Below are 288,336 nucleotides of genomic sequence, written 5' to 3'. Positions count from 1 at the left end.
ATATGAGATATTGAGCTCCATAATGTTGTTATTGTCTCAGTACTGAAATGGATCGGGTGGAAGTGAGCATGGGCTGACAGCACCAATTAAGGTTCACTGATCTGTAAACAGACCTGGGTCAAATCTTATTTGCAAATACTTTCCATGCTTTGTTTATTCTTCTTGAGATCCATGTGGTTGGAGTACACCCAGACACTTTGATACCAATATAGTACTTTATTCTCATTTTTGGGAAAGTCCTTTGCAGTCCTGGCACCTTAGATGAAAATGTACTATTAGACATCTCCTGGACTCTCTGAGGATCACACATTCAGGCAGCCAGAGATTCATGCCTAACCCAAGGAAGCAGTCCTGTGGGATGGAGCTATGGTGAAACAACAGGTATCAGAGGTGAATGCTAAGTTTCACTTGTTTCAAAACAATGACAGGTACATGTTCTTTTTTTTCAAATGCAAAGTTACAAAAGGCGAACTGGTGAGCCTTCACACATTACCAAAGGATCTGAAAATCCAAGAGCCAAAGCTCCAGAGAAAACTCAGATTTGCAGTTTCCATTTTGTATGGCTGAATTAGTCCGATGTATCCACTTGCTGTTGTGTAGCACACAGTAGCTACCAGAACAGACGACAAGCAGAGGTTTGTGTGTTGGATGAGTCGAAAGTGAGCAGGTTTGAATGAGCTACGAACCTGTGATGGAAGTGTGGGTGGAGATAGAAACATGGACCATTTAGATCTAATAAATGAAGGCAAAGGTGTAGAGATTTTAATGAATGCAAGGAGATGTACCTTAATTACAAATGAATACTGACTGAAAAAGCCATCGCATTACTTAACTAATTACTCAACAACAAGATTACTTGTTACATTGTTTGGCAATGCCTGTAGGTCTGTCTGACCTTTTACCACTTTGGTCCAGACTGAAATATCAACCTTGACTGGATTTGTTTTGTACACACATTTCTGGTCCTACCACCACCATAAAGTTCCGATTTCAAGTGAAATTTCTCAACAGCTATCAGAGTGCATCTCATCCAAATGCAAAAAGTATCATTTAGCATCTGGATGAGATGCACGGGGCTTTAATGTACCTCCAATGCAAATTCATCTACAATAATATCAGGACGGCAACTGCAACATGCTAAACTGAGACTGTCATCGTGATAAAAATTAAACCTCCATAAGGTTAGCATGTTAGCATATTCTTTGTGAGGAGGTTGTTAGCATTCTCATCTTAGCATTTAGCATAAAGCTCTGCTGAGTACAGCCTGTGACTAAAATAGCTTTTCAACACACCTCCATCAAAGGCCTCCAAATCCAATGAAGAAAGTCAAAGTTCACGTTTTATTTTAACACATTTTTAAAAAGTGTAGTTTCACTGTAATGTAATTATTGAATTTCGAAGTGTAATTCTCTGCACTATTCTTTACTGAAAAAGAAATTATGTTATGGCACAATGTTACTCAATAGCGCATAACTGTCCCACTTATCCGTGACTGATAGTTACCTCATGAAACACCAGGAACATTTAGTCCATCTAGATTAAATTTGAATAGTAAAAGAATGTTAATTATTTGCTAATAACATTTAATCAGTGCCTGTCAAAATCTTTTTGGGTGACTACAAGATAAAACGTCAGGCCACTTAAATGTGTATGTGAGTGAGTGAGTGAGTGTGTGTGCGCATGCTGGTGCTGGCGCAGGTATACACACGCACACACACATTTGCAAAACCTGGCAGATGGAAAGACAGACAGATGATTTCTAATCAGCAGACAGATGGATTGACCAACCATCAAAAGACAGGCAGATGTTTGGCTAGTTATTCAGTGAGAGGAAAATACACTTGTGGGTCATGGAAGACCCAAAACATAAAACATAATCACATCCTGTAATATCCTGCAGGGCTCCACTACATGATGTTTATCACTCTGGAGCTGTAAGGTGTAGTAGGTAGGTAGGTGTAGGTAGTACTCCATTGGATCATCTCACCTGGTTTCCCTTGGTCATGAAATTTTGTCTAAACTTTGCAAAATAGTTTATATGTGTGTGTGTGTGTGTGTATCAGACACAACTTGAAAAACTCAAAACATGCAATGGAAAGTCAACATTACTCTCACAAGGTTTTCAAAGTGACTTTGATTAGCTCAGTATGTGAGGTAATAAAAGCTTTAACACCAAAAAGCTTCTTTTTTGGATTCCTTCCTTCTTAGGCCAAAACTTAAACCTTAAAATCATATCTATAATTCAGAGAGTATATTGCCTGAGTAGACATAGTGTATTCATTCTGCAGCACATGGGTCTTGATATCACAACCTTTCATACAAATGGTACATTGTGACCATGAGCTATCCAAAGTAATTCTTTGAGTGGACCAAAATTCTAAGATAGCTTCACATATGGTTGTAACAAATACATGAGGCTTTTTCAGCAGAAAAACGCCAATAATAAGCTAAAACTTTTTAAATTACAAGTTTCATTGAAATCATATGTCTCTTGTCCAGTGTCTCTAAGTTCTGATCCTGTGCACATTCTGCCCTGCATGTTTTAGATGTTTCGTCATCATGAAAAATTCACACATATGAAGTTGGACCAAAGTTAAGCTCGATGATCAGTCTGAATGAGTTGAAAATACACTTGAGTCTGAGATCCTGTGCGACAGTGAATTTCAGTCTGTGCTCCCAGTTCAAAAAAAATATTTTTGTGATATGTCATGATATTCATGGCCATTACTGCCCAGAGAAGGTAAGCACCCTCCAATGTCAACAGCCTTACATCCACACAACCACAACCCACTCTTTCCACCTCTCACTGTCCTCTCCTGCCTGTCAGCTTATCGGGTCCCTGGCAGACACTCTGATCAGGGTTGCTAAGTGCTGCCCATATGTTTGTTTGCTCCTTATCCCACCTCGTGGCATGGCATGCGGCACACTGTGCCTCAAGTCCCTCAGTGAACCCTGCATGGAGGAGAGAGATAAAACAAAAAAAAAACTGCCACAAAGACTGCAGTCAGAGGGGAGTCAGTCATCACTGGAGGAATCTGAGTGCCCTTCCCTTAGGAGAGGAGACTGTCACGTACTTGAATGTCACACAAAATAGTTGCATTTAGATATGTCACTGATATTACTGTTGCAGGTGTGCCATGTAATTGCCTGAAAGCTCTCACTGACCTACTGGCTGCCAAACCCACTATAGTTTCAGTTGTAGTTGTATTTACCTGCAGGTTGCCATACAGTTAAAAGCTGGTGTAAGTAGCTACCAGGTAATAGTGAGGTACGCTAGCTGGATAGAGAGAAACTTGTTCAAAGGAATCATCCCACCACATCTGGTGCTGTCTTGCTGATATGATTTCTCGAAAGTGCTCTAAATCAGGTGTTCTCAGACTGCACTGTGTTTAAAAAAAACATTCAAATCAAATAATGAAAGGTATGTAAAAATTATCCAAAAATTATTTAAGTTTTTAAATGTTTTACACAAAGTTCACATACTTTCAGTGTTTGCATGTACATTTGTGCCCATCCTGTATGAGTGTCTGTGTGTGTGTGTGTTTTTGTTACTGCCACTAGTATAAAACTGTATCTTATACCTAAAGATGTGTATAATCATGTGGACACACTTGGTATGGAGGATGGTGTTATTTCTGGCAGAGCACTAAAACTGTGTTTGCATGAGCCGATTGCTATCATCTCCTTGATTCATACTTTGCCGTCTTTGGCTCATTCATCAACTGCTCGGCTACAGCTGACCAGTAACATCCAATTATACTCACACAGCTCTACACAACTGTTTATAACTTTTATGCTACTTATATTTTTATGGCCTCCCCAAACCTCTCTTTACATTCTAGTCAACTCCAAGATTAATGTTCATGTGTGTGTTTATTAAAGGGGAGAGCAGAATGTTTGTTGTTGCACAGAGTCTCAAAGACCATAAACTATTCTGCCAAATTCAGCTGTATGACCTAAAATGGCCAACTGCGAGTGTCTCTGAATGAACTGGATCCAGAGTGTAATGTAACGTGCAGGTTTTCTTTATCGAGACAAACTAAGAGAAAATGAGCACAGAGCCAGAGCCTTAATAAGCCAATGAACATTTGTGTGTCAGTTAGAGAAAAATATTTTCAAAGTTTTAAATATGTTTGTTTATGTGATTTTTTTTTTTGTTTTTAGTCATGAATATAATATCTATTTCAAAGTACTCCCCTGATTCTAAGATATTTACTTCTTCCAAGGCAAAGTCATGTCCAGAACTTTACATCATGGTGAAGGTCAGAGGCAAAAGCAGGACAAAAAGATATACAGTAAGGAGACAAACAGTAAGAAAAAGGGTAGATAGGCATAGCCAAACAGAGAGAGGGAAACAGAAAGACGAAGAGATGAGAGACAGCACAGCGGCCGGTGGAGGGAGAGGAGGAGGAGGCAGTGAGTAAATAGTCAGCGGCTCTAATAGGAATATCAAGCCAGTGAAAGGTAAACAGGCTTCTCCGGGCAGATACAAAGGGAATGTGGCGGCTTTGAGAGCGGTGGAGTGCCGGCACGCCACTGTGGCACCGTGATAACGGCCCCAGGCCTGCCTGCATCCCAGAGATAAGGCCGAGCACTGGCATGTGTCGCCCCTGATCCCAATTTCACAGTCAATATTCATCCAGCCCGACAAACAAGCAACATTTAAGATAAAAAATAAATATAGAGTCCTTCTGCTATTACCTCCTGTTTATTAATCTGCACACTGCACCCACTGCCTTTTAAACAGTGGTAAACACCCAGCCGCCCCCACCCCCCCTTTCAGGCACTCCACTACTCCTCCTCCCAATTCCCTCTTCCTCATCTTCCCCCTGTCGTCCCGCACATCTGGAGATTTGCATGGCTTTGCAGTTGCCTCAGGCATGTGTGTGTGAGTGTGTGTGAGCAGAGCACACCTGCGTATGCATGTGTACATAATATTGTTCTCAGATATCTTTCAGATATGAGTGTTCCCAGACGAGCATGTATGACCACTTTCTTTGATTGTTGCAGTAGGTGTGTTTTCAGCATCTGTGCGAGAAGTGTTTTTGCACTTGCATGTTAACATATGGAGTCAGGCCCCAGCTGTAAACTCAAATGCCTCTTCGTCTCCCTCTTAACATTCTCCTTCTCTCACCTGGCACCCACACTGCAAGGAAAAATCATTCCAGCAAGTCACTGATGCTGATATTCTGTTAGAAAATCATCCTTCTCTTAAATAAGGTCAAGGGTTCTACAGCAAAAGAAAAGTAAAATTGTTTTCCACATAGTTTTGCCCATTAATAATCAATAACTTTCACTATAAAGCAATATTTCACCAATAAATAATAGCTGGAAAAATATGCCCATAAAGGATTTAAAGAAATTCCTGAAACCAATTTAATTCAAACCAATTCTTCTAAAGAAATTTTCACTAAAAAATAAAGTAATTTTGGATCAAATGTCTTGCAAAGGCTGATATTATTTTGAAATTCAGGCTTTAAACTGCAGCCCAGGGGCCAGCTGGGCTCTGATTACCATCTGCAACAATCAGAGAGAGGAGTAAACCAAGAGCTAAGCAGAACTACTTCGCCTACAGCTTGTCTTGTTTCTTTTGCTGGAGTAAGCAGAGGGAGCACTCTCTTCAGTTAGTTCATTCATTAGTTTCTTGACCCAGAGCAGTGAGCAAAGTTAACAGAGCTGTTAGATATAGCCTTACATAATAAGCCAGGATTGACACAGGTATATATTGGTGACATTACCGCAGCCGGCACAGGTCCATTGTAGTTTCCACAGTTAAGGACAGGGACATTACATTCAGCCTGTCCCATTATTTGCTGGCAGCTGGACTATAATCATCCTTATCAGCGCTCTTTATTTCTCCCTGACCACCAATCCTCAGCTGCCCTATCATCCTCGCCATTACACCTGACCTGCTTCATCACAGCTCACTCTCTCATCCCCTCCCTGCTTTGTGGCCTTCTCCTGCCCTTCCTTTCTCTCCCTGGTACAGACCTGTCCATGCCTGGCCAGCTGGCCATATCCCTTTAAATCTGGCCTGGGCTGAGCCGCTGTCTCCAGGAGATTACTGCACACTCTCCTAGGCTCCACAGATGGGAGAGACAGGCTGCCAGCTGGCACAGGGACACCCACTATCCTCACTGGAGACTGGCCAACAGGCCTGGCTCTCTGCTCTACACTCTGCCCATTCACACTCCTGATAGTCTTCTGACTTCCTGCTCGTACATTTCTATGTCTCTTTATCACTCTCTCTCCCTCTCTCGCTCTTTACTGCAGTGATGAAGGAAGTAATCAGGCCATTTGCTAACCATGCCTAAAAGTACTAATACCACCATATTAATTCAAATAAGTAAAAGCAAACAAGTAAAATTCCTGCATTCAGATTTTATTTTAAGGATATGAGATGCAGTGATTATTGACTTTTACTGCCCCTGCCTCTTTTTACCCTGATGAAGTATGCTGCTTATATACATCGGCCAGTTCCAGCTCAAACCACTTTGGCTGTCGAGCTATCACCTTTAGAGGTACAAAGTGGTATTACAAGACTGGACGGGCCCGGGCTAGCTGGTTAGCATGCTAGTTTCAGTATATATCTCTGCAACACAATACAGAGGGATGTTTGACATAATGTCAACACTGTCGACATTGAGCTGATCATCTTATTTCATGTTTTGACCATATCTTACAAATTGCACAGTTAAATGCTTTAATTACAACAGTACTGCATGCTCCAAACCTCATCCAATCAGATACGGTCTCACTGTTCTGTCTGTCGAGGATGATGTGCAAAGACTCCCTTTGTATAACTTTTGTCTCTGAAATGCAGAAGTTTAAGCATAATGACCATAAAATGGAAAAGCACAGTAGGAAAATCAAAACTGTACTCTTTCACCATACTTTCTTCTGATCCATTGCTTTGCTATCTCTGTCTTTCACATAATCTCAAATCCTTTTCCCACTCTTTTCTGTCTTGCACACACACACACACACACACGCAGTCGTTATCTCTTTGGACCCTACTTTTAAAGAGCGTGGCAGGGACAGGTGTGGACTGAGGGTTATTGAAAGGTGTCACATGTGAAGATGTGATAAGGGCACCAGGTAGAGATAACCAAGCCACCTTCATCACTATGTAACAACATGCGTCTTCTTCAGTTTAAACAGAACTCACACACACACACACACACGCATTGACATGTATATAATGTACCAGAGTAGGACAAGTTCATTATCCCTGTGTGTGGTGCCATGATAAGGCCTAGATCTGCTGAAATAGCTATGCTATTGAGCTAAGACCTTCCACTGCTTAGCAGGGAAAAAAACCCTGTGGTAGAATATATATCATTATTCTCTCTGCCCTGTTATCTGTCACCTTCCATTACAGGAGAATAAGGCGCTTTCATCCCAGAGGTAAACAGCTATCAGGAAATATGTTTTTTTGATGTAGTGAGGACACACTGTTGTATCATGTGCCATAATGATGCTGTTGTCCCTGCTTCCATGCACTTTCTGCTGTATTTCCTGAACAGGCTTCGCTGTCCCTCTGCCACTGGTGACACTTTCCACATGTAAACCAGCTGTGAGGAATGTGTCAAGTGCACCAAAGCTGGACTCAGCGCCATCAACAGACACCTCACAGCTGCAGATAGCAGTGTGATATGAAAATTACTCGTCTGTCTCCCCTATTTAACCTGGTTAAAATTTTGATTTAGTTCATCTGTCTCTCACATACACACACAAACAGAAAAACCCAGCTTGGTCTCACAAGGAGCCACGTTATGCATACTTACATGTTCAGTGTTAAGTGTAAATGGCATAGTTCTATACAGCAGAGTGGCCTTAGCCGGCTGAGAGAAAACGTGCAGAAACTTTTCTCCCCAGCCTTCTGCCGGACCACCTGCTGAGCACTGAGATGATTACAGTGCGAGATTGCTGTGCCAGATTACCGTGACCCCAAGGACCTCTCCAGATGGACACACACACTCATACACCACACACACACACACAAACACCTGGCATCTCATTTTAGGACACTGTCTTGCAACCATAGCTGCTTGTGTTGATTACACACACACACTGGATACAGTACATACAAATACTCAATCATCTGTCATGGCCACTTGCCATGTGCATGAGGGCAATGTGTCTGCTGTAGGAAGCGGAACTAAAGGTAATATTGCTGGCAGAACCACGTGTTAAAGGAAGGGATGAAGGAAAGATATTTGTGAAAGTGAAAGGTGTCTGGTAGAAATACAGACTCTATAATTACCACTACATGCACTGTATAGCCAAAAGTATGAGTATGGGGCTGTTTTTCAGGGGTTGGGGTCCAGGGGTCCAGTGAAGTTAAATCTTAATGTTTCAGCATACCAAGACATTTTGGACAATGCTATGCTTCCAACTTTGTGGCAACAGTTTGGGGAAGGCCCTTTTATATTCCGGCATGACTGTGCTCCAGTGCACAAAGCAAAGTCCATAAAGACATGGCTGGATGAGTTTGATGTGAAAGAACTTTACTGGCCTACACAGATCCCTGACTTCAACACCAAAGAACACCTTTGGGATAAATTGAATCAGAGACTGTGAACCAGGCCTTTTTCTCCAATATCAGTGCCAGATCTCACTATTGCTCTACTGCACGGCTGGTCAAGAATTCCCACAGAAACACTCCATAATCTTGTGGAAAGTCTTCCCAGAAGAGTGGAAGCTGTTACGGCTGCATGCCATTTAAGTCCCTGTTGGTGTAATGGTGAGCTGCCCCAATACTTTTATCTATTTAGTGTACTTAATCATGTAAGTGTGTGGTTATTTTGCTACAATTCCAGTTTATTTATTAAAAGGGGAATGCAATTCAGCCGGTCAACATTAAATAAAGGCCATCTGTGTGGTGTTACAACAGCAAGTTTCTTTTTCTTCTCCAAACAAGTTTGGCTAACCTGTTGGAGAAGTTTAAAAAAAAAACCCTGTCTGATCATCTGACTGATGGTCTTCCTTTCCATGACCCCTTTTCATTATTTGATAATGTCGAATTGGCCATTTTCTCCAGCAGACATTTTAACTTCACAGAAAAAAAAAGTTGTAAGAGAGAGATGTGAGAGATGACGTTTTCCTACTACATGTAGAACAAGCCAGTTAGCACAGGTGAAACACTGCACACAGGTGTATCAGATGTCAAAAACAAAACAAAACAAATGATCCATGAAAACAAGGTCTTTTTGTAATGTTACCACAAGGACCAAAAATGTTAGTTGTCAGAAGTCTCCTGCTATTTCGAGGTGTTTAGTTATTTATAATGATACACTTGTACAGTCATTTAAATGTAGCGACATTCGTCCCAGTCGCCTCCACTCCACCACTGACACAAAACGTTTGTTTGTGTCAGTGGTAGACAAAGTCTGTGAGCAAAAACCTGCAGCAGATTCACATCAAAAGGGTCAATGTCTATGTTGAAATGAACAGAGGGAGAGCAGGACAGAAGCAGAGGAGGAGGTCTGCGTTAACTGAGATGACAGTGCATCACTTTGCATTATATGTGATGGACTGTCATCGCACCTCACATCCAGCTGCACATCTCTCTTTACCAGACTGTGGACGTCACATGATATCAATGAAATGGAGAAGTCAACTCAGGGCTCTGTTCCCATTCCTGCACTCCATATATGCTATCCCCTCCCCCCACCCTACACACCACCTATAACCCCACCCGTCTCTCCTCGCCTGCCATGTTTGCAGGAGTGAGGGCTTTGGAGGGTGGCACTCTGATGGCGTGAAGCCAGATGGCAGCCACAAGGCAGGCGACATGGCGCAGAGCAATGAAGGGTGCACACACACACACACACACACACACACACACACACCCATACTCAGTCACTCACTCACACTTTCTCCCCTTAATGAACAGCCATGAATTATTCATCACACACACTTGCACACATACACTCCTCTCGCAGGGCACATACACAACTCCTGTCAGCAACAGAAGGCTATGCGACTTCTCTCTATTTTATTATCATTTCTCTAGGCATTTTCCTCAGTTGTAAAGGAATACCAGGTGGTGCTCGACCCCTCAAACTATCAACTCCTCCTCCTTCCTCCCTCCTTCCCATTTCCTCCTCTGTGCACCCTGTCCCTCGCTCTCCCTCTCCGTCTGAGTCCCTGTCATCCTCTCCTCTCTCAGCCCTGTTTTTTTTTTTTTTTAGTTTCTCTCATTGCCTCTTCTCTCTCTCTCTCTCTCTCCTCCTCTGGCTTCCCCTCTTTTCATTTCATCATGATTAGGGTGCATCACAGGTCTATACAGATAAGGACAGAATGAGAAAAGCAAACCAGAGGGAGGAAAACTTGGAGGGCAGTCCTCCAAGAGGTGTGAAGATGATTCACATGGGGAAATACCTGCAAGGATTTAACCTGCATCTGATACACAGATGCATGCAGCAGAATAACTATCACTCTAGGCACCATGGTCAATCTGTCGGTTTCTCAGGCAGTTAATACCAATGCCTGCTCCGTTACAAACTCCATTCCTGCAAGGTTTATTGTGCAAGTGTATTCGGTAAATGCATGAATGCAAACAGAAACTGTCTTGAACCAGGCAATCCCTGAAACTGAATATCTTGTTTAACCTAAGTATAGATTTAAAAATTCAGAATATGATATTCAGTAATGCAGAAATAATGAGTTATAAAGTTCTTCAGTCCTTCAGAATTATTCAAAAGCATACTAGTGAATTTGTATGTAGTCTTCACTGAGATGAACTGAGATGTTTTATTCCTAAAGTATTTCTTAGTCAATGCACTAAACATTTTCTAAAGTAAAGTTTTGTATTGCACTTCCTTGAACCAGGTAAACCAGCAGTTTGAATATATATATTTAATTTTGTTCAACTTATGTCACCTTAAAAGTGGCAACTCAATTATCTTCTGCTGACAAAACTACAAGTCTTAAGTCTTCTGCTGTGTCAACATGCAATTGGGAAACGCAGACCTTTCATCTGCTAAATAACAGCCACGATCAATTTCAAAACTGAAGTCTTGTTTTGTGTTGCCTGCAATACACCAAGTATTGCTGCAGCTGTTGTTCAGAATATACTAAGATAGCGATTTTTTTTTTGTTGTTCAGTTTGTCCTTTTCTCAGCATAGGGTTTGGTGACAGATATGATGGATGGATAGATGAAAACTTGCCCTTGCTGTCAGAGGGGTTCAAGGTACAAAAGAGAGATGTGAAGGGGAAGGGTTTGGTGGAACAGAGGGAGGAGCAGAGCTCTCTTGGGAGAGAGAGAGAGAGAGAGGGGGATGAGGAAGTGTGATAAGGTGTTTGTGGATGAGAGGAGAGACGGAGGGAAAAGTAAAAGGGGGTGGGGGGGGGGGGGATCGTGAGGAGCTATAGAGGAGAGGAGAGGGACAGAGTGTGCTGCTGTGGTAAAGGTCATCAGCCTCCCCTGTGAGGTTGAGTGGTATTTGAACCTCACTTTTGTGGTTACAATGTCTATTCGCTGTCACTTGTGTGTGTGTGTGTGTGTGTGTGGATCTCATCTGCGAGAGTATGTGTCTTTGTCTAGCAGGGGGCAGTGGGCACAGACCAGAGTTGAGTTTAATTGTCTGTAACAAAGAGCTGATTCCTTTAGGATCCATTGCTGTGCTGAGCATCATTTGGGAGGCTACAATAGAACATACACACACACACACACAAACACACACACACACACACACAGGGTTGAGGACAAAAGGAAAACGGGGACATGGGGACAGGTAGGTGCCCTCACTTCTTCTTGAGGTGATGATGCCTAAATTTGAAACTAGCAACTACTTATTCATCCATCCAGAATTTGCTGCTGTAAATTCAGCACTTTATCACTTGGTGTATAAAATGTCACAAATTTGTAAATAACTGCTAAACTCATTTGAAACTTTTTGTTGACGTATCAATTCATTGGCTAGCAGAAAACTAATCGGTAACTATGTTGATAATTTATTATTGTTTAAGAAATTTTTAGGACAAATATTCCTTCGACAGCCTTCTACAGCTGTTGTTCCGTCATCTCAGCTGTAAAGATGTTGTGCTTTTTTCTTTTGGGATCTTAAATAGTAAATTGAATTTCTTTGGGTTTCTTTCTGAAGAGGACTAACTGGACTTGAAAAAAGAAGTGATGGTTTTTCTTAAAAGTAAAGTAATTTGCTGCCTTTGCATTGTTGACAGTAAAAACATAATCTCAATGACAAACTAAAAGCTTAATTTTTACCCTCATTTTCTTCTACATCTTGTTGTTGCTGACTATGGGCAAGCGGCGGGGTACACCCTGGACTGGTCGCCAGTCAATCACAGGGTCTGACACACAAAGGCAACCACACATGCACACACTCACACTTAGGGGCAATGTAGAGTAGCCAATTAACCTAACGAGCATGTTTTTGGGTTGTGGGAGGAAGCTGGAGTACCCGGAGAAAACCCACGCAGGCACAGGGAGAACATGTGAACTCTGCACAGAAGGGTCCAGATCAGGATTAACCTGAAACTGGGACCCTCTTGCTGTGAGGCTAACAGCGCTAACCGCTGCACCACTGTGCTGCCCTGCTTGTTTTCATTAAACTTTAAATATTTTTAATAATATTTTAAAAGAGAAAGTGGAGTCCACAGAGAGAACACAGAAAGCTCATCAGTTCAAATAGTCTCTTGTGACTTTTTGCATGCAAACTCATCTGGCATGCAGTGACAGATACAGGCAAATGCTTTTTGCCAGCAAAAGGAGGGCAGTGCAGGTGATGTGTGATGTAATGAACAATAGCTAAAGTGTCAGTGAGTATTAAGAATGACTCTGGATGTGGGTTAATGTTTAATACAGTACTTGTGTTGCATTTAAAACACGAGACCAACTATCACAGTTTGCAGGGCAATTCCTGGTGGAACGTTTCACAGACATGAAAGGTCTGTGGCTGTTAATTTGTATTTTTATTTTAGCTGCCGACATTGTGATGGAGACCTTTATGTGATCCGAAAACACAGCAATCTGATTAGAGAGGGGGAGAAGGCCATTGTTCTCAGTGCTTTATTTCTGTGAAAGTAAGTGTGACTAATTTTGAGAGACATGAAGAGGGTGGCTCGTGTGCGTGCATGCATGTGTGCATATGCTTTTCTGAGATGGAGAGACTGATAGAGTGAGGAAAGCAGCGGGAAGCTTGGAGAAGATGTTTAAGGCCAGTGTGATTGGGGGAAGTGAGACAAAGAGCCAGGGCTTTGCTCGGTGAGGAGGTGAGGAGTCCCTCTGAGCACAGATTGCCACCAGAGCCTCATTTTCTGACGCCACTAATCCATAGATCTGATTGGTTACCGCTGAGTCTTCAAGAGGAGGAGGAGGAGGTATCTCTTAAGAAGTGGATGACCTGCTCGTTTCATCAAATGACTTAACATTGATATTTCCCCGCCTCCTCCTGCATAAGGGGTTGAGACAGAGAGATGTTTTAGTTTGAGATGCTGGACTCAACTTGTTAATCTTCTCTCTTTTGACTATTTTACAATCAGTGATAACAGTGGGACTGAGAAATATCAGATCCGATATCACTATCCCAACAGCATGAGTCATAATTATGATTGACAGTCGTAAATGATGCAAGTGAATTAAAGCTAACAGTAATTTCTTCAAGGTAATAATTTACACTTGCATAGTTATTTAACAACATGCCTGAACTGAACAATCAGTTTTACTCTCTGAAATCTAAACTCCAAACTGTAAACTCTACAGTAAAAGAGCTGGATGATGCACGGTGAGTCAGCCTTGATGCCAGTTCATCACAGTGACCCTGAACTCCAGGACTCTTCATTTGTTACAAAAAGGGATGTCTTTAAAATTGTTGAAAAAAAAGATACATTTCATGTGAAAAACTTTTAATACACTTATTAATCAATTGGTTTTGTTGTTTTATATGTTATCTTTCAAATTGTGAAATCTGTTTAGGTCCATAAAGATCTTGTTTGAGAGCTGCAAGGGGTTTGGACCTGCCTCCCTCTGTGTCTGTCCTAAATGGCTGTGTAATTGCAGGGCTGCTGGTCATGGGCCCCCGCTGTGTGGAGATGAGAGCTTGACTGCTTCAATGCTGACCCTCTGATCCCACCTTTCATTCTGTCTTTTTCATTCTCTCTCCTTTTTTTGTCTCCCTCCCTCTTATTTATGTCCATTTTTCACTCCCCCATTCCTCCTGCCTCTCCCTCACACACAAACACAGTCAAACAATGCATACTGACTGCACAGATACATTTCTATCTGTGGTAAATAGTCTCATGTCCAGCCCAGCAGGGAGGTGGACACACACAGGGCTGGGATAGGTTTGTTAATGCATAAGAGTGGGGCAGCCTAGCAGGTGCGATCTTTAAAGACTTAACAGGGACATGGAGAGAAGCAGACACAAACTGAATCCATTGTCACTGCATGGGGCTCCATCAGCAAATGCAGGGCCTCAGGTATTGTGAATGGTCCAACAGCCCTCATTGTAGAAATCAGGAAAGCAGAAAGAAATGGGTTTTGAAATCAATCAGCCAATTTACTTGTCACATATAACCATATATAACATACCTAACAATACATCATCATAAAGGTACAATGAAATCAAACCCAGCCAGTTTCTCCTATTTGTGCAGAACAGTTTGAATAGAACAGGAATGGTATAAGACACCCTGCAACAGACAAACAAGGCTGTTATCCAGGTGTTTGAGACCCTTAATGATCTCCCTGTGCTTTAGGCAGGGCAGAGCACTGTGTCTTGCATTTTCAGCCAAATGAGCCACTATTTGCACAGCCTTGTGATCCTGTTCAGTGCTGTTTCCATACTAGGATTGCCCATCAGGACCCTCTTGATGGTCAAGGAGTAGAAATTCCTCAGTATTTGAGGAGATACAGAGAATTTCCCAAAGCATATGAGATGATGCAGCCGCTGCCTTCTTGCCTTTCTCAGTCAGTACGCAGCAGTCAAGTCAGGTCACACTGTCAGGAGCACTGCAGGGGGCTCCGCTCTGGGGTGCTCCAGTGTTAAGAATGAGGGTGGAAAAGTCTGAACTTTATCACGAGCCTCAAGGGAATCTCACAGAGTAATGCCTCTCTTGTCCAGGTAAGGCAGGAGTAGGATGTGTGCTTTGGCATCTTCCATTGATCGTTGATGGGATGATAGGCAGAGTGTAGTGAGTCCATCCATTCAAAAGAGGTCATCATTACTGAAGTGGGTGCTGTTCGGTAGGCTTTCAGAAAGGCTAGTCTTATTTTCTTGGGCACAGGAATAATGGTGGACTTCTTGAAGCATGTAGGACTGATCCAGGGACAAGCTGAATATTATCATACTTTGTGTTCTGCTCTATAGCTGTTTTTGAATGACTCTAAACCTACGTATTCATAGTTATAGTTATCATTGTTGGTTTGGACAGCACTTCAGACTATGACATGCTATCATGACTGTAACTGTAGCATTTAAAATTTAGTTGTACACTCACAAAAAGGCAAATATGTGTCTGTGGTTGACAGACAGATGGATGAACAGATGGATCGAGGGACAGTTCTGTGGTTTTCTGAGACTGAAGCAGGGGATACTTAATGATCAATTTCTTCTTCCCTCCCTAACACTAAATCCTTGCAAGCTTATAACAGAAATATTGCCATAATGTTATGTTTTTCTCTCCAAAGTTCAGAGGGATTTAAAAGAAACAGCTATTAAAATTCATGTGTGCAGCTTGGTTTCACAGCAGCTGTTGACATAATTGCTGAGAGAAAAAAGTGTGAAATTAATTTCAAATTTAATGTAAATTATAGTGATTGGCAGAGCTGCGCTAATCGCCATTCATGTACAAAGAAAATATGCATGCCTCGAGCTTGTGCGAGTGCACAGGGAGCAGCTCAGATAAACAGACCATCAGAAAACGGACAGATACAGACGTGCACAAGGATGAATGTAAAACGCATGAGCAAACATGCAAGTCCTTGAGCAACAGAAAAAAATGAAGCTGTAGCAAACAGCAAGTCACTGATAATAACCCACTCTAACAATAAAATAGCATAAAATAAGATTACGTTCATTATGACATTTTCACGTTATATTAACTTGCAGTGCATGCTACATGCATTTTTTTGTCTTTTCATGTGGCCTCAATTTTGACACACATCTTCCTCATTGTCCTTTTTTTAGGAATTAGGGCAAGTTCCTAAATAATATATTTTAAGTGCCATTTTCAAAAGCAGCACAATGTTGGAGTGTGAGATGTTTCTTTACCGTGAGATTCATTGGTTCTACCACAACTGATAAACTGTAAACTGTAGTTGTAACAGCTTTCTTTACACTCCTTATTCTTCTCAAACTGTGTAACATGCTGTTTAAATCTCTGTTTTCATCATCTGTAATTAGTGAATAAACATATAATAAACCGTTTATTGTTTACAGTAATATAGATATAGGGACATTTTAAGTGTTTGTTAATGTACAGCACTTTTAGCATTTATAACTTCTTACTTTGAATGCATATTTTGTATTATTATTATACAGCTGTGTTCTTTTTCTATACATTAGAATCAGAATCAGAAAACTTCATTGCCAGGTAGGTTCCACTTACGAGGAATTTGTTTTGGCATCTGGTGCAGCAGACAAACACAGGAAAAGAGAATAAAATAACGATAAACAATAAACTGCAAAAAGTCTGTATACATAGTATACATATACATCTGTATTCATTTATTATAGCATCATCATGCTGTGATGGATTATGCTTCAAATGTGATAATGCTATAAATACATGAATAAAGACTAAAAAGAACTTTACATCCTATCTAAATGCTTGGATACTGCTTAGTGAAAGTAAGATGTTACCTTAAATTGTCTTTGCAACACTAAGTATCTTCAAGTTATTTTAGATTGTTACTAGCGGTTTATTTTGTTTTATTTATTTATTTCATATCTATCTTTGGTTATTACTGACCGCACATCACATTTCTTTTTGAAAGACAGTAGAGTTTGTTCATTTCATGTGTTGACTAACTGCTTTATTCACTATCTGAAAGGAACAATGGAGGTACTTATTTCAGAGCAAAACTGACACAGCAGTGAATTACTTAAAGGCTCTATGTATACTTTCATACTCTGTAAGTTAATGACTTCTTGTTTCAGCCTGTTTGTGTGTGTTTGATTAACTAACAATACAACTTTAAAGTCATATTCAGTTTTATTCAGTGTCAATAAAAACGTCTAATGAACAAATGTCTTCAAAACATCTGTAGACACATTTTCACGCTAACATCTGCTACTGCAGTGAAACACCCACCAACCCACAGATTCTGCCTTCTTGAGCGGGTCCAACTGGCTGCACACATCAAACAAAATTATCCTGTTTCGATTATAATATTAAAAAGCATTTCTCACAAGTGTTATGACAACTGTTGATCAGTTTCCATGGGGACAACATTCAGTTAGATTAATCAAGGGAGAAAAAAATTCTGTCTATGGATCAAATTCAAAGGGTCATTTTTAGTTTAGCTTTGATTATGTTTCATATTTTTCTGATTTACTATGTTCATATCTATATCCTGTATCCCATATCTTCTTCTTCTTAAAAAAAAATAGTTATTTCAATCACACAATTCCTGCGTCAAATCAATTTAATTTAAACAGCAACTTATTCAACAATGAATAAATTTGGCATAAAAAGTTTTACAGTATGTAACATTTTAAATACTACAACAAATGTGTAGGATTTGCTATTTAAAGCCAGTATGCAGGGACATGTGGACAATGCACGCATGGGCCAGTTATCAGCACCATCATCCTGCATCAAATGTACATGTTGTGTTGTCATGTTTATTTATAAACTGCAACTCGGCACCTTTATGTGTGATATCTGAAACTCTTAAAGGTTAATTATATAACTATATATGAGTATTAATATACCAGAAAACAACTGTTTACTATGTAAAAATTATAAAATGGAGCAATAGCATCATGAACGACTTCTGTGTGTGTGTGTGTGTGTGTGTGTGTGTTGTAATGTTGAGCTTCTCTGTCATTTGTTTTGGTAGTCTGGAGAGCCACAAGCACTCATTTATTGTCAAGACTTGGTCATGTTAGACCTTCAAACAAACTCTGACGTGTTGTCTTTGAGTAGAAGGTGTCGCAACAATCACATTATTTTCAATTTGTATCATTAAAGGGGAACTCCACCGGTTTTACTCATAAACATCTTGTTTAGTTTACTCAGGGAGTTCCACTGCCTAAGTAAAAAAAAAAAACCCAAGCTGATAAACTTCTGTATTTAGAAAGAAGTGAGTTTACTGATCCTCATCTCTGCTTGAGGCTAGTGGCTCGTAGATACATTAGCTGCTGCTAGCATGACGCATTTCTCTGATCAAACTGCTGGCAGCAGACAGAAATGGTTGTGACAAAGAAGAAGAATGCATTGAATCATTATCATTTTTTTTTTTTTTTTACATGCCATTGTGAGCATTGACAGTGTTACAGGAATGCAATGCTAAATCGATGAAGTTCTCGTTTAATTCTCCTTCAGTCTGATTTCGGATTTATGGTTATGTTCAGCGTTGGAATAAACATACGCTCAACAATAGGCTCAACAAAACATTAGTATAACATGATTAAAATGTGCAGTGACATCCGTTGTTGCATTTAGAAACTCAGCGTGAACATACAATGCTTATGTTCAAAATAAAGCACATTCATACACAGACAAATGCAGATATACACAGATATATTCCTCTGCTTTCCTTGAGGCTTGTCACTCAGAACGTCACCTTGGCATCTGGAGTATGCCCACCTCCACCCAAATTAAAACAACGAGGGCAAAAATATATTTTCCAATTCAGCAGATGTGAGTCATTTCATCTTGTGATTCAAATGAGTTTGGTGTTTTGTGTGAACAGATGTCCGTACCCCGCCTCCTTTATCAGCATTAGCTGATTGGGTTTTAGCATGCAGCTTGCCGTGCCTCTGCCTCACAGGTACTAACACACTAATCTGCCTCTGCACAGCTGTGCAACGGCGATGGAGGAGGGAGGAGAGGAAAAAAGCACCAGAGCAAGGGGAGAATGTAAAAATTCTTAAGGACTGGCAGGTATAAAGAAAGAGATGGAGAGGGGAGATGAAGGGAAGGTGGGTGAGAAGGGAGAGCCAGAGGGGGGCCAGGAGAGAGGATGTTGGTGAGACAAAGAGAAAGACAAACAGATGGTGGCTGAGGAAGGAGGACAGAAAGAGACAGAGAGACAAAGGAGAGGTAGAGTGAGAAAGTGAAAATAGAAAATGAGTAAAACAATAAAAAACTTATGGGCGTCCAAAACCTTTCATCCGGGAATGCTCAGGGCACAACGTTTGTGTGTGTGTGTGTGTGTGTGTGTGTGTGTGTGAGATTGTGTCTGTGGTGAGGGCAGAGGCTCTCAGATAATCCCTCAGTGGCTTCTTGGCCTGTAGTAGTTCATACAGAGAGCACCTGCAGCACAGCAAGGATCACACTGTGGTGACACACTTTCTGCTCTAATAGCGTGTGCTGTTGCAGGTGTGTGTGTCCGTATCTGTGTGGAACCCCCCCAGCCATGTTAAACTCCATTCTGCTCTCCTTCTCCTCTGAAGTGAGATGTTAGATATCTGTGAGTATGCATCTGATTGGTGAATCTCTCTGCATGTGTTTGCGTGTGTGTGAGTCTGCGCGCATGTCAGTGTGTGGGTGTGCGTGCGACAATGTGGCACAGACCTCTGGTGCGTTTGTTTACCCATCCGTCCCGCCACAACAACGGGGCTCTTTCTGTCTGCACACCTGTTCAGCAGCCCTGACATCAGCAGCACTCAGAGCACAAAGACCACCTCTGCACCCAAGAGGGGAGCAGCAGGAGGGGAGAATGAATTAGGGCTTTGGGAGGAGCAGACTGGAGGGATGGAAAGTGCATACGATGTGAGGAGAGGGAAGGTAAGACTGAGAGAGAGATAGCGGAGGGATGTTGAAAGGCTGGTCATGTAGAGACAGAGGGACGCAGGGCAAGGAAAGTTTTTAAGAACAAGGTTAGGGTGCAGTGGGAAACAAAAAGAGCGTGGGTGGTGGTGAAAAGGGGAAAAAACGCGTGAAGGATGGGTGGTGACGGCAAGCTAAGGTGGTTGGGTGCTGTGTCCCTTGCGTCATTCTCCTCCACCCCGGGAGTTGATCGGGTGCACTCAGCTTGTGAGCTCATTAAAAAGCACCCATTATCCCGACATTTGCACGCATCGCATGCAAAACTAATTTACTTGTAAGAAATTAAAAGTTCATTTTAATTGAGCTCGCGCTGCAGTATGCAAATTAGGAGTACATAATGTACATTGATGCGGAGCAGACAACACACTGAAAATGGACTTAACCCTTTCATAACAATAAGAGGAAATCCTTAAATCAAAACTGGAAACAATGAAAACTCCAGACCAGACGCTCACATTACAAGGTATGATGGAGCTAATGTGTGTATTTGTCAGTCAGGACGCATCAAAGCAGCAGTAAAACTGGCTGCAGTGACCCATTAATACATCTGGATGAGATCTCCAAGGTTTTGATGGATCGTGCTAACATATTGTAACTATCCATTATCAATAATGTCACCAAAAACATCAAAACTACATGCTGTTTATTTGTGCTTATCTGATGTCTGAGCTTTCGTTTTCTCTTTCTTCTCTTAAAAGCCGATCTGTACCATGTACTTGCATGTATGAGTGTTTATTATGCACACGTGGGTTTGCGTGTGGATATGTAAGCGTCCAGAGTTTGACAGGAGTGTGTGCAGCTCAATAAGTCAGCGGAGCAGCGGAGGATCCATACGTATATTCCCCAGGTAGAGGTCAGAGGTGAGAGATAAAGATTGAGGTCAAACAGTAAATAAGATGGAACTGAGCTTTCATCTTCTGGGTTTGTGTGTGTGTGTGTGTGTTTGTGTTTGTCTCCCAAGAGTGTGTCCGCTCAACCTGAACCCTGAGCTCTGACCATCTTGACCCTGCCCCTCAATAACAAATAACATGTCAATAAAATGACACAGTCACCTGGAGCGTTCCATTAGAGGAGGGGAGATTGGTGGATGGGTCACCGTGGGGGTTTACGTGTCTGTGTGTAAGCATCTGTGAGCGCTCATACAGGAGAGTCCAATAGATCACTGAGAATAAAGCAAATTTAATTCAAAAGCCAAGTTGGTCAGTTTGTGAAAATGATTCTTTTTATTTTAGTTTGAGTGGTCTATCTGTACCTGGGGGTATTTTTCAGATTTCAAAACTGAGCTTTTTCAAAAATGTTCTCTGAAGAAAATCTGAAAGTGTGAACAGGGAAAACTGAGGTTTGACATGAGCCGATTTTTGTCATTAATGGGACACCTATAGCTCTGTTTCTTTCTGCGCTCACTTATATATTAACTTTCAAATGTTTGCTGTGATACCCAGCCAACCCTCCCACACGGATGAAGCAGGGATAGAAAATGGATGGATCAATGGATATTTGCTATTATGTACAGTTTTGCAGTTTGCCAACAGCAACAGGACAAAGAGGAGATTTAGCCATTTTCCTTTTATTTGTCTATCAGTGAGGTCAAAATCAGCCTGATATTTTTAGATTTACCCAGCTTTGGACATAGTCATAAGTGCACCAAGTGTACCTCATGAGCGCAAGGCTGCAGAGAGGTGAGCAATGGAAGTTGGTGGTTGGAAAAACATTGGGATGAGATTTTGGTTGACCAGGGACATTTTGGGGTGAAGTGCGGCAAAGAGGAGAGACAGTTAATGACTGGATGAAGCAGGAATGGTGTGAGCTGGTGTGAGGTGATAATTGGATAGTGGGTGGTGCAGAAGGATTTGATGAACGATACATATTGGGGAACAGGATAAAGAAGGATTGCAGGATGCTGTGTCTTCCAGTGTTTTTGTCCATTTTTTTTTATAGCACAGTAGTTGACTGGAGTCTTTGTATAACTCACAACAGAACTTTAAGATTTTGTGCTCCACTGCAATTTTTTTTCCTGGTGGTGTCTGCTAGTGGTAAAATAGGTAAATGTTGTCTAACTATTAATGACATAAGTGTTTTACATCACAGATGATGATTGCCTCCACATAACACCGAAAATTGCAGTGGAAATTGTATAATTCAAAGTCTGTCGAGGCAGCACTGACTCAGCAAAGTGTTTCGTGCGTGCTGCTGTGTTCACCCAGTGATGACAGGTGAGTCTGGCACTCACAGGGCATGGCTGGTTGGCACAGAGGGTCGGCATGGAAGGCGGGCACGTTGTTAGCTGGCGTGTGCAGGCCCTTAATGAGCAAAGTGTTGATTTGGCGCTGATCCTAATAGGATCAAAGCTGTCATTTGGCTCCCCCGATGGCTGACAGGAGGCCAGGCCTGGCACACCACCAAGAAGAAAGAGAGACAACATTACTTTCACAGGCTATGTACGTACACATAGTCAAGTGCAGCCCCTTTCTTTTGAATGTGTTTTTTTCTGTTTCTCTCTCTCTCTTTGGCACTCCCTTCTGCGTCTCTGTCCCACAAAACGTTCAGTACATAAAAGCCAATGGAGCCCCAGTTCATTATGGGAATGTAAGTCAGGAATATGATAAATGCCCGATGCATGTTCATTTATGTTTCAATGTCCATGGGAAAAGCCACAAGTCTGTTATTTCAGCAAACTAAAATCACCCACTGTGAGGGCAAGAGGAGCAATTTTTATTGAATGTAGATGATATTGTAATGCACTAAGGACCGTCTCAGCTGGCTTCAGCTCATTGAGAAGAATGATTTATTGTGCAGGAGTAAGTGGGGTTTATTTTGGCTTGGGAGCCTTGCACGCCCTAAGGGCTGGTGATGGATTCACTCTCACATATACAAGCATTGTCATTTAGAGATATGCACACACACAAAGAACAATAACTAACGGCAGTTGTAGTCACATTAAAATACTGTTGATTGGTATACAGAGCAAATTAAACTGTAAAAATCCAAGCTTAGATATGATGCGGAGAGCAAGGGCAAGAGAAAGGAGGCAAAGACAAAGAAAAAATATCCTGATTGAAAAGAAATACAGTCCCCCCTCTGCTTCCAAATTAAAATGCAAATGTTTTTTTCTGGGTTTTTTTTTTATCATTATTTGCCTCATCCTCCTCATACCACATGCCACATCCACCCTTTCGCCCTCCACCCCCACCACCCACCCTCCTCGTCTCCTCCATCCTTTTGTCTCAAAATTAGTGAAGCAGAGTGCTCGGGCGGCTAATTATGTATTCAAATGAAAGAGGCTCGTTAATGTTGCACTGGGGAGAGGCAAGATGATTGGGAGAGGGTGATGGAATTGAAATGAGTGCTGGGGTGTCATTCGCTCACTCGCTCGTTCGGGTGGTGGCGGTGGAAGAGGCGGTGGTGCATCTGGAACCAGCCGAGCACATCCCAGCAGATGTCACCTCCCGGGGGGTGATTGGAAAGCAGGGTGGGAGAGAGAGAGAGAGAGAGAGAAAGAGAGAGAGAGAGAGAGAGAGAGAGGTGGGGGTGGGGGGAAGTAGGGGTAAGGTAGGAAGGCAATGGTTGAAGGGGCAAGAGGGGCTTTGTAGAGGGAGGTGTGAGGAGGGGGTAAGGAGAAGGGGGGTTATGGTCAGACAGGAGATGCACACTTTACAATGACAGGATGGGTGGGGTGTAGGGAGGGGAAGCGAGGCAGGGAGGGGGGAAGGGGTGATGTGGAGGAGGGGTGGGGGTACATGGCTTTGTTTCTGCAGAGGACACACAAAGAAGAGAAATGGGATGGTTAATTTAGCTCAGCAGTGAAAGAGAGAAAAAAACAGAAATAAACTAATGATGATGTTTTGTTGTTCTTGTTGTGCTCTATATGGTTGCTCTCTGCTATGTGACCTGCTGCAGCTCCTGTCGGCGAGGAATCACGTGAAGAAGACAACAATGATGCTAATTCTGTCTAATAGAGCTCTGAATGTACTCAAACAGTTTGGATTGTTAACCAAGCATATGTCTATGCATATATAGCATAGAGTATATCAACGAGTGAAAAGGTGTAAATACTGAACTTTGCATGATCTCACAGTAGCGAATTGGGTGCAGCACAGGACATGCTATGTGTGTGTCTGCTGTTAAAGTTGTGTGGCACTGAAGTGAGCGAGCAGTGAGGTACATTGAGTCATGCTGCAGAGCAAATAGTCCATGCTGAATGATGCACAGTGGCAGAGAGAGATGAGGTGAGGTGTTCATACTGCTCCAACCAGCCATCTGCTCTCTGTGTCCTTCATTTGACATACTTCTCACCCACATTGGCCCATACAGGCGCATACACATGCACAAAGACAAACTCGACCTGTACATACCACACACACACACACAGTTTCCTCCAGTCTTATCCTGTATTCATGAGGGCTGTCCTGCCAGCTCGGTACCCTGAGGCCCTTGGCCCTGTGGCCTGCAGCTATCATTAGAGAGAGCCTGTATTCTCATTATTGATCCCCTGCCTGATAATGCTATGCATGCTTTGTCCCTAGGGGGCACCACTGGGACCAGTGGCCCCCACCAGCCCTGCATGGCTGCTGTAAGGGTGTTTCATCAACGACACATCACTACACACACACATACACACCAGGATTTTCAACCAGCCAGCATAGAGGCATGTGATACACATACCTAAACAACACATAGATGTGACTGTGACCTGATGGATGTTCTGCAGGCATAGTGTCACACTGTGGAGAGACAAAGTAATGAAAGAGGATTAAAGGTTGCTTATGGGTTCTATCACTCTTTTATTTTATGCATGCATGCATCTATCTATCTATCTATCTATCTATCTATCTATCTATCTATCTATCTATCTATCTATCTATCTATCTATCTATCTATCTATCTATGTTTATGTCTGTCTGTGTCTCACTCTATTTCTGTTTCTTTCTTTCTCTTTCCCTCCATCCCCTCCCTAATTTTTTTCTGTGAATCTCTGACGGAGATGCATGGTGTTTCTAATTTGGCATGCAGACATTAATTCCAGCACAGCTGCTGCCTCCTCCTCCCTCCATCCTCTCCCCACCTCCCTCCGCCACCCCCACCCCACCCCCTCAACCCCACGTCTCCACCTCCCTCCCTCCCTCTCTCTCCCTGAAGGCTTCTCTCTAATGTGCAGCTTCAGAGAGGCGCGGCAAATTAACACCATTTGTTCTGCAGAGCATGCCTTCTTCTCAACACTACAAGCATATCTTATGAGGTTTGTCTAAATGTGAGAGGGAGCAAGAAAGAGAAATCCACAGAAATGTTGCAACGCTGTTGTTGTGTCGTGTGCCCCCCATTCAAATCCACAGTAGATACAAGCCCAAAACACATCTCAGGGTGTTTTTTTAAGTTTTTACACAAGAGATTGCAAACCTTGTTACTTTCTTATCTCTGCGAAGCTGTGCCTTCAGCAGCAGACGGTCTTTTGCCTCTACTCACCAGAACTGACAGAGATCAAAATGTGTAAATTGTCTCTGTTACAACAACCAACATCTGTGCAACTGCTGAGATCTGTGTCGCCTTAGACAAAATGCTGCACTGGTGCGATTTATCTATTCAGTCGACAGTCTCTCCAAACAAATGTTTTGCTCAAACTTGAATCCCCATTAGAAACAAATATCGGTTTTGTCAGAATAATAGCAGTTGAAACGGTGGACCATATGTGTGAGAGGAGTGAAGGGAGAAAACCATAGAGCAGAGGAGGTGCAGAAGAAGAGGTGGGGGTGGTGGAGGGAGAGGAAGGTGAGGAGGCAGGAGCATCTGTATACTCCCAGACAGGTTGTTTTGGTATTCTAAGTCCAGGCTGACAGGAATATTCAATCTGGCAGACCAGGCTTTGCATACTGCACACAAAGAAACACAACCACATGCAGGGATACACACATGCACAAACACATATACACAGCCCTCCAGACTGCCACCTGCCCCCACTGCATAGACCCAGCAGGGCTCTCTCTCTGTGGGCACAGATCCTTTTGAACCATGAGCTAATTCCCTCTCGCACTTCTTGTCCTCCATCCATTGTGCCTCCCTCCCTCCACCCCTTCTTCTTCTTCCTCTTTTATTTACTTTTATTTCCTCACTGCACCCTTCACTCCCTCTCTCTCCATCTCGTACCCCACATCTCCTCTCTCCCTCCCTCCCTCCTTCCTCCACCTCCTTGCCTCCAAGATAACAGCATTATTAACTGGCCTAGTTGACCTACACTGCTGATAAACTCATCCCACTGAGGATCCCTGCTTTTCTTACCCTGATGCTATGTCGGGGATTACAATCTTCTGGACCACAGGAGACCATAAACATCAAGTGATCGAAATAAAGTCTACCAGGGAAGAGATAGAAGATACAGATACACACACTTGAATAGGTGGAGAGAAAATGAAGGAAAGAAGTGAGGGGCAGACAAGGACATTCAGTGGAACATTCACAGCCAAACATTAAAAATGAAATGTTTGGAGTAGCTAATAATTGAAGAATTGTATTTTCTGCTAATTAGCTGAAGATGTAAAAGCAATTTGATTAGCTAGAGTGGGAATAGCGTCGGATGTGGGACAGAGAGTAGTCAGCTGTGCCTCAGCTGGGAGAGAGCTGAATAACCTCTTTACCACAGGTGCATGCTGGGAGACTGTCGGGGGAATCAGTATCTGACACTAAACAAGAAGAGTTTCTTTTTATGGCGCAAACCTTCTCCTGTTGCCTGTTTCACAATTTTCATTGGACATAACGGTCAAAATGAAAGTCTAAGGAAAAAACGGGTGTGTTGTTCAGGCAGTAAGAAAACTTCTGAAGGAGAGCCAGATGAGTGAGAATGAGAGAAAAGAGGCAAAGTGATGCGTAGAGTGATACACTGGGGAATGGAAAGATGGTAGGCAGAGCATGTACTTGAAGGCGGAGGAGAAGCAGTAGAAGAAGAAGGAGAGGCAGTAGAAGAAGAGGGGAATAGAGAGTATGAAAGGAGGGATTAAGTGTTGCTGCACTTGGAAAGCTGCCGCCACATCTGCTCGTCCATGATGTCTGCACGGCAGCCGTCAGCTGTCATTTTGGACCGCAGTCAAGTGGAGCAGAGGTACCGCCTGGCTCGCTGCCTCTCGGCCTTCCATTGTACCCAGAAAACTGGTTTGTCTTTCCACTTCTCTGAAAATTAGCTCCTTCTCCCTCTCTCATCCCTCCTGCCGTATTTTTGTTCTTGACCCTGACAGTCTAAAATACTGATTCTTTTCTTTTTGTTTTTCTGATTACGAAACACAATACACCGATTACAAGGTCCTTCTGCCAGGATTTGGAGTGCCACTATTTGGCCGGTGAGGCAAATCATAAATGTTACTGGGGAGTCTCTGATAGGTAATGGCTTCTAAACCTCAATCCAAACAACAAGCCGATCCATCATTGAAAACATGCCACTAACAGCCCAACAGGATGCATTACTGTAGAGCATTTAGCCCAATTATCACCACCAAACAAAGAATTTAAGTGTCCCAATGCATTAGGCAGGGTTGTAAATAATGGCATTGTATTTAAGCGCTACCATTAGGCTTTCACAGACAAACATCAGTTATTCAACACTCCATTCATGCCCCACCCATCTGCCTAATAAAACTGAGGGGGAAAGAGGGAAACAATGCAAGAAAATGAGAAAGAAATCAAGAGCAGGGTGAAAGAAAGTGGTAGGAAAGAGGAAGAAGGTGATCAAATCCATCAAAATACCCACAGATATGGAGTTTGGTATGTTTGCATATCAAACTGAAAAGCTATACAGGACAAAAAACAAGCTGTGATGAGTGCAACTCTGAGAGAAATAGGAAGGTGAGACGATGCTCTTGTATGTTGAACTGTTGTGCAGCAGACAGCCAGGCAGCAGGGTGATGAAATAAATAAATAAGTGGTCTCTGGTCTGTGAGGCGCGCTGCTGTGCTGTGCTGCGGTGCCTGGTTGCCCATGAATATTCCATGAGGCAGGGAGTGGGGAAGTGTGCTGCCTGGAACATCTGGTCTGGTCCACAGGGACCCTCGTGGCGAGAAAGCTGCAACTTCAGGAGGAAAAGAGGGAAGGAGGAGAAAAATGCCAATAAAATGAAGAGAAAAAAAAGCAGCAGCAATCAGCAAGTCTGCGTATCATATGGTTGATTTGTTTTACTAATTTGATTTTAAGACCAGTAGCCCCAGCCAGTACAAAACAAACTGAATGAATTCAGTTGGCACAATAAATTCTGCACATCATTAGGGTCATTGTTTTTCAGCTTTAGTTGTGTGTGTGGTCAAATATGTACTTCACATATTTATTTCTGCAGTTTGTATATGAGGCACTTGCTTGCATACAGATAAATTAGCATTCAAATTGCTAAGGCGCAGTGTGTCCAATCTGAAGGAGCTGTTGTGTTTTGCGCTGCTATCATTCAGAAACCACTCCGCACGAGTGTGTCACATGTGTGATGATGTCAGCACTCACTGAACTGTCCACCTCCTTATTATGTATGTAGTGTTTATGGGAGAGAGTTGGGGGTTGAACTTGCAAAGCCGTGAGCCAGGAAGGCTCAACATGTAGAAACCTTTTAGGATGGAAATGTGTAGATGGTGAGCGAGGGAGGCAAGCGAGGTGGGGAGGGGATGTCATCAGCATAGGTGCACAATGACTGTGGCCTTGTTCCTGCAAATGAATTGTTGAGGTGGTCAAATGAATTTGGCTACATCACATATATGAGAGACTCTCCTCACCAGAAAGACCAAGTCGCTAACAACTATTGGTCTAATCTGCGCATGACAGCTGTTGTATGGGAAGAGTAGGGGAAGACTGTAATTATGGGAAAAAACAAAAACAAATCATAGTTAATAAACTAGAATACTTAGTTAAAGGTAGAAGAACATTGTGTGTATAGTAATATTAAGCAGGAACCCAGGTCTGTGATGAGATCAAACCTGTAGTGTCTTTCATCAAGGTCAAATGTGTTTCAGTCCAACCTACAAGTCCTTACTTTTCTGCCTCGCTACATAAAGGGATGCACTATTGGCACTGAAGATTGGTACTGGACATAAACTGTAAAGTGTGGAATCAGACAATATAGAGATATCGTAATTACCAGGATGCTGCAAATTTTGACTGTCACACAGGAACAATTGGTTTGGTTGGTTTATACAATAACAGACTGGGAAATACACTGCATCCCCATACATCCATTTAAAGTTTCAGGAAAGGCAGGGTGGGATGAATGTTGCTTAAATGTTGCTTAAATGATGCTTAAAACTTTGATGCTTTGATTACAACAGATATGAAATTTCTAAAAGTCAGTGTTGCTTTCCCGTTACCATGAGAAGGGTCTTCTTCTGACCCTAACCAAGGACACATCTTTAGATTCTACTTTCACTGAAATAACAGTATTGGTTGTTTGTTTTCTTTCAAATGCAGTTTTCAAGTACATTTTCAGAACTGATATTTGACTCTGGACATTAAAGTGTGTATCCTTTCCTCTGCCAGTAAATCCAAACTGGGTTTCTCTTAACAATGACTGCAATCTTTGTCTGTTTGCATAAAAAGAATGTTTTCTAAATCTTTTATTTTCTTAATCTTAAAGAGGCCTTTACCACAGAAGTGGAAGATCAGAATACTCAGAAAAATATGAGATTTCTTTTAGGGAAATCAATCAACAAGAATACGTAGACTCATGTAGACACAAGCACACAGCCACATATGCTGCTGTTATGCGGGAAAAAGTTCCTGAAGTAATTCCAGTCATTTTTGATTAAAAGAGAACTGAGTGAATGGTAACTTTCTGAGTGAAAGAGAATGCTCAGAATGGTATAATGAACCTTCCTCAGATGAAACACCTCAAGGTTGTCTGCTTTAGAAAGCATCTGACGTTAAGAACAAACATACCAACCCTTTTTGCAATGTAGTAGTTGCACAGTTGCCATACTTATAAAACCCTGCACAGAATGTCTGTTTGTTGAAAGCAACCGTCTAAGAATCAGACTCAATGTGATTCCACCTGTGACTTTCAATAAAAGTAAAAAATTTGTTTTCAGGTCTAGTAAATCCAGTTTATTTATGTGCGTGTTTTCATCTTTTCTCATTTAAAATTTACAATTACACATTACGGTGCCCATACAACAGAAGACCAACACGTCACTTAGAGTAAATATATGGTGTTGCATCTACATCATATTTATGTTTTCACTCTCTTTTTGAGAACCAACTGACAGTAAACAGATCATGGAATTTCATGTTTTTAAAAATCACTGAATGCAATAATGGCAAAACACTCCATTTGAGTGAGTGAAATTTTTACAAAATCAAATTACGGATATATTCCTTGTGATACATGGTGACAATTAGATCATTTTTAATCTTTTTCATCATAAAATATCATTTCTAGCTCCTAAGAGGTTTTGAGAGGTCAGATCAACATGATGTTACTTGAGTGTGTGTCCACAATTTTTATCCTTTTCATCCAGAAGGGCATAGAAGCAGCTGGAGCCCTGAGCTGGGAGGACTGGTAGATGAGGGTCAGGGTACCTTGTCCTTGATACTGGATCATGGAGATCTCCTCATTAGGCAGAGCCAACCCTGTGATGATTGGTCTTCACCAGTGAGCACCTGAGCACAACTCACCAGCCAGGCTTGCTCCTAACAACACTGCTGCTGCCTGCCATGCTCTCTCACTAGGCTTTATCATCATGACAGTTAGACAGCACTCGTATGTTTGTTGCAGGTAGGCTATATTTCTCTGAAACCAAATAAATTTATAGAGACAAAGTATAAAACTAATCTTTATAGGTAACTTCAGCCAAATGAAAAAAATTGCACCACACCTAACAAAATTAGTTGTGCTTTAAACGGATTCTATATCACCTAAAAAAATCTAAGACTAAAACCAAAAACTAAGAGCACATTTTACAAATATCTCTCTTTTTGTTGATCTGCTCATTCATGCACAACACTGATCCTTAGAGTGTTAGCATTGTTGTGATGTAGTGAGCATGAGTTAACCCGCATGGCACCAACATGCCTTTTATATGACTTCCAGTTTGTATTACATGTTTCTCATCTCACAGTCACTACAAACTGCAGCTTGGACTATTCATGTAAATCTCTCAGGATGCTACGAAAATATAAAAGTCTGTCTGGATGTGACTTCCTAATGTTATTCTGAATCGACAATGCAATTTAACATAGAAATGAATTGGCTGAGGTCAGAAATAACTGTGTTGTCCACGGTTAGGCTGTTTTACAAACAAATTCTGTGATATTTTATGAGTTCGCACGTAGTAATAATGTGACTAAGGTCTCAGTTGTGGATGGACGTCAGGTGTGAAGGTGTCCATCATTACAGCTTGAGCCAGTTGAAGATAAAGAAATAATGAGGTGACCATATGCAGATAGTTGTAATACCAAATGGCTTCTGTCAAAATGCAGTATTGCTTTATTTCATGAGTTACCTGAGAAGTTGTGAAATAACATATTTAAAAACATATAAAAACTGACTCAAATGATCTACTTTGAAAATGTTTTTAAAATAATTGTCTTTCTATTTCAGTACCATTTAAAACACCTAATTATAAGGAGAACAAATCAGAAATACTGTCTTACTCTTATCTTTAACCTTTATTGACTCACTCACTTTCGCCTTTTGCATCCCTTCCTTGACACATTATTATTAGCATCTTTTGATGAGTCACTGTGACTTTGAGCCTGGTAACGCTCGCTATTGGTTGAGTGCAGTGCTGGGGGTGTCAAATTTAAGACTTCTTTATTTATCCCAACTTTACAGTCAGAACCTAACTAAATCTCTACAGGAATTTAAAATAAAAAAAAAATGTGGAATTTATGTTATGTTTGTTGTAGAGATCGAGGAAGATTTTGGCACATTATAGTTTTCATTATTCCTGGAGAGTGCTCTGACTGATGGGAGTACAGAAATCCTCTGGACCAATATGCGCTGATGGATTGTCTGTTTGACCATAATATCTGTGGTGAGAGACCACATGAGCACACCTCATCCATCACACACAGGCAAACACACACACAAATTCACCTTACCATCACTCCAACCCTCTTATTTCCTTTTCCACCTGAGACCTTTATATTCAGAAAAAAAACAACACATACATCTGTCCTTTACCCCTCCTCCACAACAGAGATGACCTCTTCATCTTCACCTCTACTGCTTTTACACCCACACACAGCAGGACAGGCAGAATAGCTTTGGCCCCCACCCCCCAGGATTTGCCCGTGCTTCATAAAATGTATAAACAGTGTATGGCACTCCAGTGCGGTTGGCAGCTTGCAACCTTGAGCTGTTCACATCTAGATGAACTAATTATTCCAAGCCGTGATAGTGAGAAGAACTGTGAATTTGAACAGAAAGGCCACAAAGCCAAATTTAACTGAATAAGATAATTTGTAAGAAATTCTCCGCTGCTTTTATTTTGGATGTTAATGTTGGCTGTTAAAGTTTATAGAAGCTAAACTCATACTTACAGTCAAGTTCACGTGTATGCAATAAGCAGTATTTTTCTAAAGATTAAATTGGACATGTCCTCTCCACCCCAGGTTCTCTGGAATTCTGTCGGGACTGGTGCTGATTTTGGCGTTGCTGTATTTAGCTACTGACCAAATGCATTACTGTCTTGGCAGTATACTATAATTCTGCTGGAATAGCGTTAGCTTACAAGTTAGTGTTTATAGTGTCAAGTGCTCTATTGTTCCAGCACAAGTTATGTGGAAGAGCGGCTAAATGGGCTTATATTTGGTGCAAAGCCATGCTGACGTTGTTGGTCTGCTCACACTCCCTCACTGAAATTTTGTCCGATTTATGGAAACAAGGCCCATTACTGTTTAATTTACAAACGAATTCCGCTGTCACTCAACTGTGGCTATCCTAAACTTGGACCAGGCTTTCCCGGCTTTATTCTATCACTGATTCCTCCATCTGTATCTGCTGCTAGCTGGCCAGCACTGGCTTGTTTTAATCAAAGTGACTACCTGGTGCTCCAAGAGACATTCTCTGTGCCACTTTCATCCATGTCCTCCTTTTTTTTCTTTTTTAAATCGAATTGTATCTGGGTCAGATACAGTGCCCTGTGAAGACTGTCAGCTGCTTTAGAGGGCAAACAGAGGCTAAGTCTGCTAACCTTAAGGAGGACATCCTTATACTCTCAGATCAGCTGAAAAGGAAGGATAATCTTTGACCAACTTCAATGACACTGCCTCTGCCCAGGCTAAAAAGATATTGACACTGCATTTGCCCATGTCTGACAATGAGATTCAGTAACCTGTCCCCTACCCCCCTCCTGTTCAATTTCCAATCACCTGAACCAAGGTAGTTATCAGCTGCAGTAGTTGTCACCAGGCAGACTGACCACTGCATTTCAATGCCCTGGCTGCTTGTGTTGTCCCCATTTGGTCCACCATTAGCTACAATGGAAAAGTCACCTTGACTGGCTCCTCTTCCACTTTATGTCCTAGGATTTAAACAGTCTCACCTCCCCAGGGCAAATTGCTCAGAGGACTGAGTGGCATCCACAGTGTCAGCTTCCAAAACCTCTGCTAATGTTTGGAAGTTCCATGTTAAGGAACGTCAGAGTCAAAAGTGTCCAAGCACACTGCTTTCCTGAAATGTTCCAACAATTATATGGGTTCAAATGACATCAGTCAAGGACAATCAGAAATCTTCTGTTCAATCTTTCAACCACTAATATCTGAGAAATATATCCTTTTATTTGCTGCCCTGGATGAGGCTGAGGCCTGTTTACTGTCACTGCACACCTAGCTGAACAGAGAAAGTACTGCTGGGGGACAGTCTGGGCAATTTCAACACAGTCTGGACAATTTCAACCTGTTGTACAGTCTCGTCAGACTTCATCCAGGCCTGCAGCTGGCAATGCTGCTGTCTACAAGCACTGACTATGCAATGATTAACCTGAAAAATGCCGGTCAGACTGTCTGTCCATCTGTCTGATATTTAGGCATCAGAAATTGTCTCCAATGCATCGAAGCACTATAATTCCATCCTCACATCCCCTTGCCTGCAGATTTATTATGCTAAATGATGTCTGTGAAACAAATGGTTTATCTTTATGGTCAAGATTTCATTCTGTTTTAAAATCTCAATTGTTTCTTTATTACTCAGTCATGGCTTACACCTGATCAGCTTTCCGCTTTTGTTGAAGGCACTTCTTCTGGCCATTCTCATTTTCATTAATGTGCACAAAGTGGTGGGGTTGCTGTAGTTCATAAAAACACCCTGAAATGCTCCATTATCACTATAGGCTCCTTTTCATCCTTTAAATCTTTGGTTTTTATGAGTGATGGCATCCCACCAGTATCCTGCTTGCTAGTATACAGACCCCCTAAGGTCAACATTGATTTCATCAATTCCCACATTGAATGTTCTAATTCTCAGAGATTTCAACATCCACATTTGCTGTTCCTCTGAAATCATGAAACATTATTTTATAAATTAATTCAAATCTTTTTGATTTCCAGTAATCTGTGAGTAGCCCAACCCAAGACCATACCCTGGATGAAGATATGTCTCTCCCTGGGTTTCTCTATCCCCAACCATGTGACTGATTCACCTGTCAGATTACAGAGTTTTTGATCTCAATTTGCCATATCTTCCTCCTGTTCTCCCTGTTCTTCTCTTCTGCATTACAAATTCTTCTACTGTCACTAAGTTCGCAGAAGCCTATAGGGAGATGCCCATTATTACCAGCATCGAGACATCATCAACTCACATGAGCACAGAGGAACTTGTCTGTCAATTTAACAACATTGTTTTGGCCAACCTTGACACTGTCGCTATGGTCAAAACTAAAAGAACACAAGCTTTTTGCTTTGCAGTGGTTTCATTATGATACTAGAGGAATAAGCAGAAGCAGGATAAATTACAGATCTTATTTCAAATCCTGAAGGACCTCTTGGTTAACTACCAAAAGGCTGTCAAAAATGCCAAGGTTCAATACTTCTCCAGTATAATTCACATAAACTGTCATAATCCCAGGGTACTTCCTCTACTACCTTCTCTTTGTTAGAAAAGCATCTGCCTCTAAATGTAAGGAATTTTTAAGCATTTTTAGAGACAAAGTTTTGACATCAGAGCTAGAATTAATCCATCTGTAAAGAGCCTATTCATCTCCTTAGTGAACACCTCATTTCTAACTTCCCTTCACCTTCTCACGTAATCAGAAAATCTCTTGGATGAAAACCTCCACCTGTTCTCTTAACATTATTCCAACTAAACTCCTCAAAAATTAATTGGCAACCTTTCTCTTCTTTATTATTCCTTAATACACCTATGCAAAATGAAGAATATATCTATCTTACCATCATTTAAAAAGTAACTAAATGAATGTGTGACAAGTTAGTGTAGCAACAGGTTAAATCTTGCAGCAGATGTCCAGAAGTTTATGTAGCACTCAAATGCTTCTGATGTGTATATTTATTTTCTTTGGAGTCACAAACAGCTCACAAGAAAATGACTGATTATAAGCTTTATTAAACTGAAAATCTGCTGCTTGTTATGAATAACAACTGATAGAGACAGGAAGAAAATGAGGCACAATTTGAAATCGTGCTGAAATCACTTATCACCTACCTACCTGGAAACAGACCAAGATCCAAGTCAAGCAGTCTTTTGGTTTGGTTATTTGTTCAGTACAAAATGGGGAAGTGTTGAAAAGCAATCTTCCTTACTAAGTTATTAACTTACCTTTACTGTTTTACTGGATTCATATCAGCAGTCGTTAAGTCAAATCTCCAGAACATGGAGGCATTAAGGAGAACTCTAAATAAATTGCAACCCTGATGTTTTTCATCTCTACAGAAATGGTTCCCCCTTTCTCTTTCTGCCCAAGAAAAAAATGCACTAAAAAAGGCATTTGTGACTGGTGTAGCCAGACTTCAGTATATTGCTTAAATGGTCTTGATCCCTCTTACGTTATAGAGCTCCTCTTCCCATGCTGTGAGAGACCTGCATTGGTCTGACCAAAGTACTCTGTTAGCCCCAAGATCCAGGGAGACAGGACATTCTCTGTTGTCTGCCTCAAAACTCTGCAATTCTCTCCCTCGCACCATCTGGTTTTACCCGACTGCTGGGCTTTTCAAGAATCATTTTAAAACAAACATTGACTCTTTAGTCTTCAGCTGTGCCTTAAGTCTTGACCAGCCAGGTCTGCCTGGCCATGTGCCTTTAGTATTGCTATTACTACAGTTGTTGTTGCTGTTGTTGTTAATGTATTTATTAACTAAAAAAAATTATATCATATATTAAACCAAAATATAATGTTAATTAAGTTACAAATGTCCATTTTTACTTCTGTCCTTGTTTTTATTGTTGTTATTTGTTGGTTGTTACTGTGAACTGTGGCACATGCAGCCAGATGTGTTTGATGTTTCATGTGTCAGGATGAGAATGCATTAACTCTGCCTAATTCATATGCAAAAGATTGTCACATGACGGGTTCAACGCATGGTAGACTCATAGTTAAATTTCTTCTGACAGTCGAGGGATATATAAAAATGGCAGAAAAGGGAAATAAATTATGATTTGGACTGAAACATCTTTCACAGAGAAAACAAAAATCTGGTCTCCCATGTGACCTCATCAGCGCAAGATGGCAGCACTCATATTTTGACTTCATTCTTGTACAGCAGAGACGCCATAAAACCACACAGGTTACTCAGGCTGCAACTTTAGTGTGCAACAAAAACAGTGAAAAAGTACAAAAGCATTTATCGTTATTTTCTGAGATATCACATTTTCCCAACTTTGCACATTCCCTTCTGTGCAGTGCATTGTGCGATGCATTCATTAATAAGAAAAACAGTCATGTATTTTTCTTTTTTTTAATAGGCAACATTGGAGGTTGAATGAGCTTTGCCTTCTAAAATGGTAGCCTAGCATTAACAAATCTTTCCCTCAACTCACACAAAGAAAAAAAAATCCACATTGATTATGCCTTTCCTGTCTGCCTATTTTCCAGATAACTGTAATGAATGTTGAATTTTCTTTCCTCTGAATTTGTGCGTACAGTTTGAGCATGTACACATCAGCGTGCAGTACTGTGTAGGAGTGATACCAGAAGATTTAGAGTGTACAAAACTTATATGACTTATCACATTCATAACATGTATTATGGTGTCTACAATGCAGTGCTCTCCTTCATGTCTCCCCATGCTCCCTCTATCAAATCAGCAATTTAGATAAGATGATGGTCTGTTTTCACAGCAGACGCAAGAAGTAAATTAAAAGCAGTGGCTGACAGAGAACCATATGGTACCACTCTCTGCAAGAGAAAAAACACAGCAAAGATTAATTGATAATGGCTGGCACTTCCACCACCTCCAACAGGGATATTAGTGTGTGTATGCATGTGTGTGTGAAGGCACCCGTGTATATGTATGTGTGCATGCAGGCAGATTTCAAACAGCATGCTTATATTGAAAGGCCCAGGAGGGGGACGTGTCAGACAAAATGGTTTGTATTGTCTGTAGCATCAACATGCCTACATTTTTAAACTTGCCATCTTGTAAGAGATGCTGAAGACTTAAACAAGCAACACATTACTCATGCATGAGAGGTTTCAGGGCACTGATGGATTCTATTGCTGATTCTGGGTTTCTTCGACGATCACTGTTTGTCCTTGTTTCTGTGGAGTCTACAGTCCATTGATTGTACAGTGTGGTGCTTCCTTTCACAGTTGCTGCTGCAGGAGGGAAAATATGACATTAACACAACTACCAAGCATGATTAAACAGATTCAGCTGGCAGGATTGTATAACCAATTCCCCACCCTCTAAATATTGTTATAGGGAAATCAGGATCTCAATTGTATCTGCATGTCCCTTTGTATAGTCCAATGGTCAGTAACCCCTCCAGCTCAGAATTGGTTGGAATTAAATCCTGATGTCAGCCGGCTGAAGCACCCCGCAGGGATGGAGAGGGCTGGAGGGGGGAAGTGAGGGCAGAGAGTTTCTCTTTGATTGGATGGACTGATGCAAATAAAAAAGAGAAAGAAAAGGAGTAAGAGAGAGAGAAAGAAAGAGAGAGAGAGAGAGAGAGAGAGACCACTCAGGGGAAATCAGCTCTCTCTACTCATAAACAGATTCATCATCAGCTCTGACAAACCACACACCGCATAACGATGAGCTTAAGTGCACGGAGCAAGAGGAAGGAAGTGTGTGTGAGAGAGAAAGACAAGGGACGGATAGCAGGGGTGTACATACAGTATGTATATACTGTACTGAGCACTGGTAAATATCATGCATTCATCCTTAATTTGATAGTATGATTAAAGCCTGGGTATTGCAAAAAAAAAAAAAAAAAAAAAATCTGCTGTGCTGTCATGCAAAACTTTGCATGTCAAGTGTTCAGTACTGTATGGTGGAAACAGAAATTCTTATTAGTAATCTACTCTTCCATGTCTCATGATGTGAGGTGTAAGTTGTGTATAGGGTGACTAAGGTCAGACAGGCAACACTGTTTGAATAAAGCCATCGCATCAGACATATATTTCTCAATCTTGTCCAACAATTAATTCCAGTGAAAAAGATTTTAGATGGTTCTACTTGTGGAATAGAGGTCATGTAGGGGCAGGTAATGCATGATATACATGATAAGTGATGGTGGTAAGTGATGGCAGCCTGGGTGTGGTGCAGCAGAGGGGAGGACATGGATCCATGAGACGGAGGAGCAGAGGGGGGTGCCAGGAGCTGGACTGACAGCCCATAATTACGGCTCATTTTCAGTCATTAAGCCATGGAGTGTGAGCAGCTCTCACACTAAGGGAAGGACCCTGATTAATAATGAAGCCCCCCCCCCCCACTCTAATACACACACATACACACAGCCAAGACATGCATGCACAGACACACTGTGTACGATGAGTATGCACATGTATAGGCAACAAACACACTCGTACACATGTGCTCATCTAATTCTAATGACTGGCGTGAAAATCTATCGCTCACAGCCTCTCAGTTATATAACAATTAATATGTATGGACAAAGATACATTTTGTCTCAATGTGGAAGTTGGTTCAAAATATTCCAACATAAAACACTGAATTCAAGCTGAGCACACAGCAGTGAGTCCCCTTCTTTCTGCCCTCTCCCCCATTTGCCTTCTCTTCTTTTCCCCTACCTCCTGTCTCCTCCTCCTCCTCCTCCTCCACTCTGTTCTGGCTGGCTGTCAGAGGACCCACCGTCTCCTTTGAACTCCTACATCGGCACCCTGCAACGATCAAACTTCTGCTGCTCCCCGCCATGAAATATTTACGACACAGAAGGGACATATTCAGTCAGTGTCGGCTGAGAGGGTGGTACAAAGGTGCAACATGAAAGACAGAGAGAATATGAAAGGAGGAGAGGAACATTTTGAAGCTGAACCCTGGTCTCTTCTACTATGAGACTGCAAAGAAACATGACTGCTCTGTTAGCATTTTATTGAATGATGTAATATGTTGGCGGAAGATAAATAATGCAGCTTATTCCCAAAGCAGAGGAGGAGGAGGAAGAGGAGGACGAAGTCAAACAGTTGAAACATGAAAGAGTTCTCATTGTTATCCAAACCAGGCCCACAGTATTTCACTTTGCCACCTTGCATGTTTTCCATTCAAATACACATTGCAAATAATCACTCCAACCACAGACAGACCGCTGATGGTGCTCTAACTTTCTTTTGCTGCTGAATTCAAGCATCAAATACGGGTGTAAATATTAGAAAAGATGTTTAATCTTGAGACTTCAACCCAGGATCTGTCAAAATTAGAAATAAGAATATTATAGATATATATCTTATAGAATATTATCTTATAGAAATAAGAATACGTTATCCACTATTCTCAAATGAACCTTTTCAAAAACTGAACAAAAGCAAAATGTTCAGTTCACCTCTGCTATCTCATCAGTGTTATTTGTAGGCATCTCTCTACCACCCCACACATACAGTAGACACACACACACACACACACCCCAACACCAGCAGCACCAGCAGAGAAAGGGCCAGGACAGAGCTGGCTGGTCCCAGCTGGTCCCTGCCAACACATTCCACTGCACCCTAATGACAGCGGCCCCCCAGCCTCTGTGACCCTGGCCCTAACACCCCTTCATGGGCCCCTAGGGATACCACAGGGCCAGGAGGGGTGAGGAGAAGGCAGCATAGGGGAGGAGAAGAGGGGAGGAGTGACACAGATGAGGGAGGACACTCCAGGTGGTGGGACAGCTCTGAGGGAATTGGAAGTCATGAATATATTAACTGACAGGAGGGGGAGTAATGAATTCAAATTAAATTATATGTGCTGAGCACCACACGAACACGAATGAACACGCCGGGGATATTTCAAGGGGGCCGACATAATTACACCTTTCAGGAAATTTGATAAAAAGGAAATATGTGTAAGACAATCAGAGATGCAAAACACAGCTGCCAAGCTTGTGCTACACTCTTAGAAAGTTAGATACTATGACAAAGAGAAGTTTTACGGGGTATTGTCTTGTTTGTGTTTCTTTTTCTCCTTCTTCCCCCACCTTGAAAGTCTTGTCTCTCTGGACACTTTGTCCAGATAATGAAAAAAGTGGAAAAAAGTACGCCTTTTTAATGTTTCGTGGTATATGGTATAAGTCCCAGCAGTTAGATGTTGATTATTGTCACCGTAAACAACAATGTACTAATCTTTGTTGAGAAACTCATGACCTATTGGGCTGTAGTTTCAGGCTGTTTTCTGATCTGCATGGACTGTGGTTGTAGGCCCCACTCTTGGCCAAATCCAATAGTCAATGGTCCCATTCCAGGCCAAGGATTTGGTCCTTATGGCGGTGGTAACAGGACTGTCGCCCACAAGCCAGGAGGTTAGAGGGACTCCAGCTGTCTCCCAGGGCTGGAACTGAGTGAGGCAACCCCACCCCCTCCCCAATCTCTGCTCCTTCCTCCTATCCCATCACCCACTTTGTGTCTCTGTTTTTACTATGCCAGGGGCAACTGTCAGCCCCAAATCCCCTCTGTTGTGGTGTGGGGCCAGGTGACCAGAGGGCAAACAGTGCTGGAGGATGATTGGCCTGCAACAACAACCAGGACAAGCAGCCCCTGAAATTGTCCCTGACTGCAGAGAAGACAGGGACAGATTGGTGGGGGCACAAGAGGACAGGACAGAGGGTGAAAGGCTAGAAGGGAGAGGTCAAGACGAGAAGTGTTGCTTTAAAGGAGTAGAGGGAGAGAATTGGGTAGCAGTCTTCTGCACTGCCTGAGGCAAAACAGAGATAAAGAGTGGAGAGGAGAGCTCCCCTGCCTATTGTTCAGCTGATCCTATAAACAATATCCCAATCCCTGTGATCTGCTGAGTATTAGACTGTCCATACGGGCATCCCTGCTTAACAGCAAGACAAACCAGCCAAAGTACACAGATTTATAAAAACCCCTTATTATTTCCTCCCAACTGGGCCATTGATATTCACTTCTGCACCTTTTGTTTTCCCCCACCATCTATTACGTTCCCTTCAAGTCCCGACACCACTTCATTCATTTTAAACACTTTCTCTACTTTGATTTATTTATTCTATCTGTAGAAAGCAGAATCTGAGCTAGTCGTCTAATTCGATAGAGTTCCAGATGAATCATGCTTAAATCTAGAGTGGAATAAATGCAGCATTTATAGTTTTCTAAACTCAAGATGTGTTAAATGCAAAAATGCGAGAGCAATCTCAGAGAAATGACAGGCAGTGTCTTTCTTGTATGTTAGGGCACAGTGTTAATTATGGATTCTCAAGACCAATTAAAACCACCATCACACTGGGCTTTGTTTCGAGGTTTCTATTATTTGGTGAGACTGGAAGATTGGGGAAGATATGGTGCAAGGCAGACGGTGATAAACACAGACAGAGATGATGCAGGGATAACTGGTTATCTCAGCTTTCACATGCCTTTAGCTTTGTCCTTCCCTTACCCTCCTTCCAGCTCACTCTATCTCTGCCTTTCTATCGCTTTTAGATCTCTTACAAGTAATCTATTTTTCCTCAAGCCCATGCCCTCATGTCCTCTTTCAATATAACATTCTTATTTTGGTATGTTGTATCTAATACCCATATCTCACCATCTCCTCACACCTCCTTTCAATGCAGTGTATGTATAGTGTAGCTTTCTTTCCCCCCCGCCCCCCTTGTCGTTCTCCTCGCCATCTTCATTTTCTTGTTATCCTGATGAGCACATTCAGTGTCCTGCCTCTCACCTGGAAGAATTACAAATATCTGCTAAGGCAGAAAGGCAGATGCTCCATGAAGACAATAAATAATGACAATGAAAAATAAAAATAAACTAAACTAAAAATTAAGACAAATTTTATGCAATTTATAAAATCTTTGCATATATATATATATATATATATATACACACACACAGTAATTTTATGGCTCTGTGCACGTGTGTGTGTTTGGTGTTTGTGGTGTGTGTGCACTATGTTGCAGATTAGGAGGTGCGAGACAGCAGATGGGTATGTCTAAAAAAGCCCCAAGCTCCCAACACCAATGAATGGTTGCAGGATGGGATTGATGTTGAGGTGGCAAATTACTTCATTAGTGCAGATGAAAAGTGATTATTAGATATCAAACTCACACGACAGTAGTGTCTGTTCCTGACAAGTAAAACAATCATGACCAAAAAAGCTAAATTTCTCAAAATCTTCTGCTCTGAATTCTGCACAGTGTTTCTTAAAACTGTTTTTAGCAGAATGTTTATGTTTGCTTTAACAAAACAACTGTTCATCCAACCTCCTCTTTCCCTCATAAATAAGTATACGACCATATCCTGCTGTGTCAGTCCCATGTCTGTGTATGTGTGCATTGTGTGACAGATGAACATGGACGAGTGTATGAGCAGAGTGGCTGATGACAATGACAGGACTTGATGAGCAGATATAGCTCGCTGCTGATGCCCTGACCATATGGATGGGTATTGTTGTGCCTCCCCCTCACCACCACAGATGGTGCCCGCAGCAACGCAACACGACAAAACCTAAGCCATTGTTTTACCAGCAGCAATCATAATAAGAGGAAGGAGGGAGAAAGACAAGAAAAATAATTATTTCGGCAGCCAGGAAAAAAATCTGTCCTTCTTCGGAGCTGGTGTCCAGAAGGGCAGATTCCTGAGAGAAAGCACCCAGTGTGGTTGTTGGTAATTGACTGATATGGTAATGAGTGCCTAATTATACCCGGTACACGGGCGCAGAGGGCCGCCTACACAGTGACTGCCCCATGACCCGCTTTCTGACAAACTGTCACTTCATCTTGCCACATCACTCAAGGGCTTATCAAATATGACCCCAAAATAGACAAGCGATAATATACACACAGGCAGAGTTGGACATATGCACACACACACACATTCAAACACACACAAATATGCAGGCGTGGTACACAGACAGACATATGCTTGCACACCCTAACACTTAAGTGCGTGTGTGTGTGTGTGTGAACATTATGACACACCATAACCAATCAGTGAGTACAGTAATAAATCTTGTAGAAAAACTTAGGAGTGCTGTCATAAAAGTCCCTGTCACTGTTTTTCTTCAATCTCAATGTCCGAGAGAGATCTAATGCATGATAACCAAAAATATATAAAACCGATTCTGTCCTTATTTTCAGTCGTGTAACATCAGGCTTATTTCCCTGATTGGGATCTTAAGCCATTTAATTGCTTTGAAACATCATAGTCCTATTACTCCACACGTGATGGGGAGGAGTGATTTACTGTGTGGATAAAAAGGGCAGAATAAAAACACACTAGATGAGAATGTTGTGTTTTTCTTATAATAAATCTAATTTGTACGCCACGTCTAATTTGTACGCAAGTCTATCAAAAACCTCTTTGCGTGTGCTTAATGGTCGACTCTTTAGCATTTTATAAAACATTGACTGTTTTGTAAAAATAGAGCCACGGCAATTGTGTGGAACATTCATCCAGATTGCTGGCCATTGTTCACAAGGTATTCATGCAGCCTTTATTTTTGACAGTGATGTGAATGGTATTCAAACTTACTCGGCAGGGAAGCCAAATTAGAAGCCCTCTTGACCAAAAAGAATTTTAACTCAAACAAGTTCCCAGCAGTGTGGCAAATTTACAGTAGCAGGCTTGATGAGTTAAAATTTCACAGATTTCTGTGAGGAAGTTTCCCAAAAGTGAAGATTACAAACATAACACAGTGACACATTTATTGAGCGTACAGGAAACTGAGAATGTGAATGTTACATTAGTCACTGTGTATGGTATTTATTTGAAGAAATAAAGAGACTCAGAGAGGTATCATCAGGTTGTAACAGAGTTGGAAAACTTATTTGGGTGAAGAGATACAATAAGTGAAAGCAGACATAAGAAAGTACAAACAGTATTTATGAGATAATGCAAATACAATTTTAGTACAGGATATAACAAAGAGAAGAACATTTGTATCTGAGGACAAAACAAATGATCATATGATCTGTACACACAGGCTTCCTCAATGAAATTATTTGGCACCTTGGAAAATGAGCTCATTTGCTTTCTTTCACAGCGATAGATGATTTGATCTAACACTTTCAAGAGCGATAAAAGGGTGAACAGTTGACCATATGAATATCCCGCTGCAAAACCACAATGTATTACTTGTATACCTCAGCTGAGATCAGCAACTCGTAATGCGAGATGTAAATTGGTGAGCTTTAGAGACATTACATTCACACATTTTCAGATTTTAGATAAAGATCTGATGGCAAATTCTTCATATTTTAAGACAGATATGAGGGTGTTACCAATTTTCTCATTTGACTTGTGAATGAAGTGAAACAAATAAGTATATTTCCCAAAATGTTGAACAATACTTTTAAGGTTTTCAACTGTAATTCAGAACAAAATAGGAATGATGATAATTTTAGGCAGCACGGTGGTGCAGTGGCTAGCACTGTCGCCTCACAGCAGGTTCGGATCCCGGTCTGGGACCGTCTATGTGGAGTTTACATGTTCTCCCTGTGCCTGCGTGGGTTTTCTCCGGGTACTCCGGCTTCCTCCCACAATCTCAAAAACATGCACATTAGGTTAATTGGCTGCTCTACATTGCCCCTAGGTGTGTGCGTGTGTGTGTCAGCCCTGCGATTGACTGATCCAGGATGTACCCCGCCTCTCCCCCCGTTGTCAGCTGGGATAGGTTTCAGCTCCCCCGCAACCCTAACGGATAAGCGGTATAGAAAATGGATGGATGGTAATTTTAATATGAAGCTACTCTTCTTTCTTTGCAATCACAACTCTTACAAAACTAATCTTTAAAAAAAAGGTTCAGCAATAAATTGAATTCTGCTCAGACAAAAATGATAAAATTATGCTCAATGTATTTAAGTACTAAGAATCAGATTTACTTCATAATGTTTCTGGCTAATTCAAAGTTTTTGAAAGAGTTCAGAACTTCACACGACATTCACGTTGGCGAGGCCTGTGTTTTCTTTCGCATACACAGACATTGAGAGAAAATTAGTGTTCGAACTATCCACAGATTACAAACACACAGAAGGGGTGTGGGGTGTTTGCTGCTACATTAATGTTCAGAATCTCATAGATTTAAACTTTCAAACAAAACAACAACCAGCTCAAAACAGGTGCTCTTTATTTAAGGGCGGGAAGCTGAGTTAGTACATAAATTAAATGTTTTCAGGGGTGATTTTACCACTTACATCAACAATGTGCGAGCACAAAGGTTTGATGTTGACAGATGGAGTTCACAAAGTCAATGCAGTCATCTACACTCATACCCTACTTTGCACCTGAGCACCAGCAGAGTGCTAACACGGTTGAATATGCACAAATCCTTTTTTTAGCACTTCTCTTTCACCCATTCAGACAGGCTGTTGCAGAATCACAGCAGATCTTTTAGTCTGTGTGATGTCTCTTTTTTTTAATATCCGCAACCTGTCAGTATTCTTCGTCTTCAGTCTGGGCTGTGAAGGTTTTCGTGATGGACAACAACTGAAAAAAGTGGATGGAAACCAACTGTACTTGGAAAATTAATGCACTTCAACCTAACAGCTCAAGCCTCCCTCCTCAGTTTTAAATGAGGGGAGAGAAACAGTGATATTTCTTTTAGAAATGAAGAAAACGTTTAATATTCCGTGATATTTTTTACGTGTGAACATATTAACATATTGTGCTCCATCTTTCCTTAGCACTTCCGGAGCATGTTGCTGGATCCACAATCTCCTACCCCGCCCTCCTGAGGCCTGCACTGCTAGATCCTGAGCCCTCTATGGCTCTGCCTACTGCACTGATAGTCCTGCTGGATCCAGAACCCTCTCCATGGCCCTGCCTGGATCCTGCTGCTCCTGCTCTGCACTGTTCTCTCTATCCTCCCTGTCTCTCTATCTCCCTTTTCTCTCTGTCTCCTCCTCTCTCCCTGTCTTGAGATAACTGTGTTATGAATTGGCACCTTAAATAAAATTGAATTGAATTGAATTGAATTAAAAATGTTTGAGCAGCAACAACTTCCTTTAAGGTAAGGATAAAGAGTACTGTAGGTTGCTTAAGTATAAATGTGAGGTGTTTCTCTTGGGTGTTTCCATACTCTTTATTTTGCATGTACTTTTTACTCCATTTTTTGACTTGATTTTTTCCAGCTTTATTTACTTATTACTTTGCTGACTAAGATTTAATACGCAAAACATACAATGACCATGACTTACAAGTTCGTCAAATGTTTTGTCCATAAAATTACCCAACGCTTTATAAAATGTTCAAATCAGCCCCAACTTGACCAAATGCAACATTAAAATATTGAATACGTGTAAATGCACCAGCAATAATGATACATATAATACTGATAATACTGATGTACTTGTCCATGAGTAATATTTAGTATTATTAGTAATTTCACAGTCTGATATTATGTTATATTTAAGCTGAAGGCTTAAATTCAATACGGGTGTTCCAGTAAACAATGACAGTATGACAGTGAGTCAGCATGCGCAATACTTCTGTAAATTTAATAATTTACAAAGTGCTTTTCCTACTGCGACGTATTGAAATGTCTTCAATAAACAAAGGCACTGCAGCAAAGAGGGATAAAGACATAAATAGACAGAACAAATCAAACAGAAAAATGAACACTAGACGTGTGCAAGACTTCCTGTCATGAGGTGTGATCATGTATCATTGGTCAGCATGCTGGGTCAGACCCTCACAGTATCAGTCTGGAGAGATGGCCCACCCTCCAGATGGCCCTAATCCAACAGGTGTTCCCATAGTGGGGGTGGGGCTGAGAGGTCTGACATCTGCCATCCACAGCTAACCCCTCACACATATATTGCACACAGTAGCACAGAGCAGTTTGCAGCAACACCGTTCCTTCCCTGTTCTACATATCTGCTGCGGTGAGATCTCTGAGCCCCGGGGCTCAGTCTCCTACTGTCTGTCTGTTTCCTCTATCAGATTTCACACTCATCTCACACACTGCAGCTCAGTGTGTGCTCATTTCCATGGATCACGCTTCAAACAATGACAACTCATTAGCATGTATTGTGTGTCCTTGGACTGTCGTGAACTGGCAAAGGCTGAATATGGATTCTGTGCATGGGCCTTTTGTTTTGTTTCATTTTCCATTTACTCATTATGTTGAGTTTCTTGTAGCTGTTTCTGCTCCAACACCTATACTGTAGCTATACCAGTGCAGTATTGTTACTTTATTTTGTTGATGTTTATTATATTGTTCCTACAAGAGTGATGCCACACAGGAGATTCTGTTAACTGGCACAAACCCTGTAGTATAAGAAGTACAGTTTTAGGGTCTGGATGGAAAATTCTACTTTTGGACAAAATAAAGCATCACAGAGAGATTGCATTCTCTTCAAGCAGGTCAGAGCAGTATATAACAAAACATACAGTTTATTGGTTCTCAAAACACGCGGTTTGCATTTTGTTCCAACTCTCTCGCCTGTCATTAGGGGACAGATTTGGTTGTGGCTGGCTGAAAGAGAGACAACAAAGCAAAGAGCGTGTTAATTATTCCTGGCATATTGACAACAGTCTGGTAGAGTAGCTTTGTGTTTTGCAAACATGTTTCATAATTGTTCATATGCTAGTATATTATCACATGAATGACCATAATGTCTGCTTGATTAGCCACTGCACTGTAACACTAACTCAACTACATGTGAAAGTGACTATTATGGATAATAAATTTCACATTTTGTCAGATTTCCAGCATCAAGTGTTTCACCATTACACAAAAGAGCCTGAACAGTGTTTAATGTGACATTTTTAAGCATTTTGAACAACATTGTGATCAGTTTCTTCACCCAGCTTCCTTTTGTTGTAAAGATTTAGTCGACCAAATGAACCCTGAAATTCAAACATTAAAAATGTGTGAATGTCAGAGCGTATCATTCTTTCCCTAAACAGTTCATTATTAAATAAACTAGGATCAGGAATCCTACAGTTAATTTTGGAACAGAGTTTGCAGTTCAGTTAAAGAACAAAAAAGTAAAAGATCAAATTTTGTGGGCTGTACTATAATGGAGGCAATGAATAATAACTGTTTTATTACAAGAATAAACATTGATTTGATCAACTGATACTTGATAATTAATACAAACTGATTCTCTTCACAGAATCAATAATTTGCTCTCATTTGAACTTTATTATTTACCCAATGCGCTTGGAGTTTTCGACATATTGCTTTGTCAGGAAGGAAACCAGTGATTGTTAATGACACCAGGTCAGCAGTAAAGATTTTTTTGTCCATAGTCAGAAAAATTAGTTGCTTCGTCAAACAATGGTGTGACACGTAAGACGTAATGTGCAGTCAACTGACTGTGGAGCTTCAGCAGAACTTGCTGCTAAAGTTGAATTATTTATGAGATGTCATTGCCATTCTTTTCCACCGTAAATTGACAGGTGTATAGGTGAGTAGATATGGCTTGTGTGCCTGGAGACACACACATACCCAACCAGGAAGGGTGGGAGGTGCTGGGGATTGCGAATAGATGATTGGTACTAGCACTGTGTGTGCACATGGTAGAGGTCTCGTTAGCGCCGGAGTGTAAGGCTAAATTAGTCTCCTCTATCCCTCCATCACACCTGCTCTCAGAGCCTGCACCTGTCACTGAGCACATGTCCATCTATCCGTCTCTGTGTCTATTTATAAAGGGTTTAGTGTTTCATTCTTAACATTGATGCATGAGTTGCAAATTATGTCATTTTAATACGTTGTTGTTGTCTGCTTAAAGAAATAATCAAGTTGTATGTATATGGATACAATAATCAGGGTGGAAAAACCTTGAATTTAACAACTTTCTAGTATATTTAGTTGCAATACATTTTTTTCTCATTTTGAATGCAGGACTTTTACATTTGGCAAAATTTTTACTGTAAGGCTCAGCTAGTTTTAGTTTTGGAGTTCTGAATACTTGTTCCTCCAGCTACTACTGCTAAAGCTACTGGTACTACAGCTACTGATACCACTGGTTCAATTATTATGACAGCTGAGACTGAAATATGTGATCAGTATAAATCAATTAATATCAGTAAAACATTTTTGAATCTGGAAAATTTTTCATTAATATAAATACATATATACAGTTTATGTTTAGAACAACTTAAAACCAAAAATCATCTAAAATTGTCTATGTCAATTCTTTGACAACATTTTTGAGCATTCAAATATATAACTTCTTATTAATAAATGATAAAAATGGTAAAATTTCAACATTTCTAAATATCCATGCTGAAAAACAAGGAAGTTGTTCATCACATACACTTCAGACAGTCTTAAACCGACCAACATCGTGTTTTTATTAAAAGCCTGCAACAAAATTAAACTTTAAACTGTTCTCACATTCACTTTCCTTCTGCTTCTGTCCTGGCCTTGAATCGTTAAATCATTGCATCTCTTTGCTCAGGTCTTTAAGGTCTCCTCTCTCTTCTCATTAACTAAAATGTTATGCCTACACATGCCCCCTCCTGTCCTCACATTGTGCAACAAAAGAAGAACAAGGAAGAGCAAATGGACTAGAATGAAAGTGCACAATGGACCACAGAAGTAAAAGGTTAAAAGGTCACTACGGTCATGACCCCTGTGGTCAGTTAATCGCAATGTGGTCTGTGCTGCCACCACCTTAGCAGCTCATTATTGCTGGTCAGTTCACCTCTGTCTGCCCCCTCATTTAGCCACACACTGGAGATTTATAAGTGATAAGAATATGTGGACACTATGTAAGTAAATATAGAAAATATACATTTTTCTCTTGTTTTCTTTTAATTTCTGTATCACTTTCCCTTTAACGTCCTTGCTATCTTTTCAATTATGCTAACTGACACGGTGTGACCTTCCTCCCAGAGCCTGCACAATATTGCTTTTGAACGAGGGCCAATAAACAAACAATTACAAGACAGGAAGACGTATCAGGCGAAATTGCTTCATGATGTTGAAGCATTTAATTTCTGATTTCACAGTCTTTTGGAAGAGGGGACAGGGGGCCAAGCCCAGACAGCAGTCACTTTCCCAGACACACACACACACACACACACACACTGCTTCTCTCTCACTCTGTTTTTCACACACACACACACACACATACACACACAGTTATTTTCATGCCCCACTGTCTCTCAACAGCCTATAATTACGTCTCATAGTCAAATGTCATGGCTCCCACTTTCAATTTAATGTATAGATGTAATGCATTGTGGGGCGAGGAAAACATCCATCTCTATCTTGGTTTTTACATGCTGCTCATAACTGAATTGCACATTGAATAATTTAATTTGCAGCCATATATAATCACTAAATATTGTGGAGAGTGACCACAGTTTCAATACTCACCTAATGGATTGATTCAGTTATAACAGTGGGCTGGAGTAAGTAGTTTTCCTACTGGCTTTTGTAACCGCAGTGTAGCCATAAAGACCAACATTAAGCTACACACAGATCAATACACACCACTGGTAAGGGGGTCAGGGACATATCTTGAGTAAGATCATGATGAAGCCTTTTTTCCTTAGTGGAAGTTAAATGTTCGTCCTATATAGAACACCCTATAATGCTTTTTCCTCTTCAACAAAACTGTTCTGTAATTCGGGTCTGTTAAAGGAAACAAAGGAAATGCAAATTATTGTTATTATTATCATGAGAGATTAGGGGTAGATTTGGAGTAATTTTGAAAGGTGACAAGCCAAAAAAAGAAAGCAACTTGGTACTGATATGCAACTTTATATTATAGTAATAACAAAATATTGATCAATAGCTAATCAGTGGTAGGAAAAAAATGTATTCATATCCATCAAGCTACTTAAGAAAAAGCTCCAAAAAATGAACTAATGTATTAAAATGACTGATTCAATAGACTGCTTCCTTCCAAGCTGTTAAATATTAATGTCTTAATTTGTTAGCAGCAGCGTAATGGTGTAGCTGATCCAGGTGCTGCTAGATCTGACTACTGCATGTTAAATTATATTCTTTTGGATAGTTGTCATGTTTTACAAAACTATTAAAAGGCAGCACATGACTCCAGCCCGTATCTCCATCAATTTGAGTTGTGCTACAGTTAAAACGGTATCAATAATAATAAAATATAAAGAGGAAGGTATGTTTAACACAGAAGAAAACCCCCTCACCCCACACACACACACACACACATATAAACACACGTGTTTGCCTGTCCCCATTGTCCCTGTGGTATTGTTCTCAGTGGATCTGTGTCTATCATCGGCCCCCTGGTGCATCTGCCAGCCCTGGTCCATTGTCCAGCAGCGTGCCACACAAACAGGCCTCAATTAGGCAGGCTGTGCCTTTCTGTAGCAACGTGATTGTTTTGGCCTGGTCTCCATCGCAGCACCTGTCTCACACATGTTGGAGTCCTTTGATGAGCTGTAACTTAACCCCTGTTCAAATTACCCTGAGGGTAAAAATAGCATGTTCATGGTCACCATCATCTAATGATTAGTTCAGATAAGATCTTTTTACCAGTACAAATTATTACAACCAACCATGGAACACTGTGCAGGTTCATTATTCATTATTTACACAAATAAAAGATTTGTTATTAAAATTAATTTATATTTCAGTTACCTGAAGTGGTCACGTTCGTGTGATCAAAGCTGTTCACAAGTCAGTGGTCAGTCCATGTGGACCTGACTTGAACTGAGAGACAAAAGTTGATGAATCACTCAATCATCATAGTGAAAATTTTATTTGTAAGTTTGGGAATTTTATTCCATGGTTACAAGTTGTTTTTTTACAGTTATATTGCCGCTGACCTGGAAGAAAATGATTTGGCTTTCAGTACTTTCAATTATTTGCCTTTTGAAGTCTATTTTAGATTTAAAAAATGGATTGGGGAGGAAGTAGTGTGATAAGTATTCTGATCAGTAATGCATTACTCCACACAGACTGCAAAGAAGTAAGTTAGTGACCATCAGTCATAATGCCGATGTTATACAGAAATATAAATCAACGTTCAGCCTTGGAAAGGGAAGAGACACGAGGAGGCTTATCGGATCAACCACAACATAAACACCTTGCTTTATTATTGTATAGTGTAATAATATAACATTATTATACAGATATATTATTGTACAACACACATTTTGCTTATGTTAATGTACTGTTTGAAACACCTTTTTACACTTTAAATTCAAAATGATGCAAACCCAAACACAAAGAAGAAATATAGAAGGTGTATATAATTTTACTAGATTGCTTTCAAGACATTTCTGCAGGAGAGACAGACTCAACTTTAGATTTCAGTGGTGTCTGTAGTGTGAATTTCACTTTATTTAAACACTATCCACATAACATGTTTTCTATTTCCAGACTGTGGTGTGAACTATGCAACATTTAACCTGATTCTCATGTTTAACTGCTTGACACTGACAATGTTTTAAAGTTACAGTCCAACCTGCAGTGTCACTGTTGATCCTTAGCTGATATTTAGTCCGCATCATTGCTTTATTTGCATATTTGCATCATAATGAACTAATCAAACAAAATCTGCATGTGGTTGTTATTTCAAACTTAACAATAAAAACACCAGATTTTCATTTATTTTGTAGAAGCAGGTAAACTTTCTGATCTCACCTTTTCATTACTGTCGATCATACAAATTCAGTGCCAATCCGCAATGAATTTCAGAAACATAAAAACATAGAAACTACAACGTGAAAGAAGTCTGCTGCTGCATATTTAACATAATATAACACCAAAATGCTTTGGTAAAATATTAAAGGAGCAACAGTACAAAATAAAATCTTTGTTGTTTTTGATTTCTATATGTCAACATCCACTACGATGGATTTTACCGATATCTGCACGGGTGGAGCAGAAGTAAATATTATCTTGTGTACAAAAAGATACTGTTAATCTGTTCACAAACTTCATGGTTTAAGAGAACCGCAGCTAATTAACCGCACACCAAAACAGGAATACATTTTAATATTGATCCTCTTATGTCTCTGGTGCATTGTGTGTGTGTGTGTGTGTGTGTGTGTGTGTGTGTGTGTGCAGGCAAGAGTATGATTATGAATATTTTAAGAGCACATTTAACATGGCGAAGCCAGAGCAGGCTCGGTGAGGGATTTGCGCCTACTCTTCAGCTAATGACCCCAGGCGCTTCCAGCAAAGCTTCTTCATATTTTAAAGAAAGTCGATAGAGCTGCAGCCCAGTCAGCAGCATTAAGATTCATACAGACGCCACAGGGACCCTGAAAAAATTAATAACACGCGTGTCTAACAATCCTTCCTGCGATTTAGTGGAGCACCCAAGCTTTCTGCCTGAAATGCAAAGTAGTAATGAACACACAGATAAGATAAATTCTGAACATGCATCCCCTACTCCTCAAGTCAATACGCAAACACACTCTTACACCCGCTCTTTCCTCCAAACACGACCATCACCTCAGCTCACCAAAAGTATCCAAACACACTCTTTCATTGCTCTGCACTTCATACTGACCACCTCTGTCTCCCTATTTTGTCACTCTATCTTCTACTCCATTCCTTCTCTTTAATATAAGAAGAAGGGACGCTTCTAAAAGACCCAAGATGCCACGGCTGAACACATGCAGAGTCACTGATGGGTCCTCTCACTACAAGGTTGACTGTTGTCTAAAATCCATCTAAACAGCTCCTTACCTGTTTCTAGTTTGCCAGATGTGTTCACACTGCTTGTTGTACTTGCTGGAGACAGGGATGCTGGGAGCTAAGTGCTCACATACATTACAGTAAGTCTGCATGTATTCCTTCTTTCTTTTGGCACATTGGTGAAAGAGGATTGTTCTTCCTCGGTGTGTCTTTACAAGTTTAAATCAAGGTAAAATGAATAAATGAATGAAACACGCACACATTTAAAAGCTGAATTTTCATTTTACTTAAGCATTCATTTAACATCTCACCAAGTGCGTGCACTGCAAGGGCATTCTTAAATCTAGGCACTAGTGAGTTGAAAAGTTAATTACATAAAATGCACAGAAATGGACTGAGTTTTAGGATTTTTAGAGGTGTTGTGCTGCAGTGGGCTTCTCTATTAGTCACGACAGCAGTACAGTGGTAAGCTCTGCCCTCCCAGAGAGGCTAGACAACATATGGCACTGTCTCCCAGAGAACAACACACCACCCAAACAGCCTGGCAGCCTCATAGTGTGTGTGTTTGTGTCTATGTATATGTGTGTGAGATTGGGGGGGGGGGGGGGGTACGTCAATAGTATGCGGATGTTTGCAGAAGATGAAACAAGGAAGATGATGCCTGCCAAGTTTCTCTGCATGACAAAAGAAATAAATTGAGGATGTATGATATGGGAAGTGTGTGTTTTTACCTCCATAGTCACGTAAGCTAAAGAAACTTTAAACACGGCAAGCATTGGCACAACCACCTCCGAGGTGAAACATAGAGAATCTACTTTTATCCGAGCTGCATCATGAACATATTTTTAAAAAAGTGAGGGGAAGTTGGAAGAACAATCTCACTTTGCATCTGGTTGTCACATAGCGTTACAACGTTCAACTTTGGCAAGTTTGTTTGAATAAGATGCGATAACCCTTTCAATATTCAGAGGATGCATATTGTTTAGGACAGATGCAGGACAGAGTTGGTGAACTGAGTTGAACAGGAGCAGAAGTCTTCAATGTCTGTCTACCAGAATAGTTTCCATTTTCATGTATGTGATTTAAAAGGGAAAGAGGAGAATCAATAAGGCATTAGTGGAAAGCCATCAAAATATTCTGGAGCAATCTACCACTCATTACAGCCAGCAGGTCAGGAAGTTGGATATCATTTATTTAAGATGAGTTACCTTAAGACTACAGTTAAATCAACTTTATTCCGTCCATCTGACCATCTATCTCGGTTATGCAGAGAGTGTGTAAATTACAATATCAAGTTGTAGGTATTTTCAATTAATTAAGCTTTACAACATTTTGTAAAACTCTAAGGACAGAGCATCTCTGCATACAAATATATATGCTCACTAAGTAGCTTAAATCCAAGGTCCTGTGCCAAGTCAAACAATGCAAACCCACAGCACATATAGCCGCTTAAAATCCTCTGGTGAAGGCATCTCTGTCTCCAAGGCCATGATGAGAGGCTCGTGTAAGCAGCTCATCAGCAGCCTGTTTGCCCATATGTGCCTCACACCCCTGAGTCCCCAGTGGGTCCTGGCTCTGTGCAGCGATACCATCTCATCTGCCAACAGGACCACTTGGAAAAAACCCAGTCCCTCTTCTGTTTGGTCTATTCTCCCCTTACTGGCTAGTGTTATGATCTGCACAAATAGTGTAGCCAGTCTGTCCTCCAAGTCAAGTGGCCAATCAACGGCTGGCCAGTAGAAACTGAGAGAAATAGAGGTGAACACTGAATAAGAGAAGTTAAGCAGTAAATGAGATGCAGAATCATGACGACAAGAGTAAAATCAGTGGAGGTAAAATGAGGAAAAGCACATATTCTTCAACTTCAAACACACACACAGACGCAGTGCATTAGCAGGAATAGATCTTTACCAACGGACTTTGATCTGATAATCAATTTTTTAACCCAGTCATCCTTGGCTCACAAAAGGAGAAGGAGAAGCAGTAGTGGTGTGTTGGTGTGAATCCTTGTGCCCAGTATTGATATAGCATATAATGTGGGAAGACAGGAGCAGACTGACTGGAAAGCATGGTCCAGTATCATATCTGCAGTGTGCGTCTGCAGGTCCCGCGCTGCGATGGTTCGTTTATCCCCTTGCCACCACACATATGTTTGGGAAACTGAACAGTTGGACGTGGCCAAGGGCTGAAATGGGTCAGACCGACACAGATGGAGGAAAAAACTCCCACTGGGTCACTATCAGATGACTAACACCCACAGAAGAAAGTGAGAGAATATGTGTGTGTGTGTGCACCCATATGTGTGTAAGGCAGAGATATAGTCAAATTTTGACAAATTTTAACAGCTTGCCAGCTCCATTTCTCTTGAAACAAGGCTAGAAAAAACAAGTTTTGAATTAAAATTGGGTCATGGAGAGCTTGAGTAGCCAAGAGCAAACCTCAAACCCTGGAGGGAAAAAAAAATAAAAACAGTGGATATCAAGAATTCAGAACTTTCTTAGCTTCCTGCTTTTTAAACTTTTCTTCCATTACTTGGCTTCATGTATAAACAGTGGCCAAAAGTATATGATCAATAACTTAATTCACTTCATGATGTGATCACAATAAAATTTCTTTTACAGTCTCTTGCAATCAAAATTTAATTATATAGCAGCTAAAATTTGGGATAAATTAAAAACTTTGGGGTTTTGCCCTGGGAACAGGGGCTTCTCTGCAGAAAGAAATATGTACTGAAAAAGCACTATAACTCAAACACATCTCTTGATAAATGGAGAGAAGTTGGCATTAAATGTGTGTCAGTGATTAAATGGAATCATGCAGACCAGTAGATGGTATGTTCCACGAAAAAAGGTAGCGTCACTAAAATAATCAAGCATCCAACAAAGCAGCATTACATAATACTGTCAATCATCTTGGACCCTGCTCAAAGATGTAAATAATTAATCCTTTGTAAGCACAACTCACAAAGATGCCACTGCAAATTTTCTCTCAGAAAGAGAGGTAATCTTCAGACAAAACTGTCCTACTCTTTCTCAGCAATCCATTGTGTCACAGCTAAAGTGTATTCAGAAAAGCTTCGGGAAAATGTCCTTGGTTGTCAAAACCTCCATTAGAAATATGAGGCAATAATTGCTAAGTTGAAAGGTCACCTATCCATTTGTGCATTATGAGCATGGGAGTGAAATTCTTTTCAGCGTAATCCTTGACCGCCTTTTGATATGATCTTTCAATGTCACAAAGAGATGGGCTGATGCCACCTGATGAAGCGCGCTGAACCTGCAATGCCTTGCCTTTTGGAAGTGCTTCCAATTGTCTGTTGGTTCTTTCTCCCTGGGCCTTTTTGAAATCACTTGTGTTTGATGTAGATGCAACAGGAAGGAGTCATTGCAGAGCACCCCTCATCTTTCACTTCAATTGAACCGTGCCATCACTTGAGCGCAAACAAGTCGCTTTGCACAGAATAAAAGCCATGTTGTCAATCACTGCATTATTATGTGGGTGGCTTGAGCTCTGTGAGGAAGTCACATGTTTACAGTGGATGTCTTGGATGAAAGTCAAGTTTGCAGCTGCAGCCTCCGAATAATTCATCCCTCGCCTTTTTACCCGGGAGGAGCCACAGGTAGTTGATGAAGTGGCAGTGCCAAGACTCCCAACTGGCGAAGACGAAGCGCAGCTGCCAGGAGTCAGCGCGGCCAGATGCCGCTGCTGATGTACCATGTGTTCAAAGCAGGGCAACAGTGTGTTTGTGTGTGAGCTGTGGTGGGAGGGGAGAGAATGGAGCGCTTGCCAAGACATTCTCACATTGATGCCAACCTGACACATGCTTGGGTACTCCCCACAGTTTGTGTTACCATCTCAGTCTCTCTCACAGATCTGTGGGGGGTCCCCCCTTTCTCTTTTCCTCACATGCAGTCCTTTGCCAAGATGGGAGTTGGCGCCTGCTTGCGGCCGTCCAGCCCACGAGTGGTGAGATCCTTTCAGGTGGTCTTTTCTGAATGGTGTGTTGGCAGCAGGCCACTGCAACAGAATACCAGCTTCTGCTAGATACTCTGTCTAACCATGTTTTCCCCATAACCGCAACCATAACTCCTTATGGTAGTCATGTCATGTCTTCTCTTCCCTGACAAACAGTAGGTGATGCTCTTTATTATCCTTCATTCTTCATTCATCCCTTCCTGTCTCCAGTAGCTGCAAATAAGTCTCTCAGTACAACGTATGTCAAAAATATGGCCAACTTCCAGGAAGCAAATCCAAAAACGTGGGTCGTCTATGCCTTATTTTGTTTCGTCGGAGACGACATTCGGTCATTTTTAGGTTGAATCCTTACAAAAAGAGGCAATGCCATCTGCATAAAAAAGACGAAAGACTGTGAAAATGCCCTACAATAAGTATTCTCTTTAAATTACGTAGCTGCTGGGGTAGCATGGCATCCCCTTGAATGGTGTTTTCCCCACGAATGGGAACGAGTGGTCTTTGACGATACTATTCCTGAGAGTGGAGGGGAGTTCTCTGCAACAAAGGCTCCAGTTTCGTTAGGAACATGCCATCCTTGTTTGCAGTGTAGGGGGTTTGGGGAGGGAAGTGAAAACTTTTTGAACGTGTGCCATGTCTGTACCATTCTCTTATCTGAGGCCCGCGACTGCCAGCTGGCGGTTGAATGTGCCCACTTGCACTGTGATGATGAAGCCAGCCAAGCTAGCTGGCACACTGAGTGATAGGACTGGCATATGATCTAAAGCCAAACACAGCTCTGTGTGGGGTAGCTGCATATATGCACCACCCTCACTTCCCCCTTCCTTGTCTCTGGAGGGACACTGTCTCCATTGGATCTGCAGGTTCTCAAAAATAGGAGCGGATGTCACCAGCCAAGCTGAATTAAGAGCCATGGGATGACAGACAACAACACAGTTCATACTAGTAGCTCTACAGTCATAATATAGTCATGTGAAAACAGCTGTCTATTCCCCCCTTGCACCTATCAAACGAGTTGTAACATTTAAAAAACATCAAAATACAAAAATGTTGAAATCTAAGAAGGCTACATTATTTAAGCATGAAACAATTAAATCATTTTATGTAGCTCAGTGATAAATGTTAAATAGGTATAGTGTCATTGAAGTAACAAAATATAATGTTCTTGGACAATTACAAACAGTATTTTTGAAGCCTCAGTTGCCACACAGGAGCTGGATTTGTTGGTACTAAAAACCATGGAACCATTTAAGCGTCATGGGTTTTAGGCCGGACGATTTATGCTGTTGCGCAGTCCTACAAGAAGACGTGCCGGCTTTTGTTTTAGGTAAGGTGAAAATGATTTAGAGGACGTATGTAAAACGGCACAGCGTAAAACCAGATGTTACTTGAAAAATCTTCATATGTTGTATGTTGTACTTTTTCGAAAGTGTATTTAGTGTCCGTATTTTGGCTGTAGTCCGGTCCGTATCGGGGTCGTCTTCAACTGTCAGTTACCTGTATGTCAAATGGATACAGTAACGTTACAGGTAACGACAACGTTAGTGGTAAGAATAAAAAACGATCCTCAGTTCACGAGTCCCCGTTTTAATTGCGATTATCGCACGTCAACACAAGTTTCTAAAAGAGAAGTCCAGTCATGTCTTTATGGATTTTGCTTTGTGCACTTTGACACAGCCATGCTGAAATAGAAAAGGGCCTTCCCCAAACTGTTAAAGTATTAAATTATTAAAGCATTAAAATTTCCCTTCACTGGACGTAAGGGGCCGAGCCCAACCCCCGACAAACAGCCCCATACCAATACTTTTGTCTATATAGTGTATGGTAGATGAATGAAAGTGAAGGAGAAGTAAGAGTCAGAAATTGAACATTACAGACTTAAGTAAGGACGATATTTATATTTAAATGTTTTGAGAGAAGATGTTAAACCTTGTGGGCTGTGTGATAAAACTAAACTCACATCTCTTTCTTTCCCTGTCCTCGCAGATGTTATTTGACATGAGTGGATGTGAGAAAAAACAACGTTTTTACTTTGGAGGGTCTGAACAACTCAAGAATGCTGTCTGGACTTGTTCCCGCTGCCTGCCACTCTCCGAAGTGGATGTTTTCTCTCTGGAAAGTCACGCCTCACAGAATTTATTGTCCATCGAAGCCAGGGCAATGGCTACTGGGGACTATGGTTCAAAGAAGGAATCATAGATGGACTGTAGCACCATCATCAAGGAAAAAACTGAAACCAGTATTTGCCAGAGCTCCAGCATTTGGAGATAGGCTTGCTATCATAGACAGCAGTGGTAGTCACAGCTACAAGCAGCTGTATTGCAGCAGCTTAGGTCTTGCAAGTACAATCAGTGCCACTCTGAACTCTGACTTTGGAGGGCTGGAAGGCAAGCGAATCTCCTTCCTGTGTGCTAATGATGCTTCTTACACAGTGGCCCAGTGGGCAGCTTGGATGAGTGGTGGGACGGCAGTGCCACTATACCGAAAACACCCTCAATCAGAACTGGAGTACATCATCTCAGACTCCCAGACTTCATTGCTAGTGGCAGGGCATCTCTATGCTGAAACCTTGGAGCCAGTGGCACAGAGGCTGGGGCTGCCATGCCTGACCCTACCACCTACTTCAGACCTGGACACCTTAGGTGGGGCAGACTCCCAAGAAAAGGAGACAGGCATCACAGACTGGGCTGATCGACCAGCAATGATCATCTACACCAGTGGTACCACAGGGAGGCCCAAGGGAGTTCTACATACTCACAACAGCATCCAAGCCATGGTAAATGTTGTTTTAAAACCATGATTACATTGGAGTCAAAGAAAAAAATATATTCTAACTTCTAAGCTTTTAGTTTGCCAGCGGTGCATGTTTATCAGCAGCACCTCTATTATACTGACATTAGAGCTGGAGCAATAAATTGTGTGAACCAATGCTGAAGTTAACTTGTGATAGAAATATTGTATTAGTGTATATTTTGACCGACCGATAAGTAACAATAAACTGCAGTAGAAAGATGTCAAACTTTCAGGTTTCAAGTAATTTAGAAACAGTCTCCTGGTCACATTAAAAAAATAAAACCAAATGTCAAATTTGGGGGATTTGCGCAAGATTATGTATGTAATGTGTCTATGCAAAAAATATTCAAGTCAAGGTTACTTATATTGACAAAAAATACCAGTCTCTGTGTCTGATGATGGATTGAAACTCAATAAGTTTTCTTTATTTAAGTTTTTCTCCATGCTATTTCATGCAGTGTAAGCGCAGATCAAGAAGTGGCTGCCCAAAACTCCACAAAAGTAACAAATATAGACACTTAAAATGTATGTATGCATATTTTTTAGTGTTTAGACACCCCCATGCACATATTTGACTCCCTATTTATCATCATTCCTCTTTGGTTCCAGTCAAGCTTTCTGAATAATCGCTAATTTATGCCATTAAAGATCTCCTGAAGATTTTCCTGTATATTTTTAAGCAAAATTGACCTACATGTCCAATAGCGTGGAAAATTAAATCACTCTGAAAGACGGCGGAGCTTCATTTGTCTCTGGCTGGCTCAGGGTAGTGACTGAGTGAGTGATTTAGTGAGTCTGTCTGTTTTCCTGGAAGGCAACAACATCAGGTTGTCAGAATTCCTGGAAAGCTTTTCTGTTGGTTTAATGCGCATTAAGACTTGACACAAACCTGAAATGAAAAGAAATTCAGTGAACCACTTCCAAATTCCACTTCCTTCATTTCTGATGTCTTTGTCAGTATTGATTGGGTGTTTTTTTTGTGTCAGTTTGGATATTAAAATGTCTGATAGTGCCTACAAAGACAGCCATGCTTCAATTCTTCCTTCAATAGAATACAGAATACCAATTCCCTAACCTAATTATTGAGGTGCACTGTGAATGTCGTGTGTTTCGTGCATGATGTTCATGAAATATGTCAACATCATGAACGGTGCAAGAGGGGCACTGAATGTCGCCTGAGTGATCAAAAACTGCAGTAGCGCCTGCAACAAAAGACCAGTCCACGCTGACCCACATGCTCTATGTGTTAGTGCTGTGACTTCAAATACAGACTCTTAGAGTACCACATTAACATGAGGTCTGATGTGTGTTTCTGCAAAAGTGTCAACAATTTTTAGCTGTGACTAATTCAGTTATTTTCCACTCAGGAGCTTGTAGTGTGAGTGTCATGTTAACAGACAACACCAGTACAGTATAGTGCAGTTCAGTTGAAGTCTAAGGTACAAATCACCCTTTAATTGAATTCACAAAACTTGAAAAGAATAAGCTTCACAGAGGTGGTGTTCAGCAAATCGGCACAGCTGAAAGCTAAAGAGTAAAAGTGTGTTTTAAGATTGCTCTGGATGTGGTTGCAGATGAAGTTCAGTTTCTATGGCCTTCGTAATCACTTGATCTAATTTTGACAAAAAAATAAACCTAAGTGGCGAGTTTGTGGAGATTTGAATCATGAGTCTGAGGACATGCAAAGAAAAGGGTAGAGGATGTTGCATGTGGTCAGTTATATAGATAAAGCTGACTTCACTTGACCTTAAAATATTGAAATTAGAAAGTAGACATTCAAATCCTTTATTGTTGACATAACAGGATTCTTAACCTCTCTGAGAAATTTATGTACAATTCCAGATTTGTGTGCCAAACATATTATTCGAAATTGCAAAACAACAACTGGCTTCTTTAAAATATTTAATCAAATATTTAAGCCATAAAAATGCTGTTATCAAGCAGTTTTTGGTCATTTTATTGTTTGTTGGTAACCTTTCCATGCTGCAAACTGCTAAAAATGCAAAGATGTCACACAAAACTCAGATACTCAGTTTCACAGCAGCTATAATGATAGCAGAAATCTGCTAGACATGAGGGATAGACAAATTACTAATTACTAATTGAGGTGTGAATACAGCAGGTTGGAAGACAACTGAGTGACAACACTGAATGATAATGTAACAAATGTCTGCAACAGAAGAAGCTGACTGAGATCATTTGTTGAAAGAACGCTATGATGTGCTGAACCCCTCCTGTCTTTACTGCTTTGTCCCCCCAACCCTCAGGTCCAGTGTCTGGTTTCAGAGTGGGCGTGGTCCAGAGATGACGTCATCCTCCACACCTTGCCGCTCCACCACGTGCATGGCATTGTTAACAAGCTGCTGTGCCCGCTCTGGGTTGGCGCCACATGCGTCATGCTGCCTGACTTCCAGCCTCAGAAGGTCTAGACTGCAGTTCGTCTCTGTCTCTTTCTTGCTGTAACTTTTGGTGCAGTGTAACTTTAATCAACACGCCTGACCAAAAGAGGTATTTGTACTGTAAGGCTTGGGAGGTGACTGTGAGAGCCAAGCTATCATTGACAGTGAGGCTAAGAATTATTTCAGATTTAGAGATCCTGTGGACATGGTACAGCTGGGTTGAAAAAGACCTTCAACTCTTTCCACATCCATCTCTTTCACATTCCCCTCCACTATTCTCCTCTTTCCTTTCTCCTCGCTCCATCTCCTCTCCCTCTCTCCTATCAGCTTGTCCTCCTACTCCTCCCCCTCCCCCTTCTTCTCTGACTGTCAAAGTAAGTGTTTGGGGCTCAGTGATGAATTGCCCTGTGTGGCTTTGTATCTGACCAATGCCGACTCACGGCAGGGGCTTAAGCAGCGGATCAATCGATGAGCTGACATTGAAGGATGATAGTGCTTGTTTGGCTCTGAGAAGGGGGAGCATGATGGGGTACTAAGTGTGTGTGTGTGTGTGTGTTTGGAAAAAACAAGATTGTAAATGCACATGTTTTCTAATGTGTTTTGTTTGCATGTGAGGACCTCAACAGCTCTGTGCCAGTGAAGGTAGATGGAAAGGAAAGGTCTTTAAAGGACACATGTATCTGTCAACTTGGGTATTGCTACACTGTCATAGCTATCTGTATTCAGCTGTTATCCCTGACCTTGTACACCAAACCACAAAACCCCTCCTCTCAGCCTTAGAAAAAAGCCTTTATTCTCCTCCTCCTGAAGTTACAGTACATTGATGAAGTGATCGATATTCTGTCTCTTCTATCCTCTAAGATCTCTGAAGGGTAGCCTAGGCAGCAGAGGCTCCCATTGATTTTTTTTTTTTTCTGATTTCGCCTGGAGATAGTGACAAAACTGTTCAGTGCAGGAATTGTGATCTAGTAAATCGCAGATAAATCTTTTTCATGTGTGCTGTTGTGCAGTGACACAGGCAGAGACTCTACCTGGGGTTCACGCAGCACCGGTCAGATTCAGTTTCATTATTTGAAGCCCCAGGGAGTAATGTTTTGATTTAAATGAGAGACTTATTAGTCAACTGGAAGTGTAAGTGTAATATCACAGACATATTTATTAAGAAGAATATGCATCAGTTACCTTAACAATGCATCAATTCCAACAAGCATGGGCATATTAATATTTTAAAGTAGCCTGACTGATAGCGCTTCTATTTTTAAAATATCCTTACACATTTACGCCAGGCTATTTTATTCAAAACTGCTATCTCTAAAGTAATATTTCTTCCATCAGTGATTTAGGTTGAAGGAAACTTTCAGTCTTTCAGTCTTTAGGCTCTAGTGATGGTGGCGTTGGTCCAGACACAAATATCTCAGCAACTTTAATGGGTTGTCTATAGACATTCATGTCACTAGGAGGATGAAGCCCACTGGCTTTGATGATGCCCTCACCTTTCCCTTTAGCGCCACCTGAATCATTTATACTGTAAAATATCTTAACATCCACTAGATTTATAGGCACAAAATTTGGTGCATACATTCACTGTCCGCAGAGGATACACCGCATTGACTTGGATTGATCCCCTGACTTTTCCTTTAGCATCACCATGAGGTGGGTTTGGATGAAATATCTCTTATCTTATCTGCTAAAAGGATTGTCATGAAATTTGGTGTGAAGCAAATGACATTCCCATCAGCTTTGGCTATGTTGTGTTTCTTGCTAATTAGCAAATATAAGAGTCTGATATTAGATATGGACTGGACATAGCTGGACTAAAAGCCTGAGTGGGCCTCAGTGCCATCTTCTATAGACCTTTTCATACTCGGCACCAATCCTGAACACTGGTGTTAAACATCCAGTCATTCTCAGGAAGAAATGGCTGCTGTGTTGGGTACAGGGCTGAGCAGCTCATTGAGTTGTTTAGGATGCAGACCGTGGCTCTGGGCTCTCACCACATCCTGTCCCCTAGACGTAGGCCAGCTCTTTGACGGACATAAATTGCCTTCGTCTCCCTTCCAGACTGGACTTGGTGGAAGCGCTCCACTGCACTTGATAGACACCACCCAGAACGGTCAGGGCACACTCAGTTAATAATCCGTCTCTGAGTTTTTTTTTTTTCTGTGTGTGTGTATAGGTGAACTGTGAATGCCAACAATTTTTCAAATTGTAATGATATTTTGAGAAATAGACAGTCTGATCAGACTGTGGGCAAGCTTTAATCCTTGGTGTTTTTTGTGTCTGTACTGAAGTTGTGTTTGATTATTAGAGGTGGAGAAGGTCAGAGGAGAAGTTTGTAGATAATAGATTAGGTGATTCTATGATGAGGTGACTCACAGGAGAAGTGGAAGGAAGAGTTTAGAAATTGTTAGCACACTAAGAAGGATGAGGTGGTACTGCAGGTGAGAGGGATGATGGGAAAGACTGCATCTTTCTGTGTGTGAGAATGCATCTAGGTGTGTGTGTGTGAGAGAGAGAGAGAGACACTGCAGAGGCAGCGAAGCAGGAAATTACGAAATGGAGAGAGAAGGTAAGTGAATGTGAGATAGGGAGTGAAGGGGAGACGGGGGAGCGAAAGATGAAGGGAAGATGTGGGGTCAGACGAAAGTAGAGGGTGAAAAAGACGTACTTGGGGAATAGAGATAGAATGAAAGAAGAAGTGAGGATAAGTAGACTGAGAGAGGAAGGGAGACAGCAAGGGAGGAGTCTCCCCGGGAGGGAGAGGCAGGACTTAGAGAGGCTGTCGTTCACCTTCACTTAATTCAGGCTGTTGTCCCATCCTCCCATCGTCTACCGTGATGTACCCTGACTGTGTGTGTGTTTGGGATGAGGTGGAGTGGGTGGGGTTGAGATGTATAAAATGACTTTGTCCTTGAACAAGAGGGTTTATGTGATATTTAAACACTATTTTTATATGTGCATTTAGTTCACGGTGTATGTTTATGTCCATTAACATCCTGTTGTGTGTTTAAAGCATCATCCTTGATGCAGTGAAGGGCACGAGTGGCTCCCTCTGTAACAGTCAAAAAGCCAAATTTGTCAAAAGAAACTGTGCAGAAGGCCTTTTTAACTCGCCATCGTGCCAGCTTTGCCCTACAGCAGTCTTCTGTTTTCCTCCCACTGACCTTTACAAATCTCTTTTTTTTCTTGTCTTTTTTTGGGGGGCCTTGTGTTGACAGGTTTATTATGAGGCTACTGTCTGGACCTTACTCTGCCATTTACAATAAAAGAAAAATGTCACCATCACATACACAAGGAATGAAATAATTTGCATAGACCTGTCCATTAGATACAGTACCTTCCTCTTTACCTTTCATAAAGTAGAAAAGTAAAGATAATTATTATATAAAGAATTTTCTACCCTACCCCTGTGTGTCTGTCTGTCTCTGTCCCAGGTGTGGGAGATGCTGTTGAGCTCCAAGACTCCCCTGGTTAATGTCTTCATGGCCGTCCCAACTATCTACTCTAAGCTGATCCAGTACTATGATCAGCACTTCACACAGCCTCGTGTCAAGGACTTTGTCAAAGCGGTCTGCAATGAGAGAATCAGGTACTGGCTGTGGAATCAGTGACAGACAGCTTACTTATGGGTAGATCTTATTTGTTGATAAGTGTTTGTGTGTGTGTACAAACTGGTGACAGTTTGAAGCAGAAGTTGTAACATAAAAGGGAAACATAAAGTTTCCACCTTACATGGCAGAAAATGTCGTTGAATGGTTTGATGTGCATGGAAGAATTTATGGCAATGAGTTATTCGGAGTCTGAAGCGTTTCGCCTCACACCCCGCCCTCTCACTCCAGGCTGATGGTTTCGGGCTCGGCTGCTCTCCCTCTTCCCACTCTGCAGCGTTGGGAGGAGATCACAGGACACACGCTGCTGGAACGCTACGGCATGACCGAGATCGGCATGGCACTTTCCAACTCTCTCAGGGGCCCACGCTTTCCAGGTGCACGATACGCTTATATCCACACACTTACACTTTTACTCATTATGGAAAAAGTCATGTATATTGGAGAAACAAGGAGGTCAGCCACAGATGAGCTATGTTTCAGAATTGTTTATTTTACCTCCTTAACTCTAGTGGAGGGCAGCATGGTGGTGCAGTGGTTAGCACTGTCGCCTCATAGCAAGAGGGTTTCAGGTTCGAATCCCGGTCTGGGCCCTTCTATGTGGAGTTTGCATGTTCTCCCTGTGCCTGCGTGGGTTTTCTCCGGGTACTCCAGCTTCCTCCCACAATACCAAAAACATGCACATTAGGTTAATTGGCTACTCTAAATTGCCCCTAGGTGTGAGTGTGAGAGTGTGTGGTTGTTTGTCTTTGTGTGTTGGCCCTGCGATTGACTGGCGACCAGTCCAGGGTGAACCCCGCCTCTCGCCCGTAGTCAGCTGGGATAGGCTCCAGCTCCCCCGTGACCCTGACGGATAAGCGATATAGAAAATGCATGGATGGATGGAACTCTAGTGGATAACAATAATGTCAGTCAGCACAAAGTGTCAAAAACACTAACAGCACAAAGTCAGTTTAAAGTCAAGGTATTGGTCCTCTTCCAAGCAAACTGTGGTGAGGTTATGAGCCAAGTGTAGCTTCAACGGCAGGAAGTGAAGCGAGAAGAAACGTTTCATAAAGGCATCTGATGATAGGCAGGTGCTCAAGCTTGAAAACCCTTTTGTGACAAAACAATCGGAATTTGAAATTTCCTCAAGTCCTCTTAACTGGTATGTAAGGGTAAATTACAGTAAAGAATGCAGGTGTGGTACGAGTCCATCACGATCACCCCCCTCTGATAGGATGTTCTTCACACTGAAAATAGCTGTCTAAAATTTGTTTTCATAGACCTTCTGTGAAAAAATAACCTTGGTGTCTCCCATGCTGTGTAATAATCAAGCCCGCCGTGTAGTTGGCATGTCTTATCAATCAACAAATTTGCAATCAGTCATTCCTTCCACTACATCAGTGCTTGATGTCTTCATGGAGATTAATTGAAATGAAAATGACTTCAAAGAGCAGAGGATTGGGGTTTTTGTTTTCCATTTCCTATCCAAGCTGAAGTTTGTTGTGGAGCAGCTGATAATAGCACATCCTGTTAAGTGTTGCTGAGCTGATTTTTCTTTTTTTGGTGAAATCTACTAGTCGTCTTAAAACGAGGCTAAATTTGATTAAAAGCTTCTATACATCAAGATATTATGGCTCCAAGGTTGTACTGCAATGTGTAGCAGATTGTAACACGTCATGGTCATATTTCTCGGCCGAAAGTGTATAGAAGTGCAATTCTACCGACTAGATGGCACGACACTGCTGTTTATATTCAGCCTCGATTATTCTGCACATTCGCCCAAAGAAACCAAGCTGTTGGTGTGAACAGTACCACACACTCAGGTTCTTATCTTTTTCATATATCTCTCAAATATTTTTAATATTGTTCTACCTCCCTTACCAGTTTGATACACTACTTAGGCTTCACATGTTGTGTTTGTGATCATAGGCAGTTTTCTCTGGCGTGATATCAGATAAAACCCCATGATCCCAGCTACGCCTCCCTCACACACGCAGAAACAAAGGCATGGTCTGAAAATGGGGTCAGACTAGTGGTGATTGCTTTCTTCTCACCACTTCCTCTCTGCCCCCCACCTTCTCCTCCCCCTCCCGTTCCCCAGCCAACTCTTCCCCTTCACAAGTACAGCTAATTAGCTTGCACATGGTTTGAGTAATCCTCTGTCTGGCTGTTTGGTTGGGGTATTGTTTTGTTTGTTTGTCAGGTTATGTTTGGCATAAACCAAGCAGGCTGTGTTTGATTCCTCTCAGGTGATTATTAAGAACGGCTTGAAGAGGTCTATTGATGTTTCCACTGTGTTTCTGTGTGTATGCGGGCATGAGCCTGTTTGAGTCAGCTCCTCTCTTTAAGCAGGTTAAAATGAATCAATAGCAACCACAGGAAACACTTTCAGGAGAGTGGAGGAGTGAAGTCACTCTATCTCCTTCTCTTACACTGTTTTTTCTTTTACATCCCCTGCCAGCTAAATAGCCAACCACTCAGCTCTTAATGTACTTATTGACAGCAATTTTATAAATAATTTTCTACTATATTTAGGGCATCTAATTGGCCTGATTTTGCGGTGTATCCTACAGTTTTGGAGCATTCAGATTAACAGCAGTGTGGCTTTCTAGGTTGCACTGCCCTTGTTTAGATGTAAATATGTGAGATCCGCATCCGAATCTGGTGCTTTCCATCTCGTTATTATGTGAATCTGCTGCCCCTTTCAAGTTTTTGGTTCTTTTCCTTCTTTACAACCTTTTTGTCTTTTGTCTGCTGGTCTAGAGAACAGAGACATCATCATGCCTCTAAGTCTGTCTTCCTACTGATCTCATCCTGTCAAAGATTTGTCATTTGAGACACAAAGCTTTGTAGTCTTTCGTGAGAGTCTTGCAAGAATAACTGTAGAACAGTCTTATCTGGACCTTTGTCAATCCTTCTCCACTCCGCACAGACCTTTTCCTACCCAGGATGTAGCATTTATAACCCGCACGTGCTCTTTAGGATGGCACTTAATCTTGTTGAATCATCTAAACCTGAGTGCTACAAGTCTCCAAGGTTTCTAAAGGTCCTGACACGATAGGGAAAAAGATGATGATAGAGGAGGGCGTAAAGGGGGGAGAGAGATTCCCTGAATTGCACTGTAAATGGATTTTGGAGACTTTGTCATTGAGGGAGAGGAGTCTGTTTTTGTCATTTTGTAGATGGCAGTTTTTTTGCTGGACAGGGTGAAGAACTCAAGGAAAATAACTTGTTCTACTTCACCCCGACCAGAGGAAAAGAGGATGAGGGGCTGAGACACTGACCTGTTATTTGTTTGGGTTTGTCTCATTTGCTATGTTTGTCCTAAAGGATAATTCACTTCTTCTAGGCTTTGGGTAGTACTCCCATTGTTTTGGCCATCATTCTGATCACTACGTTATACTCACCATGTGCTTTTCTGAGATTTGAGAGCTTTGTGCATATGAAGTCTGATGGGGCAAATCTGTGCTGTTACATGCTGTTTATTACCAACATTTCTGGTGCACTTAATTCTACTTGCAAATAGTTTGGTTTAGTTGATCTAGCTTGTTTACAACAATTCTGATCGTCCATCATAGATAGATAGATAGATAGATAGATATCATAGATGGAGTTGTAGACGTGATATTGTTTACAGCACACGTTTGCAGACACTCTTTCCTGGGAGAAAGTCACAGTGATGCACTGTGTGCACGGCTGTTGGCATGAAAAGTGACAGAAATAGTTGTCTGGAGAGGTGAGTGAGAAAAGTTCACACCCCGGCTCCTTCCTCACCTCCACACAGCTGACTAACTGCAATGTGATGTTGACGTAAATGTCGTATTGTCTGTTTAGGAGTGTTATAGAAACAGTTGGACGCCGGAGGAGATAATCAACGCTCAGACCACGGCATCACCTTGTCCTCACCATCCACAGCACTTCATCGCGCGGTGATCGTTATAACTTGGCTACATTCAGCTCGTGTAACCTTCTGACTCGAGCCTATTTGTCATCCTGCTTGTCCACTGACAAATGTTCTAGTTACTTTCGTGGTCAGTTGGTTTTCCCTGCTGGACTGAGCGCAACTTAGTGAGTGAGGTTGTGTGATGGACACTCACCCATCAGCAGTGGAGTGGATTAGATCAATATGAAGTGAGAGAATCACTCTTTAATCAGGACCTGACCTGCTCTTTATTGGGAAATCAGTGATCTGTGAAATGGCATGATAGCCTTAAGGCAGGCACACACACATATACACACACACACACAAAAGCCACTGAGACCTTCTCCGTGCTTCCCCTGTGCACTCTTTGCTATAATTACTTAACTCACAAGGTCACACACACACACACACACAGATGGAGACTGCAGGTGATGTCGGACCATGTGGTCTTGTAACACTTTTTTTTTTCTTTACACATTTCGCATTAATCTTTTCACTTAAACATTACTGCACTTAAACTCACACTTATGAACAATCACTGCATGTGTGACAGTTTTTATTGTATTTCATAATTCGCCGACTCACTTGTGACATTTTTATGCAACTGTGCTGCAATAAAAAGCCTGTCAAGCACTCAGCAGCAGTTAGGACTGAAGGACTGAATTCTACTGTACAGTTAGTACTTTTTTTTTTTCTTGTCAGAAATGGCATAAAACAGGTGGAAAAGTGGAGACTGTTATTTAAGTGGATGGTTATGCAGGTCCATGGAGTGTTATTGGCATCGTGTTGGAGGAGGGTGTTATTGTGAATTAGAAGTTGACTAAATGCTTTGGATGCTGCAGTTCAGCATCATTTTGACCCTTTTAAGACTCTCGATATTCCTGATAGATTGCAGTGTCTTGGAGTAAGGTTGCTCAGATTGATCGGCCGCTGATCGTTATCAGTTTTCATTCTAAAGAGTTTGATCGGTGGTCACACGTGAGACAGTTTCTCTGTGCACCACTAACATGCATACTGCATGGCCCAACAATGTCCAGTTGTCCCCAACAGAATCCTGACTACAGTACAAAGACTGAGACAAGGGAGACTAAGACAGCGTTTTCCCCAAATTCTATATCAGATTTATTGTGTTTAATTCTGTTCACAGTTTACAAATAATTTTTCATCTTTTAAAAACCCATTTCTTTGAGTTGAGCAAAAGACATGCAGTTGTATTTGTGTTGTCTGAGAAGTCCAAGAGAAAAACGGCTCTCTTACTTGGAGTTTACTTGATGTTGGAGAAAACAGCTGCATCAAGCATTGCCCGAAAAATCCCCATTACTGTCCAAGTAAGCTGACTGGTGACTGAGACGAATGACTTTCAGTTCAGTGGTTTACAAGCTCAGCAAACCATTTAGTAACCAACTATGCCCTGCAAAGGGAGATTAATGCCATCTTGGAAGAGAGCGCTCCCTCCGTGGTAGAAATTCTGGACCCAAGACAGTCACTTTATTGATCATAAAGTGTTCAACTTCTTTAAAAGGCGCAAAAATCATCCAATTTTCCTTTCAACTGACCTTATTCTTTTTGGACTTGTGTTTTTTGTGTGTTTCTGTTTGATTTGTTGACAGGGGCTGTGGGGTTGCCACTACCCGGAGTGGAAGTTCGGATTGTCTTGAATAACGCAACCAACACCGCAATCGTGGAGGGCAATTGTAGAGAGACTTGGGTAATCAATGAATGAATAAGCTATTGGCAGATTTTTTTTCTGCGGACAGTGGATGACAAACAGAAGTGTAACACAGCAAAAGTTTAATTGATTTAGAATTTCAAACCGCAACAAAAAGGATACAGATAGTGACAGTATACTTTCCAGAAATAACTATAACATATGGGATATTCTCATTTTATTCACCTCATTTTGCTGTTGTTGTAATTGTTATTATAGTTGGTTTAAACTGTATTCAAATCATTTTTAACTGTCTGTCTTGTCCTCTTTCTTCCATACTGCAGGTACGTCCAGGTCTGGAGGGGAAAGAAGGGGAGCTCCTAGTTCGAGGGCCGTCTGTCTTTAAGGAGTATTGGAATAAACCTCAGGAGACACAAGAGTCTTTCACTAATGACGGCTGGTTCAAAACAGGTACCAAACCCTCTTCTCATCCTCCTCCCTTCTCTCTTATCTGGCACATCAGCGTCGTACGTCCACACATGCTTTACACGAGCATTCCCTTAGAGGGAGTGAATCCTGCCACTAATTGCGTCTTCATGAGTTGTACTGTCAGACGGATTCACAGGAGGGGAAAAGTGTCAAAAGACTTTTTCGTCTTTGCTGCAGACTGCACTTTCAGGGCTTGATTTTAAACACTTAAAAACCAGGAGTCCAGTCCAGGAAAGCATGCAGGCACACACACAATTTGAGTGTGAGTGTACTTTGTGTGTGTGTGTGTGTGTGCGTGTGCACATTTTGGGGGACTATGAGGGAGTGATAAATGGACTATGTGTGTTTTTGGTGCTGCAGGGCATTTTTCCTCCTAAGTAGTTGTGACTGCTCTGGATCTTGAGAAACCAAGTACTGCTCTCTCTCTCTCTCTCTCTCTCTCTCTCTCTCTCTCTCTCTCTCTCTCTCTATCTTTCTTTTGTGTGTGTGTGTGTGGCAGCGCACAGAGAGGCTGTCATCAGACCTTCTCTTTCCCTGCAGCATAGCAATTCTTTTTCTACCCCCCAAAAAGGTGCAGAAAGAGAATCTCTGCTTTACTGCAAAGCCACCGGGAGACAGACATTAGGTTGCCGAAAGTGGGGAGTGTGGGGAGGCTGAAGGGCATAGAGGGACATGCAGAAGCAGTTTGAGCTTTTAATTGTCATGTAGACAACAGCAGATAAGAGCCAGAAGCAAGAGTGAGGAAAGTGCTGGAAGTACTGAGCTTAGGGATGTAGTGTTGAATGGGTTAGACAGGGTGAGCTACAAGCAGTGGCATATAAGGGATGGACAAGGCAGGGATGGGGAACTGCCGACGGTTGAGGAGGAGGTAAGTGGTGAGGGTGGGTGAAAAGAAGCAGGGAAGGAGCAAGTGACGGCGAGTGAAGCAAGGCAAGGCAGTGGGAGAGCAGGGCTGAGTGTGTTTAATTGGCTTTGCAGGCTGGAAGGACAGAGATCCAGAGCACAGCACGCTGCTGTCACACTCCATTACAGCCACTGGCCACATAATGAGAGCCCGCGCAATCAGCTCCCCGCAGACCGGTCCCTCGAGCCACACACGCACACACCCTGGACTACTCTGTCGGAAGCTATCAAACACGTTCCTTGCCCACCCACCTGCCTGTGCTCCCTGATGTCAATTTAAACACACACATGCAGTTGTGCAATGGGAGGAGTTTTCCAGGATACCAGGAGTAAAAGTTCTTTTTATTTTTTGCTAGACAATGTTAAATGACACTTGAAGCACTTTCAAAGGCCATCTCTCGTGGTCGAATCATCGGTTCAACTGATGAGCCTCTGAGTTTGAAAATGTCTGCTTCTAAAAGGTTTATATAGGGGAATTCCTCCGATTTTACACATCACAGCCTGTTTACAGATCCTGGGGAGTACTGCAGCACATGTGAAGAGAAATCATATTAAGTTTATATTGGCTCCAGAGAGAGTTACGTGAAATCTGATTTAAAAAAAAAAAAAAATGCCTCAGGTGATGTCACATGAGTCAGTGTTGGTTGAGACTGGTCTCTGCTTGAGGCTACATTATAGTTGCTACTAGCATAACCTGAAAAGTTGCACTGTCTAGCTGTAGCAGGCATGAATGATGTCAATATCTGGAACTCTCAGAAAGAAAACAAAAAATCATATTTCCATTTTACCAGTTCCCAGTTGCAGTAGTGGCCAAGGCTCATGGGTATTGTCGTTTCTAGGGCCATCTACAGAATTATGACAAAGTGAAAGAAAAAACTTAAGCTCTCTGAAACACAGAGGAAGAAGTAAACTGATGACCAGAACATAAACCTGTGGTTTACCAACATATCTTCACTCGCACAGACACATATGGCTGATTTATTGATAGTCACATGCTCAGGGGGACAATAAACTTCTCCACAAGTTACTCTTACTCCACACACAAAACTCTGCCATGTCCACACTAACCCTCTCAGTGTGGATGTCTGAGGGGAGGATGGTTAGATGGAGCCTTCTTGCACTTAACCTTCTCACACTCTTACGCTTTTTACCCTCACACCTGCTCCCTGATTCACACTCCACTTTTGTCTCCGACACTCCATCTCATCCTCACATTCCATCTCTGACTTGCTAACTCTTGGCTGATCCCTTGTCGCCTTCCCACAGAGCTCTCTGTATCTCACTTTTTCTACATCCGCCAGGATTTGACCTTCAGGTCAGGGAGGAATAACGAAAGGTTTTCAGGACTTAACTGCTTCTCAGGGACCTGACTAAGATATACTTGGGCTGTCAAAATGTATATGTTAACTTCAATTGCAGATGTTTGACTTAATAAAATGACTACACAGTAATAATAATAACTTATTTATATAGGGCCTTTCAAAAACCAGGTTTTCAAGTTATTAAAAACAAAATCGACAAATTGTACACTGAATAGAATGCGGTAAACAAAATTTAAATAGACAAATGGTGAAGGTTTAGGATAAAAAATTTAAAAAAAAAATTATATATATAAATGTATAAATTATATAAAATATAATATATATTTTATTTATATATTTATTTTAGATAAAAAGAGATAAATTAAAGGGGATAGTAAAAAGACAACATCACATAAAAGCCAGTCTGTTAAAGTGTGTTTTGAGAAGTGATCTAAAAGAAGTCACTGACCTTGTAAGCCAAATTTCATCAGGAAGGTCGTAAGAGACGCATGACACCTCAGACATCCACTAACTTGAATACAGTGAAATGTTTAAGGGATTTACCATCCCTGAATTGTGTTTTAGAAGCACCTTCTACTCCCAGGCTAAACCCTCCATCATCCGGCCAGTAGTAGTGAAGGAGGCAGGATTTGTACGCTGCTTGAGAGCTATTTTTGCTGTGACATCGAGAATTAGATAAATGTTGTAAATGCAGTGTTATGGTACTGCAGGACATCGAAGCAAATATTGTTTAACATTGTTTTTACATTATTTACCTATTTGAACTTTTTTAAAGTCAGTTCTTTTTTTAATCAGTCACTGGTCCTGGCTGGATAGCCATGAATAGTGCATTTTAATTTTCTTGACCCATAACACGGAATAGTGTATTTGTGAGGTTTAATGGGGGTATTGATCAATACCACGGCTTCAGAAATTGCATGCACCGCAGTTATTTGTCACCTACTGAAATGTGTGGGTTTGACATTTCATTTTTTGGTCTGTACAAAGACAACCGCTGACATTTGTATGTATTTATGTCAACTAACTAGAAAGTTTCATCACTGCAGTTGTAAAAACGTGAACTTGTCAGCTACAGGCCTCCTGCAGCTAAGTGGGAGACCTTTTAGCTGTTCAGTTCAAGTAATCCAGTGCTGCAGTCTTTCAGACCTTTTATGCATTTATTGCTTCTTCTTCTTGACCAAAGACTTTCTGGAAGAGCTGCAGAAGGAAATGCAAATTAATATGTGTTTCTATGCACTATACAGTTATGCAGTGGTTCGATGTTGGCTACATCAAGACACACAGTTAGTGGTACCAGTCAGATGAAGAAAGCATTTCAAGAAGGTCTGATTGACATAAGTAACATAAAGAACGTCGATCAAACCTCAAACAAACAAAAACAATTTGGAAAATGTGATGAAAATATTTAAACTTTTTTTTTTTATTAGCAAAGAAAATTCAAGGAAGATTTCAGCCTCCCATTACTACACACAGGTCTGATGTATTGGTCTGCCAGTTTCCATCGTGTTTTTTTTATCTGATTTTCTTTTTATCAATACAGCTGTCCTCAGCCAAGTTTTGCAAATATGTTGACATTCATTTTTATTTTGTTTGAAATTGAAAATACATGTGGAAAATCTGGATGAAAATGTACATACGGTTTGAGAAAGCCACCTTCCTCCCTGTTATCCAATGCTAGATTAAACACTTTAAGCTACTATGTATTCATAACCTAAAAGTTGCTTTTTGTTAGATCATCCAACAAAAATACATTGAGCTGAATTCAGAAAAAAAAAACATAAAAGATTTAAAATCCACTGCAGTAAAATGGTCTTAAAAACTGATCAGTTCGCACTGTGAGGCTGACACAGACTGGAAGATGAAGTCTGAGAAGAAAATATATCTAATAGGGGAGACTGACAGGTCAATAGGAAGAGGTGGAGAGGGAGCGATTTCCAAAGAAAAGCTGAGTGTAAGAAGTGGAGAACAGGTGTGTGCGAGTTTGGATCAATAAGTTCTCAGCTGGCAAGAGGTGTCTTCTATAGCGCGAGCGGGTGCTGCGTAGCATGACTGGCAGCTCTATAGGGAAGCTGTCACCTTCCCCTGACTTTCCGCTCATCCTCACAAACATCTCTGAGCACACTGATCTCCTCTCGCCTTTTTTTAAACCCTCTTTTTGTACACCTTCTACAGTCTATCTGCTGTCCAGAGCTACAGCACGAGTTCAGTTCAAGTTGACAAGGACTGCGAGGGCTTTTGTTGTCAGATTTGGTGCGCACATGTAAATGTGGCAAGTCCAGTGGCAACGAAGCTGAAACAAAAAGCTGGAGATGAACTAAAAGTGGCGCAGAATCGATTTGAGTTTAGCTGGTGCCTATCAGCCAAGAGAGCAGAGCGGGCGTCCTGGAATGGATTATAATGTTCTGAAAGTATAAAGAAACGTATGGATGCGTAAATTAGAAAGGATTTGTGGGTAGAGAGAAAAGCTTGGACTTTAGCAATTTTACGTTTCACATTTCAAATAGGGAGGCTTGGTTGTAGTAAGCAATGTCGAGGAAGCTGTATTTGGGGGTGACTATCAACCCTACCTTATCTGGTGTTTAATTATTCATTCAATTAACTTGGAGGCACTCAGGACTCAGGGGCAGAGAAGTTAAGAACAGGGTTAAATCTTTCAATTTTCCTCAGTTTCACACTCTTAATGGTTTATTCCCATGGAACCTTCTTACGTGAGACAACTGAATCTTGTACAGGACATAATTAGCAATAAATGCGGCAAAGTTTATTGAAAGTTGACTGTTTATGTGAATCCTTTTGTTAATGTGTGTGTGTGTGTCTGTGTGACTGAAAGAGATGTAACCCCAACTGTTAAAGGTGAGTTTCAGGTCTGCAGGGTAAATTCTCTCCATGGACAGACAGACAGACAGTCAGACAGACAGACAGAAGTGTGGCTCATATCCTGCAGAGCCATCACTAGTCATTTGTGCACATCTCTTTTGCTCCCAGCTGTGCTCTCCTCTTCACTGCCTCATCCCTCTCTGTGTTCCCAATGTCATATTTCACCTCGAGTTACATTGTGTCCTCCTAACTCCAATGTCAGAGCTCCCTGTGGGATCCACCGACACCCCACGCTCCCAGCGCTTTGTTTCAAACCAGCCACTGTCAGTGGATGGTGGTCCTGATTTTATTAACACCAGTTGCAGGTAAATGTAGTTAAACACTGAATCACGTGAGCCACCGAACTCCAGGAGTTGTTGCCTAATCGTTGACACAGTTGCACCTCAGAGAGGAGACGTACTGCGATTTCAAAAGGACCAAAATCAGAATCAGAATCAGAACTTTATTGCCATTGTAAGTGAAGAGGTTTCACATTACTAGGAATTTGTCTTGGTGATTGGTGCATACATAGAACGTAACAAGTAACATATAATAGAAGAATAAAATAAAATAAGGTAACACAAAATAAAATAAGATAAGTAAAATAAATATGTTTCTGGAGGTAGTCTAAAAGTGAGGTAGTGCAGGGTGGAGCAAAGTGATCTGAGTTTTGAAATCAGGTTTACTCTGTGTTCAGGTTTTATTATCAACTGCTATTTTCCAGAGTCGCTGGTGCCCTGGTTGACTAGCAGATTTGTGTGATTCAGTGCAGAGAAGGAGCATGTAAACTGCAGTTAAGTAGTTTGCGTGATGAACGTGGCAGATCTGAGGCAGACATCAATCCTCAAGTTCAGCTTGTTATCTGCTGGTGGAGGGGCAAGCCAGCGAGGAATATAATCAGTAACATTAACATAAAGCAATTCAAGCTTCTTTAATTGCATTATTTTAAACAAATTAGATCACTCATCCAAGTGCAAAGTGCTTTCTTGTACGATATTAATTACTAAAAAAGGAGCTGTGACAAAAGTTAAGGATGATAAATAATGTCAGAGCTGAGATTTCACTGCCTGGCCGTCTGTTATTTATCCTCATTAACTCTTCCATCTAGTCATCGAGGCTTTAATGTGGAACATTAATATTCATATATGCTAAGTGTTTACAGTCAGTCTGAGAAGAGGCACGACTCACATTTAGACCTCTCTCATCTTTGTGCAGAGAAGGCTCTCCTCTCCACAATGATGGAGGGCACTCAGCTTTAACCTGCAGTGTGGGGCTTTAGGTTGTGCCACATGTGGTGAAAGACTGTGACTCCACTCGTTCTGGCAGAGGAGAAGCATGTCCTCTTCAGGATCACTTTAAACACTTCACTGATGCTAGTGCAGCAACATGGATAAACAAAACTCGAAACAAACTTTGGAGTTTTGGTTGATGGTAAGGTAATTCGAGTTTTAACATGTTTGGCTCGCTAGGCTTCCCTGTCTGCATGTGCCATGTACAGAGGACTGCGCTGTAAAATGCATGTACATCCTACACAGCTTATGCAACCTAAACAAGAACTGCACTGTAGCTGGTCAGCTTGAGTGGTGATTGTCAGCTGTGAAGACGGCGTTTGTAGAAGGTGAAAGTGAAGCGAGCGAAACGCGTATACGTCATCATGCAGCAGAAAGTATTGACTGTAAAAATACTCTGCTGCAAGTAAAAACCCTGCATTGAAAATTGAAAATTTAAATTATGTCAATAAAATCATAAAAATGTGCTTAACTATTAACTATCATGTCATTGAATTATTATTACTCATGCATTAATAAAAGCAGGATTTTACTGTTGTAATTGGTTGAGGTGGAGCTGATTTTAACAATTTTATTTAAGCTATATTTCCTGATAAATTCATCTTTTGATTATTTTCTTGATTAATTGATACAGCGGATTCAGCCGGTCAATTTTTTGTAAGTCGTCTGATCATCTCAACTGTACGACAAAAAAAATCTTGATTTGTAAAGTGAGTTGCAACTAAAGATGACATAAAATATATAGATATTTTTAATTTGTAGTAAGTACATACTTAAGTAAATATATTTAGTTACATGCTGCCACTGAATTTATGGTTTCCGGTCGCTTTGAACTTTGGACTAGAGCCTGGTTTTCAAGCAATTTTTATGACAAGTTAGTATATGGAGCCTAAAGAAGCAGAAGAATCTTGACCAGAGTAGCTATGGAAGCTGTGTGTACTTCAGGCTCAAGAACGCAGCCTTTTTTTGTCAATAAAAAAATAGTTTTAAACCTTGAAATGCTGTAAAAGAAAACAGGAGTTAGTGGGGATTTCAGACAGGAATTTCTTCCCCTCAGACATACTGTGTGCAACACATGATCAGAATAAGGAAAGGACATATTTTCATTGTTCGGCTGTCTGAACGTTAACATTTATTTGACATAAATTTAATTACTTCAGTTTCGGTTGTTTCATCATGACAATGAAGGGAATCATAGACATGTTGACATGTTTTCTAAAGAACATTTTACTTTTAAACCACCTACTTGAGTGTTTGGAATCAGATTTTTTTTTTTGTTTCTTTTTTTAAACTGTTGCAGTCTGAGTTTGAGTCAAAGCCAAAATGAGAAACTAATGAGGACATCTTTTTATTTCATTGCTCAAAGTGCACTTTACGGGAGGTTACATGCTGGACACATCTCCAGTGATGAGTGGGGAACGCACAGAAACAAGTACATGGTACTTAGATCAAGGTCAGACTCGAATCACAGTCACAAACACTCATATAACAGTCACTTCTGTCTATTTCAGAAACAGCAGAAATCTGTAATGGGGCTGTGAGGCAAACAAACAAATGGATGATTTCTGTCACCTCCGCGGAAACTGTTTTCGAGCATTTTGAGTTTCCTCTCTCCTTCCTCGACACCTCTAACTTTAATGCTTGTGGCAGACTGACTGAAGTGTTTTTGTGATGTTGGCCTTTGTCATATGTCACACTCTGCCCTTTTCCCCTCACACACTTTTGGTTTCAGCAAAAACAACATGTCTAGACTACGTGTGTGTGTGCACGTCTGTGTAATTCTGAAACATTGTATGAAATAAGGCCATCAGAAATAAGTCAAAGTTACTGTACATTGATGATATCAACTGGGAAAAGCACTGAAAATACCCCACAGCTACTTTTTTTTTTTTTTTTTTTTTTTTTTGGAAGAAAAGTAGTTGTGATGTATGCCAAATCATAGATCACATTTTCTGAGGTAACATAAGTGACAGCACATCACTGTGGAGCCACCGTGCCGCTCCCCTGCCAGCTCGGAGGGTTTGTTGAGTGGGTACTGAGCGAGCAAGGCAAAGCAAGTTTGTTTGATGGGTAAAGAGCCCACAGCCTGGTGCACCTGGTGGTGTCTTATGGTTTACTTCTGATTTGCATCATCAGAATTGTGTTAAATATACTGGCTTGTCTAAGACTAAGCAGAGCTTCGAAAGTCTTTGGCTCCTTCCTGTTACATATGCTATTATTTGGCTGTTTTATGCTGTACTTTGCTTTTACATTTTCAGAGTTACCTTTACAACCGGCTTCTCCCCGTCACTGCACACAGTTCATATGTCTCCTCTTTTTATTTCCATCTAGTAGGCTCAGTGTAATATTGTCAGTTAACCATGGCAACTGTTACACCAATATAGATGTCTTTGAGCAACCAAAAAAATGACAACAGGAATGTAAGCCAGCTCTGTTAAAATGTTAGAATTGTTACACTCCAGCAGAAATTCTTTTCAATGCAATTTTGTATTCATTTGGTCATTTGTATTAATCTAAAAAAATTTGTGGCTTGAATTAAAAAAAAAAGTTGATTACACAAAATGCACAGTGTTGTTTTTCCTATTAAGAAAATCATGATTAATGGCTTAAAATAATGTTGTTTTGATTGTCTGAAATTTCAATTACGCTCGAAGAGAATGAAGTTTTCTGCAGAGCCAACTAATGTCCTTTTCTTGTTTTCTGAAAGACATTATCAAAGTTTTTTTTGCCCTCCGTCCTCCAGTTGAAGTCTTGATCTGTTTTTATTTCTTTTTTTTTCCCCCCACACTGTGTGCCTTCACTCTCTTTAATGCTTCAGAATGAGATGAAAGCCCAGTGCAATTAGGCTTCTTATCGTTTTAATTAAGAAAGCCATTCGGCCATATCTGCCTCCGACGCCATAACGCATAATGGCAGCGAGTCTCTGATGCCTGAAGTTGTGTTTGTGTGCATATGTGTGTGTGTACATACAGTATGTATGTACTTTTGTATGTGTTCAAGTTTGTGTGTGTGTGTGTGTGCGTCCTAATAACACAGTTCCCGACAATCTCTCTCTCTCTCGCCCTTCTATTCTCTTTTATCAGTCTGTGTTCTCCAATCACTATTCCCACTTGTGCCTCTCTGCAAACATGCTGTTCTATCCCTCGTTATTTCCTTCTCCTCAAAGAGAAAAGGTCAAAGAGTCCTGTATAAGTACTTCAAACTCAATTCAAGCATGTTCTCTGAGTGCTTCTTTTTAACCCATTTGTCAAACATTACCTCATTAATGCAGTTTCTTTCCTCTACTCTATGCTTAAATATTTGTAGCTAAATGGTCAAATTTTAGCATATTTTGCATATATATGCTGTATATATATATGCGTATATATGCTGTATACACAGGATGCACTAACAGCTTCTTAGTGTGCATGTAAACTGCCCCCCCCCCCATATTTTTTGCATGTAACAAGTACTCTACATTGCTGTAACCAAATTATTACAGCATTTTATTTTATTTTCCCCCTCATCCAAAAGAGGAGGAGAATAGAGAAAACTGTAAGTGCTCTGTTAGTGGTGTTAACACCCAAGCAAGCTCTTCTGCTCTCTCCCCATCTCCCTCCACCCCCCTCGCTCTCCTCCCCTCCCCTCCCCTGTTACCCTGGCCTATCAGCACGGAGCAGTGGTCTGTGAAGAAATTCCCAATATCTAAATTTACACACTGTATCAATCTTGTTTAATAGACTGGAAAGCTTATAGCCGCCGTGGCAAGCCGGCAGAGAGGGCAGCAGTGATAAATTGTCGGTGTGCAGGCGACAGCCGCCCGTGATGTATAATGAAATATTTATGATTTATCCCAGCTAATAAACTGAAATGAAGTGCGTGATGTATGGGAACAGATGGGCCCTCTATTGATGCTGAAGCAGAGAGGCAAGAGGGGGAAAAAGAGATGGGAAGATAGGTGGAGAGGAGGAAATGTGATGAGGAATGATCCAGAGGTAGTGAGAAAAAATGGAGGGCAAGGATGGGACTAAAAATGTAAAAAAAAATAAAATAAATGAAATAAAACAGACAGTCAGACAGTGTGTTTGGGTGACACTGTAGAGCAGTAGAAGCTGAAAAAGTGGACAGAAGTGTAAGATGGATAGAGGGATGCAGGGTGAGAGAAGAGAACAAATGAGATTAAATGATGGAGTAGAGGAGAGATGGAAGATGGCAGTAAAAACAGACCATCATCAAAATAGAATCCTTCTCCTAAAATGCTTCATCATGTTGATTCCAGGTAAGACAGAGTCCGTTCTTTTCTTTTATTTATTCCATATTTCAACTTTAGATTTTTTTTTTTCTGCTGTGGTGTCAGCAAACATGATCAGCTGAACCTGGTGGCAATGTGTCTAGCAGGGCTGTAGCAATGCTGAGGTAATGAGTCCAAAGTCTCCCTGTGCCACCCCACACCTCCTAAGACATAAAGGAGTAGCTCAACATACCACACAAGTGACTGGTCGGCTTAGCTTAGCATAAACAATAAGACTCTGTATGAGACTTTTCTCATCTCACTCCCAGGGAGAGAGTGAATAAGGTCATTATAAAAAAATGTTGAACTGTTCCTTTTAATAACTACCAACCAAAAATCATTTATTTTTTCAATATTTGTTGCGATATTACTTTCTGCATATTAATTTTACCCCTTAAATTATCCTTTCTGTAATACTTCTCCACAATGCTCGATATTAAAATCTGAAGGAAAACTTTTAATAAATACCTAAATTTTCATTTCCTTCAGTTTTGGTTTTATTTAAACAATGAAGAGGACATATAACCAAAATCATATCTGTAATCAAATAAAATGTGCAGAGTTATTTTGTATTACTGAGCATTAAAACTGACATATTTTAGAATGTGCTTAAAAAAAGATTTACAGCAAGCCTTAAAACTCGCTGTGTATATTTGTGTGTAATTGTGCACATGTTTAGAAATTTGGGGTTTCAATGACCTGAGGCATTAAAACCCCAAATTTGCAAAGACAATAAAGATGATTTTTCCTCCATGTCCTCAGTGGAGCTGTAGCTGCCTGACCTCTGCTGACCTCTCAGTCTGCTGCATTTATTCAGTCTTCTAATCTTAACTACAACATCAACTTAACCTCATCACAGTCTTTTACACACACACACACACACACCACACACACACACACACACACACACACACACACACGGCACACACTCTCTCCTCGGTCCCAGCTGCACCACCTGTAATAATCCAGAAGGACACCTTCCTGTTCCTACTTTTCTCCTCCCTGCTCCTTCCCTCCTGTGTCCATTTTTCTCTCCCCCCTTCGTCTCTCTCCACTCATCCATACTGACCCATTTCCTCTACTCGTCATCCTCAGGCCCAGCTGAGCCCCTCATCCCACATACTGTACTCATCCTCCCCCACACCTGCCCCCCAGAAACCTCTGTGTGTAAGTGTGTGTGTGTGTGTCTGAAGGAAGGTGTTGGTGATCTTAAACACTCATCCATCCACTGCACTCTTTCTCCAACACATGCTTATACACATGTTGTATTCACATACCTTCTATCTAAACATAAAGGAGATAATATGAACATTACTGATAGATGCTGGGTTTTTTTCAGTTTTGTTGGTTTCTCTCCTGATATTTTTCCCATAAACCCAAAAGCGATTGTCTTGTCTCTTTCAAGAAACCGCTTGTGGTGATTATAATGAATTAGGTTGTCGTGTGGCAAGCACAGCTCAGAATATGCTGAGAGTTCAGTAATGAGGAGAAATGAATGCAAAGAAGTTGCTGACTGCACTCTATCAGTGGAAGTTAATGGTCAAACTTTGGCATGTTTGCTCTGCAAATAGTACTTTTGACCAGATTTTCATTCATTTTTAACCATGCTAGTGGCATGACTCTGGTGATGGAAATGTCGGCCATTCAGCGCACCACTTTGGTCCGAACTGTAATATCTCTACGACTATTAGATGGATGTAAATTGGAACAGTTTTCCATGTCGTCTAGAGGAGAAATGCTAATGGCTGCCTAGTTTTCCCTGACCTTTTCTGTAGCGCTGTTAGTATTAGCCCATTGCAAGTGTGAGCATGCTGACAAAAATATTTCGCTTAAAGCACCACTGTGTGTCTAAGTACAGCTTCACAGAGCCACTAGTATGGCTGTAAACTTTGTTTAAAATAAACAGCAACAAATTCACACACTCACCTGTTTTTTTACCAGCTCATAAACAAAAATAACACAGACACTTTCTCACTCCATTTGTACTGCTCTCTTCTCTTGTTGTATGTACGTTGTGTTTTAGGAGACACGGCGGTGTATAAAGATGGTGTGTACTGGATCATGGGCCGCAGCAGCGTCGACATCATCAAGAGTGGCGGCTACAAGATCAGCGCACTCGAGGTGGAGCGTCACCTGCTGGCTCATCCAGACATCATGGGTAAGAGTGCTGTGGTTTGGTCTGCAAGTAGGCCAGGAAGGCATTTGTCGTTGTTTCGGCTCTGTTCTGTAGCACATTGGCTGTTAAATGCAATTACTATCACGTCCGGGGGCATCCACATCAATATTAGGTAAACGCTGTCGTCCTTTTGACACAATGACAAGACTTTTAATGAGTTAACAGTGGGATGTTCTTGACTGTCCCTTAAAATTAATAGACTATGTAGAAATGCAATGCTAACACTGTTCATCTAATGCGCATATAAACACAATCTAAATAAAGATAAGAGTCAGCACCTAGTCACTGTTCTGTTTCAAAACCAGCATGCTGAGGTGCGGAGCCAGCACAAGAAAGAAAAAACTGTTTTTGAGTCCCACTGCACTTAACAGCAACATGTGTACTTTGTGTGATTTTACCATTGCAGATGTGGCTGTGATTGGGGCACCAGATGCCACATGGGGTCAGAAAGTCATTGCAGTGGTGCAGCTGAAGAAGGGACATATGACTCTGCCGGAGTTGAAGACCTGGGCAAGGTATGGTGGCTTTTTGCTTGATAATACAGTAGCTTCCGAAGAAAAAAGAAAAAAACCTTCACAGTCCCCATCACCACACGGCTAAACCCTCTGGCCATGAGGCGACAGCGCTAATGACAACACCACCGTGCTGCCCTTCCTCCTTCATTCATGTCTGGCAAAAAGATGTTTGGTTGTCCAGCTAAGAAAATTTAATCTGGTGCAGCTTTTTCCATAACACAATGCAATGCAGAGTTCACATTCCTAGCAAAAGGTAGAGTTTATTTACAATATGCACATTGTAATTGCGCAGTTTACTTTGAAGCTGTCAAGATGGATAAAGTGATGGTCTTTTCTTTCTCATAGTAAACTTTGCAGCAGCAGGTAAAATAACTTATAACCATTACACCATCCTGAATCAACACAAAACATTAGAGCACTATGTTCCAGTTTTTCAAAGGAGTGCTGACCATCAGTTACATCTTAATTCGCTGATTCAAGAAGAAGAAGCTCTTTGTGAGTCCTGTGATAAGCAAATGAAGGCTCCTAATGCAGACTCTGCAGCTCTCTGAGCAGTTCAGCACATACATCCTCGGTGACCGGCCCCCAAGTCCTCAGATCAATACGAAGGGATGTGAGAGAAAGAGAGGACAGAAATGGACTAATGAGGGGAGCGGGAGGAAGGAGAGGAGAAGAAAAAGAGGAAGATGCAGAGGAAGCAAACAAATCATTGTTATGTGGGGCTTTATCTTACGTCTTCGCTGTTTTTTTTTTCCTCTTCCCTTGCAAAATGTCAGAGTTTATTTTGTGTATCGCAGATAGTTGATGGTGACGTGCAGCCCTTTGCTTTGGTGTGACTGAAGGCAAAAAACTCCGCTTTATTTCCCTCCTTTTTATTCTTCCTCTACATAGAATTTTCTCTAACCCATTTGTCCATCTTTTTCTTCACTCCCCCCCTCTATTTTTTCACTTCTACACTCTTTTTCTACTGCCCATTGCTATCATTGATTCACATCTCAGAGTCCTATCAGAATGCATATTGTGTGTGTGTGTGTGTGTGTGGAGATGTGCATTCCTGTAGTTGTTGGGACAAAAATCTGTTTACATAATCACATTGTGAGGACCCGCCTTACTTATGGGGACAAAGTGCAAGTCCCCACAATATAAGTCATTAAATGTTGGGGTGAAGACTTGCTTTAAGGTTAGGCTGAGGTTAGGGTTAGGTTAAGGTAAGAGTTAAGATTAGGCAAGTCATGTTTATTGTTATAGTTAGGTGGTGGTTAAGCCTCCAGGAAATGAACGTAAGTCTTTGTAACGTCCCCGTAAGTGATGGAAACATGACTGTGTGCATGTGTGTGAGAGTTTGTGACTGAGAGAGCGAGCGTGTCGAGGCTGTGGGCTCCATATGATGTGTGAGTGTTAGAGCCTACTGCTGTGGCCCGCTGGTCCAACATGGTGGATTACTATGGCTGTCTGTGACCCAGGTTAACTCACACTCACACACACACACACACACACACACACACACACAGCGCTTGCAGCCAGGGGTGCTGCCAGCGGACAGGCAGTGCCAGAACACAGCCCGCTGCTGAGGCCAGGGTGTAGCGGAGAGAGAGAGAGAGGGAAATAAAATGAGACATAAACAAGTAGATGGATGCTCACTCTTCAGTGCCCTGGCTTCCACTGTCAGTCTGAATCTCTGTCACACCCTCTGCGCCCCACACTGCCACGAACACACACACGTGCGTGCACACACGCAGACAGACGCACTGCCCTGGAGAAATTTGTGACACAAGCAGGCCCCATTACAGCGACAGTGTATGTATGCACATATACTCACCCACACTTTACTCAGTGAGTCAGGAAGGGGGAGAGACGGAGACATCTGCTGAAAGGAGTGTTTGATGGCAGCAGTGTGAGTCATTATGCTTGCTCGCACCACACAAGAACACACACACACACACACTCAGGCGCAAACAAACAAACTAGGTTAGAAGATAATAGAAAAAGCTTCGGGCTTGAAGACTTGACGTAACAACCATGCACTCAAAACGGAAAAAATAAAACACTTTTAATTATCCCAGCCTTCTGTTTTTCCTTTTATTATTTGTTTTTTGTTTTGTTTTTTTTCATCTCACAGTGATTATATTGTTTTGTAAGAAGGGAATTGTCTGTGTCTGGAAGGCGAATTATGGATATTATGGAGGAGAGCTGCAAAGTGTATGAAGGACATTTCTTTCCTTATCTTGACTACTCTGCCACAGGGCTAGCCTTTGTTTTGCAATTGTTTTTCCAGCTTTTGTTTTCGTTTTTTGTCGTTGCATGTGTGTACGGGGTTCCATGTGTGCGCATTGATCGGTGTTGTGTGTGTGTGTCCCTGTGCATGCCCGCCTGAATTGAGTCCGTTTATCTTCCTCTCTGCGGTAAACAGTCTTCGGTGTATTAACATCAGTGTTTATTGCAGGGAGCACATGGCATCGTACACCATTCCCACAGGCCTGGTGCTGGTGGAGGAGATGCCAAGGAATCAGATGGGCAAGGTCAACAAGAAGGACCTCCTGCAACAATTCTTCCCATGACTGGACCACTTAGATGCGTATGACAACATACAGTTTCCTGGTTAATGAAATGCAGGTGTAGTTTCCATCTGGTCCTTAGATCAAACAAACATCACAGACAAGTGTAGTGAGGAAATGCTCACTAATGGATCAATGCCTTATGGAAACTGACTTTGACCTCTGAGTTAACTCCATCACAACTACAAACACTGATGCAAAGCTAATTCTGTTATATTGAATGCCGGAAAAGCTGTGAATCAGTTGTTCTGCCAGGTATGTAATTTTTGAGACAATAGGAAACAAAAATGTGCTCAAATGCAACTGAATCTGTTAATAAAAAGTCCAAAAATAGTGGTTCAGATTGAAACTAACATAACAGAAATACAGTACGAAGTTAAGAAGTTGTCAGGTACTGTTAATTGGTGTGCAACTTAATATGACCCACTTTTGTAGGGTTTGCTATTGTCACAGTGTCCCAGTTTCACATCACGTACAGTATGAATTCTCAAGTATGTTTGGCACGTGTAAAAACATGCTAAACCTGCGGCATGACAAAGGTAAGAAAGCTCAAACGTAATGTGCAATGGAAATGGAGTGAGAGAGCTTTTGGTAAACATGAAAGGAGTATAAAATCTTTGGACAAACATCTGACTTTCCCTTTGTGAAGTTCATTTGACTGTCAGCTAGTTTAGCCAGCTTTTGCTCCTCATGAATAATGGCATGTAGCAGGAACAGGATGTTTATCTGCTCCAATGAAATTACTTAAATACAGCAGTGCCTCCTAGTAGAGACAGTTTTGGGTGCTAGAATATTCTGATGTGTTATTGGTATGATTATGGTGAAAATGTTTGGCAGCAGAGTGGCATGAAAAGGATCAAGATTTATGCTTAATTATACCCACACCGAACAGGACATACGATGGAAAGACATTGTGAACTTTGTAGTGTGAGCAGTGATCAGAAAATGCTGTTATATATATATATATATATAGAAAACGATTAATTAGGTATTTAAATCAATCAGATCATTTGCATTGTACACACACTGATGCCCTCGAGATAACAGATAATGTTTATCTGAAGATTAAAAAGTTCTATAACATTTAAATTAAAAAAGCATTTTGGAGTTATTTTTGTTTGCTTCTTTGACATTAAATACAGTGACTGTTACACATATTTCCTCTGTATGTGTGTGTGTGTGTGTGTGTGTGTGTCTGTGCAGCTGTGGTTACACAGGTGTGATGAGAGCCTGAAGGCGGATTCTCTAGCAAGGCACAACACCACAGCTGGATGCCCCACACTCCATCTGACTAACCCTCTCACTCCGCTCGCTCTTCTCACCTCTCAGCCTTTCTCATCTCCATTTCTCCAATACTGCTACCTCTTCTGCCTTCATCACAAGTCAAAACAGATTGCAGTGGCACCGGGACCAACTTCACTTTGAGAATCCTTTTGAATGAGCCCTGGTGTGCTGCCAGACAAGGCAGAAAGTGTGTGAAGAGATGAAAGAAAAGGCACAGAGAAGAGAGAAAAAAAAAACAAAACTTAAAGCAGGACTGTCTGAGAAATTGGAGCCTTAACAAGAGCTGGCTAGAGAGATTTGATGGAAGAAGGGGGGATGACAAAAATGAAGATGTAGGGGGAAAAAGTTGGCCTGAGGTTGTGAACAAGTGATATGCAAAAGGATCCAGAGATGAAGAAGAAAGCGAAAGAGAGAAGGAGACACTAAAATACAGATGAGATAAACAGTCATGATGAACATCCACAGTATGGAAGATGGAAAGAAACACAAGTGCAACCCCCAGCCAATACAACCTCCAGTCCGTGCACACACACACACACACACACACTCATCCGCCCACAGTCACCAGAGACCTGATTAAGAGAGCAGAGTTATCGATCTGTGGGCTGGCAGGCCAGGATGGATGAGCAGGCAGGGCTGCAGGAGCACCAGAGGACAGCTTCAGTGCCCCCAAATCCCCCATCCGCCGCCCCACCCAACCACCCACGCCAAGAGCTGGGAGTTGGCCAGGGCCACGGCAGGAAGACTCGGGCTGATGCTGCAGCTTGCAGGAGAGGGGCAAAGAGCTGGTGTGCAGTAATAGATACACTCTACTGTAGGTGTGTGTTTTTATGGGGGGGCACTCAGCATTCAGGTTCCAGTGTCTCCCCGGCGCACATGGGGGGGATGGAGGAAGCTGGTGGATATTCCCTGGACTCAAGCTTGATGGAGCACTTGTGCCCTTGAACTACATCCACCTCCCTCTCTCTCAAACGTGCACACACACACTGAAACACTCCCTGCCTGTGTTTGCTGGAGCGTGGTGGGAAAAGGTTGTCTGCAGATGGCTGCTTATTGGGCCCCAGGGTCCTGGAGGGTGGGTTATGGGGGACACGATGAGGTTGTTTATGTGTGTGAATCACACGGAGAGTTTGGGTAGAATGGCAAAGGTTTCGGAGAGACAGGTGATGTTAAAAAGAGATGACAGGAGTGTTCATATTACTGTGTTGTTTTAGAGTTGTTTTACCTCGTCACAGTTTCATTTTTAATGTAGGCCTGCCTCCAACTTCATATTTCATTTAGCTTCTTCCTCAGATGATGGACACATTAGGTTATAACAGGAACCAGCTGGCATCACAAGCTAACACAGAACTGAACCACTATTTCATTTCAGAAAGAGATTTTTTATTACATCGAGCATGCTGATTGAATGCCAGCTCATTCAATCACTGATTTCATTTTCTCTGTCCCCTTTTTAGAATTGTATCCCGAGATACACCAGGTTGAAGACAGACAGAAACATGTGGCAGTTTGCAACTTCGTCAAATGGCATTAACATTTTGGGAAAAAGAATTATTTGCTTTCTTACCGAGAGCTCGTGAGATGATTGAACCCACTCTTGTGCGTATGCGTTAACAGTGAAGACAGAGCCAGCTTGCTTGCCAGTTCACTTGGCTCAGCATTAAGACTGGAAACAGTTAGCCTGGACTTCTGGCATCATTGTGAGGTTGCCAGGAAATGGGCAAGGACTCCAGGAAGTTGTGGCTCAGAAATGGTCAAGCTCTAAAGCGCAGAAAAACAAAAACATGTCATTTTTAGAACCAGGCTAGCTGTTTACGCCTGTTTCCAGTGGTAATACCAAGCTAAGATAAATGACTGTTTACGGTATTAATCTTCTCACTGAACTCTCAGCAAGAATGTGAACAAGTTTCCAAAATGCTGAACTATAGGTACTTAGGTGAGAAAAGTGAGGAAGTGTGAGAGAGACTTTGTTAATTTAACAGGATAATCTAATAGTTAACGATGAATTGTTCGAATGTTTTGTGGCACAGAACAAATGCACAGTCTGCCTTTGTTATAAGTTGAGCCCAGGGCACGGCGACTCAGACAGGCACTCATCCTGATATGTCATACCGAGCATTCAGAATTTGAACTTCACAACGCAAAGATGCTGTAGTAATGTGCTCCCTGAACTCTGAAAGTTTGCATTTTGACTTGGTGCATACAGTATGTTACTTTGAAACTCATCCTCTGTCACTCTGCACCCCCCACCCACCACCTCCAGGAGTCTCAGCCCGTCATTCTGCTGTGAACATGAAAGCCGTCCATCATGAAGGATTCCGGAGCAGAAAGAAGTTCCTCCCTCTTTGAACACTAAAGGTCAGCTCAGACTCTTCTTCGTGAGCCACAGAAACAACTCAATTCACAGCAGAGCACATAGTATGCGCTGCTGGTCTGTTGTACGTCACTGACACAAACAGGAAATCAGGCTACGATTATGCAGTCAGATATTCACATGTGTTCACTTTTGACAATCACAAAGGGCTTCTGGCCTGTAGCTAGTTGATCAGCGTGACAGGCTTTATGGATGTAAGTGGGCAGAGAGAGGAGTGATGGGAAGATGACAGGCAAGGCTCTTCAGCCCCAGGGACACCCTTAGTCTACAGTATACACACACACATAGACACACACACGTCAGTGAATCCAGAACCCCAGCAGGTCTGTGTGGGTGCATAACCGATGCTTGTAGTGGCAGGTTGTTGTTTACATGGAGCTCATGTTTATTCTAAAGCTGCTTACACCTCACTGGCTCAGCCTCGGGCTTTGTTCCTGTGAAACTCCTGCTGACTCGCTCTCTGTTTTCTCTTTGCCTTTTTTCTCCGTTGACCTTTTTCCCCTCCTTCTCTTTTTATCGCTCTGCTTTTTTTCCTTTCTTCTCCTGTCCCTCATTACTGTCCGTTGATCGTGTTTGTCTCACGGTGTTGTGATGACAAGTCGTTCTGCAGTGGACAGGACGCTGGTGCTCCACTTCTGTGGTGGAAAAATATGCAGTTTTATTCCGTTTACTCAAGTACAACGTTATGGTACGAGTAGTTTCTACTTCTACACCACATTTCAGATGTATTTTTTACTCTGCTACATTAATCTGGCAGCTATTGTACAGAAGAGATCATCAGTAATCATCTTTATTGTCATCAGTAATAATGATTCCAAAGGGAAATCAATATCACACTAATAGGGACTGAATGAATGTTTTTGATATTTGAGGTATGTTTTTTTGCTTAAACTTATGTACTTTTATTTGTAAGCACTTACTTGTATTTAGTATTTTTTGCATGGTGCTATACCTGCTTTGACTTAAATGAGCGCTCCTTCCACCGCTGTCATTATGTTTGCAGTTGAAGAAAGCTAAAAAAATAAATAAATAAATAAAACCAAAACAGAATCAATAGTGAATTATCATGTTCTAGCTCTCATAACTTGGCCCACTCAACAATGGGGAGAGACAAGGTCATGAGAGAATAAATAGCAGGCAGACTAGCTAATGATCTATCATTCTGGACAAGCGGCTACACTCGAGAGCGAGCTGGCTGACAAGATCATTAATAAAAGCTGCTGGGAGAGTGATCGATCGGCTTGATGGATGATCAGAGCTACAAATACTATAAAACACCTGGATGTCAAGCCTCATCTCTTTGAGGAGAGGGGAAGGGAGAGCGCCTTAAAAAAATAAAAAAATCCAGACCCCGGCAGGGAGTCGCCAGGGAGGATCAAACTCTGACTTTCAACCTCTGTACTGTGCTGGAAGATGAGTTCAGCGTTGCGGCCGCTTGTGGGATTTTGTGAATGCATCTGTGCATAGCTGAGCCGTGTCTCTGTGTTTGATGCGGTCCGTGTGTGTTGTGGTCCACGGAAGCTCAGTGTGAGCGCATCAGTGTAATTTGAGGTAGATCAGGGAGTCAGCAGGTGTCGTGCTGTACAGGCTGCTGCAGCAGTCCACTGTGGTGTAATGGGAGGTATTTATTATTGACGTGCTCCCCTCACACCATTACTGAGCTCTGCGGTGGTAATCTGTGTCGATGCTACGTATCTCCGCTTCCCCTTTCTTCTCTGCGCTTTCTCCCTGTTCTATCTGTAGCATCTGCCAATGAGTTACAGTGTCCCTTTTGTCATCCGTCCCCCGCCCCACACACACACACACACACACAGGCCTTACTCAGCAGTTCATCTCGATTCCTAATCTTTGCAGCGGGAGAGAGAGAGAATGAGTTCAGAAGTAGTGTAGTCTCCTTGCATGGCTGCTTGTATCAATATCTGTACATTGATCTGGCCTCGCCTCTCCTCCTTCATTCGCCCAGATATAGATTGGTTTTCCCAGCAGGTATCTGGGCCTGGGATCTGACTGATGGGCGGAGTGCGTGAGGGAGGGTGTATTGAACCAGGGCGTCCCACGTGCCAGTGGAGTGTGTTAGACCACTGAGCAAAAAGCACCGTGAGGAGGAGGAAAAGGGGTCGAGGTTACAGTTCACACAAGACTCCCAGCCATTGGGAAAAGGAGTGACGTTCTTATCAGTTCTCGATCAATATAAAGATAAAGTGTCGGGCTGCCACAAACATTTTCATTATCAGTTAAGCTGTTGATTACTTGTAGAGTTCATCGATTAATCATTTATTCTATAAAACCTCCAAGCTGGCTTCTTCACGTCGGACATCCAGACTTATGTAATTTGTGCAGAAAAGCAGCAAATGTTTACACTGAAGAGGCTAGAACCAGATATGTGTCAACATTTTTGACTGATAAATGGTTTTAACAGTTGGTGTTTTATCAAAAAAAAAACCCTGTTTTTCAAAAACATATTAAAAAATACTATTGCATGCATCTTTTTCACATTTCGAACCCCCAGAATTTGAAATAGTTTGTGGGATAGAAAGTATTTGATGATTTCTCAAGACCCGAGGATGTAAAGATAAGGAAAAAAATTATTAATTAGATCAAGTTACTCTGCTACTATTGTTTTTACTGCCGATACATAAAAGCCTTAACCTCATGTGTAAACTCTGTACGATAAATAAAAAGTTTCGGTTGGGTGTGTTTATGTGTAAGAGAAAAGGAGATGTTTTACGTTTGAATGCGTTTTTTTCCCCCACGTGTCTGTGTTGAACATTACCATCAGTGCCTGAACATAAATCAGAGGCCCTCAGGCCGCGGGATTGCCCAGCTCGTGGCTCCATGTGTAATTACAAAGCTGACATTTAAACAGCAGCAGCCATATTTCACTCTCGCCAACGCTGGACGCAGAGTGGTCTGCAGATGGAGTAAAAGTTTTCAACAAAAAAAAAAAAAGAAAACAGGAAAAAAAAATCAATAAGAGATAGAATGCATTCTAATGCCTTGTTAATGGACCCGCATATTAATTATTCAATGGTGGCCATTTTGTCTGCTCATTAAAGTGGCAGCTAAGAGGAGAAATGTGCAGCATTACTCTGCCCTGCTCCGCTCGGGCAGAGTTATCACCACGTTCTCCGTTTGTGCTGCTTGTCCTCTGATTTGGCTCTGTTGGTTCTGTGTTTGGCACGTGTCCGTACTATATTTGTCATTTTCTGCTCCAATAAGCGATGTTATCTCTACCACTTAAAACTGATTTTTTTAAATTATTTTTTTAAAGGTCAAATGCATCATGTAATGATGTAATGACATGTCATTAATTTGGTTAAAAGGATCATTTATTCTATTTTTCTTATTGTATTTATAACAACATTGCTGCCACCAGCAATCACTGCAACTTTTTCTTCAGATGTAAAAACATTGTTATCTTTTGCATTTCACAATTTCGCGTATTAACCCCGTCAGAAACCATGTCACAAATGTTAGTAATCATTTTGCGCACTGAAGTAGAAGCAGAAGAAGCAGGCTGAGGTAAAGTGAGAATTAAATAACACTGAAATAACATTTTCTGTGAAACTGTGCCGCATGTAGGGTTGGATACTGAACTCTGTCCTTTTAAATCAATCAGTGCCAACAGAGTATACAGAGAAAGAGAGAGTCTGAATCCCCCCTTACAAGTGTGGCTAACAGTAAGACTTTTCAAAACTCAACAAAGACAACGCTCGCTGCAGCATCTGCAGTGTGAAATGCAATACGTCCAACCTGAGGAAACACCTGTTCAAGAACAAAATCTAACGTTACTTACAAACTCAAGCCTGATAGTCTGCTATGAACACTTTACATGATCCATCGATGGCATCATCAGTTTCTTAATTAGCCAGTTTTTGTTTTTGTCTAAGTTAACTATAGCTAAAACAGATTTTATATAAACATATATATTTTTTTAGTATAGAACCAATGGTATTTGAATATCAGACGGTTTACTTGGAAATATTATAATATTGTACATTTCCTGATTTCCTTGATATAAACAAACTTTTATTTTTTTGTTTTGGTACCAAATTCCACGTACTGGTACCTAATTGTGTGTCTATATGTAAAGAAGATGAATTATCTCTGCTTTACTTGTCACTTTTGAGTGACACTTGGGTAAACTTTCAAGGAAAATTACAGTTTTAAAAGCTCATTTGATGTAGCAGTTATGTATTATGATATCGAAAGAAATTTGAATCCAGGAAGGGCGAATGGCATTGAGGATGAGTTTGAAGGCTACGATTGGCAGGGTTGGCTGGTAGTTAGAAAATATATGTGAGGTGGGAGATGTGAGACAGGGAGAAAAATTAAAATTCCTCTTTGGCCTGCTGTCAACCTGCGTCTGCTGACTGCTCAGAGGAGCTGCTGCGTGACGGGATTCCTAATGACACTGCAGCAGCCATTGCCACAAATTGCTTTGACTTGATTTATTTCTCTTTTTACACCCCCCACCACCACCATCACCACCACCACCACCTACTGCTGCGCCTCCTTTCTTCCTCCTAACATTGCCAGTAAAGCGTCTCTGTCTCTCTCTCCCTTTTTTTTTTTTTTTTTTTTTTTTTACATTGACACATATCTTGTGTGCACATGGGATACCATCTCCCCGTCTGCACCATGCCAGTGGCAGGGAACATCTGTCTCTAGGTCCCCCTGCCACACAGCGTTAGAGTCAGGATAGGCCGCGCACTCGACTGGCCAGTCTGCGAGGGCCTGTGGGCAGAACAGGGCAGGACTGGCGAGGGCGTCCAGGCGGAAACTTGTCCCCAGGTCCATCCTGCTCTGCCTGCCTCATGCCATTTGTATCTGTGTGTGTGTGTTGTTGTTGTTGTTGTTGGGATTTTGCAAGCATAGACCTCGATTTTGTGGGTCATAGGGCAGCAAGACATCGAAAACAACTGAAGGCTGCTTCTGTGTGTCCTCTTGTTCTGTGTGTCTTTTGCTGAGCGTCTCTGATGCTTTTGTCTTTCTGTTTGACTTTGTGAAATTTGTATGTGCTGTGCACAGACCCGCGTGTGTGTTTCTCATTCTTGCAGCAGCACATAACTAGCAGTGATGCATCCCTGTGCTCAGTCACTGTTTGGCCAGGTTTAATCTCCTTACATTTAGACTGTTTAAATTGTCTCAGTTCAGTTAAGTTCGTATTTACCTAACCAAAGTGAAATGCTATCAGAGGCAGCAGGCAGTAGTCTGCCAGTCATACAACAGATAGCTCCTTCATGCAGCGACAACCCAGATAAGGGTGAACAGGGGGGGAAAAGTACTGTTTACTCAAATAGCAGAGGGAATGGGACTTGAGGACAGGGAGCCTAGACTGGGATGTGCCAGCTGTTCATCTCCAAGTTTGTGTCCTAAGTCCTTCATAAGTTCTTAGTATTGACTAGCTAGCCTCTGACTAGTGATTTGCTAAAGTGTGTTGCATCTTTAAAATTTGTCTTAGCTGTATCTTGGTCGCTTCAGTTCAGTTGAGAAACACTATAAACAAGAAGACATTGCCAAAAAATGTTACATTTAATTGCCAATTCTTTGTCAGTGTAGGCATTGCTTTGTTTTATTCATATATATGGATATGGATGAATATGTGTTTCACATTTGGCAGTGTTTATGCTATTTAGAGTGAGAGGAATAAATATCTGATTATGCTAACCTAACTGACACAATTTCGCTCATCGTTTAGTCTGACATTTTGTTTTGTTCTTCATAATTTGTGTGATTATTAAACAGTATTTCAAATGTCAAGTTAGACAAGTTGACCTCGTTTCATGATATTTACCCCTCGTCAAGCCTCGACAGCGGCAACTGGCCAGCAGAGGGCAGTAGAGCGCTGCCCCACCACTGGATTGGCAGCAGAGAGCAGGTGGCTTGTAGTTGTACGTTAACATAAAATGCGCCAAAAGAGAATACTCTTTGTGGAGAACGTCACAGCAGTGCAGCTCAGCATATCTCAGAGCATAGCTACAAAAGTGAGATAGAAGCTAAATGAGTGGTATTTGCCACTTTCGCAATGTTTTTAACCACAGTAGGCGTATTATGCACCAAAAATGGTCAACACGCCTTAAAGTTGGCCTTATGTCATATGTGAGTCAAGTTTTATGGTGGTGTTATGTTGATTGAAATGTCCCGTCATCAAATAAATGCAACAAATTGTAGTGTGAAAAATAATTATTAAAAAAATAAAGAGGACAAATAAATGGTTAGGTCATACACAGTATTAGCAAGTTAACGTTAGCTTCGCCTGCTGGTTCAGTCAGTGACGTACATAACAGTCACATCTGGCAGTTAATGGATGTAAATATTTACTAACAACTAATATCAATGTAAGAATAGCTTAGCTTGTGTTGTGCAACCCATTTTAAGTTAGCAATGCGTACACCTTTACTCTTCTACTCTACACCGTTGCTTCTTTCTCTGTCTGCTTTCTTTTTCCTCAAATTCCTTTCATTTCAAATGTATACTCATTTGTCTTATTCGATTCTCCTGTTTTTTTGGCCCTCAATCACTCCATTTCGATATCTGTAACTGTCTCTCTCTTTCCATATCCATCCATCTTCTTCCATGCCCTTTTCAGGAAGTATAGGGCATTTATCATCTCTGTACCTGGAGGTTTGAGGGCCATGCATTGGCCTGATAGATGGGCCAGCCACTGATGTGCAACCACCTCAGGAGACACAAACCAGACAGCTATTTAGTAACTGAACAAGACACATTGCTTTTCTTTTATTGTTTTGAAGCTGCAAGGATGTTTGTGAGTGTGTGTGTGTGTGTGTTTGGGGAGGGGGGGTTAAAAGGAGGAGGAGGAGGAAGGAAAGAGAGAAACAACAGATGCTCCTTGGCTGTCCAGAAAAAGGCAGCAACTGTGCACAAGATGGGCCATTATCCATCTACAGTGTATCACTATGTTGTTGACAAATCAATGGCTCTGACAGTGATGATTCCGTGTTACAGCAAACATAAAGCACTCAGACAGTCTCCCTGCCTGCTATGGAGACTGCAGCAAGGGAGCACTCGGGGCAAGGGTGCTCATAGCCAGGAGGGTTTTTGTGTGTGTGTGTGTGTGTGTCAGAGTGTGACAGAGAGAGAGTTTTCATTGAGCACATTCGTGTTTTCTGTGCCTATGTGCAGGTGTGGGTAGAAAAATTGAATAGATTGAGTAGATGCACAGGAGTTGCTCATCAAAGCTTAATGCCATTGATCGTATTTTATGAATCATGCATATTACTGCGAAGGCTAAATTTTAAAATTAATTAGAAATACCTCTCAGTCTGACCCCCACATTTTTTTTCTTTTGTCCAGGAGCAGCGAGGGCAGTGCAACACTTTCATTCTTTAACACAAATCACTCTTTTCACAAACAGTCTGCAGAGACTTGAATGTGAGTCTTGACCTGCTCCTGGTTAAAGCTGCTCTGCATTAATATCCTACTGACTACACATCTCCAGATCTGTAGCTCGGCTCGATAAGGAACCACAACTGCAGCCTGTAGCTGAATGTGTTACAGGACAGTAATCCAGTCATACAGACATACTGTATGGTATATGGGATTTATGGTTAACATGCAAAGTGCATGCTGAGACAGGGAGGCGGTGCGCTCCAGTGGGCACATATAGAGATATAATCTTTGTGTGGAAACTGGGAGTCGGCAATGAGGGGGATGGGATGTAATGAGTTAGCTGAGACTTGCATTGTGAGTCCTATGAAAGGATGAGCGGTATGTGTGTGTGTGTGTGTGTGTGTTGAGGGGGGGCCCATCTGAGTTTGATTGACTGGTAGTGTCAAACCCTCTGTGGCAGGTGCCAGGGGCAGGTCACTGGGGCGAGAGCACTGTTACCCATATAGATATAAACACTTGACTGCTGTCTTTGGTATATGGACCTCTCACTGCTCAGGACACATGAGCCCAAAGAAAAGAGAAGTGACTGCGAACAAGTGCTGCCGGTTTATTGTAGATTATTCTCTCATTTTTCAAGGCCAGTTCACATTTATGGACACAGAAACTGTAAATGTGCCAGTTTTTCATCTGTTCTTCCTGTTCAGATATTAAAGAGCTCCATAGAAACTAAACGTATGACTAAACTACAAACTTGTTATAGTTACATAAAATAAAACTGCAATAAAAAGCAAGTAGAGCACAAATAATAGTGAATCATACAGTACAGCAGATCCTAAAAGGAAAATGACATATATAAATATCATATACATATTTATACAAATATCATGTAAAGAATTTGCATGATATTTGTATAAATATGTAAAACAAGCACAGCAGTTTTAATCTGCTATCGAAATATAAAACAGTATATTTAAATAGACTAAGATGACAAAAATAGCAGAAACAAACAAACACCGCAGACTACAGATTTTTAAATTCATGGTAACAATGTAAAAGTAAGGTGTTTAAAGGTGACATTTTTTTTTTGTCTCCATCATAAGAAAAAATATATGTTCTAGTCACAGAGCTAAGCGTCTGAAAAATAAATACTGTAAAATCTTTAGTAAAAACAAAAAAAAAACAGAAGGATGATTAACAAAACCTACTGCAGTTTCTTCTCAAAAGAAAAGATGTGGAACTCTTTTCCAAGTTGTGACTGTATTTCCTCCCAGGGTTTGTCCTAATGTTTTTCAAAGATTGAAAATCAGATGGTGAGCTCTGTGACTCAGATACAATGTGTCACCAATGGTAACGCATCAGAAGAGGGATAAACCGAGGCAGAGTGACATCTATAAATTAGCATGGACGCTGTTACTGGGCAAAACATGGCTCCTGCTACATTTTGTAACTTTTTTTTTGTGAGCACCTGAAACATCATATTCAGTCTGTTGTGTGAAGTCCCTGGGAGGTCAGATTTCAAGGTTCCTAACTGAGTACAAACCCTCTGAAGGACAGTCCTCAGAGGTGGCTCTGGCCAATTCAAAGAAGCAACAAATCTATTGTCAAGTGAACAGAAGCACAGAGACAAAAATCATGCCAGAAGTAAAAAAAAAACCCTGTGAGTTTAATTCTCGATTCAACGAAGTGGCGCCTCTGATGCTATCCGTGCACAGAGACCGAGAGTGGAAAGAGGGCAGGGAGAGCTGGAGGGGTTAAAAGGGAACAGCGTCTGAGGCGCACAGGCAAGAAGACAAGTGTCGACAGCGACAGGAAAAAGACGGAGGCTGCCCATGTGCCTATGTCCCCTCTACCCAACCCTCCTACACCCACTGTACCCCCACCCCCCTCCACTGCAGACAAGCATATGTGTGCTGACAACATGACATTGCCAGTGAAGAGAGGGAGGAACAGACAGAGAGGGAGAGAGAGGGAGGACCAGGAGTCTCGGTAGCCCTGACATCCCCGACTCTGACAGCTGATGGAGGCACATTAGGCTCACACATGCACACAACTGTCAACCATCTACCTCCCCACACCCATCCCCAACCACCCACCTCCTCAGTTCCACCCCCTCCTCCTCCCCCCACCACCGCCACATCCAAAAATCCATGCAGAGACCTTCCTCCACTTTCCTCCATCCTTCAACTGCACCCCCCCCCCCCCTCAATTCAGCACTCACTCCCAAACTCTCCTCCATTTCTCCTTTTTTTTGTATTCATGCATAAAAACCCTAAGACAACCACACAGAAAAACACACACTTTCACATACATTTCTCCAGAGGAAGTGAGGATTTACGGGCTCAGCACTGACGGGATGATGTTGCGTTCAGGTGGGTTGCACTAATGCAATGTTTATGCTGTTGCTTAGCCAGCTATGACCCAGCCATACAGATAGCCAAGGTCCAACCAACCGAATGCAAGATGCAAGTCAGAAACAACAATGCGGAGACCTGACCACCGAGAGCAAGTTCACGCAAGCCATCTGCCTATTACTGTACACAGCAGATATCCATTACTGTAACGTCTGTAATCCCCATGACTCAGGTGCCCTCAGCCAGCCCAGATGCCTCCTGTGGGGTTAGCTTGTAGTGTGAACACACTTAACTGATGGATTAGCTACTTACGGTATACATAGACATGACTTCAGTGTGCATCAGTGTGAGGGTTGTTTTGCACTTGTTTCTTAGCTCACCGTGAATAATAGGCTCAGTTTTTCTGGTTTGACCTTATTGTTTATGAAAGAGAAATAGAGTAGAAAGCTGTTTTTTTGTGTGTGTGTGTGTGTGTGTGTGTGTGCATTGTCTATCTGTGGGTGTGTTGCTAGTATATTTCTGTGTAAGAAACAGAAAGCTGACATTTTACTCTGTGGGCTAAGAGGTAGAGAGAGAAAGAAAGAGTGTGTTGTGTGTGTGTGTGTGTGTGTTTACTGAGGCAGACATCCACCCTGGGACAGTATGTCATCGATTGAGCTGCAGGAAGAGGCCTATTATCTCCAGCCATGGTTCAAGCGGGGGAGTCAAGTGTGTCATATGTGTTGGCTCTAATTGGCAACCCACCCTGGTGGAGGCTGACTGGGGCGAAGTCAGAGCTGCAGTAACCCAACCACCTCCCGCTCTAACACACTCGCCTCCCAACTCACTGTTGCCTTTGGAAATGTTACATCGTGCCATTTGAGGCTTTGAGTCACTGTTGTTTTTCTGCGCCAACAAAGAAATTACAGATTTGTAAATGAGATGAATGCAGATACACTTCCAGCAAACACGGTGACTGGCTGACTATAATGCAGAGATCATTGTAGTGAATTGCACTGTTTATGTATAGTAGTGCATGTTGCGAGGCTTTTAATTAGCAGGCTGTACTTAACTATCTGACTGTTGTATTGTGAGTCAGTGTTTGCTGTTTTTCTACTTAATATTGATGTATTGCTCTCCATCTTCAGGGTCATTATTTGTTCTGCTCCTCCATCAGATCTCTTTTCAGACCAGCCCTCAAGCCTCACAAGTTTTCCATCTTTCCTCTCAAACTCTATGCTTGCATGGTGTAACAGTGCCCCCTGGTGGTGAACAAAGTCACAATATTTGCCACAAAACAAAATACATGATTTTGGCTCGTCATAGTTCAATATTTATCTTTCTGTGGGTGGATAAAAAAGGCATAAAAGAGCATGCGTACACAAAAGGCAGCAGACGAACAGTCAACAAGCAATCTAACTTGAAAAATGATGCACAGGTGTGGAGAATATCAAGTGAAAAATATCTTTGTCAGGCTTCTAATGTCCTATGCTGGGACATTTTTTAGTTTTTTGTATTCATTAATTTGCTTTGTTTGTTATTTTCCACCTAAACAACAAGCATAGCATTATGATAGTGTATCTCAAATTAAATTGTTTACATATAGAGACAAAAATATTGGGACACACCTTTATTATTGAATTCAGGTGTGGTATGGGGCTGTTTTTCAGGAAATGGACATGGCCCCTTCCCTCCAGTGAAGGGAAATCTTAATGTTTCATCATACCAAGATATTTTGGACAATGCTATGCTTTCAACTTTGTAGCAACAGTTTGGAGAAGGCCCTTTTCTATTCCAGCATGACTGTGCCACAGTGCACCAAGCAAAGCTCCATAAAGACAAGTTGGTGTGGACCTGACTGGGCAAAAATTCTGAAAGAAATCTTTGGGAAAAAATTAGAGAAATCTTGTGGAAAGCCTTCCCAGAAGAGTGGAAGCTGTTATAGCTGCAAAGGGGGGACAAGCCCCTCTGCTGCACGAAGAGGTGGTAGTAATGGTGTAATGGTCAGGTGTCCCAATACTTTTGTCTTTATAGTGTATGTTAGGCTGACTGTAGATTCTAACCTTTCTTTTTCCAGCAAATTTGCAACTACTTGCAAACTGCAACTTGTTTAGACACCGATCAATGACTCACACTGCTTATGGCAGCTTCTATATTATATATGCAGAAATTATATTAGTGCTATGCAATGCACTTCAAAGGGTGTTATACATTTGGCCTAATTAGCTGCTTACTTAGTGTCTGTAATACTTTGTTAGCACTGGAATTGATTTCCTGTTGAGGAGGCAAGCAGGCAAAATAACCCTAATAATATCCCTGAGTCAAAGTAATAAATCCAGTCCAGTTGCATTAGCTTTCTTGTAGATGGGACTTTCCAATTTGTGTACTTATTGAATAAAACCAGAAGACCTGCATGAACTAATAAATTATCATCTCAAGATATGGTTGAATTTCTTGTTCGCAATAAAACGTCACAAGCTTAAGCAGCGACAATGTGAAGCAATACAATAAATATATGCAAAAATATATCTGTGAAGATGCAGATGATGTTTAACCATATTTGGGACCAATGCAGTTTCATCAAGAGAGATTCCTCAAGATTTTTCCTCAAAGGAAAATGTTATATTTTCCACATTAAGTGCTGTTAAAAATAATATATAATCAAATCAGTATGTTTTGGCTTTATATTATTTCGTACCGTTACTAAAACTGAATATTGATGACCATATTGGACTAAAAATAATGCAAAAATCAGCAGATTTTCAGATGGTTCACCACTGTGCCTGTCAGTGGTGTCAGTGATATAGTGTGAAACCCGGGTACAGGTTTCCTTTGCTTCCCTCCAGTATCCATCGTTAATAGTGTTACTGTCTGCCCGGTGAGCCATACAACCACCAGGCTGGGTTCCTTATTTCCTGATCAGTGGGGATCCTTCTGTGTGTTCAGGAGAATATTGTGTAGCTATCTGACTGCAGCTTCAAGAGCGCCACAATTCGTCTTTGCTATTATCGCCTCAGTGGGACCCTGCACGAACGAGCCTTTGAATCTCATGATCTCATTTCGGTGTGTTCTGCTCGGCCCGATATTCTTCAGTAACTCAAAGTTGACGATGTGGTGCAGTGCGCAAATGCTGCTTTTGCATGCGGTCTTCTTTCCTACATATGTTCTGGCAGATTTCTTATGTTTGTGTGTTTGTAATATCTATAAATATTCAATGATATTGTCAAGACCTTTGCCAAGGAGAAGAACATACGATTTCCTGGAACTGCTAACTGACTTTACTGATAGCTTACCTTCATTTGTCTTCATTTCTGAATTATTAGTTTGTCAAACATATCAAGAAAAACAGATGAAACAAACTGGGACAGCTTCATTAAAGCTGCGCTAAAATATTATGATAAATAATTGTTCAAATGACTCATTATGTTTGTAATGTAAAGAGTGACACAAACTGATGAACCCACAGAGGATCATCACCCTGATCCTCCATCGCCTGCAGCAGCTCTGCATGTCATTGTTCCAGTTTTATGGGATGTAACCTGACTGTGTCGGCTCATCCTAACTGCTCTCATCTCTGCATAAAGTAGTTGTGTCTGCTGGATGGCGTGAATATGCAACAGTGTGCTAACAAGTTTGCCATATGGACCTCATAAAGTGACAATATGCTGTGGTGAAGGAAGTTATTTAGATTCCTTGTAAAAGTAGAAATACCATACTCAGCATAGTTGTGCTTTTGTTGTGTGTTAGTAAAAGTACAAAAGTTGTATCAGTGAAGTGTATTTAAAGAGGCAAAGGTAAAAGTTATAAGTTATTAAGTTATATTATGTATCAGTTGGTGTCGTTGTCAAAATGTAGCCAGCTCTATGCACATTATACACTGCTTTAATAATAAGGCACAGTGTTTCAAAAGTCACACCGTGAAATGTAGTAGAGGTATGAAATAACGGATGATAAAAATACACTACACGTGTAAATGTACTTCTACGTTCCACCGCTGATGACACAGTGTGATAACAGTATGTCAGTGTTCTGTTTGCAACTTGTTCTGCTGCCCCCATGTGGCCAGGAAGTCAATTAACTAACAAACTAACTAATAAGTTTGTTTTTCGCTACAAAACAAACTGGAGAATTTATTTATTTCACTCAGTCTTGCTGCATTTGAATCCAAAAAGTTTGTATTATTGAATATAGTTTCCATTATGGGTACATTCTTATTGTTATCAATCTGCAAACTGCAGCTTGTCCTCTTCTGAGTCCATGTGAGCTGGTATTTCTGGCCAGCAGTGGGCAGAAGAGCGCCGTCTCTGACGCTGGAGAGACGGTTTTGGGATAGTCAGTAACTGCTTCAACTTTTACACTTCAGCATCACAATTGGAACTGGTCAAACTATAAAAACACACACCTGAATTCCTTTCACAGAAATCATTTGTCTAGACTGTGCAGTGAGAAAGTTATAGTCTTCTAGCACTGTGTAAAATGCCTGCATGCACTCCACAGTGAGAGTCTGTTGTTTGGGAAGTGTGTGTGTGGGGGTGAAGGAAAGGAAACATCAGGGCGGCTCCTGCCAACTGCCTCTGCCTGAAATGACAGAGGCAGGTGCTGTGAAATCACCCCTTTATACCACAACACCCCCCCCCCCCTCACACACACACACACACACATAGACACAGTGACACAGGGAAGGATGCAGACACCCACTCAGCACGCACAGTCCACTTGCCAACACACTCAGTTGCTTCACTGCTCTAGAGTTTCTGAGCTGCGGTATCAACAGTATCTCCCTCCTGTGTGACTCATAGAGTTCCATTTGTGCAGTTGGTTCCTCGTTTAAAACTGTGGCACTTAAGGTGCACGTTAGTCCTCGCGTTTGGTTTTAAACATGAGCAGCTGACCGTCCTGAAAGTGCGTCTCTGGGGTGCAAGAGAAGCCGATGTGGTCCGAAGTTTACTTTCTAAAGATCCGTATCGACCTTTGACCTGCGAGCAGACTTGCTGATAGGTTGCTGAAAGCAGGAACTCCCCGCTGTCAAACCATCCCATAACGCCAAACGTCGTTCCTGTTTGGTTGTGTGTCTCCTAAACTTCTCACTCAGTTTTTCAGTCTGAGGTAGAAAGTGTTTCAGTCTGAAACACTCATCAGTCACGGCAGTGTTTCAGTCAGATTTTTAAGCATCACAGCTATGGCGATCTGTGCTTTGACATCACCCACGGAGCACCATAGATCTTCATCTTCTGCTTTGACGCAGTGTTCAAAATAGCAGGAGATCAAAGGCTTCTGGCTGAGTGCTCTGAATGTGTGAGGGCGCGACACAGACCTCACTGGACAGGGAGGTTATGTGTGTGGCTTTATGACATCGAGGTTGATCCGGACAAGTAGGATTTTTCTTCTCAGTGTGGCAGCAATAGATGTCAAAAGACTCATGAACAAATCGAAGGGGAGTGCGGTCGAGGAATTGTTGAATTGATTTTTGTTCCGGTTTGGTTCTAAGATGGACATCATCAGCTGTTTTTGACTTTTAACAAACACTGACGATAATCCATAGCTGTAACTTACTATCATCCGCATATGGAGATGTTTACCACTGACTCTTTAAAATGTAATTTTATTGTCAAGAAAGCAATTTAATTTCAGTCGAAAATGACGAAGGTAATGCTTTGGATGTACAGAAGTTGCAAGTTGTAAAATACTTTCGTTTCAGTTTAAGTATTTGATAATTGAGTAAAATGTGTTTCAGCTTCTGCTTGTTGCCATCTTGGTTTCTGTTTCTGCTTTTCTCTGTCATATCTTTGTAAACTGAAAAAAAATGTCTTTTATTTATTTGTGTTCTCCCTTCTCTCTCTTCTCTTTGTGCTTCTGTGTGAAGCGTTATTGTCCTGAAAAGTGCTGAAGTTTACTGACTTTAAAATGGTGAGGACACTGTTTCTGTCTACACCACCAACAGCTGACCTTCCTCTCTCTTCATCTCTCTCTGTCTCTCTCTCACTCCCTCTTCATCTCCCCCTCTCTCCCTCCCCCTCCCTCCCTCTCTCTCTCTCTCTCTCTCATCAGCTTGTGAGTGACAGCACATGTGCTGGGGTCCATGGGAGGGCTGCTGCTGAAATTCTAACCCCTTACCCCACCACTGTGAGACATACCCCAGCCATGGACAGGGAAAATCTGTGAGCCACAGACGCTGAGAGAGGAAAAGAGGGAGAGACAGAGAGCCTGAAAGTACAAGAGAAAAGAGAATTAACGAGGTTTTGGGACAGGTTTTAGGGTTGTAGAGTTTGGCCTAATTGCAGAGCAGAGACACTCAGGAGCCCAACTCCAACTGGTGGAGCCTCAGATCTTTCAGTCATCGTTCTGTTCATGTTGAGTGTCTGAGTGTAGGTGCTAAGGATGGCAACACGGATGTCGGTGGTGTGTGTGCTGGCTAGTCTGCTCTGTCAGGTAAGAAATAAAAAACACTGCCTCTTCATAGTTGTTGTTGATTAAAATGAACAAAAAAGTTCTTTTGTGTTTGTTTTCTTGGTTATATCCATTGTGAGCTGTCTTTGCATGAAAAGGTTCTTCTTACCAAGTTGTCTAATGGCAGTCTGGTGAACAATATAAACTTCGGTTGATTTCATTTAACTTTTTATCATGTGCCTGAACAATACTGCAAGTGTATGAGGCATATTCCTCGTCACTTTTTCGATTAAAATATCAATAACATGTAACTGAGCCTATGGACCGGCTGCTGTAAAGAAACTCCACCTGCACTTGTATTGTGTTATATTGCTCCCCTCTCTTGCCCTTCTATACCATCTAGATTCTGCATACCGCCAGCTTCAGCTCAAGACATTTCTCTTCCCACCCCTCAGAGTGTGATACCGGTTAGAGAACGACCTTTAGCTGCCCTGCTTTTCAAATATACAGTTTATGTTTTTACCTGAGTGATGCCTTCAACCAAATATCAACCGATTTTCACCAGTAGAAGCGCTGAATTGGCTCTGCAATCAGAGGCTGTGGCTGATCTAAACATTTCATCCTAGTTAGAGAGAGGATGATGAAGTGTTTTGAAGAAGACCAGACTCCAGATGTGTACAGAGGGCTCGGGGATTCATTAGAGGCTCCTGTAGCTCTGTCGTTGTGAGATCTAAAATGGATGACAATGTAAACTGATTTATTACCAACAGCACTTCCAGCCAACATCAGTCTTTCTCTCTGTTTGGAGTAGTAATGGAGCCTGGGTTGGGAGGTTGAGTGAGTTGGCCTCAAGTGATTCTTGAGAGAAGTCCTGCTATGATGTGCTGTATAATTCATTGTAAATTTTACACGTTATGTAGCTGTGAAAATGAACAACTCAGAGCTTCTCAATCAGTGTCGTGTCTCTGAAGTTGTCAGTAGAGAAAAAAAGTTAATGCAGGGTTTCAGTGTCTTTTTAGTTGAAAGTCTCTATTGTGAATGCTGTTTTTATGTTTCCTTTTCATATTCTGTGACAAATTGATTATGGAGGAAAATCGCTGAAAATATATATTGTCTCTTTAGGACATGGGAATGATTGATCACTGACACAGCCACAGGGAAAATCAGTTTGTCACAGTGAGGCCCAAGTCCTTAATGATATACAGAAAAGATGTTTTGGTCATCTGCTCCAGACCTGCTCGATAAACATAAATAAATAATCCTGTGAATGATGTGAAAGACCTGCAAACCCCCAAAGCACAACCTTTAAGGTCCAGGGCCCTTTTCCTTAGACTGGATGTAGATATGTAGGACTATTACTGATGCAGGGTTATACTGCACCTCCAAATACCAGAGGTGTTACAATTACAAGTCCAAGACGGGTTATAACCAAAAAGTGGTTCTTTGAATTTGCGTATTGTGTTGTAATTTTGATTTGAAAGGTCAAATTATCTCAAACCACCAGCAGCCAACAGTCACTTTACTAAGAAATATCTAACTACGTTTCATTCAGGCAAGCCACTGAAAACCACTGAAACTGCTACTGAATTTCCCTCTGGATTTATAAAGTATCTATCTATCTATTTATCTAACTATCTATCTATTGAATCTGAGCTGATTACGGCCGTGAAGAAACAAACTATTAGCTTTTCACAGCCACATTTCAAGACTACAGTAGCATAAATTTCAAAAAGATACAGTTTTGGTGTATTCCTGTCATTAGTGATTCAACATCTTGCGTCCCTATTTTTCTTTCATTTTGGAAGAGAATAAACAGGCTAAACAACAGTCGCTAAAAGTTCACATGTGAGACATACGCAAACTGAAGAAGTTAACTGTTGTCTCTTGACTGTTGCTTTTCCACTGTTCTATCTGCAATATTACTGCAAAAATGATTGAAAAAGATTCCCAGTGGTTGCATGTGGCCCTGTTGGACAAAGACGCAAACATTTTGGGCAAGGCTTCTGTGGCATATAGTACATGCTTTAGAAGTAAAACATATAAACAATTGTCATTAATTCTAATAACTAAATAATCCGAATGGAATTAGTTTAACCATCAGCAGCTGTCGATCTAATCCAGAGGCTTTGATTAGTGTCACCTTATAGCTCCCAGTTGTGCTCTTTTCATTTTCACTGAGCTGGTGTTGTTTAGAACTGGGCAGTATTCAGACCTGCTGGGTGAATGTTGTGGTGAGGATGGGGCAGCAGCAACAGCTGTTCCCAGATGCATGCGTGATGCCATTTGTCCCGCCCTGTAATCCCCCTTGTGGAACGAAGAGTGGGCCGCTCCTGGACCATGAAATCGAGTACAAATCAAGAGTGTGTAGCAGCAGCCAGCTGGCGCTGAGGTCTCACTCATCGGAAACAATCAGTCAGAGGATTTAGAGTCTGAATCACAGGTCCTGCTGGGTGTGGATACCTGCGGGCTGTTTTACACTGACTAGGGTTTCAGAGGGAGCAAAGGGTAGAGAGCAAACTTCCACATCATAAAAACTAGTGGACTGGAGTCAATTTCCTTTCTGTCTTTTTTCCTTTTGCCTTGTTATTTTTTACAGACTAAGACATGGAAGACCAAGTGGTGATGATTGTTGTTTCAGTGGTCAGACACAAGAATAAGCCGGAAGAAATGTTGTGATGGCATTTGGTATCCCCACTAATCTTTCCCCAGCATTAATTTGCAAAGACTTTGTTTGTGTTCTGAGATATTCCAGTTAACAGTGTCTGATGAAGGTTCTTTACGCAAAATATTTCTATCGCTTCTGTACCAAGTAGAGGCGATGGACGATTCATCAGTTAACCTTAGAAATTATTATTTTAAATTCATCCACTTTAGTTGTCATTTGACAACGTTTTAGATGTTTTTATCATGTCCCTGTTGAGCCCTACTTTTAGTGTTACTTTAATATTAGAACCTTGCTCAGCATTCCTAAGCGCCAGACATCTGCTTCAAGGGGGACTCACACTTGCAGTGGCACCATAAATAGGGTGTCTATACCCATATGCGGCAGTCATGACTTAGCAAAGAGCAGGGGTGTGGGACCAGTACTTCTGGTGACTGAATGGTTGAATGTCTACGTCTGAGGACCAGTAACAGAAGTGACCACAGGGACACCTGTGCGACCTCTAAACCCTGTGGCCAAAGAGACTGTCAGGCGTGCCGCTGGCATCACTTCTCTGCTGGACGCTGGATGGTCTTTTCTTGAGTTATCTGAACGACTCTTCCTCACACATATCTGAAAAGGAGACACTCAGGCCAGTAGGGAGTTAGTACAGAGATAACACAGCCACAGTGGACTCTCTCAGGGGGTGTGAATTCCAATGTTAGAAGAGGGCAAATAGCATCTTTGGAACTGTATCACTTGGCCTACTGAAAATGTCATGGCAAAACTGACAAACTGACTTAATTCGTCACAGTTACTTTTGTTTCTTTTTTTTCTTTTTTTTCATTTCTCCACATTTGTGGCGTAGCGTAAACATTCTCCGCACTCCGTTCCATTACTTCGAACTTGTAGCGCTAATATAAACCAATGACAGCAGTTTGCAAATATGTGACAAGCATTTTCATTGCTGCGTTGAAATGCAATGGCTCGTGAATGCATGCCTAAAGAAGTAATGCACTGAATCATTAGCACTATTTGGAAGGGCAGCAGCTCAAATGACTTTGTGAATGAATGTCTGACATTGAATGCATTTTAGTTAAATTTTCCTTTTCATCAAATTTCATCAAATATTTAGTGCAGTCTTACATTATACTGTATATTTAGGTGTGTCATGATATACATACTGATGTATTGATATTTAAAAAATGATTGATTTGGGTGATTGAGTGGGTTAGCGCATTCACCACATGTACAGAACATTAAAATCCATTCATAAGAGTGACCCAGGTTCGAGTCCAGCCTGCAGTCCTCTGCTGCATGTCTTCCTCCTGCATGTTTCTCACCCCTTTTTTTTCCTGTCTCTCTTTCCAACTGTCCTATTCATTAAAGGCATAAATGCCCAAAATTTAAAAATTAAAAAAAAGACTGATTAAATGAATGAACATGTAATGTAAAAATATGGTGTAAATAATCCACCAAAGATGTTTGGTCTTTAAGGTTTAACACCTCAGCTGCTTACCTTTTCACCATTCATTAATTCTAATTGTTCTTTTGGTTTGATTTTGTACAGTTATTGTTACAGACTCTCTTTCTGCCTCCCTACGCTTGTATTTTGAGTGTATATTTATTTGCCAAAGAAGAAAAGACACGCAAAAAGCAGAGTTAAAAGTTTATAAATATAACGATAATATCATTATCAGATTTTGTGTAGTGAAAATCTGATATGGTGACAGCCCCAGTTTAAGTATACCTGATATGTGACCTCTGACAAATCTCATCTCTTCATACAAGTTTTACCCAGTGCATTCCTGTTAGTTTTTCGTCAGTATCATCTCCTAAAGATGGGGCACAACTAGTGACTATGATACAGTAGGTCAATTTGGCCACATATCTGGATTTAAAGCCTTTCAAGTGACCAGACTACTATCTAAAATGTGCACTCTTGCATTCTCCAAAAACTGCATCAGGGAGGTAGACTCAAACTTTCTCGAACTTGGTAAACACTCTCAGCACTCAGCAACAGATTGCTTAACAGTCCTTGCTGTGAGGGCATATCATCCCCAAACAAGCTGTCCATACTTCTGTGAGGGCCTGAGGTGAAAGGCCAAGCCGTAAAAGTTTCTGGGAAAAGCCTCTAAAACAGTTAATCTGCGTGGGGTGTCATCGCTCAGTCTGTCAGAGGAGGAACTCATTGGTCTAATTGGTAACGTGACACTTTGGTGTTACCGCATCTTGGTCTGGTAAAAACATTATAACTGTTGCAGATACTTAGTGGAGCCACTACCGAACACAGTTGTCTTTAGTTCAGACTACAGGGACAGGGCAAGACAGTGATATAGGATGTGTGAAAAAGAAGTGTGTTAACAAATGTTATTTGTTATTTGGTGCCTGTAAGATTTTCCTACTTGTGCTTCCGCTTTACCACAGTATAGCTGATGTATGATGGTAAGATGGTCACATTAGTCTATCCAACTTGAAGGAAATGCTTTATTTACCAAATATTTTTGGATTTCCTGCGTTCATCAGGGTTGTGTCAGACGTTGTGTTTCCTTATGCCGTGTGCAGTCCATTGATCAGTTGTGTGATGCATAGCTCGACATTAATACCAACTACACAAAACATTAAAAACACTACCGTCATCTTACTTACATAGTTTTCATAATGTTTATTCTAGAGCTCAAAATGTTCATGAATGCGTAAACCTAAATTTTTAGCCGTGCTAGTGTCTGTCTGCCAGTCTTCTTGTTGGCTAAAGACTGAAATATAGATATGATGGATTTAGATGAAATTTGGTAAAAAATGTCAGTAATCCCTGGAGGATAAATCCGACCGACTGCAATGATTCCCTGACTTTTCCACCAGTAGTGCCACCAGTAGGTTAACAGTTTTGGTTTTTAGTGACATGTTTTGACAGCTACTAGATGGATTGCTATGTAATTTCATGCATGTACCCATGGTGCCCAGAGGATGTTCTCCCATGACTGTTCCTGAGCCGTCTCCCAGTAGGTCAGAGTTTCGCTAATGCTGTGAAATGGTTCAACGTCTTCAAGATGGAGTGGCACCAAGTTTGGTGCAGACGCTCATGGTCCCAAGAGGGTGTATTCTATCACCTTTGTTGATCTTTGTTGTGGTTAAATTTGATGTACACATTAATGACCCCCTCAGGGTGAACTGCATGACTTTACTAATTCCAAAACCTATCTAGCACCATCACCAGGTCATCAGTTTTTAGTCCAGTACTTTGGCTTATAACCAAAGACCTAAAAAACTTATATACTTAATATACTTAAAGTTATACTTCATCACTTATATTTATTTAGTGCTAGTTAGCAAGAGTCAACATTTAGTACCCCCTTATATATTAACGTGCCTCTAGACTGTTGTTAGGCACACACCTTAGCAAATTCTGTACTTTCGGTCTTTTTTATGTCCAATATATTTTCACATAATATACTCATGACTCTCCCATCTCTTCTTATTTTTAGATAATCTTGACTAATTTCAAAGTCAGTCAGCAGTTACTGATAACACATTTACCCTTTAAATGAATTCCTATTGTTCACCTGGTGAATAAAGCCTGGTGCAATGGAGAAGAGTTGTGTGACATGTACTTAAGTTTAGTGAACTTGCATTGAGGCTCACACTGGTCTGCACAACCCTGTGTGTGCCTTCTTGAAGTTAGAAAAAGGTGGTCATGTTAGCCCAAGTGAAAAATATCAGGCAAACTTAGAAAGTGCTATACTTGGAAATGCAACTGTGATGCAGCTGTTATTGATGTTGAGGTTAAGTAGCAATGCAGAATGTGTGCTTTGCCAGTGGAGGATTTTAGAGCTTGTGTATGCAGGAGAAGGATGAAGTAGACAAGGATGAATTTGTGTCCATGACATGCAGTGCTGGAATGTGAGTGTAAACATCTCTATGAGAGTGTAGATGACGATGGCTACAAAAAGTTAAATAGGTAGGGGTCAAGAATATGGAACAGTCTAAGATTAGCCTGCCCTCTGACTCGGCCTGCAGATGCCAGCCATGGTTGCCATTCCTTCCTGCACTGTCCAGCAGCGTGCCAGAGGATCAGTATATCAGATCAGCCGCCCCACAGACAGGGCAGGGATCGCAGGCCATTCACAAATTTACCCACTGATCCATCATTTTGCTTATCCATAGCTCAGTTAAAAATCTACTGGAAAAAGGTTATTGATGAATCAGTTGTATCTTAGCAAAAACACAGAGACAAACCAGAGTTTTTTGCAGGCTAATATCATCCACGTTTATTTATGGATCTATGAACTATGTCTTTGAGCTGTTAAACATATGGGAAGTAATGCTTAATCCAGTGAATTCCCACAGACAAGACGGAAGCAACTTACAGAAACGAGCATATATGCTTATGCGTGGGTGGGTGTTTTGTTGATGCATGTATATCAGCCTGTGTGTGTGTGTGTGTGTGTGAGAAAGCATATATATGAGTGTGTCTGTGGAATTCCTGCAGCAGAGCAGATCCGTAAGGTGACCCCAAACTCCCAGTCAGGTGCAGGGCTGAGCATAAAGGGGAATTTGTGAGTGTGAGTGGGAATGCGGGTGGGAAAGCACAGGATCTATATCCATAGTCGACAGCTGTTGTGTGAGTCTTGTGTTTCTCACATGTGTGCTGTGTGTGCGTGCGTGGGTGTATTTGTGTGAACACAGTCAAGACTGCGATGTGGTGCGTGAGGGCTTGTGAAATGAGCACGGGTGTTTGCATTTCCTCGTCCTGAGATGAATTTGCACCCAGATCAAAGGAAGCTGAGAAAGACATGCATTACTGTGTGCAATCCCTGCATCCCTTCTGCCTCGGACAACCCTGTGAAATCCATGTTACAGACAGCCCAACATAGCAGGCCATTCCATCAGGCCATTGGGAATGTTACAACGCTGAGCACAGGAAGACTGCTGGCATGATTTTCAACAGCTGCAAACATCTAGTCAAGTAGAATCACAGGAATCAAAAAATGCTTTTCATATGATTTGACTTACTGACATACATTTTATGTAGTGCAGTGAGTATTAATGTCTTGTGTCAAACAGCATGCACCTGTGACTTTCTTTGGTGACTTTCATGCTTGTGTTGTTCCTGTCAGGCGTGGAGCTCAGCAGAACCTCACCACAATGAGGAAGAGCTGCATCCTCAGGTTGTTTACCCATGGAGAAATCAAGGCAAAGGAGTGGTCAGGGTGAAGAGGGACTGGATCATCCCTCCAATCAGAGTGCTGGAGAACAGCAAGCACGTTCCCGAGGATCTCGTCCAGGTAAACGTGTCAAATTACAAATTTTCACATTAAAATTTCATCAGTGTGTCACTTCTGGTTTAAATTGTGTTTGAAGTAGATCTGTACAGAAACTATAGTGGTGCACCAAATTTACCTTGAAACAGGTTTTGCTTGCTGTAATCATTCCTCTTGTTCATATTGGTCACCAAGAGCTCCTTCCACAGTCTGTCTTTAGCATAAGAGAAGTTCCTCATCCTGTTCTCTGTGGTTTTCTTGTGGTGGCGGGTAGGATGAATGTCACAGAGATTTGTTCAGGATGAAAGTCTGAGACAGAAACTGAGAGTGGGGGTCTCAAGCCAAAAACACAATGGTTGGCGTGGCAACAGTGGCTAATATGAGGCTTCATCAGTCTGAGTTTGTTAAATCAAGTGGCAGAAGTTAGTCCAAAATGCCCTCTTTTAGTCACTATCTCCCTAGACCAGTTTTGGTCATGTGAAAAGTTGTAACAAGGCTGTTACAGATGACCAATAACCGTATAAATCTTATGTGCAGGGAAAAATGTTAAGTCACTTTTGTATGGTGATGAAAACGCAACAGAGATAATATGTCAAAGAAAGTGAATGCAAGATCCATAAAATATAGACTCCTTGCTATTATTAGTTCTCATTTCCTGCCATAAGTCCAAGGCCTCTCTGAGCTTAAACACTCTTGGGTCAAGATCCCTGACTGTCAACATACTCACATCTGGTGTTATGACATTTGGTTTATGATTCTCCCCCATCTTCCACTGAGGTTATGATGCCCATGAACTTAATCTCCTCTTTCTGTCCAGATCAAATCGGACAAAATCTTCACAGGTGAGGTGATCTACAAGTTAGAGGGACCGGGAGTGGACCAGGAGCCTAAGAATCTGTTTGAGATTGATGATAAAACAGGAGTCATCAGGAGCAAGCGTCCGCTGGACAGGGAGAAATACAACTCCTTCACGGTAAGAGAACGTTTATGGTAGTGACATTTCAAATCACCCAAACACTTGGGTTTGAGATGTGTTTTAAAGCCTAATCAACAGAGGGAGGCTACTTAACAAAAGCTGCACTCAACGACGCCTTACACCACGTTCTGTCGAGGCGCAGGTTCATGTTTTTCTCATGAAGCATATGTCAGTGTCTCAGTTGCTTGTGCAAACATCCAGAGGTCAGTTTCCAAGGGCCTTTATGGGCATCTTGGGAGAGGCTTCAAAACGTTTCAGACCAGATGACTGTGATGTAACCCGCGATGTTGAACCAAACATCCTTCGCGTTTCTTTCTGCCATTTCCAACATACATTGTGTGCAGATACTACAATTGCCCGCAGTCACCCTGAGTGGCCATTTGGATGCTTACCTCAGGGATTGTCTGAGGAATAATTTGACTAAAAGTGAGAAACAACAATCTGATGAATTCAGTTTTAATTATGAAACATTTGTCTGTTGTATGTGCGTGTCTGTGTGTGTGCAGCTGAAAGCCTTTGCACTGTCCCCAAGTGGAGAGAGACTAGAAAATCCTACCACCATAGAAATAGTGGTCCTGGATCAGAACGACAACAGACCCGCCTTCACCCAGAGCCAGTTCATTGGCACTGTCTCTGAGTTCTCAGTCCCAGGTACATGCAAGTTTTACGTTCTGTATTACTAGTCCAGCTCACAGGAAATGAGCTCTGCTATTTGCGTGCTACACTGTTGTTGCACCATGAGTTTAGTGCTGCCGAAGGCAATTGTGATTGGTTTAAAAGAACACAAATAAACCAAATCCAAGATCTGGCTATGGGAGACGACTGCATTACAAAGTTTTGATTTTTGTCTCCTCTTGAACCACAATGTTCCAATCTTAAATTTCTTTCATATAGTAGCTGAAGCATACAACACTTTCCTCATACTGTTTAACAACTGTCCCTTTGCTGTTGTCAGTGCGCCATTGAATTTAAAACAGTTTAAAGCTGTGATGAAGCCACAGATAATAGTCACAAATTTCTGCAGTTCTCCTCAGTTATGCAGAATGTTTTAGAGTCTTTCTGCTCATTGTTTTGATTTTACAGCCCACAGCTGTTTTGGTTCTCTCTTTTCACTCTCATCAGTATGATTTTCAGATGCATCAGGCAGCTTTTTTACATCTGGAAAGCTCTAAAATCTCACTGCAAACTACCTGCTACACACCAAACAGTTAGCGAGTTAAAAGTTAGCGATGAGGTGGTGAACCAAAACAGAGCCAAAAGAGAGTGAATATTGGACTTACACATGTAAATAAACAAAGGGTTGCCAATGAGTTTGCCAAGTCAACTTACTTGAAGTATGTCAGTGTTGTGATCACAGCTTCATCTCATTGCCAAAAAAATCAATTATTGGACGTCTTAAGTTAAATATCCACATCCTAGATGGCATATGTCAGGGCTGCACTGTTTGATTTGCAGTTTTGTGCAAACCGGAGTAAAACACGTTATGACATCTCTCGTGTAACAGCAGATTACAACTATTTTCAAATGAATGACTGATTCGCATGTGAATCGAGTAAATTGTTCTTACCTAGAGGCACATTTCCAATGTCAGGATAGGACGTTTTGTTAAATGTTTTGGAAAGTTTGATATTTTTCCAGTGGAGTCCTGCAGCCGCAGCACATGTGTCACATACTGTTGATTCACTCTGACAGATGTTTCCAACTGACCGAAGCTTTCGATTATTTACGACAGGCACGTCGGTGATGTCAGTGTCAGCCACTGATGCAGATGACCCAATGACGGAAAATGCATATCTGAGCTACTCTATCATTGGCCAGGAGAGCTTTCCTGCCAATGCTGTTACCAAGACCATGTTTGGTATCAACAACCAGACAGGAGCCATCTACACAAGAGACGTAGGCCTGGACCGAGAGGTAAACTGCAGGTTAAAGTTAAGATGCTGATCTTTGCACATCATCATAGTGTGGTTCATTTCAGTTCAAAATGTGTTCTGTTGTGTCCCAGGTGGTGAAGAGTTTCCGATTAAAACTGCAGATCGCAGATATGGGGGGCATGGGGCTGACAAGTGATGGTGTGGCAATCATACACGTATCTGATATCAACAACCACGCCCCACGCTTCAGTCCTGCCTCGGTGAGAGGGGTGTTTTCATTTTTTTATTTGAAACACTTAGGGCAACCATTTTGTCACACCAGTTTGAATCTTTGGATCTGTGTTTTGTGTGTGGCGTATGCAGTACAGTGTGATAGCGGTGGAGAACAGGAAGGACTATGAGATCGGCCGTGTGAATGCGACAGACAGAGATGATCCTGGAACAGGAAACTGGGAGGCCATATACTTCATTTCCAACGACCCTGATGGCAACTTTGCCGTTAGTACAGATCCTGCCACCAACCAGGGCATCCTTACAGTGGTGAAGGTACTGAAACAATGTGAAGGAGGAGTTGTGGTGAATGTTGGGTGTGCATCACATATCGAACATGACGTGTTTTGTAGTTTGTCTAATGAGTTTTGAAGTGGCTGTGGAAATGGTTTATTTTATTGGTTAATTTCTTATACATTGCTTAAAAACAGTTACCGGTAAGTTGTGACACAGATATTTTAGTCAGAGTTTGGTTAGTTATGCTGCTATTGTTATACCTTTAAATTAATTTGACATTTTTGCCAGCTGACCTGATATGGAAGTAGCAGTTAATTAAACACTGCATTTTACCCAATAATTACTGCCTATGAAAGTAACTGCTTGTGAATTTCTGTGTTGCAGGACTGTTTCTAATTGTAAAACATTCATAAGAAATAGATAAACCTTGTGACATCCAAGTAAATGTTTTTTTCCCCCATACATCTTTGTGATTGTACTTAATGGTTTGAAGAACTGACAGATCTGTTCGAGAGCACAGGAATAGTTTTAATTTTTAAAATGGGTGGTATTTCCAAAGACAACATGTGCTTTGAGACTCTCAAACTCAACCCAGCAACATCCTCTAGTGGTAGACTCTTAAGCTACAATGCTTTTATTGGCTTTTCCTGTGTTTTCTGGGTAAAATCAGTTTAAATGACTGAAATTTACATATAGATTTATTAATTATTCTTTATTATTCAATTGCAGTGCAAAGTTTTTTCCTCAAACAAGCCTTTTCTGCTCTGTCTCATCATGCAGCCCTTGGATTTTGAAGCACAGAGTGAGCACATCCTGACTCTGACCGTGGAAAATATCAATCCCTTGAGCAACAAGGCGCCCAACCTCCCAGTGAGCACTGCGTCCGTGGTGGTGACTGTTGTGAATGAGAATGAAGCTCCACATTTCAGGGAGGACCCCATACAGATTGTTGTCCCTGAGTCTGTCGTTCCTGGGACTTTACTGAGAAGCAACATCGCTTTTGACCCTGATAATTCTGACCTGAGGTATTCATGCAGCAACCAAACCAGACGAGTAATTTGGTGTTTTTAACAAAAACAAAAAACCTTGAACAATTTGTGTGTCTGTTAACTTCCTCTGCTCCGTGTGGCAGGTATGAGATTAGCAGAGATCCCGAGAGATGGCTGGACATCAACAGAGACACGGGAGACATAACTGCCAAGAGAACCTTTAACATGCGATCTCCACATGTTAAAAACAATATCTACACTGCTGTTGTCAAGGTTACAGGTCAGTTTATCTACATTATCAGCCAACCAAACGAAATAAATATATATCTTACCCCAAAGAGCAAGTGTTGTGAGAAAACAAATACTTTTGGCAGACGTAAACACGATGAAAAATAAGTGGTTGTAACTTACAGTGGCATTGCTGTGTACGTATGCTCTCCTGTGTAGATGCTGGTGGTGTGTCAACCACTGCAACAGTGGCCATCACACTGAAGGAGACCAATGACTTCCCCCCTCAGCTCTTCCCTCTTAGTGGCTCAGTGTGTAAAGATGCAGGCCGGACGAGTTCTGGTCTGGTTGTGACTGCTGTGGATGAAGACCTTCCTCCACACGCTGCACCCTTCAAGTTTGAAATGCCTGATGATCTGTCAGTCAATTGGACTGTTATCCAAGTCAACGGTAAGCAAGGAGCATTGGGGGTGATGATGGGATCTGCATGAACAAACATCCTGAACTTGCACCTTTGTCCATTTTCGTTCCCTCTTCAGATACCCATGCCATGCTTCAGCCCCTTGTAGAGCTGGAGACAGGAGAGTATGCGGTCACAGTGTTTGTGTCAGACTCTGGCAGCCCAGTTCTGAGCGCTTATGCTCAGGTCAATGTCACCGTGTGTCTCTGTGACTCCTTTGGAGATTGTAAGTCTGAGGCGGTGGCTGTCCTAGGCTCCAGTGTGGGAATCAGTTTCATCGCTCTCATTATCATCATGGCCAGTATTGCACTTCTGCTGTGTAAGTCCCATCTTCAAGTAGTCATTCAGTCTTTTGAATGTTTTTCTTCTCCCAACAGGATTAAGACCCTAGTTACAGATATTGCTTATTTTGTCATGAGGACTCTTAAAGCAGATGACATTACATTTTAAAAAACATCAGTTTGAAAACAACTTGAGAAAGATGTCCTGTTTTTGAAATTCAGCACACAAATAATTAGAGATTCTAATGTTGTCGCAGGATTGATAATAAAATATATGTAGTGGGTCATCAAATCTATTAAAAACTTTGTCTTGATCATATCATGCACTAACAAGCTGCAGCTGTAACGATTAGTCATTCAAGTATGATCTGCAGATTAATAAATAATGAGCCGCAGCCCCCTAACTGGATAAACACTAATTACTTGATGGTTTCCCTCTGTTTGATTACAGTGCTGCTGCTCCTGGCTGTGGCCGTGAGCACCTGTGGGAGACGCCACCATATCAAGAAAGGTACGGGTCTGCTCGTCGGAGAGTCCGAGGACGACATCCGCGACAATGTCTTCAACTACGATGAGCAAGGAGGGGGTGAGGAGGATGAGGTAAGGCCACAAGGTCAAGAGACGAGGTCTGAATGATCCTGTGGTCAAGCTAAAATGGTTGCTATTTGTACAGGAATTATGGATGTGGAAACATTTCATGGATGGTTTGGGTTGAGAAATGCAGTGGTGCAACAGGAGAAGACAGTCTTACTGGTTTTATTTAAAAGTAACTTAATGGTATTTTAATGTGTCACCACCATCATCAAAGTACATGCAGGATCAATCTGTGGCCTCTTCCCCTCACTTTGCAGAACGCCTTTAACATCGACCTGCTGTGGAATCCTCATGACGCACCTTCGAGCCCGGGCTCGTACTACCCACGATGTGGTGCTCCTCGAGGTAAGCAGCCCCTCAGGAAGGATGCCCCGCACAACCTGCCCTCACCCACCTACCCACGGAGGCCTCCTGCAGACCCCACTGACATCGAGGACTACATCAATGATGTGAGTAAAAGACTATAATGGCCACCAGAATTCAAAATGCAAAACAGGAAGTTACCATCACTCCCAGGTTATGGACAGGCCTTCTAATAAACACCAGACAACTTGATCTGGGTCTGGGTTTTCTGAAGCTGAAACATGCCTGCGTTTCCACTAGCGATCAGTTTAGGAAGCTTTTTAGAGATTTCGGTGAATTAATCAAACCTTAGAAGTGAGAGGGACAGAAAATAGAAGTATAAGAAGAACGGGGACATTTTTATTTGTGGTCTATCAGCAGTTGGCATCACAGCTAAACTTATTTTCCAAGCAGTAAAAGCGATGGGATTTGGAGTGAAATGATGTCATTTATTAGTGATGGAAAAAAACCCCCACACATTTTCATATGTACTGAACATTATCCTACCTGATCATAATTTATTTCTGTTAGCAACTGAATATAAAAAATATATCTTTTTTAGTCCAAGAATAAATTATGTCAATTAAACCAACATTCTTGGGCATTTGTTTTACCGTTATCGACCTTGTCATTTTTCTTCCCACAGGGCCTGGAGGCTGCAGATAACGATCCTAACGTGCCTCCATACGACACAGCCCTGATCTACGACTACGAGGGAGAGGGCTCACTGGCAGGCAGCCTCAGCTCCATTGCTTCAGGCAGCTCTGATGGAGACCAAGACTACGATTACCTCAACGACTGGGGACCACGTTTTCAGAAACTGGCCAACATGTATGACCCACGTTAAGGTGGACAACACCCCGCAGGAAGAAGCCTTAGGGACACAGATCGAGCTTCAGGTGTTTTTCTGGACTTAAGAAAAAAGGTTTTAGTCCAGGATCAGATATGACATGTGCTGAGCAAGAAGTGCTGTGCAAACCCATGGGCCTTTAATCTAATGTGCCCTGGGTTTTATTGAGGATCAATTGGACATGACCGACAAAATGGCTTGACTCTAAAATCGTGTGTTGACATAATCAGACATGAGCAAAGGAGCTGTGCATGCTACAAGGCAAGCAGGATGTGTTGAAGTGATTGTCCACGTCAGGTTTTGTTTATCCTCAGGTGATAATGCATACAACAAGCCTGAAATATCAAAAGATATTGTAGCCTGTGTAATTCTTTTTTTATATAAGTGATTGTTTTATAAGACAAATTTACTTTGATATTGATTTTGTTTGTTTTTTTCTGTTTTGATCACAAATCCTCCATTCCAGCAATCCGTTCACAAAATATCAGACAAAACATACTATACCACACAGTATCCTGTAGTCTGTTTGGAGGCAAAGACTGAATGATGTTTTTTAAATATTTTAACTGAATTTAGGTTTTACTTGTGCCTACACAATAAATGCAAATCTTTTATTTACTGTGTGTATAATTCATTACTGAATAAGACTTTCTTCACAGGCTGCACTACGTTTACTCATTATTCATACATACACAAACATATTATTTATGTGTTAACACATAAAGTTTAAATAAATCTTTATTTTGATATTTAGCAACATCATCTTTTGAGTGTCCACATTTATTTGTGGTAATCAAACCAAACAGCCGCTAATACAAAGAAAACCCTAACTCGGCCTATTCCATCTGTTCACTCAATCTGTAAATGTAACAATGCGAGAAAGTGTTTCATGTCATACCTGCTGCTTAATCATCAACGAAACAGAAGTTTTGATGTTTCAGCGTGAAAGGGGTGCTTCCAAATGTAAAATCTAGTTTCCTCTTGAGTACACACGTCCACAGCAATCTACTACAGTCTGTTCTAATTCTTTACTGCAGCAAACCTGATTATCGAACCATTAATATGTTTGTGTAACTGTGAGTCATCTGAATGAATGCAAATTTATTGGTCAGCTTTTGTGTGTGTGTAGAATGACTTGAGTTATTCATATGCATGTGCTAATCTGTCAGTTTCAAATATGAAATAACACAAATTCTCAAAAGAAACACTTGAAATCCAAACCTGTGTATGATACAGTATGTCTGTATAAGATGAATCCACTGCAGGTTCATGCATGAGCACACAGTGTTTGGGAAGAGCATATCAACTGTTGTCTGCTCATACAGTGAAAATGTCGTTTAGAGTTTTTCTAGACTGCACTTTTGGTTACTTAGAGACTTCCTGATTTGTTTTTAGTGCATCTCTGGCATAATAATGCGACGAGAAAAATAATGACATTCCTCACAAAATGACCATTTTTAAAACTGCACAAGCTTTTTTAGGCCTTTTTCAGATGATCTAACACATCAGCTATCTGAAAAAAAAATCCGTCCCAGGAATCAGTCCCAGGTTTTGGAAAATTCTCCTTGTCCCTGATGATTCCCACAAAAAGCAGCAGCGATAAAAATAATTCTGAGATGTCCATTTTAAGATCACACTGGCTGCGGATCTGCATATTCCTCCCCGTGTTTGCTGGGTGGTGGCTGAGGATCGTCTTCTCCTGTGTCTTGTTTGTCCCTCTCAGCCTCCAACCAGCTCTGTGGGACGATCATCTTCTTGGGACCATGAGGAGGTGGACCCAGCAGGGCCTCAATGTCGTCGTAGTTCACCACTTCACGTTCTAACAGTGCATTGGCCAACTGGAAAGACAGATGCCGGCTGGTTGTGATTGTGCTCAATGGTGACAAAAAGCTACTGTCTAAATACACAATTTTATGACAAAAAAAAGGAACAACTGACCAGTTTCAACTTGTCCCTGTTGTCCAGAAGCAGCTTCTCTGTGTGCCTGTAAGCACGAGCTACCAGCATCTTAGCCTCCTGCAAGAACAACAAGTGCTGTCAAATCTAAACATGCAACAATGTTCGCTGTTGGTGAGATGATAAGCAGTCCTATATCAGAGCGCCTAATGATATGGAAAAAGCTTTAAAAAAAACCCCAAAAACTATACTTTTCAGGTCATAACCAAACATCATTATGTCAACATTCACAGTATGCTAAGATGTGCTAACAGAGAACTGATCCAGTCTTAGAACCCACATGGTCCATCTGCTCCTGCAAGCCCTGGCTGAAAGGACGGCGTCCAACGGCACCTTGCTCTTCTGCGTCTGGGAACGAGACGTGGCCGACGCTGTCACACATACCGTACTGCTTCACCATTGAGTAGGCCACACGGGTCACCTTACGCAAGTCATCCTGAGCTCCTGAAGACGGAGAGTGAGGGTAAGTTACAGCATAAGAGAGTATTCATATTTGGATGTTTAGCAACGTAAAATGTTGTCAGATCGTATCAGGAATAAAGCAAAAGATTGAGGAGGAACTGGCAGCAGAAAGCTAAGAGGAAATTCATTCAGAAACAGTCAGCAGGATAAGTGAAAGGCATTGATTGGAGGAAGGTGATATAATAGATGGGATATACCTGTTGTAACCTTGTTAAAGGTGATAGCCTCAGCGGTTCTTCCTCCCAGAGCCATACACATCCGCTCAAACAGCTGCTCCTTGGTGAACAGGTACTGGTCACGAGGTAGGATCTGGGCGAATCCCAGCGCTGCATTGGTCCGTGGGGCAATGGACACCTGAAAGACACACCACAAGGTCAAACTGTGAGTTCAACAATATTTAAGCTTTGCTCCTTTCTCACAATTACTGTTTTAGAACTGTTTTAAAAGCCTTTCTATGTGTCCATTCACGTCGTCCTAACATTTCCTGAACTGTCTATCAAAAGGTATATCAAATGTTTACACGTTAATCGAGAGTTAACCATTTAACACCTTGTGTGATGTCCTGAACAGTCTGGTCAGATCAGCGGAGAAAAGACATGTGGGATAATTTTTCTCAATCTTGAGATAATACACAGCTCCAGCTTTTACATCAACAGCCAAAAGAAAACTTCAAGCGCTGCATAGGACTAATGTGGTTAAAATAAGCAGACACAGATATGTAATACACAGGACATGTCTTACACTTCAGATAAAAGTCTACACTAAGTCACAGCCACACAGAAGCGTGTTACCTTCATGACTGCCTCTGTGTGCTCAAGTAACCATCCCACTAAGGCATGTCCAGACTCATGGAAGGCAACCACCCTCTGCTCCTCTTTAGACAGGATCTTACTCTTCTTTGCACTTCCTGAAAACACACACACACAGACAGATTTGTCAAACAGGCGGCCATATGTGAAATGTATTGTTTTTTCCAAACAATAATGTGCTTGTATCATCATACCTGCTATTACTCTTTCCACAGCATACTCAAAGTTAAACGTATCGATGGACTTGTGCCCCTCTCTGGCAGCATGCAGTGCAGCCTCGTTACAAATGTTAGCAATGTCTGCACCTGCAGAGACAAAGTGAGATGGTGACAGAGATTTCATGATTACCTCCTGGGGGAAAAGATCTGCCAGTAAACATCAGCCGTGTTATGTTGTGATGTGCAAAGGTGTTTCCTATTTTTGATCAACAGCTGAAGTTCATTATTGGAGGCTTCGTTAGGGCCATATATGTTCACAGGTTTACAGGAGGACAAAAGAATAAATATGTATAGATATACCACTGAAGCCTGGCGTGAGCTCAGCCAGACGCAGAGAGTAGAATTTAGCAGGTTGGGTCAGCTTCAAAATCTTCAGATGTTGCTCGAAGATCTCCTTCCTCTCCTGAGAGAGACAACAATAAGAAACGGGACAAACTAGATTTAAATGACAAACTCTGTGTAAACCTGCTACACAGTTAACATGGTTTAGTCCCACATCACAGCCATTACATTTTGCAATCAACGCTTACTTCAAAATGATGTATCAAGGCAAAAAAAAAAAAAAAAACTTGTCTAATGCAAGTTTTAAAAACAGTCGTGATTAAGTAAAACTACCTGTAGTGTGGGCAGATCTATAAAGATGTGCCTGTCCAGTCTGCCTGGTCTCATGAGAGCATTGTCCAAGATGTCTGCTCTGTTAGTGGAAGCAAGGACAATCACGTGGTCCGTCGTTCCCATTCCTGTGAAAGAGGAAGTTCAGAGGTTCAGTATGCTGTCTGAAAAGACCACCCCCCGACGACAACAAAATGATCTTACATCCTGAACGTTTCACCCACCATCCATCTCTACCAGCAACTGGTTGAGGGTCTGCTCCTCTTCAGTGTTGGAGAAACCCGACATGCTGGTGGATCGCTTCTTTCCCACGGCATCAATCTCGTCGATGTAGACGATGCAGGGTGCACGGCCTCGAGCCTCCTTGAACAGACTCCTCACCCTAGCAGCACCCAGGCCTGCACGCAAACACAGTACAGGTCACGTTAAAACTGAGCAGAAGTATCTAACGTGTCTCCAGAATTAAATCCTCTAACAAGGTGGCCATTTAAAGGCAGAGCAGTGATGCCTGAATCACATCTATTTTTTTCAAATAATCTGATATGTCGTGTATATTGTGCCACAGAATTTGGGAAATGATATTTACACGCAATTTTGAGAATCAGTCATTAGTAAAGTGCATGTGATGATTTCTCTGACAGAGATTATCAAAATATTATCAAAACCAACTGTATTTACGCTCACATCAAGTATTGGGATTATACTTGCATTATTAAACATTTTAATAATGTTAACCAGTTACAAGCCGTATTAATTGTTGGTGGTGTCTTTACTTACCTCCAATGACCTCCACAAACTCAGAACCAGCCATAGCCAGAAACGGCACCTGGGCCTCAGTGGCCACAGCCTTAGCCAGCAAGGTCTTCCCACAGCCTGGAGGCCCAAGCAGCAATGCACCTTTGGGAACCTTGGCTCCAAGCTGGAGGTATCGTTCTGGGTTCTGCAAACAGATAGCAGCAATAAGGTAAGTAATAGACTGCAGTGGGGAAATGAAAACTTTAACTCGTGGGAGACGCAAAGTTCATCATGTTAATATTGCAGCAAAGGGTGAACTAGCCCACCAATTCGACTAGATGGAGAAAAACAAACGGGAAAGAATGACGTAAGTCCAATACATATCATCACAAGTCTGGTTTCTCACCTTGAGGTAGTCAACAAATTCCTTTACTTCCGTCTTAGCCTCGTACATGCCTGCTACATCTTTGAAACTCACACCTTTACCCGACTTGCCGTCCACAATGGTGAACTTGGCCATCTTCAACTGATTCTGTTAAGTATGTTTTAAAATGCAATTAATATGCTGGTTGAATCAGTGGAACACAATGAGAACATTAAATGCTTGCATGCCAATTTGCTCATGTGGTCTCACTCACAAAAGCACTGAAGCCGCCCTCTCGGCCACCTATGCCTGTTAGTCGAGACATATACCAGAAAAAACCCACGGCAAGAGCGGCCATCCCCAGAGCATAGACCGCACTGCAAAGTGAGCAGACGGAAAAACATTGCATTTTGTCATAAAAAAATGTTTACTTTGACACACCGTTTTACTCTGTATGGAGATAACATTCTTTCAAACTGCTCACTAAGCCTTTGCAGGCACCTCATGAATGCATTTCTTTTGATCTTAAGTTTATTCTGTGAAAGATTAATATGTTCGTACTTTCCAAAGAATCCAGTGCGTTTGTAGGTCACCGGTATCCTGTCCTTGGTGTCAATATTCAGCTCTTCTTCGGCATTTCTCAGCTTCTCCTCAAATCTGTCGATGTTGGCAACCTGCATTCTGTACATAAGTGCCAGCCTCTGTAAAGCAAGAAGCACGGCAGGAATTGAGAGGTGAGCGTGGACATCCGCTATCAAAGTTCAGATGCTCAGGATGTACATACAGGCCTTCCGAAGATGACCGCTCCAGGATGAAGGTAGATTTCTACAATGTCGCTCTCGGGAACGACTTGCACACGTGACACCTCTCCCTTAGCCAGCATCTCATTGACAAAGTCATTCCAAGAGATGTTACCACCGCTGGTATTGAAGGAGTTCAACAGGAATGCGAAGAGCGCTATAATTATGAGGGTTCGGATGCGTTCCCGGTTCGCCTGGTCCCCTTGCTCACGACGTTTCTTCTCTTCTAGAAGGTGATGGGGATCATGAAAGAAGAGGATAGAAAAAAATACCAGAGATAGGAAGTAAGATCAAAGCCTGATGTGGTGTAGTTACTGAGCAGCAATGTGCCAGGCAGATAATATATTTTTCCACTTACCTTCATCTTCCTCTGGAGTGTTTCCCTTTGGTCCATTGCTTTTATTTTTTGCTTGTTTAGACTGAGTTGTACTGAAGAAGTTTGTTGCCCCTGAAATCAAAGTATTTTTTCAACATAAGTCGCTCTAACTAAAATTACATTTTAGTGAAAGCAGTGCAAGTAAATGTTGACCAAGGTTGATAAACATGGATGTTTACCTAATATATTTATTAAACCAACAGGGTTCCTCAACAGATTGCTCCTGATTAACTCTTTGCTAAATCCCACCATGCCGTGACCCAAAGGTCTGTGGAGAAGACTCTAAAAAGGGGAACATTGGGACAACATGTTTTTGTGGTGATAACATAACAGGAAAATGTGTGTGAAAATCAAGATTTCATGAACAATACCGAGCATTTGTAAACCAAGCAGAAGCAGTGAAGAATGATCTAATTTCAACTTAAAGAACTTCCACAGTGGAATAACAGTTTGATCAGTCTTAAAACAAAACAAAACATCATCCTGGTGCAGAGATAGAAATTTAGACCACTTTTAAAAAAAAAGAGTGACCAAATGAAGCTGACGATTTAAGTTTCCGTACTGTTGTTTTTTGTTTTTCTTCATAGTTTACATTAAAAGGTAAAGAGCCTCAGTTGGAGGCAGATCACACTTTACAGACTTCCTCCAGTATTTTTTCCCAAGTTTTACTTATAAGTCACAACTATCACCAACAACCAGAAATACAAGCCAAGTCATCTGTCATGTTTGGCGAATCTCTGATGTATTTTTTTGGCTTACCTGAATGAGTTTTTCCGGCTGACTTACAAGTGTCGGCTCTGATTTTGAGAGGAGCATCTTTCTGACGACATCCCAGCCGGGCAGCACATTGTTAGCACTTACGCTGGATTTCAGCTTGTTCGCTAAACAACGAGAGTTTCGCCTTGACAGCGTCAACATTAACGCTCTGCTGTATTTTCTACACAACGCAGCGCGGTGCTGCAACAACAACGCCGACATCGTGTCACTGAATGCTGTATGTTAACTGAACAACTGAAATGCCATAACTAACGGTTGTCTGTTAAGATAAAGCAGTGTGTTATGACTATTTGTTTATCCCTGCCTCCCAGTTTAGAGCTAACTTGCTATGTTATTCAACCGTGCAGCAAAGATGTCACCTCAAAATTCAACACCGACTTCCTGCGCATGAAAATACGGCAAAAACAACACGTATTTACTGTAAATTTGACTTTCTCGACATTATGTAATTATCACTGTTCTCGATACTATTTGTAATATGTGAAGGGAGACTGAATATTGTAGCTTAACTCATCTGGCAGGCGTTGAAAACGACTTCTCCTCGAACTATGAACTGCGACCTTTTTCTGTGTTCTTCAAGGAGCTCCTAGCTGCGCACATGTTTGCGCAGGGTTTATGCAATAAAACACAAACCCTGCAATTTTCAGTCTACATCTCATTCTGTGATTCTATGAACTGTATCTTATATTTAGGAGATGTTTATTGTTGTTAAATTCTGACTGCCTTTTAATGTGACAATGAAGATATCGAAATGCAGCAAAGTGAAACCGCCACATCAGCCGCACAAGGGGACGCATACTCACTGCGCCCTCGAAACCTGTCGTGTTATGTCAGTTTATACAATTGCTGTCAAGATCGTGACCCAAGGCTCGGGGATTGTCTCGTGGTGAGGGGTAGTTTTATGGCATACTGCGTGTCTGGTGTTGAGTACTCTGTTAAAAACGAGTAAAACATTACAGATTTCCCATACGAATGTGTAGTCTGACGAACTATGAAGACCCTGCAAAACAGTAAAACAATAAAAATATATATATATAAAAAAATATACAAAGACAATATAAATTTATCATATAATTATAGCAATTATCTCACTCGATTGCAATTCAATAATTGCTCTGGATAAAGAGCAGTTGAAATAAAAATAATTAATTAATAATAATTTGATTAATTATCTTGACTGTAGTTTCTGACAAAAGTGGTAAGTACTAAAAAAATTTTTTTGACAGCATACGCTTCCTCCAGCAGAGCGCGCCATTGCTTGATTAAAGTGGAGCTCTGGACTCGGTAGACCATGGTCCAGTTATGTTCAGCAAAATATGTACATATCAGCACATTTTATTGTCAGTCATGAGATCCAACTTGTAAAAAACTATCACACGCTCTAAGATAGAAAATCAAGGAACCCGTTCTTTTTTTTCCGTTTCCACATAATCCCCAAATGATGGGGAATGGGGATTATTTATTCCTGCACCAACGGACACTGAACTCTGTTGGTTGAGTCTTAAGCAGCTGGGATGGAATCATGTGGAGCGCTGCTCTCATATCTTCATATAGAAATAATCAAGGCGGCAATAATGTCACGACAAGCGACGTGTACAGGTCAGTTTGAGTGACATAATCAGTGAACCAATAAGAATAGAGACGTTTTCGTCGAGCCAATGGGAGACGTTCTTTCATCCTTTAGCGTTTCACTTTGACGGTGGATGCGTTAGGTTTGTTTACCCGCACGCTCCGCTTTCTTGCCATACTATTTCTTGTCATCCATCGCTTCTGTCCCATGTCCTATATTTGAAGTCTGACACGTCCATCAAAAAGAAAACATAATGAGAAAAACATATGGTAATTACTGAAATCCATCGTTATACTTCTGAGAGAACTGAATACAGATATTTAATACATCGTTTGCGTCAATACCCCACTTATCAACTTTGAAAAATGCTTGCAAGTATTAAATTTCCTGTCGTTGTACAGATGGACGTTTGCATTTTGAATAGGATATTAAGATTTTAAAGGCAAAAGGAACAAGTCAATAAACAAAGTTTAATGTTTCTACAAACAGAATAAACAAAGCTAGGTGTTTCTGTAAATCCGGAAAACGAGTGCACCCAATGCCTGTACTCCATTTCCTTTTCTTGGTCTCCAACTATATAATGGAGTGTGGTCTCTCACGATTGAAACTGGGAACTGCGGTCAGCCACGTTGGAGCCTTGTTTGTGTTTGTTCTGAACCGAGATTAGGATAGCGTGTGGATCCAAAATGGCGTCTATTTCATTTTGTACGGAAGCGGTATCCGCCCACAGCTCCAGCGCCAATCAGGATACTCGTTTCATTCCCGAAACGTTTCCGTTCCGAGCGTCCACACACTGAAGTCAAAGGCCGCTCGAATGGGTTGGCGGAGTGGATTAAATCGAGACAAAATAAGATATTTTGATGGTGTACGTGCACTCAAGCAAGCGTGCTGTTGTACAAATGGAGCAATGAAGGTTCGTAGTCGGTGGTGAAGATGAAATAGCTACGCTGTAAGCGAGGTTTCGTGGAATTTTATTGTTTTTTTCTTTGGACGACTGGTTGTTGAGCTGCACTGTTTTAACAAGCTAGCGCTAGCCTCGACTGTAGTGAGCTGCTTTTGAGCTGCGATGGTCGTCGTGAATTTATGCGGATGTCTCCGGACCAGTCTATACTGAACCGTCGGCAACAAATGGGATCATCCAGCATCGGCCGAACACATCGCGGCATAGACTAAACAATTAAGACTCAGACACCTTCTTGAATTTGTGGAAATTAAAACGGAGGTAAGTCGCATTTACTATTCCAGCGCGTTAACAACAACAAACAGACTGACTAAAGCAGCCCCCGCCGTTAGCTTGGGTTGATCTGTGTTGCGACAAAGGTCAACATGTAGAATCTTTATTTACGTAGGGTTTCTAAAAATGTAGACGCTTTTAATATGGAGAGGTTTCCAGATTTGTGTGACTTGCTTCATTTTTATTTGAAATATACTGATTTTTAGCACCGCTGGCACGCAGCCTTTCTGAGGTTTTGCTTAGCTGTGTTTTGAAATACCTCTAAATCGAATGCAAAAGGCATTAATTTTGCATCTTACATAAGTGTATCATAAATCATTGTAACAAATGAAATTTAGCTATGGTTGGTCATTTCCCATGTATGATTTGATTGGAAATGGCAACGTGGTGATGTTTTATAGGTAAATCTTAAATGTTTTGATTGAATAAGCTGTACACATTGATACCATACATGCACGTATGGTAACAGCTTAACAGATCTTGTGTGATTGTAAAGGCCTGTCTTGGAAACAGAAATGATTGAACTAACACTGTCTGTCTACAGTAAGTCTAATAGTAATGTTAAACTTAAATTTGTTGCATACTTCACTCTAGCACTAAGTGGTTTCAGCAATATCCCAGACAACACTTATCATTACATTTCTCAAGGTAGTGCAGTAATAATATCCAAACGCTGAACTATTTTTTTTGTTGATCTAAAGCAGTATTAGTCTCCCTGCTTTTCTGTTAAAGTGTGCACAGCATCGTAAAATCCTGTCATGAAGCACCATGCCTTGTCCACTTACTGGTCTGTTCTGCAAGGCTGACTAGAAGGAAAGCTATGAATTGGATTGTCACAACTAAAACTCATGAAGAAAATTTGTTTTGTAGGACTGTTGAAATAGCTGCTTAAATGTCCACAGCCTAACTGGATTTTCAGGAAGTTTACGTATACAGTTAGTTGACTAACAGCACAGTGTGTGTCTGGGTAACGGTTGGTATTACATAAGTTAGTTTAGTGCAGTGTTTTTTTTGTGTTAAATTGTATGTCATTCAGGGGCACAACATGGTGGGATTTGAGATGAGCTGTAGAGGAAATGGAATAAGGGGGAGAAGCTCTCCACCTTGGTGCAGTACCAATGCTGAGGAAAAGACTGCAGTGCCGCTGGTGGTGTTTTCCACCAAGATACTGAGTGTTTTAGCTTGTTGGGGCGTTCATGTTGACTACACTGCAGAGGCAGTGATGCATATCTCTGTCTCGCTCGAGCTTGTGTAGGTCTAATTTGTCTGTGCTATAGTTTAATTCTATTAAACATCAAGATTGTGAAGTGAGGGATTTATATCTGAACTAGTAGTGTTTTTCAGAATTCTGAACACATTTTATCTCTAATGCATTACCATATATCATTGATGTGTTGACATTGTGAATACAAGAAACCCCACATACAGAATGAAAGTGTCACAGAAACTCAAGTTTCTCAGTAACATGTGTAATCCTTGAGTCAGTTTGTATGATAGTTGAATTTCTTTGCACTTTGGTGTTATATGCTGAACACACATTTTTCAGTGGTCTGTTATGTAGCCACCACAATTTATTTTTTTAATCAATTCAAATTAAATATTTTGATTAATTCAGTGAACTCAACAAAAGACGACAAGAAGGAGCTATTAATGCAGTGTGTTCACAAATGTGATCTTGAGGCACTTGAGTCTTGCCACTTGACTTCAACTTTGCTACCAACAACGTGAGCCCTCTGGACTTGCGGTTTGACTGAAACTTGCAAGACAATGACTTGGTCCCATCTCTGGTTCCTTTAAATGAGGCACGATGAAATGTCATCCTGATGCAATAATTTAAAAAAAGTGTATTTATTCTAGTTATTTTAGAGTTTTGGGCCAAATCTATTGTCATAACTAAGGTTAGTTGTTATGCTTCATGACACGTGTGAACATTTGGTCCCATATATTTCCCATTAGTGATGATGAGATTTTGCCCCTGTTCCTATAAGTAGTATGAGAGGATTAAGCTATGCCCCCCTCCCAACAGGAAATGGAGTTCTGCTTGGTTCAGAAAGGTCATGAGATGTGATTGTAGCTTGGGGTTACACATGTTTTGTGCAATAGAAAAGCAGGAAATGTTTCTGTAATTCTGCCCTTCTACTGAATTGGGTCTTGTGTCTCACAACTCTTTAGACTCCATTAGGGGCTGTATTAGGCTGTATTAGTATCTATAATGCGTTATTGGCGCATTTATAGTGTCTTATGATGCATTCATAATGATTCATGACTACACTTGTAAACACACATAATGCTTTCTGATGCATTATAACACCAGTCATTAAACTTTATAAATGTAAACTGTAATGAATTTAAATTTGGGGGTCTTTTTGATCCTCTTGATATTTTATTAACCGGAGGTTGACCGATGGGGCCTACTGCATCATAATGTTTCATTGTTGGTGGTAAGTCAAGTGTAATGCATTTTCACATGTTTAAAAGAATCTATGCTGCATCTTAAGTTAATGATACTGCATACACTATTATGGCACAAAATGAGTCCTTATGACAGTTGATTGTTAAGAGGTGAGTAAAGACATAATGCATAATAAACCCCATTACTCAACCTGTAGTTTATAACCCATGGAGCATCCATAAGACATTTAAACTTGTAATTCATTATCAGCCTCACCTGTACGTTTTAGGACTGCTGATGTAGTGCATCAGAAAGCATTATGTGTGTTTATTGGTGCAGTCATTAAGCATTGTAAATGCATTCTAAGTCACCATGAATGCCCTCATAAAGCACTACTATGCAATCTTCATAAGAAGAGTTACCAAAGTAACTGCTGTAACATAGTCACTGGCCCCCTGCTGCTCCCATTTTTTTTCTACTATTCCATGGTTTCCAAGGTATTCTTGATGTTGAATGCAACACACCCAAACGAAAACAGAATGGCAAACTTGTCTTCTGGCAGTCAGCTACTTTTTGCTGTGTTCAGACTAAAAGACTGATACAAGACAAACTCAACTGATGCATGACATGCATCATTGCAAAAACACAAGAGTGAAGGCAGCAGAACAAGACTCTCTTGATTGCTGTGTTTGGGTGGCTCAGCAGTAACAGTTGTCAGCCACGTGATCAAGTCGAATGATAACCCGTGAAACTCATTAAATAACCTATTGTTAGTATTGATATTGAGGCTGTTGAACCTAAATGAAAGTGGAAATGTCATCAAAATAAGAGAAGCGTGTCTGGGATGATATACAAGAGATGGCAGAGTTTTTTCAGGAAGCAGAACACTGAACAGAACACTGCAGTATTTGCAGGTCAGCTCTCGCTCGTCAGAACATGACTCTGCATATTAACTTTTCATGATTTGCTATGTTCTTATAGACAGTCATTTTTATTTATTTTATCCTCCTGTCCGCGATAGTTGTGCCCAGAAGGCATTGTGGTTTTGGGTTGTCCGTCCCATCGCCATCCCCTTTCTTGTGAATGTAATTCTCAGGAGGGCCTTGAGGGAACTTCTTCAAATTTTGCACAAATATCCACTTGGACCAAAGGATGGTCATATACATGTACATTACAAGATTAATAAAAGAAAAAGAGAGTAGCACTGTGTAAACATCTGGTCAATTAATCGAGCACATACCTGGTGTGAAGCATCCACATTATAGAATTCGTAGCTTTTTTGCAGCAACATACATATTTTACGTATTGCGTTCCACCACTGGTGTGCTGATTTTGAGCTTCATGTGATTGATGTTGCACCATGTAACAAAGCTTTCTATCACTCCTTTTAAAGTCACTGAGCCATATCTTGTGTGTACCTGGCTAACTTTATTTGCCAGTGAAACATTAAGCTGGACCATACTGTCCATGTCATTAAATTAAGTCAAAAGCTGATAGTAGCCACTGGCAGTTGTTTCAAGTTTACTTTTGGTCCCTGGTTTGTATCACTTCCTGTTTTTGTTTTTGACAGCAAACGTTTTTGTATGAATTGATTCTTTTACCTGGGCTCCCTGCAATTTTTTAAGAGAAATTATTTATTTTCACTTGTTATTTAGAATTTTGTTCTTGAGTTTTTAAGTGAGTAAGTTTAGGTTGAGCAAAATAAAGTTCTTTAGTTGGGATATTTGTATGGTTACTAACCTTATATTTGGAGTGGCTTGATGAGACAAGTCCTTCTAGTGTTGGAACATTTGATGAGTTAGTCAGCAGAAAATGAATCTCATAAAGCCTAATTAGTCAATTAAGTAATTTATCAAGTAAAAATGCCCATCCCTAGCCCCACTCCTGTCCTTTTAACTTGATTCAGGTTGCAAGTATTTCAGGTACATGTCAGTTATCCATTGATCAACACATCGTTTTGCAAAAGTTTACATCTCAGTCTGTGCCTGTATTTACATAATGTTCCTCTTGAAAATAACTAGTCTAATTAATATTATTCTGAATAATCTGTCATAAATAAGTAGTATAATACCGTGTCTCCTTCTGTATGTAGCGTTTCTCCATCCAAGTCATGCTCGGATATCTCTCTGTGTTCTGTATGTTTGCACATAATTAATATTTTTAAAAGGCAAATGTATTTTCTTCCATTACTTGATGTAGCATTTTAAGTAGCAGCGAAAAATTCTGTTGGTCATGTTAGATTTCTTAACAGTGAGACATTGCAATGAAACCAAACTTTGTCATTTTATTTGTATGTGTTATTATAAGATGTATTATATAATAATAGGATGTGTAGGTGGATGACATAGTACGCAGTATATTATGCAATGTAAAACAACTGTTGTAAGAGGGAAAAGAAGCCTTTAGCAGAAGCTCCAGCACCCACTCGGCCTGCCTTCTGTCCATGCAGGCTCTCCCCTCCCCCCTTGTGCTAAGAGTGTGGTCCTTTTAGGTAAACAAGTATGGCTACTCCTGTTTTTGCCTGTCTTTGTTTCTGCCTTTCTTTTTGTCCCTCTGTCTCAGTTTCTCTCTCACTCCCCTCTCTTCCTCCCTGTTCGAGTTGTGTAAATCTTTTATAGCTGCTGTTCTACCAGCACAATCTCTGCGGATACTCAAATGGCATCTGAAGCCCTTTGAAATTCAGCCTAGTCCTTTGCCCCCTCCTCTATCCTCCAAGCGAAATGGAACAAAATGGCGGGCCCCAATCCTGCTGTTTGTCTCAGGGAGTGTAGAGCCTCATTTCGGGGTTTAGGAGGTCCTGATGGCTGATGCCGTCTTAAACTCGAGTTTGGTTGTGCTTACTTTCTAGCCTTCCGCTGCACTGCTCTCGATAATATTTTCTCTTCCCCAAGTCTCTTGCACATCAAAGAGAAAGCTTCTCTATTCTGGCATGCCGCTGCTTCTCCAGAAATGTGCTTTTTAGACTTGGCTTTTGATCTTTAAGATGGAAGCTTAGAAAAGGAATATTTTGTGCTTTTATTTTTAGGGAAACTTAGTGATAGGCTTGATCATAATTTCAGGTATGCAAAAAAATTCAACGCTTGTATCGCACAGGAATATGCTCTTGGGATTTGATATGTCTTGCGTTTCTGGCATAAATACATTATAACGTGTGCTGACCAGCAACTTTGATGTTTATCATATTGAATAAAGCTTTCAGATTTCCAAGATAGAATCAATGTCCTTTGCAGTAAGGTGAATAAACATATTTTTCTGAAGTTTATAAAAATAGAAGTGGTAATAGATGTAACCTTAATGTATAAGAGTGTTTGGTAGGGAGTTTAGATTTGTAGAGCTTGGTCTGAGTGTACAGTTTGATGTATCTGTGTATGCCTAGGTTACTGTTTAATTGGTCAGTTTAATCTTTAATTAAGACTCATCTATGATAAGTTTGAGTCTCATTTGTCTAACTGGCAACTGCAAAACTGACCAACACATCTTCTTAGTAGTTTTATTGGTTGTAATATTTGTTGTAAACATACTATTGAAATTCATGGTAGGTGATTTAAGGATCTTGAAGATAGATAATGATAATAAGTGAAAGTCTTGGCTAAAGAAAACGTATTTGCATTGACAGAACCTGAGTATGTAATGCTGTTAGGCAAATTTCTGTGTGCCTCAGTCTGGGCTAGCATGAATTAGGGGTGGTGCAAATCTGGAGACAACAGTTGGTGTCTTGATGGGATATGCTGCTGAGCAGGAGGCTGCATGGAATGATGTATTATCCATACGTGAGATTGGAAATGTTCTGAGGTTAGTCGGCCAGGTCTGAGAGCTGATGGCAGAGACAGTCTGTGTGGTGTGTCCCTCTGGGCTCGGCTGTTCTGGTCTGTTCAGCCTGTTGCTGACACATGGGAAAAGACAAGGCAGACTGGCTTGCCTGGACTTCCTTACCTTCCCTGTTTCTCCTGCTCAACCTTAAGGCCCTTTTTATGCGTAAAGCTGAGCTGTCCCGACCATATGATACCAAGGGTTACAATACGCTATGTTAGTTCATGAACAAGTGCACATATCACAGCAAGAAGTTGGAGTGAAAGTAAGAGAATTTTATCTTTTCTGATGCTGTTTTTCTGCTAATGCAACTCATCACTTATTGAACCTGCAGCCTCGAGCTTTTTGCAGCTGGAGTCTTCAGGGAATGGAATTGTGTAAGGCCTTTATTCTTAAATGACCATTGCAGTTGTTGCCAGAAGAATTATAGAGTGGGTTGCTCTGGTATCAACAACATAAAGAGGTTGTCTAAATCTATTTTGGGACATTTTAACCAGTTTTGTTGTGTTTGTCGCGTCAGGTTTACACAGTAAACTGGTTAGCCTAAAGCTGCAGACAGTTAGTGTAGATTTGGCAATAATTTGGTGGTGTTGTGTATTGATGGTGGATGGATTACCACCAGTATTTGAATTGTTTTACTCGAAATCAGAAGCTTTGTTTTGTCAGATTGTCATAGTGTCCCAAAGGAATGTTTTGACACCATTTACACAGTATCACTGTTCAAGAACTGAAATAATACAGTTTTATTTTTTTGCAGTCAAATTATTGTTGTGACGGATTTTTCTTCATTGCAGTGTCAGTTTGGTCTTTGGTTTGGTCTCCAACATGGCATCTTAATAGAAGAATGATTTCAGTGTCGGATTGATGGTAAATGCGATATATGGGAAAGCAGTTTTGTCTTTTCTGTTCCCCATCACGGTGAAATAGAATTTTGTTTCCTGTCCAAAACCAACCTTTGTCAACCTGAGATAAATAAAATATGCCTGGGATTTATTGCCACTTTGATGAACTGCTACGTGCTGACTATTGGTGTCCTCAGAGGCAAACAGCTGTATCATTTTCCTTTAAGCCGTCTTGTGCCCAGCCAACCTCTTCATGTTGGGTGTAAGCTATAAGCTGAGACAGGGGGTAAGGGTGTTAGGACAAAGCGTTTGGTGGGGGATGGTAGACGAGGTTTGGCCTGGCTGAATCTCAATCACCAAGGGCCTTCAGTGGGGCTGGCCTTTTGATGGGCCAGCTGCAGCCATTCATCCATCCATTTACATTGAAATGCAACAACAGGAAGGGGGGAGGGGAGAACTGTGGGGAGATGGGCCTCTGTGCTTGTGCGGGTGGGATGTGAATGAAAGGCAAAGGCATACCAAAATACCGAAGAGATGAGGTCCATCAGTCGGGGCCCATGCCCCTGCTCACCAGTACGTGCAGCCATACTTTGTTTTCCTCCCAGCATGCTGTGGGGCAGTATACTAAACACAAAGGATCTAAGCACCCTTTTTGACCAGCACATGCATTTTTACCACTCAGCTCTTTTCTGTCTTTACAACTAGGCTGATGGCTGTAAAGAGGTTGTGATTCATCCCAGTGTCCGTTTTAACAGCACTCTACTGTTACACCTATTGTTGGTGCTGCTTTTTGTACTCTGCCTTCTACATATTTTGTGGGTAATTGCCTTCAGACAGATGCTGTACTTGTTTGAGTTCTTTATCAAGGCTTATTTGTGAACTCTGTATGGGCTGCAGAGATTCAAGTTTTTGTTCCTGGCTCATTGTAATAGAGGTCATATTGTGCTGTTGGCTGGTAGAAGAAGCCCGTTCTGAAACTCATCAGAGGCTTCAGACACTAACTGTAGTTCAAATAAATGAGGCCACTGTGTCATTTTCCTGTGTTCATCCAGCTTTCTAGGATAACGTGGATGTCTTCAGAGGTGTGCATGTGACATTTATTGAGAGACATTTTGGGTGCTATGTTAAACTCATGTGCGGACTGACAGTGGTACTGCATTAAATCTTTTTGAATGCGGTCTTTTAGTTTTCCTCAAATTTTACTCAGTTGATCTTAATTTTCAGTGAGAATAGGTCCCTTATGTTCACATCAACATATAGTGGCCCGATAATATCAAATATATTGAAAATATTATACTTGTCCCCAAAGGTTAGTTCATGTTGTGTTGTGGGGCTTTTCAGTGTTTTGTGTGGTGAAGATGGAGTGCAGTGGGGTGGGGGTGGCAGAGCTGCTGCTCAGTTACTGAGACCTGGGAACCTCTGTAGGAGAGATAATCTCTCAGAGCTGGAGTTGAGGAATAAACAATCAGCTTTTAGTCTGATCTCGATCCTTTTGCCACTCAAAGGAGAGCTCAGAGTTAACTGTTTTAAACTTTTGTAATTAAAAACTGGACTTTTATTCACTCTTGTTACTCATCCTGTTTGCAGCAGCGAACCAGGGTGCAGTGTATGTGTAACCTAATTGGTCTGTCTTTGTACTTGACTGCTGCCTGGATGGGGAAGTGTTCAAGAGTACAGAAAGGAGAGGGTGAAAGAAGAGAAGGAGGGAAATAACCAGTGTTTCTGTTGAGTGCTGAGTCAGCCAGAGGTGAGATGCACATATCTGACTGCCACTGTTTACTAGCTTACAGCTAATGTGCAATAAGGTATTCTGGCTGTTTATAGGAATGAGACAAATGATCGCCCAGTCAAACTTGTGCATATAATGTGAGGTGAAAATTTGCTTTTCTTTCCATGTGAACACAAGCATAGTTTTAAATCATAGAGATAGTTTATTATTTAGTCTCGTTCCCAGTTCAGCACTAACAGTTTGGGTTGGTGATGCACAACATCAGCGGTCTCCATGAATTGTTTGCAGGTTATATTTGTCACGGACATTTAAACCTTCCTGGACACGTGGAGCGGTATGGAGACTATGCTACATGTCTGCCAAGGCTGCTGATAATTTCTGGGCTGCTGCATTGAGATCTGCAATCAAATCTGTATTTCATGCTCACATTTTCTATACAAGAGGGGCACTACCCCCAAGTACCCACCTGATACAAATATTGGCAGTGCACTTATTTTCTATATCATGTCTGAAAAGGCACGAGGTGTAAATAAAATGTCTTTATGCTTTTTTTGGTGCGGGGATCGGAATTAGCTATTATGTTTAACCAGAGCAGTCAGCAGAGAGTGGAAAATCACATCATCTTCAGTCAGCCTGCACAGGGACTTTCCCTCCTGAATATGTGGCAGCACAGAGGCGTTCTTAAAGTGACAGGCAGGTATGTGTTTGGCCCTTGCACTCAGGCTTGTATGTCTAGATTTTGCCCCCGTGTCACATTGTGAAGACACTTCAGCAAGGTATTTGTTTTGCCCAGAAAGGAAGCAGTCTAAGTGAAAAGTGGAAAATAGGAGAACAGGAAATATGGAAGACATTTAAAGTTGGCCTGGAGCTACCAATAATCTTTCCAGCATTTCACTGTGTTTGTCTGCCAAGGCTTGGAATAGGCACAGATCTGTGATTTGGGTGACTAGAGCTAACCAGACACTGATCTTTAAAGTTCTTTTGATACTAGAACCTTCCTCCCTATAAATATACTGCCTTGTTTTTGTGCCCATCTGTGTGTTTGTGAGGGTGTGTGTGTGGTTGCGTGCGTGCTTGTGTCACTCATACTCCCTGCAGTGGATCTTTTTATAGAAACAGCAGCCAGCAGTGTAATCTCTGGCGTGGATGTAGGACAGTCTTTTATTCCTCTTCATTACTTATGCAAAGCCCGTTCTCACCCACAATCACTGCATACCCTCTTTGGATGTACAGTTTTCTTAGAAAAAGGTTAGCAGTTAAAGGATCATACCAATGTTTTACCACAAGCACCACACATTTTATATACTTTATTACTGCTTCTCCTTTTCCTTAGACATAACAGTTCTTTATTTAAATGTTAATATGCTTTTTTGCCGTGCCTTCCTGTGCAATATACAATTAACTTGTAGAAAGTGGAAAATTGCTTTACATTTTAGTCTTCCACATCAGTCTGGATTCGTGCTGTGGGGTAAATTTTGACATTTAAAGCTTGAGTCTGCTGACAGATAGAACAGCATTCATGGTCTGGTATCAGAAAATCACACCTCCAAGACATGTTGTAACCATTGATGTAATAAACATACTATCAGTAATTAGAACACTTTCTGCATTAAAATGCCCTCTTTTTTTCACCTGTTTGTTATTAGAGTCCCAGCATTAATTGGTATAAAGAATGGGAAAAACACAGATCCTTGAAATACTCACATTTTCTGCTATAAGTATTTCATTTCATATTATATTTGTCATGGTTATGTTTTGGTTCATACTTCACCCCCACCACACACACACACACACACACCCCTACACCTCCTAGGGTTTGATCTGCCAAGTAGTGTCACCATTGAACATTTTAGAAAGAACTTTTCCTTTGCAGAAAGGTTTAAAATTAAAATCTATTTAAAGCTACAGCTGTTCTATTATGGATGTTTTTCCTATTTAATTATTTAGTAATACAGATCTAAATTTGGAGTGGTTGGTTGATGGGGCAGTGTGGTTTTGAGGTCCATCAACATAAAAATGGGTACGGTCAATGGTTTTTCAGATTTTATCTTTGTCTGTCAGCCCTTCATAATTTCCTACATTTTAATGTTGATATACCCAGGTGTGGTTATGGCGATATACACACTCTCCACATAGCTGCTTTTCACAGACACACATGGTCATTGTACTCCTGTGCAGCATGTCCGTTAAATTTCATCATATCACCCTCTGTGAGTCTTGGACAGATTAGATTGTCTGCTGAACTCATCCCTCTGGTGTGCACTGTTATGCTGCTCCCTCACACACTTGGCTCGACTCTCCCCTCGTCCTCCGCCTTTCCACCCACCAATACCTTTGTTCTCTCTCCTCTTCCAGTTTCTATCTGCCACCTTTCCTTCCCTTCCTTACGTCTCAAAGCCCAACTGTGTGCTTGAATATAGCATCCTTGCGTATTTGTCTCCCCCTCTCTCTGACAGTCTCCTCCCCCATCTCCATTTCTATGCAGCACTCCTGGTTCCTCAGGAAGCGCTGCTTGCAGGAAACTAAGGGCGTTGGACCTCACTGTTTGCCTTATTTCCTTCTTTGACAAAAATCATAGTAATTTATGCGCTACTGACAGCGTTGGTGTTTTCTGCTTTTAATCTGGTGCACTTTGCGTGAAGTAATTGATAATTGATGCAAATTAGATGCCAACTATTTTGATCATCAGTTAATTCTTATTTTTAAAGCATAAGTGATATTTTCTGGTTCAAGCTTCTTAAATGTAAGGATTTACTGCTTTTCTTCATTCTTTGTAATTTATTATATTGAATAACATCACAATACACAAAGAAGCAACCTGAAGATGTCACTTTGTGCTGTGGAAAATTATGAGAATTTTTATGACTCCACACTGGCGATAGCTGTGGCTAGAGCGGAAATGTTTGTGAGCTCTCCGTACATCTGTACATAAGCACGTATGCGCACCGTCCATGTCATTCTTGTGAACTCAGGCACGTCTTGAAGTAATTTCTTCAAATTTGGCACAAATGTCCACTTGGATTGAAGCATGACCTTTTTAAGAATTTGTTAGTCAAAGCTCAAAATCCTTGTGCCCTCACATAAGATAAAATGATGAAGCAATTATTTTTATATCCAAAGGGTCAAAGTTCAGCTGACATCATAATGTTCTGCTGCAGTTTAATCAGTGACAAAAATAATTGGCATTCCTAATGTTAATATACATTTTACTAGAAAGCCAGTAGTTTTTCTCTGTTGGTAGGATGCCCAGTCTTAATGTGCAACATGCATTGCTCTTTTCTTTTTCAAATTAGAATCTGTTTATCTGACTGAGTGGGATTCATTGAGATGATTCTTCTGTGTGTAAGGTAACTGTGAAGACCAGCTCATACAATTACAATAATAATTGTGATACGAGCCTCTGGTGCATTTCATATGTCAGTCAGTCATCTATCACATGAGCAGATACCCTTCAGTTGTGTGTACTTCTAACTTTGCCTGTCACCAGTACACGTTCCAACTATTTTTATTGTCTGTTTACTGTCTTCATGTGTTTCTCTAGTTTTGTTTTTCTTTTTCGTTTATTTAAAAAAAATTATATAGTTCTTAGATTCAACTAGAAAACAAATAAGTAGAAAAAAATGTATGTGTCATGTGAGGGGAGAAGTTGACAAATAAATTGCATCATGTAATATGCTCCCTTGTGTCGTAATACTTTTTGTGTGTGTGGGGGGGTTAGACAAAAAAAAATTACAGTATGTATTTGTATTAAATTGCATTGTCTATAGTCTTGTGTTTTTCTGTCCCTTGTGCACATTGCTGCAGTCATTGTCAGTTGCTTTTCATCTGTGAGATCAAAGCCCTCTGCAGCAGACCCTTGTGGGATTTTTTTTTCTTTCCCCTCCTAGGAGTGAGAGAAAAAAATATATAACACACACAACACCACAATCATACTGTGTGGGTGTGTGTATGTTCATGGTGTGCAGCCTTCATTGGCATTCAGTGCTTATAGTAGCTGAAGTATTCTCCGGTAGCCTCAGTTGTCATACAGCATATTTATTGTTGGTGACAACTCTTTAGAGGGTTGTAGTGTCTTAACATATATATGCATAAACACATACTGCCATAGCAGTTTCACCGCTCTGTATGCTTTGCAGTAGTTTCACACTGCTTTAATTCATTGCCATCCAGCTCTGGCTTTTTGTCTGCTTTCCAAGGAGGGCGAAATGAGAAATCTCAGAGAGTGTTTGTGTGTGGCTCAACTCTGTCAGTCGATCCCACCAGAATATGAGAAAGGTCTGAAATGGCTCCTCTTCAAGGTGACAGTGGCATCATGTATGATGCGCACCCACTCACACACACAACAAGCCGGGTTATTTGTGCCAAACAGTTCTGTGTTACCAAGATATTAGCTTGCCCGTGTGCCTGCATGTCAGCTAAATTGGGAAATCTGCACAGTTGATCCATACTGTGTGATTATGTTTGTTGTTATGTTTGCCACATATTGTAAAGAGACATATTGTATTTTTGAAAAACCCAGAATATGCATTAATAGATATCTGATTTTCCCATCCCTGTGTGGAAGTGGAGAGCCGATTTTGTAGCTGGATCTGTGACTTAGTGTGTGTGGAGATGATGTGTGTAAGCTGGAGATATTTATTAAATGCCTACTTTTTAACTGACTGAGAATTGTGTGGGAGAACGGATGGCCGCAGGCATTCAGAACCAACACAGTCGACTTGCTCTGTGGTGTTAACGCATGTGCGGGTGTTTATGTCGATAATGTACCATGTGCTGCTACTCCTCCATTTCCAACATTCACAGAGCCCTGTCTTTCTCTACAACCATGGCAACAGAAAATGACAAATGGCAGAACTGTGGAAATGCTCAGGTTGTGTGTGAGGCTGAATGACAGAGCAAGTTTTCTTGATAGAAAATCAAATCAGTGTTGGTGAATAGACTGGCTAGCCCTCACATACTGTATAATGCCGCTGTTCAAAACATTTAAAACAAGGAAGAATTAATAAAATTTCTGATGTGATCTACAATGCAATACATTGGCCCAAATTTGGCAAACTCAGGATGGAAAGCTCAGTATCATGATTGGGGAGAGGAATATATGTGATTGGCTTGTCCACTTGACATCGCAGGGCAGGTATCAGAATTTATGAGAGTTTGTTCTTTTTGGCCGTTATGCAAAACAAGTAGAAAATAATGGTTGCTGTGAACTAGCTAAATGAGCTGGACAATTGTTGAAAAGTTATCAGGAAATGAGTACATTTCATTAAAAAAAAGATAAACAAATTATATTGCTGCTCATTTCCATTGTACAGGACTCTCTTTCTAGGCAGTGATATTGCTGCTGCAGCAAGACTGAATTGTGTGATTGTCTGTGTGATTGTCTTCTGTAACATATTGTGGAAAAATATGGAGAGACGTGGAGAGAGTCTGTGTTTGTGTTGACCCGAAATACTTAGAAGTCATGTACAAAAAGCTTTGGAAAGGGGTGTCTTGACAAACTCATGGGTGTATAGAGCCATCATTTAGATGGGAAATAATGCTCTTCTAGTGATCTGAAGAAATGGGGATGGGTGTGTGCCAGTTAAGAGAATGTGAAGTGAACTGCTGCTTCTCTAGAACAACAACAGCCGGTGTTAATGCTGTTGAACAGGACAGTGGAAGCAAGTCCACCCATGCCAATGTACGTCTTCTTGACACTGATGTGTAGGTTTACATAGAAGATCATCTGTTTTGACATGTAGTGAACCTGACACACATGTTTAATAGCAGCATTGTTGCAGGTTCAGTGTGTGGCATGGGAATATGTGGCATTAACACCACTAGCTTAGAGCAGCTGTTTGATAGCATTGTTTTTATCATTTCAATAGGTAGATTGTGAGTGCAGACATGATTGTTTGAACATTTAGTTGATGGAAAATGTATGTGTACTCTTGAAAATGAATTCATTACGTAAGAATAAAATTTACTATCTTCTGGACTGAGGAATACTTGCTTGATCTGCATTTTTATATCATTGTTGAATGGAATACCTTCTGGTCTATGACAGCCTGGCAGACAAAATGAGTAGTTTGAAGGCATTGCCTTGGGCTCTGCTGACTTGTGATGGGGAAATGTCATTGTTTTTGACATTTTATACAATAAATGATCTAGACAGTGTAATGAAGTATTGAAAAAAAAAACAACAACTCACTAATAAATATAATTGCGTGGAACTGATAACTTATACATCAGCCTGGCACATCAGAAGGAGTTGCAGCATGCAGCAGTTGTAGCCCTTACTGCTATAAGAACACAGCAGCAAGTTTGTTTACGCACAGTGTGTAATCATATATAATACTATTCGAAAGAGCAGAGAAGAAATTGTACATTCATTCGCTGAACAGTGAGCTCAAGCATTATGGGAAATTGTTGTCCCACACCAATACAGTGTTGTATTATCACTTTTCTATGTAACGTGCACCTCGTAAAATCTAAAATCTGCATTGAAAGGGACTTCATGGTGTGTTTGAGCGCACCTCATGCTCAGAAGTTAGTATTTGAATGACCACTAGGGTTGTTTAAAACAAGTATCTCATTTCCTTTATAGAAATACATAGACTTTACCTGTCATTATGTTCTTGTTCTTTTACTACAATATTTTTAAGAATAAGGTGCTAAAATCAACACAATATCCCATTCATTTCTTTACAGGCAGGTAATAAGTCAAATCAGATTTGTATCTGCAAACAGAAAAACAATATATTTGTACAACAGGTTCCCATGTACCTCTAGTCTTACAGTAACATCTTTTATTAATTAAATACTGAAGATTTACCCAATATGCATACATTTTTGCCAGTCAAAACAATATGCATACATCCAGTAAAAATTGTTTTGGCTGGTGGATTTTACTAGTCAACCAGTTAATTTTGCACGCTGGTAATATTTGGCACACTTTTTGGACAACTGTATCACTATAGTATGATAGTGGCGTCATATTATTTGTTAAGCCCTAATAATGTTATATAAGTTATAATTTTAAGACAAATAATCTTCAAACTGGACTTTATTAGAGCTGAGCACGTGATAATTCTTAATGAATTGCGCTATTTTTCTTCCATTTCTTCCACTCCAAGTTGTTATCCATCATGTTGTATGAGCAGAACTCACATGCTTTTCTGTTTATACCTCTTTAAAAAATGGGGTGGAAACATTTTATCTTTCTTTGAACTTCTTTGATAAGTGCAATACCGTATACCTAGCCATAGAGGATTGTACTTAAATACTAAGGGACTTTATGGTTTAGCTTTTGTGTTGTTTGTGTTTTTGATGAAGCCTAGAATTCATTTTAATTGATTTCATTTTAATGAAGCAACTGTGAATGTTCCAACAGTTCCTTCTGGCTTTGCTGTCCTTGATTTTCATTCCAGCTGCCACATAGAAAATGTTCACAATGTTATGTACTGGTAATGTTTAAAGTCAATGAGAAATTGAAAAGCATTTGTCTTAGTTGCACAGCCGAGCTGAAGATACCTTCGTTTGCTCAGGCTGTATATTGAGAGCACATGCAAGCTTCAGGTTGAGGCCAACATTTGAAAAGGCATCTTTTGAATGTGAAGATTTTTTTCCCCCAGTCCAGAGAGCTTGTTACCTTGACAACAGCAGAAGATTCGTAGCAAGTGGAGCTGAGCTTGCCGCGGCATGGCAGTGCCGAATAAACACTGTCGCTAACTGTGTCACGAGTGCTGCTGTTGCCTTCTCATTGCAGCCCTTACCCCCTCACTTCTCTGTCTTCATTTAATATCAGGCTTTTATTTAGAAGGTTTGTTGTTCACCTAGTATTCACCCATCCCAGCCATATGGAAGACTGTCCTTGTGTTTTCCAGATTCTGACTCTATGCCTCTTCTTTTCACCCCTTCTCATGCTCTCCACTGCGTTTGCTTTTTTATGACCTCTCATTGCCGTCTCCTGTACTGATGCTTTATCTCGCACGAGTGTGTTTGTTCTTTAGGTAAAATGATGAGGATTGAGCTGCCAGTATGCTGCCTCTGTTGATTGCTCATGCTTGAGATATGGAGGATCAGTGTGCTGTGGTCCCTCCCTGCAGAAGCCAGGCTTTATCAATAATGTAGATGTTTTTGAAGAGAAGAGGTGTGGTGTGCATCTCTTTTTCTCTCTCCTCCCCCTGGCCCATCTCACCCCTCCCCCCAGCTGTCTCCCCACACCCTCCAGTGTCAGATTTCCCCTCCAGTGTTTGAGCATAGAAGAGCAGATGACTGAATCTAATTAGTGAAGATATTACAATAAGCCCCGATACCTGATGCTCTGACATACTGCAGGCTGGTATATTGAGCTGCTGTTGCTTCCTATTGTTTATTTGGGTTAGTGCTCAGACTTAATATAGGGGTTGGTTTGCCATCAGCGTCACTGCACTAGCCATCACTAAGCTCTATAGTGTCAGCCAACATCCCCCACCCCCCCCCCCATGTTACAGACACTTTACCCTTCATAAGACTAACATTTCTATTAATATATATTTTTAAAATGGGACATTCATCAAAATGAAACTGTACAGTCCAAACTTGTTTGTCAAATTTAAAACATTTCATTATATACATTTGGTTAATTACAAGCACCGTTTTATTTCTTTTTATCTTTAAGGCTGGTTGGGCATTTAACCTCTTGTTTTAGAAGTCATTTATCAGTTATTTTAACTAATCTCAAACACATGTGCTATGATGGATTAATTAGGAAAATACTGTTCAATTTTGCCATGTTGCCTTATGGACACATATTTTTGCAACTTTGTTTTTAGATTCTAGAAAGAATGTGGACATTGAAGGCTCCTTTTATTCAGTAATATACAAAATAGCTTGTAGGTGATCATTTGTCTTGTAAGCAACAAATGGGTATCTGAAAGTAGTCATGTGTTAAAATGATGTAAATGCAACCCAGAAAGTCAAGTTTGTATGAGTTGGAATGCCTATCAGGCACCACAACACTGCACAGGAGATAACGGTATTATTAGGAATGGTCCCAGGCAGCTATTATTTTATATTTAATCTTTTGTTGCGATGCCCATAGCTTTTCAACAAAAGTTGAACCATATTGACTTTTTATCCTGTGCAACTGTGCATTTTTCTGCATTGAAACCCACACTGCATTGACAAAGAGGCACTGCATTTTTCCACACAGAGCTGAAGTTGATCTGAACACAGTCTTAGTCTAGGGATTTAAGAAAGCACGTATTCACTTGTGTATTGCTATTTTTCTTTTTTGGTGTGTCATACTGTAGTTATTCTCAAAAGCACTATCAATTTTTATTGATAGTTTAGATGCAAAGATATGGCTGTGGTTGATTTTATGTTGTGTTTAAACCCCCAACAGCAAGATAGGAGTGTGGTAATCTGTCTTCCTGCCCGACGCAACTACATCAGCTGAGATGTTAAGCATATAGCAACAATGTGAACACAAAGAACACATGCCCATGAAACAGTATATATCACGTAGAAGATCTCGGTGTCTTAAATCTTAACCTCTGTGTTGGGATCTGTGTTGTATTGCCATTTTTTTGAAAATATGCAGATCTACCTTAGACTCCCATCGATTGATATGACCTTACTTGTTTTTATCAAGTTGCCATTGATCGAGCAGCAAATGACAAAACTTTACTCTGATGTAATATAACAGAAGTCTGTCACCAGACTGCTTTGGTAAACACACTTTATTGCATAAAGTCCAGCAGCACTACATGTCTTGCTGAGACTCTATGCCAACATTTGTAATCCTCTACTTACCGTGTCCTGTATATGAACTCCACACAATTCAGCTAGCCTGTGAATTTTGTTAGCGATGATCTACTGGGCTGCAAAGCCTGCATTGTCAGGGTGAAGTAATGTCTCTGCATGATGTGTACCAAGCCACGCTTTATGAAATCAGACAGAGGTCAGTGCTGTTGTTCCAGGTCGCCTTTCAGCTGACTCTGATCTCTTCTCTGATAAGAAAGCTAGACACAGGACTGACTGGAGAGGTGCTCTGTAACCCTGGGGGGCACGCCGGTGTGCTTGTCTTACATGGTCCAGATTTCCCATATAGAAGCAGTGATACAAGTTTGTTGAAATGGAAGCTGTTTCTGTAATCAGATGCCAATTGACAGAGAAGCAAGACAAAAGATGCCTGTGTCCTGAAGCCAGCAGCAGAGCCCCTGTCTCCTCTTTAATCCCACAGTACCCACAGGAGTATTCCCTCTTTAGCACACATGTTGGTTCAGATCCAAATTAACCATTAAAATCATCAAAGTCACACAATAATACAAACCAAACTAACTGATCCAGGCAGCAGTGAATCAGTAACCCATGCTCTGCAACGTAAAAATACTGTTTTAGTCAAGAGTCTTGTGTCTTTGAAGAGAGTCTAGATGGCTATAACGGCTTCAGTTTCCCGTCAGAAAGCGCTCTCTTATGACAAGGTAAAGGACTGAAAATATTCTAAATATAGAGCACACTTAAACTCACTTTTTTTTCCAGTTGATTAAAATACATTTTGCTGCTGCCACTGTTCACAGCAGTACTTAGCTTAGCGACCATGCCAGCGTTCCTGTCTACTTCTTCATTTACCAGTAGTCCTCCCAGCAAGCTGTTTGTGACTGAGGGGGTAGATGAACTGGTATCACAAGAACATTTCAGAATCTTCATATTTTTGGAGAGCTTGACAGTATTAGTATCTATAGTTACTGTACTACTATAGAATCCACCTTCTGCAATGGTCAGTGCTCAGTTCAGTTTTAATTTGCTAAACAAAAAAGCACTTTTTCTTTCAGAGATGACAGGATAACATTCAAGCCCTGCAGTATGATATGGTGTTTTAGTGGTGGTTTTGAATTAATATTATAATGATTGGTGACCTTGCGAAAAGCTTGTACAACTGGCTATTGATGTGTATTTCCATCCTGTCCATAGTATCTTTGTGCTTGTGTGCAGAGGAATGTGTCCTGTAGCTTGTCCTCTTGTTCCAGAGTGTTTCTCAGGTGTATTGAATTAGACAGTAGGTGATGAGGGCTTTTGCTCAAAATGGTGTCGCTTATTTCACTCTGTGATAGCTGTTGTTCATGAAGAAATATTCACTGTATGCTGTTACCTCATTGTCATTATTTTTCTTTCAGTTCTATGGTTTCCTTACTGCCCTGTTTATATTTATTATAAAAACAGGGGCAGTAACTGATTGCTTATGCCTCCTTTTATAACTAATTCAGAGAATAACCTTGGCCAAAGAAATGTTCTTGGATTTGCTTTCAGTGTCATTCTGGTTGGTGTAGCCATGGTTTTTAGAGAATACGATTCTTAGTTAAATCTGTGTCTCTTGACAGTTTCTGTAGGTGATCATCAAGGGGGATTATCTGTATGCTGTCTCCAAAACTCTGCTGGGAGGGTGGTGTTCTGCTTCCTGGATGGATTATTACAATCCATCAATCCTGTGATTCCTGCTGGGAAAGCCCCACAGGTTCCAGTCCAGTACAAACACAAATACGCATCTAGCCCTCATCCTCCTTACCACTTAGACCAACCCAGTGAGGCCTGGCCTTAATCCTGTCCTGTGTACCCACCTGCCACCCTGCCTGTACCATCAGCCTTTGTACTCTATCCCTTAAAACCCCCCACACAAGTCTTGTGATATTATCTCCTAGCAGAGATATTATGAACACTTGCAAATGATAAATAAGCACACACATGTATCTGTAAGCAGAATGTTGGGTTAAATGCAGTCCCCAGGCTCATGTATGTACTGTATTTTTAAACAGTGTCAAACCTGACAGCTAGTTGCTACTGGCTGTTGGACTTCAGCCCCCTTATGATGCCTTAAAAGTAACTTGATAAAAGAAATGTAGGTTCAAATTGGGGGGGGTCCCATAATCATTGGAATGTCACCAATTTAGCCCAACACTGGGCCTCTGTTAACCTCCCTCCCCTCCCTTGTCCTGCCTCCTAAATCCCAATAAATCCTTGTCCTCATAGTTGGGAGGGGACTGGGGGAAGGGCGACCAGCCAGGAAGGTTAGGAACATGAGCAGGACTGGGACGCTAGGCTTTAGCTGGTTAGGCTGGGTTTTCGTGTGCTTAATTTGGCAACTTGCTGTGTGCTGGGTTCTCTGATAGCCATCAAGCGCAATACACTCAGAGGTTTGCCGCTGTGGGGCAGCAGTATTCAAACTTTTTCACATCAAGGACCCCTAAATTGACACAAATTAGACGATGGACCATGGATATTGGTAAACTAATAATCAGGGCAGTTGGTGAGGTGTGGTCTCAGTCTATATGTTTCAGGTCAAGATAAGGTTCAGGTTAATGGTACTGTACATCATGGTCACAGAGGAGAACAAGGGCTAGGCACAGAGCTGGGTTATTTTGGATAAGTGCGCAGTCCACATCATGTATGACGGACAACTCAACATAGAGGTTTACAGGAAACCCACTCACACCGATCAGTACTTCAGTTTTGACTCACACCACCCACTGGAGCACAAATTAGGGGTCATCAGAACCCTTCAGTCACAGGCAAACACCATACCTACCACCAACAGAGGTAAGATGAGGGAACAGGCACACATTAGGACAGCCCTCAAAATCTGTGGTTATCCCGGATGGGCCTTTCTAAAAACCAACAGGAAGAGGCCCACAGAGAGGGAGGGCAACAGAAGGGGGAATGTCATCATGCCTTGCGTTGCAGGGGTTTCTGAAAAACTTAACCAGCACCAGATCCCTGTACACTTCAGACCCGAAAACACCCTGAGACAAAAACTGGTTCATCCCAAAGATAAGACATCCAGACACAAGCTGGACAATGTGTTGTATGCCGTTCAGTGTAGTGAAGAGTGCGCTGACATGTACATTGGGGAGACCAAACAACCACTACACAAGCGCATGGCCCAACACAGGAGGGCCAACTCCTCAGGACAGGACTCAGCTGTTCACCTCCACCTCAAGGCTAAAGGACACTCCTTTGAGGACAACAATGTCCACATTTTGGCCAGGGAAGACACATGGTTTGAGAGGGGTAAAGGAAGCCATCTTTGTTAACCTGGCAAAACCATCACTCAACAGAGGAGGTGGTCCAAGACACAACCTGTCACCCACTTACAGGGCCCTCTTAGGAATAATACCCAAAAGATTCAGTTCTCACCTGCTCCCACCAGGTTCACACATCAAAGAGACATGTGACCAATACCACTCTGTAGGGGATGTCAATGACCCATCAGAACCCCCTCACGACACCCCAACACTTCCCCAGGTGACCCTAACGGCCCACTCAATAAGAGGGACCTGAGGCACCTTTGTTCTCAATTGAGTTTTGTCACATCCACAGTAGATATATTCCAGTACACCCCACCATCAGTTAGAACTGAAGAAGCTTCTTGGATGAGAGGCGAAACGTCTTCTAGAAAAACTTCACGTCCAGTTGCCTAACAGAACTATTCAACCTTGACCATGACCTGGATGACTGAGAACCTCCATAGATATGATAAAGACGAGGTTTTGTGTCCACAGTATCGGGTTGAGGGAACATAATGGAGACCAGATTATCCATTGCATGTCAGTGTCCCTATCTCCTGTTCTTCCACAGGCCTTTTCTCAGCTGGCCAGAGAAATGTGGGAGAATCAATCCTGGGAAGAGAAACCTGATCCAATACCGACTCGTCATAAGGAATGTGAAACTGCTTGTGCTGTCCTTGTAATTAATGTTGGTTTCATTTGTGTCTTGTTTTTCAGGATCCTGTGGACTCTGCAGCAGCAGGTGTTTTTCTAGTTGGATTTTAGCCCTCTGACATTCTCTCGCAGCCATGGAATCGGTATGTTAACGTCTTTTTGGAAAATATAACCATCAGACTCTGTCCTTTTAAGGCTGCTTTCTTTGAAGCACTATTGGTAAAGCACTTGTATCTTAATTGTTGTTTTTTGGCTACTTTATGTGTCTGTGCTGACATCGTAATACCTGGTATGCTGTACAGTGTGTGTGTGTGTGCGTGTTTGTTGGTGGGTTGCATCTTTGTGAATACAGCAACTCAAGGATTGAAATGTCACATTTGCATCTTTAAATCACCCTTCACCTGTTTTTTTTTTCTCGCTTATATAGCACACATTAATTTACCATATAAGGGACACTGGCTCCTCTAAAGTCTCAGTGCTTTGTGAAATGGAGTTTATGTTGGTGTCAGCCATGTGGTGCGTGTACATATTTGAGATTTCTTATAGTAGTAATGACATCATTACAATAACGGAACTCCGGGCTGTTAAAGTCCCTCTTGTTTAACCAAACAACCATTGCAGTGTTTTGTATTTTTTTGGGGAAAAAAAAGACTTTGCTTGGTTGTGCTTACATATATATGTGCTTACATACTACAAACATCAGACTCTTTATTCTCAGTCATGCAGGGGACCTAATGTAGGAGTTGCTTGTACCAACAGGCAGGCTGAAAGCACAGCAGCATTGAACTCTATCCACTGGAATGCATGTATTAAGAAAGGGGCTTAGTACATGCCTAACCTCTGCTTTCCTGTCCTTTGTCAGAGGCTGTGTGTAGGTGTGTGTGTGTGTGTGTGTGTGTTAGAGACTGTGAAAAGTAGGTCACAGCTTCAGTAGTGTAGTGCAACTAGCATGTGTCCAACAAAAGCCCTCCATTACCCTCTCTGTCTTACTCACACATGCATTGCATATGCACAGATACATCTGTCAGTGAATGTGACCATAGTCCTGACCATGACAAACTCTTCATTATGAGCACAAGACCACATTTATTGTCCATTTTAAAGTAACAAAAATTTGAGTTTACTGCTCCACTCCTATCAAATTATTGGCATTGTGGTCAAGCCACAGTTTGATGAAGAACATGCTTGTTTAACAAACTTGCTGCCTAGTTTTTGCTTGAAGATTGCAGTCATGGATAGCATTCATTTTAGAGGTGCATCAATCATAAACATGTAACAATAAAAGCATATACTTTGACTTTAAGGAGGCATGAAATTACACTTGACTATTCTGTCGCAGGGAATTATTAGTAATACTAAATAAACCACTGACAACAACCAATCACATACAATTTAGCATAGATGTTTAGCAATACATAGATAAATAGATGCTTTTCTTAACCTAACCAACAGCTGCAGCACTGGCTCATCTCCTTCTACTGCACAAAGTCATCTCTCTCCCTCTGTCTCTGACTCTCTAACTCTCCTCCCACCCGCCTCTCTTGTGTCTATGTGCCTGTGGCTGTGCACCAGCAAGAGCTGCTACTGTTTACCTCTCTGAGCTGCCTATATCTGCTTACTGTCAGTGGAAACCAAGGAAACTGATCACAAAGCTTATTATGGTGCCAGGAGTGGAGAGTGGAGTACATTCTGTGTGCGTGCGTGCATATGGGGGCTGAACATACACGCGCGCACACACACACACACACCCTCTGCCACCCTCCACCACCCTCCTCCCTCTCTCCCTCTCCTCATGTGATGCCAGTCACATGGTTTCCAGGCAAGCAGCTAAGTAAATCAGAATCAGACTTTTATTTTTAACTGCTTTAAATCCTCCACCTGATCTCTGAGGTTAGCAGAACTGACTGAGGTGCCTGTTGATGACTTGTCCTTTTCTTCACACTGTGTTTCTGTGACTGTGACTGTGACTATGTCACTCTTTCTCAGCTTCATTAAGCTCTTGCCATATCTGTCTACCTGCTCCCTATCTGCCTTCTGTGTGGGTTTGACAATGCTCTGCTTTGGCATGAAAGCATTACTTGAGAGTCATTATAATGAACTAATGTGGTAGACCTTAGTGGTGGCTAGAAGCCCTTTCACGCATTATTCTATGATCTATTGCACAGACACTTGAATAAGATCTTAGAGCAGAAGCTGTTGCATAATAGCATTAAGTTTTTATTAGTTGACTGAATAAAGAAGGCCTGCTGCATCAGACAGGGCGTTTACACCAGCTGCTTTATTGAATTCAGTGTTTCCCACAAATTGACAGTGTAACTGTGGCAGCAGGTGAGCTGAGTGAGGAAGGGGCTTGTTTTTAATGACGTAGTGAATTGATCAAACCCAGCTTGGTACCGAATATCTGCACCAACTAGGTACACATACAACCTTAAAACAGGCCTACAATAAACAGTGTGATTCAAGAGAATCTCTCTCTCTCTTTCTCTCTCTGTCTCTCTCTCTGATTTTCTGCACATCTTGTTTCCTTGTCAGTAGACAAGAGGGGCATAGCAAGGGGATGCTGTCAGTTGGTTGCAGGAGGCATCGTTTTTTCAAATGTATAGAAAAAGTGATATAGAGGATGCTAAATTATGGTGCTAAATATACTTCCATAGTTTCATTCTTAATATACATGCGCAATCCGCCCCATTAAAGTCTTTGTGTGATGATGTGTTTGTGACAGAGCATCTGTTCTGCACTGATCATTGTACATTTGGCATTTTGGGGGGTAAAACGCTGTGTTTGTCACCCCCATTGCCCTGACACAATAGAGGAGGAGTAAGACAAATAACACAAAGACCATCCACCACATCACAATCAACACTACATGTAGCTCTGGGTTACCTGGCCAAAACATAATATCACAATCTGTTTAATCTCAACTATGATCTACAATGTATATTGTGATTGTTGTCTATCTTGAAATGCCATGTTGACTATAGCCAGACTTTAAGTTCCTTCATATGTCACACAAGGAAGGAACACATGAAACGGTTAAGTAAATTAGCATAGCCATCTAGTTGGCTACATAACTCTACTAGGCTCTTGTGATCTAAAATCATCAGATGCCTTTCCTTGCCTGTATGTACAAGTCCCATAGCCCCTAAATACATGGCTTAGCGGTGATATATCTTGACATCTATAGTTATGAACCTGGGCCTTGGGTGAACTCTGACCTTATTTATCTGTTATAAGTAATTTCATATGTATAGTGAATTTGTGTCATTATAAGATGTCAAACACAGGCTTTTTGTGTGAAAGTGTTGTCTCCTCTTTGCTGTAGCCAGCCATTAGCAGTACAGATATCATTCTGGCTGTTATCTTTCAGCAGAGGAGCTGAGAGGGGAGGTGTCTGTGTGTTCGATTTGGTACAGATGAAAGGCTAAAATTCTTGTAATCACACCTTCTCCACTGGTTTCCTCACAGCTCCCCTTCTGTCTCCTCCTCCTCCTCCAAAGCAGGGCTTGTTCCTCAGTGGGGATTAGTGTGTGCAGCAGCTCTGAACTGGGAAGTGGGCCCTGCCAGTCACATTACATAACTCGCCCCCGCTAGTGCAGCTCGGCCTGGCCCGTCTGGAGAGACGACTATAGACGCTTTGTTTTCCCAGCCTTCCCTTCTTCCTCCCCTCTGCTGCTCCTCCTCCTCCCCTTCAGGCAGGCTGCATACTGATGCCATATAGAAGGAGTCTGTTTGCAGGGAACAGGCAAGGCACTGTGGCATGGAGTGCAGCGAAATACGCTAATAGCTAGCTGAATGACAGGGAGCTCACATCTTAGGCAGAGGAATTCGAGGTCTGCCATAGGTCGTACAATTTCAGGGAGATTGGAAGCAAGGGAAATGCAGTACTATGCATTACTGCCTGGCTGCCCTGAGGTGTCACATTAGTATGCCCAGAAGGTCAAAGTCCCTTTCAGATTTTAGATTAGACTGTTGGAGCTCAGTGTCAAGGTTGGCATGTTTTTAGATTGTTTATAAGTATTCACCAATTCCATATTTTTGTGCCATTGTCCTGTGCAGTTCGACCACACACACACAAACACACACTTCCCCACCTGGCAGCCTGCCACCGTTCATAGGGTGGGAGTGGGAGGCCAGTGTGCTCTGTGTAATGGAGGATCAGACCAGTTAGCACTCTGTGTGAGTAGAAGTAACTCGTAGGCGTGAGAGTGAAAAGGATAAATAGCAATGCATGGCGGCAGTTCTGTGTACAACATCTTGCAGCATTAAATTCAGGATTTGTTTTTTATTTCTCTATTTTTCTCTTTGAGGAGTTGGAAATGTTACTGCTGAGAGATGACAACAGACTACAGTAGGGAAATCATGCAGAGGGGAAGTAACTCGGGACCAGTTGGGAGTGGAGTAGTAATAGCAGTTTTCCCATTTACTACAGCCAGTAAATAATGTGGTCAAAACATGTATTTGTTTGTTGTTCGTTTTTGGGGGTTTTCAGTTTTTAACACAGTATTTTAAGAGCATCTGCGTAATAGTGGTAGAAGCCCATTCAACAAATTGTCTATTTTTGTCCCTTGATTACCTGTCACAGCAAGCAATAATAAATGTAATACTTTAAACATTTCAACGTGTAAACCCCTTCTGCTCTCTAAATCTAAGAATAAATAACATTAAAAAAAACAAAATCTGGTATTGAGTGAAGCATGTCTGCACAGCCAGGAGCACAGAATGTTGGTTTGCTTTCATCAAGATTTTTTTTTTTCTGCTCTTACTCTGCTCTTGGGAGGTCATAGTTGCATCCCAATCACTGTTTTCCACAAGCTTAAGTACATGTTAATACATGTATGCACCAGCAGGATCTGTACCTGATGGTTAGACTGATTTAGGCTCACTACTGCTTTATAATGTTGGTGGTCTGTGAATTGCCATGTATTCCACTATCTACTTATTCCGTCGCTGGAACCCTCTATTTAAAAAAAAAAAAAAAAAAAAGCCTCTGTCATGTCACAATCTCCCTGTTCAGTCATCATTTTAATTGGTCTTAAACATCTCTTCTATGTGTATAGCAGCTCTTTCTTTTCATTCTTTTGTGTAGCATGGTTCACCGATATTATTAATTTATGTTCACCAAAGTCTTGACATAGAATAGTTTTTGGTTACTTGTAATCAACAATAATATGCAGCCTTGGTTGAAGTTGGAGTCATTAATTTAGCATTGGTACTGGTCTTTCACCTCGAGTCTCCCTGCGTGCGCTAATTTGATATATTTAAATTTGCTTGGAATCACTCCATTCATTTTGATAATAAAAAACAGTTGCACAGTTTGATGTTATCATTGTTAGTTTTGTGCTACAGTTGATGAATATGTCATATCCAGCCCTATAATATTAGTGAGTTGTAGTGGGCTACCTCTTTGCCACTTTTGATAAGAACTTCATCCAAATGCTTCCAATGTAAATGAGAGAAGGGAAACCATCAAGGACCATGTATCTAGTTTGCATATGTATATTATCTTGGCTTCATATCTGCAGTTGGAGATGAGCTTGAGTTTGCTTTCAGTACATCAGCCATGAGCCAAGTTCCCATCAGAGTAGTTGCTACACCAAAGATTCTGTTTAGATGTGACAGCTAATTTTAGAGCTTCTAGGCCCTTGTCCAAGGTGGGGGAGGATAAGATAACATTGAAGTAGCTCTCCCTCCTTGGTTTTGTTTGTCCGTCCAATAATCCTCATCCAGCCACATCCAACAGCCCTCATCCAGCCTCGTTGGCTGTTGTGCACTAATACAAATGTTGGCTATTTTTGGTAGTGTGTATAAATACAAGTCTGATTTCTGTTTTCAAGCTCTTTTTCTTGGATCTCACTGAGAATCACAAAACCAGGAGCACATACTTACACAGATCTGTCAACATTGTTTACTCAAATACATTGGTATTTGTACCACTGGTATTAAGAAAGTTAACTGGTTAACAAAGTAACTAAAAATAAGACAGAATAACCATCTGTTTGGGGCCATTGCAAAGATTTGTAAAGGATAATTTTTACTTTCAATGATATATTTAATGGGTAAGAATCTCACCATTTGTACTTTGCCTTTCTTATGCTTACTTCCACTTATAGACAGAGGCAAAAAAACAAAGGGAAACAATCTTCCTATTATACTTTTATGTGTCCACATCAGTGTGTTAAAGCTCAGCTCTTATTAGCAGCTAGTTTGAATTGTTAAACACAATGTGTCACGTTTCTTCAGCAATCTCTGCTCTAATCTTTTGAGGGTATTAGAGTACAGTGGTGGTCAATGGGCCTCTGTTTCAAGGAAGGCAGTCAAAACCATGCAACGAGCTATTAAGGATTGAAGAAGTGTGGAGAGCAGCTAAGATCCCCCATTCCACACTTTTTAACCATAATGGCAATGGTAATGGACTGATTTGTTTATGTCAGAAAGGCATCGGCTTTCAGGAAATTCAGCCCTGAATGTTATTTGTTCATTTATTTATTTATTGTCCATAAGTGATATGACTTTTGTCAGTTTGAAGGCATGTGTGCAAGCACACACGCGTACAAACATGCCTGTGAAACACGTGGTCACACACTCATTCAGCCTTCACCACTCACCAAACCTATACATAGGCCATGTAGCAAAGCTGTCCCTGTCTGGCCCCACTCTCCTGTCCCTCTCACAGCCACAGAGCAGTGACCTTGGTTTCAAGTAGCTGTACTCTGTTAGAAAGCCAACACCTCTCCCGGGATGGGCTGACCTTGTTGTCTGACATACTGTAAGTCTGCACGCCCCTCTCTGTCTCTCTTTTCGTCTATCTCTTTCACTCACAACATCAACAGCTTAAATAAGTTGCTCTGTGTTCACTTCACCATTACAAATGCACTATAATGTAGGGCCTACGCTATAGGAGCAGGTCTCTTTGTTGTTTTGTTTAAATACAAAGGCAGAATAACTGTGAGGGTTCAGCAGGTTTGGACCTCTCCCTAACCAGGTGTTCCTTCATCAGACAGCGTCTCCTATCAGTGGCAACCTACTCTTTTATGAGGGTGTACACGGCGGTGCACTCGATTGTCTCCTCCCTCTAAGCTCTTGTCTTTGAGTTCCCTGCAGCTGTCCGGCTCTGCACAGTGCATGGATGGGTCCAGGCATGTATGTTCATTTCATAGAAGGCCCATAACTAAAATAGTGTTCATATTCGGGGATTTCTTTTACCCCCCTCCATCAAGGTTATTTCTCTTATTGTAGCTTTTTTCTAATGTACAGGTAAGGTCAGCCTAGTGAGTATTGACACAGAAGTGTAGTACATGACTTTTGTTTTTCAGGCTTTCACTGTGGCATAGTTGCAGGAAGCAGCCGAGTAAACAGAGTGTGTGATGATCATTGTTTACATGCACGTCAGTGTTGATGATAATCAGTGAAAGAATCCTCCGGTTATTTAAACAGTTATTCATACAACTGGTTGTTGTTGTATATTATTTAATTTCGTCCTCATAGTGAACATAACTGAATTAAGCAATACTGAATGCTCAATATTTCAATTTTCTAAGGCTTTCTAGTACCAAACTCGATGCATCAATGGCATCTAAATGTTGTGAAAGTTATCCGTTTGTCCAGTTAATCAACCTCCCTATAGGCCTTTGTTATGCACCTCTGAAACATTGAAAAGAGGAAAAATATTGTTCTGGATGTATCAGAAATGCTCTTTTAGCCTCTGGGTTTTGAATGGGATAATGTGTTCGACAGCTAAGTGTACAGTGATACTGAGATACTGTGTGAACAGTCTGGCCCTCGTTACCAGCCAAGGGGAGTTATCAAAATATAGTGCACACAATTTCACATCTTAGTTGAATGTTTAAGATTTGCAGATGAGTTGTTGGTCTCTTCACGTAGCTGTATATCCTGCGAAGATTATGTTAACAGATGCATTTTCCCTGGGGAATGTTTGTTTGCTTGAGTGTTCAGCAAGCCAAAGTGAAACATGCTTGTAGATAACAAGACGTTACAAGGATCATAACTTTCTTGTAAGACATTATTTCCGTGCATATAAGCATGTAGATTGAATTATTTTATAAATATAATGTTGTGATCCATTTCCTCACAGAATTGTCAAGAAGTATTGCTGAGGAGGAAATACTTTTCCTCTCTAGTATGCTAGCTCATATTACATTATGAATGTTGTGAAATGCTAAAGATATTCTCAGGTATAATATTAGCCAGAGCTTTTGCCCAAGGCAACTGTATCTCGAAGAAAGCCATCTGGAAATCCTTTCCCCTTTATATATTAAAATAAGCTTTGCAAAAATGCTGAAACCTGTCAGCATTGTGGTTTTGATATGTGCTGTCCAGTTGTGTGTATGTGTTTATGCTTTGTGTCAGGCTGCAGGCTGTGTAAAAGCTGGGCTAGGGCCAGGAGCCAGCCAGGAAGACAGATGAGGAAGCAGATGGATCTGTTTGGACTTAACCCTTCCCACGCCACTTCATCCTCCTGCCCTCCTCTGCCAACCTGCACGTCTCTCTGCAGAGTAGAAGGAAGGGAGCAGAGTGGGAGCGTGTGTGGTTTGGGGGAAGGGAGGTACACATAATGCTGCTAGTATCAAGCAGAGAAAGCAGGAAGAAAGACAGAAACCAGCGATAGATAGACTTTGCTTTTGTAGTCCTTTCCTACACACTGTGTATGCTGAACTGTGCTGACATACGGCTCCTGCCTCCACGCTGGAACTCCTGATCTGCTCTCTTCCTTTGCTGACTTCTTCAGCTCTTGTCCCCCAGTGGTGCAGTCTGTTGTCTGCTCTCTCGGCCAAGCCAGCACTTAGCTTGTTCGTCCCGGAAGTGTTTTGCCTTTACTGGCATTTAGAGTCACCACGCTCTATGAAGTCCACTGGCTGTCTGCTGACTGTTTAGCGATTGCACCTCCTGCTTTCCTCTTCTGACTCTGTTGTCTGAGGTTTCACCTGAAAACACACAATTGCTGTTGGAAAAAACCTTTTGCCTCAAACAGACTCCCACCACTATATATAGTATGCTTGTATGACTTGTATGACTAGGCTTGTTGACATTAGTGTGCCGTGGTACTGATGAGCTCAGAGGTGGTTTGACTGTGACCAAAATGCTCAGCCAGTTGCGTGGCCTGTCCAGTCACTCTACAAACATGCTCAATAGAAGGTTTGCAAGTGATGTTACCTCTTACAGAATTTGCCACAGTCACTCTGTGTTAGATAAATACAGTTGAAATGGTCAAATCTAGTGTCCATTGAATGCACTGCACAAACATAAAAAAACAAGTATTATTTGAAACTATCAGAATTTTATTGGTCTGGCAATCTTTTTTTAATGTAGGACTGTAAATTTTTGGTTGTTAAAATCCAATCTCTTTCAATATACTGTGTCGATGAAGCGCTGACTGTCTAGCTATCTTAGTGGATCATTGTCTAGCCTTACTTTTTGAAGATATTTGTATGTTTTCCTTTTCCTCAGTGGTTTGGATTTTTCATTCAGTGTTAAAGGCATCTGGAATCTGTATGACACATTTGAGAGTCATAGATTTGGTAGAGGAATGCAGCGTCCTGATTTAATTGCAAATCAATGGTTGCTGAGTAAAGTTTCTGGAAGACACCCTCCCTGCTCTCCCTGCTAACCAGCAGACTGTAAATGGAAAACCCCGAGGGAAGATCAATACCGGCTCTGCCTGTTGATGGAAGGGAAGCTCACTGTGTGAATGAGTATAGAGGAGATACACAGCATGTTTTGCAGAGCAGAGGTCTATGTATGATGTCCAAAAACCTACCGCCATCTTCTTTTTTTGTGTTCTGTGGTCTGTCTGTCTTTACGACTGCTAAACTATCTCTCGGATTTTTGAGGATTGAGTTGAGTCCTTGTTCTCTTTGTTACATATTGGATGCTTTCCTCCCCTTGTCTTTAAAAGAGATATCAGCGGTGGGGCACTAAAATTGGTTATATGAAAACAATAGCTTCAGTTCCCATTTCTATTTCTTCCTACCACCTCTCCATTACCACCATTACAGCCGATACCTACACACTCCACTCAGCCTCCCGTTTGCTGTCTACCAACAGAAGTGAGAGGTGAATGTGGCATGGGGGCAGGTGGTGGGACAGACATCTGTGACCCTCTCCAGCCCTCTGTGGGCTCCACTACCTCAGCCTTATTGTTCTCGGAGATTTAGATAACTATAACAGAAGGCGAGCTGGAGAGCCACAGTCAAGTCGAGAAAGGGGCAAAGGGGAGGAGCATTGAGGGGCAGCTTTTGTTTGGAAAGAAAAGAGTGTCAGGCCTGTACTACTTGTGTTTTATAGAGTAGTGTGTGGGGGATGGGGATACAGGGTTTTTGTCGAGATGAACTCTGATCTGGAAAACATTTTCAAGATTTTTGTAAATCAGCTAGTTCACCTCTAGTTGGCACTTGCTGTGATTTTCTGTGAACTTCAAGTGGTATCCAAGGAAGGACTGAGTTCTATGGTTCCTACATAGAGATCATCAGAGTTGTCTTCAGCTCATGCTTCCCATTTTGCGCCTTTTTCCTTTCAGGGCAGAGTTGGGCCTCTTTTATGACCTTTGGCCAAATTTAATGGCACTGCATTGAAACCCTCACAAGTCTCACGCCCTTTCCATTCTCTCACCTCGTTGGCCAGTTTCTTAGTCAAGCTTCTTTACTCAGTCAAATGGTGTCTTTTGAATAGTTTTGTACTCAAGCTGACAGTTTCTTTAAATTGCCTTTAAGCCTTAAGAAGTTTGTAAAGGGGCAAATTGTTCAAACTTGCCATTGCAGCAGGGTATGCAAACAAAAACTGTGTAACGTCTGAAATCATGAGATGATTTCCAATCACAATTGCTGTCATTCACATTGTTTTAAAAAAATATCCAGTCTCATGTCAAACAATAATGGGATGATGACAACACTGGTGTCCTCACATGGTCAGAGGCCAGTAGACAACCTTTCCATAGCCTTAGTATCAGGAATCAGCAGCTTGCGCGTGATGTAGTGTTGCAGGATTTTGAGATGAAGTTCACTTGTTTTCACTGCAGTGATGCCTGCTGGGCTCCCACAGCGTCTGTGTTGTACAGTACTTGTCAGCTCTGACATCAACTCTCCTGTTTGACTTGGCCTCAGAGAAAGCAGAAATGCAAAGATTGCATTTTTGAGAAGAAACCCTCTGCGCCTTTGGTTTATGTATCTGACTGATGTATGTTGATGTACCAGAAATTCTTGAGAATCATACTAATATGGTTCACAAACTTCACACATTTTATACCTGACATGCAGTTGGTGTCAATTATAGGTTTGTGCTTTTGCTTCCTATTTTATTGATTTCTGGGTATTATAGACCGGTATCAAAATGTCTTCCTAGCTACTGAGATATATTAGGAGAAAGACTACAAAAAAAGAAACACATACAACAGAAAAAGTGGATATATAATTACATATTGAATGTTTCTATAGGTTTGGCTTTAAGCCTTGCTGGAAAAAACGTGGATTATTTTGTTTAATGTTGTTGGCCAAATTTTCCCGGCGAGGTCTTCTTTTTCCAGGACCTCCCTTGCTTCATTATTCAACATTTGCTCCAGTTGTGGAGGGTTATATTTAGAAGTGTTGTTGGGGAAAACTAACACACAATGCAAACCAAATGAAGTCAGTGACATGTTCCTCTGTTTTGAATGTATTTCTTCTCAGAAAAAAGATTTTACACTATAAAGCAGGTTCATCCCATCCTTGTCAATTTTTCTTGTTGTATGTTTTCCATCTTTGCCTACTGAAATAGGATAACTTATTATCCCTACATTGAAGTGCCAGTGTTCATTCAGTTTCAGGGTTGTGTATGTCCACATGTTTTACTTGCCGTCATTGCTGGGGCAAGGTGCTATGCTGCCATTACATCATGGATGTAGAGTGATATCTCAAGTCAGTGTAGTTTATTTCTCTCAGCTTCTGAAACATCACAAAACACAAGAAAATGTATCCTGTAGCATGTACTCTGCTCAACACATGGCTAATGAAAATGATGTCTAAGAGGTGTTTCAGAATAAAACCACAGACAATATTTGTATTGAAGGAACATATCAGCTAGTGGCAACAGTTTGGTTCTCTCATTTGTTTTTAAAGTTTTTAGATGACAATTGAGTTCTGTGATCATGCCGGGCCTACAGGGACAGCCTTTGTTAGCAGATGAATTCATTGTTGCTATTTGGTTTCTTCAGTCATTACCGTGCTAATGCGGTTATTTTTGTTTAAATCTTTATTTTATTTTATTTTTTTTATGCTTCCAAACCTGACCTGAAAACATAAAGGTAGGTTAATGAGAACATCTGTATTGCATGACAGACCTGGTCAACATTCAAATGGAGAGATCACACATTACTGTTACACAGTGCCCCGCCTTGGCTGTAAAGATATTTGTCATCATTTTATACGAGCTTCACTTTCTCATCCACACCACAGTGGCATTTTGAAATCTGTCTGTTCTAGAGATTGTTTTGAAAAGCACAAGAATGGGTGTGAAAACATCGTCTTACTGCTGATGGAAGGCCTGAATATGGAGAAAAAGATGCCTTTTAAAATTGAGCAAGCTCAGTGTGGGCATAGCCTCAACTGAGTCCCGGATATCAACTCCTCAAACTATGATGTTCCATTAGATTGCATCAGCTGGTCTCGAGCTGCTCTTTTGCTTTTTGTATCTGTTTTTTTTTTTTTTTTTTAATTCCCTGTGCCTTTCGTTGTTAATAAAACGAAGAGTTTGATTTATAAATTATATTGAGCTGTATGAAGCTTTGATTTTATGTCCAAAAGAACATCCTCATTGTCACTGATAGCCCTAACTTGGACAGATGACAACTAAGTTTTAACATGTTTGTGGCTTTCCTACATTGTTTTACCCTCATAATAAAGATAGAAGATTTCTGTTAATATATTAGAATCAGTCCTGTTCAATAATTAACGGGTGAACAAATGTTTGAAAAAAAATCAAGTACTATGCATTTAAAGGAAATTTGTTAAATCCCATTCTCTCTGTCACAGATTGCTTTTTTTCATGGCCAGAAGGGAGAGTGACTCACTCCTATCCACCCTCACATACAGAGAGTGTGTGTGCTTGTGAGAAGCGAGTGGCTTGTTTGTGTGACAGTGATGTGTTGAGATAAGACATCAGAGGTGTGGTGACTGTCTATTTTCTGTCCTGCATCTTTATCTGCAGATCCTGAACACACCACGAAGCTTGAAACTCACCCATTGAGCATTTTAGATGGAATTGAAGCTGAACGTTTTGTCGGACAGCATTAACACCATTGTTATTGGATTAATAGAGCCAGCTCATCACAAACTGAGCTAGCATCCAACTTTTCAGTTTCATTCCGCAAGTCTGGCGCTTACTCCGTTAGGCCTGAAGATGGTTGCAAGACTCATATGCACAAGACTCAGTAATTGTGATTTTCAACTGCTTTAGTGTCCAAAGTCCAAATTTTACACTCGTACAACCTGCATTATTTTTCCTGCCATGTGCTCCGGATTATAATCAGTGCTGTGCTTTTTTACTAGCTTTAATGTTTTAAAATTGGATGGCAATCAGTTTTTGGTGGACAGTCCCTTGGAAACAACAACGCATTTGGTCTTTGCACGGAAATGAAGTACATTTTTATATGCACATAAAGCAGGGAAGTGAGATCCAGTCACAAGTGGTTGTTTGAGGTTCGTGTGGAATATTCTAGTGGCAGTTGTGAACTGACGTACTTATACCTGACCACTTGTGATCGGATCACCCAAGATGCATGTTAATGCCAGGTGTAAACAGGGCTAAGCTGTATGTGGCTGTTTGGCTGTCTAGACTAAACATTTCCCCACCAGTCCTGAGCTTCTGCTGTGTGCTTCAGCGCAATGAATTTATCACTGTTCAGACTTTTCCTAGGACAAAACAGTTAATTTCAAGATGTTTCTCTGGCTGTGGAAAATTTTGATTGACGTTTTCCACTGTTTCCTGTCAGCATTATTTTCTGAGTGATTCTATTTATGGGAAATATAATCAACAGATTATTATATAACAAAATAAAATCATCAATCAGAGTCACAGCTCTAGAATTGGTGTCTAATTGTGGTTAATTTCAGTCTACTGCTTATTAATTTAGGTCTGCCTAAATGTGGAAAGAAGTTTCACGCATAATTATGTATAATTTGTATGTGTTGTGAAATGCTTTATATTGAAATGTCAAAGGTAATTTTCTCTGCCCATCTCTGTCAAATATTGAAAGCAGAATTTAGTTTTTAAGCACTACATTTGGACCAGGTCCTTTTGATGGAAAATATTGTTTGACATTGACTCCTTCTGGCACGTTTTGCAGTTCATGAGCTTGTTTCAGCTGTCCCTCTTATATTGGTGTGATATAGAGCATAGACCCTGAATAAGCTGAAATAAATAAGAGGAAGTCTAATCTCTTCTCTGACTGTCTCCCTTGAGTATACTTTTTATTTGCTCAGAGTGGAATGTTAAATTTTGGCATGTTCAAGTAGTTGCCACCCTGCCTTCATGATTTAAAAGTGGCAAAGCTGCGAGCCAGTTTTTTAAATCTGGTATGCGTGTTTGTTTTTCCTCCCTCACAAAGAGGTCATTGAGTTCAGCCAAGGTGTAGGTATCAGACATTTACACCAACTCATTGTTTGTCTTTCAGAGCAGTTAAGCTCCAGTTTCATCATTTAGCTGCTTTTTTTTCCTGCAGAAATTTCGTTCGTGACCTTATGCTCAGTTCACCTGTGGCCCAGTTGGCCACAACTTTTCAGTGCTGTGTCTCACATGACCAACTGAGGTGAGCTGCAGAGAATTGAGGTTGTCACAGAGTCACCTGTCACAGAGGCCTGAGGTGGACAGAGAGGACAACACTATACCAGCAATGCTTTCGCTCTGTAAGCGTCTCCATCTATTTTTGTATCATGTATAACCCCCCTTACAGAGCCTGCAAGACTGAACAATGTATCAGGTTTTTCTTACTGTTTTGATTGCATTTCTGTAATTCACACCTAAGTGCCACAAAATCTGAGCAACTGAGATTTATAAAGCCAGAGCCTCCTACTCCGTCTGTTGTCATGTTTTGTTTGTGTCGTAATTATTTCCATTCTTGACTGGTTCAAACTCGTCTGCTCCAAAATGTGGTATAAATTTGGAAAGGGTTTGTTCGGATTTTAGATAGGAAGCCAGTTGTGCTTGTTAACACTCATTTACAGTTTTGTAAATAAAAAGGCAGAGATTGTTACTTAAACTTCAGGTCGAAATAATGAAAATATAGGTTTTAAAGGTTTGTTTAGGCATTAGGGATGGGTATTTTTGATAATTTTAAGAAGAAAACAAAAAAGTTAGTGACTGTAAACAAAAAGTTGCAAAATCTTTATATTTGTCTGTTCATGTCTGTTCATTCTGACCATTTAATCTCAGATCAGAGCATTCTGGACAGTACGTCACAAATTTTACTCAAAATATAACAAATAACATATGATGTATTATTATTATTCATAATACTGTCCAGCAGTATATAAGGATTATATAGTTTCAGCCTAGATTTTTCTTCCAGATTAGGAAAAGCAAAAATGCATCATAGACAAACATCTTAATCAGAAATGGAGTTGGTGAGATAAAATGCGATAATAGATGTAGCGATAATAAATTGAAAATTTATTTTCCTAATTCCTCCAGCACTGACATCAGAGACTTCAGAGCTTATCAGTACTAAGCTGTCTAATAATTTAGACCCAGGGCCTGTTTAGTTCCAGGTTTTCACACCCATGTAGTCGGTACAGTGCTACTCTGAAACGCAAAGTTGTCAGGACGTACTGGTCTTCACTGCAGTTCATCGCTATGTCTGGAAAATAAGTTTGTGTCTTTACTTTTGCCAATTTAAGACTAGGATTCTTTACCCTAATCTGTTGTCTCAAGTTGTTGTACCATTGTGCACTTTATCTGTTATGGGTGTTATGCATTTTTTGGATGCTTCTTCAAGCCTGATTATACATTGTTTTATATGCAGCATAACAACTTATTTAGCATTTATATAGAACAACATACACAATATATATTATTTTATTTTATATTTTATATTGAATAAATGTAGGACATTAAACAAAATGCAGATGAAAGATAGTCCCAATCAGGCATCAGCTATTTTCAGCAGGATATTTTCCCATTTCTGACACAGGCAGGATGTTAAAAGGCAAAACATCGCAGTGGACCACATCCTTGTTTCTGGGAAAAACAAGGTGGGTAGCAACCGCCTTGTATTCGGCCCACTTTTATAGTTCGATAAGGGGAGTGCGGTGGGTATGTGTGTGGATGAGGGAGCTGGGGGCGGCGTGTCCTAATGGAGTTGGATTCGTACGTGATCAGGACTGAGATGAAACAGATCTGCTCCTCACCTGTCCTGTAGAGAGGTGTAATAGACACGCAGACAGTCTCACACATACACACAATGCATCAAGGAGTCTGCCCTGAGTGCTGGTGGGATAATCTGATGAATCTCCCTAGCAGCATGTGTGCCCACCTGTTAGTACAAGTACAGCCCCTAGTTCCCAGTTCAATCACTACCACATTACTGGCGGGGGGGGGGGGGTGTTAGATAGGATGGGGTAGGTATAGGGATTATACGGATGTGTGTACATTGCTAATTAAACTTAAATCATTTGTAGATTTGAGGTGCTGTTCTCGAACATGAGGCATGCATATGTAGCTTTGGTCAGAAGCGCTCATGTCAGTGTCAGTGTTGAAGTATGTGTGGTTGAATTATGAATATGAAACTCCAGTGTTCCTACAACCCAAAACCTTATAGGGCTTTGCTACAGCACTGTCTAGTTAGACCAGCCAAACCTTTGAACTACTCCCCACTTACGTCTGCTACTACTTCACCAGCGACTGTTTTTACTCCAAAATAGAAATGTTCAAACACCAACAAGCAGGTCTTAGACTAGGTTTGTGTAAATGAAACATTGTAATAGCTGATAAGGATGACTTATCACTGTTGAGTGTGTAATATGATTCTGTTTAGGAGAAGTCTCTGCATGGGCTAGTTCTCACAACCCAGCTCAAGAAAGGACAAAATTGGGCATACAGTACATGATGTAATGTTAAAATATTTTTGCACAAGACCAACCAACACCAAGTCAATGCAGGATTATTGGCTGCTCTGTGTTGTCTGTGATGCTTCAATCTAAATTGTGAAAACTGAGTCAGAGACTTGCTAACACCAGCTTATGTAGCTTAGCAACTAGTCAGGCCAGGTGAGCAGAGTCAGCGGCTTGTCTCCAGGATCCTGCAGACAGAAACTACTGGAGACAAAGAAAACCTGTAGAAATAGGGTCTTGAAGTTTCACATTCCTGTCTGCTTCTCCAAAACATTGTAAACCCTTCTTTTCTGCATCACACATCAGGTCGTTTTCACACTGTTTCAGTATCCCTTCAGTTTTGCAAGAGGGGATGAGTATAGGAGTGGGCAGTGATGTGGATGACAAACAAAGGATTGGGTAGAAAAATTTAGAAGCGCTACTACTGAGTAAAATGGTGAATGGGGAAGAGCAAATGAGATGAAGCCGTATGTCCTTTTCTGTCTGTGTCTGGTTACTGAAACTGTTAGCCGAGTGTCTCTAGGCAGAAGTAACCAGCACACAGTCTCTGGTCTCCTGCACTTCCCCTCTACCGCTCAGTTGCGTTCACACTCTGCAGAAATGTGAGCCTGAATAAATTGTCACACGCTCACAGATTATCTTCCCAGGATGTTATTTTGTGCAGGGAGGATGTTTGAAATGCCAGTCACAGGCACACTGCACCCTCCCCCATCCTCTCTCCCACACACACACACACACACAGTCTTTTATAATGTACCGTTGAGCAGCAGTGGAGGAGTGCAGTGTAGTATTGCAGAGCTCTGCAGGGCTTATTTTTTGTGTTTTTTGAAGTGTGTGAGCATGCCGGCACACATTGTGACAGTGTGGCGTAACGAGGCAACACGTGAGCTGTTCTCACAAGGAGACTTTATGGAGAGGCTGATTTACAGCACAGGTATCGACATCATCCTGCTTGTTCCTCCCAACCCTCCCCTCTGTCTTTCTCATTGAGTATCTTCCTCTTTATCTCCTTTCAGTCCTCACCCAGCCCTTTCTCTCCAGTTTTGTCCCTTTCCCATCATTCCCTTTTTAAAAAGCAGCCAACCACCTCAACTATCGGGGAGAGATGAGCTATCTGAGGCAGGGAGGGAGGGAGATTGAGCTCGGCAGAGGCATTGACAGAGTAGTGAGACCCAGCAGGGGTGTGAGCAGCTAAATATAGAGCGCCTCTTTGGAGCAGTGATGATGTCACAGGCCAGAGGAGAGAGGAGAGGCAAACAGGGGAAAAAGAAGAGCTGCAAGGCTCAGAGGCAGCAGTCACACTTTTACAGGTCGATAGTTAGTCATGGACTGACTCTCTCACTCTTTAACCTAAAGCCATGAAGAGCTGTGGTGTGGATGTGACTGAAGCAGCTGAAATTGTAGCACAATACGTTTTGACAATATTATACAGTTATTGCGTTTTTATATATGTATATATATATATAACTTGTGTTTAGGCTTGCCCGATATGAGGAAAATTTGCTGTTTTTGATAACACTGTTCATTATTACAATGACTATATAACTTACGTTAAATAAGCAATGTTGAAATACCCAGATTAGCACTTTTCGCCATTGTGTTCTCACAGTCACTACCAAAATGACACCAATTAGTCTGCGGGTAGCTGATGGTTGGTTTTGCCTTTGTCTGTTTGGCCAAATCTTGTGAATCCATTGCCCCATTGGATAGTTGAGATGTTTACATGCTGAATGTGACTGCATGCTCTGTGTAAATGAAATTATTTTTCTTATTTATTGCATTTTCAGGCAGTCGTTTGTGATGTGTTTACGAACATGTCCATGTTGCAGTGATGATGAAAATGCACTTTAACAGTCAGCACAGCTTTATGACATGATGGGGGGAAAAAAACACCTTGCCATCTCACTCTCACTGTAGGCATCTTAAATGTAATTATATTTTATTGCTTATGTGCTGATATTCATTGCAGAATGATATAAAGTATTCACAGTCACACACACACCCAACCCTTCACATCAAGGAGGCTCCCTTTGTTGCAGGCCACTAATATGTAATTCTCTCAGGTCTCTAGCAAGAGATTACTGTTTACAAAAACATCTTTAAGGGTTTGCTATAAGAGGAAATGTGAAGGACAGCTTGGTGTGCTGCAGCAAGCTCTACATGCCTGCACACACATATGAGCCGCTACACTAACTTCGTACAGATGATGGCTACTACTGAAAAGTGCATAACAGTGAGTAGCATATGACTGACATTTGCAGTAAAGGTGTGTATTACAGTGGAGGGAGTAGAGGATAGGGTTTGCTGGTAATCCAACACAGCCTTTTTATCAGCATTAGCTTGTGCCGGGTCAGGCCCATCGAGGCTTTTATTGCAATGCGGCAGCTGCAGCACAAAGCCAGGGCCTATTCCTATTGATCGCTAAGCCTGATGGATTCTTAAGTACAGAAGGTTGGCTTGTCTGGTTGAAGCTGCCTTACATCATCTGCATTGACTCAACCTGTTCATGCTGATAAGCTGACTGCCTTTAGAGAATCCCCATAGTAAGTCTACCAGCAGCATGAGACCAAACAAAAAGTCCTGGCTACTAAAAGGTTAATTTTGAGAGTGGTATGTTTGATAGTGGTAGGTTGAAATGATCTCAAGGTAAATGGCATCTGGTGGAGGTGAGCAACACTGCGCTGGACTATGCACTGAACCTTTTGTGTTGGTAAACATAACAGCTGTAAAAGTGTAAAGCTGGCCCTGTTTATGACCTCTGTTCAAACTGAGGAGTGTCTGCCTCACATTGCTTTTTTTCCCCTGTTGTTCTCATCATCCATACATGTTGTTATTCCTGTTTTTCACTACATTTCTTCTTTCTCCTCACCTGGCAACATGCTTTAGGACAGTAATTGTCTAACCCTAAATAATGTTTACATTCTTTGGGCAGCTTGGCCTTGAAAACTTTTGTTGTCACCTCTATGGCAAGAATGCATTTTTGAGATAAAGAGTTATGACTTGTTCAGAATGAATATATTTGTGCCCTTGACCTAAGTATAATGGATTTATCATTTTTACACTGTAATGAAATAAAAGATACTACGCGGCATAAAGTGTTTCTGTTTTTCAGTCAATCTGGATTTGGCTTCGGGGAAGCATAAACCCTGTATTATTGTGTGTGTGTGGGTGTGCATGGGCATGCACATGTCCCTCATGTGATCTGATGTAGTGTGGCTTTCTTGTGTAGGTTGCTAGGCAACATGCTGTAGATTTCTCAGTCATAATCTTTGATTTTAGCTCTGAGAGAGACAGAGATGAGCAAGTGGAGGAGGAAGCAAAAATGAGCCAGTGTTTCAGAGTGTATGGTTAAGCCCACTGAAAAAAACACATTTAGTGCCTTAAGAAGCCGCAGTCCTTTTTTTGTGCAGTGAATTAGTGGTTGCTTATTTCTGTGTTTTGTAGCTTGTCATCTTCTTAACGCAGTGCTTTTGAGGTCAATTGTATTGACATACCTCTGTGTAATTGATTCATAAATTTAAGGAAGAATAAAACATATTCATACTGTACCTTACATTTATATTAAGTTGCATTTTTGGTATGTTTTTTCCTTTAGTTGGAAGGGACATAAAATAAACATAATATATTCTCAGATGAAGCAGAATTTTGGTTAGTAATTTTTTTTTATTATTTATTCTGATCCTTGTTAATAATAACTGCAGCACAGTAACAATCTCTTCCTCTATCACATATCAAGTTGGTCCCAGTCACGCATTGTAATTGGCAGAGAAATTCCATGTATTGTCTACTCTCTCCTAATCACTGTGCTATTATTCTGCCCTGTTTACACTGGGTTTAACTTGTAGCTTGACACTCCATATACTTAAAGTTTTATGGTCAGCCCAACGCTATTCACATCCACTTTCCCATGTTTTTGATATGTTATCTGTCATAGTTCCTGTGTTACTGCTTTTCTAACAGTATTGCAATCTCTAATGTCCACAGTTGAGTTGTATTTTCACAGGCTTATCAAAAATTAGCAGAAAAGAAACTGGAGAAGCGGAGAGAGGGGTGTGGAGAGCTTTTTTTGAAAAAGGCCGAAGAGAAAGAAGAGGGATAGAAGAGGTGGAAACAGGCTTATTGAAGAAACTGAATATTTCTGAGTAAAGAGCAAGTTGGTGAGCAATAGGATAGGCGAGCTGGAGAGAATAAGGATGGAAGAAAGCATTCGAGTGACGGCACAGAGGTAGTGTGTGTAGGCTGGTGAGCTAGCTAGCACCCTTGCTGTAATGAAAAGCCTTTGTGTGCTTAATAAGAGTGCTGGCAGCGGTCCAGAAGCTCTGGCTAGTGTAGGATTAGGCTTGGACAATCAGGACTGCAGGATCAAAACAAGGGGCAGGAACACCAGGGTCATTCTGCTTGCTAGGATACCATCTGCCCTGCTTGCCTGCCTGCCGCAGTCAGGGGGAGGGGAAAGCAAGAGCAGAGAGAGAGAGAGAGAGAAAGAGAGAGGAATGGGGGAAGGGCAGACCAAAGCTCTACAGGCAACAACAATGTTGAGGCAGAGCTAGGCAGCTCTGTATGCAGGTCAGCTTTGCTCTGCTCAGTTCAGCATGCGGTGCTCTGCTTGCATATGCTCATACGGAAACCCAAAATATATGCCTGTGCACCAATATCATCTGCAAATGTTTACAGATAGTAAAGACCATCTGTCTCTGCTGGACCCCCATGAAAAACAGATGTTTCAACCCTCATCAATTATCCTGATATTAAAGTACATCAGCTTACAAAATAATATTGATAATAAATTCCCCTTTACCTCAACAGTATTGTCAAGTTCAGATTAATTCATGGTTTAAGCTTTGCTTGTTTAGCTGTGATCCCTTGAAATACCAGTGACTTCTAATCACTGTGACTATTGCCATTATGAGTTTCTCATTTTCAGTTTTTTTTTTAAACTGTTTAGCTCCATGGGTTTGCATGTACTCACTAGGGATGTTGCGATACACCGATATTGATGTGAAAAAGTTTGAGAATGGTGGATAATCTCCCCTCCATCAGCCCCTCCCCTCTACTGTTAATCACACATGCTCTGCAGAGAAACACAGAGACATTCTCTGATCATTTTTCTAGTGTGAATCCGCTGATTATGATGTGATTTCCCCTGTTTAATGTAGGCCTACTTCTACTGTTGTTTGTGTTGTTGTAAAAGCTTGTAAGTGCACGTGCTTGCATTCAGATGTCATTCAGTACCGCATTCATTTCAATGATTCTGATAGGCTTCATCATTAACAATAAGCCTCCTATTGTGAAAACATAATCACAGGAGGAAACAATAATCCAGTACATGAGTTGTGTTTTTTGGGTGACATCCTGCTGATAAAGAAAGTCAGCAGAGCAGACGCAGGGAGTGAGAAACAGAAAGAGGCAGGACAGGGCACGCCGGTGTGTGTGTGTGTGTGTGTGTGTGTGTGTGTGTGTGTGTGTGTGTGTGTGTGTGCCCACTTCACTCTGGTTAGAGACTACAGGGGGAAAGAGAACTGAAGGGAAAAACAAGGTGAGCAGATTAAAGTAGTGAGTAAACACTGAAATAAAGAATTTAGGAGAATTAAAATGAAGAAATAAGAAATAACTTACCAGATATAGGTTACGTTGTTAAGACATTCAAATTTGAGAGAAGATTGCAGTTTAGATTGTGGATTGTGATTGCAGTTAATAATAGATTTTTGCCCATCACCACATAGCACTGACAATTTCAATAATTGTACACACAAAGCTTACAGGAGATATTACCACCACACACTTCTGTTTTTCTTTTCTACTTCCTCCCATAGTCCTGAGAGATGCTCAGAAAAGCTGTTCATTTGTATGGAAAGGTAGTATAACAGGAAATTGCATGCGTTAATATGGAAAAATGTGTTTTATTTTTCCTGGGTTTGAGATGGAGGATTCTCTTGGTAAGGCTCTTATGAGATATACATCAGGATTGCATCACCATCAGGCTATCGAAAAGAGCAAGCTGCTGCCTTCATTTTGTGATGAATATACACTAAAACAGAGCTGGCTAAACTAGAGCTGCCACGATTAGTCAATGAATTGATTAAACAATTGAGAAAAAAAAAATAGTTACAATCTATTTTGAAAATCGATTTATCATTTCAGTCGTCACTTTGGGCTCTGGGTTATTGTGATGAGAATTTTTTCACATTTCTTTCACACACTATGGACTAAGCGATTAATCGCAAAAATAATCGGTGAATTAATCAGTGGTGAAAATAATCGTTAATGACTACCTTTTTTTCCAGGCGTCAGCTTTGTGCTGTCCATTAAGCCAAAATTATACTTTAGACTTCTGTGACTGTGCAGGGTCCACCGGGTTCTGCATTTTGTCATGAGAGGCTGCATGCATAGACTCTGTGTGAACATGCATTTGAGACTTTATGTCCCCTGCACTACTATAAGCTGTGAAATTTGTACTACAAGTCCACTCCAGAAAGTAGTAAACAGAACTGCTATATAACTCTGTTGCCTGCAGGTGGGATTGGGAGTGTATTCAGTCCCTTACTCTCCAGCGTTAGACGGAACATTTCCCGCAGGCCCGATGAAACACACACACGTACTCCCTTTCTCGTTGTTCTAACACACACACAGAGCCCCAAGTAGGGGTGCAAGTGGTTTAGTCCGCCTTCCGTGTTTGTGTGCAATAGATGTGTCCACCGCCATGTGCCATGGTTGGCCTGTACACAGTGCTGCTAGAGCGTTGTTCATGTGGAGGCTCCCAAGCCTCCGTTCTTGTGGTTAGCATGCTCCAAATCGTGTACTGTAGCTCTAAACACAGGTGTAGTTTATTTCAGATCTTTTTAAACCATTTGCTTGGTGTGTGATTTGGAATTTCAGTGACAGAGCTGATCTAAGTTTCTTATTGACCAGCTGGATTCAAAAGCAGACCGTATATTGAGGAGGCTGGGGGGGGGGGGGGGAGTGGGAGGGTGAAAGATGTAATGGGTATAGCGTGACAGAGGACAGGGACAGGAGACAGTTTGAGCTAAAGAGAAGACAGACAGGCTAAATGGAGGCTGAGGTTGTGGGTGGTGGCTGAGAAAGAAGAAGAGAGGGGAGGAGGTGATGTAATGTGTAACAATATCCATGCTGTGTGTAAATGTCTGTGTGCACCTTTAGTGTGTAAGTGTGTCCATGCATTAGTACTGAGGGCCAGCCTGCTGGCTCTCATCAATAATTCACCAGTCCTTTTAGTGCGTCTCCCCTACTTACGTCCCCTTCCCCCAGCTGCCTCCTCTGTCTTCCCTCTTTCTCCTAACCTCTTCTCTCCCCTTTGCCCATTTCCTAAACACACCCGAAAACACCCACACCCAGCCTACAGTTGTCACCATACTGTCCTGTTCTCCACCCTTGTACTACAAAGTCTCCAGCTAGTACAGGCCACCTCCGTGCCGCTCCTCCTACACTTGCAGACAGTTGATGGCAAAGAGCATGTACCTCGCAGCACAGACAATCAGTTAATAATTTCTGTAGTTTATATTATCAGGTTTATGGTCTTGGAGTCATAATAGGGACATATCCCTAGATAATCCCTGTTTGTGTATGAGTGTGTGTGCGTGAGCGAGAGAGAAAGAGAAAGAGCTGGTGGACAGAAATGTATTCACAGAGGTGACGTAGTTGGTTGTTTTGGTTGCAGCCATCCTCTAGTGGATGGCAGTTTACAGCTCTTTGGCAGTGCTCCCATGGCCGCATTTACTGGTGATGCAGCACAAAACAGAAAGAAAGGAAGACAGTGTTGGGGAGAGGGGTTTTGTCTCTCACTTTGTAACAGAATTGTGTTTTCTGGTAATGTTGTTCTTGTTATTTTGTCTTTTGCATTCATTCTTATGAATCGATTTGAATGTGATTTATTTAAAGTTAAGTACTGTACTGGCCCAAACAATGCACTCTAACACTTTTTACAACTGTATTATAAAATATTTCACTGATTACAGTAGCCGGCTGTCTCCACTTTGGAATTGAATATTTGTAGACATATAGAGTAATACTTTTAGGCAAAATTATTCCATAAAATTTTTACAGCTTCATATTCCAAGTATTCTGGTGTTTGTTGTTAGTGTTAGCCAGTGAGCACTGTAACAGTGAAGATCTTTTTGAAAAGATCATTTCTCTTCACATGGCACTACTTTAGTTCAAAAGCAAAGTCTTAAGTAAAGGCCCTCAACCCAGAAAACTGTTAATACCCCATACACTCTGATCTGAAAACTGTTTCGGCTGCAAATGATGTGGCACGATGTTTGAATGCTAGGCTTTTATTGCGTTGTCTCGTTACCAGAATGATAGCTTTCCTCTGTCTGTTACCGCTTTTCCTTGTTCTCCTTTTCTTTCCTTTCGTGCCTCTCACTGAAGCTACTAGTGCCCCCCCCCTTTCTCCCAAACAGGCCAACCCAGCTCAGGCCCACATGTAGTGTGAAAACTGCTCCATTGTATTGGAAAATCTGTGGGAGGGACAAAAGAGGAGGAGGAACAGGGTGCAGTGGTGGAGGTGATTAGGAAACCAGATCCACGGCTCGGCTTCAAAGGGAACTGGATCTCTCTGCAGTGCTTATTGATCAGCTAGGAATATCGCTTGGTCTTGTTGGTATTGGAGTGAATTCTAGCGGATAAATCATGGAGACACTGCACTGCCTCCGCATATATATAAATCACAGTACTTATTATTTTCTTGTAAGACAATGCCTGCGTCATGCTGGCTGAAAATTGACATTTTGCTGTATGCCTAAAAATTCTGGACTGTCTTGGTGTCAGCTTTGTGTTCATTTTGTGTTACGATTTTGTGAAATTTGTTGGCTGAGCTTTCTGTGTGTTGTGCAGTGCATATATCAAGGGAGGCAACAATAGTGACAGCCATTGTATTATTTGACTCCATCTCTCCTGTCCTCTCGTTTTTTTTCTTCCATCCTAATGTTATCTACCCCCCTCTTGTTTTCCTTTTTTTCCCTTCACTCCCTCCCAGAGAGAAGGCACATGCAGAGCCAAGTAAACACTTTGATATGCGGAAGGAATCTCTCCCACCCCCCTACCGGCTTCTTTCTCTCTCACTCTCTCCCCACAGCCTATGTAGGTCATCATGACTCACTCCTTTATGCTTCAAAAGCCGGATCCCTGCTCAGTTGCTCTATCTTGAGCCCTCTCACGTTCAGCGTTGTGTAAGAGAAGTGTGTTTGACTGTTAAAGTGTGCAGGCAAGAGAGCTACAGACCCACCATTTTATGTTTGAAATGGGTTTTCAGCTTAATTTGAACTCCAGAATGTCATGAGTGTTAATGCTTGTGTTTTGTTTGTTTCTCTGGTAGCATTACTGATTTTAGCGGGGGAAACTATACAGCTATCTATCCTGCCTGCCTCTCTTCTTCTCTGTACACTGCATTCACTCTGACCTAGATGCTGAATCCATCAGCTGCAGCAAGCAGATTTACTATTGCACCAGAAATAAAATGCTTAGGCCTATTTTCAGATTTTGGCTAAGATTTAACTTTGCCAACAGAGGCAGTTTAACATTGTCTTGTCTCAACTTTGTTTTTCTTTTATATGCAGAATTTCACCTTTTTAAAAGAAATTTATTTGGATTCTTATTTCATCTGTAGACCTTCAAGGCGTACCATTGTAGATTAATAACACACGTTCCCTGCTTTTAAGCCAAGACCCATTGCGTGACCAAGTTAACAATCCAATAGGGTCAAATCCAGGCCAGTGCACACTGAACATCTGTTGGTAGTGCTTGCTTTTATCAGTTCTCCACGCTGCTACCTGTTGACTGGTTAGTAGGCCTGAATGAAAAAAGTTATGCAGTGATAATTTTGACATTGTGATCAGTAACAATTTTAGTGGAAATGGTCACTTTAGCATTTCAATTTCACTGAAAAAAAGAAATGATAGTGTTTTGATAGTGATATTTTTTTTTATTATTATTTGCTTAAGTGTACCAAGCAAGCATGCGCTCTTTCATCTGGAGAAGATGATTTTCATAATGGTATGTTTGGACGCATTTTACCTTCATGAAAAAATGGCAGCTCCTATGATTCTGATTTTGCACTTTGCAATGTCAGTGATATGTAGAATAACTGTACAGCCCTACTGGTTATCTCACTGTTTGTGAGGGATTGTTTAGCCATGTTCTAATGGAGAGGGGGGCCCTTTCTTCTGTGCTCTTATGAGTATCTGCATATGAATGCTGCCTTCTGCTACTCAGCTCTGATACTGATGCCTCCTGAAGCAAATTCAGAACATTTAAAGTTTGTAGATAAGATGAAACTGAGTTACCTTTATGAACATCCCGTTTATGTGTTTGTGTGTGTGCACATGTTTGAGTTTAAACGGTTTTGTGAGCTGACAGGGGTCGAGCTCTGTTGGAGGCGTCTACTAATGAAAGCTAGACTTTGAGGATCAGTTCACTATCCTGACCCAGATCCCAAATGGCCTTAGCGTGTCACATGTGTGTCCCTTTGTCCTCTTCTCTCCAGGGCTGCTTTTATATTGGCAAGACCTTGGATGGGGAGAAAAGACTTCACTGGGGCTTCTTTTTTGTTTTTGATGAGTCACTCAACCGAACATGAACAGAAGCGAGCGGTGAAGGAAAAAAATACAATGGCCTGCAACTCTGTCCCCCCTTAAGTGTTTCCTGAAAACACTCAGATATTACATCACCTACACAGAGGGCTGACGGTTAAGATTGTATCTAGTATTTGTTATCTTGGTCAACCGTTATGAGTAACATTATGCCTAAACATAAAAGAACATGCTGAGAGCACATTTAAATTGCCAGGCAAGTATAATAGGGGGAGGAGCTGGGGAGGGATGTGCATCTGTGTGCAAGATGAGGAGGGGGGTTGGGTGTGACATAGTAAAATGGAAGCTTTGTGGAGGAAACCCGAGTAGGCTGGGTTTTTGGGGCTGTACATTCACACGCCTGTATCATCTATCGCTTTTCCCTAACCTCAATGCACCCCTTGTCCTCTGAAATGCCTCACCACATTGGACCCCCTTACAGCCACTCTTCTACTAGTAAGACCAGAGAGACTGCACCTTGACAAGTGAGCCCTCTTCAACAATCTCTGACCGTGAAACAGTCCAGGAAAAGACTGAGTCACTTTGTATATTTTGAGTTCTGTGTAGTCCTGTTCAGGGCAGTGAAGTGCAGCCAAACTTTGTCTTCCTGTCTCATATTCTGTCTTTATTATCAAACTCTTTTTATAGCCCAGTCAACAACTTCTGTTCCCTGTAGATATATTTTTGTATTTTCCACTGCTGTTTATATGTAATTTTAGTAGTAGTCTGTCTCTCTGGCATGGATAAATAGAAAGTGTGTCAGTGGTGTAAACTTTCCAGATTTTGCCAGAAGGCATCATCATGACATGTTCTGTAGTTTTCTCCTTCTTCTGTCTCTTGTGCTCATCTTCAAAGTAACTTTTCCTTAGCAGAGTGGGCGTTTGCACTGGGCCATCAACAGGAAATTCCAGCCCTGGAGTGTGGGGGTAGTGGATGGCTGAGAGACAAGTGAGGAAGATCAGGAGATTGTTTGGCAGCTTTTCTGGAGCACCCAGAGGTCTCTGACTGGTTTGGTCTGCTTCACGTGAAAGCCTCCTCTGGACAGTTGAATGGGAAACAAATACAATGTTTTCAGTTCTATTTATGCATCTGGTTTGCATGTTGTTGTTGTTTTTTTTTTTGCTTACTTCTCCATCATACTGACTGCATTTGTCTCCCTTCATTTTCCACAGAACATGCTTGTGTTGTTTGTTTGCTCAGCATCATCATTGTTGCTAAGCTGCTTCACCAACCACTGCTATTTGGTTTCTAAACTCTAGATGTTATGTTCACAGACATTCTCATTAATCAGGATTTTTCTTAATTTGGGAGGCAGATTTTTAACCAGTTTACTAAATCTATAGGTGTATGTATGTATATCATTAAAATATATTTGTTTTCAAAGCTGGAATGTCATACACTATGTGTTGAATTTGGATACAACAGAGATTGCCATGAAACAAAGAGCTGACCGTGTCTGACATCATTGGTTCCTAAATTCATATCAAAGGTTTGCATCAGGAAATGGGGAATTGAAAACGGAAATGGCCCAAGTAGTGAAAAGCACTGCTTGTTTTCTATTAATATGTGATTCACCCTTGTTCTACTTTGTAATATGTATGTCCTTTTTAAGTCATGTCTACTCTCACGTGAAAACAGTTTGTGTTATCTCTGCAGTAGGGCTGCACTAGGCTGTGGGTTAAAGCTCTAATTGAGTAAATTGCATACATATGTTGATAGCTGAAGTCTGAAAGTGTGTGTGCACATCTGTATGCCCGAATGCACACTGTGCTCAGATGCTAAGAAGTGATACCTTGTGAACACCGGAAGAACAATTCCCTCAGGGTTGTGCCTCCGTCAATTATTGCAGTTTCCATTTCAGACGAAAATGGAGAGCCAGTACACACAAAAACACATACACACTAAGACACACACTTGCACTAAAAGATAAACAGATGCCAATTCAAAACTGAATGTGTGGTTGTGCTGTGCTGCTTGGCTTAAGCATTATGTTGACTTGCCTAGTAATAATCTCTTGATCGAATTGCTGATTTGTGGTCAGAAGAATTTGCCCACTTGATTTCTCGTAGTCCAGGTCAAGGGAGTTTATTTTTGTACCTCACTGCCACAGCTCTGTAGCTGGTCTGGTACAGCTCTTTATTTGGACAGACTTAAAGCTAAGTGTGCAGGGGGTCATAGAATTGAGCTTTTATCTCCATTTGACTGGAGGACATGTGATGTGTGGCCACAGCAAGCACGTGTTCCTCCAAGCTATGGTGCTCTTTTGCAGAGTGTATTTTGGGATGATGCCATGGATGCTCCAGACCAACAGTGTCTTAACTTCAGTTACGACACAAACAACTTTGGATTAAATGGAGCCACAATTTTCTAGCCCAGAATGAAGACCATACATGCAGAATGCAGTTTTAGTATTGTTAACTTTTAGTTATCAAAGAATTATCTCTATTGATATGTTATATCTATGATAGTATGTAGCTGTTTAATAAATTAAAAATAAAATAACTTTTTTGCTAATCAACTAATTGCTTCAGTCACTTTACAGGAAATGCAGAAAATGCTAGATTTTTTTTGCTTCTCTTTGACATTTTTAACAGTAGCAGGGCTCTGTGAACTTGTGATTGGCACTTTTTCACAGTTTCATAGACCAAATGAATAATGACATAATCTGAAAATTAATGGTAAATTAAATGAGAATGAAAATAATTATTTGCAGACCCCAAGATCTTTTGTTTCTCCCGTTTGATTAAATGTTCAGTGTATCAGTGTGTTACCTACTCTGATGGCAGCAGGGATCTGGGAATCCCACAATTCAATTTCATTTTGATTCAGAATGGAATCTCAAGTGCTCTGCTATGTTGCTATTAAAATTTTATCTCCAGTGGTGGCGACAAGTCTCATTGCCACAGCGTTTTGTTATCCAAATTGCTGCAAAGACTTAGGTCATTTGAAACAAAACAGATTGTGGATTGAGTTATTTTCTTCATCCTACCAGAGTTCGTCAGCTGGTCTTGTTTTTTTAGGTCTGTACTTTGGTTCTCCAGAACTTTGGCTAATATCTCTGTGTGATACAAAATGCTTGTGGTTTTTAAAGATGAAATGCAAGTGTGTGTGTGTGTGTGTGTACTGGGTGCTTCACTCTGGTCTTCTGGATTAGTTCTGCTTTTTTTTTTTTTAGTAAGAATAATTTCACAAAGAACATAAAACACCTTTTGATATTTTGTAATATACTAAAATCATCAACAATAAAAGCTTCTCTACAAATAGTAAATAATTAACCTGATGCACCTAAAACTAAAGATGGACAGACGTCGACCCCAAACATCTGAGGTATATATATATCTGCTTTTTTCTTTTTTTTCCTTTTTTTTAAGGGCGCCCCAAAGGGCTGTTAGATGTCTGACCTGCCTAATACTGTCGACTCAAACAACTCATTAAATTTTGTGTTATTGATATTGTGTAATGACTGGCCTAACAATTAGCCTAACAACTTAGACTAACGGATAGCTACGCAAATAATTATTGTTCTCATGACTTTGCAGTCGTTTTGCAGCAGTGATTGAGTGATTCACTTTTATAAATGGCCGTAATTCTTATTATTTTAACGTAAATCTGTTGGCAATAGCAAAACAGGGTAATATTTTAACCACAGATCCCTGCCACCTTTCAAAGAATGAAGTGGTGTATCTGTGTCTAGACAGGTATGTGTGCTCCTACTCAGAATGATGACACTGTAGTGAACAAGAAAGAATCAAAAGCTCTTTTAATTATTTTTTGTTTTTTTGTGCGCTGGGCAGCAGAAACTTAACCTGTGTTCAAGTGAGGTATTTGTCTGCTCAGCTTGATGGAGAGATGACCTCAAGGAGAATAATATCTGAGCTTGCCCTAGACTTAAAAGTGGCATCCAGCGCATTTTTCACAGTTGTATTTGTTCTAATTAAGAACAAATGAATTTGCATGTTTATATTCTTATTATATGATATATGTTGTTTTATGATTATGCACATGTCCTCACCACAGCCTCAGTCTGGCATCACTTCCCTGCCCCCTCTTTATGCAGGCACCGCCCCAGCCCTCAGCTGGTTGTGCTCTGCAGTAGCAGGCCTTTCATCCCTCCATCCTCCCATCCCTCCATCCGGCCCTGCCCAGTGATTTATAATTCATCTGGGATTCTGCCTCCCTCTGCACCAGGGCAGCATTAACATTCTGTTTGGTCCCCAGCTACGCTGCACACACGTGCGTATGTTGTGTGCGTCTGAGGAAGGATTCCTAGGCCGAGCCAGTGAGACTCCATTTGGAATGGCTGTATGTGTTTGTTCTGTTCTGGCTCTGCCTGCGTTCCTCTGTCATTGTAGGGATCAAGTTGCATGTCTGGCTGTCTGTCTGCTGCTGGTCTCTGCTGTTGGTTCTCTTTCATCTGTTTTTATATGTGCCAAGCCAGTTGCCTGTCCCACCTTGTAGTCCCTGTGTAATAACAGTAAGCAGTGCAGCAGAATGTTTAACAGACCAGATGAAGTATTGGCTGTTCTATCTCAGAGGGGTATTTATCAGTATTTCCAGTTTTTCATAACTTGTGGCACTAGTGTTACCATTAGAAAAATGTAGTGCCAGTCCACGTGTCCTGGAAGATTTAAGTGTTCTACACAAATGGGAGAAATTCTGGTCAAATATTATAACATTTAAAAACAGTTCAATCAATTCAATCTCAGCCATGCATCTCCAACCCAAAGTGTTGGTAGTACATGACCTGGGAATGATACTCAACGATCAACTTTTTTCTTAGCCATAAAGCAAGCAGGCAGTTGAGGTAAGTGATATATTAGGTCTGTGGTAAGAAGATCTAGGGTAAATAAATTGTTCCAACTGGTTCATTGTTGAATAGCAGCAAAACAAGTAATGGTTTATAAAGACATGAGCTCCATCTCCCTCTGTTTTCCTCTTGCACAAACAAACAAAATAATATGTGTGTGTGTGTGTGTGTGTGTGTGTGTGAGGTAGAGAGAATGATGTGTGAAGAGAGAGAAAAGAACACAAAATAGATAACATTCACACAACACATTATACAGCATTATACTTTTTCATTTTACATGTACTTCTCTGCAATTCAACTTTCTTCCCAAAAAATAAGACTTAATATACTTATTTTTATTCAGGTTTGGTTCATGTATTTTTATTTATTTTTTATTTCTACATTTGTTTTTTATGAGTACTGAGACTTTTTTGGGATACAGTTTTTGAAATACAGTTCGATCTACATGCCAGATACTAGTTCAAAATTTAAAAAAAGTCTTTCTCAGTGCTCAAGTTTTTGGAGGTAGCTGTGGTGTAGCTTTTTTTTCTTTCTTCTTCCTCTTTTCTGGACCATTTCACTTTTCTCTAGCAATGAGAATGAGCTCAAGTCTGCTGGGCTTGTCCTGGACACATGGACACAGGACAGGATGGGGCAGAGGCTGAAAAGGAAAATTGCTAATGTTTACAGTTCAGCTAGCACATTGGATCAGTACATCATAACAAGCTGCCATTTTTGCCAGTTGTATTTAGCTATTAATCTCTCTAGCTGAAGGATAACACTTTTTTACGTTAAATACAAGAACATTGGACCGATGTGTATTTAAATCAGTCATGAATTTTGGTGTAGGTTCCAGTCTGGTGTTTGATGGCGGGAATTTGCCTGTGTTTATGGTTGGATCATGGATTGTGCCTACTTAGACGAGAATTTCCGGCTCATTACATCGGATTATATATACAGTTCATAAACAACAGCTTTATCCACAACACAAAAGAGTTTGCCCTTTTTTAAAAAAAAAAAAAAAAATCAATCACTATTTTGCCTGATGTCTTAATATACAGTCATTGCTTCCACCATTTATCTTTTTCCCATGGGGTGGTTTATTCGGAGGGAGTCGTGAATATGAAGCCTAAGGGATCCTTCCCATGTGGCCTTCATTGTGATCAAGAGAGTTATAGTGAAACTGGTGTGTTGTGATGAGAAACCCTTTTTTTCTTTGTTGTCATCTAGCTTTTATTGTTATGGAGGTTGAATGTTTATTGTGGGTCACTTTGGACAACTGCACCAGCCAAATTGAGGTAATACAATAAGATATATTTAACGGTCATTATTAACCCATACTTTGTTTTAATAAAATAATAGCATAAGTCAAATATTGAAACTAGTAAGAGGTAGCAAACAGTAAACAGTAAACCCAGAAGAGCTACAAAGTGGAACAACACACAGCCAAGTTTTTAAAAAAATGGCCTACTAAGAGCCTGATCATTATCCTTTAAACAGATCTGCTTCAACAATAACTACAAGAACAAAGATCACCTAGTGCAAGAGAAAGGGGGATTAGAGTTAAATCAGTGCCACTTTGGCTCTGATGTAGCTGCCTCTCTCTGTAATCACCACCATGTATGTATTGTAAGCATTTTTATTTAATTAGTTCATTATTTACTTTTGCTTTCATTTTCTTTATTATTTTTACAATATCATATCAATATAGAATATCATAAGTGTCATATTATTCATGGTTACCTCTCCATAGTCTCTAGTACTGTGCTTGACGTGCTGAGAGAGACTAGACCTGCTCTGGAGCTGTGTGTTAAAAGGAATGCAGCAGATATTTCCAATGTTAAATGAACACCACAATCTCAATATCTGCTTTATAATGATGCTGAGTTTCTTAGATACAGTACTGAAGTAATATTACAAATGTGTTGGTATGTGTTTACTGCAGTTTGTACATACACTGTGTGGAAGTTGTTAATAAACAAGAAAAAGAAAAGAAAATATCGAATTTTGTGTGCCTAGGACTTTTTTTGTCTTTTTGCTCTTGTATCGAAAAAGGCATTGAGCATTGTTTTTTTTGTATCAGTATTGTATCGCAATTTAAAATTCACATGACATGAGAGTTGGTGGTGGTAATGCACATCAAAGATGGTTTGCGGAAGAAGACGATGACAAGAAATCATGAAAGAGTAGAGTGAAACATTTTTTAAATTACTTATATGAGAATTACATTACAGCATACAATCTGCTTGAAAAGATGCTTTTTAGATGATGGTAGTTTTTTCATTGGCGTGTGTTTGTTGGACATTATAATGCTCATCTGTGGAAAGGTCATATCCACCCTCTGTGCCTCTCCTCCCTTGCCTCTCTCACTCTGTTCATTACCCATCCAGGCTTTCTCCCTCTGCTCTGCATTTATTTTTACCTCCTCCATAATCCTTAATTAATGTAGATCCAGTCACCGTGCCTCACATTCTACTACCATACACACTTACTTGTACACATACACACTCACTCATTCATGTTCTCTCGGGCAGCACACACAGATTCAATCATTTATCTTTTCTGTCAGTCTCTTGCAGAAGTATAATGAATTAGTTTGCACACACATCTTAACACGTTGCAACTTTTACAATAATAGGCAGATGGGATGGCCTCGTTGCTCATTGAGCTAAAGCACGTAGCATGCAATCATGATGTCTTGGCTTCAAATCTTGATTAGGACCCATGACACGTTATCACCCTTATTGTTGTTCAGCTGTTTTTAATGGTCCAAAGCTAAAATAAACAGCAGAGAATTTCTGTTTATTGTGACCTTTTCGTAGACTTTTAAAAGGAAAGCAGAATAAATATGGATTTAACTTATCAATAATGTTTTCGAAAAAGTTATCTTCATGTTAAAATGTCTGCAGTTACTTGATGTCAATAGTTGGTAGGTGCTATATTAATTAATGCTGTCCCAAAAAAGACAAGATGTATGAAAAGCTTCATGTCAGGCATCAGAAGTTTTTCCTCTGGACTGTATGATATCTTCATCTCATTTATACTGTAATGCACCAACTTTTAGTCACAGAGGATTAATTAACAGGGCAGCACGGTGGTGCAGTGGTTAGCTCTGTCGCCACACAGCAAGAGGGTTCCACGTTCGAATCCCAGTCTGGGCCCTTCTGTGCAGAATTTGCAAGTTCTGCCTGTGTCTGCGTGGGTTTTCTCTGGGTACTCCTGCTTCTTCCCACAGTCCCAAAAACATGCACATTAGGTTAATTGGCTACTCTACATTGGTGTGAGTGTGTGCTTGTGTGGTTGTCTGTTTTTCTGTGTCAACCCTGTGATTGACTGGCGACCAGGCCAGGGTGTACCCCGCCTCTCGCCCTTAGTCAGCTGGGATAGGCTCCAGGCCTATCCCATGGTATAGGTCTGGTATGGAAAATGGATGGATGGGGATTATTTGACCTATTGTACACTGATTAACAGAAAAAACTTCAATATCAATGTAATATTAATATCACTCACTAATGTGGTCTAAATTAAACTGAGTTGGCATCTATCCTGTTCACCAAATCACTAAGCTATAAACACTGAACACTTGGTGTGAGAGTCTGAATGGAAGAGGTTGCAAATACTGTTTGGGGAATGGGTCAGCGCTTCAGGATGTGCAGTTAACCCCTGAGACCTGTACTACAAAGCAGGATTTGATGTTAGCGAGATAACTTCAGGGTTAACCTTGGGTTTTCAGGGTTATGAAGGTGGTTCACTTCTTACAAGAGTACCTCCTTATGGTAATTTGTACTGCACACCAATGTTTAAGATTACAGATCATAGGGTGTGAAAGCAGCACCGACTGACTAGTCAGTTCTCTAGAAAATCTCATTATCATTCTTAGAAGATCCCAGAATCCACAGATCATGAGAGGTGTACTTCTGGATAGTAGGACCCCCTCCGGTCTTCATCTCATTTTTTTCCTGTTGGCTGCAAGCAATATCAAAGCCATTTTGCTGTGCTTTGGACTATTGTGACTAAAACATGAGATTAGAATACATATAAGCAACACATTAATTAATTGAATATAGTCAGATCTACTCTCATGCCCTAATCATGGAGCAATCACAAGCTTATTGATTTCCACATTCACAGTTGTCAGCTTTTTTGTTTTTTTGCCAGCTGTCGATTCTGCATTTGGCAGCAGCAGCTGTGTTGATTTTGGTTTGGATTATGTCTTTTATGTATTCATATTTGTCTAATATTATGGTTTGCTCCTGGTTTGTAAAATATGCCACTCTGCTGCCAAGTAGACTTGTCTGTGTTTGCATTTGGTCATATGCTGCACATACCGCCTCTTTCATGTGAAATCCTGCGTTGACTTACAGAGTTGAGAACCACCTTCATGTGATTGCTTAACGCAGCTGCTATTGTTAGGGTTAGTGAAGCCGGATAACTTAACGATATCCTGGTATGTTGACGATGCTTCATTGTGCAGGCCATTGATGCTGGCTGTGATGTTTTGGTTTAATGTTATTACGTTATGTTCGGTGAAGCACATTGTTTCTAGGTAGGTAGATGATTCATTCCCCAGTTAGTAGTTTATGATGTATAAGGGGTCAGAATGTATCTGTGCTAGAGATGTAGTGTTTGTTCAGGCCATTACACCCTTGGTCATTGCTTGCCATTAACCGCTAAGTTTATTTCATGTGTTGTCATTCATGCCACACAGCATACTTGCATAATGTGGTATTCTGCAATTGCTACATTTGTATTTGGTGCACTAGCCACAATATTGTTTTGTCTGAAATTGTCTGCTGGTGCCCACCTATTATTGTTTTTGACTGTATTTCATTAATTTGCAGTGTAAAAGTTTAATGTTGCCTGCATGTTGCACTCAGGGTCCAACATAAACACTTGCCTGGGCCCAGTGAAATTTATTTTTAGCAAGCTGTTTGGCCAGTAACTGGCCTGTCTGGGGCAGTGTACCTGTCCACTACTCTGCTTACGAAAAGATTGTAGAAATGATAGTGAACTGTACACACATCTGCAATGATTTGACTTCTGTGCAAACTTACCCACCTCTTGCCTCTCTGCTTGATATATTTTCAGTAATTTCATGGCAAGATGATGATGAATATTCTACTCTGTCTTGACATTGGTCCTTTTATCACAAAAAGTTGCGGTACTGTGACTGTTTTGAACTTTGGTCAGGACTAGATTAGCATCTAAGTATGGTAGAAATGTTACAAACTGATCTGAGCTGTGATTGCAAGCCACAAATTCACACAAATGTTCTGTGAACCGATGTAGAAACACTTCCTGAATGATTGCTAATGTCATTGAGGGCTGATCCACAGTAGTTGGTGCATTTCTGACCAATAAATAAACGCAACAGATGAACTTGGTTTTCTCACCTTATTGAGCAAAGCCCATGAGCTGTTTTAGGCAATCACCTCGAGCTGCACCACTACATACTCATGCCTGACTCTCCCCACTGGTCAGTCAAACACACCCTCTCAATTTGGCAGTTTATTTAAGCTGCAAAAATTCCCATCTCGCCCTCTGCCTGTCAGCGTACTGCCACCCTGCATCAGCATTGCCACCTGTTCTCTCGGCCCCACCACCGCCCCAGCATTCACCTGCAGGCTCTGACCGGGTGTTCAGAGTGTTTTCTCATCACTCCCCAGTATCTCATGTAAGCATATCTGCAGAATTCAAAGACTTGACACCAAACTCTAAGATGTTTTGCTGCTTTAACAAACATTTGAAATGTGAGTTGTGTGACTGAACTGTAATTATTTTGACAAGGTACAGACAGCATGGGATTAATTACTTTAAATACCAGAACTTTGCAAAAGTTGTATCTATACAGAAATGTTTCTGTCTAGTGATCTGAATTCGGTGAAATGCTCAGTATGAAGTGGCTAGCCATCTAGCTAGACATCTAGCCACTTCATACTTTCTGCCACTCGGATAACAGACTTGTGCCTTGTGCTAGCTTGTGACAAACAGTTTCTAAGTCCAATCCTTACAGCATTATACAAGGAGCAACAGTGATGTTGAGTTGAAAATAATAAAGTACAACTTAAAATCACCTTTTATAACATATTCTGGTAACAAGCACACCCTCAAGATCAGTACTTGTTATTTTGTGCTTGGCTTTGTGTGGTTGTGGTCTTGGGCACATTCCCTACAGGGGTAGAGGGTTCTACCCAACATACCGTTGTTCTTTCCATCAGTCCTGCTTAACATTGACTCAGTCAGGGGGGCTGAACATATGAGAAATAAGGCCAAGGTATCCAGAGACTTGGAGCAGATAATGTGGCTTCAGCTAATGTTTAAAGTGCTGTTTATTTTGTTGTATTTGTTGTAGTGGTGGCTGTGCTGCAAACTTAGATTTCTAGATTGTGTGTTCACTACAAACAGTCTTAATGTTTTAAGGAATAGTTTAACTGTGTAACATCTTGTTTCATTGCCTTGACTATTTTGCAGTGTACATGTTCATGCAAAGTATGCATCTATATTAGAAATGATGTTTGTCAGCAAGTGACGGTGCATCTGAGTCTGTGAATGAGTGAAACACCTCTGTTTGGTCAGACAGTGATCCAAAGGTCAGAAAGTGACTGAATCCTCATTGCTTGAGGTTGATATGCAAAGGCACTCTTCCATCAATAGGTTCCCTCTCTGCGTTCACGGCGCTTTCACTAGCTTCTCTGATAGGCCTGCATCTGTCTCATCCCTGAGTTGCTAGGTAACAGGCTTTCCATGTGTGTGCATGTGTGTCTGTGCGCTCACACGTTGCTGTGGCAATGTCAGGCTTTTGCCTGTGAGAGGGGAGAGAGAGATGTTGAGAATAGAGAGAAAGGCAGATGAGAGAGGAGTACTCAAAAGAGGAGAGGGGGAAGAAATGAGAATGAGTCAGAGCACTGATGAAGCTGAGGGGTTGGAGAAGAGAGAACCAAAAAGCACTAGATTGTTTCTGGCCTTTCTTGCAGCCTACCTGCTATATATACAGGCCTGCCACTATCTTAGCGAGGTCACTGGCAAAGACGGCATGATTTACCAGACTGGCAGGCAGGCAGGCTGCAAGCACTGAGCTGTTATTGGATGGAACAGAGAGGTGTAAGGGAGAGTGAACGTGCTCAGAATAGAAAATCAGACCAAGTGATTGGATTCCTCCCCACATCTCGCTCCTCTCTTGCTCCCTGGCTCTCTCTACTCCTAGAGCTTTATGGGTGATAGGACCACTCCCACTCACTCACATTTCAAATATTTTTTTGTCATTTGCAGATGCCCTTGCATGTCACCCGCTGCTCATATCGACATTTAAGCGTGAGACATTTATTAAGAAGGAAAAGAAATCAAACTCTGAGCTCTGCTACTGTCATATTTAATTCTAAAACTTGTATGCTGAAAATAAAAAAGGCTAGCACACTGAAACCCATAATTTTTCTGAAAACAAACTGTAAAAGCCAGTGTGAAAGCTTGGTTTCCACATTCAAGAAGTACAGATAATCACTACTCTTAATTCTGACACTGTGCAGGCAGTAGCTCTGCTTCTTTCTTGCTGCTTTTTAAGCACACTGTTCTGTTGCAGCATAATGCATCTTTCCTCTCAGGTCTTGTGTATGTGTGAGCACGTTTGTGTGTGCGTGCGTTCATGTGTCTGTCTCTTTCTCTGCACACGTTTATTATGAAGTGAATGGGCCCAGGTCAGGGACTGAGCAGCCAAGCTGGGCTCTGGTTGCCAGGATACAGCAGCCGAGCCCGGCTGGCTTTATTTGCACAATAAACAGGCTAGCTAGCTTTCTGCTGCTGCTGCTGCTGCTGCTGTCCTTCTATAGACCATTTTCCTACATGGCATGTCAGTAGAATGTACGATATGCACATGCACACACTAGGGATAGAGATGATATTGTACATGTTTAATATAACCAGTAACCAGAACACCTTATTTGAATACACATTGCAGTGTGTAAATATGTAAAATGACCTTTTATATAACTGGATAATTTCAACTGGCATTTTCTGGTATTTCAGAAATATGAAAGAAGAAATGTAATTACTTTTTGTTGTTAAATTTGACAACCAAATTTTCGTGTCACAGTCACGAGAAATAAAAAAGAAGAGATTCTTCATTGTCATTTCAAAATCATTGATCATGAATTATAATTGCCATATGAATCAAATATGTATTTTATTTAGTTGGAAATTATGACTGTTTACTATTATCAATTTTGCTGAACCTACCAGCAGTGGAGGCGGGTAAATAAGAGCAGCATAACAGTGGTTTCAGACAGCACAGCCAGTCGGCCCCAGTCTTTGCTTCAATAAGTAAATGTTCCCTCCCCCCTCATGTCCAAGCAGATGTCAGTGTTTACAATTTGACTGATGTCAGGACGAAGTAGAACCATCCAAAAGAAAGTGACCCGTGACTCTGTGCCTGACAAAAGTGATAGTGAAATTCAGTTTCAGTTTTGTTACAGTTGATAAACACCAATGGGCGGAGACATTTACAAACTGCAGCTCGGAAAGAAAACCTTGTTGCATGTGGCCATGCATTCATAAGCACACTCTTGAAATGAAACTCGCAGAGCAGAAAACTCTGTGAGGACCTGTCTGTCCAGATTGTGTTGGCACTCCTCACAGCTGCACATACATTTGAAGCAGGACCTAGTCTTTCAATCAAGGTTTGGTCAGAACGAAATCAGTTCTGGAGGATGCGGCTGTCATGAAAGCAACAACCAAGCAGCAATAAAGTTATTCTCTAACTGTTTCTGTATTTTGCCTAGTGCTTGACCACTAAAAGCATAGCCCAGTCACAATAACTAAAATTTCATGGGTAACCTAGTTGGAGATTTTAGATGGGTAATCCATTTAGGGACGCAGGTTTACAGTTAAATGAATATAAGTTTAACTTGCAGCCAAACTTAATTAACCTCGGTCTTGACCTGGATGTGTAAATAATGGCAGAAGTTTTTTAAAAAGTGTTGAGGTAATGTGACATTTCTGACAAAGCAAGGTTGTGATTTTCACCACTTTCACTAAAAGCCTGCAACAGTGCGCAACTGCGGGTGGTGCTCAATCAAAATACCATAGGCTGTGTCAGTATCCATGACATCCACGGGCTGGTACTGTGTTTGCAGTATTTGGCTGAAGGGACATGAAAGACCTTGGTCTAAACAGAATGCTGTTGTGTTCAGATTATGTAAACATTGCTCACAACGTTCACATTTAAATCCCTCTCTCCCCCTCTACATGCACGTAGGCAGGTCTGTGTTGTTAGCCATTAGCATTAGCCATAAACCAGTGGCACTATAAAAATCTTGTAACATCAGATGCAAAGCAATGTTTTAATGCAAGTTTTGATTTTGTTGTTCCATGTATCTTCGTGGCAACGTGTTTTACTTATGTTTTTTCCTCTGACATGTACATGTTTAGTTGATAGACACTATTAGTCAAAAAACATGTCTTGGCCACTATCATTGTAAATCTTCTAGGAACTATATTTCAAATGTACACGCTAAGACAAATTATTGTAGTATGAGTTGATTCTTCATTGATTTTGACTGTGTTCTTGCAGCAGGTTGTGATTTTGTGAAACATCTCTGGTATGAGGACACATTGACCTGTATAATATTTCCTTCACCATTTATGTTGTCTCTCTGTAAGCCATCTGCACATCTGTTAACCAACACCATGGTATCAGTTGACTCACTGCCAGGGAGTGTGCTGCTGATTTGCATCTGATTGTGCAATAGGCATTGGGGTTTGTGCACACGCTGCACAACACACACAAACACGACAGAGCAACATGCCGATCCCTGTATGCAGCTGCTGTGTTGTTCAGCTGTCAGCGTGGAAAATGTGAGGTGTGTTTCTGTGTGTACTGTGAGAGTCATGAGTTAGGAGTGGCATGGGGTTGGAGCAAACTACTTTTCATCTCTGCAGCTGCACCTCCACGTCTTCTCAGCTTTGCTGTATTTTGTTTCCCCTTGGATCTTTGAAAGTGCTTGTTGTAACGAAATTGCTTGCAATGCTAAAAATTAACACAGTAAAAACTGGTCCAGCCATTGTAGTTTTTTTTTTTTTTTTTACTGCAGCAGAGGTCTGGAAAAAGCTATCAGCTAAAAGCTAGCTCTTTTTAATGCTTTGTTTTTTTCATGAATTTGTACTAAATCTCATATGTAGACTATCATTTCAATAACAGAAGCTTTATGCATCCCAGTATTAAGTTCATGTTATATACAATATAACATGTTTAATTATGTACAGGAACAATGACAGACCTTCCTATGCTTTAAAGGCAATAGATTCACAGCTGTATGGATTATTGTTACTAATTATATGGCTGCATTTACACCTAATCATGGAGTTTTATGGGTTCTGAATTGGCATCAGTGAATTTGCCAACTGCTGGTTAGCTTAGCCATTGGCAGCAGAGTGAGCAGGACATGTGATGTAGATATATTGTACTGAAGTAGTTTGAACTGAAGAAATATCATTAATGAAATCAGGCAAGAACATTTCACCAGATGTGGACAAGGTATGATTTTAGTGTATTAAATTTTGAGATTAGCTTCAATGTAAAGTTTCCCAAATTAATGGAGCTGGTACTATAACATCCTGATGTAAGTGTGCTTGTGGTTTCTGTCAGTGCATCTTTGAGTGTGCACACAGTATGCTGCAATATGCTGAAGTGTTGGCCTCTATCTGACCGCAGAGGGAGTGGCTCAGAGGATAGGGAGGATGCTAGAGGATGAACAGAGAAGGGAATGGGGTACATGGCAAGAAACGTATGTGTGTATTTATGAGAGAGAAGGGATGGATAGTGGTACTGGCAGGTCCTGTCCTTCATTTGGAAGAGATTGCTTCTCTGGCTCACCTTTCACCACTTCTTTCTGCAGTCATCATCTCCATGGCCACTTGGCTGACGTCATGTTTAAAACATTAACTTAACAATGCTGCCTCTCTTTTTTTAAATACTTGTGTCAGGGCATGAGTATTATTAGGAAATCAGCAGACTTTTTTGCCAAAACTCAGAAGTTTTGGCAAAACTTTAAACCTGACAACTCTGTTTGAAGAATTAAAGCTGATCAATAAAGCTGATTAAATTTCATTTTCATTTTTTGTCATTTTTATTGATATTTTGTATCTACAGTGACATTTTTCATGGTTTTCATGGTTGTTGATGGCTCTGAAGACACAAACTGATTTACAGTAAATTCAGTTTAGATGCCCAAGGCAGCTAGACAACCCTCACAGTCAAACCCTGAATAAGAACTTATGATCAAATGCAGTGATGTTTGACTCTACCACAAAATATATGAAACATTTAGAAACAGTTATTAATCATTTTGTGGGTTATTTTCATCAGAACTGCATAAAACACTATAGTACATACCCAAATACACATGAGAAAGTAATCAACTTTTTTGGTGGCAACAACATTGCACTTATTGAAACACGCTGACACTGTTAGCAGATGCTGTGTATATTTTGATCGGGATGGATGTATGAAGGAAATGAGGCCTGTGGTTTTCAACAATTTTTTCTCCTTGTGTGTGCCTTTATATGACTGCTAGCTTGCAAACATCATTTTCCTGTATTTTGCATGTCAGCAAAATGCTCTGTTTCCATAACCGCCCATCATAGTAGTCCCAAAATAGTGCAGAGATTATTGTTCTAGAAGCCCAGCTGACCTAATTTGTTTGTATGTGTGTGTGTGCGTGCATGCGTGTGAGTGTGTTGCTGTTAGGTTTGTTTATTTCTGAGAGTAGTCGACCTTCCTGCCACCTTGTTTGGTGTGGTGAGAGGTGGGAGTTTAGGGGAGGTTGGAGCAAGTGCCTAGCAGTAGCAAAGAGGGAGTAACAATGAGCCGTGAGAGGAAAAGGGTCTGTGGTTTGCTGTCTCTCTTTCCATACACCAGTAAAAGGGGAGCAGTACATCCTCTGTAGCAGTGTGCCTCTCTGGTTGGTTGGCTGGCTGTCTTGACTTGACTGACTTGACTGGAGGGATATAAATAGCAGTCTTTGAATAGGATAACTGCAGAGGGAAGGGAAGGCGAGGGGAGGGGAGATGGAAGTGGCGCCAGAGAAGATAGGAGTGCCAGTGTCTCAGAGTAGAGGAAAAAAATGATGCAGCCATGGTCTCATCTGTTCACTCACTCAGTCACAAGGATGATCATACTGAGACGCACTCTGAAGAAAAAGTGCATTATGGAGGATAGAATTGAGGGGTGGAATATATGATTAATTCATGGCCCTGCGAAGTAGAAGGCCTCTTTTATGAAGGACGACAGCTGATAGTAATGCACTGGTATTGTTTACTTGGACACAGGTCAAAGTAGACTGAGAACACAGAATACATTAAACTGTGCAGAACTCTATGTTCTATATGTTTGTGATAAAACCAATCACTTATGCCAGGCTGATTTGTAGTTGTTGTAAGAATGCTATGATCCATCTTGGTCTAACTGACTATGGTAGGGATGCTTTGAATTAGGACACAGTAGAGCCCACAATTACAAGGGGTGGCTAGCTATGGTGGTAAGTAGCTGTTTGAGTTTTTGTTGAGACGCGCCAGTCACGTTCCTGAAAACATTCTTCCTAGCTGTCCCACAACCCTGGGATTATGCATTCATTTGAAGTTTCCACTATATGATTGCCCTATTTGTAGTATGGTTGATAGGAATCGTGTGGGTCTAATATTGTGATGGATTGTAGATTTTCTTGCCTTTCACAGCTGCCTTTCCAGCCTACTGTCCTCCCTCTCAGCTTCTCTTCTCCAGAACACAGGTTTAATGGTTGAAAATAAAGTGCTCAATGTACTGCTAACAGCTGCATTGTCAACGTGTAAATGTGTTTTCAAAGACACAAGTGGCCAGTTGCTAACTTCCCCCACCATCTCTTTTTTGTTTTTTTCCTTTTCTTTTATTCCAGACGGTTGATGACGATGCAATGGCAGCGTGAATGAAGCTTGGCGTGGGGAGAGCTGAACGATGCCCAAAGGTGGGGGTTCTAAAACCCCCCAGCTGGACCACTTCCCGCTCAACACCGACATGGTGGAAAAGCAGGGTGGGAAGAAGGTAAGGCTGAAAAATCTACAAACACACACTCTGCCAATGACCAAAAATCTCAGCTCAAATTGCTGTTTGTCTTTGAAATCTGCCAGTAAACCACTACATATGATCAATCATTATAAAGTCTTGAAAGGTCTTACAGGTAGTAAGGAGATATTAGCTACAATAAAAAAGAAAACTGATTTTGGAATAGTAATCAAGACTAGGTCTAGGAGGTCTGAGAATATGCTTTACAACAACAACATTGAATTACTATTAATTAATAGTAATAATAATTAATTAGTGTATTATTAGGTTAAGTTTTGTTGGTGGGCTTTGATTTTTTTTCAGCAACTATATATTAAGTCAGAGATAAGAATTATGCAACTATTTGGTTAATTGTTTGAATTCTTCATTACTGTCTGTAGTAAAGTGGCCTGTGCAGTAGCCAGTCTTGAAGTCAAAGTTGTGAACGTAGCATCCACTTAATTTGACACAGGTTGTTTGGTGGAACAAAGTGTTGGACGCAGCTTGATGATGTCATGGGCAACTGTTAAGTTACCAGCAGCACCAACAGATGAAGAGAGGAGAGGAACAGCTTATGCAGGCATGGATTTACAGCCCTCTGCAAAGGATTGCATCAGACTCTGGCATGGAGGAAGGGAGGGAGGGAATGAAGCGCACAGGGGTGGGTGGAAAACGGAGTGAGACGAAAGGAGCAGTTATTGCTAGAAGGACATTAAACAAGGTGTCGTAGGGAGGCAGATCTGAATAAAGTCTCTACTTCTTAAAGCTGTCTCGAAATGTATTTCAGTAAATAAATAACCCATTCTAATTCTGTAGATAAGCTTGGTGATTTGACCACTTTCTACCAGTGCTGTTTGACTCTGCGGGTTCTCTTAACATAATCGCTCCCTTACATCTCGGTTTCTTCGCTTAGATGTACTGTAGCATTTTCACATACCCAGATGTGTGCATTGTGCTTTTGCATGAAGTGTGTTCTCTTGTAAATGCTTTTGTGGAGCTGAGCAAAGAACCAGACAGAAAGAGGAAGAGAGAGAGAGAGAGAGAGAGAGAGAGAGATCAGCTAACTGTAGCTGACACTGTTTGTCTCTACTGTACCATGACATCATAGTCTTATGACTGGGGCAGGGCAGGGGGAGGAGTTCAAAGAGTCGAAACATAATGGAAAACCTGCCCTGAGGATAGAGCAAAATAAGTAAGTAGGGGACAGAAGGTAGGACAGAGAAATTAAGTGAACTAAAGTGAATGTGTACATTACATCTGACCTGCTCTTTCTTTTTCACTACGAAACCTTAAACCTTCTGTACCTGAAGCCTAAAGATTGAAACATCTTTATCTTACACCAAAATACACACATTGTATTCTACTAGCACAGTCATTGCGTGAAACATTCAGGTATCAGATATAGAAAATCATTGTGTTTTTTTGTAATGAAGTTCCTTTAAATGCAGAACTGTGATTGAATGGAGTTGTAAAGTGAACTGACATGCTCACTCAGTTTGCCCATATAGATTTACACTCAGAAATTCATTCAACACTCAGTTGCTTCTGATAAGTCCTGCAAGTTTTTGTTTTGGCTGTGCACAGTACAGTTAGAGTATAGGTGTATATTATAATCAAAAAAGAAATTTAAATATTTTGGTGATTTAAGTAGCTTTGAATTCTTCTGCTTCCCTGCCCTCCCTTCCCCTCCCCCAGGGAAGGGAAGGACCTTTCCCTCTGCATACCATTTCCTGTGATACTTAGCAGTGTCCTAGAGTGTGTGTGTGTGTGTGTGTGTGGCAATTTTTTCACTCACTTCTCCTAACTTAAGCACAACTTTATTTATATAATTTAAAGAGCAATTGCTAATATATAGTTCAACCCTACAAGGACTGATCAGAAATGATTTTGGACATACTTCTACTTGCTATGTGTCTGCAGCTTTGAAGTAAAGGTGCTAGTCAACAAGTCACTATTATTATCCAGTACAGTCGCGAGTGCAAAGACAATAGTTGAACTAACATGTAAGTATTTACATTTGTTGATAGCAGATACACTCTGGTTTGAGATTGTTTTTAGCTGCTGCCGACCCCAGAGCTGAGCCGGCATCAGCTTTGCCTCCTCTCCCTGTGCCAGGCTCTTTGTGTTGTGGCAGGGAAGCCAGGAATCTAGGAGCAACTGTGTGGAAAAGTCTGCAAAGCCTATAATAGCTAAGAGTCAGGGTAGGAAATTGTACCAACTACAGAAGGAGGCTGCAGGTTAAAAAGCTAGATTATACTTGTTTGTCTGTACTGTGACTATTTTCAATTTATCATACTTTCTGTTCATCAAAAAGTTGAGCTGTATTACCTCTAAACCGTGTCACTAAAAGTGTTCATCTTGTCCTAATTTGTCTCTTTCTCAGGATAAAGTGTTGTCTAACAAGACTCCCAAGTTGGATCGCAGTGATGGGGTCAAAGAGATGAAAGAAAAGGCCCCTAAAAGGAAGCTGCCCTTCACTGCTGGAGCTAATGGAGACCAGAAAGATTCTGACTCAGGTAAGAGAATATTGGAGCATTCTCTACTACTCATATGTTTTGACATTTCCACCACCATGTGACTTTGAAGTGGGAATCAAAGAGGAATGGGAGTTACTACATCACGTCCTCTCAAGCCTACAGGAAGTACTTAGGCGTGCTCTGTGAAAGAGAGGCTGGGCTTCTTGCAGTGAATGGGTTCCCAGCTTTAGCTTCAGCTTAACCGCGTGTCTGCTGTGTGTTTCAACAATTGGGAGTCCGAAAAGAGAAGAAGACCACACAAAATCATGATCCAATTAAGTTGGAATCTGTATAACGTACAGGCCTGACCAGGCCTGGCTTTGGTAAGGCTCGGGCTTTGTGTTTTCTTTAATTAGGCAGAGAGGGACTACTTCTCATGCTTGTTTGACTTTGGGCTTTAAGGGTTCAAGATTTAGTTTGTTGATAATGTTCCAGTGCGGAAGCTTTGGTAAGAGCCTACATCATCAGCATTGGCTGAGTCGCTCTTTTGGTTTATGTTCTGTGATTACACTTTGAAAAAGAGTATAATGGTAACAGATGACTGTTGTGGTTTGCTGTCGAGTATAGTAAGATTGGACATGTATTTTGCAAATATGGTGTTGTGTGATTACCATATAGGTCAAAGTAATGATTAATAAGTGGAATGTTTCCATTGAGAAGCTCTAACTTGTCTCCCTGTTGTTTGTGTGTGTCACTACCTTTTGCTTGCTGACATTTATGTTGCAAGATAATTTTATGTATTTTTGTTCAATTATAATTCATGCTTATGTGCAGTTATTTTATTGTGGGGGTTTATTTTGTTTTGTTTTGTTTTGTTTTGTTTTGTTTTGTTTTGTTTTGTTTGTTTGTTTTGTTTTTCTAAGCAGATTTTACATTATATTCCTGTTGGCTTTCTTGGGCTTCTCCAACAAAGCGGGCAACCCCACCCCCCTCGGTAAGAGAAGGTGTGAACTCTCATCCGAGGAACAATAGCTGGACAGTCTATTAGTATGCTAATTGCTTGATCTGTTATTGGGTTGGGCTATATGGTCGTTCAGCCCTTCACTTTCAGTTTCACCTCTCTGCAGCATATTATCAACAGGGCTGTCTGTTGTAATAGTGATAGTTTCTTTTGTTTACAAACTGTAGAAGCGTGAAAGATTGCAGGTCTCGTGCCATTACACAGTCCTTACAGTTTGTACAGTCAAGTTGTTAGTATCGATCTGTCATCTTTGTGTGTGTGTTGTTAGTCAGGGCGTATATGTCTGCATACCTTTCTCAACTCTATGTTGAGTTGTGTTTGTATGCCTGTGTTTTATAATGTGACTTTGTTGCTTGGCCTTTCAAGTTTTGGCCCTGCTGGGTCAGTGTCTAGCTCTTCTGCAAAATTTTACACCTCTGACACGTCACAGCTCCCTCCCCCCACTCCACCACCAACTCTGTACCTCTGTAGCTTGATGATTAGCTGTGACTGTGGGGTATGGTGTCATATGCCAGAATATTCAGCAAGCTTGAAAAAAGCAGAAATTTTTATTTTATCTACTATTTTATATATTAATTGATAATAATTCAGAGGTAACACAATGCAAATTGCTTACATCTTCTGAAAAGTGCTTGTAAAACTAGACCTAAGGATGATATGTTTTATGAAAATGATGATTGCTTCATAATAACGAAAAAGGAAAAGTATGAAATCTAGTGATTGTCTTGGTTTAAGAATTAAAATGCATTATTTCAAGACAGCACAGGCAAATTGTATACAGTGTAGCTGTTAAATCTTATCCAGTCAGTTTCCATCATATTTGGCTTTCTTTGGTTCACTTACAAAATGTCTCACCTGTAGTGATTGGAGATTTGAAAACATGTTGTTGGGAATTGGTGCAAAATTTATCTTGATGATCAGTTGTAGCCTAAGCTTGGCCTGATTTTCACGTGAAGGTTGTCCACTTAGTGTTTACAAATAGTACCAGAGCCTATAAGTGAGCTAGGGGACAGACAGCAATATGTGCATACTGTACATCTGTGGACAACACACATCAGAGTTGCTGTTAGGTCAACACTGCAAGTTGAAGTTAACCAGAGCCCTCAAAACTACAACATGCATTTCTCCCTTTGCAAAATTGCCCACACTGCCTTGACCTCCTGGGGACCTGAGGTAAAGGAACAGTCTTAACAGACTAGGACTACTTCCACCCTGACAAGGAAGGTTCTGCAAATGCTGCATAATGTAAATGCGTTTTTGTGAAGCTACATCCTGAATTTCCAAAACAATAGGGAAACCTTTTTCTGCCCTTCTTTTAGTTGGCCATTAACAAAATTGAAATGCAGCCATCAAATTATAACGAGTGAGACAAACACAGCTCTGTGACTTCATACTGTCGACCTGAAACAGGTATTCTAACAGTTCAATTCTTTAAAAGTGAAGATGTGCTAATTTGTTTTTCTTTGTTTTTTGCAGTGATTTTTGTTTTCAGAGTAATTTGATGATCAATAGTGACAGTAATCATTAGTTGTAGCACTAATATTTTAATGCATCTGTGTCAGACAGTGATTTAATTGTAACTAAAGACAGGTTTTAAACTAAATTGTGCTCAGTTTGACTTTTTTTCTGGGTACTCTCTTACTTTTAAGCTTGTTGGCAAGTCTAACTTGACAGTTATGTTTACAAATTAGACAGATATGTCGTTAGGAACCTCCATAGTTACCAATGCCAATTGAAAAGGTACAGAAGTAAACAAAATTTGCCGACCGAACAAATTTAGCTGACCTGCTGCGAGTGTGGTCTAAGCTAGTTGCTCTTTTTGTGCCTTTGGATTTGCCGCTTACCATAATGTGTTCAAACTGATTCACTTTGTCAATTTTTTTGGAGCCTTCTAGGATATTAACTGTGTTTGCTGCAAACTCTTTGCTATTGGGTCAATTGAAGGAAGGTGTGAGTTGACCTATGTAGAGTGGGCTGCAAAAGGGAGACAGTGGGTTTGCACAAATCTTCGGGCCGCAAATATGGGTTACAGCATACAAAATTTTGTTTTTATGTCTCCTAGATTCTCACTGCTCAGAATAAAGCCAGTGAACAGAAGTTGTACACATAATTGATTAACTATGTATCAAATTGGCCGATTAGACAACAAGAGCATGGTGTACATCCCACAGTGTTCATAATGCATATTTATGAGTCTCTCTTGCTCAATACAAAGCATTGACAAAACATCCTGTTGGCCACTTCCTGCTTCTTCTCCCTTCACTTCCTGTTTATGCAATTTTTATTAGTCCCTAAGCAGAACATTGTTTCACTCTAACGTTCGCCGGTGAAAATGTACCTGGTCAGGCTGGTTAGAGTGGTTCTTCTTGTCGCGGAGTCTGTTGGCTAACTGAACCAGACAGTTTCTTTGTTTTGGTGTTAGCGTACACTTTATTATTGTCTACCTGCCATTTAAAATCTACCTCTATTATAACCTGCTATTTATGTTTGATACGGTCTCCACCATTGTCTCAGGTTTGCAGTCTATTCATTGGTAGCCATCCCTAGCTAGCTTGCTTACCTTTTGTATTCTTCTTTTCTCGTACCTTGTTAGTCAGGTTTCAAGCTGTAAGGCAGCGTAAGGTTTCAACCCTGTCTGTAAGCTGAGTGATATTGTTTTTCTGTGACACGTAAAAGTGCCTGAAGTGTTCCTTAAATAGACATCCAACAGAAATTCACTCTGTGGGAGCAGGCGTACTGTGTTGTACAATCAGTTGTTCATTTGTGTAAGTCAATAATCCACACATGTGTGGTTTTGATTTAAGTGATGAATAATTATAAGCACACATTGGACACATTCTTGTTTATTCAGACTGATTTTACCATTTAGCAGCGTACCTTTTCTTTAATTTCTCAGGGTAATAACCAGACACAAAGCAAAGTCTCTGCTAAACAAGAGGCGTCCCATTTTCTCTCAACATCCTGTCCGGATCAGAGATGAGCGGGACAGTTTCTGCCACTGAAAATGAATTTAGTAGCAGTCCTCCATATGTGCGCATCAGGGTAATAACTGCCTTCTTGGCTTCTCATCTTGTAAACTAAGCCTGGAAAAGCTAGCGTAGCACTTTCTCTGCTTTGCTGTTCGAAAAACATGTTTGGACTGCTTCTGTGGTTCCTGCTGTTAAAGTCCTAGCAGAAGGAATGTGTCTAAATGGCAAATGCTTTGGAGAACGTGAGAGTGTATCAAAGAGGGGTGGGGGCAAATTAGCTCTAAGTGTTCACAGATGTTAGTGAAAGTTCATCAGCTCTGTTCTTGTGACTGGAAAAATCTTTTCCTTGAAAGCCTTTAGCCACCGGACGTGTGAGCCGCCATGCTTGCATCTTGCATTATTTACTTGTGTGTTTGTGGCCTCGAGCAATGGAATGGAATGAGAAAGGTCCCAAAGAAATCAGGCTCAGACACATCTGCTGCTCTGCTGGTCCCTCTGTACATGCCCATGTTTCTATTTCTCTTTTTGTGGTAGCAGTCAGCATAGTTGCCAAGGTTTTCTTGTAGTGGACTGAGAGTGTCCCCCGCCCCCCAGTGATGAAGTGTTAAACTCATGTGTAGCTTTACCCTCCATAAGGGTCATCAGATGGTATGTTGCCACTGAAAATAATTGCTGGGTGTGTCTTCGTGGAGCAGCTGCTTTTGTCCAGCAGCACAGTGTCTCCAGTAAGCCTGGCAGGCAGGCAGGCATGTGGTGACCTTGGCAAGGCCACGTTGAATTGAAATGTAAACCAACTATTTCGTAATAACTGTGGTTTTGCCAAGTCACACCCTGTTTCCTCTCCTCCTCTCCTCTTGACTCAGACTGATTGGCTTAGAGACAGACAAACATAAACACACTGCTTGCTGTCCCCTCCCCTTCTCAGGGGCAACTTTCTCAGGGATAGGGACATAAAAGTCACCCCCTGCTACCACCGAGCCTCTTACATACTAGGATACGTAATATGTACAATAATATGTAGTATGTCAGCATGCATGTTTCCCTTTTTTATTTATTTATTTATTTATTTTTTTTACAGAGGTTTATTTAGATTATAGCAATGGACACTAGCTGACTTTTAGTACAAAGCAAGAGTGTAGTAATGAGAATGCTATTTGGTAAATCATTGTAAATTGAATGGTTTTATACTTCTATCATGTTTTGGTCTGACAAAGTAAGCAATCAGACATCAGTAAACACCAAAAGTTAATAACTAATTTAAGCACTTATGCTTAATAAAGATGTGTTGCATGCATAGTCAGTCAGATAATAAATGCACACCATGAGTAATTTTGCAGTAATATTGAATGTCTTTCATTGCTATATTATGAGTATAACTCTGCTGTCTGTAAGGTTCAGTAACTTACATTTGTTTGTGTGTAAGTGAATGTGTAGTTACGTACATGCATACTTGTTTATCTCTGCAATGCAGTAAGATTAACGTTGCTTCTCTCCTCTCACTCTCCTTACAGAGAAACCAGGTCCAGAGCGGAAGCGCATTAAAAAGGAGCCCACCAACACCCGGAAGGCGGGCTTGCCGTTTGGAATGGGGATGCCAGGGATCCGGGCTGGGTACCCCCTCTCCGAGCGGCAGCAGGTGGCTTTGCTCATGCAAATGACAGCTGAGGAGTCCGTCAACAGTCCAGGTGCGTGCTTATCATGAAGGCCACGTCTTCTGTGAACGGCTGGCGGACAAGGAAAGAGGGCTGGGGGGGCTTTATATGTAGACAGTATTTATTTGTCTGTGGGAGAGCAGTGAGGATGGGCTTAAAGAGAGAGGAGCTAAGGCCTGCAGTTGATAGTTTTTGTTAATTTTCTGAAGGTTAAACATGTTTCTTATCATTTGTTTGCCACATTTTAGTCATATTGGTCGGTCCTCTGCACAAGAACGGTTGTTTAACTTAAATTTAGTCAATTAAGTTAATTTAAATATTTTTAATTGTAACTACAATATAAACCTATGCTGACTGTCAGAACATGATGCTTTTGCCTTTGCAGCAGTAAAAATAATATCGAGTATGGAGCCATCAGAGGAAATGAAACTACCTCTGGAATCAATGGCGTAATCTCAACATCTAAGCCAAATTGTAGAAAAGCATCCAAATGCAGAAGGTCCACAGGCATTTTGTTTTACTTAATTTGTTAGCTGATATCCTCTGCCATTAGGTCATTATTCATAAGATGTACTGCTTTTTTATGTCATTTCAAATGGAACATGTATTTTTGGTAGATTAAGTCATTTGGCTGTATTTGTATGTATTAGATGTCTAAATTAGCATTAATGTTGTAACATTGCAATTTTTCTCTTGCGATTGACATTTGAGAATTAAATAGAATTAGGAAGAGAGGACCAATGCATAGCCACTTTTATTTGTATATTAATTCCTTTGTTGCATGCCTTAAGGCATGGACATAGATTAAGTGAGTGAATTTCAAATATAATTTGGGACAATAGCTGTGCAAACTCAATAATGTAAATGTGATTAAGGCTTGGGTTTAATCTTGTAAATGTGATGAAATGAGCTCAAGTGAAGTAGGTCCAACTACTCTGCTGCTGATTGCTAGAGAAAGATTGCCCCCTTCTGGCTATGAACACTTCAGACAAGCTGTTTTTCATAGTGGTACACAAAATAGAAACAACAAAAGCAAGTGTTTGTCTCCTACCTGCAGATACAACACCAAAGCATCAGTCACAGTCCAGTCTGGGTCAGAAGGGAACACCTAACTCTGCATCTAAAACCAAAGACAAAGTGAATAAACGAAATGAGAGAGGAGAGACTCGGCTGCACAGAGCAGCAATCCGTGGAGAGGTACGCCGCATCAAGGAGCTCATCAGCGAGGGAGCTGATGTGAATGTAAAAGACTTTGCAGGTGAGAGGATCTTTGTATGGCTGTTCCTTTAATTTGTGATTGGAATGATACATCAAGCATATATTGCATACACTTCTCACACAGTAATTCCTCTTGTGCGTAGGCTGGACTGCATTGCATGAGGCGTGCAACAGGGGATACTATGATGTGGCCAAGCAGCTGCTGGCAGCCGGTGCAGAGGTCAACACCAAGGGTCTGGATGATGACACCCCTCTACATGATGCATCCAACAACGGACATTTCAAGGTAAAAAAAACAGGGAGAAAAACATTTTTATAGTCAGATAGAATCTATTATCATATAATTCTAAATATGAAAATGTAACAGGTTGAGACAACATCTAGTCTTTCTCTTGATAGCATTAAACTTTCAAATGTATTCATGGCTCATGCATGTGACCAAATAATAACTGTGAAATCAATAACTTCAAAAAATTGGACCTCTCACAAGAGAACATGTTATTATCAATTGAAATTCATATTATTTAAATTTTTTTTTTGGTCTCAGGTGGTTAAGCTACTTTTACGGTATGGAGGGGATCCACGTCAAAGCAACAGGAGAGGTGAAACACCTTTGAAGGTTGCCAACTCTCCAACTATGCTGAATCTGTTGCTGGGGAAAGGCACTTACACCTCAAGTGAAGAAAGTTCATCGGGTATGTAATATCTTTGAGTCACCTAAGTCCATGATTTGTATTAGTAAAGATGTGGCTGTACATGTGAAATTAAATTGTGTATTGATTTTTTCTCTCTTAACTCTCCACAGAGTCTTCAGAGGAGGAAGATGCCCCCTCATTTGCCCCATCCAGCTCTGTTGATGGCAATAACACGGACTCAGAGTTTGAGAAGGGCCTGAAAACGAAAGGGAAAACGGCAGACCCTCCTAAATGTGCTGTCACACCTGTCAAAGATGAATACGAATTTGATGAGGATGATGAGGAGGAACGTGTTCCTCCTGTGGATGATAAACATCTGTTGAAAAAGGACTTCCGTAAGGATTCGATTAGCAAAGCCAACAGCTTCATCTCCATACCCAAAATGGAGGTCAAAACCTATTCCAAAAGCAACTCGCTCACACCAAAGAAAACTGTCAGGCGGATCATCTCTGACAGTAACAGTTCAGATGAGGATGACAGGACGTTGTGTTTCACACCAGCGCCTATGCCACGGCAACAAGCCCAGCAAACAAATACAAAGAATAGAGACTCTGGCAGCATGAGCTCTAAACAACAGAAAGACAAGAATAAAGTCAAAAAGAAACGGAAGAAGGAGAGTAAAAATAATGTCAGTAAAGAGGTCCGGTTTGGCAAAGTCAATGACAAATTCTGTACATCTGACTCTGATTGTGGCGATCTTGAGAGTGAGGATGATAAGGGCTCAAATAGTATAAAAGACTCTTCTTCAACAAGCATGAAAGAATCTCCTGGCTTTAATGCATCCTCCTCCTCTTCCCATGGAAACTTGAACTCTCAGAAACAAGTACCATCACTAGCAGAACAGCATCCAAAGCAGTGGAGGACAGATGGCTGGAAGACTGTGTCATCTCCTACATGGTCAGACGTCAGTTCTCTCTCAGATTCAGTCAGAACAAGACTATCCAGTGAATCTGACTACTCCTCTGCTGACTCCAGTGTAGAATCAATAAAACAAGTAAAGAGGAAAGCACAGGAGAACAAAAAGAAAAATAACAATGTGCACAGCAGCACGATGGACAAGAAAAATTCTGAGATCTATAAAAATTCCAATGCAGACAGTGCGGTCGCCAAAACTGATTTAGATGGCAAAGTGCTGAAAAAGCATAAAGTGAAGCACAAGCACAAAAATAAAGAAAAGGACAAAGCTCCTAGTCTGGTGCTTAATCAAGACATGAATGAGAAATTCGTCAAGAGCTATTCTTTTGATTTTGATGATTCAAGGCAGAAGTCCCTAATTGTTGAGTCAGAATCACCAGCTGAGAGCAAGCTCAAGTTGTCCAAACACGAAAAAGACCATTCAAAAAAGGAGGATAGGCTTTCGAAAAGCAAATCTGAGGATAAGGATTGGTCATCTGGAAAAGACCTGCACAGAACAGCAAAAGATGAGAAAACTAAGAAAATAAAGGACTCTACGAAGGACAAGACAAATAAGGAGGAGAGGGAGAAGCCTGTAAAATCTGACAAGGACAGAAATCTTAAGGAGAAGGAGAAACCCAAAGAGGATAAACAGAAGACTCACAAAGAGGACAAAAAGAAAAAGTCCAAGGAGAAGTCATCCTCAAAGACAGACAGGAAAAGTGAACAGAAAGAGGAAAAACATCTAAAGGTGGACAAGGAGAAAAACACCAAGGAGGAGAAGGAGAAATGCAAAAAAGACAAAGCACAGAAGGAAGAGTCTGAATATGAAAGCTATGATGTTAACAACCGCTTCCTCAACTTAGAGGACACAAAGCTCAGTGCCTCAGATGACCATCATGACAGGTGGGGCTCTGAGATGTCCTCTGACTCCTCCCTTTACGGAGATGACAGCTGGGATGCTCCTGTCAAAGAGTACAAGGAATACAAAGCCAACAACTCTGTTAAACTGATTGTTGAGACTGTCAAGGAAGAGACAAGGAGAAAAGAAAACAAAGTCAAGGACAAGAAATCTGATCACAATGAGAAAAGATCAGACAAAGAAGCCACTTCTAAAAAGAAAGATAAAGACTCTTCAGAAAAGACAAATGAAAAGAAAAAAGACTGGTCAGAAAAACAAAAATTAAACAGTCACTCGGTTGAAAAAGAGAAGAAGCGAAAGGAGTCCACAGACATGGTCAAAGACAAGAAAGACAAGGATTCTCTGGACAGCAGTCGAGACCGTAAAGACTCATACGAGTTCCTGAAGGAAAGAAAGGACATAAAAATCAAGCAGGAATCTGTAAGAGATGAATATGGCAGTGATACCTTCTTCAAAGATATTGATGCTGTCAGTAAATCGTGTGATATCAGAGAAAGAAACCACTCTGGAAAGGAAAAAGAAAAGAAAGGTGAGGGAATGGAAAAGCGGGAAAAGACAAAAGCTGACAAGCACAAAGAGAAAACAAAAGACAGAGGAGCTGATGTGGAGAAGGATAAGAGTGAGAAAAGCTCCACAGAAAAAACTATCAAGGACAAGGATGCAGACCGGGGCACCAAAGACAAGAAAGAGGGAGCCAAAGACAAACACAAAGAGTCTCATGGCAAAGACAAAGATCGAAAGATGGCTGCAGAACAGGCCAAGGACAAGAAAGAAAAGGCCTCTCAAGACAAACACACTGAGAGGGAGAAGGATTTCATGGAGGTAAAGAAGGAGGAAAGAAAACCTGAGAAAATCCGAGAGAAAACATGGTACAAGATAGCTGACATATTCACTGATGAAAGTGATGATGATGAGGACAGTTACAATGGTGGTGTTGCACTCTCTGACTCCATCCGAAAAGACTCAACACCTGATCAGGATGAGCTGGATCACTTCCCCTCAGATAAAATGAGAAAATCATCTGCAGAGGCTAAACATAATGCAGAAAAGGTGAAAGACAAAGAACACAAAGAAAAGAAGAAAGAAAAGGCCACATTCGACACAGGTAAAGAGAGGAAAAGCTCAGTAGAGAAACACAACAAAGACAAGAAAGATTCTGTAGATGCAAAACATAAGGAAAGAAAAGACAGAATGTCAGTGGACTCAAACCAAGAGAAGAAAAATAAACAGAAGCTCTTGGACAAAAGAGACACGAGTGAGGAGAAAACAAAGAGCAAATATAAAGATAAGCTTGACCATTCTAAGGAAAGGAAACCCTCAAAGGGCAGTGGTGAGAATGAAAAGTCCCTCTTAGAAAAGTTGGAGGAGGAAGCTATGAACGAATACAAGGATGACTCCAATGATAAGAACAGTGAAATTTCTTCGGACAGTTTTACTGATCGAGGTCATGAGCCAATCCTCACAACTTACTATGACTCCATCAGCCTGACTGACGTGTCTGAAGACCGGAGAGACTCCCTGTCCATAGCTACACCCCAGGACAAGTTCAGAGAGAAAGAGAGGCATCGACATTCCTCCTCATCTTCGTCCAAGAAAAGCCATGACAAGGAGAAAGAAAAGACAAAGAAGGACAAAGGAGACAAGCGTGACAAGACAGAAGAAATCAGAGAGTCCTACAGCCGCAGAGAGAGCCTACCTTTTGAGAAAGAGCCCATGCCATTAGAGGCAGACCCCTACACCTTTCCATACGGAGGTAAGGGAGATGGCGAGGACGACTTCGATAAGACATTGGAATTTGAAAAGGAAATGTCTAAAAAGGACAAAGACAAAGCAACTGGTGTCATCAGCGACAGAATGAAAGACAAAAAGAAAAAGGAGAAACATAAGGAAAAAGTAAAGGAGGAGAAGAATAAGTACATTGATGGCTTTGGATCATTCAAACACTCCAAAGAGGATGTAAAGTCAGGATTGAAAGATAGCCCACAGGTCACTGTTCTGAAAGACAGGTCAAAAGAAGAAAGTCCTAAATTTGATATGAAAAAAGACAGAAATCGGGATGTACTGGACAAAGACAACAGAATTGACCACAGTAAATCCAAGACCAAGGATGAAAATGAAAAGCTCTCTCAGTCGAAAGACACAGTGCGGAAAGATAACCGCCCACGTGAAAAACTGTTGGTGGATGGTGATTATCAAATGACAAGTTTTGGTCAGATGCTGAGTCTAAAAGACCAGGAGATTGAAGAGCGCCACAAGAGACATAAAGAACGCATGAAGCAGATGGAGAAGCTAAGACCCAAATCAGGGGATCCTAAACTCAAGGACAGAACCAAGTCAACAGAGGAAGCACGTAAAAACCGCAGTGACCTATCAAAGAAATCCAACAGTCTGGAGTCTGGTCTAAAAGAAAAGAAGCTGAAGGATGTGGGTCTCCCAGCCCAAATGATGTCCCCTGGCAGGAAGTTCCAGCCTACCGATAATCAAAACTCAAAGGACTGGCTGGCTGGCCACCAAATGAAGGAGAACCTCCCAGCTTCTCCCAGGCCAGATCAAAACAGGCCAACTGGTGTCCCCACACCAACATCTGTCATCTCCTGCCCCAGCTTTGAGGAAGTCATGCAGACGCCACGTACCCCGTCTTGTAGTGCAGAGGATTACCCAGACATTATGTTGGATGGACTGGACTGCCAGAACTCATCAGCTATGACTATGTCAATGAATGCCTGCTCCCCGTCCTTCTTTGAAAGGTATGTAAATGTCCAACATGGTACTGTTGGTACTGTTTTGATCGTTTAAAATGTTGTGTTATTCTGTTAAATGTGACATATTTTCTGATGTCTTGTCTTTCTCTTGTCCACCCAGCAGGTACTCTAACTCCCAGAGTTTCCAGGAGGGCACCTGTCCTACTCCCGCAAAGAATCTGCAGCTTCCACTTGTCAGCCGCTCTGCATCTTCTGATGTCCGCAGACCATTGGAGGAGGAGTTCAAGGCTGAGGCTGACAAGTTCCCTCGAGAGCAGAGCGATCCAGCAGCTGAATTTGATCCGTCACCTTCCCCCCAAACTCTAGAGGACAAATCAGCAACTGTTGATAGACTGGAGTGCCTGTCATCTCCCTATTTCTCTCCAATAAGGATGTTGTCCCCTCGGCTGGAGCCAGCCCATGTCGCACCAGATGTGGCAGCACCTGCTCTTGCTGGCACAGAGGGTAATGAACACCTTCCGGAAAATGTATACAACAGTTTCTTACCCAAACCTTCTACACCAGTACACAGGCCAGACCCCCAGGAACCCTGCTTTGACATAGCTGCACCACCAACCCCAGCTCCTGCTGCTTTGCCACCCCTGGACATTGATGATATCTCTGAGCCTCACCATAGTGAGCCTAACCTGGTCCTGTCAGATCTTCCCTCTGTCACAGAAGAGCAGGAGCAGGAAGACGAGGATGAAGAAGAAGAGGAGGAGGAGGAGGAGGAGGAGGAGGAAGAGGAGGAGGAAGAAGGGGATATGGGGGATATGGTTGAGAGAGATGACAGAGACCACTGTGCTGTGGAGGAACCAGAACAAACAAGGGAGCCGTGTTCCTTCTCCCTTCAAGTTGAGGACCCTCTTAGGAAGAGCTGGCCTGCTGAGTCTCCAAACCAGCATGATCCAGAGGTTCATCAGCTCTCCCCCACACATCCTGCACCCAACCATGGAGAGAACTGTTTTGATCACAGCATGGGTTGGAACCCCGATATGGACCTCAAATCTCCGCACAGGACTTATGGGGAGATAGAGGCTGCTGTCTCCAAAATAACCAGTCCTTACTCCCACTCAGACAGTGACATGCAGCACTTGTCTGGACACCCCTCTGTCACTCCCCCTTATGCCACCTGGAATAGGTGGCACAAAGAGGACCCAGTGGATTTTGATGAGCAGAAGGAGGCTGTGGCTGACATCCCCTCACCAGAGAGGCCTGACGCAGCAATTGATGGGGAACCCAACTATTTAAACACCTCTTCATCCTCCAATAGGCTGGAGTCTTTCTTCCAGGAATGCAACAAGCCTAACATAGAGGACAGTCACCAGATGGACCCCGAGTCACCATGTGTAGAGCCTGACAGCAGACAAACCACACACAGCTTCAGTGCTACCACTGATGGCCACATGGCTCCAGCTGTGGGCCCTGAGCCTGTGGTGCCCTGGGCAGACCCATTCTCAGCTGACGCAGATGAACTCGATGACCTGGGACCGTTCTCTTTGCCTGACCTACCACTACCAGACAAGTCAGAGGAAGTAGAGTCTCGAGACCCAGAAATAGCTGACCACAGCAAGACTCTGCCAACGCACATCAGGCACACCATCACAGACAGAGATGACCCAGATATAATGGAGGTGGACTTAGCAAGCCTGGCTAAGACTACATGCCCCCCTGGAGACCAAGGGTTAGGGGAGCCTACTGGACAAGACTTAGTTGTACCATCTCCACATGACAGCTTCCCACAAGAGTTGGACCCTGAGCCTCAGAGCGTGCCAATCAACAGCTCTATATCTCTTACACCTCAACAGGGCACCATGTTGGAAAGAAAAGGACCTTATGGAGGACCAGATGAGTCAGATCCCAATATGTTGTATTCACCTGTGAAATCAGATAGCAGTCAGCAACATCACATACAGATCCACTCCCTCACTGAATCATTGCAGTTGCCCTTGGATTCAGTGCCTGCTGTCAAGGCAGAGGTGAGACAGGAAGGGATGCCTGAACCCGTAGCAGAATCTGTGTCATCCAGTCCTCTTCCTCAGCTTCCAGTTGCAGTCACCCTGTCCAGCACAGTAGAATTACCAGACACTCAGGAGACCACATCCAAGCTAACACCAGTAACCCTGACCACGGTGTCCACCACTGTAGATATCCCCAAGAAGATGGATGAAATCCCTCAAAGGATGACCCGCAATCGCGCCAAGAACAATCCCTCTGCTGCTGCTGTTGTCCCTTCTACCTCCAGCATCATAACCTCATCTGCCACTGCCACCCCTGTAACGACCAGTCCAGTAGTGAGCATTAATCCAATTCCTACTAGAACCCCAACACCCACCTCAGCCTCTTCCCTCACAGCTCTGAAAAAAGACAAAGAATCTGTCCTCAGTGTCTCCTCTACTGCATCTAATTCAACTCCAGCAATGTCTGTGCCCACTTCTGTGACAACCGCTGTGCCAGTGGTTCTCAGTAAAACAACAAAAGGTCGCCCTCTCCCCCTGGATGAAGAGGAATCTCAGACCCAACACCCACGGAAGAGGAAATTTCCACGTTCTGCCGGGCAGCAGGTCCAGGTCCAGCTGGTAAACACAGCCATGCAGCAGACCAGGGAAATGATTCAACAGACTTTGGCTGTCGTAGTTAATGCCATCAAGTTGGATGATATTGAGCCCTACCACAGTGACCGTTCCAACCCTTACTTTGAGTACCTGCAGATCAGGAAGAAGATTGAGGAAAAGAGGAAGATTCTGTGCTACATCACCCCACAGGCTCCACAGTGTTACGCTGAATATGTGACCTACACCGGCTCCTACCTGCTGGATGGCAAGCCTCTCAGCAAGCTTCACATACCTGTTGTAAGTCATGGTGTTGTTACCTTTTCTCCAAATGATGTCACCAGTATAGCAAATAGTTTCTTCTAAAAGCACAAATATACATTGGAAGAGAGATAAGAAGGTAAATAATGCTCTGTGATGTGTTTCCTCATCAGATTGCCCCACCTCCATCGCTGTCAGAACCTCTGAAGGAACTCTTCAGACAACAGGAAGCCGTGAGAGGGAAGCTCAGGTTGCAGCACAGCATAGAACGTGTAAGGAATATGCTCTAGATCATTTTCTAGGCTTACTCTTTATCATCAATTCCCTCATTGCTCGCTCCCTGTCCCTGCATTCCTGCATCCAGCTACACAGAATATACACTGTCCACTATGAGCACTTCTTTGGAGTCTCTTTTTAATAGAAATGCAAGTGAAATCTGCACAACCCCTACTCCCAAGCTGAGCCAGAGTAAACTGCAGTCACAAATCTAGTTCATCGCTCGCTAATTAACTGACAACAATTTCTGTGAAAATTACATAGCAACTTTGTCGATCATTTCCATTAACCTAACTAACAAGCCCAATGGTCAGTCTGATGTCCAGCTTTATATCTAATATTAATTTGGTTTCTCTGTTTTGCTCGCTGTTCACAGGAGAAGTTGATTGTTTCATGCGAACAGGAGGTTTTAAGGGTCCACTGCAGAGCAGCCAGGACAATAGCCAATCAGGCTGTGCCATTCAGTGCTTGCACCATGCTGTTGGACTCTGAAGTATACAATATGCCATCAGAGAGCCAGGTAAGAAATATAGAAATGTACCCTTAAATGTCAGTGACAACTAATTTTAATTTTGACGTATTCAATTATCACTTGATCTTCACTGTAACTTACTGTATATTCTCAGGGTGATGAGAATAAATCCGTGAGAGATCGCTTCAACGCACGTCAGTTCATTTCCTGGATACAGGACGTGGATGACAAATATGACCGCATGAAGGTAAATATTGGCTATTGGCTGTAAGTTAATGCTTTGATACAGGAATTGTGTCTATATCCAGTGGATTTATGCTTGGCTTCTCCTCCTGTAGACATGTCTATTGATGCGGCAGCAGCACGAGGCAGCAGCCCTCAATGCAGTGCAAAGGATGGAGTGGCAGTTGAAGGTCCAGGAGCTGGACCCGGCAGTGCACAAGTCCCTTTGTGTCAACGAAGTGCCGTCCTTCTACGTGCCAATGGTCGACGTCAACGACGACTTTGTCCTGCTGCCTGCATGACACACCCGTGCTCACAGACTGGGAGCAAACTTTGTCTGAATCACTTCTTCTCAAAGACAATTCGTTTAATAGAACGAATGGAAAGGGCTAGCAAGTTTGGATAAGGACTTTAGACAGGAAAAAATTCTTCTGTAGAAAAAGGGTGAAGATGAAAAACTTGCTCTCAATTCCCTTCCGTGAAGAAGGAAACATGTTTTTACTGGGGAAAAAGAAAATACACAACTTGCACTTTCATCCTCAAAGTTTTTACACTTTTGTTTGATCAGAGTGTGAGAAGCAGAAACAGTTTTTGCTTTGAGGCTCTGAAATGGGGACAAAACTCCTCAGAGCTCAGTCACGGTAAGACAGGGGACAGAGATATATTTTCTGAGTTAGTTTTTGGTCCCTGCTTCGATAGACCCATCAACACCACCACTGGGAGGAGGTATCAGAGAGGAGCTCTCCCAACAGCGTGGTGCCTGTCCTGAGGGAGGACTGAGGAGAAGCCTCCCCAAGGCTCCTGGTAGGCCAGGAGAAATAGACCGAGTCCAGCGCTGACCCAGAGAAAGTCAACGGATCCGTGGTGCATCATGTGGATCTTCAGTGTAAATCTACAATAAGACAGCTTGGAGGCACAGACCAGGAAGCTAAAACCAGCTGCTGATGGGTTTGAGGGCTATAAGACCGTGTACCCAGAGGACGCCCTCTCTCTTCTCACTGCACTAGACCTCGCTAAACAGTTGTGCAACAGAGCCTGCAGCAGGCTGGAATACAGCTAAGGGTTAGCGATGTGTGTGCACATCAGGGCCCAGTGTCTGAGAGGAAGAAACTGACCCTGCAGCCTCTCAGCCTGGCTTAACAGAAGAGGACAGGCATGGATCTCTGAGGACAGACCGGAGTGTTCCTCAGCCACCCTGCTTGCTCCAACACAAACACATCAGACCGCCATGGACTGCAAAAAACACCACAGGACAACCAGAAGAAACAAACATAACGAATGTTGAGATTCAAAGAGACTATTGAGAAATTGTGGTTTGGCAGGAGGAGAGAAATATTGTTTTTGTCTATTTCTTTACTTGGGCATTTCATTGTTTCTGAGGAAGTGACTTGAAACACTACAGAGCCAATATTAGTTTAATGGAAAAAAAAAACAAAAGAAAATGAAAAAAAGTTGTATTCCGTAAATTATGTACAGTTTTTATATTCGTTAACCAATGTATTCTTGCTGCCTTCTAGATAATTTATTTTGCCACACATTACTGCACAGTTGTAAATAACCTATGTACTGTAATATCACTCAGTTAAGTGTAAAGAAAAAACATAAAAGAAATAAAAAGTATCTTTTTATGTACAGTTCACTTTTGGGCAGCACTTTCCCCCCCCTCATATCCATGGGCCAAAACGTATACACGATTCTGTCAGTATTTGAACGACTCCAGTGTACAGTTGTATGATCCCATCTCAAGATTCAGTCCAGGATTAAGGCAACTCACTTGGACGTGGATCACCACAGCTCACAAATAACTGACAGAGAACACTTCTGGATTAAACTGGTCTCCCACAGGCCAGCCACCATAGAGTCCCTCAGATGTAGCAGAATAGTTGTTGAGGATTTATTTAAGGAATAGACAGAGGAATATTATTCATTGCTTTACTACACAATTATATCTGAAGAAATTCGAACCAAGAAAATGCCTTTTTCAGTGAAAAAAAAAAAAAAATGTACTCTTTGGGCAAAGTCACATAGACATATATATGGGTGGGATGAAGGTTAGAGAGATGTCATTCACAGGCAAAACCATCATTATTGTAGAATGGTTTCAAGTTCGTTTTCCGTGTTTTTAATTTACAAAAATTTGACTGAAATCATTTCTGATCGTCACAAAAACATTGTCGTACAAAACCAACAGGATACGGGTCTTTGAGCACATGTTCTGTTCTCCCAGCTCGTTTGCTCTTCACAGTAAATGGACTGAAGAGATCGAACAGCCACTGAAAGGTTTCATTCCATACTGACTTTTTAACGTTGTTTTGTCAGTCAGTCTGCCCCTTGTTGGAGAGCAGCTTATTTTCTAGGTGCTGTTCCAACTTTACCACACTGGATGGCGCCAGTGTGTCAGAAAACTCCAGAACAGTATTTGGCTTAGCATGAGACCTGTGGCCTTTCGTTTGAATGGGTGTTTTTAAATACATTGACATTTTGTTACAGCCTATAGGGAGTTCATTTCCCTTGTATGATTCCAGTCCAACACCTAGACCAGATTGGTTGTCATTTGAATCACTATGGGCTTAACAGTCACATTGGCCTTTTTATCAGTGTTTAAAAAGGGGTTTGGCTAGTTTTGTCAGGGATTTTAACTGTTAGGTTACTTCCTCATATTACTCTGTTATGTGGTGGCATTTGCCATAGTTATGTTCTTGTGTCAGGCCCAAGCAGTCAGTTACGAGACTTAAATCTTATCAGAATGAACCAAAAAAGTGGACAGACATTAACAGAAACAGCGGAGGGGAAAGACGTCGCTTAATGCTGAATAGATTTTTTTTTTTTTTTAAACTGTCCTCACTTAAAATTCTCATTGAAATGTTGATTTGTGATGACTTGTACTGATTCTCTATTTTTAATGGTTTTTGAAGAGCTTTCCCGACCTACCACATAGGCTGCCTGTCCGTGTGTGAGAGCTGCTCATGTATCCCGATGGCAATATTATCTGAAACTTTTTAAGTTATTTACACACTGTCAGTCAGCATAGCTGTGTATGGTATGTCTAGTCAAGTGCAATGGTTGTTGCTATTACACTGTGCAGACAAGGTGGCTAGATGTATAGTCCTGGGTATTTTTGAGAGATACACACACATCCTGGTTTGGTATACATACATATTTGCATACAAATAGCCCGAAATTTGGTTTTTAAACCCCTCTTTGTAATGTTGTTTTGTTTTTATTTTGTTGTTGGTTTCTTACACCGTTTTTGGGGAAGAGGGTTTAGCGTGTCTTTTGTTCACAAACTCCTTGTGTGTGTGTGTGTGTGTGTGTTTGTTGTTTTGTTTTTTTTTCTTAGCTCAGTGTATGTAGTTTTGAATGTTTTTGTGTTTATCTTAGGGGTTTTTGTTCCTGTATAAAAGCATAAACACCAGTGGCATGTCAATCACGTTGCTAAATCGAGCAGAATGTATACCGTTACTATGCCCTGACCGACCACACCCTCTCACTTATTGTTTACAAGACATCAAGTGTTTTTCTGCATCATGTGTCACCTTTTTTTTTTGTTTGTTTTTTGTTTTGTTTTGTTTTGTTTTTAAGTAGTTTAAGCCCTGCCTTTGTTTTTACTTCTGTAATCAGTCGTTGATTTGAACCACAAAGGCTTGAAATGGTGATGGTCAAGACAACTGACAGGCGATTCCCCCCCAGTCTGTGGTACACCGCTGCACAGAGCAATAGAATAAACACATCCATTCACGTTGATCGTCCAGTGTGAATATTCAGCTAGCAAAACAGTGATTTCTGGATAAAGTCAGTACAGACACAAACACACATCCAGTCCTCAGATGCACAGTAGAGCACTTGGCCGTGGTGATACAGCTACAAGCCTGACACCACCTCAGTCAGCAACATATTACCTCTACTCTCCTCACATTCACTCATAATGTTTATTTTAGATTTGTTATTTGATGTTATTTGATTTTTTTTTTTTGATTTTTTTTTTCTGGACGTAAATATTACATGACTGCTACTTTTTCATTCTAAAGAATCACGATTTCAAGCCTTTTTTTTTTGTAGTTTTTTGTTTTAAACCCAGACTGTAGCTATTTCTTTGTTCCTTTTTAGAGTGGAAAAATGACTAATAAAAAGCATGGAGAACTACTCTTTAAATGGTGAGAAATAACCTATTTATTATTATTTTCGTTTTCTTTTGTTTTTGCTTTTTTTTTTTTTTTTTTTCCTGACACCTGTGGTTTGTTTTGAGTTGAAGTTGGTCTCCGCTGTGTAAATTTTCCTCCTTGTAATGCGTGAAAGAGACATACTGTACATAGCTCTGTAAATAAAACCTCCCAGGACTTTTTGCACCCTCCTCTTTGTACTAGTCTGAAAAATTGCGTAGAATGTGGGGTTCTAACAGCAACGAGCCGCGTGCGCTTGCTGCAGGTGATTATGATGTAACAATGTAACATTTTTTTATTTGTACAATGTAGTTTATTTGTGTACATATTGTTGGAGCAGCTAAGAGGGGCGGGTGGGGGCGGGTGGGGGTGTTTGAGGGGGTTGTTGATGCTGTTGTCAGTGCTGTAACAGAAATCCAGTACTTTCACCTCTAGCTGTTGTTGATTTCCTGCAAAAAAAAAAAAAAGACAAAAAAAGACGAAAAAATTAAAACGCAAGAAACAGAAAATGAGGATGGATGGGGGGAAAAAAGACTAAAACTGAAAAGTAAAAATTCTAAATTGTTATTTTCTACAGTTGCATGTACAGAGAGCGCGAGAACTGCTGTTGTTCCTCAGAGATTATGTTCGTTAATAAAATTTTGAAATATTACCTCTGGGTTCTTGATTTGGTGTTCTCACTGTCTGTGTCGTGATTTAATGTTTTTAAAAACTGTATGCGTCTGCCTTACGTTAAGATAACACTGATCATTTCTTTTACACCCAAAATACACTATATAGACAAAAGTATTGGGACAGATGACCATTTTACCACACTCTAAACACAGTGACATTAATGTGGAGTTGGTTCCCCAGAGTGTTTCTGTGGGGAATTTCCTCATTCATGCAGCAGAGTACTTGTGAGGTCACACACTGATGTTGGATAAAAAGCCCTGGCTCACAGTCTCCGTTCCAGTTCACCCCAAAAGTGTTGGATGGGGTTGAGGTCAGGGCTCTGTGTGGACCAGTCAAGTTCTTCCACACCAAACTCATCCAGTCATGTCTTTATGGAGCTTTGCTTTGTGCACTGGGACACAGTCAGGCTGGAACAGAAAAGGGCCTTCAGCAAACTGTTGCCACAAAGTTGGAAGCATAGCATTGTCCAAAATGTGTTGGTATGCTGAAACATTAAGATTTCCCTTCACTGGGAGTAAGAAGCCAAACCCAACCCCTGTCCGATTACTTTTGTCTATAAAGTGTAAATGCACTCGTAAGAAAAAATGGGCCACATCTTTCAAATAATTAACATCCTTTTAAAGAATATTTATCTCAGCATAATGACCACCAACAACACTTGTTATGGTGGTCTCATGTAATCCAGTTTCTGTTGATTGTAGGATGAGGTAGAACCATTTGGTGTCAGAAATATGTAGCGTGACCAAACCTGAATGTCTGAAATGCCTTCGCCCACGTGACTGCCACATTTTGTACATGAGGTCATCTTGCACCCTCACCCTGAATTGTGTTCATATCATAATTCCCTCCCGTGCCTGCCATGTCATAAGGAACAGCTTGGATTCATCATCAGTAGTAAGTAGACAGTAGACAGTTTATTTCTCTGCTCTTTCCTGTATCTTTATCTTTCTCGTGCACATCGGAGTCCTGTCACCTAACAGATAACAGAATTCTGTCAAATCTTTTTATGGCTGCCATGGAAACCGACATCGCACACCGGATGGTCACAAGGCGGAAAAACCTGTTTGCGTTGTGAGTTTTCACCTGGATGTGTCGTCATTTCTCAGTTCCGTGTAACTTGTTTATTTTACTGTTGGGAATTAGAGTGTTGACCTTTCAAGTGTGGCGTGAGTTTAAAGGATTTCTGGTCAAAGCCAGACAAAACACGGAAAGTTAAGGCAGCCTCAAACAGAAGAAACAACAAGAAAATAAGTTGAAGACAAAAGAAAGAACAAACTGAACAGGTGAGAGTTATATGAGATTATAAAGAGAATAAGTTGTTTTTCACAGGTTTAAAAATCGATATATTTTGTATATGAAATATGCTATAATTAGATGTAATTCATGTCAGAAATGTAAATGTTAACTCCTTGATATCAAAAACTTCTGTTGAATACGAACTTAAATTTTAGACCTTTTTTATACTTGAATTATTAGGAGTCAAGTGGTCAAGTTGATATTTTTATGAAAGAAAAGTACATTTGTGATTTTTAAACGTGTTTATCTTTTCATTCCTGAAGCACAGGCTGTCGGTGACGCACAGATCCAAGAATATTAGGATCGGTGACAGATGACCGGTAACTTCAGCTGCAGCGACAACGTCTGCTCACTGCGTCGCTTCAGTGTGACTCGGGGATGACCCAAAAGTTAGTCAGCTAAGCAGGTGTCTCATAGGTCGGTCCCTGAACCCCTCCTCCTCCTCCTCCTCCTCCTCCTCCTCTTCCTCCTCTAGCACGCTTTACCTACTGCGTCGCGCGGCTGAGTGTGCGCACTCACTGCGCAATGGCCACGGCACCGTTTGTGACTGCAAACGCTCGTGCTCAAATGGATTATGAGACGAAGATTTTTCCCCACACCGGCGGCTACGGACGCTACAACCGAATCGTGGTGGTTTTCAGCTGGTTCCCTAACTTTGCGGTCATGTTGAATCTATTTAGCGACGTTTTTTACACCCTAATCCCGGACTCGTACCACTGCAAGCCCGACCCGCAGCTTCTTCCCTCCGCTTTCCTTCCCAGCAACTTCACCAGACAGGGATACCTCAACCTCACCATCCCCTGGGTGAACGGCACCGGGCTCAGCCACTGTGAGCTGTTTAAATACGCGTCCAACACCTCGGACTTTTCGAAACATGTGCCCAGGGAGAGGGTCTCCTGCACCAAAGGCTGGGAGTACGCCCCTGTAGCGGGGCTCCAGAGCAACTTTGTTACTGAGGTAAGAGACCGTTAAGCCTGCATCATCATCCAGGTTTTCATGGGTATCTTGTGTTTGTTTGTTTTTTGAACCTCATGGAGGAGTTAGACACAGGAAGGAAGTGGATGACAAACTCATCTGAAGTTCGTTTATGTTTCGCACCGGAGGCTGACGAGCCGCGTTTCTGGATCCAGCTGTTGGTTTTATCCACTTTTTTTATGTAACTGTCAGTATTTCTGACACAAGGCAAACAATTTCCTTGGTCGCGTGAAAGAAAAATATTCATTTAAATTATTTGTTATTATTATTATTATTATAGCCTCGCTCCAAGATGGTGGTGCAGACCTGGGGTTTGTCCCAGTTTCCGCTCAGTAACAGCGAGTTTATCTCTGCTGGAAGCCAGTGTGGTCATAAAGACGGTTGTTCACAACATTAAGTCAATATTTACTCAGGTTGTACAGTTTAAACTTTGTTGTTGCTGACTTTTTTTTTTTTTTTTTACACTCTCACTTGCTGCCTGGCACTGTGTTTCCCAGGCTCAACCAGGCTGCTGAGCACAGACAGACTTAGACCCGCTCACACAATACATGAGACCACTGGCCTAATGAACTGAAGTATGGAAAGAGGGCGTGAAAAGTTAAAAAGGAAGATTAGTGTGTCATTTGTTGGTCCTCTTTGTCTCTGACACACTAACGTTTCAACGTGATTGTGTCTTGTTGTGCAAAGACATGTGTAAATAGTCAGCAAGAACTTGTTTATCTTCTCCTCACTTTGTTTTTCGTGGACTTCAGCTGTTCAAGGATCCGTCCCGCTCTGCAAATATTGATAAAGAGTTTTTCTCAATGTGACCTCAAATTCCTCACACATGCGGGCTGCTTCTGTGTCCATGCGGGGTTGTGTAACTCACACTGAAACACCATCAGAATTAGAGCCACAACGATTAGTCAGTCCAAAGAAATATTAGTTGCCAGCTGTTGGATGGATCACTCGTTTCATTCATTTTCAAGAGAAAATTGCCAAACATGTGCTGCTTTCGCTTTCACAGTCACTATGGGGTGCTGAGAAATTATCACTATAGACTAAACCATTAATGAATTAATTGCAAAATTAATCTGTAATGAAAATAATAGTTACCTGCAGGCCTAATCAGAATATTTGGTGTAGTCTGTAAATCCCTGTGGAGAGAGTTAGGAGCTTTGGTGGAGAATGGGTTCAGGATAAAGAAGTCATTATGGATAATTATCGCTCAGCTTCAGCTAAGAGGTATACTCATAGTGTTCACACTACTCTTAGTACTCAGTGTATCGCAGCAAGGAAGTAGATAATGGAAGTGAGGAGACTTTTTCCGCCCCCCATGAAAAACTGCGGCACTGGAAAGTCTGAGGCCTCCACGTCCCTTCCTGAGACCCTGAACATGTCCTTTACCAGCAGCAGCTTCCTCTGTCCATGACGTCTTTCGTTCCACAAGGGAAGTCTTTATTAGAGGAAACACTGAATGCAGTACAGTAGTGCTCGTCACCTTGATATCTTTAAGTTGTGCACCATCAACTAAAAATTAAAATGTGTTATCGATGTTGGCGAGGGTCTGCTTGTGACCTCCTTCTCTTCCTGAGGTCCTTTTCATTAGAGTGTGTTGCCATTGCATAAACCTGTTTGGCCTTCTTGTATGCGTCTCATGAAGTCAGCTTCCCTGAGGCTGCAGACTTCCTGAAGCCAGGTTCGGGTTTCAGAAGCCGCAGGTTCACTCTTACTTTTTATGGTCATTTAATAATACTGGGCGATAAGAGCTGACCAGAGATGCGTTTAATGGTGTTGGCGTATGATATGCAACGATATGACGTTTTGTATTGCAGTCAAAGATTAATCTTCTTACAAGCAGAGAAGGGACAGGAGAGGAATTTTGTTACAAGCAGCTACTGGTACTATCCAGGCGCACAGCTGCTGGCAGGCTCTACTTTGAGCACTACTTTGTTCTAATGTAATAACGCTGTCAGCAGACATCTTAACTCGATTAGAAACAACATGATCTACATTCCTGCTTCCTCACAGAAATCTCTCTATGTTTGTGCCTTGACTGGTCGCCTGTAATTCCACACGTTATACAGTCAAATTAGATGAACGCAGCCTGTGAGCAACATTTTCTTATGACACTGACAAACGTGGAACATCAGAAGTCTATCCAAGCTTGCTTTATCATGCTTTGAGGATGTGTAATATTTCTTTTCATGTCCACAATTGCCACAAAAAGACAAAAACCGGCAATGAATTTATTCTGCTGGCAGGTTTTGTCTTGAAAGCCTGACTGAGCTTGTTCCTCTGTGCTGTTGAGCTCCGTCGCCATCCAAAAACTATTAAAGATGTTTTGTCATTCTCACATGTATCATCCCATTGCTGTAAATACTCACAAAAACAGATCGTTGGACTCTAAACTTCTGTTTGAGTAAAGAAAGCGAACAGCTCTTCCTGTTGGTAGAGTCTGTCAATTTGCTGATGGCCGCTAACCAAATATTTTTCATTGAAACTCGTGATCTTGTTGTACAACAGTCAGTCAGTCAAATCAAATGGTGCTCCTCTCTGTTTTAGAGGCGCTTTTTTTTTTGTCCAAGTTGACTGAGTTTTGTTTTGGTCTGTCTCTGTGCTGCTTTGTCCGTCTTCGCAGTGGAACCTCGTTTGCCATGACTACTGGAAAATCCCTTTGCAGCATATCTGCTTCATGACAGGATGGATTATGGGATACATCTTCCTTGGTACATTGTGTGACTGGTAAGTAATGATCACATTCAAGGGTTCGATATTGAATAACTAAAACAGATATTATTACCTTAATACACAAGGGAATCTTTATCGATAGTGTATATGAGAAAATAAAAATTCTGATATTAAATCAGTCACAATTTATTCTTTTATCATTTCTTTTTTTTTTAAATTAATTAATTTAACAGTGAACGCATTCAGGGCTCCATAATTTCACTTGTGATTGCCGTGACAGCGATGCGACTTTGTCTTCAGGTTGGGTCGGCGGCGGTGTTTCCTGCTCTCCATCAGCCTGGCCAGCCTGTTCGGGGTGGCCGTGTGTTTGTCCAACAGTGCCGTGGTCTTTCTGCTGCTGCGTCTCTCTCAGGGAGCCATGTTGGCTGGGGTGTTTGTATCCTCGTACGTTGCCAGTGAGTATCTTGCACAAACATGTAATGTTGTGCTGCTTATCCATCAGTTAAGCAAACTGCGACCTCATTCGGTAATTGACTTCTCTGGGGGTTTGGAGGGGGGGAAACCCTCAGCTTCCTCATACACAGCGGCTGACTTCTTTGTTTATTTTAGAGAGCCCTTTGGAATTCCTGCCCTGCGTTTTGCCTTTTTGCAAAATTGTATTTCCTTGTTTTCGTTTGTTACAGGGAATCTAATATACTCAGTCTGTTACATAAAGAAGCGAAATGGACGCAAACAAAAATAAGCAAATTGAGAGTCTGATAGGTAAATACAGAAAGAAAACACACAAACTTGGAGACATTACTTTGGACTCTGGGATATTTTATTAACTATTAAGCCATTAATCATTTTCAGTATTGATTAATCTGCTGTGTTTTCACCTTTAATCGACGGCTCGCTAAAAAACTTCATTAGCGGGAGCCCTGGTGTCGATACGGGGACAGTCTCTCAACTCCACATGCTCTCAAAGTCTTGGTCTGAGTATTGAAGGCTGGTTGATGATTATTTAATATCATTTAACGTTACGTAATGTTAATGTAATACATCGTGGCTTGGGATTCTCAGTGTAGAATTACATGCTGGTTGCACACATGAGTTTTTCAGACTGGCACCGACTTCAGTCAGTAGTTTGTTTTAAGGTTTTAATTAGTGAAAACCAACAAAAACTGCACTCGCACTGTGAAATAAATACAGAATATAAATGCTCCACTCATGCTTTCCTCCCCGACTAACCGTTGAGCTATCAGTCTAAGATAAGAAAAATCACATTTCGTCCTTACATAAGCGAATTAGAAACCCCGCTTATCTTTGTTTTACCGTCTTATCTTTATTTCAGGAAACACAAACAACTGATATCTCACTTGATTCTTTTGTTTCTGATGTCTGAAAGTCAAGAAGAAACACCAAAAGACAAAACAATGACAGTTTAAAGTCAGTTTAATGTATACGCTAAAATTATTTATTAGTTCAGTACTTGTACCTCCTGTGGTTTCCAGGTTATAGGAGACGGCGTGGCTTCAACAGTTTGAATAGGGTTTCTATTAGAAATATCTTTGTAACCTCTCTTTATATAAAATAAAGTTATTCAAAGCTATTAAATGAACAGTGTATTGTGTAAAAAGAGGCTGTAGATAAATGTAACCACATAATGTATTATCTGTAATCAAAAGTCTGTCTAATAACATAAAGAATAATACAATTACTTCCATTAGCACATGGCAGTGAGTCCGATAAAGAGCAAAGATACAAAGGAGGTTATTGTATTAAGATGTGAATGATATAAATGATGCACAGGGTTAGGGTTACAGTACTCCATTTTTCTTTAGATGAAAACGTCAGCAGCAACAACAAAAGTCAGGGACTTCCAGTTAGGTGATGAGTATTTGATTAACCCTCGTGTTGAATGAATAAGTTTACTTTGCAAACCTGTTGGATAAACTCAAAATTGCCAGCCCTGCATCTGGTGTATTTGTTTAAAATGCAGCCGAACAAACTCAGTGTAACACTGAATTACACCCCGCATTGTTTCCTGTGATGTCCTGGTGCGTTTGATGGAAGTTTGAATTCAGTGTGGGAATGGTGGACCCTGCCACTAACAATGAAGAAACAGGCTTTGATTTTATGGAAATCTTGAGGTGGCAATTCAAAATCCCAGTTTGATTCATATGCATCGCTGCAAATATTCTATAATATCCTGAAAACTGTTGTTTTTCTCTTTTATTCTAAGTACAGGAATGGTACACCAGCAGAAATAGTAAATAATACATATTGCATACAAACAGCAAATGGGGCACACTGTAGTTCTGTAATATTTTAGCAATCAGTCATTGCAGTTGGGCGACCATTGTTGTTGGAAACATGCCTGACACATTAGTCAAGCCTGGGGGAGCATCTCAGCTGGTGATAAGTTGAAGTGTGTTATGCTGAGATCTGACTGACAGCAGGCAGCTGGTTGGTTTCTCTTTACTTCTACACCTCAGCTGTCATCTTTTAGAGGCTCTCCGGAGTCCAGCCCCTCTTGTGACAAATGTTCTCCTCCTTCATCAAGACCTTCTCTGTAATGAAATGTGTTTTCTTCTTGGTCTAAAACAAGAGTGAAATGGTATAGGAATTTAATTATGTTAGCATGTGTACAGATGCATGCTTGTGTGGGAGGAAGTATTGGGTAGGGGAGAGTCAAAGTGATCTGAAATACACACCCCCTCCTCCCACACGCCCACACGCACACATGCACACACTTTCCGCACACATTCCCACATTCCTGTGAGGTCAGGACTAGATTGAGTCCATGTTTTTTCGGATTAGGCTGATGTTGGTCTGGGTGGGATGAGGGCCTGAGTGGAATGTCTCTCAGAGATGCCCTGCCAGCGCTGCTCCTCCACAGAGAGGAGAAAACAATAACAGGACAGAACTGAAGGCGAGGAAGTGAACAGGAAGTGAACTCCTCATTCTTCCTCCACCAGGGAGCGGGTGGAAAGAGGACCAGACCTCTGGAAACTCGTACAGCTCCCAAACAAGTTTACGTCAGTACCCTACCACTTTATCTCGTAGTGACTTTTATCCAGCTTGTTGAACCTTGTATGGTGTGCAAGGCAAACGTGGTGCAAAGAGGTTGAGGCAAAAACAAAGACAGGCTACATTTCACTTTGAAGAGGGTCCATCTGCATATCTCACATCTGGGGATCCCAGCACTGTGAGCCAATAGGAACAGAGTAGGGTCTGCATACTTGACATGCGTCACTTCCTTTAGGGTCCACATTCTCTCTTTCTCACTATCTCATCCACACACTTGCTATGCACACGCTCCTATAGCAAGAAAAACACAATAGAGGACATGGAAGGTTTTGTGTTTTCTCTTCTCCTGTTTTTTCTCTAAAAACAATGGAAAGACAAAAAAAATGTATAACAGATTTGAACTGAGCCAGACTGCTCGTTGGACACACGACTTATGTGTGAAGGGCTTCATGTCCTGACAGGCAATGGATTGGTTTTGGACAGATGGGTTAGTTTTGCTTGAGCCGTGTTCCGATGTTATTTATGATGTCCTCGCTTGCTGTCTGTTCCCATCGCTCTTCCAGGGTTGGAGCTGTGTGACCCTCCCCACCGTCTCATCGTTGCCATGGTCAGCGCCGGCTTCGCCGTGTTTGCAGAGCTGCTATTGCCAGGCATCGCTGTTCTGTGCCGTGATTGGCCCATTCTCCAGGCTGTGGCCACTTTGCCTCTGCTCCTGCTGCTTTCCTATTGGTGGTGAGTCATATGGCAGTATGTGGGGTGTGTTGTTGGAATGTATTTGGTGAGGCATTAAGGGCACTTTATTATTTTACGGTGTACCTGTCTCACGTTGGGACATAAGACATCTGTTCCTGTTTGAGATGCTCCTGTTTCAAGCTCCTTCTAACAGCCACACCTAAATTCGTCTGTGCATATATTTAAACAAATACAATTCTAATGTGAAAATTGTTGCGAACACAGCACCAAGTTTTCTTTAGTTACTTAACGAGGAAGTCTCATTGAGAACAAAATTGCTTTTACAAAAGAGACGTTGGAACAACTGAGGACAGCTTGCCAAGAAATTGTACCAGGAAATAGTTTGTGCGTGCCTTCATCTTTTCACTGTGTTGACGTTGTCTCTGAGATATGATAATGGAGTTGTTTCCTCTCAGCTGTGAGTCGGTTTTTCCTGAGTCTCCTCGCTGGTTGCTGGCCACAGCTCAGATCCTCCAGGCGAAGAGGAGCCTGCAGGAATTCTCCACCAGAAACGGTGTTTATATGCAAGATGAAATCTACCCCGGGGAAACCCTGCTGTCAGGTACTGTCACACACCCAGCAGTGCTGCCTGGGCGTCCTGGACTACACCTGTACTTAGCTGAAGTAGAAAGAAAGAGTGTGTCAAATGAGCCATCACATGACTTCTTGATAAATTCAGGCTCCGTCAGTATGCTGTTTGCACTCATTGTGGTCTCACTGAATCCAGATAGTGATTCATCGCAATTAAAATACTCATGGCAGCCATTAGTAGAATTTATAACAGAGAGATTTTGACTCTTAGCTAAACCCTACTGATTTGCACCTTGCCAGAAAATATTGGTTCTTTGGGTGTACGTTTCTTCAGATATGTTTGTTTTGTCTATCTGTAGAGATGGATACAGCGTACGGTGAAGACTGTCAGCCAAGGTACTTTTCTGTTTTGGAGCTTCGTCGGACTCATGTTATCTGGAAGAACTGCCTCATCCTCAGCTTCACGCTGTGAGTTTTTATCGTGTGAGGAAGCGTCTTTCACCCGTCCTGACTTGACTTGACATTTCGCAATACAAATGAGATGCAAATTGTTGGGTTTCATAGATGTGTGCGGCCTCTCCTGCAGCTTTATAGGAACAGGAATCCAGTACTGTTTCACCAGAAACCTGCACAGCTATTCCACCAACTTCTACTTCAGCTACTTCCTCCGAGCGACGACCGGAGCACTGGCCCTCGTCTTCATCTGCTTGTCCGTTAATCATTTTGGTCGGCGTGGTATGCTTCTGCTGTCTGCTATCGTCACGGGACTGTCGTCGCTGTTGCTGCTGGCTCTCACTCAGTGTACGTTACAAACACGTCTTTTCTTTATGAATATCGGTTTACTTTAAAAAAACATTCGTGCCCCAAAATTCATCCTCCATCAACCTCTGCGTTGAGTATTTTTAATGAATGCGTTTCCAGATGATCAGCTTAATTTTTTTTAAATTTATGAGCATCACAGGGGATCACTGGCAGTATTTTGTTCCTTGAAGTGGAACGAAAAACGAGTGAAATTTACAACTCAAAAATGTTACAATAAACTTATTTCTCAACATTTTGGAGTAGAGGAACTTAAGCATAAATTTAAAAAAAAAATGTAAAAAAAAAGTTTTTAGTTTAATTTTATCCCCTGTAGACTGTAAAACAATACTGATTGTTGCCTGTTCATGAACTCCGAGTTTGGGGTTATGATACAATATTTATTAATTGTTTAAGCTTGGAAATGTGACGGATCATTTTTGTGCAGGTTTAGATATGAAAGAAACACGAGATCTGTGACATCAGGACCCAACATGGGATTTGATATGCATTTAATTCATTTGGAGCTTCCCACATGCCCCACAAAGTAAAACGATTATGCTGTTTGCAAGTTTGACGGTGGGGTTGACGTCATAGAAGATGTTGATTATCTCTGCTGTAAATGGTGCTGCGGTTGTAGTTTTTGCACATGAACTGAATAAGTTGTCCTTTTATGTGTCAGACCTGCATGGTGGCCTGGTGTTGCTGCTCTCCGTCATGGGTCTGCTGTTCTCTCAGGCTCTCGCCATGCTCAGTGTGTTCTTCGCCTGTGAGGTGATGCCGACTGTAGTTCGGTAAGTGTGACGAGGCTGTCGCCGTGTTTGTCATATTGTCAAAAAAAAAAAAATGAACAAGGAATTAATCCAGCTGAGAAGTATTTCCCGAGTAGCCAGAGATGGCTGCAGCCTCTTTTAAATGCATATTAATACGCTGCTTAAAATAGTTCCTTACAAAAGCACAGTTTCTACCTGTTCCGTGATGTTTAAGGAAATTGTTTCACCTTTTTAAGAACACGTATTTGTGACCCATTTCCTGCGATTTATTCTGTGCGAACAAATAGGTTTATGGCTGTTGAATGCAGTGGGCAAGGTCAGGAAAAAGAAAAAACAAAAACACCCCTTATGATTTTTTTTTTGTTCTCCTTTTCCTGCTCATCTTCCCTCTCTGTGTCAGAGGTGGCTGCCTTGGCCTTGTGCTGGCGGCAGGTTGTGTTGGCATGGCCGCTTCCTCCCTGATGGAACTCCAGAATAACGGCGGCTACTTCCTCCACCACGTCATCTTCGCTTCTTTCGCTGTCCTCTCCGTCCTCTGCATAATGCTCTTACCTGAAAGCAAACGCAAGCCTCTCCCAGACTCCCTGAAGGAGGGCGAGAGGCAGCGCCGGCCTCCTCTCTTCCTGTCCCGGCCCGACAGGGACAGCCTGCCGTTACTGCGCACCCGGCCCCCTCTGTCAGAGTACAACCCTGATAACTATTCCCGCTTGGTCTCCGCCACCAGGAAGATGTTGACTAAAGATAATTTGCCTTATAGGATCGCCGTGCCAAGTCATTCGCCTCTGCTGTCGGACAGTGAAACACAGGGACAAGAGAGTGAGACGCTGAGAGAGGTTGTGTCTTAACTCATCCTCCTCTGAACAGACTGAAGAGGATTATCCTCCCCCCTTGTTTTAGACATACCTCTGCAGACATTTTGCCATCATCCAATAATTTAACTTATTGTCCATGTGCTCATGACTCAGCTGAAGGACTGACCTCAGCTTGAGTACAGTTCTCTTTAAGCCAATGGCTCCAAGTCTGTTACCTTTCAGGGAGAGATCAGTCTTTTCTTGTCATATTTTACGCTCTAAGCCGTTACTGTACTGTAGCATTTTCTTATGTGAATTCAAGTGACACACTGAAAAAACAGTTTTTTTCGTCTTCCAAACCTTTGCGAGTTGTCCCGTATGAACATTTTTGTGTTATGTTTGTCTTTTGTGTGGCATATTTTTTTTAAAAAATGATTGCAGTCTTCATGCCTGCTGCTCTCCTCCGCGTGGAACTGGAAATTGTCAGACTCCAGTTTCACCAGCCTCTGTCGATCATGTGAGCGGCAGCACTTTGTCCATTTATCAGTATCTCATGCACTTTTCATTAAGTCTGTCCATCTGACACCAGCAGTGTCTCAGTGCTGAGAGGACACCAGAGGGCGCTAAACGATGCACTAGTCATTGGATATGATGATGGATTGGATTCTGGCATTTTTAATCGAAATGTTTCACTCAGAAGTGTGGCTGAATACTTAATCGAAATTTAATTGAAATCGCAGTTTGGCCAAGTGCAATATTCAAATCGCAAGAGCTGCAGTTTATTTATCGAGGTAAAATGTGTCACAACATAGAACCAGCCACATGATAGTGAATTTGTAGCTGACCAGTTTGTTTACTCTTTAAAACACTTTGTTAGGTTGCAATTTATAATTATAATTAAACCAATGCAGCTGACAGACAAACTGTTAAACACCCTTAGTCTAGCAAAGACTATGAGTTTTGTTATTTTAGTTATTTTAGTTATGACCCTAACCCTAACCCTTAACTGTGATTTCAAGGCTCCCGACAGGACCAACCTTAACTGGAAGGCGGATAATCGGATATTTCTCACGATGACTGCCTGATATCCTGATATCCTGTTTTGATGTTTGTTTTTTTTTTTGTTAACTATTTATTATTTAATGTTAAACAGTGAGAACGTTCTGCCTGTTGGATCTTGGCACTTTGGATGAAAGGATGCTAAACTTTTCAAGGTGTGCATGTGAGAAAAACACAAATGAAATGGCCTTCAGGAGATGCTGTTGTGTAATAATCCATTCATAATTTCACCTTCAGCGACCAAGCAAAGGTGCTTTTGTATTGACTGAAGGTCCTACAGATGATCTGAAGAACGCTTGTTGCCATTTTTTGGTGTTGAAACTCTCTTAGACTGCGTGTTTACCTTTCTGTGTCCTTGTCAAATGCAAACCTTAGTAGCTAAAAAAATATTGACTTTTTCATTATCTCTGTTATTGTGCCACCACTTCAGAGTTAAATCATGTCACATTTTTCTACTAAAAAGTAAATTAAATTCCAATTAGGGAATGTTTTGCATGTTCTAGGTGTTACACTGTCAGAACACTAGATGGAGCTGTTCTCATAGAAATATGGACACGTACCATATTGTCTTGTGAAAATGTGAATATACTGATATCTGAGTGTGTGTGTGTGTGCCACAGCAGCCTCTTTCTGCCAGGTGAGTTCAGTAAGCTCAACTGTCATGATGTTCACTCTGCTGCTGTATTTCTTATTATGAAAACTGGCAAATTTGCTGTTTGTTTGTCTTTTTTTATAGTTAACCTGCGGTTAAGTGAACATTACCAAGCCGTTATAAACAGCAAACTGCAACTACTAAGAGAGGTTATCACATTTTATTAGAAGTCACAGACAAACTCTACACACAAGCAGCTGCTGTGATAAGCGACCTGTGAAGCTGCTAATGAGATAAGAGCCATATAGTCAGTGCGAGCAGAAGGGCCAGCGTGCTGAGTGAATGGGCGGCTCCGGCGTTGTGGTAACCGTAGCTCGTCCTGCACGGGTTTACCACCTCATTGTATGGAATAGGAACATCATCCGGTATGGCACTATGCACTTTGGAGTCACGGACCTGGCACAGCAAAATTAAAAAAATAAATAAATAATTGTTTTTTGTTTTTTTTCCCCCATTTTGGTGCCTCTTCATGGAGGGTTATACTGAATTAGCTGCTAGCAGTGGTGGAAGACATGTTAAGATCCTTCCTGCCAAGCACTATAATATGAAAAAGCTACTTAAGTAAATTTACAGAAGACAGAATCCACTGTTATGAAGCCTATATTAAATGGAGGTAGTGTTTTACAGTCAAAGGATTTTTAACCCTCAAATTGGCCATCTCTGCAATCACACAACTGCTGTGACTTCTCAGATGATGGGAATGTTTGCATTCTCCATGGTCTGTCTCACAGTCTGTGACACAAGTGTTGCGTAATATCCTCCCTGTTTGGTTTACATTCACATCTGTTCAACTCCCAGATTGTAACAGAGGCTGTCTGTTAATTCAGTGGAGTTCCCCTTTGAGTGCAAAGTCAAGAACTATTTGTGCTTTGCGCTGATATGCCAAACAAAACACAGCAGTCAAGCAAGCAGTGTGTGTGTGCGCTCATTCCTCACCGCCTCAACCGCTCTAAAGACTCGGAGGAGGTTGTTTCCCAGAGCAGCTTTAACTTCCAGATCAGTCCATCCTCTCCTCAGCAGTTCAGCTACCACGTTGGGAACCTTGGACACGTCCTCCAGACCCTCTGGTAGTCTGAGAAAGAGATTTTACTTCTTAGAATTTGCTTTTTTTTTTTGTGTGTGTGTGTCCATTTACCATTTCAGCACAGTTTTCCAGAGACTTCCTGTATGTTTGAATCAGTATTTGAATGTTTTGTACTCACCTTGTAACACCATCATAATCTCCACCGAAACCAATGATGTCCACCCCGGCCACTTTCTTTATATGGTCAAAGTGATCTATGATGAGAGTAGCAGAAGCAACACGAGGATAAAGTGGATGGACAAAGAAAGAATGATAACTGTTAATATTCAACCAAGTTTATGGCAGCTGTCACAACAGCAGTTTTACCGGCCACATCAGAGATCTTGGCCGTCTTGCTGCAGGTCACATAGTCATTGTAGAAGTTCACCATGACGATCCCTTTTTTTTCTTTCTGGAGAGACAGACAGGATATCAAGGGACAGGTGAGACACTTACTGACTTAGAATCTCTGATCTATAGGTGAGAGATGCATTCAAATTCACAAAAAGAATGTAAGTGGGGGCGCTGACCTCTGCTTTCTTATCAGATCGCTTTAGTGCACGTCTCCTGGCTGAGTTACTTTATTATCCTTTTCGGCATAATGCCCCTCACGTTTAGTGCTATATTGCCTGTACTGGAGACATGTTTTTATCAGATGGCCTGCACACAACATGCTGATTGCCAGCGTACAGCCCTTTGGTGCAATAAAGACAATTTAAAGGGGTGTGTATTTTGAGATAAAAAGCAACAAAGGTAAGATATGTTTTGTAACAGCTGGAGTAGGTTGTTCATTTTACTGCTACTAGTCAAATCTCAACTTAAACACAGTTTTACTCACAGTTTTGAGTATTTTCTGTTTTTTTCTCTACCCCAGAGATTAAAAATAAAAAGTAACATATGCATATTGTTCATGCTGATTGTTCCCAGCATTTTTGACTAATGCTCAGTGTTGTTTCAGACATCTGTGAGTTGTTTGAAACATTTAGATTGTAAAACTGCTCAGATTGTTTCATTTAACTATTTTGTTATTCTTTCCCTTTTCCATCTCACAATCCCTTCCCCGCTACAAGATGAATGTGTAGGGTCAGTGAGGACGTTCACACGCCTCCACTTTTTAGAGACCAGAGTTGCCGTGGCTCCATTTTTTTTTTTCTACAAGCTGCAATGCGTCTGCACGTGTGGAATGCATCCCCCAAGCACTCCAGAAAGCAGTACAAACAGCTTTACTACGTCTCTGTGGTGTCCACAGCAGTCTTTGTATGTGTCCATCTGGGAGCATGTCTGAACCTCTAGGCTGGCAACAACTGGATGAAAGTACCCCAATGTATATGACATCTAATAATGTCATGTGTAACCATACTCACGGGAGCCAATTTTTGTACATAATGAGTTGTGTTTACATTTTGCTATTAAAACCTCTCTGTCATTTGCACTGGAGTCTTTTTACATTCATGTTTTGGTTCTTCTACTGAAGTGAAGCATCATAACGCACACATACACACTCACCACTTTCTTGAGAACATCATCGGGGACGTTCCTCTTGTGTTGACAGACACTGTAGGCGGAGGAATGGCTGAAGATGACGGGGGCCTCAGATATGTCCAGCACCTGGTTCATCACTGCTACGGTCACATGGGCCAGGTCGATGAGCATCCCCAGGCGGTTCATTTCCACAATTAGTTGCTGTTGTCACAAGCAGTGTGATTAATATGTGATAGATCATACATTAATATATAATGTATGATCTTAAAGTTTTTCTGTTGATGAGCATTAAAAGAAAACGCCAAATTAAAACTACTTTGATTCAGCACTCTGTCTCAGGATGCAAACAGTATAAAAATTGTAACCTTTTATTGCTGTTTTAACAGCAGTATGTTGTTACTTTAATTGCTGAAACACCTTTGGTATCATTTCAATAGTGTGAGTTTGTATCTTGGAAACAATGTTTCATTATGCCTGTCATAAAGTTGGATAAAACACTAAGCCAATTTTAAGACACTAATCTGTAACTTATTATAGATTATGAATGATGAAATGTGCTCATCCCTGCCTGTACACTGACCTTGCCAAATGGAGACAGGCCATTGTGTTCAGATGGCTCTGTTCCCTCATCAACACGCCAGTTATCAGCCCTGACAAGAGAAAGCACAGGCACCGTGAAAAAGTCATACTACATTTAAGTGCTCTTTCAGACTTTATTTACCTGTAAAGTTGATGATTCTAAGGTTACATTTTTTACACGGCGATTTGATATTATTATAAAAACTGAACTCAGACAGACCAAATAAGCAAGGTGGTTGTATGGACATCTGCAAGAGACATTTTTTAAAAAATTTCCTTAAAAATAGTTCAGAATATTTCCTCTCCACCATCTACAGTCCCAGTGGGTTTAGCCAGCTGAGGTCCTCACTGAAGCTGCATAGTTCCGTTATGAGGTAAAACATTTCAGTGCCAAACCAGCTTTTCCACAGTATCTGATACTGCTGCCCGGAAAGGCCTGCAGGAATCCCCCGTACTCCCCACAAGACAAACCTCTAGATACAACATATACAACAGAGCCTCACTGAAAGCTCTGGTGACCGTCAGAAAGTAAAGCTTGCATTCTTCCTAACTGTGTGGTCTAACAAAGACTGTCTCCAGGGTGTAGTCAGGACTCTTTATGTTGTTACTTCTACACAAGTATCAGTAATTAGACATTTTAGCAAGAAAGAGAAACGGTTCATCATTTATGTGTAATTTAAGGAAAATTAGCTTTTATTTTGAAAGCAGTTTTTGTATGTCTGTACAGCTCTTCCCCTCATGTATCTGTTTATGATACGTGTGTGTCTGTCTTTTTGGTTTTTACTCCACTGAGTTATTTTGACAGCAATAGCTACTATACAAATAAAGATTTTGCACAGAAAACAAAGGAAGAACTTCTAGAGTGTGACACACTGCTATAGATAAAACTACCCAACAAAATGATTAGTCAGTCAAGAGAAGATAAAAACTATTTTGATAGCTGATTAGTTGTTTTCAGTCATCTCGCTGTATAAACACAAAACAGCTTCTCACAAGTGAGGATTTGTGGCCTTTTCTTGTCTTAAGTTAAAGTGAATTGAACCATTTTGAGGTCTGACTAACAAAACAAGCAGCTGGAAGGCATCACTTTGGTTTTGGTCACTGTGATGGGCATCTCTCATTTTTTTTCTGAATCAAGAAAATAATCAACAGATGAATCAATCATTAATTGCTGCCATAACGTAATAGTTTAAACTTTTTAAACTCCACCTTAACCAACTCTAACAATAAAAAGCTGGTTACATATCAGAGCGTGGGAGAAATTCTTCTGATTGCTTCAACTTCTACATTTACAATACAGGACTTTAAAGTGTGGTATTGGTACTTTTAAGTATGTGAAAGTATCTCGATATGTCCTCCACCACTATCCACACTACATGCACAAACACCTGTGTGACACTTGTATTACTGTGTGTTCATTGGCATAAATCTGCTGCTGGCTCTCACCAAGGTGTGGTGCAGGAGTGTGTCAGTGTGAGGTAGCGGACTCCTAGCTGGTACATGGTGCGCAGGGTACCCAGACTGCTGTCGATGGAGTGACCCCCCTCTACCCCGATCAGACTGGCCGTCTTCTTCATGCTGAAGGCCTTCATGATGTCTGTGCAGCACAGACATGAGAGATGATTGGTGATTCAGACAGGAAAGCAGAGGCAGGTATGGACAGGGTAGATATGCCACTTAAATGTCTCTGAAAACCCCACACTCACCTTCACTACTGGCAGCAAACATGAAGGTTTCTGGGTATTTCTGACACATCCTGTGAACGACATCTATCTGCTCCAGTGTTTGTCGGACAGCGTCTTTGTACTGAGTATCACAGGGAACGTAAGCTGACCAGAACTGAAAGAGAAACAAGCATAACATATGAATTACAAGCACAGCTGTGCATCCAAGGAAAGTTTAGGGAACAGCTAAGTCAATTCTTGCTGGTATGATATTATGTATGCTAAGATAAGACACAGAATAAATCAACCTCTTGTTTCTATTCTAGACAATTCCATTCAATATAAATATTTTTTTTTCCCTTATGGAATGGCAATTTTCTGAACTTTGCGACAATCTATTGTGTATTTGAAAAGAGAGAAAGCATTTTACAAGGTAGGCAGGAGATTTATCAAGAGTGGCACCAAATTCTCAGTGAGGTGTATAATTGTAATATTATGAATAATTATATTAACATAATTATATAATAATATAATACAGATATTAGACTGTGCCACAGATAAATCTGACTGATACATGTGCACGATCTCAATTATCCAAATTTTCTCTCTCAGAATGTTTCAACTCAGAGCACTGAGTATAAGCATTAGTATTCAAACACTTGAGTAAAAGCAGAAATATCACAATGTAAAATATACTTTGTTACAAGTATTGGTATTCCTTAAGAGTTTTTATGTAACATTTTACTGGTGCTGGTGTTTTAGCTGTGAAACATACTTAAAGCATCAAAAGTAAATGTAATCCTCGGCAGAGCTAGCTTAGTTAGCCTCCTGTTCATCAGTAGATGCACACTTAGAATATACTGTAGTTCCTCCATGAAGCTGGTCACCACAATCTCTGTGGATTATGTTGAGTAACTGGGTTGTGATTTCTGGAAAGTAACACTGATAGTGAGTTTTTCAGCAGCATGAGCAAAGCACCGTTTAGTTAAACTACATACAAGAGAAGGCAGACATCTCTAGAGCCAGTATCAACAAAACCTGGTCGCTCACACCAAAATAATCTAGATGGATAAATAGGATAAGAGGGAAAACATGTATTTTCGGCTTTTAGGGTGAATGGTTTCTTTGAGAAAAACTGTCAGATGGAATCTGTTCTGGAGACAAAACATGGGGCTCAGCAGATCACGAACCCCTTGACCTTGAGAGGGCGGTTTCCTCTAATTTCCCAGTTCCCAGTACATTCTGTCATGTGTGTACCTGAGCTCCCAGTCGTCCATCCTTGATCTTAGGGATGTTGGTGTGAGTTGTTTCAAGTGTGTTAAGGTCCACTTTGTTGAGCTCATTGTTGAATTGCTTTCGAAGTTGCCAAGGCAGGTCATTATGGCTGAAAGATCAGAAAGTGAAAGGTCACACACACACTCACACAGCCCCTTTCATCACGGACTGTGATTGTTTAGCAGGGATGAAAACTGCCGGTTTGTTATGATTAGCACAGAAATTCCAGAAGTTCTTCCAGAAGTAAAACTTCTGGAATAACTTCTGGCAAATAGCAGATAACATCATGAAAAGCCATCATGCAAAACACATTTTACTTCATGCAAAAGAAGTTCCACTTACCCATCAATGAGTGGGGTTTCAGACATCAGCTTCAGTGCTCTGGTCATATATAAATCCTCAGCTGTGGTGATGGCACATGAACTGATCCACAGTGCCAAACACACAGCTGAAATCATTTTAGACAGCATTTCTTATACAATGTTAAATGCTCTGATCCTCTTTCCTCTCCGTCTCCGAGCTCACGTCCCTCTTTTAGTGTAGTTTATGCAACCTGACCTTCCTCTTGCTGCTGGGCCAGATTTCCTGTTTTCTTTGTTATATCTATGAAAGTTCTTCCTGCTTCTCACTGGAGTTTTCTGTATGCTCCCTTTAAATTGTGCCTCTCGACATCAACTCTGCTCATCGCTCCTCCTCTCTCCTTCTTGAGTCTGTTTTTAATTACAATGCCAGGAGTCATAAATGCAACACAGTAGCTGAAGCATTTGTGCAGGCGCTGCAGTTGTTAGCTAACATGTAAGTTAATAATCAATCTACCTATTGAGTGATTGTAAAATCACAGTTCAATAGTAACACTGCAGTGTGGTGGTTCATCTTTGAGCACACACTGATGAAATGAAATCAGACATAATTTTTACTTCAACTGGTTACTGTTTACTGTATACTTTTTATATTGCCTTGTATATATATTTTACATGTGCCACTTTTTATTTTGCTATTTTTAACATTTTGTTTAGGTTGTTGTGTGTATTGCTGCTGCTGCACTGCAATTTCCCAGCCTGGGATCAATAAAGTATATGTATCTATCTATATATCACCCTAGACCTGGAGGTAATAATGGTATACTGTATACAGGAAATTTACTGTCTCAGAAGTTATGCTGTTACCACATGTCTGATAAACAAACATAAGATAAACATAGAAACAGATTTGCTTCTGGCATTTACCCTCACAGGGTTGCTCAATAAATCAGTCTCACTTTTAAAACCTTTTTCAGACCTCATCCTTCTTGAGTACTTTTACTATTGATACTTTACACCAAGTGTTTTGTTTGTTTGTTTTTTTCTGATGATGATTAATTACGTTAACCTGCTGTTTGTAAAATCACAGTTCAATAGTAACACCGCAGTGTGGTGGTTCATTGAGCGCTCATGCATAGAGTGATAAAATGAAATCAGATATCATTTTTACTTCAAGCTAGACCTGGAGGTAATAATAGTATACTGTATACAGGAAGTTTAAAATGATGACTCAGAAGTTATGCTGGTACTGCCTACATGGCTCCTACAAAAATAACAACCCATCTAATGAGATAGAAAATTGTCCTTTTAATTTCTGTTTTACAAATGTGTAAACATTTGTGAACATAAGTACACAATTAAATACAAAAATAAAATAAGAAAATACTTTTTTTTAAAAAAAAAAAAAAAAACTATTTATTAATATAGATTCCTCTGCAGATTATTTTCTCTTCTCATTCATGGGAGGAAATAGAAGTAAAAAGACTTTCATAATATATATAAATTGTTTTCTAAAGTCAGCTTCACAAAAGTCCAATTGTTCAATTGAAGCTCATATAAAGTTATTTAAGTTCACTCAGCAAAAATAAAATGCTTTTGTTTTTTGCTCTCATTATTCCAGACTTGAAATAAAACAACACTTGTTTTTCTGTGCACATGATTGAATTATAAATTTGATATAAATCTGTGTTAGTGAACACTTCTCCTTGCCAGGATAATTGATCCACCTGACAAGTGGATTATTGTTCAGGTGTGCTCTTTTTTTAATTATTATTATTATTATTATTATTTTAAACACCCTCACCCCTCCAGACTCCCCCTTTGCAACAGATAGAACATTTCTTATGGAGTTATATAAAATATGCTCATATCAGTAGTGGGTGGTCAAAACAGTATAGCAGACCACATGTCTGATAAACATAAGATAAGATAAACTAAACATAACAGCATTGCTTCTGGCATTTACCTCACAGGGTGATTCAGTAAATCCGTCTTACCTTTAAAATCTTTTTCAAACCTCATTCTTCTTGCATTAGCTTATATTGCCCTTTGTCAGAATGCTAATTAGTGCAGATTTAACTTTTATTCAACCACACAACTATTTATGATAGACCTCATGTGTATTAAGGCTGGCCTTAGGACTGGCCAAGTAAGCTACATAAAAACAAATTAGTTGCAAACAAAATTAGCAATAATAATAATTAAAAAAAAGACAATGGAATGAAATTGGCCAAGAAGACGAGAATCATGAAAGCAGCACATGTCACGACTAAACTACAGACCTGAACCCAAATGCACGACTCTCAAAGTTTCAAAATAAAACTTTTATTCACAAAAGGTACAAGCTGAAAATCACTCTTCACAGAGGAAAAAACCCTACACTAATCTAAGAAACAAAAAAACTCCCTCGACTCAAGCTGAGCTAAAAAAACTGAAAATTACTTGAACAAAGGAACAAAATGACAAGACCTGGCAGTAGCATGGAGATGACGCTGATTATCTGACACAAGGGACAGGACGAACTGGCACAGGACAAAGGGATACAAGCACTATACATACACACAAGGTAAGGGCACAGGTGGAAACAATCAGGGCGGAGACAGGTAATCCCAAAGGAGGGAAATCAGACAAATGGAAAAAGCAAAGCTGACAACAATAGACACAGACAGGAAGTAGTGACAAAATAAAACATGAAATCACAAGACAACACAGACATGAGACAAAAACTGATTAAATAAACTTAACATCCTTAAAGCATGTGCTGTCATCCTTGGACATGACAGCACATGCTTTAAGACGTGAACAATTACGGATGTAAACACTTACTGACAAAGAAAGAAAGCGCTGCAGGAATGACATTAAATTTATAAGTCAATGTATTGAACGTACAGCTCAAAATGTAAACTTTTATGGGTGGCTGGAAAGAGCAAGATAAAAACATTTCAGATGAGTTGAGTGCACTCTCACAGTTAGCTGTCAGGCTTCTTGAAATTGAAAGAGACCAGCTGAGATTTTAAGCATCTTGAGCGGATAGTAAACAGAGAACAGTTCCATTACACAGCGGAAAGCTTGCCAACATTTCTCAGCAGACCCTAAGCACATATGGCCGCTGTAAATGAGGAATTTAGTGTTTGTGTGCAGTTTACATATACTGCAGTTTTTTTCTTTCCTTTTCTCAATCATTCTGGCTTTTTTTCAACACCAGACAGTTTACACACTGATACACACATCCACTCAAAGGTTAGGAATCACCTGTTGATGTTTTTCTTCTTTTCTTCTTTGATATGGCTTATACGGTTTATACGTTTTTTTTAAAACCGTATAATTCAGACACCGAATGTTTCATTTACATTGGAAGTACCATAATATAATAATAATTCAATGACTGAAACTTCTCTTTAGCTGATGTAACCTGAGTTGTATGACAGGAGAGAATACTGTTCAAATGATCTCTCCCTCCAAATACCATTTGATTCTGAATTTGTTTTTCAGTTTATAGAACTGCATGTAACCCAAGATCATTACTGAACAACAGTCCACTCAGTGGTCAGATAAAAGGAGTTTTAACAGTGATTTATCTGTCCACAGTATCTTTCACTGATAATCCATAATCAAGCTCCACGTGTTCTAATCCGAGACTAACCCTCTCTTCTGAGACTGAAGTTAGAATAGTTTAGCTTTGCTGAAGCAAGAAACCCATTCATTTCAGCTTGCCATAGGGGCTATTGCGCACTTGATAACTCTGAAATGGGAATGTGTTCCTGGTTAAAAATAATATCTTGTATTTATGTATTTACAAATCCCTCATGCAAAATATTTAAAAAATGGTATCATTCAAACATACAGCATAGTCTTCTCAGCTGAGTATGTCTTCTTTGGCAAGTATTGCAAGAAACACCCACAGGCTGACACCCAGTTGAGGAGTTCCACTTGCATTTCCTCTTATTAATCCATGTAACACCCCTGTTCGTCACTTGGCATCACTCACAGAGCCAGGGAGACAAAGAGACGGAGTAGAAAGACAGGCTGACACAGGCAGAGCTAGCGACGGGTACAAAAAAAGGAAAACCAGTCAAGAGTTAGACAGAAACCAACAAATACGAAGATATACCAAGGCTGGATATGGCCAGGTTGGATGTCACGGAGATGTTTCATGGTATTTTGTTTCCTGGACACCTGCACACCCAGGATTCCTTGCAACTTGCTCTGAAATTTCAATTTCAGGATACGGATATCCTCATTGTCTCCTATCCAAAGTCAGGTAAGAAGAGAAAACAAACCGATTGGGATACACTCCACCTGTATTGTCTTAAAGTGTAATGCAACTAATCACGCAGGTACTCATTTCAGACATAATACAACTTTCCGTTTATGTATTGTAATATATCATACTTTGCATTTAGGTGTTTGAACTTTTTACAGGTATATTTTTGCTATTTTTTCTGGATAGATTTCATGAAAGTTAGTGTTACAAATGCTTCTCTTGTTTCTCTCAACAGGCACCACATGGATGCAGGAAATTGTGACCCTCATTTTAAGCAGAGGGGACCCCCACTTGTCCCAAACTGTCCCAAACTGGGCTCGGTCTCCCTGGCTGGAGCAGCATTATTTTGCTGCAGTACTTGAGGCTTCATCCACCAGACCTCGAGTCATCACCACACACCTGCCTCATCACCTGCTGGGCCCCGTCCTCCAGGGCTCCAAAGCCAAGGTCAGGTTTGGAACAGAGACTGATTCTGTAACAATAGGCAAACTGGCCAGGCCAATATATAAGCCTCTATTAGATTACTGCAATACGTTGGTGTCTGTGTGTATGTTGGCTGACAAATGATAAAAAACTGGAGATCAGAAACTGCTGATAAGTTGATTTTTCAACTGTGAAATGTCCCACTTTGCGTATTGCTAAAATTCTTAAAAGGCAAAGGAATGCAGATCAAGAATGATTTTTTAAACATTCTGACACTGTTGCTCCATGCCCTCTCACAGGTCCTTTATGTGAGCAGAAACCCTAAAGATGTGGTGGTGTCCTTTTACCATTTCCACAAAATGGCCAACTTCCTTCCTGATGTCAGCGCATTTCCAGAGTTTTTACATCAATTCCTGGAGGGCACACGTGAGTTGACATCAGATATGTTTGTTGTACTTTTTTGCTGGGATATACTGGCTTCACCTCTGCAGCCGAAGTATCATTTAATCATATGTATTTTATTATATTTATTTGTTTAAGTGTCATATGGCTCCTGGTTCGACCATGTTAAAGACTGGACCAGTCAGACAGCAACTATGAAGAATCTGCTTCACATCCCTTATGAAGAGATGTCACTGGTAAAGGAGAATCCACAAATGTGTGTTTTTAAACAGACAAATAAGTGTACAATTTCTTTTAAGATACTTTAGTTTATATTATTCCTCAGTCACAAGAACTAAGACAAGTCAATATGTAGAAATTTTGGGTTTAAAATGTTGTTTACTTTGCAGTCACATTTTGCCTTGAAAACAAAACTTCAAATCTTACATAAGAACATTTATCAGTTATCTTTTGGTCTATTGCACAACGCTCATGTGCAACAGTCATTTCAGTGTCGCATTCCAAATTTTATTTTTTGATAACTTCCTTTTTCTTAATGATTATTATTGTCTTCCTCCTGCTGTCAGGACCTATACGGCACCATAAAGAGGGTAAGCTCTTTCCTACAGTGCCCCCTGGTGGAGGACGAAGTCAACAACTGTGTGAAACACTGCAGCTTCAGCAGCATGAGAGACAACAAGATGGTCAACTACACCCTGATCGCTGATGAAATAATGGACCATAGCAAAGGCTCCTTCATGAGAAAAGGTGGGGGTCTGTTCTAGTTCAATGAGTCGATCTTGACTGACCTGGAACTTGCTATTCATCCAAAAATTACTGGCATTTCTTTTACTGGGATGTTTTCCAATCTGGGAGTCACAAAAGAATTCAAGAGATTTTGAAATATCTGCTTAACAAATTGTCTTCTCTACTTTTACTAGTACTTTCAGTAGATACTTTCTGATGAAATGCACAAAATGAAGGGGAGACATTGAAAACTACTGAAAAGTTGTTAAAGCTTTCTGATCTTATTAGGAGCATCATTACATTAAAGAAATAGTTTGAATTTTGGGAAATAAGCTTATTTACTTCCTGCCTTCCTTGCTTATAATCCCCATGTATAGATCAAAACAAACAGGATATAATATGTTAGCGTGAGCATTAGAGGTGCTCTTATACAGGTTTAGTTAGCATTAGAGCCAGACTGTTTCCCCTCGATTCCAATTTTTATTCTAAAGTAGCTGGCTGTTGGCTCGAGCTTGAATTATCATTTGTTAAAGTATTCCTTTAAAAGGTTTTCTTACATCTATAATGTCTATCGGTAAAGGAAACCAACATTAAGGAGTCGACAAGCCAAATTCTAAATCATGATTGGTAAGAAATAAAAAGCATTTTTTTTGTGTGTGTGTATTTTAATTATATACATACAGTTGGTTGTTATTTATGTTGTTTACTTATTTGGCCTTTAAATAAATATCATCTTTTTTGCTTCACTCCTTGTTCCCTTCCCGCAATTCAGGTAAGATTGGAGATTGGAAAAACATGTTCACAGAGGAGCAGAATCAATATTTCAAAAGCGTCTTCAAGTCCAAGATGCAGAGCTGTGCTTTAGAGTTTGTGTGGGAGGAGCAAGATAAAGAGGAGACGCATGGCGAACAACCAGATCCCAGCAAAGAAGACAAAGAAAACAAAACTAAGTGAAGTTAGAATCCTGTGAGGTGCATCACAAATGAGCAGTTCTCTTTAAATTGTAGTTTAAGTGATATTAGCTATCTAAATCCTACTAACATGCAGTAAATAAAAATTTCATCACATTTGTCGAGTGACAGTTAAGGGGACACATTCTTTCCTGTCAATGTTTTGATGTGATAAATGTATGAATAAAGATTCGATCGAATTAAGTTTTTTGGTGAGGAACAAATGGCATTTTGGTTGTTAATGTGCAGTACACGCAACATAAATAAACTGACAGTTCTGTAAGCAGCTCAACAACAAGAGGGAAGGACAGGTCAAGGGTTTGAATAAAAAGCTCCTCGTCCGGGGGGCTGAGTCGCCCTTGTGTGTCCTCTCGCTTCACAGAGAAAAAGAAAAGAGTTGTTCTGGAGTGCTTTGATCTATCGTGTGTGTGTGTCTGTGCACATGTCTTCTGGTCTTCTGGTAGTTGTGGGGACAACTACCAGTCACATTGGAAGAACCTGCCTTACTTGTGGGGACAAAATGCAAGCCCCCACAATGTAAATCATCAAAAATTAGTGTGAAGACTTGCTTTAAGGTCAGGTTGCGGTAAGGGTTAGGATTAGGCAAGTAATGTTTATTGTCATGGTTAGGTGGTGGTTAAACCCCCAGGAAATGAATGTAGGTCTACGTAATGTCCGCAAAAGTGATGGACACACGACAGTGAGTGTGTGTGTCTAAGAGTGAACATATGGTGCAGAGAGTACAGAACATACTGTACTCTGCAAATGCAAGGATGAACTCTGATGAACTGATAACTGATGGAAAATCACTGGTGTGGTAAAGGTTGATATGAGGATTAATCAGCAGAGACTCTGATTGATCTCATCTGATTGATGAGAGGCATTCATGGTTATATGTGTATATATACTGTGTATATATACACATATATATATATATATATATATATATAGAGAGAGAGAGAGAGAGAGAGAGCTCACAATAAAATGGTTTAATGACATTTTGTTATTCACTGGTAAATGCAGTTTGATCTTATCAACTACAGCCACTTATATGTGGCTATAACTGGGTGTATAATTTAATATAATTGTATAATTGTGCCTGGCAATAACTGTTGAATCTCGATTTAAAATATACTGCAGTCCTCACTTCTAGCCTCTATTAAAGTATGTTGTAGTCATAGTAACGGTTTGTCAGAAGATCCTTGAAACAGCTGTACTGAAAGCTACACAAAATACAGCTGCAGTTTAACTAAGATTATTCAGCATGTGTATTGATTTGTGTGTGTGTGTGAATAGTGATCCAGCATAATTTGAAAGAAAAGCCATTCAAACTCCAGCTCACGCAACCTTGAAGATGATTGTCTCTTGTCTTTTGAAAACATGGCGTGAAAGCCTGTTTCATGAAAGAATCATCATTCCTGCCTGCAGATTTTGTTGGAGGCCAGCTGGAGGTGCATGTCGGTAAAGTGGATTCAGCTGTTCAGAAAGCCCACTAGAGGACGAGTTGAATGACAGGAGGGTGAAGAACTCCACACTCTGTCCTTCTCTATGTGAAATAAATTCATCTTACAGAACAATGAAAGAAGTGTGAAGCAGTTTTTTGACAACACACAGTTCTCTTGTTTTATAAAAACGGTTCGTCTCCTTGTCTCACCTTTGGTCCGTGATCTGTCTTTTTAAACGTGCACTGAATAATCAAGTTGACAAGGGCTTCGAAGTGCTGTTGTATCAGCTGCTAATAAAGTCCACACACACACACACACACACATACACATATGTGATTGTAGTGTTGAAGCTCTTTGTCGTACACGAACACACACTCTCTCTCTCTCACACATTTCAGCCATGTGAGAAGCCTCTTCACACCTCTCTATATATCCAGCTTCAGACTGTGCTGAGGGGAAGGAGGCTGAAGGATAAAGCTGGTGTTAATTGACTCGGATCACGAGGGTTCAAACAAAACTGAACACTCAAATTTGGGAATCTTTTCCCTCTTTTTTTTCCTTTTTTTTAAAGTTGCATTAAGCGATCCAGCAGAAAGAGAGTCAGTGACTTAGTCTCATTTGCAGGTGGTTAGACACTGAAGCATCAGTCTCTGATGACCTCAAGTGCTCCAATATGCACGTGTGACAGGCCGATGCTAAAACAAATATTAAAATCTCACATATCTAACCTTTATATTTTTCTTTTTATTCACAATGCTACTAAGAAACTCCCCTCAACTCTTATTAACCGTTATTTAGCTGAGACATTGTGAGTTTTATCAGATCAGATTACATTACTTCCTTTACCACTGAGGCAAAAATACCACACTCATTAGTGAAATGTACATTTTTCTATAAATATCCTACAAACCCACACTGGTGTTTTCCGTTCTTGTTAATTAAAGTTTGCTCAGGATGAAGCTGAAACATCTCAACTCAGTAAGAATGGAAAATGTAAAAATACTAACATAACTAATGGGTCTCAGTATGTCACGTTGCATCTATTTTTTCCTCCTAACTTTTTCATTTGAACTGCTTCAGCGATACACAACACATTTACAATTCCTGCTAAAACACTGGGAGAAACTAAAAGTCTTTACAACTTGTAGATCCTTCAAATAGACTTTCAAAAGACTGAAAAACAACTGAACCACAAATCAACACTGGACTGCAGCTGGACCACAGAGCTGTGGATTGTGGATGACATGATGAGAGAGTATGTAAAGGTCTGAGGATGTATGAAGAGATGATATGATGTGACTCGTCTGGCCACCAGGGGGCCTCATTTCACTAGCACATGTGTCTCTCCAGCAGGCCAAAAGCGTTTGAATTTTTCAAAGTTTCTCGACCTGTCTGCATGCATCAACCTTTACGTAGGCTCAAATTGCTCTTAAAGGCAGAACTTTACACATAAAGGTTAGTTTACTCATTACATGGAGTATTGCTCAGCCTGTTCTGTGGCTCTGGCAGGAGCTTTGTTAAGTTTGGGAAAATTACTCATCATCACTTAAGGTATTGTGGGCTTGAAAAGATTTTTTAACAGACAGGTATAGCAAATCGTGATATTTAGACCTCTGCAATTATTAAAGTTCTTATCTTTCTGATCTCACCCTTGCAGGTTCACAAACGTTATGGAAGAGCAATAATTAATCACTGGAATGTGCCTTTAACCCTATAACACCAGCGTATCACCACATGAGTAGTGTAATATTTTTTTCCGTGAAAAACCTGATGTATACAATCAGATACATGCCGTGCACAGATATCATATTTGAAAAAAGTTTTTGTTTGTTTATTCAGAGGGACCAATAAAGGCTCCAAGTTCAAAAAAATTGGAATTTTCTGTCAAAAATTTTATGGTTTGGGCTTTACAGAGTTAAGATTATTTCAAAAATATTGCATGAATACGATGGCCTATTTGAAACACGAGATAGAAAATGACAACAAATTAAAGGATCAATCAGCCATAAAAAAAAAGCTTAAATCATACTGTGAGATCACATACTGTAGATTTGAATTTGCATAATTTTACTAATTCAGAGTGAAGCTCCCACACAGTAGAGTTCACCTATCTGAAAAGTGATACATCTTTGTCTAAATGTGAGAAAAGTCCGGCTGGGTAAAAGCTGCATCAGTCGATATCGCTGAAGAAGGAGGAGGGGTGCATTTCTACAGAGCTGCTGTTAAAAGCGTGCTGACCTTTTCCATGTTGCTGTGCTAAGGTAACGTGACAACCCATGAGAAGATACTGCTGGAGAGGGTTGTGTGCTCTGTAAACATATCACAATTACATCCTTTCAAGACACCAGAGCGGCCACAGCAGCACAGAAATTATATACTGATGTTTGTAGAATACTCTCATCCTGCAAAAGTCAAAATGTTTCCCTCAGAAAAAAACATAACACACACAGCACACATTGTGTCTGTACCTTCTTAAACTGCATGAATTATGGATGCTTTTTGTCTGGTCAAATTTATTCTCACACACTCAAAGCTTTGTTTATCACCGAAAAAGTTGCTCGCACTTAACAAAACTACCACTTAAGTGTTGCAGGTGTCTCCATTTCATTTGTTCATTTTGTATAGAAGTGCCTTGACAGCGTTTTAAACTGTGTGGGCTGATATTACGTTTTCGTGGGGGAGATTTAATTCCTCCCAATGTAAAAGCCAAAAATATTGAAACTTTTAGTCTGATACAAGCCTGACTCACGACAACTGTGACCAGCATTAGCTGTTCCTCCCGGATAAGAGACTGGTAGCGAGACCATTACATCTGAAGGCAGTGATGGCAGGCGGTTGTGCCCTGGACAGAAGAAGGTGTGACAGTCGTGGCATTTGCATGGCATTTAATCCCTAAGAGCTCCATCATGCTTTGTGACTGTCTGAATATCTGTGAAGCAATGTGCGAGGAGAAAACCAAGACCTTGAGCTTCAGTCACTTCGAACAACCTTCAAACTATTATCTGGTTTGTTCACATCTCTCTGAGTGACCAAACTTTCCCTTTTTTCCCAAGCATTTTTGTTGTTGCTGTTCTCCTTGAATCACTTGTACTTGTTCTTTGTTTCTCTTATCCATTATAGCTGTAACAGCCTGAAAAATTACAATATTTCACTATGAAATACAGACGTGTGGCTGCGCAAAGTAGCATAAAATCGGAAAGCATCTCAAAATTGTACTTGGGTACATTACCTGAGTGAATGTGCTTAGTTATACTGAAAGGAGTCAACATCAGACTGACTAACCAAGCAACAAAATGTCTATTCAGCTCATGTATCCACGTTCTTTCATAACGAGTTTTCAGATTTTTTTTTTTGTTCGTTTACAATTTGTTCAGCAGCTTCACTATTGTCACTTAATTTCCACTTGCAAAGTCATACATACAGCTTCATACACTTGCGTAAACTCCTCTCACCAACACAATAAAAATGACCAAATCTGAAGGCAACAACAGAAAGAGCTGAGCGTGAGTGTGACAATGAGGATGGTGGATCACTGGAATATTGTGAATAAATGCCATAAACAGAGAGAGAGAGAGAGAGAGAGAGAGAGAGAGAGAGACCAGCACATGTCACCTGTCCTAATATTTTGAGCTTATTACTGGTTTTGATGGCTGGTGGTTTTGTTTGTTTTCTTCTGTTCATTATTTGAAGGGAAGCATCATTCGTGACCAAGCAAGCAATCATAATTACAGCTTATCTATGACTAACGAAAGACAGTAAATCCTGTTTTGGCAGTGGGTTCTTCAGTTCACCCTATCTCAGGTTCGTTGTACCATGTACAATGACAATAAAGGCTATTCTATCTGTTGTAATATTTCTTTGCGAAAAGCACGGGGTGTGTGGTCAAAGGCCGGCGATGAAGCTTCAGAAAGCTTGTTTAACGTTTCCTGGTTACACATAAGGACAGAGTACATAATCCGGCAGCTACAGTACACAACATGCTCGCGTCAGCAGGTTATCTTTTTTTTTTCCTCTACATTCAGAGCTCCATTTTCGTGTTTGATGACTGAATTTACAGATATCCACAATCAGAACTGCATCACCTCCTCAAGGCAAACACATAACCAGTAAAAACTGTACACGTCAGGGTGAAGGAACAGTTTGTAATGCATATACACAGTTATAGAGCTAAGCAGTTTTTTTAAAAAAAATTATGACAAATAACATACAAAAGTTAAAATGCCCAGCAACTGGACATTTGTACTTCATAATTTACATAACGGATATTTTAAGTAAATTGCCAGAAGAACAGGAGAGTGAGATATTCAGTATTTTCAGATTTATCATCATGACCAACTTAAGGGAAAGAACGTCACAACTTCTCATTACAAATGAAGTATTAAAGTTAAATTTGATGATATATATTCATTACACGATCCATTCTAATTCTGGTTTAAAAAAAATAAAGAAAAGAGAGTGTTCATGTTGTGAGCTCAGTCGGTGCTCTGCAGGAGCGATGGAGCCAGAGAGAGTGCACTCTGAGACTGGTAGAGAGTAATGGCCCTTGACAGGGATATTAATAATTTAGAAGCCATATAGAAGAGCCTCCTGCACCCTGCTGCAGACTTGCTAAAAAAAATACTTCTTGCTACCTTCAACAGCTCCATTTTTGTTTTACCTAAAAATGCTCAAATATGTAACTCTGTTTACACTTCAGTAAGCAGCTCAAGAGATACTTTGTCTCAAGATCTCTCTGCTGTCAATATTATAGCGCTGACTGTAAACCAAGAGACTCTCATGTACGCGCAGGCCGATGTTGAACAGATGATGTGTAGCAGGTGCATTTGTAACAAACTGAACCTCCCAATCAGTGACTCAAGTAAGGATATAAGCTGTCCCAACAAACTCTTACAATCAGATGAAGAGGTTAAAGTATCAGATGGCTCCTTGTGAGACCAGATGAGTAATTTAATAGTCCACAGATCAGGTTGCAAGGTGTCAGAACCTGAGACCCAGTGCATATGAATCTTCAAAGATCCTACGAGAGTTTCTCCTCTGAGGATTGAGTGTGTTGTGTACTTTATAGATTATAAAGACAAATGTATTGTTTATGATTCTAAGCTCTAAAAACAATCATAAACACTATTTTGTAATTTTTAATTTTTTAAATTTAATTAAATTTTTTTGACGATGGGGGTGGTGAGAGCTATGCAACAATTCAGTCCACAGTCTCCCATGGTGCTCAGGTGTGTTCATATGGAGTAAATGCTAAGACTCCAGCATGTGACTGACTTAATTTTTTTATACTTAGAAAGCATTCAGTGTAAACCCCCTCTCACCTTGTATCAAAGCACTTCATAATGATTCTCCCCTCATATATTCAGGGGCTCCCTTGAATGTGTCAACTGTCTGTAACCTCCAATCCTTTAAAGGTTTCTTTTGGATTCAGTCTTCACAACACCAAACCTTTAATTAACCACAACAAGTCCTGGGAGGTAAAATGGTAGTGATATGTAGAGTAAGAAAACCAAAAGAAACACTCAGTGCAAACTGCAATGATAGAACAAAAAAGCACAAACCCCCAGCTCAAAAACAACGTTTGGTCGCACCATCAACAAATGACACAACAGCAGTGCAGTGATTTTCTTTGTGGAAGCTGTCTGTCGACTATTCATAACTATGATATGCAGATTAAACAACTCACTGACCGTCGTATCAATCCAAACATTTCCATCCTCTCTTAAAAACAGCCAGAGAAAAAAAAAAATCCAGCCGCCTCCACCTTGCACTTTGATTTTTTTTTCCTTCTCTCTTATCTTCCCCTTTCATATTGTATTGACTGGACAGGCAGCTGTCATCTTCCTGCTTTTCTGGTGTGGAGAAAAGCATTTGTTGTTGAGACAGTTCATGATTTATGGCAGAGTGGACACACATCTGCCAGACAAAAGTATCTTTGAAGTCCTATTGCTCCTGGTGGACAAAAACAAAAAAAAAAACATCTGCAGGCAACACAAATTTTGAGTTGTGTCATTCACTTTTATTCCATCGTCAACTTCTTCTTTTACGCTGAAGATTGCACATGATGAAATGTCGTCTGAACTTTTGAAGCTCTCGAGTTCTCTTTGCAAAGTTATCTGTCTAACAGCGAAACATCACATGCGGACACAGCAGTTCGCTCTGAGCGTCAACTCTTTCTCAAAACTAAACTACAAAATAATCTTTTTAAATTGTCCCCCAAAACGACACTTTGAGTCTGTTCTGACCTAATATTAACAACACGTGTCCTGGATCCCTCACTTCACACCTGCTGTTATAACATGCCTGCACACGTGTCTTGAGGATCACTTTTGAATGGATCTCACAAAATACATGTGGTTTTTGGCCATTTCCTGAAACTGATACTAATCGGGTTTTTTTTGGTGGGCAATTTTTGTTTATTATAGAAAACTTTTCCAGTCAGAGTAACAAAGTGGTAGAACACAGACATGATTACATTCTGTAAAACGACTCAATATCTTACAGATGATTTCTCTCCAAACTCAAAAGAACCGAGTCTGAAGCTCTATGGCTGCCATGAGTACATCTTTGACATTGCATCAGAGCGCAGAGCAGACGATTTCTCTGTATCTCCTCTGATGACACTGTGGATCCAGGGCAAGTATGAGGAAATCTTCATATAAACTCCGTACTTGTACCTGCTGCAGGACTTGTCATAGGAAAGGATCCCCGCAACGTAAATGTCCCCCGTTTCAGCATCCGTGACAGCCAGAGCGCCTCCTGCATCACCAAAACAAACATTTTCCTCATACTTTGTGGGTCCGGTGCAGAACATGTTGTCGTCTACAGCTGGCGTGAATGCAAAATGTTCATATTCCGCCCGACAGTCGGAGTGATTGGCCAGGGGGAGTACAAGATGTTTGAGTGATGTAGCAAGGTTGAGGTCGATCCCCCAGCCCCAGCCGGTGATGACCCCAGAGCCTCCCACGACGTCTGCCAGGTCCTGGCCTCTCTCCGGCAGGGGGATTGGGGTCACTTTATTGCTCATCACCACAGGCTCCTTCAGCTGGATCAGAGCCAGGTCGTTGTCCCAGTCAGATTGATTCTGGAAGCCTGGATGGAGAACAACCTGCAAGAGGGGAAGGTAACAGACAAGATTAAAGATTAAAGATTAAAGAGAGGTCTGACTGAGTGTTTGGCCTTTAATCGTTTTCATTACACTACAATATAGTAGCACAGCAATAAAAATATCCTTCTTAATATTACGTGAAATATGACATTAAATATGTCAAATCTTGTTACTGTCCAGTAAAAACTATGTTTGCTCATTTTTAGATAAACATGGTGATGATTAATGATAAATCAATCCCATAAAAATATCAAAACCAACAGTGATGATCTTTAAAAAAAATGGTCAAGAACACATAGTTTCCTTTTGACTGTGTTCACCCGTGAATTAATACACACTTAATGCAACAGAAAAAACAACATGCATTTAACAGCAGATGCTCGTGCGTTCAACGTGGCTGTAGAGGTAAAGTTTTACTTTTAATCTTCATCCAAAGTTTTTCTTACTCACCTTCTCTACATGGACCTCTTTGGAGGCGTTAGCTTCGGCCCGTTGTGAGATTCCCAGGTACACTTTGGGAAGGACAGGATCTTTTCCATGAATGTCCTGTCGACTCTTTCTGACAAAAAGGTTCCTGCCAGTTGTCAAAACCCAGCGGTCGGAGATGAGAGCACCACCTGCATAGCCTCCATCCAGAACACTGTCAGCGATGTAGACCATGGCCTGCCAGGGGACATGAGGAGCCAACGTCCCACCAATCATTCGCCTGGAACGAAGCGATGCTAACCTGGAGGCTGAGGCAGAAACATGAATTGTTTTCCTTTTTGTATTTGAAGATTTTTTTTTTCCTCTTCTGTTCTTTCAAGGCTACAATTTGAATTTGGACCAATACAACAAGGTTTTGTGTGGATTTTGATTGAGTTATCAACAGCAGGTTAAAATCACATCTTTTCACGCAAGTAATTTTGCTTTTACCTGAGTAAAACATTTTAAGGTAACAGTACTTCTAATTGAGTACAACATTCAAGTACTCTTTCCAGCCCTGCTTTTGTTCTGATACCGTCTTGTATGCTCCACAGCAAACGAACCTTTCTTCGGGTTATGTTCTTCTCTTCGATGACATCCATTATTAATCTAAAGCTTAATCCAAACTCCAAAAAGAGCACACGTATGCATTTTACAAAAGCACAAACCCGTGATATCTCTATAATCTTTGAAGGTTGATTACTGTTTTGTGTGACTCACTCGTTTTTGGTTTCCTCTGCTTTGCATGTAATGTGCTCTCAAATTTGTCTTGCCCTCAATCAGACCTGATGAATAAGTAAAGCCACAGCAGATGCCTGTTGAGACCAGATATTAAGAATGCTTCAGCAGTTTGACTAGTTTACCTGTGTGTGTTCAACACTTTAAACTGCATTTTTCTTCCTCGCTGTTTCCCCTCTCGTAGAACATATTTAATAAAATATGATCTCCTTGACACCAGGGTTATCGCTTGCATGCACAGCAGTCCTTAAAGTATATTGTTATCACTGCTTGAGATCCGCTGTTAAACCAAGCTTTGTTGTCTGAACGCTATGCTTTCAAGCTCTGAGGGCTTCCTTCAGAAACAGTGGCCTCTAATTATTCATCATGAAGCAAAGAAAGAGAGAATCCATCCACTCTCTGTGCTTTGATCTACGTCGCTTTTGTATGACTGAGATAACTGCTCATGATAATTAATCCTGTTCTAACTCTGCATCCTTACTGGATTTATTCACCGAGAATGCCTTCCAGTATTTTGATCAGTCCACAAATTCAACACCTTACAGGCATAAATAAATGTATGAAAGACTAATTAGTTGCTGCTCGAATGCAAAACTAATTCAATAGTTCTGTTACATTAAATGTTTTCTGTCTCATTACTTTTATCTCTTTGTTGAAAATAAGCTCTCTTCTTTTGTCAGCAAATTATTTTCCAACATGCCTCCAGTCAGCTTAGTCATATCTCTCACTAGACTCTGATGGTTTCATTGTTATTTTTTTCAGGGCTCTTTAAAGAGGAGCAGGGAAACAGGCAATTTCCCTGTCGCATACTGCAGCCTTACAGCCAAATCAAGAGCATTATCGGAAATGAGCAGTAATAGCCCAGCCCTCAGATCCCACGGGGAAGCCTGTGTCATTTCATGAAGGAGTTATCTATCCGAACAGCAGCTGTCGAGGAGGTATTAGTGTAAAACAGTAGCTTCAGAGAACTGGAGCCTGTCGTCGTTTGGATCCCCTTGAATGTGTTCAGGAATTAAAGGCTGCTGTTTAGATCTCTGGATCAGTCGTCGTAGTCTAATGTGGGGTTATATTCTGACTGTAAACATGTTCCCAGCTTGTTAGCATCAACAGAATGTGGTTTTGGAAATCCCACAATAACTCATTTAAGCTTAGAGTACTCTATTAATTTAGTAATTCAGTTGAACTGTGGGATGCATTGCCTTCTCCTCTAACGCCACCGGCAGGTCAAAGTATCCAAACAAGTGTATCCATAAATATCAGATTAGATATAATCTGGTAAATACATTCATTTTCCCCCAGAGGATGAGCTGTAACAGCATTGGTTGTCCCCTCATTTTTCATCAAGCAGCATCATCACTTCAAATTTTAAATTAAATTTATTCCTTTGGTTCATAGCTGTGCCAGTAACATCTGTGGAGTCTTTGTCATTGATCTTGCGGCTTTCTCTTGACTGATTGATTAGCAGATTAGCATAGTTGTTTTTTCAATTATTTATCTGTTTTTTTTTAATTCTTATTGTTTGAATTATATTTTTATTTTGCAGCATTTTAACATAATATAAGCAAAATTAATGACATCCCCATCAGCCTTGCATTGCCATGTTAGGCAGTGTACACATATGTTTGTGTAAGTTAGTGTGTGTGTGTGTGTGTGTGTGTGTGTTACCTGACACAGAGCGTTTCATCCTTCCTTCGGTGTGAGTCACAGCTGCCAGACAAGTCCATGCAGCCAGGAGGAGCACAGTGGAAGAAAACCTGCAAACAACAGCGGAGTCACATGGCAAACACGCGTTAAATCTTTCTGTTATTCTGGATCAGCGTAGACAAAACAACAAAGGTGGAGAACAAATGACAAATTGTTAACAAATCAGTATATTTAATTACAAAGTGAGATAATTAGGACTTTGATTTACGGCAGCTCACATTAACATTACTGGATGATTATTTTAAAATTAAGTTAGAGAGATATTAAAAGATAAAATGTATAAAATATAAAAGATATTAGATCAGACGTTTCAAAGTGAAGACAGACTTATACTCAGATGCATTCACACAAAATGAAAATAAAAAAAGAAAATAATATATACGATCTATTATATATTATTACATTTACATTAAACCCTGATTGGACAGGGCAAGATGCAGTCCACCCCAACCATTTACTTTTCCCCCTCCTCCCATCCAGCAGGCGTTACACTCCACACCACAGTACTAAGCTTCCAGCACTCCCATCACACTCCTATTATGTCACACGTACTCTTGTAAAAGCTGAACTCTCAGTCATGTTCAGTTTACTACTGTTACTTATATTCTTTTGCACATACAAGCAAGTGCACATTTTCTGTATGCTGTTAAACTACGTACACACCCTATTATGCATATAATATCTGCATATATGCTGCAAACCCCTGCCAACAACACTATATAATTTATATATATCCCTTCTTGCACTTGTATGTAAATAATCTTATTCTGGCACTTCTGGTTAGATGCTAACTGCATTTTACTGGCTTTGTACCTGAACTCTGTGCAATGACAATACAGCTGAATGTAAACTAATCTAATCTAATTACAACTTACCACATTTTGTTGATTACATTCATTGGTCTTCAGCGATGAAAATCTCTCCACTTTAGTGTGTTGTGCATGTTGGAGCCGGGAGATATTTATATCTGCTGAGAGATAAAAGTCTGTGCCCTGGAAATTTCTGTGCGGCACAAAAAAAAAAGTTGATTCTTGGAATCTGAAATAAATTGTTGCGAAATCTTATTTTCCATCAGCTGGGAGACTCCCCATAGAGCGGATTCCCGTGGCACATGCAGCACCAGTTTCTTATATGATGAAGGGAACTCAGCTGTTAAATCCCACAGTAACATCAAACAAACCACAGCTCGAGAAAACCCTGTGAGAGCTTTCTTTTGACTGTTTTCAGCAGTGCGATATGAAACATTGTGTTTGTGTTTTATTGATGAATTCAGATATGATTTAAGTGGTTTAGCTCTGTTTTGTGGATTCTGCGTTGTCTGTAATATAGGATTGATGATTTCGCAAATAAAATGATTTCACAAGTCAGCGTTTCATAATTTCAACACTTTGTACCGTTTGCATCACAGTTGACTAAAAGTAAACACGGCTGACTGTTTTCCAACATTTTTATCAATTGTGGATGAGAAAAGTAAAGATATTGCAACACACCAAGCTGTTTCATTTGTTACTGGGGAAAATGAGGCACATACGGCCTCAACAGACAGGGAATAAAAGCACAATATTTTCCTGGCAGCAAAAAGTTGAATGTGGCAGCAGTAAGTCAAATATGTGTTGCAGGGAGAAAAGTCCAGTATTTCTGCTTTAGGTATTCACAAGAGGTCACAGAGAGATTTGTAGCTAAGATTTCACTTCAGAGTTTACAGGCGTGATTAATTCAGCATCTTAAATCACATGAAATTATTTAAAAAACCTGCACACAAACACGATCATTGGTGTAAACATAAGGTATGGTTTTATGTTACGTAACTGTCTTTGAAATAAGGGCCTATAATCATATATTAATCATTAATCATAATCATATTAATCACAATATTTTGCTGATCATCTGATTTTGAATTTCTTTTTCATTGTCATACACAAGATTTTTCACTATATATTTACATTACAGAACACATTACATACACACATATTACAAAATAAGAGAATACTCAATCAGTACTTACATTATCACAAATAGAGCTGTTATTATTACTTTTAAAGAAATCCTCTTATGAGCAAACACATACTACATACAAATGTGTGCAGATTGTGTATTTATATTGTAGCTATATGGACATGAATACTGACAAGGCAGAGACCTCCCTTTAAACACATTCCCACTTGTAATAAGCCTGACAAGATTCATATCTTGAACTTTAAAGTGAGTTTAATTCTGCAAAAAGATTCTTTAGAGCCGTAAGAAACAATTTCCTAAGGGCAATCAGTTTAAGGACATACTGGATATGAAAATGCAGAAAAATCAAACGCTTAATTAAAACAAAGTCGTTTCATGGTGGCAGTGTTACTAAAGCTTTACAGGGCTGAGTGACTCGAGGCAAGTGCACGTTTAGCTGAAGCAGACACAGGGGCTGCAGTAGTGAGAGAAAAGTTCACTCTTTCTCTTCGCACACTAGCGCTAATTAACAATTGCTGGCATGTTAAACCGCTAAACTAAAGTGGTAAACATGGTAAACAGTATACCTGCTAAACAACATGCTAATTTAACATGTTAACATTGTCTTTGTGAGCATGCTGACCATCTAGCTACATACACTAATGCACATGACAGATCAGTTGTTTTGGCTGTAATTTGGGGGTGGGTTGGTGGTGGTGGTGGTGGTGGCACACAGAGAGAAACCAGATGAGTGAAACAAGTGAGCTGGAGAAAAGTAAATTCACATAGCGACAAGCACACAGCAAAAACAGTGCTTTTCAATCGAGAATGGACACTTTTGCTTTCTTCCCACAGGCAGTTCAAACCAGTATGTCTCATATCCGAGACTGTGGCGCTTCCAGACAAAACACAGAGAACCTTATGAGCAAACACACTGACTCAAATCCAAAGTGTTGGCACAGAAAATAAAAGTTTTACATGGCATTGAATCAAAACACAAGTGACGATGTTCTGGTCCTCCGTTTGTGGTAATTTTATCTTATTGTGCTTCTTTGAGTTTTAATTTTAGTCTCACAATCCCACCCCTTCTGTCAGTTTCATCTTGAATATCCAATATGTTACAGCTGGGAAGGAAGTGGGCACCCTGACAAAAATCAAACCTGTATTTGACAGTGGATAGTAGAGATGTGACAGAAAACTGACCAGCCTCCACATCATTGCAATTACATAAAAATAAGTTACTGTTAACACAATAAGTGGTACAATGAATGGTACAATGACACACATATACAATGTCACTCAGGGACAATCTATACAGCTACATACTATATATATTGCCTGCTCTGTGTTGTATTATTCATTGCATGACCTCTACCAGAGCTTAAGCCATGCTCTTTAGCAGCAGGCTATTTGCTGAATAGTAGGGCTAGTATATATTTTTATTGTAAAGTACAGTTATAAAAATTACACTAAAAATCCATATAACAATGTAGCATTACACGACCCGGTTATACCTTAGTGGAAAGCAGAATCGGACATACAAGATGACCCTTACTCCAACATGGAATATGTCCGATAGGTATTTATTTGGCAGGTTTATGAAACCCTTGAGGATTAAGTTACGTAATTCTGCTCAGCATACATATCACTGTGTGTTGATTTATCTTGCCATAATGAACATTTCTTTAGCATTTTTAAAGAATATCATAATGCGAGCTTCAATTTACTTTTTGATTTTCAGTGCATTTTGGTTTTTTTAACTGAACTTCAGCCTGTCTCGGGAACATTTCTGTATTTGGTCAAGTCAGGGGCAAATCAGTGATGTGTCCTGGAAAGAGTTGTGCAGTGTTTACAATCATATTTATGGGCAGGGGTCTCACTTGAGTACTGTAGTCTTTGCTCCCTGGAGGCAACAAAGAGGATGGGATGTGACCCGTGTGCCAGACATCATCAAAGCTATGCACACGGGCCAAAGAGGCAAAGCTGGACAAATGCCCAGGAGAGGCTGCATGCATTTTACCCTCACCCTTACTGTAACAGGGTCACCTCTCATTAGTAGAATTTAGTATCTCTTTCCAGTTCTTTTTGTTTGGACATATTGACAAGTGTGCAGCAATAAAGAAGGGGAAAGAAAAAGAAGAATAGGAATAATAAGAAGAAGGAGAAACAACAAAAACAGTAATGCTAAAATACGCTAAAGTAAGACAAACAGCCTGTGAGTGAACCTCTAAATGAATATAATGAAGACAGAACTCAACAGTGATGGAAGTTGTAAGATACAGAGGATGAGAGACATTTGAAGTGGTAAAGAACAAAGGGGAGAAGATGAGAGGGGGTGGGGGAAACATCAGAAGGAAAATGTGGGAAGAAAGAATGACAAAGGAGAGTAAACTGCTGCTGTGGACTTTACCTTGAAGCTCTAGGGGAAGAGCGTGTGCATGTGATAAGGACTGAAAGCCATGCAGAGGATGGGGGGTGGGGGTGTGTGGGGGAAGCAGCCAAGTGGGGACTGGAGGTTGAGCGCTCCACAGAGGACGAGAGGAGAGGCGGAGGAGGGAGAGGGGAGGAGGCTGAATCACAGGGACAGAGAGCTGGAGTGTGTGAGAGGCTTTGTGCTTCTGTGGAGAATGAATGATGAGAAGGCTACAGCTACACTTTCTTAGGCACTGGAGGATTTTTAACTGGATTTTACTTCCACTAAGTCACCGCTTTAATACTGGATTGTTTTCCATTCATTAGCCTCTCTCTGCACAACTGCTCCTCGGTCCATAACGGTGGAAATGCCGGTAAGATTTTTTTTCTTGCATGTGTGCGTGGTACTATATGACAGTGACTGTTTTCCAAGGCGTAAAATATATATATATATATACTTCTACATATACTGCTTTTTTTTTTTTCAAAATGCCAAACTTTGATTGAAAATGGGTGTCTGCATTCACATATTCATTCTCATATGAATAATTTGTTTGCTCAGAATGTCAGCACTCTTGAATTATATTAATTTGCAATATGTGACATGTTACTGGCAAATACTTTTCATATTCACAGTAAAAGACTTCTGTATTATTGCATTGAGTTGGCTTTTTTCCCTAGGTGTGTTAAACTAATTTGATCATTAATCCAGCATTGTCATACCTGCATACACACAGACACACATCAATCTGTCATGTTGAATTTGACTTCTACTTTTCCCTGCAACTGTTGCACGTATTGCTGTCTTTGATACATCAAGAATGACTTTAAAAAGGAAGCCATTTGAGAAAATACTTAAACATATCAAGAGATTTCTTAACCAAGGATGGCAAAAATATATAAAAAGGTTTTTAGTCTTCTGCTGACAAAGCTGTTTAAACCAAAAAGACCAAAATTTCAACCTCCGAGAGAATTTTAATATTCGAATAAGAAACCAGTTAAACTCATTCAGTGAGAGCAAAATTGTCAGGCAGATCCCTGTTTGCGGTTGGATCATTTAGTGAAATGCAGCGGCTGCTGATTGAGTAAAGTGAGCTGGGTGTGACTTCCATTAGCAGTGTGTAATTTAGACTGGGACTCGCTAACAGCATGGAGACATGCACCCATAAATGCAGAAGCATAAACACACATGTCCTCACATGTGTCCTTACATTTTACCCAAGAGTTTTAATTTGGTAACACTTTGGATTAAGGCTTTATATTAAGATTTAGAGGAGCCGTTTTCTTCCGCATGTAGTTTGACTTCTTTGTCAAAACTATGAATTTTAATACTGTTGTAATGGGCGAAATTACAATCAATCGCAAATCTAGAATGATTGTTAGGAGGCAGAAGTATAACACAAGAAAACAGTCCAGTGTGTGGGATTTAGTGACATCTAGTGGTGTGGTTGCAGATTGCAATCAACTGAACACCCCTCACCCTCACACTTGGTGACTGCTAACAACACAGAAAGCGCTGTGTTTTAGTTTGTCTGTTCAGGGCTACTGTACAAAAGTGGCAGTGCAACATGGCATGGCAGTCTGTGGAAAAAGATCTGCTCTCTCTGTAAATTTTAAGGGTTCATTCTTAGGAAAAGAAAACTCAACAATTCTTAGCTGCAGATCATAAAACATGGTCATGAATATTATACTACATTTAATTTCTGAAACTAGATTGTACACACTAGAGAACACACAGAACCACAGACATTAACACAGGGAAAGATGAAACAACAATGACAAGACAGCAACACTGGTTATGTGCTTGCATCTGTGTTTGTGTGTGTATGATTGTGTTGTTCACGCACTTGTCTGACACACACGAGGGAAACAAACACAGACACAATGACAGGCCAAGCTGTGAAGAGAAAGTCGTCTTTCTGCTCATGTGCGGCGGCAGTCGCCTTCAGGCAGCCTGTCCATTATTACTGCACATGACCCTTCTGTGCATCGGGTGACCTGGCCTGAGAGCCCTGCCCAAGCCCCCCACGGTCTTCCTACATATGCCTGACCTGTCACTCAGGGACACATCCCTGTCAAAGGAAATTCACTGCATGCATGAACAACAACCTAAACCTAAATACATTCCAGCACAGCGGTTTCCAGAGAACGACAGTACAAAAGGGCCCCGTTCGATACAAAGTTTATTTGTGCTTGAGATCAAATATGGTGAATGTAATTAATTAATGCTTGTTTGAACAAAATCAATTATCAGTTATCAGAGTGAAATATATCTATAGCTGCTGGATGTGTTGCCATCTGTACAGATATCCTTGGGCCCAAGTAGATAACTCTGTATGACTTCCGGGATCCAATGACTTTTCCCCTAGTGCCACCACAAGGTTCAGAGCTGTTGATTCAGAGTGAAATATCTTGACAGCTATTGGAGGGATTGAAATGTGCCCATGAAATGTGCTACAGATATTCAAGGTCTCTGGAGGATAAATTCCAGTGACTCTGATCGTTTTCTGTGTTTTCTTCTAGTATCACAACCAGGACAGAATTCTCAATCATGCAGTGAAACATCTTAAAATTTACTTACGGATTATTTATGGATCGGCACAGAAATTCAGGGTTATATATTCTAAGTAAGAATTGAGTCATTTTAATGTGTCATATTTCTTATGTGTGTCATATACCCTGTCTTCACACACCAACCACAACGCAGCCTGCTAATGCTCATTCATGTGAAACATAGTGGTGATGTCTCAGTTCAAATCCTCATGGAGTAACTGTGCCTGTTCAACAGTGACGAACTAATCAACTGCATCTTAAAAGCTTGTTACTAAAGTTCCTTCAAATGATCAATGGTGTGGGCCAGTATAAGCAGAAAACTCCACCAATTAACATTATTCTTTTTCTTTTAACACATTTTATTGATTTTCTTATGAAGACAGTAAAATCGTAATTACACCTGGCAAATACAATGCTACAAATTAACATTATTACCTGAACTTTCACATATTGAAAATAAAATCATGAAAGCCAATAAAAGTGGGAAAGGTGCCTACTGCAGAGGTTTTCTTTAAAACTTTAAGTAAAAAAGACGCTCCCTGAACTTGCCTGAGAGTCATCACATTTTGAAATTGAAATTTTCCTCACCATCAAGGTTATTCAGTTATAGTCGTGGGTACACGTCAAAGAGAAACTGTTAATAACTAATTCGACATACTTTCGACGGCACCGATTCCCCTCACATGTAAACAAGTACAGGCTAAAAAGCAGCACTCAGCCTGCCTTAGAGTATGTTCATGGATGCAGACCGCTGATAGCCTAACCGGCAAACTCCATGGCAACATTAATACATTTACATCTCCCAGAGCATTATGGGAACCACTGTTCGAAAACTCTGATCATATTTTCCCTTAAACTGAAGTGTCAGACTTAACGTAACATCCTGACTTGTGCTGCTGAAACATGAAGACTGAGTGATACAGATTGTCAGTTGTGGTGAATATTTCTGCACACCACGCAGTTTACAAATATGAACACACAGATAATATTATGAACCAGCAATCACCCATCCTTTGCTGTTCATCAAACATCAACATGTAGATGCAGGACAGGTTGTACTGTGTAACTTTTCATTTCCCCCCCTGGCCAAAACACAGATAGATCTCTCAATTTGTGATGATTGTGAAGACTCTGTATGTGTGTGTGTGTGTGTGTGTCTGTTGTTGTTGCTGTCAGCTGCTTGTCTCACTACGCCTGAGGTTTTGCCGCAGGGAATACTTCCGCCTGTCATCTTCACTAAAGGTAAAGCTAAAAAGCCCCTCTGTCCTCCCAAAAATAAATTTTCTTTTGTTTTACCACCATCAGACAAAGTCGAGGAATTGCTCCGATGTCATGAAAATAATTTCCTCACGCTGTTAAAAATACCATTCATTTTACAAGGCCATATTGTTGAATGTGTATAAACTTAGGCATTTGTTTCATGATAGTAATAGTTAACCTGTTATGTAAGTAGTAGAATGATTCATACAGAAAAATAAAAAATCTGAAGCAGAGTCAAAGGATAATCTAAGATTGACGTCAAAATATCTTGCCTTTACCTTCTGCCTGTCCTGTTCATCTATTCACAAGAGTCTTTCATGGGCGCTAACACTCAAAATGCTCTATTGTAAATCTTGGCCTTGATCTTGAGAAACTATCCTCGTTGCTGTGTCTTACCTGCAGAGGTATGAAGTGAATTCCAATATGCAGCGGCAAACAAAGAGGCAGACAGATTTTCTTACAATCCCACTGTCCATTATATAAATTACATTCTAAACATTAATTCTGCATCCAAGATTTATTTACAGCATATATGAATAGTAAAATATTAAAATGTTACTATCAACGTAAACAAGGGTTAATTCCCAAGGAACCGCAGCTGTGCCCTTGGTTAAACATGCCTGAACAGAATACTAAATAAAATGCACTGAACATGGATGTCAGGGCCAAACCAAGTCAGTCTGGCATTCAGCATAGTCTCTGCTCATTCCACGATCATGCATGGTAAAACTGGATGCAGAAATGTAGGGACCAGAGGGGTCTTCTGAGAAGCTGAGGAATATTAAAAGACTTGAATAAAAAATATTACACTGGCCCTCACTGTTTTCTAAGCAAAGAGAGAGATTTTGTGATAAAGATTCAGTCTAATGTTTGCAGTGGTTAGCACTGTTGCCTCACAACAAGAGGGTTCCAGGTTTGAATCCCGGTCCGGACCCTTCAGTGGCAAGTTTGCATGTTCTCCCTGTGCCTGCGTGGGTTTTCTCAGGGTGCTCCGGCTTCCTCCCACAAAACCAAAAATATACAAACATTAGGTTAATTGGCTACTCTACATTGCCCCTAAGTGTGAGTGTGTGATTGTCTGCCTTTGTGTGTCAGCCCTGCAATGGACTGGCAACCAATCCAGGGTGTACCACACCTTACGCCTGCTGTCAGCTGGGATAGACTCCAGCCTCTCTGTGACGTGATGGATAATGTAACGGGTTTGAAAATAGATGGACGGATGGCTGTTTGTAGTTTTGCAGTTTGTCTGAATGCAATATAGTAAAGCTCTTTCAGCTCCAACTGTTAACTTGGAATAAACTAGAAATCAGTGTGAGAGAGCCAACTTTAAGTTGGACATTATGGTCCGTTCTTGCTCTCTCCCTCTGCTATACCTCTCTCTCTAAGATGTGCTGTCACACCTGAAAAAGGAATATTCATATAATGGACACCTATATCTGAATGACATAGAGGCATTGCTATAGCAGAAGCCTGCAGTGTAAAATATCCCATGCCTGAAAATGGCTGTTGTTATTACTTTAAATGACTTTGTAGAAATTTGATTTCATTGTGACATTTAAGTGTCTTTTTTGTTGATCGGGACTGGAAAACCATTTTAAATCTACTTTGATTCAATGTTATTTTAGACAGTAAAACGTTACAACATCCAAGGAAGGAAAAGACTTTTTATAGGCACCTTACAATATTGTGTGATTATAAATAAGAACTATTTCAACTTTATACAACATAAATTTAAATTTCCGTGGTGTTAGAACTGGTTTTATCATTAATATGTTTGAGTTTAAAATATGGAAGGACTGATAATTCAAATTCAGACTAACAGAGCAACTACAAACAAATCTTGTGGTCCTTTCATGTTCAATTCCTCTGACTCTTCACTAGATTCGCAACAAAACACTATTCATGCACATCCATAAGGGATTTTTTATGCATCTCAAGAGTGTCTCATTATTCTGCAACTGTTACACTGCTGATGATAATTACAGGATTTCAAATTAAGTGTGTTTCTACACTGAAAGCCAGAGTGAGAGTATGGGATTTGGTTTGGCCCTGGTCTGAATATGTCCATTCCTGTTATTCTTTGTTTTCTTGGATGTGTGCACCTTCCTGCTCTCCAGCTCAGTGAACAGCATAAATGATTGAAGGACCCATGTATTTAGTTGTCAGCTGAGAAAGACATTTGGTACTGAACTTAAAGTTTCTGCATGGATACTGACAGCATTGAGGTGCTTCCAACTGTGTTAGGGCACAAAAACAGCATGTAGCCAAAACACACAAGCAAAAAGAAAAAAAGCAATATAATATTCAAATAAAGTGAGGTATTCTTCATGATGGCCTACAGATGGCTTTCAGAATTTGTAAACTATTAATCACTAATCTTATCTTAATCCTGCCATAAGTTTTTTGCAGATGATACAGGCTAATATCAGTCAGTTGAGACAGAATACTATCAAATGCAGGTTCATGACTTCATGCGTCTTTTTCCATGATTGGATAATTATTACTGTGTCTAGTACAGTGTATGTATACAAGTAATTTGTTTTAAAAATCTTTCATCAGGATCGTTCTCCAGTCCAGGACATGGTTTCCTGAGCAGCCCTCACAATTACACATCACAAGGGGTAAAACCAGTCTATCCTGGGCCATGACTGCTCTGCCTCCCAACATCAGTGTTCGAGGGACTACAGCCGTTCTGCTATCAACTACAGACTCTCCATTTAACCTGACTGCAGCTGCTCAAGCAGGACTCGGCTCAGGCCAGTCACTGGCCCCTCTCTGTACCCTCTGTTGCTGTGGATTTATCAATCGATCTTTGGCAGTGGTGTTCATGGTCACCTTAGCATTTGCTATTGTGGTTGGAAATGTGGTCACTCTTACTGTATTTGTACAAACAAGGCAATCCCGAACACCACAGGGATACCTCAAAGGTAAATGTTCTATACCACTAAATATTTGTTTTTCATTTCAGAAAGTTATTATAATAAACTGAGCATAAATCAATGTTGATATGCTATCCTTCAATAATGCTAATCAACAGGGAAGGGTAATTCCAGCAGAAATTCAATGCCACTGAAAAGAAATAAAGCGCAAAATGGAATTGTGTATCTCATTTTTCAACTAAAACAAATGTTGTTAAAAAAAGAAAGAATAATAATTTATCAGTATGCCAACACCAAAGACCTTCTAAGGTCTAATAAGATCTAAGAAGGTCTTGTTCATTTACTACAGTGAATTATCCTTTTAGTTTAGTTATTAATTGAAATGGTGCCCATATTATACTTAGCATGTATGGTTAGTTATGATTATGTTTCATTTAAAACACTTTTTAGTGTATCTGGATGTGTCCTCTTAGCCAACTTCCTCTTAATGTGTCTCTCTGACAGTGTCTCTGGCCATAGCAGACATGATGGTCGGTGTCCTCGTGGTACCTTTCTCTGTCTACACTGAGATCTCTCTGATGGTGACGAGTGCTCCCCCCATTTGGTACCAGGGCAGTTCTACTGCTCCGGCTGTCTCCTCTTCTCTCGGGGGATTTGTGAGCCCTTGGCAGCCCTGTATGCTGATTGGCCCAGTGTTTGCTGGATGCACATTTGTTTCCATCAGCACCATCTTCCTCATGACACTGGAGCGAAGTGTGGCCATCCTACGGCCACTCCACAAAGATGCCTTGGTGACTCGGAGACGAACTCTGCTCCTCATCCTGCTTTCCTGGGCAGCCAGCTTTCTGCTGGCTCTTGCACCCCTCATTTTCAGCAGCAACTTCACTTTGGAGTATAACGAGTGCAGTCGTATGTGTAATTATACCCCACTATTGTTTGGAAGCCAGTTGCCATCTGATGCCAACATTTTGCTGTTATTCCCTGCATTTGACTTCACACTTCTTGGTGGCACATTAGCAGTTAACATTGTGTCTTTCACTAGCATCCGACGGTACACCAGAAAACGCAAACTGCTCTCAGAGGGGAGTATGACTGATGGAGGAGGTGGAGGAGGAGGAGGTGGAGGGTGCCCTCACAGGCCTTCCTTTTCAGACATCAAAGCTGCCAAGACAATTGGCATACTTACATTTGCCTTCACAGCATCCTTCTCTCCCATCGCAGTGTTTGTGCTCGGGAACGTTGTGGGATACACCTGGTGTAACTTTTCCTTTTTTGCCTTCTGGATCCTGACAGGAAACAGTTGCTGTAATGTAATTATCTACAGTGTCAGGGACCACCGCTTCAGGAAGGGTGTGACGCTGCTTTTTCAGCGAGACCAATCCCCCCCACATGGTGAGAAGTCCTGAGGGATGTATGAATTCAAAAGCAACAACTTTATGTGTTGTGGCTGCTTTCCAGTAAATTCAATTTCAAAAAAATTGTTTTCCATTTTTGGCAGCACAGCGGTGTAGGGCTCAGCACTGTTGCCTCTCAACAAGGGGGTTCCAGGTTTGAATCCCGGTCTGGGCCCTTCTGTGTGGAGTTTGCATGTTCTCCCTGTGCCTGCATGGGTTTTCTCCAGGTACTCCGGCTTCCTCCCACAATACTAAAAACATGCACATTAGGTTAATTGGTTACTCTACATTGCCTCTAGGTGTCTAGGTGTGTGTGCGTGAGTGGTTGTCTGTCTTTGTGTGTCAGCCCTGCGATTGACCAGTCGACCAGTCCAGGGTGTACCCCGCCTCTTGCCCACAGTCAGCTGGGATAAGCTCCAGCTCTCCGTGACCCTGACACATAAGCGGTATAGAAAATGGATGGATGGATAGTTTTACATTTTGTGAAATACATGTATTAATTTTATTCCTGAGGTGATAGATCCGATGTCTGTAAAGTAAATATGTGGCTGAAAACAGGCACCAGTTAGCTTAACTTAACATAAAAACAGGAAATAGCTCTGCACTGACTGTAACACACACACACACACACACACACACACACATATATATATAGTAGCGTCTTTGTACAGATTAAACAAGCTAGATGTATAGAGCTGATTACTGAGCTTTTCAGGTTTGATCCAAGTCAGGCGAGCTGTTTCTCATGTTTGCAGTCTTTATGCGAGGCTCAGCTAATTGTTTCCTGGCTTGATCTTCATATTTATTGTACATCTGTGAGAGTCACATCAACACATTAACTTAGCAACAAAGTAAATAAGAGAGGTCCCAAACCTTCAAGCTATTACTTTAATTAAATATAAACTCCATGTTAAATGAAGACAAAATGAAAAATGTTTGACTCTGTTCACATTTGTCTTTAGACAAAGAAATCCATAACATACCTATATCTATGCATTGCATGATAAGAAAGTTTTCAGGTTTAAACCAAACACACATATTATAGGTTTTGAAGAAAAGGTCCATTCTACCGCTACATCTTCTCCTCTCGTCCCTTTATCTTGCCTTCCTCTATCGTCAAACCTGTTTCCTAAAACATCACATTACATCAGAGTGCTTTTATAAGCCTTCCAACAACTTCAGGAGTCAAACCTACAGTATCTCCAGGATCTGCACTGACGACCACAATAGCCACATAGTTAATGTTTTTTTTAATTGGTTTGTTTGGGGTTTTTTTGAATGTCAAAGGTGGAGTTATCAATAATTATTTACAAGGGATGTTGTTTCTATGTTTGGAAATCTACTACAGACTCCTCTTTGGACAAATTTTTAGGTTAAGGTAAAAAAATCCTACCACAGATTTGGTTCTGTGGTGTTAGATACATTTATTCTTGAAATCTAATTTTAATCTAATGCGATAATGATCTGCCTCAAGTATGAAAAATGCACTTTATTAGTTACTGTATGAGTCATTTGCAATGTGCAATGTGTCAGATAATGTTATTTTTGCACAAGGTTTATTTTTAGTATTTATAACATTGGTTAGTTTTATCTAAGTAAATGTGAATTAAAGAATGAGCTGTATATTTATTAAATCAGCATAAACTAAATGAATGGGATGCCTACCACAGAGTTTAATTATACAAAGTATTATGATTATTGCAGACCCTCATACTGTGATGGCCAGTCTTTTCAGGATATGATGTATTTCTAACCTTGAAATATCTCTTCAGTGTGTCAGTTCCAAGTCTTGTGTATTGTCTGGAATTCTGTATTGCACAATTTGACAATATACTAACATAAAAATGAGACTGAAGAGCATTTCACAGCACAAAAAGGCTATATTATTTCATGATAAAATGGTTTCATTTCATGTAATGGTGTCAGGCCTATGGTAACAATTCATCAACAGAATGAACAAAAATGAAAAACTAATTAACACAATAAAGAAGATGTTTCTCTTGCCATTAACTGCTCTAAATTTATTTACTTTGTGACTCTACAAATATTTTTCCAACAGGTCAGTTATGTGATAGTAAAAGGCAAAAACATTTTGTCCTGTTTACCATGAAGTGCCCATCAAAAAAACAGTTTGAGATTATGGATTATTAGTTTATTTACTTATTTGTTGCCTACTCTTGCTGAAAGTGCAAATATGCTATTAGCATGGCTTGACATAAAGACTGGAAACAAGGCAAAACAGCTAGCTTTGCTCTGCCTACCTTTCAGCAAATATAAGGTTCAGTTATCTCATTCAGGCACCACTGCAAACTCCTCCCGTTGATCTAAAGCTCCAGTGCTCGAGGTGTAAACACCAACAATCCCCAGTGCGCCACGCTCTCAGTCCTAGACACAGTCAGCTAGCTGCACAGCTAAATGAGCTGAACTAGCTAATGATAGCTAATTGTCATTGACATAGCTGGTAGCGTGTGACTTAATGTCCCCTTATTTTCAGTCTGTGTGGTAAGCTAAGCTAACTGTTTCCTGGCTGTTTCATATTTACCATACAAACATGAAAGTGGTATCAATCTTCTCATCCTTGTCTCAGCAAGAATGTGAACGAACTCCCAAAACATCGAGCTATTTGTTCAAAGCCAACTGCATGTTCATGGAAGCATTTTTTTTTATATCAAGGGTGCTGTGATGTAGCAAGTTGACTCAATAACAAACATCAGGGAATTTAATGGTCAACAAAAAAAAAAAAAAAAGAAATATGTTAACATGTCATGTGTGAACTTCATTGAATGGATGAAAATAGTACATGTACAAACTTACATGCATTTTCCACTTTCCAGAAAAAAACTGTCATTATTTTTGTAGTTTTAAAATGTGTCACAATCATGGAAAAGTTTGAAATCTACGGCATTATAATCATTGTTGGTTCTGTGTAGGAAAAAAGTGATTATTATTGTGCTAATATTGAATCACTGTGCAGAGTTGTATCAGTAGTGCATAATCCATCAGTGGTTATTTTATTACATTTGTTAATAATAAATGTGTTTGAGAGCATTTCTGTTGCGAGTTTAATGTTCAGCGTGACAGTAATGCAGTTAACCCACTGCTGTAATGTTCACAACCTCAGCAGTCACATAAGCTGCTTGAAAATCACCTCAGCATTTTTTCCATTTACTCATGTGTATTATTGGCTTGATACTGGGATCAGATTTGTTATGTTATGTAATGTAGAGAAAGAGCTACAGTAACACCGTGGGATACCTCTGGAGGCAAAGTATGAAGGAATCTTTGATAGCGCGCTGGTAAGAATTCAGAGTGAGGTCTAGTGTTGCATGCTTATGTATAACAAAACATCAAAAATACCACAAGTTTAAAAGCCTAAAGACACAGAGGAGAGGATCTTCAAATAATGACCCAAAGCGCAATTACTCCATTAGAGAGTGATCTTGCAATTTGACAAGATATTAGAGGGAGAGATGGAAGGAGTGAGAGGCTGACCACTGATGTCAGCAGCGATGTGATAACAGCGTACTCAAAACTCTAGTGCCAGCATGAATTAAATGATACTGACACTTGCCTGTTCATGTGACCAGGCCAAGAATGAGAAACAAGAGTATATCAGAAAGAGAACAGGAGAGAGACAGAACATGAAAGAGGGATTCAATCATGGCTCCTCATATGGATAGATTATAGATAGTATGTGACCAATAAGCTTATGTGTCGCTTACACAACGTATCATGATTTATTGCATAAGCGTAATCATCTGTACACTCTATTTGGTATCTGCAGTGCAGACTCTGGATAGTCATATAAAGGCTACATGGATCAGTTCATTCCTTGCATTGAGAGTCCTCATATTTTCTGTGTGTGTGGCACCTTGAGACACCTTGGAGGCTACTAACTGACAGCATTGTTCACTGCATGTTGAAAGGCTTTTATAGACAGCCACTGTGGCAGAATACTTAGCCACAGAACACTGAAAGTGGCAGCAGGGGGCTGGAAACTTTCAGAGACTGATTTTCCTGCTAACTGACCCTACGCACATCTGGGGATTTGTGTTAAAGCACTGAATTCCCTTTGTAAATTAAAAAGTAAAATATGACTAAACAAATAAGTAGTATGCAAATATAAAAGCCATGAGACAGAGGTGCTTGCACAGGAGATCTGAGGGCATTGCTGACACATTAAAAAGAGAGCTTAAGACTGTGATTCACCATCAGTCGTCATAACCTGAAGACTAAGCTACCGTCACACAGCTATTGTCAGATCCACTAACAGCAAAGGACCTGGTAAGTATGATTCCAAGATAAAAAAAAAAATGCCACATTGAAATCTTCAGATCTTGATTTTCAATATTTTACCAGAACAGTTTTCAAGTGAGAATATAATTTAGAGATTGAGGGCTTTGAAGAAGTGTTTATCTGAGAAGATATACAGTAGACGTAAGGTAAAATGTAAGGGTAACTTTTCCAGGAATACCATGACAGTAACATCTTGTAATTTCATGACCAGGGCATGAAATATGAGACTTCAATGCAGTTAACCCCTCACATCAGAAGCTTTAGAAAGCCTCTTTTTATTCTAAATGTCATTGCCACAGCTCTGTTGTGCGGAGAAGACTGTGTGTGTAACAGTGCACATAAGACTGAAGACTGTTTTGTGGAAAAATTCAACAAGAAAAAAAAATCATGTCCTTATAAATGAGCTAAAGACAGACAGTAAAGACTAATTTGCAAGTAAACAAAAAACAGGGATGGTTATGGTTATTTGTTAGTCAGAATCATTTAAATGTGGTCAAATGTCTTGACAAAAGCAAACCATCTGCTTCGAGGAGCACAAAATCAGCTCAACGCAGCAGTTAAACACTGAAGTGACTGTGAATTTCAAGGTTCCACACAACAAAGTGGTGCAATAAATAAATGCTCCTGTGTTGTGTGATTTTCAGGGTAACAGCAGGGCAGCCTTGTTTTCTATATTACACAGGCTCTGAATCTTTATAGTTACACCACAACACAACCACACAGACACACAAACACAAAAATGCCGCCAGCATGAGACAATGTAGATGATAGGTCAGAGCACTTTGGAGCCTCAGCAAGGTTATGTATTGTTGTCTGTCCTATTTCTTTTTTATCCTCTCTCGTTTCATTGTCCTAATGCATTTTTAATTGTCTCCCTAAGCTCTTAAGGCAAGAGATGTGTGTCAGAACCAATAAAGCACAGAGACCACCTGTGGCTGGTGCCTGTTTTTGGCTCGACAGAGGAAAGGGCAAAGGCAGAGATGTCTGAGAGGGGTGACAGGGAGGGCTGGGCTTGCGAGCAATGCCGTGTTTCCTCCACAGGGTTAGGGGTAGCAGCAACAAGCCATGTCCACCCCAGGTTAACAGGAGTCAAAATCATCTGTGAAAGAACAACTGTGAATACCTTTATCTCTTTATCTTCTTCATCCCATTCCTGACAGGATTTAACTTTCATTCTGGCAATGAAAGCCAAATATAAGAAGCTAACTAGAGGGGTATTAACCCAACAAGAGACATGTGTACTTTGTTTTGCATCTGTTGCTAAGATGTTTTTAATAATAAAAACATTAACACCTGATTTCCATTCCATTTCCTTCTTTACTTCCTTCCACTTCTCCAGCAGTAGCTAAGCAGGGTATTCCAAAAATCCCTCCCCGCATGCAACGTTTTCCACCTTACCTTGAGGATCCCAAGGTGTTCCCAGGCCAAATGGGATTTGTAATCCCTTCAGCATGAAAAATCTCCAAAAGGAGGCACCCTGGGGGAATCCTAATCACAAGCTCGAACCCTCTAGGCCGGCTCTTTTCAATGTGAAGGAGCAGCGGCTATACTCCACGCTCCCCCTGGATATCAGAACTCCTCACCTTATCTCTAAGGCTGAGCCCAGGCACCATACATAGGAACCTCATTTTGGTTGAGCGTCTCATCCTTTTAGTCGCTATGCAGAGCTCATGAGTTCATAGGTGAGGATTGGAATGTAGATCAACTAGTAAGCTGAGAACTTGGCCCTCTGACTTAGCTCCCATTTAACCACAATGGTCCACTTTGCCATGCAATGCACCAGATCCCACTGTCTCTTCCTGCAGGTGGTGGATCTACAGGGCTATAATACTGGTTTGTGAAGAGAAACAGTGTTCACTGAGATTACTCGTGACACTTAGACTAAACCAAAACTGTGTACTTTCAGTATAATGAAATATTAATATAAATTGTATATAATTTATATATAAAGCAAAGAGATTTATGTGCACAGTTGAGATCAGGTACTTTACTACCCTGTGTTGAAAAAGCACAGTATGTCAGTCTGGAAGTCAAAGCTCTAAATGACAGAGAAAACAGGTAACTTTCTTGCTTTGCATACTAAAACATATTGCACAGTCCCTCTGACTGCCTGATAATGATGCAGATGTTTTTTGCGTTGGAGGGACGTTAAAGCCTGATGCGTCTCATCCGGTCTCTGAAGAGTAAAGTAATAGATTTTTTTATTACTTCTAGATGCTGGTCAATGAATTTTGTTACCTTTGGACAGAGTCAGGCTAGCTGTCTCACTTTTATGCTACTCTAAATTAAGCGACTACTGGAGTTTAATGTTTTATGGACAGACTGGTATTGATCTTATTAAACAGTAACAGTAACTCTATGCAAGACAACAAATAACAATATTTCCCAAAATGCCAAAGTACTTTAAGTTTTCTAGAGATGTTTATAGAATATCAGTCTAAACTTTTGGCTTGTAATCTTTTATCTTCTTTTCGCTTTTTGGTGGATAGCACATTTGGGTATATGTAACCAGAAGATATCATAGCGTTATATTTGTGACATCTGATATACAGCATTGCCTTATAATCCCATGGGGATTGAGCAAAAGGTTTGACATGACAACTCAAGCAGCTTTATTTCTGTAGTACCTTTCAAACAAAGGCAATTTAAAGAACTTCAACTTCAACTTCAGATACAAATAAAACTATCTTGAAACTTGAAGTTCTTTCAAAAAGGCAAAGAAATGCAGTGACATTTAAAGGTTCAGTATGTAGGATTTAGTGGGATCTACAGGCAGAAATGTAATTTTATATTAAAAAATGAAAAATAAGAATCTTTGTGGTTTTGTTTCCTTAGTGTGATTCTTTTCTATCTATCTTTTCTGTCTATTTCTACTAAATATTTACTTCCACTAAATCCTTTCAAAAACAAACTAAAAAGGGAAATAAAGTTAATCAAACTAGAATTAGATTTCATGAAGTTCATTAAATCTAAATAAATTAATTTACTAAAATAAGTCATTTAAAGTGCAGTAATAGTTTTCCAAATTTCAATAGAGGAGATACTGAAAAGTGAATCAGAGAAACGAGTCAGTCAAAGTTGTAGGAAAACAGCTGAGGCCGATTAAATAAAAACTCTGCATTGAAATGTTTCTTATCATGTGGAGTGCGTTATTGTGAGGCTCAGCTATTCACTCAGTCACTAGAAGGGCAATCATTCCCCAACATGAACTAACTGCTTGCCGCCTCTTATCTGTAATTTTCTCGCCAAACCTCTACAAAATGAAGTGCTTCTCTGTTTGCTGACATTCCCATTTTGAAATCATCCACTTACAAATATTATAATACCAATGATTTCACTGAGTTCAGAGAAAACTGGAAAAGTGTGAGGCTGGTGTGTATGAAGTGTATAATTTTTTTTTTCTCTAGAATGTGTTTATCTTTGAGAAAAGAACAGAAGCTCCTTTGAGAGTACAAAAACACTGGCTCCATTTTCGTTGGTCCCACACCTCACAGATATGTCAGCTAGATTATTCACCCATAATCACAGTGTGGCCCCTGTGATACCATCTTCCTGTCTGGGAGGCCAAGCCTGAGTCGCGTGTACAGACAGCTGGTGTGGCGTCAGGTCTACCTGGAGTCTGTGCTGACATTGTCCTCTATAAATATACCCACCTCCACACTTCATCCAAAGAATCCTCAATAAACTCACTATTGCACTTAACTTGAGTGGTCCCGTCACCGCAGCCTGTCCTCAGACAGAGGTTGCTCTGTAATATTCATCACGGGGGTTTTACTGTGTTTGAAGAACGTGCTATATAACACAACAGCTATTGCTCGTAAAAATATCGGTTTTCAAGCAAGAGACACAATTAAAACTTCAAAGGACTTAAGGCTTCAAAAATGTGTCACCAACCTGCCACTTCTATCCAAACAAACATTAAATTCATTACGAATAAACACTGCCATAAAAATATCTACCTTACCTTTCTACTTAATAATTTAGGTTTAGTTTTCTCTGTGTAAAGCCTCGATGATATGTGATGATATGTATCCTTTTGGTATTTTTGACATAAAGTTAATTAGGCTTTTCTTTTTATGTATGTATTCAACGTATGCATAGGGCTGACTTAACATATTAAAGAGATGCAGTGCAAACACTCCATGGGTTGAATGATGCCTTTCAGCCTGCTTGTTTCACGCTGTCTTGGACTAATGAGAGCTGAAGTCCCATATGGCTTTACTGCATGGCTGAGAGTGAGTGGGTGTTTTCTTAAGTCGGAGTTATGTAAAACATGAAACAACTGTAGGAAAATGCTAAAAATAGAATGAGTGAAACTGAAATATCTGGGAAGCGTCTAAAGTCAAACCTTTGCACTTTTTCCTTGATCCATACCGTGAAGCTCACTATGTACAGCACCAGAGAGTTAAACGATATCAGATTTGTTTGAATAACACTGATATGCGTAAGTGATGTTTAGATGTTGCATTGCAGCAGCATATGTCACATACACATCCTTTTTTAACGAAGCAACATTTGAATCAAATGTGATCACTTGTATCGTTTCCTTGTTTTGCCAACAGTCACTCAAATCTCAAAGCTCAAACCAATTAGCTGTCTGTGAATGTCAAAATCTTAAAGAACGAATAATAACTAAGAATCTACTTTTCCCAAATTTTGTCTTTGATTGTCATGTCTTTAGTGACAAATAGTTAATGTTATTTTATCAAGAAACATGTAACATTTGTAAAACGGTTTTCAGCAGCACAGCAACTTTGCCAGAATATCATTAAATAGCACTCTAATTTGTCATATTTTCAACCGTATGACACACGGACTGACTGACAAACTCAAACTGCTGTTGTGGAAAGACATTTTCTCGGCTCAGACAAGCTAATGCAGAAACGAAAAAGTGTCAAGTCACGACCAACTTCAAGGTTTCAGCCTTTATCTCCCTTTAATAATACGCACATATGTAAATGTTGGGTATCCAACTGACTCTGCATGGGAAATAATGCAATCGTCATTTTATTGGATTCTTGGTATTTCACTGTTCATTTTCTCTCTTTTTTTCTTTAATAATTAGTTTAAAACGCTATAATTTTTTGCAAATTTTTTAATGTATTTATCAACAACTTAGTTAAAGACAGTTGTAATAATACAAAATATTTCTTCATGGGAGTTATGATTGCTGACAAACATCTTAAAAATGTATATCTGCATAGAACTACATTTTAGTGTGTTTTAAACCATTTATTAAATATTTATATACTGCTTGTAAATGCTAAATAGTGGGAGTTTAAGTAAAGTGTTACTATTTACTGTTTGCCACAGATTTTGTAATTTAAGTTGAGATGCCACCAGATAAAAGACATTAAATTGTAAAGTTTTTTGATATATCTATCCCCTGCCTCCTATGTGTATTATATGTACACACACAGCCATCATGAGTAATGGGTTTGGGCAGTGTGGTGTGTCGTTTATGGCTCTGTCTGCCTCCATCACACCTGTGACTTCCTGCAGCCAGAGGCTTCACCAGCTTTCATAACAGCCATCTGCAGAGAGACGCTGGGCTGTATACTTCAGTCACATTGTACTACAGACATGCAGCACTCAAGCTAGTTCAGGCCTCAAAATGCATTAAGGGTCTTTCACGGCCACATCAGTATGGTGTATTTTTTCCATTTCGTCATACACAACAAGACAGATGTGGTGACACGAAAGTTGACTTATTTTCTTCTAGGCTTTTATCTTCTGAGGCCTATTCTAATGTAAATGGAACTCAGGGAACTTTTTCTGCTTTGTACATTGCGCAGCCCCGGGAAGGTTATCCTTTAAACATATCTTAGCCAAAATCCAAAATCCAAAAACAAATCTTTTGATGTTGAAAAAAAAAGCTGTCTCGGGTACTTGCAACATGCCTTCATTGTCATCTCAGGTCTCATTTGCATGAAGTGCAGTGAGGTATGAAAGACAAAGAGGGTGTGGTAACGCTGGTACCACATGGCAGCACGTCAGGCTTTTGTTTGTCGGTTTGTTGAATCGCCACTAATTTCACTGGATTTTAGACGAGCTAGCATTTCAGGGTCTAATAGAACTGAGTAGTATAGGCAGCAGAAAGCATCAACACTATGCTTCGGCATATTAAACTGATTGAAGTCTTGCTCTGATGAGGAAACTACTTAAAAAGTGATGTTCATATATTTGTAGTCTATACTGATGAGAAAATGCTTTGACTCCATGGTTATGGATGGATGTAAAACCTAGCAATGCTCAGTGTTACATGTGCAAAAGGGGATAAAGAAATGATAAATACAACGTCCCTGTAACCTAGGACATACTTTCCTCTTTTACACCCAAGTGCTAGAAGAGGAATTTCTTCACATTCTTTCAATGCACAAATATCTTAAACCCAAGGATGAACACAGTGGATTTTGGTGCACAAAGGTCAGTGTGACCTTACAAAACATATTTTTAGCCTTAACACAAGAATTCAGGCACTAATTTTGACAAAATTTCACACAAATGTCTAACAGGATAAAATGATGACATTTTATATACAAAAGGTGAAAAGGTTCAACTTCACTGTGACATCAAGTTTTCTGTCCATTTTTCAACACCATAACTGAGAAACAGAACAGATTGTGATCATATCTCACATTTGGTCAGATACTGAGTTGGTGACACTAATCTGGGGTGTCAAAACTTTGCTGATGGTGTTGCTGACTTGAAGATGAGTGTGAAGGCTCCATGTTTATGAAATCTGGAGTTTCTTTACGTCAGCAGCCATATTTGAAACATTGTGGTCCACCACAACCACCAAAACCATCATTGGTTTTGATAATATTGAGCTGCAGGTGATTGTTCTTGGACCATGTGATGAAGCTCTTTATCACTCACTACATATAAGATATGAATCTGGACAGACATGGATGTATATGTACAGGGTTTCTCATATGATGTTACTCAAAAATTCCTGTGAGTATTTCAGATAATACTGACAATGATACTCTCAAATAATAATTTATATATGACTCTTCTTCTCTTCTGTTCTAGCTATGTTATTTTCTGGTTAAAAATAGTTTAATATAAGCATCCACATAACATGACATCACCATCAGGATTCAGGGAGAACATTTATCCCCATTTGGTTGACCTGACCCGACAGGCTCACAGCTGTGTTTCCTCCTCCTCCTCCTCCTCCTCCTCCTCCTTCCCCCTTATGGCAAACAAACACCTCAGACAGCACCGGCAGCACTCTGGGTTACATAATCAAGTCTGCTTGACATCTGCCTTACTGTCCATTGATATGTTTCACCTGTTTTTCACAATTCGACATGATCTGTCGAGAACCCGCCTTCACGCACAGCAGTAACATCTCAGTGATGGTGTACATTAATTCCATACCGTGTGACATTCTAAAATGAACTTTACTGGTATTGTACGAGTGCTGTAGTAAATTACTACTCAATAGGAGGAGTCTGATTACATGATTCCACATTCACTCTTCCTTTACTCTGGTATGATGAGGCGCTACAGAAGTGCTGTCAGCTGTTGAATCTGGCCTGGGGTGAAAGGGAGGCTTGATGATGCTATTCCTCCACACACACAGTCATAATATTCAGCACACAGTAACTGAGGATTTCTAAAATTCAATTCTGAACACTTAAGACAACCTGGGGGCAAAACACTTCCAGTTCAAGGTTAAATATTTATTCATTTATCTTATTCAACCACACATGGTTGCAACAAAATGCTGTTGTAGTGTCTTTATAGTATAAAAAAAAAACTATTTTGATGGTGGAGTACAGAGGATGAATTGACCACACTATCAGTTACATACCATCTACCAGTACACCATGTACATAATATGTGTACTGTGCCATTCCCTCAAAGCACTACAAAGCTGAATATTAAGTGCTGTGGACAATTGTACCTGTGCAAATGAACCAGTGCACTCACGCTTTCTTGACTGACTCCCTAGTGATCAGAAGTGGTTGTGGAGTACACAGTGCTATAGTGAAGCAGTATACTGAAGTAATAGAGCCCCCTGTTCCTTCCCATCTCTCTCCTCTACCGCTGCCTCAACCACTTGGCTTATCAACACAATGACATAGTAGATAATTACAATTAATTGGGTAAGATGATAAACATGATTATAAATTGCTATCAAGAATTGCTGAATAATTCATTAATGTGCAAAATGCTATACTAGTAATGATCAAATGGTTTATTTAATTAATAGATCTTGCTGACATCACTGATGCTCAGCAGTTTCTCTCGTTCTTGGCCGTGTAGAACTTACATTTAAGTAAGTACTACACACAAGTACCACTGTATTGTAAGTAAAATGACTAAATAGGATTCACAAATGAATACCATACAGTTATTCCAAGGTGATGTAAATTTTGCCCTCAACAACATACAGTTCTGTGTAGGCTTACCACTAAATAGCGCCACAATTTTCAAAATTTTCCATATGTACTTTTACACTTCTGACAAGGCTTTATAAAATCACACACGCGCTGCACTTTATATAGGAGAAGAGAGAATACAGAAGGTTTGAAAATATATTCAGTCATAACACTTTGCACATAAGTAGTGCTTTTGGCAGTAAATCTCATCTTGAGTCAAAGCAGATGCATCTGTATCCCCTGAGCACTTCTACATTTTGGGGTTTTCTCTGCTTCCCTCATAGATTTGATATGGCTCAGTCAAGCTGAGAACTCACTGTGAACGGGCCTTTTTTCAGTCATTTTAAAGGTTTTCAGCGAGATTTAAGTTGGAGCTTTGGCAGAAGTCCCTGCAGGGGTTTTCGTGCTCTCGCTCTGAAGTTATTCCAGTGCTGATATCCTCTATGTGTCTGTGGTCACGCTCCGGTTTGAGTGTGTATCGATCTAAAGTCTTTGGCAGTCTAATGCTGGTTTCCTCTCAAGAATTTCCCTACATTTGTCTTTATGCGCTTGTTTCTTGCAAGCCTCCCCCATAATGTGATGCCTGCATCGACATGCTTCACAGTCAGCTTCACTGTGCTCAGCTTTCAGCACACATCACAACCTTTATGTCTCCTGCTCTATGAGATGCCTTTCAACAAATTCCAGAGTGTTATATGCCTTTTTCCAGGGGTTGCTTTTGTCTTTTAACATAATAAATGGTTTTGGTAATCTCATGTTTTA

At 40.9% G+C, this 288,336-nt stretch overlaps 9 protein-coding genes across 21 annotated transcripts; 6 read left to right on the top strand and 3 right to left on the bottom strand.

The window, feature by feature from the left end:
* The first annotated feature begins 59,356 nt into the window (after positions 1-59,356).
* On the top strand, positions 59,357-91,914 carry acsf3 (acyl-CoA synthetase family member 3). Of its 4 annotated transcripts, none has more exons than XM_046389710.1 (11): positions 59,359-59,565; positions 60,023-60,812; positions 63,097-63,252; positions 66,663-66,817; positions 67,068-67,213; positions 72,354-72,451; positions 72,736-72,862; positions 85,544-85,678; positions 86,103-86,211; positions 88,655-88,786; positions 91,508-91,914. In XM_046389710.1, exons 2-10 carry the CDS (start codon positions 60,093-60,095, stop codon positions 88,767-88,769), a joined length of 1,761 nt encoding a protein of 586 aa, XP_046245666.1. In that variant the 5' UTR covers positions 59,359-59,565; positions 60,023-60,092; the 3' UTR covers positions 88,770-88,786; positions 91,508-91,914. The 4 variants fall into 4 exon arrangements, with proteins under 4 accessions (XP_046245676.1, XP_046245666.1, XP_046245658.1 ...); XM_046389702.1 differs by lacking the exon at positions 91,508-91,914 and adding an exon at positions 89,970-90,859; XM_046389693.1 differs by lacking the exon at positions 91,508-91,914 and having other exon boundaries at positions 59,360-59,565; positions 88,655-89,863.
* Positions 91,915-91,999: 85 nt separating this feature from the next.
* Positions 92,000-124,115, top strand: cdh15 (cadherin 15, type 1, M-cadherin (myotubule)). Its single transcript, XM_046389681.1, has 15 exons — positions 92,000-92,408; positions 108,156-108,536; positions 116,253-116,420; positions 117,214-117,369; positions 117,879-118,023; positions 119,105-119,286; positions 119,378-119,506; positions 119,610-119,792; positions 120,534-120,778; positions 120,886-121,022; positions 121,190-121,420; positions 121,510-121,749; positions 122,163-122,311; positions 122,563-122,754; positions 123,294-124,115. The coding sequence occupies exons 2-15, from the start codon at positions 108,486-108,488 to the stop codon at positions 123,492-123,494; spliced, it is 2,409 nt and encodes an 802-aa protein (XP_046245637.1). The 5' UTR covers positions 92,000-92,408; positions 108,156-108,485; the 3' UTR covers positions 123,495-124,115.
* A 102-nt stretch (positions 124,116-124,217) lies between these two features.
* spg7 (SPG7 matrix AAA peptidase subunit, paraplegin) lies at positions 124,218-131,460 on the bottom strand. 4 transcript variants are annotated; one of them, XM_046389661.1, is made up of 18 exons: positions 130,911-131,180; positions 130,589-130,786; positions 130,009-130,111; positions 129,812-129,901; positions 129,438-129,679; positions 129,215-129,354; positions 128,928-129,030; positions 128,696-128,821; positions 128,332-128,494; positions 127,779-127,952; positions 127,558-127,682; positions 127,243-127,345; positions 126,919-127,029; positions 126,707-126,822; positions 126,113-126,269; positions 125,734-125,897; positions 125,436-125,513; positions 124,218-125,335 (listed from the first exon to the last, which is right to left on the bottom strand). In XM_046389661.1, the coding sequence occupies exons 2-18, from the start codon at positions 130,745-130,747 to the stop codon at positions 125,129-125,131; spliced, it is 2,361 nt and encodes a 786-aa protein (XP_046245617.1). In that variant the 5' UTR covers positions 130,748-130,786; positions 130,911-131,180; the 3' UTR covers positions 124,218-125,128. The 4 variants fall into 4 exon arrangements, with proteins under 4 accessions (XP_046245617.1, XP_046245624.1, XP_046245608.1 ...); XM_046389668.1 differs by lacking the exons at positions 130,589-130,786; positions 130,911-131,180 and adding an exon at positions 131,330-131,460; XM_046389652.1 differs by having other exon boundaries at positions 129,438-129,676; positions 130,589-131,181.
* Positions 131,461-132,772: 1,312 nt separating this feature from the next.
* On the top strand, positions 132,773-224,556 carry ankrd11 (ankyrin repeat domain 11). 3 transcript variants are annotated; one of them, XM_046389623.1, is made up of 14 exons: positions 132,773-133,089; positions 155,926-156,005; positions 201,248-201,393; positions 203,777-203,909; positions 209,351-209,524; positions 210,549-210,749; positions 210,853-210,995; positions 211,257-211,404; positions 211,515-215,967; positions 216,083-218,813; positions 218,948-219,046; positions 219,427-219,570; positions 219,677-219,769; positions 219,861-224,556. In XM_046389623.1, exons 3-14 carry the CDS (start codon positions 201,307-201,309, stop codon positions 220,044-220,046), a joined length of 8,592 nt encoding a protein of 2,863 aa, XP_046245579.1. In that variant the 5' UTR covers positions 132,773-133,089; positions 155,926-156,005; positions 201,248-201,306; the 3' UTR covers positions 220,047-224,556. The 3 variants fall into 3 exon arrangements, with proteins under 3 accessions (XP_046245579.1, XP_046245587.1, XP_046245569.1); XM_046389631.1 differs by having other exon boundaries at positions 132,774-133,398; positions 216,086-218,813; XM_046389613.1 differs by having other exon boundaries at positions 132,775-133,398.
* Positions 224,557-225,596: 1,040 nt separating this feature from the next.
* On the top strand, positions 225,597-237,820 carry slc22a31 (solute carrier family 22 member 31). Its single transcript, XM_046389556.1, has 10 exons — positions 225,597-225,862; positions 226,139-226,832; positions 229,471-229,574; positions 229,821-229,975; positions 233,096-233,264; positions 233,681-233,826; positions 234,155-234,263; positions 234,382-234,596; positions 235,276-235,387; positions 235,767-237,820. The coding sequence occupies exons 2-10, from the start codon at positions 226,401-226,403 to the stop codon at positions 236,209-236,211; spliced, it is 1,887 nt and encodes a 628-aa protein (XP_046245512.1). The 5' UTR covers positions 225,597-225,862; positions 226,139-226,400; the 3' UTR covers positions 236,212-237,820.
* Positions 237,821-238,014: 194 nt separating this feature from the next.
* On the bottom strand, positions 238,015-246,753 carry dpep1 (dipeptidase 1). 4 transcript variants are annotated; one of them, XM_046389589.1, is made up of 11 exons: positions 246,700-246,753; positions 244,274-244,641; positions 243,914-244,040; positions 242,699-242,831; positions 242,439-242,589; positions 240,994-241,063; positions 240,438-240,614; positions 239,259-239,343; positions 239,071-239,146; positions 238,805-238,940; positions 238,015-238,264 (listed from the first exon to the last, which is right to left on the bottom strand). In XM_046389589.1, the coding sequence occupies exons 2-11, from the start codon at positions 244,399-244,401 to the stop codon at positions 238,094-238,096; spliced, it is 1,254 nt and encodes a 417-aa protein (XP_046245545.1). In that variant the 5' UTR covers positions 244,402-244,641; positions 246,700-246,753; the 3' UTR covers positions 238,015-238,093. The 4 variants fall into 4 exon arrangements, with proteins under 4 accessions (XP_046245545.1, XP_046245554.1, XP_046245527.1 ...); XM_046389598.1 differs by having other exon boundaries at positions 246,513-246,739; XM_046389571.1 differs by lacking the exon at positions 246,700-246,753 and adding an exon at positions 246,228-246,473 and having other exon boundaries at positions 244,274-244,379.
* Positions 246,754-248,221: 1,468 nt separating this feature from the next.
* Positions 248,222-251,207, top strand: sult5a1 (sulfotransferase family 5A, member 1). The gene is made up of 6 exons (XM_046397481.1): positions 248,222-248,491; positions 248,730-248,941; positions 249,217-249,343; positions 249,458-249,555; positions 249,886-250,066; positions 250,818-251,207. The coding sequence occupies exons 1-6, from the start codon at positions 248,353-248,355 to the stop codon at positions 250,997-250,999; spliced, it is 939 nt and encodes a 312-aa protein (XP_046253437.1). The 5' UTR covers positions 248,222-248,352; the 3' UTR covers positions 251,000-251,207.
* Positions 251,208-258,434: 7,227 nt separating this feature from the next.
* Positions 258,435-262,543, bottom strand: LOC124059502 (haptoglobin). Of its 2 annotated transcripts, none has more exons than XM_046389535.1 (3): positions 262,414-262,543; positions 259,996-260,279; positions 258,435-259,545 (listed from the first exon to the last, which is right to left on the bottom strand). In XM_046389535.1, the coding sequence occupies exons 1-3, from the start codon at positions 262,430-262,432 to the stop codon at positions 258,982-258,984; spliced, it is 867 nt and encodes a 288-aa protein (XP_046245491.1). In that variant the 5' UTR covers positions 262,433-262,543; the 3' UTR covers positions 258,435-258,981. The 2 variants fall into 2 exon arrangements, with proteins under 2 accessions (XP_046245491.1, XP_046245499.1); XM_046389543.1 differs by lacking the exon at positions 262,414-262,543 and adding an exon at positions 260,731-262,181.
* Positions 262,544-273,254: 10,711 nt separating this feature from the next.
* LOC124059492 (trace amine-associated receptor 13c-like) lies at positions 273,255-274,911 on the top strand. The gene is made up of 2 exons (XM_046389524.1): positions 273,255-273,539; positions 273,996-274,911. The coding sequence occupies exons 1-2, from the start codon at positions 273,257-273,259 to the stop codon at positions 274,895-274,897; spliced, it is 1,185 nt and encodes a 394-aa protein (XP_046245480.1). The 5' UTR covers positions 273,255-273,256; the 3' UTR covers positions 274,898-274,911.
* The last annotated feature ends 13,425 nt before the right edge of the window (positions 274,912-288,336 follow it).

The sequence above is a fragment of the Scatophagus argus genome, chromosome 1, assembly GCF_020382885.2.
Source record: "Scatophagus argus isolate fScaArg1 chromosome 1, fScaArg1.pri, whole genome shotgun sequence".
Classification (NCBI taxonomy): Eukaryota; Metazoa; Chordata; class Actinopteri; family Scatophagidae; genus Scatophagus; species Scatophagus argus.
The sequence above is the reverse complement of the archived record's forward strand: the minus strand, read 5'-3'. Positions and strand labels throughout refer to the sequence as shown.

What these genes read in the sequence shown, in the direction of transcription:
- ankrd11 (XM_046389623.1), top strand. Translation starts at nt 201,307, where the DNA reads ATGCCCAAAGGTGGGGGTTCTAAAACCCCCCAGCTGGACCACTTCCCG. An exon ending in AAGTGAAGAAAGTTCATCGG is followed by an intron (nt 211,405 to 211,514) that starts GTATGTAATATC and finishes AACTCTCCACAG; the next exon opens with AGTCTTCAGAGGAGGAAGAT. An exon ending in ACAAATATGACCGCATGAAG is followed by an intron (nt 219,770 to 219,860) that starts GTAAATATTGGC and finishes CTCCTCCTGTAG; the next exon opens with ACATGTCTATTGATGCGGCA.
- dpep1 (XM_046389571.1), bottom strand. Translation starts at nt 246,252, where the DNA reads ATGAGGTTTGAAAAAGATTTTAAAG. An exon ending in GTTTGAAAAAGATTTTAAAG is followed by an intron (nt 244,380 to 246,227) that starts GTAAGACGGATT and finishes AAATGATTTCAG; the next exon opens with CTGTGTGTTTGGCACTGTGG. An exon ending in CAAGATCTCTGATGTGGCCG is followed by an intron (nt 239,147 to 239,258) that starts GTAAAACTGCTG and finishes CTCTCATCATAG; the next exon opens with ATCACTTTGACCATATAAAG.
- LOC124059492 (XM_046389524.1), top strand. Translation starts at nt 273,257, where the DNA reads ATGACTGCTCTGCCTCCCAACATCAGTGTTCGAGGGACTACAGCCGTT. An exon ending in ACCACAGGGATACCTCAAAG is followed by an intron (nt 273,540 to 273,995) that starts GTAAATGTTCTA and finishes TCTCTCTGACAG; the next exon opens with TGTCTCTGGCCATAGCAGAC.
- slc22a31 (XM_046389556.1), top strand. Translation starts at nt 226,401, where the DNA reads ATGGCCACGGCACCGTTTGTGACTGCAAACGCTCGTGCTCAAATGGAT. An exon ending in AGAGCAACTTTGTTACTGAG is followed by an intron (nt 226,833 to 229,470) that starts GTAAGAGACCGT and finishes CCGTCTTCGCAG; the next exon opens with TGGAACCTCGTTTGCCATGA. An exon ending in CTGCTGCTTTCCTATTGGTG is followed by an intron (nt 233,265 to 233,680) that starts GTGAGTCATATG and finishes GTTTCCTCTCAG; the next exon opens with CTGTGAGTCGGTTTTTCCTG.
- sult5a1 (XM_046397481.1), top strand. Translation starts at nt 248,353, where the DNA reads ATGGCCAGGTTGGATGTCACGGAGATGTTTCATGGTATTTTGTTTCCT. An exon ending in TCAATTCCTGGAGGGCACAC is followed by an intron (nt 249,344 to 249,457) that starts GTGAGTTGACAT and finishes TATTTGTTTAAG; the next exon opens with TGTCATATGGCTCCTGGTTC. An exon ending in CTTATGAAGAGATGTCACTG is followed by an intron (nt 249,556 to 249,885) that starts GTAAAGGAGAAT and finishes TCCTGCTGTCAG; the next exon opens with GACCTATACGGCACCATAAA.
- acsf3 (XM_046389710.1), top strand. Translation starts at nt 60,093, where the DNA reads ATGCTGTCTGGACTTGTTCCCGCTGCCTGCCACTCTCCGAAGTGGATG. An exon ending in GTCTGCAATGAGAGAATCAG is followed by an intron (nt 66,818 to 67,067) that starts GTACTGGCTGTG and finishes CTCTCACTCCAG; the next exon opens with GCTGATGGTTTCGGGCTCGG. An exon ending in GAGTTGAAGACCTGGGCAAG is followed by an intron (nt 86,212 to 88,654) that starts GTATGGTGGCTT and finishes TGTTTATTGCAG; the next exon opens with GGAGCACATGGCATCGTACA.
- cdh15 (XM_046389681.1), top strand. Translation starts at nt 108,486, where the DNA reads ATGGCAACACGGATGTCGGTGGTGTGTGTGCTGGCTAGTCTGCTCTGT. An exon ending in TTCCCGAGGATCTCGTCCAG is followed by an intron (nt 116,421 to 117,213) that starts GTAAACGTGTCA and finishes CTTTCTGTCCAG; the next exon opens with ATCAAATCGGACAAAATCTT. An exon ending in TCGAGGACTACATCAATGAT is followed by an intron (nt 122,755 to 123,293) that starts GTGAGTAAAAGA and finishes TTCTTCCCACAG; the next exon opens with GGCCTGGAGGCTGCAGATAA.
- LOC124059502 (XM_046389535.1), bottom strand. An exon ending in AAGAGGTCCATGTAGAGAAG is followed by an intron (nt 259,546 to 259,995) that starts GTGAGTAAGAAA and finishes CCCCTCTTGCAG; the next exon opens with GTTGTTCTCCATCCAGGCTT.
- spg7 (XM_046389643.1), bottom strand. Translation starts at nt 130,807, where the DNA reads ATGTCGGCGTTGTTGTTGCAGCACCGCGCTGCGTTGTGTAGAAAATAC. An exon ending in TGTGGAAAGAGTAATAGCAG is followed by an intron (nt 126,823 to 126,918) that starts GTATGATGATAC and finishes GTGTGTTTTCAG; the next exon opens with GAAGTGCAAAGAAGAGTAAG. An exon ending in CTTTAACAAGGTTACAACAG is followed by an intron (nt 125,898 to 126,112) that starts GTATATCCCATC and finishes CTCCGTCTTCAG; the next exon opens with GAGCTCAGGATGACTTGCGT.